Source organism: Salmo salar, chromosome ssa23 (assembly GCF_905237065.1).
Source record: "Salmo salar chromosome ssa23, Ssal_v3.1, whole genome shotgun sequence".
NCBI classification, from domain to species: domain Eukaryota; kingdom Metazoa; phylum Chordata; class Actinopteri; order Salmoniformes; family Salmonidae; genus Salmo; species Salmo salar.
In genome coordinates, this window is record NC_059464.1 from 9,283,417 (window position 1) to 9,571,774 (window position 288,358).

At 44.2% G+C, this 288,358-nt stretch overlaps 2 protein-coding genes across 2 annotated transcripts in view; both read left to right on the plus strand.

Annotated features, from left to right (window-relative positions):
• The first annotated feature begins 23,774 nt into the window (after positions 1–23,774).
• On the plus strand, positions 23,775–216,941 carry LOC106584030 (inactive tyrosine-protein kinase transmembrane receptor ROR1). Its single transcript, XM_014168817.2, is given in 14 exon segments — positions 23,775–24,121; positions 146,619–146,666; positions 173,954–174,241; positions 174,669–174,705; positions 201,205–201,332; positions 202,245–202,381; positions 202,635–202,815; positions 203,572–203,817; positions 204,059–204,270; positions 209,271–209,450; positions 211,027–211,254; positions 211,405–211,550; positions 214,117–214,918; positions 214,920–216,941. Coding segments are annotated over 14 exon segments (2,865 nt in total). The 5' UTR covers positions 23,775–24,015; the 3' UTR covers positions 215,046–216,941.
• A 40,800-nt stretch (positions 216,942–257,741) lies between these two features.
• LOC106584031 (VWFA and cache domain-containing protein 1) overlaps positions 257,742–288,358 on the plus strand; it is a 79,981-nt gene continuing 49,364 nt past the window's right edge. Inside the window, exon 1 of the mRNA XM_014168821.2 lies at positions 257,742–258,261. Coding sequence (XP_014024296.1) covers positions 258,010–258,261 — 252 coding nt within the window. The 5' untranslated portion in view covers positions 257,742–258,009. The remainder of the gene's footprint in view (positions 258,262–288,358) is intronic.

Genomic DNA, 288,358 nt, shown 5'->3' on the forward strand with positions numbered 1-288,358 from the left:
CATGACACAAGTCATTTTTCCAACAATTGTTTACAGACAGATTATTTCACTAAAGATTCACTGTATCACAATTCCAGTGGGTCAGAAGTTTACATACACTAAGTTGGCTGTGCCTTTAAACAGCTTGGAAAATTCCAGAAAATGATGTCATGGCTTTAGAAGCTTCTGATAGGCGAATTGACATAATTTGAGTCAATTGGAGGTGTACCTGTGGATGTATTTCAAGGCTTACCTTCAAACTCTTCTGTCTCCTAGAGATGAACGTACTTTGGTGCGAAAAGTGCAAATCAATCCCAGAACAACAGCAAAGGACCTTGTGAAGATGCTGGAGGAAACAGTTACAAAATTATCTATATCCACAGTAAAATGAGTCCTATATCAACATAACCTGAAAGGACACTCAGCAAGGAAGAAGCCACTGCTCCAAAACCGCCATAAAAAAGCCAGACTACGGTTTTCAACTGCACATGGGGACAAAGATCATACTTTTTGGAGAAATGTCCTCTGGTCTGATGAAACAAAAATAGAACTGTTTGGCCATAATGACCATAGTTATGTTTGGAGGAAAAGGGGGGAGGCTTGCAAGCCGAAGAACACCATCCCAACCGTGAAGCACGGGGGTGGCAGCATCATGTTGTGGCAGTGCTTTGCTGCAGGAGGGACTGGTGCACTTCACAAAATAGATGCCATCATGAGGGAGGAAAATTATGTGGATATATTGAAGCAACATCTCAAGACATCAGTCAGGAAGTTAAAGCTTGGTTGCAAATGGTTCTTCCAAATGGACAATGACCCCAAGCATACTTCCAGAGTTGTGGCAAAATGGTTTAAGGACAACAAAGTCAAGGTATTGAAGTGGCCATCACAAAGCCCTGACCTAAATTCCATAGAAAATTTGTGGGCAGAACTGAAAAAGCGTGTACAAGCAAGGACTCAGTTACACCAGCTCTGTCATGAGGAATGGGCCAAAATTCATGAAACTTATTGTGGGAAGCTTGTGGAAGGCTACCCGAAACGTTTGACCCAAGTTAAACAATTTAAAGGCAATGTTACCAAATACTAATTGAGTGTATGTGTAACAGTATAGCTTCCGTCCCTCTCCTCGCCCCAACCTGGGCTTGAACCAGGGACCCTCTGCGCACATCAACAACTGACACCCCACGAAGCATCGTTACCCATCGCGCAACAAAAGCCACGGCCCTTGCAGCGCAAGGGGAACAAGGACTTAACCTGTTGGGGTGTAGGGGGCAGTATTTTCACGGCCGGATGAAAAAACGTACCCAAATGAAACTGGTTACTACTCTTGCCCAGAAACTAGAATATGCATATTATTAGTAGATTTGGATAGAAAACAATCGGAAGTTTCTAAAACTGTTTGAATGGTGTCTGTGAGTATAGCAGAACCAGAGAAATCCAACCAGGAAGTGGAAAGTCTGAGAATTGTAGTTCTTCTTTTGATTCTCTATCGAAATTACAGTTTCTGTGGGGTCACGTTGCACTTCCTAAGGCTTCCATTTGGCTGTCAACAGCCTACAGAAAGTTCTTTCAGCATTCTCCTGTCACTGGGCAGATAATAGGAGCTCAGTCAATCAGTGGACTGCCTGTGGACAAAGGGATTGAATATGCACGATCCCGCGAGCGCGCCGTTCCCTCTTTTTCTTCTTGAATAAATATGCTATTGTCCGGTTGGAATATTATCGCAAGTTTACATTAAAAATACAATAAAGATTGATTTTAAACAGCGTTTGACATGCTTCTAAGTACAGTAATGGAACATTTTGACTTTTCGTCTCTGGTATCGTGCTCGCGCGTTATGCTTTTGGATAAGTGATCTGTACGCACGAACAAAACGGAGGTATTTGGACATAAATATGGATTATTTCGAACAAAAACAACATTTCTTGTGGAAGTAGCAGTCCTGGGAGTGCATTCTGACGAAGATCAGCAAAGGTAAGAGAATATTTATAATACTAATTCTGAGTTTAGGTGACCCCGAACTTGGCGGGTGTCTGTATAGCTTGCTGTGATGGTGAGCTATGTACTCAGAATGATGAGTATTTTTGTAAATTGATGTGCACATTCACCGGAAGTTTTGGTGGGAATACATTTTCTGAACATCACGCGCCAATGTAAAATGCTGTTTTTGGATATAAATATGAACTTTATCGAACAAAACATACATGTATTATGTAACATAATGTCCTAGGAGTGTCATCTGATGAAGATCGTCAAAGGTTAGTGCTTCATTTAGCTGTGTTTTGGGTTTTATTGACACATGTCCTTGCTTGGAAAATGGCTGTCCGATTATTTTTGTCTATGTACTCTCCTAACATAATCTAATGTTTTACTCTTGCTGTAAAGCCCTTTTGAAATCGGACAATGTGGTTACATCAAGGAGAAGTGAATTATGACGTTGAATTATGACATTTTGTTGTTTTGAATTTGCCGCCCTGATATTTCACAGGCTGTGTCCCGCAGGTGGCTAGCGTCCCACGTAGCCCATAGAAGTTAAGGTCGCAGAGCGAGTGACGTCACCGATTGAAACGCTATTAGCGCGCACCACCGCTAACTAACTAGCCATTTCACATCGGTTACACTCACCCCCCTTTTGACCTCCTCCTTTTTCCGCAGCAACGAATGATCCGGGTCAACAGCATCAATGTAACAGTATAGCTTCCGTCCCTCTCATTCGCAGAGCGAGTGACGTCACCGATTGAAACGCTATTAGCGCGCACCACCGCTAACTAGCTAGCCATTTCACATCGGTTACATTTGTAAACTTCTGACCCACTGGGAATGTGATGAAAGAAGTAAAAGCTGAAATAAATCACTTTCTACTATTATTCTGACATTTCACATTCTTAAAATAAAGTGGTGATCTAACTGAACTAAGACAAGGAATTTTTCCTAGGATTAAATGTCAGGAATTGTGAAAACAGAGTTTAAATGTATTTGGTGTATGTAAACTCACGACTTCAACTGTACATTTGGTCACTGTGGGGACGACATCATCAATGCACTTATTGATGAAGCCAATGACTGATGTGGTGTACTTCTCAATGCCATAGGAAGAATCCCATAACATATTTCAGTCTGTGCAAGCAAAACCATCCTGTAGCTTAGTATCTGCTTCATCTGACCACTTTTTTATTGACCGAGTCACTGGTGCTTCCTGCTTTAATTTTTGCTAGCAAGCAGGATTCAGGAGGATAGAATTATGGTCAAATTTGCCAAATGGAGAGCGAGGGAGAGCTTTGTACATGTCTCTGTGTGTGCAGTAAAGGTTGCACATTTAACATGCTGATAGAAATTTGGTAAAACAGGCCGTGGCAGGCCGGGCGCATGCACACTGACACCGTCTCCAGTTGAACGGTGTTTCCTCCAGCACATTGGTGCAGCTGGCTTCCGGGTTGCGCGAGCAGTGTGTCAAGAAGCAGTGGCAGGGTCGTGTTTCGGAGGACGCATGGCTCTAGAACTTCACCTCTCCCGAGTCCGTACTGGAGTTGCAGCGATGGGACAAGACCGTAACAATTGGATATCACGAAATTGGGGGAAATGTATTTTTTTAAGTTATTGTACTGTGAAACTGTTGAAACATTTAAATGGCTGTCTGATTACATTAACAGATATTTCCCTAAAAAGCCAGCGTGTTTAAAACATTGTTGATATAGATTTAACTTTCAAGCAGCTTATATGCACTTAGACAGTGTTTGTTTTTTTCGTAGCTGGATAACTAGACACTGTCAGCAAAACGTAAGTGAATATGTAACTGGTAATATTGCCCTTTTGAAGTCCCTCAGATCAATTAAAATAGTTATATTTTTGGGGAGCTCAACAGGGTCTCAACTTGGTGTTGCAAGTTAGAATAGTAGAAAACATAAGGTGCAATTTCGAAATTTGTTTTTTCACTTATGTCAGTCACTGATAGTCAGTCAGTTAGCCCATGTCAGCAAAAAATGTTTTGATTGCTAAGTTAGTTTCGTGGCCAGCTATCTAAATGTGTTATCGTGATCAAATTACACCCATTGATTTTGTTAGTCACTCCTAAAAGAAAAACATTTCTCTTCACCCAATGTTAAAATGTGTAGAACTGCAGAAAATGTGCTGTAAAATAGCAACTTTTCCTCTCCGTCACATGGCAAAATGAGTAGAATTGCAGAAAACTTGCGTTAAAACTGCAACATTTTATCTACACTCCATAAAACGTAAAAAATATATCCGCTGTGAACTTGTTGGATGTGGGTAGGCAGACCCGCGAGCAACTGCGACTTTTCATGATGAGTTCAGATTTTTTTGTGGCCCGCACCCTCATCAAAGTTGCCCATCCCTGATGGACTGCTGTACCTTCATTCTAATCCCTTCCCTCCACTGGTGTCATGTTGAACTGTGACTAGGTATACTGGCTCTCCAGGAATAGTCACGTTGGACCGATCCAAATAGTTCTGTATCAGAGGCAGCTCTATGTTGGTTGAGGCATGCCACAGGGGACCACTATGTTACTGACACTACTGAGACTGGATTTGAGTCTGGAGAGGAGTCAACACAATGCTTCGGCTCAGGATGAATGGATGCCTTCCTGACCGCACTGTAGACTCCTCAGCTAGGAAAATTATCCGCACCAGGTTTTTTTTATTTACTGCGCGGGCATGACACATCATCAATGACTCACTTGTTTTCCAAAATATTAACTCTCAAACGTTGTTTGTGCCGCAAACCTCAAAATAACATCAGTCTGGTCAAAGTGCCATCACCATTAATGAATGCAATTCTCTTGTTCTATGTGTGTATCTGGTACAGTGGCATATTGCTGCCACTCAGAAAAAAAGGGTTTATATCATTATTACGAGATAAGATCACTTTATAATGAGAAAGATCACTTTATAACGAGAAAGATGTAGTTATTACGAAATAATCCGGTTGTACGTTATTGTGAGAAATAGCCTATGCCTTTATTATGCAGAAATGTTATCATAGGCTACTTTGCAAGCTTGGCTTCCTCTCATGCACAGGTTGACATGATGGCCACTTTGCTTGAGTTGATCAACATTTATTTTCTCCTCGGTTTGAGGCATTGGGAGATATTAGTGTCATTGAGCAATATCGACGGTGTTGTCATTCGTTTACGTACATCGCGGAGAACTCTACGGACCTCCTTGACATAGCATTATCCCTTCTTGATCAACTGGGCCCGCATGGGAACTTTCATGGATACAAATGAATGCAACTTTTAAATGCGTCCAAGCGGGATGTGTGGTGACCCAAAACACAAGTCATGCGTTTACTTTGTAATATATTCTAGACCCCCATGGAGTGCACATTTGGGAGGAAGTCTCTAGGAATGAGATTAGCTAACTAGCGAGCTACTTTACCTTCACAACCAAAATGACATAGAGGAACAGTTTAGGTAAGTGTCCTTTTTGTCTTGTAATTTCACAATTGGAAGGTGCAATGAAACATTTAGCTAGAATGGTTATATAATTTATAGCACAGCCAACAACCTAGCTAGCAAGCTATATGAATAATGCACTGAAGTTTGCTTCTGGGGATCACTATGGTAGCTACCTATTGCTATTCTCAAGAACAAGCAAGCCCTATCTGAGAAGCATGTCCAACTGATCGAGCGTTCTACTCAATGCATTGTCAATGAGCGATGATTTGCATGACAGTGGCTTGGAAATACAATGCCATTGCAAAAAGGGGCAAATAATTTGTAGGAAAACCGTTTGTCATCGTTTTGATGTCGCCAGATTTACTTTATATGCGTTATAACGTTAGGCTAAGATTGAGGTGAGAACACCCGATTTTAGCTAGCTAACGTTAACATTGCTAGCAATTTTTTTTTAGACGGACCTTGCTAGCTAATGACAACATTGCAATCCATTTGACAGCATGATAATGATGGCAAAGTTGTTTCCTACTAAACATTTGCCTACTTAAGCAATGTCATCATATTTCCAGGCCACTATAGTGTTATTTAGATGAAACAGTCGTTAGCCTCCATCAATCACGACTTTTCAGCACCATTTTGGCTCGGCCGGCAGAGGGCGGCTTGAGAATGTTCATAACAATGGCAGGACGCGACACGGTGATGGATGTGCAACCTATGTATAGCAATATTTGTTTAGCATTTTCATATTTCATTAATAGACAGGGTCCACTTTGACCCAAGAGAACAATCCAGGCTAAGAATTTGAAAAAGGTAAGATCATAATGAATACTTTTTTATATATTATATATTATATGGACAGGTCCACCCTATGGACAGGGTGGACCTGATCCTGGATCAGCACTCCTACTCTGATAGCGAATGCACTCTCTCCCTCATCCTTTCAATAACTTCAGATTGACCCCCTGGTCTATGATTAGTTGATGTGGGTGAGTGGACATACAGATCTGGGACTAGCCTAGCAATAGCAGCTCATCTCAACTATTGGCAAGGATTTATTTGACATCCAATCACCATGAGATATGATCTATCCTGCAGTCAACACTGAGGCCAGGAAGAAGTCCGCCAACCGAAGTAGCAGCCAATGGTGGAAAAACGATTGGAACCATTTCCCTGTTTGACCACTAGATTTTATGGGTATTATGACTCATACTGTGGTACTCTATAATACATACCCGGATGGTAGTCTCTTTAGACAGATGGGTTGCCTCCCACAATGTGCCATTGTTCCAGTTTACACGCCTGTATGTAAAGAACATCAGTTTGGCATAGAGGAAAGGGCGGAGTTGGGACAGCCCACATTCCTACGTCACTGCATTAGCCACTTGTTGCCTTAGGACAGGGTTTCCCAAACTCCCTCCCAGGCCCACCCATGGCTGCGGGGAAGCCAGGCCCAGCCAATCAGAATGAGTTTTCCCCCACAAAATGGCGTTATTACAGACAAAAATACTTTTCAGCACCTCCCCACCCGGATGTGGAGGTCCTTGGCTGGCATGGTTACACGTGGTCTGCGATTGTGAGGCCGGTTGGATGTACTGCCAAATTCTCTAAAACGACATCTGCTACAAGACCATGGTGCTCGCCTACGGAGCTGTGAGGGGAACGGCACCGCCGTACCTTCAGGCTCTGATCAGGCCCTACACCCAAACAAGGGCACTGCGTTCATCCACCTCTGGCCTGCTGGCCCCCCTACCTCTGCAGAAGCACAGTTCCCGCTCAGCCCAGTCAAACTGTTCGCTGCTCTGGCACCCCAATGGTGGAACAAGCTCCCTCACGACGCCAGGACAGCGGAGTCAATCACCACCTTCCGTAGACACCTGAAACCCCACCTGTTTAAGGAATACCTGGGATAGGATATAGTAATCCTTCTAGCCCCCCCCAAAAAAAAAGAGATATAGATGTACTATTGTAAAGTGGTTGTTCCACTGAATATCATAAGGTGAATGCACCAATTTGTAAGTCGCTCTGGATAAGAGCGTCTGCTAAATGACGTAAATGTAAAAAAATGGAAGGCGGCTTATGGTAGAGAAATTAACATTCCTGCTGTCAGCATGCCAGTTGCCCACTCCCACAAAATGTGAGACATCTGTGGCATTGCGTTGTGTGTCAAAACTGCACATTTTAGTTGCCTTTTATTGTTCCCAGCACAAGGTGCACCTGTGTAATGATCATGCTGTTTAATCAACTTCTTGATATATCACACCTGTCAGGAAGATGGATTTTCTTGGCAAAGGAGAAATGCACACTAACAGGGATGTAAACAAATTTGTGCACACCATTTGAGAGAAATACACTTTTTGTGCATTTCTGGGATCATTTATTTCAGCTCATGAAACATGGGACCAGAGAGTTGTCTGTCTGAAGAGGATCCTTCCTGGAATAGGTTTTCTTCCCTTTTCGAATAGAGTCCATCTTTAATCCCAGACCTAGTCACTGCTGTTGTCTAGGTCTGGTTTTCTGAGACTACCTGGATGGTGGCTTGCGCTCTACTCAATTAATACTTTAAATACCTTGGAGTACAAAGCGATAAGTGACTTTCCATCTCATAATCGTAACCAGTGGTGTAGGGGTGGGTATACTCACTTCTTAATCCCCACAATGAGTATCAAAGTAGTGTAGTGGTGGTATACGCCATATCAATTAATAAGGCTGATGGAACGGATCAGAATGTTTAGCTTAAAATTGTGACTATTATTTCTTCACATTTTAAGGGCAACAATGTACACACGGCAATAGGTCTATGCGTGAATGTACAAAAATGACATTTGCGGGTGTCTAAAATGTGCACTGCACATGCGAGCAGTTTCATGGAAAGATATGGAAATATCCGTTAGAAATGTTGAAAGATCTAAAGATGCAACAACTATCATAGGTGGCTAATATAACTAGGGTAATGCCTTTGGCTTCTAGACAATTAAATATAGTTTAAAGAAAACCATTAAAACAGGATAACGCATATGAGTGAGACTTTATAAAATTGCCTCCACATTTTCTAGGGTGGGATTTTGGCTATAGGCTATTTTGAAGCAAGGTAAGACCTGCCTCATAATATGAAGTAAAACATCCAAGTTTCAAACAATTAAGGAACAGGAAAAATATAGCGATGCCGATAGGCATATCATGATTATTTGCGTCAATCCAGTGGCCATTTGTTTTACGAACTCAATCTCATGTGTTACAGATGCACCGCTAGGGAGTGTACATTATTTATAATATGGGTTACCTGGAGAAAATCGGAGCTCTCTGAAATGAAAATGGATGGCTCATATATTTTAACTACACCCTCTCTGAACGCTTGAAAAAAACGAGTTACCCTCCCCATTCCCAAAATATTAATTAAAACATTAAGTGGATAGCAGACAACATGCCAACTGTTTACCCTCACTTCTAGGACTGTCCAGAACTGTTCTTCGTCCTGTAAGCATTACATGGTAACGCAGGAATTTTGGTAGTGCACAGGGCTGTGGGCTAGAAGGTTGTGGGTTCACAGACTAACCTGGACAAGAGAAGGTGTGGAATGATCTCCTTTATAGTAAAAGCATTGCTTAAATCGTATTTGCGGGTCTGAGAAGAAATAGCCTTTTATACATTTTTCTGGCAATTCTACCTCATTTTACAACTGGAGACCTTAACAGAATCAAGCAAGGGGGGAAGCCAATGACATTGGATTCCCATCAGACAAACTCCTTGAATGCCCTACTCCTTGAAGTTTGAATTTGTGACTTAAAAACACTATTTTGCACAAAAAAAATTTTTTTTACCCTTTGGTGTGTGTACTTTACTGTATTTATATTTGGGATATCGCTTTTCAACAGTGAAAGTTAAAAAACAATCGCTGGAGGATGTCTTTACTTTTTGCCATTTTCTTTCATAAAAGGTAGGCTTATCCCCATCAATTCGAGTCCGCTTTTAACTGAACAGCTCTTCACCGACACAGAGATAGGCTATTTAAAGAGTGCATGGTGGGTGGGGGAATTGACTGAATAATCTATGGATACAGATGTAGGATCTTAATTTGATCACTCTTTTGCTGCTGAGAATTTTCCTGCACAGCAAGAAATGCCAACTTGTAACGAATTTTCGGTTTTAAAAGGCTTATTTCAGACTTGATTTGCCATAAGAAAAACGTCACAAAACTTTGTCATAATAATTGCATGGATAGTGTTTAACATGATTTTTGAAGTACTACCTCATCGCTGTACCCCACACATTCAATTAAGGTCTGTAAGGTCCCTCAGTCGAGTAATGAATTTCAAACACAGACCAGGGAGGTTTTCCAATGCCTTGCAAAGAAGGGCACCTATTGGTAAATGGAGAAAAAAACAGACATTGAATTTTGCTTTGAGCATGGTGAAGTTGTTCATTACACTTTGGATGGTGTATCAATACACCCAGTCACAACAAAGATACAGGAGTCCTTCCTAACTCAGTTGCCAGAGAGGAAGGAAACTGCTCAGGGATTTCACCATGAGGCCAAACAGTTGCAGAGTTTAATGGCTTTGATAGGAGAAAACTGAGGATGGATCAACAACATTGTAGTTATTCGACAATACTAAGCTAACTGACAGAGAAAAAAGAATGTAGCCTGTACAGAATACAAAATATATCAAAGAATGCATCCTGTTTGTAACAAGGCACTAAAGTAATACTGCAAAAAATGTGGCAAAGCAATTAACTTTTTGTCCTGAATACAAAGTATTATGTTTATGGAAAATCCAATACAACACATTACTGATGACCACTCTCCATATTTTCAAGCATAGTGGTGGCTGCATCATGTTATTTAATATATATATATTTTTAAATTTACCTTTATTTAACTAGGCAAGTCAGTTAAGAACAAATTCTTATTTTCAATGATGGCCTAGGAACAGTGGGTTAACTGCCTTGTTCAGGGGCAGAACAACAGATTTATACCTTGTCAATGGGGTATAGGGTATGCTTGGGGTATGCTGTAATCATTAAGGACTGAGGAGTTTTTCTGGATAAAAAAAGAAATGGAATGGAGATAAGCACAGGCAAAATCCTAGAGGAAAATCTGGTTCAGCGTGTTATCAATCAGACACTGGGCGATGAATTCACCTTTCAGCAGGACAAAAACCTAAAACACAAGGCCAAATCTACATTGGAGTTGCTTACCAAGAAGACAGTGAATGTTCCTGAGTGGCCAAGTTACAGTTTTGACTCAAATCTACTTGAAAATCTATGGCAAGACCTGAAAATGGTTTTCTAACAATAATCAACAACCAATTTGACAGAGCTTGAATAATTTTGAAAAGAATAATGGGTAAATGTTGCACAATCCAAGTGTGGAAAGCTCTTAGAGACTTACCCAGAAAGACTCACAGCTGTAATCGCTGCCGAATGTGCTTCTACAAAGTATTGACTCAGGGGTGTGAATACTTATAGTATGTAAATATGTTTTTTCAGTAATTAATTTTAAATAAATGTGCTAACGTTTCTAAAAACATGTTTTCACTTTGTCATTATGGGATATTGAGTGTAGATGGGTCAGAAAGAACATAAATGTAATCAATTTTGAATTCAGCCTGTAACACAACAAAATGTGGAATAAGTCAAGGGGTATGAATACTTTCTGAAGGCACTGCATAGCCTAATAAGCAACTATTCTTTTATTTATTTTTTTGAACAATTGTTTTTATTGGGTCACAAGAGCAATCCAATCCTCAAGACACATTACACTTTCCCATGCACTTAAGGAAATAATGAATGTCATGGATATATTGGAATTAGTGGATATATGGAGGCTTAAATATCCTGACCTAGTGAGATATACAGTAGAAGTCAGAAGTTTATATACACTTAGGTTAGAGTCATTAAAACTCATTTTTAAACCAGTCCACAAATGTCTTGTTAACAAACTATAGTTTTGGCAAGTCGGTTAGGACATCTGCTTTATGCATGACACAAGTAATTTTTCCAACAATTGTTTACAGACAGATTATTTCACGTATAATTCACTTTATCACAATTCCAGTGGGTCAGAAGTTTGCATATACTAAGTTGACTGTGCCTTTAAACAGCTTGGAAAATTCCAGAAAATGATGTCATGGCTTTAGAAGCTTCTGATAGGCTAATTGACATAATTTGAGTCCATTGGAGATGTATCTGTGGATGTATTTCAAGGCCTACCTTCAAATTCAGTGCCTCTTTGCTTGACATCATGGAAAAATCTAAGGAAATCAGCCAACAAAAATTGTAGACCTGGTTCATCCTTGGGAGCAATTTCCAAATGCCTGAAGGTACCACATTCATCTGTACAAACAATAGTACGCAAGTATAAACACCATGGGAACACGCAGCCGTCATACCGCTCAGGAAGGAGACGCGTTCTGTCTCTTAGAGGTTAACGTACTTTTGTGCGAAAAGTGCAAATCAATCCCAGAACAACAGCAAAGGACCTTGTGAAGATGCTGGAGGAAACAGGTACAAAAGTATCTATATCCACAGTAAAACGAGTCCTATATCGACATAACCTTTTTTAGACATTTAGACATTTTAGCAAATGTATTCAAAATAAATATCACATTTACATAAGTATTCAGATCCTTTACTCAGTACTTTGTTGAAGCACCTTTTGCAGCGATTGCAGCATCGAGTATTATTCAGTAGGACGTTGCAAGCATAGAACACCTGTATTTGGGGAGTTTGAAAAACATCCCCACGGCATGATGCTTCCACCACCATACTTCACCGTCGGGATGGTGCCAGGTTTCCTCCAGACGTGATGCTTGGCATTCAGGCCAAAGTGTTCAATCTTGGTTTCATCAGACCATAGAATCTTGTTTTTCATGGATGCTGTCATGTGCCTTTTACTGAGGAGTGGATTCCGTCTGGCTGCTCTACCATAAAGGCCTGATTGGTGGAGTGCTGCAGAGATGGTTGTCCTTTTCGAAGGTTATCTCATCTCCACAGAGAAACTCTGAAGCTCTATCAGACTGACCATGGGGTTCTTGGTCACCTCCCTGACCAAGGCCCTTCTTCCCCGATTGCTCAGGAAGTGTAGCTCTAGGAAGCGTCTTGGTGGATCCAAACTTCTTTCATTTAAGAATGATGGAGACCACTATGTTCTTGCAGACATTAAAATCAAATCTAATTGTATTTGTCACATGCGCCAAATGCAACAGGTGTAGACCTTACCTTACAGTGCAATGCTTACTTACAAGCCCTTAACCAACAATATGTGTTAAGTAAAAAATAATAAATAAAAGTAACAAATAATTAAAGAGCAGCAGTAAATAACAATAACAAGGCTACAGTATATATAAGGTGTACCGGTACAGAGTCATTGTGGGGGCAACGGTTAGTTGAGGTAATTATGTACATGTAGGTAGAGTTAAAGTGACTATGCATAGATAATAAACAGAATAGCAGCAGTGTAAAAGAGGTGGGGGGGGCAATGCAAATGGATAGCCATTTAATTAGCTGTTCAGGAGTCTTATGGCTTGGGGGTCGAAGCTCTTGAGAAGCCTTTTGGATCTATACCTGGCTATACCTCTCCCTCAACGTGATCAAGACAAAGGAGATGATTGTGGACTACAGGAAAAGGAGGACCGAGCACGCCCCCATTCTCATCGACAGGGCTGTAGTGGAGCAGGTTGAGAGCTTCAAGTTCCTTGGTGTCCACATCACCAACAAACTATCATGGTCCAAGCACACCAAGACAGTCGTGTAGAGGGCACGACAAAGCCTATTCCCCCTCAGGAAACTTAAAAGATTTGGCATGGGTCCTGAGATCCTCAAAAGGTTCTACAGCAGCAACATCGAGAGCATCCTGACTGGTTGCATCACTGACTGGTACGGCAATTGCTCGGCCTCTGACCGCAAGGCACTACAGAGGGTAGTGCGTACGGCTCAGTACACCACTGGGGCTAAGCTGCCTGCCATTCGGGACCTCTACACCAGGCGGTGTCAGAGGAAGGCCCTAAAAATTGTCAAAGACCCCAGCCACCCCAGTCATAGACTGTTCTCTCTACTACTGCATGGCAAGCAGTACCGGAGTGCCAAGTCTAGGACAAAAAGGCTTCTCAACAGTTTTTACCCCCAAGCCATAAGACTCCTGAACAGGTAATAAAATGGCTACCCGGACTATTTGCATTGTGTGCCCCACCCAACCCCTATTGTTTAGGCTGCTGCTACTCTCTGTTTATCATATATGCATAGTCACTTTAACTATACATTCATGTACATACTACCTCAATTGGGCCGACCAACCAGTGGTCCCGTGCATTGGCTAACCGGGCTATCTGCATTGTGTCCCGCCACCCACCAACCGCCAACCCCTCTTTTACGCTACTGCTACTCTCTGTTCATCATATATGCATAGTCACTTTAACCATATCTACATGTACATACTACCTCAATCAGCCTGACTAACCGGTGTCTGTATGTAGCCTCGCTACTTTTATAGCCTCGCTACCGTATATAGCCTGTCTTTTTACTGTTGTTTTATTTCTTTACTTACCTATTGTTCACCTAATACCTTTTTTGCACTATTGGTTAGAGCCTGTAAGTAAGCATTTCACTGTAAGGTCTACTACACCTGTTGTATTTGGCGCACGTGACAAATAAACTTTGACTTGATTTAATCTGGTTTAGGTTATTAATCAACCTACCAGGAGGGTGTTTACAAACACTACAAGAACAAGATCATCCACATGTATTGATCACATTTTTTCTAATAGAACTTTGTTCTAAAGCTGTATCTGTACCCATTGGATGCAGTGATCATAATATAGTGGCTATTGTATTTCCAGAAAAGCCCAAATTCAAAAAGCTGGGCCTAAAATACAAAATATTTTGTTGTGACTCTTTTGTGGAAAATATTTATTGGTCTGATGTGATTAATAAGGAGCATCCAGATGCGGCACTTGATGAATTTATAAAAAAATCTAACAATTATTGATAAACATGCACCTGTTAAGAAACTGATTGTCAGAACTGTTAAGGCTCAATGGATTGATGAGGAATTGAACAACTGTATGGTAGAAAGAGATGGGGCAAAAGGAGTCGCTAATAAATCTGGCATGCATATCTGACTGGCTGACTTACTGCAAATTGAGAAATAATGTAACAAAACTCAACAAAAAGCCGAACAAACTGTATTATGGAGCCAAGATCAATGATAGAAAGAATGACGGGAAAAAAAACTTTGGAGTAATTTAAATGATCTTACTGGCAGAAAGACAAATTCGACTCCCATCTTTCATCGAATCAGATGGCTCGTTCATCACAAAACCATTTGATGTTGCCAATTATTATTTTAACGATTACTTCATTGGCAAAGTGGGCAAACTTAGGCAGGAAACGCCAACAACGAAGAGTGAGCCATAGCACTCATGTATAAAAAAGCTAATGATGAAAGGAAAGCATTGCAAGTTTGAAGTTTGTAAAGTTAAAGTGTGGGAGAGATGGACAAAGTATTCTTATCGATCAATAATGACAAACCTGCAAGACATTGACAACTTAGATAGAAAGCCACTGGGGATGGTAGCTGACTCTGTAGCCACTCCTATCTGTCATATCTTTAATCTGAGCCTAGAGGAAAGTCTTTGTCCTCAGGCCTGGAGGGAAGCCAAAGTCATTCCGCTACCAAAGAGTGGTAAAACAGCCTTTACTGGTGCTAACAGCAGACCTATCAGCTTGCTGCCAACTCTTAGCAAACAATTGGAAAAAATAGTTTTTTGACCAAATACAATGCTATTTCTTTGTAAACAAATTAGTAACAGACTTTCAGCATGCTTATAGAGAAGGGCACTCAACATGTACTCCATTGACACAAATGACTGATGATTGGTTGAAATAAATTGATAATAAGAAGATTGTGGGAGCTGTACTGTTGACCACGTTGAGGAGACTAAATTACTTGGTGTCACCTTAGATTTGACCATGACAGTTTACAATCTATCTGTTGTGACCACCATTTTCCTCATGCAGTGTGACACATAACCTTCACGTAAAGTTGATCAGGCTGTTGATGGTGGCCTATGGAATACTGTCCCACTCCTCTTCAAAGGCTGTGCGAAGTTTCTGGATATTGGCGGGAACTAGAACACGCTGTCGTACACGTCGATCCAGAGCATCCCAAACATGCTCAACGAGTGACATGTCTAGTGAGTATGCAGGCCATGGAAGAACTGGGACATTTTCAGCTTCCAGGAATTGTGTACATATCCATGCGACATGAGGCCGTGCATTATCATGCTGAAACATGAGGTGATGGCGGCGGATGAATGGCACGACAATGGGCCTCAGGATCTCGTCAAAGTTTCTCTGTGCATTCAAATTGCCATCGATAAAATGCAGTTGCGTTCATTGTCCGTATCTTATTCGTGCCCATAACATAACCCCACCGCCACCAAAGGGGCACTCTGTTCACAACGTTGACATCAGCAAACTGATCGCCCACACAACGCCATACACGTGGTCTGCGGTTGTGAGGGCGGTTGAACGTACTGCCAAATTATCTAAAACAATGTTGATTTATGGTAGAGAAATTAACATTGCATTCTGTGCCAACAGCTCTGATGGACATTCCTGCAGTCAGCATGCCAATTACACGCTTCCTCAACTCGAAACTGCACATTTTGGAGTGGCCTTTTATTGTCCCCAGCACAAGGTGCACCTGTATAATGATCATGCTATTTAATCAGCTTCTTGTTATGCCACACCTGTCAGGTGGATGGTTTATCTTGGCAAAGAATAAATGCTCACTAACATGAATGTAAACAAATGTGTGGACAAAATTCGAGAGAAATAAGCTTATTGTGCATATGGAACATTTCTGGGATATTTTATTTCATCTCATGAAACATGTGACCAACACTTTACATGTTGCATTTATATTTTTGTTCAGTGTTTGTTCAGTGTTTGTTGTTCTCTTTCAATGATTTGTTTTGATATGACACATATGATATTGATGTTCACCAGACACTTTACGTTGCTCAAAGAACCTACCATAGACATCTGTCAAAGACGGACATGTCGAGTGGCGTATGAGGGAGCCCCTCCCCTCATACTAAAGAGCCACTTGCCCACCCTCTGGATCATTCTCACCTCTCTTCCCCACAGAAGCGTTATACTCTTGCTCTCCTCAGCACAACTTGACCTGTTTTCCTGTTTAACTGCTCACAGGTGTGGAGTTGAGGTTACACTGCTGAGTGCAGGTTTTTTAGCTTTGTGTTGTGTGACTTTACCGCGAGGAAAGTTTTAGCTTAAGGAAAGAATTAGCTTTGCCTCTTTTTTTCTTCCTTTTGTCACCTGTGGTAGCTAGCATCACACGGATAGCTGCTGCAAGGCTTAGCTAACTTGGGTAACTCACCCAAGGCTGGCTATCCTACAATCTAGCTTTTTTTACCTGGAAGGGTAGAATTACTAGCTTGCTCTCTCGTTTAGCTCAACCCACTACAGTGCCACTTTGTCTAGACCGACCGTCCTAGCTTCACTGCTTATCGATCGAGTGCCACGCTTTGGCTAACTTTGTTCTAACTAGCTAGGCTACTAGCCCACAAGGCTTATGATAGCTAACTTCACATTGTTAAAGGATTTGCTTCTCCGGCTAGCACTGTGCTAACTAGCTAGACTACTAGCCCAAGTGGTGAACCCTAAATACGTTTCAATTTGTTCTCGGATTAGCTTTTTTTTTGCCATGGAGCCTGCTAGCTCAGCCCAAGGGGCAACCATATCAGGCAAGGACATGCACCCCCCTTGTGTGTCGGTCTTGAACATGTGGAAGCAGCGGTCGACGACACCCGGTCATGCATCCATTGTGGGAATTTTGCTGCTAACACTCTACAACAAAGACTGCGCAGAGCAGCCCAACCTGGATTGTCTCCCACACTGCATTCAAGCAGGGAGACTAGCTCACAAACCCAACCCTCATGGGCCGACATCATGTATGGCTATCCCGAGGACCTTCACCCACTTTTCCAGGGCTTGGCCCTGGAGGAGGGGGAAGGGGATCTCGTCACCGACGAAGATGATGGTGATGGCAAGACCGACCTCCTCCAAGCAGTAGAGGAGGAAGAGGATGAGGAAGCGCAAGCTGTTACCTCTAGGCGCTCTTCCGCCCTTAGCGGGGCATCGATGGAGGATGACAGATATTCACTCAATGATTTATGCAAACGGGCAGCGACCAGACTCAATATTGAGTGGCCCGAACCTGTGGGGGGTGGCAGCGCAGAGAGGGACTGTACAATGGGAGGAAACACCCCTCTTGCACCGTCTCATGCAATTAATTCCTCCCAGCTATCCCAGCTTGCGTGGTGAAGCCAAATGCATTTGGGACAAACCCTTGACTGGCAAGGTCCAAACTAGACTTTTTGCCAGCATGAATGTCAAGGACAACCACCTCAACCCCAGTGTCTTGTCAGTGCAGGCACTTTTTGCCTTGATAAGACGGAGCACTTCTCTGCATCTATCTACCAAAGGGTCTAATCAGATGGCTCGTTCATCACAAAACCATTTGATGTTGCCAATTATTATTTTAACGATTACTTCATTGGCAAAGTGGGCAAACTTAGGCAGGAAACGCCAACAACGAACAGTGAGCCATAGCACTCATGTATAAAAAAGCTAATAATGAAAGGAAAGCATTGCAAGTTTGAAGTTTGTAAAGTTAAAGTGTGGGAGAGATGGACAAAGTATTCTTATCGATCAATAATGACAAACCTGCAAGACATTGACAACTTAGATAGAAAGCCACTGGGGATGGTAGCTCAAGGACAACCACCTCAACCCCAGTGTCTTGTCAGTGCAGGCACTTTTTGCCTTGATAAGACAGAGCACTTCTCTGCGTCTATCTAGTCAGTTGGTAGAGAATGGTGTTTGCAACGCCAGCATGGTGTGTGCAATGCCAGGGTTGTGGGTTCGATTCCCACGGGGGGCCAGTACAAAAAAAAATGCGTGAAATTAAATGAAATGTATGCAATCACTACTGTAAGTCGCTCTGGATAAGAGCGTCTGCTAAATGACTAAAATGTAAAATGTAAAAAATGTGTCTGCTGAACGTTCTGTACGGCGTTGAACGTTACGGCCCTACTGCTGGCTTACCAGGCCGATTTGATGCTAGATGCATAATCTCCTAGCTATCGGGCAAGCCTAACCCAGACCCTTGGGAGGAGATCTGTGTCGTCACCTCCGAGCATCCATGGGCGCCATTCAAGGCTGTGGCCGTGCCATGAGCCTTGCAGTGGTAGGGGAGAGAGTGTTGTGGCTCGACTTGTCCAGCCTGTTAGACATTGAGAACGGTTTCCTTGACGCTCTTGTTGAGCCGAAGGAACTATTTGGGCCGGCTGTCGCCGCCATTTGGCAGAAGTGTGAACTTTGAAAGAAGGAGGCTGTAGCCTTCAACTTCTGCCTGCCCCAAAGACCTGGGAATCATGGCTACCTGGCCTAACCCTCCACGAGTCAAGACTCCAGCGACGTAGCGGGCATCAACCCCACAGTTCGGATCCACAAACAGGGGCCGACAGTGCAGCCACATCGAGGTCCCGCCCATTTGATTCCCCTGCATGGAAGAAGGGGCAATCGACTTAGGGGTACACCCCCTGCGGCAGAGAGGGGCAGCCAACGGTTCACCCCGTGTTCTGGCCTGCCACCTCTGAGAGAGAGGCACATCTCTGCTTCAAGAACCCTTCCCATTCTCATGTGTTTGCTCTAATGGAAGACAGAGGGAATCCACTCCGCCCCTGAGTGCACTCTGTGCCACGGCTCTTTCCCTGGCTCTAGTTCAAGCTGCCGGGGCAGGAAGACTAATTGTCAATCGACACCAAGCACTGTCCCCATGTTCCGCGCATGTGCAGTCCAGCCCTGGGTCTGGTCCAAGATTACAAAGGGGTACAGACTGCAGTTCACTCTGGGTCCAACCGTTCCGTATGCTTATGTTCAACGTGCCATTCGGGCTAGCGCTACATCCCCGACTGGTCAGCAAGTGTGTAGAGGCAGCCCTCACACCCATGAGAAAGAAGGGGCTTTGAGTTTCCACCTACATAGACGATTACCTGCTTTGCTCCCCATCCCGGGAGAAAGCAGTATGAGACCCAACTTCCCTTGTAACCCACCTCTCCGAGTTAGGGTTCAAGATCAATCAGAAAAATAGCTGTTTGATGCCAACACAGAGAATAGAATACTTAGACGTAATGTTTTATTCTTTCTTACCAGGCAACACTCTTGGACGACCGCATCACGTCATTCCGACAGTTCCATTCCCTGTTCCACGGGGGGCCGTCGGTCACGTTCAACACGTGCCTCCGAGTGCTGAGGTTGATGAAGTCCACCATCTTAGTAGTACCTCTTGGCCTCCTGAGGATGAGAGACATCCAGTGCTAGGTGTTTGCCCAACGTCTGTGTACACGGCGTCACCTCGCATGTCTCTTAGCTCCCCGCCACTGGAAGAGGCCTTCGGTCTTCGTTATTGGCACTCCCCTAGGAGTAGTGTGTACCCCACATCTCCGCATTGCTCACATACTGTAAATTAACTTGAATTGCTCACAGTGTATTTATTTTTTTTTTTTTACTGAAACCCTCATTGTCATGTTTTGATCAGAAAGGACAATACGGACAATCAACCACTTACACAGACCATTCGTCAGGACTATTCTGTGGAGCAGACCCACTGTCCCTACGTGTGACTCATGTCCCGCGCTTACTGAACATAGGAGCAGACTTGTCCAGAGGGAATCCCCATCAAGGGGACTGGAGACTCCATCCCCAACTGGTGAAACAAATCTGGGAGAGATACAGTCAAGCATCTGTCCACGCACTGCCCGTTGTTCTTCGCGCTAGCAGGAAACGCACCACTGGGGGTGGACGTGCTGGCACATACTTGGCCAAGCAGGTTCCATTATGCTTTCCCTCCCCTCAGCCTCATACTCCCTACACTCTAGCCAGAGTGAGGGAAGAAGGCTTATCCCTCATCTTGGTAGCCCCTTGATGGCAAGGCAAGCTCTGGATAGCGATGAGCCTTGACAACTCCCGTTACACAGGGACCTGCTGACCTAAGCGAACAGAGATTTTCCACCCTCTCCTGGACGCCATGGCCCTAAGGGCCTGGTCCGTGAAAGGATAAATCTGGATCCAACAGGCCTGCCTCTCGGAGTCATTGAGACTATCCAGAGTGCTAGGGGTCCTCCTACACTCACTGTATGGAAACAAGTGGTGCATTTTCTGAGAACTGGTGTTGGGCATCCCCTCATACTTTTATGAGATTTATGATGTCACTGCACCTTGTGTCAGGGCCACTGAGGGTTGATATGTGAGACTGCCTGGCTTCGGAGAGAGTTGGGCATATTCCACTGTGAGTTATTATCGAAAGGAATAATTGAAAGATAACTTGAGTAAGACCGGTTCTCTGATATATCACCACATTCCCCTACTCTAAGAGTGTGAGGAAGTTCGGCATGCTCGAGAATGATCCAGAGGACGGGCGAATGGCTCTATAGTATGAAGGGAGGGTCTCCCTCATTCGCCAATCGACCTGTCTGTCTTCGACAGATGTGTCTGATTTGATTATTCGAGCTATTTAGAGATTATGATGAATCCCACAGTGAGATATCGCATTCATAATATCAGAGAACCGGGGTTACGCAAGTAACTTTTAGTTTCAGTTAATAGTGGTCATAAGTGTGTGTGTGTGTGTGTGTGTGTGTGTGTGTGTGTGTGTGTGTGTGTGTGTGTGTGTGTGTGTGTGTGTGAGAGAGAGAGTCTATTCAATTGTGTGTCATTATGGCAACCATGGATTTCACCATATTATCCTAACATCTCTCCCTTTTCATCAAACAACCATCCTTTCTTTTGTTAGAGGCATGCCAAGGGACTGGGGTTTATATAGGAATGCTGAAACCACTCCAGAAGATCCACTGACAATCCCTATCTGTCTTATATTATATCAGAACCAAACTACCTTACCAAAGAACACAGTCTGGGGGAGTGGGAAGGTTTTGATCAGGTTCTATAGGCTGACATGGGTCCCAGCCAGCAAGCCAGGGCTGACAAGTAGTGGGGAAATGGGACTTGAAACGGTGGGCTCGTGAGTCATCCCAGCCCTGTCACTTCAAACGTTGGAGCGCTCAACCCGCTCCGCCTCGCTACTCTGCCGCCAGATGGCCTATCGAGCAGGAGCAGGCAGGATGCGGGACCCGGAGACGCTAAATTGCTACCATTCACTTTTCTCTCCCCCTCAGTATCTAGAAACACGACTTTGACACTGATAAAGTGTGTGTCTGAAGTGCGAAGTGTGTATGGTAAAATTTAACCGGGTGTATAGTTGGGAGATGGTGATGGGATTTGATAAAGGTTTGGAATAGATTATAACCGCATTACTTTCAGTTAGTTGGAGGCCTGGATTGTACAGGGTAGGTGTGTGTTGTAAAATAACTTAAATTATTTGTTCCTCTCCCTTCATTCCTCTTTTCCCCTCTCTTTCCCTTAATCTACCTTCCCCTGTTTAGAAAAAAATGAATAACCTCTAGTCTAGCCTGTAAGCTCTACAATATTTGGCCCTGGGTGGATTTAGTGTATGATGTCTCATTCCATGCATTACAAATTTCAACCTCTTAGTTGTGCTCCAACATTGTGTATACACAACAACAAGAAAATGCTGGGTTAAAAACAACCCAGCGCTGGCTAAGTAGTGGACAGAACACACGTTGTGTCACTTAGTTGGGTTATTGAGCGATGATCCACTGGGTCAGACCAGAAGACTGGAGGTGTGGTTTACAGAGAATAATTTTTGGCCACCCATGAGAGTAAATTTAATTCTGATTCATCTGTTCTGTTGTATTGTCAAAACATGTGAAGGGTTAGTACTGAAAATGTTGTACATTAGTGAGGCATACACAAGTTGAGTGCCTCAAGCACCTATGTGTATCCCAGTGTTGGGATATTTACCCCTTTATTATGATATTTAAATATGAATGTTAAATAAATGTATATTAAAATATCTGAAAGCTATGCCCCCAATAGGCCACGCCTCCTGAAAATTAAACATTTGGATTACATTAAAAAAGACCCATCTGCTGTGTCACCCTAGCATGAAAAGTGAATAAAAACCCGACTGATGGTTAAATTAACCTATGTTTGGGTATTCCAAAGGCATGGCCTATTGGGAGCGTGGCTTTCAGATAGTTATTTTTGGCCACCCATGAGAGGAAATGTAATTCATGTTCATCATGTTAAGTTTGTACACTGCAAATGTTTATTCTCCTTTAAAATATATAATACACAAATATAGTAATATAAAATGAATAACTTTATTTAATATTATATGAAAGAAGTAGTAACTATCCCACGTTTTGGTTTTTGCCCTAATACTACACAGCTGATTCAAATTATCAATGATTGATGATTAGATGAATCAGCTGTGCTAGGGCAAAACCCCAAACATGCACCCCTTGGGGTCATGAGGACTGAGCTTGGGAAACCCTGGCTTGGGCTCTTTAAAGAACTCATATTATTGTATAAGCCTTATTAAACCTACAAAAGTGTCAGTGCTCCACCTTGACATTGAATTGACATGTACTCTCACATGTGGCCAAAAACAACTATCAGTTGGGTCACCTCCAGTCTTCTGATCTGACTTGGTGAATCATAGCGCAATAACCCAGCATCAACAATCCAACTTAAATAAAACAATGGGTTGTTTGTGACCCAACATGTGTTCTGTCCAATATCTACCCAAATTGGGTTGTTTTTCACGCAGCACTTTTTTTTTAGAGTGTACTGGAGTCATTTATTTCACCCAAATCAACATACTTGTGTCTGTCTTGTGTTAAAAATATGTTTGAGGTAAGGTATCACATTGCAGTAGTGTAGGCGAATTGGAACTGTTGATACGATTTTGTAGTATGATTCATTGATTTACACACACCTTTGCAATACCTGAAGTAGGCCTAGTTTTGATCCAGCTTTGCTCCATAATACAGCCTCACATTTATTTGTACTGCTCTAATTACGTTGATAACCAGTTTATAATAGAAATAAGCACCTCGGGATATATGGCCAATAAACCAAGGCTAAGGGTCGTGCGTAAGGACAGACCTTAGCCGTGGTGTATTGGCCATATACCACACCACCTCGGGCCTTATTGCTTAAATATAGTGCTTTGTGAATGAATATGTTGTAATAAACTGTACGCTCAATGAATAAGTCATAAACCATATGTGAAAAATACAAGTAGGCGCGATCTGAAGACTAGTCGGTCTTGCAGGTCTTGCACAAAGAAATATGTATTTTCAACACATGGTGGCGACACATCCAACCCTAATCAGAGCCAGATGGCTCGTGCAAGGCAAGCCGCACACGGCATAGAAGTTTTGGAAGCGTGCGCTGAGAGATCGAAGGAAAGTAGTGGGACTCCGGAGGAGAGAGAGAAGGAGAGAGGGAAAGAGAGAGAGAACTTCGTGCGTTTACGTTACACACAGACACGGGATAAAGGACGACTGCGTGGACAGTTGTTATATACATTTAGTGTCTTTTCATTTTTAAATCAACGTTTACACGTGCGCTTACGGTTGTAGTGGATGTAAAGGGATTAGAATAGAATCGGGGGAATGTATCCTGATCGGGCAACAGTGACCGACCGTCTTCCGAGATGTCAACTCAACATTCTCCGTTCCATCATGCTACTCCAGGCCGTTCTAGAGATGACTGCGACCAGTAAGAATGTGACTTTTTTATTACGGTGCTACAATGTAATGTCGCATCATCAGAAAAACACGAAACGTTTTATGGCATTAATGTTAATATTTTAAGCCATTAATATGGTGATATAAATCTAGGCTATTGGTCGCTAGCCTATATCAATTTATTCGATTGACGTGTCTGCAACAATTTTAATTTCCTGTTTTTATTTATACTTTTTTCGTGTATTTTTGGGGGGTGATTTTCAAATGGTTATTTATATGGACATTACATTCGTTGTTTTCTTGGGCTTCAAAATAGGCTACTTGTTTAAACAAACGTGTTCATTTATTAGGCTACATTAATAATAACATATCTTACTTTATACAACAAGTACTAAATGATCTGTGGAAGGCGCTACATAATAGGCGTTCAAGTCTTTTATATTTGAAACAAAGCCAATTTAAACATTGATTTATAATCTCCAGTATTGAAAGACAAAGGGACTTCTCTTCGCAGGTGATGATGGAGGGGATAACCATCTCACTCCCAGCTGGAGGTCCATTGTGTGGGTCCCTCCATTTGTAATTAAATGTAATCGAAAATGTAATCTGTTATCCCGAAAGTAATTATTTATCATGAGAGTGCCTTAAACAACTACTAGTAATTATGCATAGTTCTAGAAAGGTCTGGAACTCTCACCTTTCTGGTAAAACATTGTTAGAAATTGCTGAGGTGTACTCACTTTTGAGGCACAAGCTCAAGTACATGTACAAATATTATGAACAAAAGAAAAAAGAGAGTCAATAGGGCTTTCTAAATATATTAACAATCAAATTATAAACAAATTACTATAAGATTTCACCTTTCTTTATTCTGTAAAATAAAGATAGTGACACTACAAAATTGGCACCATTTCACATAACTGATGACAGAATGTTCTGTCCTGCATCCTCGGAGTGATGCAGAGATGCCGTTCAAATGTCTGCAGGCTTGTTCCAACTTCAGCTTTAAGCACAATTTTGCCTCTCTGTGACCCAGAGAAAGTGGTTTTGTTAAAGTTTTACTAGATTATTTTGTATTTTCATGTCAATTTGATAATATCGCAGCGAGATGGGACCACTTTTGCTGCACTGTAAAAAATGGCCTGTAATTTTTACAGTAACTTACTGGCAGCACAGTAGCCAGTATGTAACTGTACATTTACAGTAAATTACTAGCAGCACAGAAGCCAGTAAATTATTGTAGATTTATAGGACCTTTACTGTAACACAAATTGAACTGAATATTACTGGAACTCCTGACTACAGTAACATACTGTATTTCTAGAATTGACATTGCATTACTGGAAGCACAGTGGTTAGTAAATTGTTGCAGATATACAGTGCAGGTAGCTAGTGCCAACGACAGGCAGTACGTCTGTTACATGTATTTGAAATAGATATTTCAATATTATCAATACCTATTTTGTAATTTGTATTTCACTGGCCTGAACTACAATTAATATAGCCTATTTTGTAATAGTTTAATTAGAATACATGTATTTTGTATTTTCTAATACAAAATACAAAAGCCCGCTTAACTACGACATTCTGGTAGCATAATCTTTTTACTTGCTCTAACTGTGGTATATTCTTGTTTACCTTAGATTAATACACTGACTGTAAGTCGCTCTGGATATGAGTGTTTGCTAAATGACCAAAATGAAAATGTGAAAATGATCACTTCCAAAGCACACTGCTGGATATTATTCTATTGACCTCTGCCCCCAAACAAGGCCAAATTTGATCAAAATACAAATATTTTGAGGGTGGAGCTCATTAGAATAATACCCAGCAGTGGTGCTTTGCAAATGCACATTTTTAACATCCACATTTTGGTCATTTAGCAGACGCTCTTGTCCAGAGCATCTGCTAAAGAAATAAACACATATCACAGAGATAGCAAGTAAAACGTTTCTGTAACCGTTACTGGGAATGTTGTTGTAGTTAAGGATGCATTGGTCTTCAAAATTTCCTTCATTTGTTACAAGATACCTTTTTGATATATCTTTGCCCATGTCTGTCTAGTGCAAAATAGTGATGTTATGTTTGATACTGGATCTCCGAGGCATGTGTTGAAATCGCTAAGCAGTATGCTGATGCCTGTATGACTTTATCAGAAGTTTCATTGAACAACCATCTGATTGCTTTGGTGTTGGTTTGGTAGAAGACAAAAAGGCTACTTACTGTATGCTGCGCACGTGCAACGGGGTGTGGGACGTCATCTATAATGATGATGTTGCTCTAAATTATTGTGACAAGCAGGTGCCAGTAGTGTACACTGTGTGTATCAAAGCCTCAAGCAGTGAACCTATTTTCTACACAATTGGCTGGAAAACCTCAATGCTTCAGGAAGCTTTATTTTCCCATCATTAGTGCAAAGTACGTTACAGTAATATTGATGGTAACGTGCTTCCTGTAAGTTACTGTAAAAGGCAGAGCAATGACAAACTACAATACTGAAAAAAAGTAAATGCTACTGTAATTATGATATCTTACAGTATTTTACTGTAAATACATGAGATTAGTGCAAGCAGTTTGGCTGTTAAGTATTTGTATATTACAGCATATTTATGAATATTTGGTGTTTTGTATCACTTGCAGAGGAATTAACAAAGGCTCCCAAAAGGGCTGTGATTACAGGAGCAAAACACATCAAAAGGACACAGTTTAATAGTCAATCATAAACAGTTTAAGACCTGGTATCACTTTCTGTCCCCTAAATATTTTTTTTTTTTTAGTGCACTACAACCACATATCAATTCAATGGGTATAGCATTCTCACAAACGGGTGCCACAAATATTGCCAATTACAAGGCACATCTCAAAATGTGTTAATGAGCCACCAATTCTTCCCCTCCCACAAAATGTCTATAATTTTTTATTTACAGAATTCTGCAGTAAATATACAGCAAAACAGCACTTTATTGTTAAATTGTAGTAAAATTACAGCAATTGCTTGCAGTGAATATGTAATTATATATTACAGCATACCAATTCATATCTAGCATTTTACATCACTTGCACCTGTAGAGGGTTTAACAAAGGCTTCTAAACCGGCAGTGACTACAGGAAAAAAATACATCAAAAGGACATGGCTAAACATTCAACCATTAAAGGTTTGATACTTGATACCCTTCTGATCTGTTCCCAATATACACGTAATAGTTAGGGAACTACTACCACATATCACTTAAAATGGTACAGCACTCTCACTGACAGGTGCAGCAAGTATAGCCTCGCACAAGGCACGCCTCAAAATGTGTTCATGACCACAGCAATACCATGCACCCACAAAATGTTTTTGCCGTTCCAAAATTACAGTATGGTACTATATTCTATGGGGTGGTACTGACTTACAGTAAATTACTGGCAGCACAGTAGCCAGTAAGTTACTGTAGATTTACAGGAAGAATATATTTTTAAATGGTATGGTACTGTATTCTGTGGGGTACATCATTCTCACTAATGGGTGCAACAAATATAGCCTCTTACAAGGCATGCATCCAAATGTGTTAATGAGACAGATAAAAAATGAGAAATACAGCAAAACAGGTTATACAGTACTTTACTGTATAATTTAACAACAGTGTAGCAGAATGCCATTGAACCCACATCATGCATTGCTATGTACAGTTCTCTAATATAGAATTACAGTAGCTAACTTGGAAATGTTTGCTGTAAATTTACAGCAATTTGTTACAGTCCTGCTTTCCCTAGGCCCTCCCTTTTGATATGCCATATTCCATGCAGGGCTCTGAGCTTCACAATCAGAAAAAAATCGAGCCTTTGTCTGGATAGGCTAGAAAATTGGACATGTCACTCCCTATGCAAATGAGGGGTCAGATTTCACATTCTCCATCTCAGTTCCTTGTGGTCAGGTTCAGCTGAAAGGGGAGACTGCTATTTAGCTGAGTATACAGAAATTGATGTTGCGCCGTTCACAGAGCTCTCTGTACAAAAAAAGACTGTTGGAACTGTTCTAGAACCGCTACTAGTCCCCTAAATAGGGGACTTTATATCAAATAGGTTTTAAAGCAAACTCAGTGATACAGTACTGACTGATGCTGAGAGTAATGACTTCAAATGAAATCCTGAGTTCAAGAACATTGGGAAATGGCGGCACTCCAATTGTTGTATATTTTAAGACAAAAAGACCACCTCATTTCACCTTTTTATTTTCAGCAGGGCAGTCTAATGCGTTTTGAGTTTCACGTTTTAATGTCACATACCTGAGTACGGTGAAATGCCTTTCTTGAAAACTCAAAACCCAACAATGCAATAATTCATTAATAACAATCTAATACTAGAAAGAAAAAAAAATCCACGAGAAATAAGAATAAATATGAAGAACACAATAAGTAAGTAAGCATAATATATACAGGGTCAGTTCCAAAACCATATTTGCAATGTGCAGGGATACTGGAGTGATGGAGGTAGATATGTATAGGGGTAACGTGACTAGGCAACAGGATATAAGATAAACAGAGTAGCAGCAGCTCGTATGCGAGTGGGTGTGCGTGTGTGTAGAGTCAGCATAAATGTATGTGCATGTTATATGTGAGTGAGCAGATGATGGAGGGAGTGTGCATAGACAGTGCAAAACTTAAAGGTCAATAAAGATACAAGGTTAACTCAAATAGTCTGTGTAGCTATTTATCAGTCTTATTGATTGGGGATAGAAGCTGTTCAAGAGCCTGTTGTTGCCAGACTTGATGCACCGGTACCGCTTGCCGTGTAGAAGTAGAGCGAATAGTCTATGGCTTGGGTGGTTGGAGTCTTTAACGATTTTCCGCGCCTTCCTACCTCACCGCCTGTTATAGATGTTCTGGATGGCAGGGAGCTCGGCCCCAGTGATGTACTGGGCTGTCCAGTACATCACTGGGGCCATGTGATCAAGGTAGGTGCTATTGCCATACCAGGCAGCAATGCAGCCAGTCAAAATGTTATCAATGTTACAGCTGTAAAACCTTTTCGAACTTCTGAGGGGGAAGAGGTGCTGTCACGTCTTCTTCGCGACTGGGTGGATGTGTTTGGACCATTTTAAGTCTTTAGGGATTTGGACACAGAGGAACTTGAAGCTCTCGACCTGCTCCACTGCGGGCCCGTCGATGTGGATGGGGGTGTGCTCGCCCTCCCATTTCCTTTAGTCCCCGATCAGCTCCTTGGTCTTACTGACGTTGAGGTTGTTGTTCTGGCACCACACTGCCAGGTCACTGACCTCCTCCCTGTAGACCGACTCATCGTCGCCGGTGATCAGGCATACCACCGTCGTGTCGTCAGCAAACGTAATGATGGTGTTGGAGTTGTGCGCGGCCACGCAGTTGTGGGTGAACAGGTAGTACCTTAGGGGACTAAGCACACACCCCTGTGGGGCCTCTGTGTTTAGGGTCAGCGTGGCGGAGGTGATGTTGCCTACCCTCACCATCTGGGGTCGGCCCATCAGGAAGTCCAGGATCCAGTTTCAGGGGGAGGTGTTCAGACCAAGAGTCCTAAGCTTGTTGACGAGCTTGGAGGGGGACAATGGTGTTGAACGCTGAGCTGTAGTCAATGAACAGCATTCTCACATAGGCATTCCTCTTATCTAGGTGGGTGAGGGCAGTGTGGAGTGCGATTAAGATTGCGCGTAATCTGTGGATCTGTTGGGACGTTATGCAAATTGAGGTGGGTCTAAGGAAGCCTAGGAGAGCTTCCAGGCTTCCTTCATAACTTCCTTCATAAATAATTATTACAGGGGCAGTTTGGTCAAACTAATCCCGTTCGAATCGTCCACTGGAAAGACGGACATGCTGGGGTAATAATTACATAACCGATGTTCTATAGTAATACTAGTCCCGTGCGAATAGGACTTAAGCCAAACAATCATTCTCCTCCCCACACTTAACCTGGGAAAGGTTATAAACATCCTACGACTCTATATAACCTTTTTAACTGCTGTATATAATCTTCATAACTGCTGTCTATAGGAGGAAGGTGCCCAGATGGTGTCTGTGGCCTTACGTGAAGTATTGAATAGTTTGTTTGGAACGGAGGTACTGCCATTGGACATTCATTTCCAATTTTGGTTTGCCCTCTTGTGAATCAAATAGGATTTTCATTTGTTACCCAGTTTGTCTATGTATGATTCATCTCCAGCTAGAGGATGTGTCTGGGTTTGTTTGGATTACACCAGTCCTCCCTATTGGTTTTGGATATTATTTACAATGGTTGGAGGAGGCAGAGCTTTCTAAAGCCATATTCTGGTATGCCACTCTCTCTCAGACTCGAGTCAGGAGCCCAGAATGTTAATCCAAGATACTTGACTGGCTGAGTTATAACTTCTTCACATGGGGTTTTATAATGGAACAGGAATAGAGGAGGAGGAAAACTCACCCCCTCGTAACTATTTCACATCTCAACCAGCAGACTGGAAAAAGAGGAGTGGAAAGAAACAGCTATTCTGAATCGGCCATGATACAGTCTCATTCTCTTTACTCTTTCATAACAGTCAGAGGGCTATAAATCATTTGGGTGGAACTACCTCGACTGCAGATTTTAACGGGACAGAATGTTGACATTAAAGGCACTTTACCTTTTGAAAAAACTCACCCCGTGGACTCTGTCTCCGTCTCTTTCAGGGAGACTCTGAAACATCCTCATCCTCCTCAGGTCTGATAGCTGAGGTCTTATACCCCCTTCTCATCTCTCCTCCTTAATGCATGGTACAGTAACTCAGCCATCCACTAGTGCATCTTTAAAAGCCTTCTCAGACGCCCAAGAATGTGGAGGATTAACTATATGTGTGAAACAGATGTAGTGTGTGTGCGTGCGTGCATTGTGTATGTGTGTTTTTGGGACAATTTGGGTCCAGTTTGAAGCATCTGGAAAGAAAAGGTCACACACCTATTAATCAGCACTAAGTCATAAATCATACACTCCGCGCCCCTTGTTACTTTCAAACAACAGCATGTAAACTATGTCATGCAAAAGCAATTACCTATTTCCCTTTTGTTAATAACCTCATATGTTTGCCAAGTTTATATGGCAGTATTGCTCAACATACACAGTGTTTGGAAGATGATGTCTTGTCTTGGCTTATTGTTTAATTGATGGTTACTTACAGTAATTGATGGTTATACAATTCTTGTGTAATGTTACACAAAACTGATGGATGTGGATTAGATGAACAAATTTAATACGACCACTATAAGGCATCCATTTTTTATTGAATTTGTTTACCCTCAGTCTCTTTCCTCTAATTATGGTTGTTGTATGTTTGGGCTTGTAGTGATTGTAGTGAAGCAACTGGCAGTAGTAGTAGAGCTACACTGTTACAGAAAACTTGAAATTATATAATATTTTGTATTATCAACAATAAAATACTCTGAAACGTTTCATACTGTAAATTATAGTGCATTGTGGGAAATGTTGTAGGCGGGGAAATAATTGCTTTATTTTGAATGGTACTGTAATTCCACCCTACAGAATACATTACAGTATTTCTGGTAGGGAGGTTACATTTGATACCGGAGCGCCGAGGCATGTGTCAAAATCGCTAAGCAGTTTACTTTGAAGCAATATGCCGATGCCTGTATCACTTTATCAGAACCACGTGATCAATGGCATCAGAAGCTTTGTTTTGTCGAACAACCACCTGATTTGGTTTGGTATTGGTTTTGGTAGAAGACAAAAAGGCTACTATGTGCATGCGCTACAGCGTGTGGGACGTCGTCTATAATAATCTCACTGCTCTAAATTGTTTTGACCAGCAGGTGCCACTAGTGTACACTGTGTTGATCAAAGCCTCGTTTAATGAACCTATTTTCCACATAATTGGCTGGAAAACCTCAAACCTTAACGAAGGTTAGTTTCCCATCACTACTTTTTGGAGCACCAAAGAACTTTTGACCTCTATATTTGGTATTTTTTATTACTTGCACTTCTAGAGGCTTTAAAACTGGCAGTGTCTACAGGGTAATTAGACCAAAAGGACACAGTAAAACTATCATCCATTTAAGGTTTAAGATTTGCTGCCACTCCAATCTGTCTCCTAGACATATTATATTGATAGGGCATTATAACCACATAAGAGTTAAATTGGTACAGCATTCTTACTCACGGGTGTAACAAATATAACCTCTTACAAGGCATGCCTCAAAATATGTTAATGAGCCAGAAAGAACAATACCATGTACCCACTAGTGGTCCTTTTTTTTTCCGCTCTAAAGATACAGTACAGTACTGTATTCTGTGGGGTGGAATTACAGTACCATTCGAAATACAGTAATTTCCCCACAATGCACCATCATTTACAGTATGCTGCAGTAAAAGGTTTCACTGATGATAATGCCTAAAATGACTGTATAAATTACAGTTTTCCGTTACAGTGTATGTCACTCTCCCCTTGCAACCTCATGTTATTTAAGCATACACGTATTCACTTACCTTTGTCGTCTAAAATCCTTCTGAGTAACACCATCTCCCCAGAAAGCTTAGTTTTTTTTTGGTTGGGACTGGGAGTTTTAGTCTTGGGAATATGATTTGAGGCTAAACATTGTCCACTCTCATGTCATATCCTCATTTTGTCTCTGCCCTCTCTGTGCTAGAGAGAGGGTTTCATAAAGTTTCTCCATTACAAACTGAAGCCAAGCATGGAAAACCCCTTCCTGTAATTACTGACTCTACATTGCACAGTGGAGGTGAGGGCATGGCAGAGAGAAAAATCTCCTCTGCATATCTAGGGACTCTAGAGTTTAAACAGATATGGAAAAGGGAGGTTGGCTCTTTGCTGTAGATACTGTAGATCTGACTAATTGTTTAAAACTATTGTAGCTAAGGGCCTCATTCCCTTGACTCAGTGTCAAAAATGTGCCTAAATGATCAGTTATTTGATAGAACTACATTGGTTATTTAAGAAGATACTTCAAATGTGCCGTTATTAGACATGCATCAATGCACCGCATGGGTTGTATAGGCTATGCAATAATGTAGTCATTATACCAATGTAGTAAAAAAATATTTCACTGAATGTATAAAATTACAATTTTCCAGGTTTAGTAGGGTTTATCCGACTTAATGCGTGGGGACCATGCTACCTACCGTTCATTTAATAGGGGAGTGGATGAAAACAAGGCTTTTTAAATTCCGCTGTAAATCTGTCAGTGTACATTTCTTCAGCCTGTTTGCATTGCATTAAGGACTTAAGGTTCTCAAACATTGGCACCAAATGTGGATCTAGCATTCGGGGAATCTAGCGTGTTCGTCTGCCGATCATTCAGCGCGCTGTGTTTTAGGGATCACCCGCTGTCGACGTCTGACTGCCAACATTTTTCGAGCAGTTCGACATGTAAAATCGGTGCGCGCCCGGTTCACAAATTCCGTTCAGAGCTGCTAAGTAATCTCACCCAGCAAACGCTATTGGTGTGTCTGAGCCCTTAAGGAACGTGTTGCATGCAGACTGGCAAATCTCTTGTCGCCTAAAATTAGCCTTTTGTACGTTGCCACGCTCTCTCAGAGCTGATAAAAAACAACCTTAACAGGATTCTTAGCCAAAGATTAATATTTATTTTTAAAATGAAAATATATATGCAATTTATCAGTCAACAGAGGCATTCTTTCATTTTCCCTTGCTCTGTCCTTAAGTTAAAAAAAATAATTCTCCCAAAGATGTGACAGGCAGCATCAAGTTTCCCTCCATGAAGAAGGGCTTTTATGCATTCATAATTTTCCACAGCATCATGTCCATCTAGGAGCAGATCACTCATAAATGCTTCCCCAGAGCAGAGCTAGAGTAGCAGTGGTTGTGGTGACTGGTGATGGGGCTAATGTTGAATCACATATTAGGCTTGGCTGGCTGGCTCGTATATCTGAGAAACGGTCTGTCAGAGGAAGGGTAGCCTCCTTGCCTTCTCCCTGCCACCCATGACATCAGGGCTTTGGATGGGGATGCCTTGGCACTTGGCAGGCACCTGCTGCTGCCACTCTTAGCTCTTAAACTGAAATCACCCCAGGATCACTCTCCTTCGCTCTCTTGCTCTCTCTTTTTTCTTCTCTCCCTCTTTCTTTCTCCCTCTTCCAATTTTGTTCCCAAACTCATCCCAGGATCACTCTCTTGCTGTCTCTCTCTTTTCTTTCTCTTTCTCCCTCTTACTAGCTCGTTCTCCTTTTTTCTCCCATTTCTGTCCCAGTCACTCACCCTTGGTGTAGCAGCTCTACTGTACCTGGCTCGTGTACTGTTCAGTTTGGCCGTGGATCCACACTTGGCTGCTGTTATCTGAGTTGACTGTCATGCTGTTTTTGGCATGGCTGTGTGTGTTTACTCACTGTGTTCTGAGTGAGAGGAAAAAGGCAGAAAGGAATGGATGTGCGACGGTTTGAGCTTTCGAAATCCAGCTTCTGTTCTCTTCTCTCCCCCACCTCAAACATTCTGCTTGTGAAAACCACCGGACCATCAGTTTAGTACCAGGAATCAGAAATGTGTTAGTTCACATCACTTGATTAATAGAATACGGTGCCTTCAGAAAGTATTCACGCCGCTTGACTTGTTCCACATTTAGTTGTGTTACAGCCTGAATTTAAAATGGATAATGTCAAAGTGTAATTATGTTTTTAGAAACGAATTAAAAAATGAAAAGCTGAAATGTCTTGAGTCAATAAGTATTCAACCCCTGTGTTATGGCAAGCCTAAATAAGTTCAGGAGTAAAAATGTGCGTAACAAGTAACATAATAAGGTTCATGGACTCACTTTCTATGCAATAAAAGTGTTTAACATGACTTTTGAATGACTACCTCATCTCTGTACCGCACACATACAATTAGCTGTAAGATCCCTCAGTCGAGCAGTAAATTTCAAGCACAGATTCAACCACAAAGACCATGGAGGTTTTCCAATGCCTCGCAAAGGGCACCAATTGGTAGAAGGGTAAAAAAAACTGATATTGAATATCCCTTTGAGCATGGTGAAGTTATTAATTACACTTTGGATGGTGTATCAATACACCCAGTCACTACAAAGATACAGGCGCCATTCCTAACTCAGTTGCCAGAGAGGAGGGAAACCACTCAGGGATTTCGCACAGCAAAATCAATGGGGTACATTTTACTCTGAAAGTTAAGTGTCACTCATTTTCAGTGAACATATGAGTCCCACTGTACTGGGGTTAAAATAATCTCCTCACAATTATCCCTGTGGGAAAGAAACATAATACTACTCTCGCTCTGGGCAGAGATGCCATTTAGAGCTCAGTGGCAGAGAGCTCAGTGGCAGAGAGCTCAGTGGCAGAGAGCTCAGTGGCAGAGACGAACTCAGTGAGATAAACTCCTAAATTGATAGTGCTATTTGTTTAGGTGGTTTTACAGCTAGCTAGCTACTTCACATGCTGATATTGATTTTGGTATTATTGTGTGTAGCCTTGTTTTCTAGCTAGCCAGCCAGGCAGCCCAGGGAGAGAGAGAACATTGCATTGTGGGTTTTGTAATAGACTTGAGCTGCAACAGATTCCCCCCCCCCAAAAAAAAAAAAATCACAGTTCTACCAATCTTCTTATTACGACAAAATGAAACATTTGTTCACAGAAAATATTGTTTTCACATATTAGTGTTTAACAGTGTTAATAATAGGAATTAGAGTTTGGGATGGATTATCCCTTTAAACATTGAGCATTTCCATCCAATTGTGTCAAAAATAGGTTCATTACTCGAGGCTTTGATCAACACGTTTTAATGTTACACTAGTGGCACCTGCTGGTCAAAAGAGTTTAAAACACCCAAATTAGTATAGATGATGTTCTACACGCTGTAGCATGTGCACAGTGTAGCCTTTTTGTCTTCTACCGAAACCAATACCAAAGATTCTGGTTATACTGACAAGATGCATGTCTCTCCGCCTTAACAATGGGAGTCGTTGTCCACAAAGCGGCACGGTGGGCTGTCTTGCTCCCTGCTATTCTTTCTTTGGATTGGTGGATACATCTCATTATTGTAATCCCTTTTTGAATATTCAATGAGGGTTTTTGACATCAACCGCCTGTATTCAATGGAAAGAGAGGCTATGCTACTAAGCCTCTCGAGGCCTCCCTCTTCCTCTCTGCCAATACCAAACCGGTGGTTGTTCGACAAAGTGAAGCTTCGGACGTCATTTATCACGTTCTTCTGATAAAGTGATAGAAGAATCAGCACACTGCTTGGAAGTAAACTGCTTAGTGATTTTGACGCATGCGTCAGCGCACCGGTATCAAACGTAACACCACTACTTGCAAGGTGATGTGTAATACCTCTTGGAATCCAGCCAGAGCTAGGATAGCCAACAGTGGGAAATTGACTGTCTGGGTTAGGAAACTCACCTAAAACACTACTTAAACCATTTAAACCGGAACAACCATTTCAGTAACAGGTGCAATAAATCTAACTCATTGGATTAGTTTAGAAAAATGTATGTTATTTATCTTTGTGTAGATGCAGTAGAGCATGTTGGGAAATATGATAATAATGGGTGGGGTGTGGTTTTACTGGTTTACTCTCCTCAGTGTAAAACAATAACTCTAATTATTAACACCAACACTGGGGGTTCTTTTACACCACTGAGTGTTAATTTCACTCGTAAAGAGTGAATTTAACTCCTGAATCAACACTAGAAATGTTACACTGAAAAAGCAACACTGGACAATTTGCTGTGCACAATGGGGCCAATGGTGAACTGAAACTTTTTTGGCAAATAAATTAACTTTATGTCCTGAATACAAAGTGTGGTGGTGGCTGCATCATGTTATGGGTATGCTTGTCATCGTCAAGGAGTAGGGAGTGTTTTAGGATAAAAATAAATGGAATAGAGCTAAGCACCAGGAAAACCTGGTTCAGTCTGCTTTCCAACAGACACTGGGAGACAAATTCACCTCTCAGCAGGACAATAACCTAAAACACAAGGCCAAATATTCACTGGAGTTGCTTACCAAGAAGACGTTGAATGTTCCTGAGTGACCTAGTTACAGTTTGACTTAAATTGGCTTGAAAATCTATGCCAAAACTTGAAAATGTCTAGCAATGATCAACAACCAACGATAGGGCTTGAATATTGTTTTTAAAGAATAACGTGCAAATATTGTACAATCCAGGTGTGCAAGGCTCTTAGAGACTCACCCAGAAAGACTCACAGCTGTAATCACTGCCAAAGGTTATTCTAACGTGTATTGACTCAGGGGTGTGAATACTTATGTAAATTTGATATTTTTTGCCAAAATGTCTAAATACATGTTTTCACTTTGTCATTATGGAGTATTGTATGTAGATGGGCATGAGAAAAAACAAATATTTAATCCATTTTGAATTCAGGGTGTAACACAACAAAATGTGGAATAAGTCAAGGGGTATGAATACTTTTTGAAGGCACCAAAATACCATGTTTATTTCCCTCGTGACAGTCACTCTTTCACTGTTTCTCTCTCCCCCATCTGTTTCTCTCTCTCTCTCTCTCTCTCTCTCTCTCTCTCTCTCTCTCTCTCTCTCTCTCTCTCTCTCTCTCTCTCTCTCTCTCTCTCTCTCTCTCTCTCTCTCTCTCTCTCTCTCTCTCTCTCTCTCTCTCTCTCTCTCTCTCTCTCTCCTGGTGAGTTGTTGAGTTGAGGTAGCACTCTCCTCTCTACAGGTGTTTCTGGTGAGAATAACGTCTGGCTAACAAGCACCCTGAGCGCTAAAACAGGCCAGTTTGGATTGCAGGAAATTTCATTTTACGGGCCTCTAATGATTTGTGTTCATTACGGAGCTATGTTAAGGCAAAAAAACAAAACAACGTTTCCTTATTACAATGTTTCCTTATTACCACAGTCTCTGTGAGTAGAGGGAGGGACATCGGCTTAAGAGAGCGAAGTTGATTCGGCGGTACCACAGTACTATATATTTGCGTGTGCTTTTTTTGTACTGAACCTGCTTGGCCTCCACATTAAGCTGTTTAGCAATTCTCCGCCTCTATTTTACCCTGTTTGTTTAACATACAAACGTGTGTTTAACTCTTCTTTTCTTTTATTGGTTGGTAATTACTTTCAGTAGCCATGCAAACTGTAATCCTGTTGTAGTCTGAAGGTCAGGAAATCCACTCTCTTTGAAGATTAGTTCCTTTAAAGAGGGTTAGGTCTAAGCCAGTGGTTGGACAATCCGACTCCGGCCATGTATGTTGTTGCAGCTCTTTGAGAGGCATTTATAACAGGATTGGGGAAAGTCTAGGCCGTTTTCATACCGTCGTTTTAGGGAGGATAATTGAGGCTTGGTCGATTGGAGTTGCTTCTGTGCATCAAAGAAAGGACGACCAAAGTTGGGTCATGAGTAATCTGCCTCTTGAGGCGCCTGGAAATGTTTGTGTAATTGGAGAAGAGGGGAAAGATTATGTTTATTCTCTGCCGTAGACTTACATGCCATCAAAATGACATTGTTTGGATGAAGACAGTTGATTTTTCCGTAGTTATTTGGAACCATACTTTTTACGATGGATTCAAAGTCACTGACAAACAACTTTTTTATTAGGAATTCACTCCCTTCATGGTCTCCTGTGTTGCCTCTTGACGCTATTTTCCCCGTTCCGTTTCTACTCTCCAAAGGGACTCAGTTAGTAAAGTAATACTTTGTATTTAAGACTGCTGAGGGATTAGGCCTATGGTTTCCAGGAGTCTCCACTGCCCTGACCGTTCACAGAGCCCCAGCCTCCACAGCCTCCGAGCTTCAGTCAAACAGAAACGAGCAGGACACAGCCTGTTTGTATAGGCTCAGCCTTTGTCACATTGTTCCCATCAGTGGCTGACAATTAAACAGCAGTCCTTGTTTGCTCAGCCACTCCATTCAGGAACAAAGGGCTTAAGGACTGAGGAGCCCTTACTACTACTTGCATGAGTGGGGTGTAGACTGACTGGGGTGGTATGGCATTTTGACCCTGCCTGTGTGTGTAGCAGGAGTCTCCAAGAGGCTAGCGCAGGCAAGGGCCACCTACCACCCTGCCATCAATAGAAGCAATTTAGCTCACTCCCTCTTCACTGGCTCTAATTCTTCTGTGAAGAGAGAGCTATTAGCCTCCTTCCGTCTGTTGCTATTCCTCTTTCTCTGTCACTCTTTCTCTGTCACTCCCACTCTCTCTATATACTCCCCTCTATCTGTCTCTATCTCTCGCTCTCGCTCTTTCTCTCTCTGTCTGTCTATCTGTCTCTCTCGCGCTCTCTCACGCTCTCTCGGTCTCTCTCGCTTTCTCTCTCTCCCCTTTTCTCCCCCCTGTCCTCTACTCTGTGACCACGCCGACCAAGGAATCCAGAAATAAAAGGCTTCATTTGGTTCATTCTGAGTGATCATTAGCCAAGGACCCAGCCGCGGCCCATGAGGACTATGCCCAAGTATGTGCCGACAGAGGGGAACCAATGGTGATGTACAGTGTGGTGCCAGGGCCAGGACTGGGGCCGGCTGGGACCAGGCTGAGACCCAGAGACCTTAGGGAGTTAGAGCTCTCTCTGCAGCCCCTCAACCCCCTTGAAACCCCCTCAAACCTGGGAAAGAGATCTCACCCACCTCCCCCAGCATATTAACAGAGGCATTACAAAGGATGGAAGCCACTTAGAGCTCTGCAGGCTTGATGCGCTAACCAGTGGGTGAACCTTTTGAAGAGGAGCCCTGATTTCTCAATTTGTCTGCCCATTGTCAAGGTTTTACTTGAGACGAGAGCCACTTAAAAGCCCAACTGGCTGGATGTGTTAACCAGAAACCAGTAGGCCCTTTGAAGGAGGCCTTAGACTTCTGTTTGATGTCTCAGTGTTTGTGGGCAAGGTGGAATATGTCGGAATGGTAATGGAAGGAGTAGTTCAATTCCGTATTGGAGCTCCTGGCCTGAAGCTTCTGCATTGTGAGTAGACAGACACTCTCCCACAATCTGAGTATCAAACAGACCCTCTATCTCAGAGGTGTGTGGGATTGTGTAGATGTGAGCCAGACCAGAGTGAAGGAGGGTAACATGGCACCGCTCATGTGGGGAACCTCTGTATTTACCCCCGGCCAGCGGAAGGGAATCTCAGCTCGGCAAGGTCGGTCCGGGAACGCTGCAGATCAACCAGGAATTCATACGTTTATCCTGCGGGATGCGGAATGCCGCTTGGTCTCCGCGGAATCTCTCAGAGGTGGATTAAACAAATCTGTGGGAGCGTTGAAAGGGAACGTTTTGTTTACCTTTTTTTCTCTTCATATTTCCACTTTTAACAGTTATTTAATTTCCCGTTTGATGTTTACCAAGTCTGGCACCAGGGTTTTGGAGCCGGCCCAAGTTCAGGTTCACCCTTTGGTGCCTCTCTCTGTACCCCGAGTGCTGAGGCTTCTTCTTCTGAGAGCATCGCCTCCTGAGTTTCGGACAGACAGAGGGAGGGAAGGAGGCACCGTCTACAATGATTAAATGTATTCTCTCTCCCGCCGGCTTGGTTTCACCGAACTGGATTAGTTTTCCTATGCATGAGAGAGAGTAAAGAGACCATTTACATGTACAGTAAGAGGGCAAAAAGGAGAGTTAAGATGGTGGGTGGCTGGGTGAGAGAGAGAGAGAGCCGTCCCTGCTTCCCTGTTATGGTCATTGTGGATTATTATTTCTGACACGCACCGTTGGCCCGCTGATTTAGTATGGCCGCCCGGGCCGGTGCGGCCCACCAAGTGGAGTAGAGCACAGTAACACTGACTGGTTGTGATTCATGACTGTTTGAGAGGGCAGTCCAAACACTGGACCTATCAAGACAAGCTTGCTGTTATTGTTTGCCTTCAGTGTGCACGTGTGTTCCAGAGAGCTGTGGCGGTGTGAGAGCTTGGCAGGCCGTGTCGCTTGTCTGTTTGTGCTCCCCGTCCACACACAAATACACGCAAACACCGATCCTCGGAAGGTTGGGTAAATTGATGGTTGCCCTATGACCGGAGAGAGTTACGGTGACTTAAATGAATTAGCCTCAGAGTTAATGGTCCCTGCGATGTCTCCAACTGCCTGGACACACACTCTCTCGCTTCGGTTAGCCTACTGACTCTCTCTGCAGGCCCACAGTCACATGAACCACTGTCTACGGAGTTGTGATGAATTTTTATGAGATTTTATTCTCTGTGGGTCTGATATTCAGTATATCTACCAGCTACATGTCTGCTAGTACGGATTCGTCGATAGACCATAAAGGCCTACTAACAGTATGAAGAGTTCTTTGGTGAAACCTTCTGATGATGTACAGTTTTAGATTTCTTTCGGTATGTTTCAATTATCAGGTCCAGATGAAAATGAACCACTTGGGAAAGGGAGGATACCTAGTCAGTTGCACAACTGAATGCCTTCAACTGAAATGTGTCTTCTGCATTTAACCCAACCCCTCTGAAGCAGAGAGGTGCGAGGGGGGGGGGCTGACTTAATTGACATCCACGTCTTCGGCGCCCGGGGAAACAGTGGGGTTAACCGCCTTGCTCAGAACGACATTTTTACCTTGTCAGCTCGGGGATTCGATCCAGCAACCTTTCGGTTTACTGGCCCAACGCTCGAACCACTAGGTTACCAACAGTGCGTGCGTGTGCCGTGCGTGCTGTGATGAGAGCTTGTCTGTCCGTCAGGATGTCTGTCTCTTTGCGCTCCCCATCCATCCCTGGAACATTCTGTCATTATTTTTGTTGTAGAATTAGTATTGATTACTGGATTTTCCCCTACATCATGGTGTGTCATAGCCGGTGTCTTGGTTGTGGTTTGGTCCCCGGACAGTCACAGTGACATGCAGATGTGACCCGCTTTTTGTCCTTTCCCAATGCACTCTAGTTTTATTAGTTCCTCAATTTACTCTCAAACCGGGATTTCGAGAAGGGAGTGCAGGAGGTCTGTATTAGCACGTGCTAATAATTCTCTGTGTGTGTCCAATTCCTCTGCTGCGTCCCCCCCCTTCAAAACGACAAATTATTAATCTCCTCCTCATTACTAAAACTGTCGTGCCACACACACGTGCACAGACACACACACACACACCACCACCACCAGCCTGCCCCCCCCCCACACACACACAAATACACGCAAACACCGATCCTCGGAAGGTTGGGTAAATTGATGGTTGCCCTATGACTGGAGAGAGTTATGGTGACTTAAATGAATTAGCCTCAGAGTTAATGGTCCCTGCGATGTCTCCAACAGCCTGGACACACACTCTCTCGCTTCGGTTAGCCTACTGACTCTCTCTGCAGGCCCACAGTCACATGAACCACTGTCTACAGGGTTGTGATGAATTGTTATTCTATTTTTATCTACCAGCTACATGTATACTTGTACGGATTCTTCAATGGACATTTAGGCCTACTAACAGTATGATCATCATTTAGTGAAACCTTCAGATGATGTACAATTTTATGTATTATTACTGAACAAAAATGTAAATGCAACATGCAACAATTTCTAAGATTTTACTGAGTTACAGTAAATAAATTCATTAGGCCCTAATCTATGGATTTCACATGAAGGGCCAGGGGCGCAGGCCTGGGAGGGCATAGGCCCACCCACTGGGGAGCCAAGGCCAGCCTCCCCCTTCTCAGACGATCCCGCAGGTGAAGAAGCCGGATGTGGAGGTCCTGGGCTGGCGTGGTTACACGTGGTCTGCGGTTGGAGGCGGCTTATGGTAGAGAAATTAACATTCAATTTTGTGCGTTATGGGACCAACACTTTACATGATGCGTTTATATTTTTGTTCAGTATATTTGTATGTTTTGAGGTATGATTTAATTAGCAGGTCCAGATGAAAATAAACCACTACTGTGTGTGTTTCAGAGAGCTGTGGCTCAGTGGGAGCAAATCTAATTTATTCTTTCTTTTTCTAAACTCTAGAAAAGTTCAAAGCAACACGCTACGGTAGGTTTACAGCGTTCGGTGTCACAGAGGTGGTCTTGGAATGCCACCAAGATGGCCTGGTTGCTTAGTAATGTGAAAGCAATTAGCTGTGGTGCAGAGATATGTGGAATAACACAGAGAATGCAGGTTGGCTGCTGCCTGTGTATGTGTGTGTGTATTTACTCTCTAGTAGAAGGTGTATGCCCCCTGTCCCATCTGGACGACTGTGTTTTTTTCATTGCCTGGTAACTGAGGGAGAAAATACTTCCAGCTGCTCTCCGGTTCTCACTACCTCACCTGGGACAGGGCAATACTTCATTCATTCTTTCTTTATTTCTTTAAAAAAAAAATCTTTCTTTTTTCTTTCTTTCTATATCCCTCTTTCTTCACTACTTCTTGTTCTCTCCTTTACATTTTCTTTCACTTTCCCCAACTCTGTCTTCCAGCTCTCTCTCTCTCTCTCCCTCTCGCTCGCTCTCTCTCTCTCGCTCTCTCTCTCTCACTTTCTCTCTCTCTGCTACAGTACTATACCAGAGAGTCCACCTGAGTTTCCAGCCTCCAAGCTTACTCCAGTGAGTAAACACACAGTCCATCCCTGCTGTGCACACTGTACCATGGCCTCTCTCTTAACCTCAACATTATCCAGGGTCCAGAGCCAGGGCATTTCTAGGGCCAGCTAAGCTCCGCTCCATGCTCCCTCTGTGGGGAGATTCCTCCACGGACCTGGCCCGTTCTGAAAAATAATCTCCAGAATAACATGGAGCCAGAAAGAGATAAAGATAACAATGTAGAAAAGTTTGTCAGCTAGGGGTCGTCCGGGCCTGCAGGCAGCATAGCAGCATAGCTCTATCCCCCAGAAGGTAACCTCTTCCCTCGGAAGCCGAGCCAAGAGCAATCCCCCAGCAGCATATTTCACCTCTCTACTGAGACCAGAGGAGATATCAGCATCCAGAACAGAAAAGCAGCTTTTGTCTCACCGACCCCACTGTCAGATAGAGGCGAGTATCAGAATATCATGAACTAATGCACAACTGTTTTTCAAAGGCGAAAGTGGGGGAAATCCCTGAACCAGGCGTAATGAAAGAAAGAGAGAGAGGGAAAGTGGAAACACAGGCCAGTAAAGCAGGTAGCCTAGCAGTTAAGAGCGTTGGGCCAGGAACTGAAAGGTCGCTGGTTTGAATCCCTGGGCCGGCAAGGTGGGGAAAAAAATCTGCCGTTCTGCCCTTGAGCAAAGCAGTTAAGCCCCAACAACAACTGCTCTCTGGGCGCTGAGGATGTCAATTTAAGGCAGCCTCCCGCATCTCTCTGATTCAGAGGGGTTGGGTTAAATGCGGAAGACACATTTTGGTTGAATGCGTTCAGTTGAGCAACTGACTAGGTATCCCCTTCTCCATTCCCCTCTCTGTTTTCGTTTGTTTGTGTGCAGTCAGCAGCCATGCAGGACCAAGACCATTCCATCCCATCCATCCCCCCCATAGGATCACCTATCACCACCCCTAACTCTCCTTTCTCTGACACCTAGAAACAGTACTACCCACTCTCAAGAGTTTTCTGTCTGCCACCGCTTCCCTGTTCTCTAGCTACTCATTTCCCTCTGTCACTCTCTCCCCTTTCCCCTCATTTCCTTCAATTCCCCTGTCTTTCTTTCCCTGCCACTCTCCATTTCCCTCTTTCCCTCCCTTCCTCTCTCTCCCGTTCTCCCTCCTCTGGACAGGAAGAGGGCACCTTAGTGGGTGTTATTTTTGGAGCCCTGTCTATCAAAGCAGAGATCAGGGGGAGATTTGGGAGCCTTTTTGCGCCTTTTCCTCTCGCCCTCGGTCACAGGATATCAGTGTTTCACACCAATTGGCCGGTGAATAAACGACGTAGTCGTGGTTACGGCCAATCTCGCTCATCTTACACCACTAAAAGCACCACCTGGCTGTCAGTCAAACCTGTCTCCCGGTAACCACTCTTACATCATCAGAGTTAATGGGGAAAAGGAGAGCGTACCGAAATGAGCGCTTCAGTTCTTGTGAATCGCTCGATTAAGTTGCTAAAACACAGGATGTGTTTAAATATTTCCCAAAATGTTTCGCTGGATGTTATTTGGTAGAGGTACTTAACCCTTTACACCTGTGGGAATTAGCCTATATGGATAGGGCTAAATGTAAATGTTTCTTACAGAAGAAACATGAAAAGCATATGCATACACATGTTAGAAATTGAAAGGGAACACTTTGGAGATCATGGGAAAATGATTAGACCAAAGTTGAGGACACAACAGTTCACCTGACACAAGACTGAACCAATCATTACACCATTGATTTTAGGTGCGTTTTACATTTACTGTATTTTTCGCGACATATGTTAATAACCAAATCTGAAAAAAACTCTGAATACATTCAGTAACACGAGAAGAATATTCCTGTAAAATGTGGGGTAGGTGCAACGTAAGACAAAAAGAATGACAAGGGTTTGAGTGAGAGGATTAACTGGTGTCTTCAAGTGGACACACACCTCTCCAAACTGTGCACAGTTCCTAAGTAATTAAGTCTTCAACTAATTTTTTTTAATTTTTTATCTCTCCTAGCTGTGCCATTGAGGGGCTAAAGCAAGCACCCTTGCAGTTGTTTTGTTTGGAACACAACCCTGCATCCCTGCCCTCACACAATTACTGGTGTTTACGCAATCCCAAAACTGAGTCAGACGGGATTCATTTGAAAGCTTGTTCTATTGCCAACATGAATAGTTTAAGTTATAAAATACGATCTTACATTTCTAGGCTTTCAGAGGGCAAGTCAGAGAAACAGATCGCAATTCTGGTGTGCATAGAACGGAGTCATTCAGGTGAGTGTTTTCGTGGCACATTTTCTTCACAATAGACAAACATAGGCTCTTTCTGTTCAGAACAACCCAGGGATGTGACGCCATGTAATCGTGTGACTGTACATCAAACACAGCGATCATAAACGTTGACATTGTATATGAAATACAGTTGAAGTCGGAAGTTTACATACACTTAGGTTGGAGTCATTAAAAGTTGTTTTTCAACCACTCCACAAATTTCTTGTTAACAAACTATAGTTTTGGCAAGTCGGTTAGGACATCTACTTTGTGCATGACACAAGTCATTTTTCCAACAATTGTTTACAGACAGATTATTTAATTTATAATTCACTGTATCACAATTCCAGTGGGTCAGAAGTTTACATACACTAAGTTGACTGTGCCTTTAAACAGCTTGGACAATTCCAGAAAAGTATGTCATGGCTTTACAAGCTTCTGATAGGCTAATTGACAACATTTGAGTCAATTGGAGGTGTACCTGTGGATGTATTTCAAGGCCTACCTTCAAACTCTTCATGGGAAAATCAAAAGAAATCAGCCAAGACCTCAGAAAAAAAACTGTTGACCTCCACAAGTCTGGTTCATCCTTGGGAGCAATTTCCAAACGTTCATCTGTACAAACAATAGTACAAAAGTATAAACACCATGGGACCACGCAGCCTTCATACCACTCAGGAAGGGGACGTGTTCTGTCTCCTAGAGATGAACATACTTTGGTGCAAAATGTGCAAATCAATCCCAGAACAACAGCAAAGGATCTTGTGAAGATGCTGGAGGAAACAAGTACAAAAGTATCTATATCCACAGTAAAACAAGTCCTATATCGACATAACCTGAAAGGCCGCTCAGCAAGGAAGAAGCCACTGCTCCAAAACCGCCATAATAAAGCCAGACTACGGTTTTCAACTGCACATGGGGACAAAGATTGTACTTTTTTGAGAAATGTCCTCTGGTCTGATGAAACAAAAATAGAACTGTTTGGCCATAATGACCATCGTTATGTTTGGAGGAAAAAGGGGGAGGCATGCAAGCCGAAGAACACCATCCCAACCGTGAAGCACGGGGGTGGCAGCATCATGTTGTGGGGGTGCTTTGCTGCAGGAGGGACTGGTGCACTTCACAAAATGGATGGCATCATGAGGGAGGAAAATTATGTGGATATATTGAAGCAACATCTCAAGACATCAGTCAGGAAGTTAAAGCTTGGTCGCAAATGGGTCTTCCAAATGGACAATGACCCCAAGCATACTTCCAAAGTTGTGTCAAAATGGCTTAAGGACAACAAAGTCAAGGTATTGGAGTGGCCATCACAAAGTCCTGACCTCAATCCTATAGAAAATGTGTGTACGAGCAAGGAGGCCTACAAACCTGACTCAGTTACACCAGCTCTGCCAGGAGGAATGGGCCAAAATTCACCCAACTTATTGTGGGAAGCTTGTGGAAGGCTACCTGAAAGATGTGACCCAAGTTAAACAATTTTAAAGGCAATGCTACCAAATACTAATTGAGTGTATGTAAACTTCTGACCCACTGGGAATGTGATGAAAGAAATAAAAGCTGAAATAAATCATTCTCTCTACTATTATTCCGACATTTGACATTATTAAAAATAAAGTGGTGATCCTAACTGACCTAAGACATGGAATTTTTACTAGGATTAAATGTCAGGAATTGTGAAAAACTGAGTTTAAATGTATTTGGCTAAGGTGTATGTAAACTTCAGACTTCAACTGTAGGTTTATACTATGGAAATGTGAAGTGCACATTATGGACTCACGGGTGTTTGGCTTAATTGTCTGCCATTAAAGTGGTATTTATTACAATCTACAACGTTTCATCTTTAAAAATACAGAGTCCTCTTAATTTACAGCATTTCCTTCACTCAGACAATTTGTTGGTCTGCAAAAGTTGCCCAATTAGCAGGAGGGATGTGAGCAACTTCTCGACGTGTGCTGAACGGCTGTCAGTCAAAACCCATACAGTGCTGTGAGGCAGAGAACCAGAGCTCTGCCATCATTTATAGCATGTTATTGTACAGCCAATGTGTTCTCAATGTAGGCACTTGTCGATGCCCAAATCTGCCATTGTCAACCCGTAGGCCTATACGGGTACGGGTGTAAAAGGGATACAGGCTCTGTAGCCCTTTTTCTACAGTCAAATGATATAGTGGCCTCATGGGTAGGATGTTGTTCATCTTTCATCATTTCATAATTAATAAACAAAAAAAAATGACAAATGGTTTTGTTATATTTCAGTTTTCCGTGATGTGTACAAAATGTGATATTGGTATGCAAAACTGAATACATTTCAATTCTATATCTGACATGGTACAGGTGTCTTCTTTTGTTTAAGCCCAGGACCATGTGTGTGAGGTGTATACTTTTGTTTCAAAGTGCATTTGTTTAAGACTACCAAGAAACACTCTGTGTGGCCCTGATTTAACCCACTGCAGTAAAAGGTTAAGGAGTTCTGAGAAAGTTGTGAATTCTTTGGCATTGAACAGTTGAAAGTTGAAGAATGTTCATTGTACTGAGTGACTACTGTAGTGTAACTCCCTCCAACAAAAAGCTCCTGAATCAGCCAGATCACTGTGCGTTGCTATTTCTCAAACTGCCGGTAAGAGAATAAAGCTGTTCTGTTTCGTTTTACTTAGCACCTACTGTTTAAACTAAAACTGCATTCTGTGTTTTTCAAGTATTTTTTCAAAGAAAGCCAATAGAGATTCTCAGAACATTGAAAGCAGCTGGAGATGGAGAGAGAGAGATGGAGAGAGAGAGATGGAGAGAGAGAGAGTGAGAGTGTAAACAATCCTAGTGATGAGAACTACCACACACAGTTTAGGGACAGCCACCCCAGAGAAGCCATTACCAGGGACAGGGGGCGGTGCCTAATGTAGACATGGGTAATCAGAGTAATTGGACCAGGGAACACTGCAGCTATGGTTCATGGTCAAAAGGAAAGAGGAGAGGGGCCAGGGGAGAAGAGAAAAAGAGGGGGAAAGGAAAGCGAGTTTAGGGGAGCAGGGATTTGGGGGGGGGGGGAAGAGGGAGAGTCAGGGCGAGAGGAAGGGGGTGAGGAGAGGGGCCAGTCTTTTACGAGGCGTGGGGAAAGGGGGGCCTTGCCTGTGGTGGGTCCTGAATAGAGGAACCCCATGTCCTCTAATGTGATGTGAATAACTCTTGACCTAACAGACGCCCTTGATTGGCATAACGATCAGTTGGGCTGGGGTTGGGGATGATGTATGTGTGGGTATTGGTGGTGTGTATTGGTGTTTGTGGGTATTGGTGTGTGTGCGTGCATGTGTATTTCTGCCCCAGTCGTTGCCAATGTATGTTGGGGGATTGGACTAGCGTGACATGAATGCAGATGGTGGCTGACTGGCTGTGGGAGTTTTGGGGTGGCTGCCTCAGTCTCAGCCCCAGGGCCAACCCCAGTCCTAAAGGCCCCCACCTGGCCTGGTGTTTGGGAAGGAGAGGGACAGAGGCCCCTGTGCCTGCGGGACGCCCCATGCATGAATGGGGGCAGAACGGGGACCGGAGAGAGAGGGCTGAAAGAGGCAGCTCAAGCAGAACGCCTGAGAGGGGTTAAGTGGAGGCAGGTGTTCCATAACAAACCTTACACCCCCCCCCCCATCCCCCCCACCCCCACCACCACCACCAGAGTGAGAGGGTCAAAAGACACCAGTGTTCCGTCACAAGCTTTCGCTCCGTCTATCTCTCTCCCTCCCTCCCTCCCTCCCTCTCTTTGTCATACTTTCTAATACACTATTGTTCTTTCTCCAACTTTCTCACTACTCTCTCTTACACACCCTCTCGCTCTCTCTCCCTCTCTCCTTCTCCCTCCTTCTTCCTCTCTCTCCCTCCCTCTCCCTCTCTCTTATACTGTCTCTATTTGGCTTGGGCGGTATACCGTATACCGTATGCTGGGGTATTTGGAAAAAGCCAAGGTATGTTTATTCAATATCATTTAAACTATTTTAAGTTTTTATAATACATTTTCAATAATTGTAGCTACTTTTTAAGCACATACCTGCAGTCAACGTGTGCAATACGTTAGGAGATAAAGAGCATTTGTGTTCTTCATTTCGTCTGTCACATTATTATGTTGCTTATGGTAACCCTCAGTGTCGTGTCATGTGATGTTTGTTTACAAGCACCCAGAGACCGGAGCCTTGTCAGTCACTCACTGTCAGGCAGCATGTAGCAGGTGATCTTACTACAGAATGAAATTCACAGCTAAATGTCTTGTAACTGTTACATTAACTGTCTAAAATGTGCTAAATGCTCTGCGGTTGTGCGTTCTGGTTTGCTAATTTAGTAGCTAGTTAGCTATCTAGCTAAGTGGTTAGCTTCTTAAAAAAGTTAAGCATTCACTTGCAAGCAGAGAATCCCCTTCTGGATCAAGAGCCTTGCTGGCTAATATTTGTGCCGTAAACTGTGAGTAGCATTTTTTAATTTACTTGTATAGTTTAGGTCAGAAACTGTACAAAGTTACGTTTTTGGGGCTTTTTTTTTTACAGCAAAAACAATATTATTCAATTATTGCACCCACACTGCTCGCGTGCGCCAACGAGCATCTGCGTTGCCAAGGGCTAAAATAGAAGTCAGTTCTATTTCTGAAGCAGATCGCGCTGCAAGTCCTGCCTCTCCCATCTCCTCATTGGTTTATAGAAGCAGGTACCCATGTGCCATCTCCTCATTGGTTATACCCACGTGGGTGACTGAAAGATGAACGAGGTCGGTGGCGGTAATGCACCTAATTTATGAAAGTTGCCAATCGCAATATAAAGTCAAGAGAAGAAAAAGCCTAAAATGAGGAGAAATGACTAGAAACAATTTGGTTGACCATTTTATGTGTGGATTAATTGTCGGAGTAGAGGGCCTTATGCATTTCAGGTAAAATAACAACTCAATGTTTATATCCCAGGACAAATTAGCTAGCAACAGCAAGCTAGCTAAATAGGACAAATTAGCTAGCAAGTGCAAGCTAGCTAGCTAAATTGCCATAAAGGTTTAATGCTTTTAGACCTGTCCCCAAATTAATGTAATTGGTTCAGAGTTTGTTTTGATATTTTAACCTGCGTGTTGTGATCATGTTTGGTGTGGGGGGGACAAAATAAATGTATGCCCGATGGCGCACGCGCGCAGCCAGTTTGGGTTCCGTGTAACTCTCCTGTGTGTTTTCTTCATCGTAGAAGGAACCGCCACCTGGACGGCTGATTTAAAGTGAGAAGCTCTCTTCTAAGTGTTGTATTTAGCAGATGGGAAATTCTACCCCTTCACCCCTTTACACCAGCTGATAAATGCATTTAGATTGCGTGGAGGTGTAGAGAAATGGCCACCAGGCTGTACTGTATGCTCCCATATGCATAATTTATGCTCCTAGCTAAACGGTACCAAGACCAAGAGAACCCCTACCTTGAGTTATAAGATGATGAAAGTGATGGAACTACCCGAAAAATAATAGGTCTTCTGTTAATTGTATCTACCGACAGTACTTTCCTCCATACAAATGTGGTGGATTCAGCGTTGCAAAAACGGACAAAGAACGATGTCTGTCACTGTCTCGGACATAGCCGTCAGTCAGTCAACCACTACCCTGTAGAGTTACAAAAACATTATTGCCATCTATAACTGTCTCTGGACAAGCGTTTCAGAGATGACCTCTTTTGTAGCGCAACCAATTTGTTTAAATGTTTTCCCTACTCTCTTTCTCCCATGAGTGGTTCACAAAGCTCCTTTTGTGATACTGCCCCCCCTCTCTCTCTCTCTGTCTCTCACTCACTCTGTCAGTTGGTCAGTGAGATTAACAACAACATGCACCACACACGTAGGTCAAATTAAAAAATATATATATTTGATGGTCCTTTGTGGCTCAGTTGGGAGAGCATGGCGCTTGCAATGCCAGGATTCTTGGTTTGATTCCCGGGACCACCCATACGAAAAATGTATGCACCCATGACTGTAAGTCACTACGGATAAAGGCGTCTGCTAAATGGCATATTTATTTGTATTTACAAGGCACACATTCCATCATAGAACTAGAATTTGTAAAATTATACAGTACCAGTCAAAAGTTTGGACACACCTACTCATTCAAGGGTTTTTCTTTGTTTTTACTATTTTCTAGATTTTTGAAAAAATAGTGAAGATATCAAACTATGAAATAACACATATGGAATCATGTAGTAAACAAAAAAGTGTTAAACAAATCAAAACATATTACATTTTTTTGATTCTTCAAAGTAGCCAGCCTTTGCCTTGACGTCAGCTTTGCACACTCTTGGCATTCTCTAAACCAGCTTCACCTGGAATGCTTTACCAAAAGTCTTGAAGGAGTTCCCACATATGCTGAGCACTTGTTGGCTGCTTTTCCTTCACTCTGCGGTTCAACTCATCCCAAAGATCTCAACTGGGTTGATGTCGGGTGATTCTGGAGGCCAGGTCTTCTGATGCAGCACTCCATCGCTCTCCTTCTTGGTCAAATAGCCCTTACACAGCCTGGAGGTCTGTTGGGTCATTGTCCTGTTGAAAAACAAATGATAGTCCCACTAAGCCCAAAACAGATGAATGGCGTATCACTGAAGACTGCTGTGGTAGCCATGCTGGTTAAGTGTGCCTTGAATTCTAAATAAATCACAGACAGTGTCACCAGCAAATCACCCCCACACCATCCCACGTCCTCTTCCATGCTTCATGGTGGGAACCACACATGCAGAGATGATCCGTTCACCTACTCTGCGTCTCACAAAGACACAGCGGTTGGAATGAAAAATCTCAAATTTGGTCTTCATTTCCTGTGGCAGTCCTCATGAGAGCCAGTTTCATCATAGCGCTTAATGGTTTTTGCGACTGCACTTGAAGAAACTCTCAAAGTTCTTGAAATGTTCCGGATTGACTGACCTTCATGTCTTAAAGTAATGATGGACTGTCATTTCTCTTTGCTTATTTGAGCTGTTCTTGCCAAAATATGGACTTGGCCTTTTAGCAAATAGGTTTATCTTCTGTATACCACCCCTGCCTTGTCGCAACACAACTGATTGGCTCAAACGCATTAAGAAGGAAAGATATTCCACAAATTAGGCACACTTGTTAATTGAAATGCATTCCAGGTGACTACCTCATGAAGCTGGTTGAGAGAATGCCAAGAGTGTGCAAAGCTGTCATCAAGGCAAAGGCTGGCTACTTTGAAGAATCTCACATATAAAATATATTTAGGTTTTTTTCAACACTTTTTTGGTTACTACATGATTCCATATGTGTTATTTCATAGTGTTGATGTCTTCACTATTATTCTACAATGTAGAAAATAGTACAAATAAATTAAAACCCTGAAATGAGTAGGTGTGTCCAAACTTTGACTGGTACTGTATATATAATAGCTGTATATATAAATGAGTCGTAACCATAGAAATAGTGGGGTGGCAGGTACCCTAGCGGTTAATCGCATTAGGCCAGTGACCGAAAGGTGGCTGGTTTGAATCCCTGAGCAGACTAGGTGAAACATCTGTCAATGTACCCTTGAGCAAGTCACTTAACCCTAATGCCTCCTGTGAGTCGCTCTGGATAAGAGCGTCTGCTAAATGACTAAAAGTTAGTGATTCTTATTCTATGGTTCCAACATCCTTTCCCAGCAACAGGTAGTGCCTATGAAGTGTTAACTGGGGCTGAGGGGGGGGGGGTTCCTGTAATAAATGATAGATGTGTCGTGTTATTTTTGAGATGTAAAAGAGCTCTGCTTTTCATTAGCAAGGGCTCTGGCTGGAGAGAGAAGCTAATGGTATGCTTTCTGGAGCGCTCAGGCAGGCGGGCCGGCCGGCTCTCTTCCTCTCTCACTTTCTCTCTCTCCTCCCCCCCCACCTCTCTGCCTCTCCTCTCCTCCACTATGAAACACCAGAAATCAGACACGATGATAACAAGACTGCCCTGGCGGCTGTGCTTCCTGGCAGAGACCTGGGAAACACACTCCAAAACTGTGTGTGTGTGTGCGTGCCATAGGAAAGAGGCCTTATCGGTACCTTATCAGCTAGGTGAAGACCGACGACGTTTCGGACAGTAGTAGCAAGGCAGGAGACTGAGAGAATGGGACGGAGGGGACTGAGACGAGAGAGAGTTTAGAGAGAGAGACGACGCGATCGTCTCTATCAGACATAAAGACAGAGGGCGAGTGAAAGTAAAGCTCATTACCCAGTGTCCCCGGCATGTTCTCTCCACTGGGAGTATTGGTAACACAGGACTAGCAAAACAGCCCTGACAGCCCTAACCAGGACCGTAGTGCACATACACCCCCCACACACATGCACTAGACAACAGGCAGGGTCCTGAGTTATGTCCCCCCCCCCCAGGCAGTGCTGGATCTGGGGTTTAGGGGTCTGGGTAAGCCCCCTGTGTTTGGGAAGGGTCTGGGTCTGTCTGCACATTCATCCGTTAGTCTGACTCTGAGTCTCTGACACACGGACACGTGAGAAATGGGATGTTTGTTGCTCTCCCTTCCACTCTGGCATCCACAGGATTCAGTCTTAGAACATGGAATCTGATTGGTTTGGTGGTAGTGTGGGTTTGTGTGTGTGTGTGTGTGTGTGTGTGTGTGTGTGTGTGTGTGTGTGTGTGTGTGTGTGTGTGTGTGTGTGTGTGTGTGTGTGTGTGTGTGTGTGTGTGCGTGCGTGCGTGCGTGCGTGCGTGCGTGCGTGCGTGCGTGCGTGCGTGCGTGCGTGCGTGCGTGCGTGCGTGCGTGCGTGCGTGCGTGCGTGCGTGCGTGCGTGCGTGCGTGCGTGCGTGCGTGCGTGCGCATGCATACGTGTATGCTCTCATGTATGCGTGAGTATGAGAACTCCTATAGTTTCCTAAGGTAGGTCAGCGACGTGTTCTTACACTGCTGGAATAATGTTCTTAAGCACGAACCAGGATTATGAGTAGGGGAGAGCTGGGACGAAAGTAACATGCCCATTTTCTCAGATAGAATGACGCAGTGAAGTCAGCATGTTCCTAATAAGGAGGTATATATACATATATATACATTGTTAGTCATACAATATGGTGCCTCTAGCTCCATCAATCTCTGAGTAATTAGGGAAAAAAAGTGTTACTTTCGTCCTGTTTCTCCCCTACTCCAGTAGAGAGAGTGTGAGACAAGCAGGGGCTAGAGGCTAGGAGGCTAGAGAGGCCAGGAAAGGATTTGGGTCTCAAGGTCAGGTTCACTAAATTACTTTTCCATGACTACTGGTATCTGAGCCACTCTGAGCCCAATGATATCCTCTGTTTATGCTCAAGCAAAGACCTGCAGATTAGGTTGCCTGGCATTCGCCTGATTAAAATGACCTTCTTGTGTAAACTAAGCCTGAGAGGCTGAGAGCGGGGTGAAGCACAGAGAGACCTTTCGGCTCGCCGCTTTCTGTCTAAGCCCCATCTGGCTAATTCACCAGGTACATCCTGCAGTCGCACAGCACACACACACACACACACACACACACACACACACAAACACACACACACACACACACAACCTTTCTATTGGCGTTTCATACTGCGCTAAGGCCATAGAGCAGTGGGAGAGCAGCAGCAAAGCCCCATGGGAGAATCAGAGGTGCTAATAAAGAAATGATCTCCTCCAAGAATCAAGGACAGCAGGGACCACTACACTGGACCGCCTTTGTCTGGCAATATTTCTGTGTGTGTGTGTGTGTGTGTGTGTTGGACAGTCCAGGTGGGGGATTAGTGTCAGAGAAAGATCCCAAGGGCACCGCTCTGTACTCATTTGTTTGGGATATGAACCTTTCTATCCGTCATCTCCCCCTCCTCCCACACTTCTCCCAGTTCTCAAACTGAACTGTCCTCCCTTTGTTTCTCCTCCATCCTCTTTCCCCACACTAGATTAGAGCTCTCTCTCTCTCTCTCTCTCTCTCTCTCTCTCTCTCTCTCTCTCTCTCTCTCTCTCTCTCTCTCTCTCTCTCTCTCTCTCTCTCTCTCTCTCTCTCTCTCTCTCTCTCTCTCTTTTCAAATGAAACATGTGCTTCTCATGCAGTTCAGCTTGAATCCGTATGTAAGTCATTGCTGACATCTGTCCTGAGGTTATATTACCCCACTCTGGGAGAGCTCTTACCTGGGCTTCCCTGGGCTCTGACACACTAAATCCTTCCCGACCACGCCTGCCTTCCTAACCAATAATATTACATTGTGGGGCTGATGGAGGCCACAGTAGCTTGATACAACCAACTGTGCTGTATTTGCTGTATACAGGTGAAGTCAGGAAGTTTACGTAGACTTAGGTCAGAGTCATTAAAACTCGTTTTTTAACCACTCCACAAATTTCTTGTTAACACACTATAGTTTTGGCAAGTCGGTTAGGACATCTACTTTGTGCATGACTCAATTAATTATTCCAACAATTGTTTACAGACAGATTATTTCACTTATAATTCACTGTATCACAATTCCAGTGTGCCAGAAGTTTACATACACTAAGTTGACTGTGTCTTTAAACAGCTTGGAAAATTCCAGAAGATAATGTCATGGCTTTACAAGCTTCTGATTGGCTAATTGACATCATTTGAGTCAATTGGAGGTGTACCTGTGGATGTATTTCAAGGCCTACCTTCAAACTCAGTGCCTCTTTGCTTGACATCATGAGAAAATCAAAAGAAATCAGCCAAAACCTTAGAAAATTTGTAGACCAAGTCTGGTTCATCCTTGGGAGCACATTCAGGTGCCACATTCATCTGTACAACCAATAGTACGCAAGTATAAACACCATGGGACCACGCAGCCGTCATACCGCTCAGGAAGGAGATGTGTTCTGTCTCCTAGAGATGAACGTACTTTGGTGCGAAATGTGCAAATCAATCCCAGAACAACAGCAAAGGACCTTGTGAAGATGCTGGAGGAAACAGGTACAAAAGTATCTATATCCACAGTAAAACAAGTCCTATATCGACATAACCTGAAAGGCCGCTCAGCAAGGAAGAAGCCACTGCTCCAAAACCGCCATAAAAAAGCCAGACTACGATTTGCAACTGCACATGGGGACAAAGATCATACTTTTTTGAGAAATGTCCTCTGTTCTGATAAAACAAAAATATAACTGTTTGGCCATAATGACCATCGTTATGTTTGGAGGAAAAAGGAGGAGGCTTGCAAGCCGAAGGACACCATCCCAACCGTGAAGCGCGGGGGTGGCAGCCTCATGTTGTGGGGGTGCTTTGCTGCAGGAGGGACTGGTGCACTTCACAAAATGGATGGCCTCATGAGGGGGGAAATTATGTGGATATAATGAAGCAACATCTGAAGACATTAGTCAGGAAGTTAAAGCTTGGTCGCAAATGGGTCTTCCAAATGGACAATGACCCCAAGCATACTTCCAAAGTTGGGTCAAAATGGCTTAAGGACAACAAAGTCAAGGTATTGTAGTGGCCATCACAAAGCCCTGACCTCAATCCTATAGAAAATCTGTGGGCAGAACTGAAAAAGTGTGTGCGAGCAAGGAGGCCTACAAACCTGACTCAGTTACACCAGCTCTGTCATGAGGAATGAGCCAAAATACACCCAACTTTTTGTGGGAAGCTTGTGGAAGGCTTCCCGAAACGTTTGACTCACGTTTGACCACAATTTAAAGGCAATGCTACCAAATACTAATTGAGTGTATGTAAACTTCTGACCCACTGGGAATGTGATGAAATAAATAAAAGCTGAAATAAATCATTCTCGCTACTATTTTTCTGACATTTCACATTCTTAAAATAAAGTGGTGATCCTAGCTGACCTAAGACAGGGAATGTTTACTAGGATTAAATCTCAGGAATTGTGAAAAATTGAGTTTAATGCATTTGTCTAAGGTGTATGTAAACTTCCGACTTCAACTGTATATACAGTACAGTATATCCTTGGCCTTAGTATGCAGCCCTCAGAGAGACTTACTGAATGTCCCCTGGTTACCTCAGCAGGATTCTGCTGATCGAGGTTTGTGAAGGGTAGGGCTGCACGATATGGGAGAAAAATCGGATTGCGATTGGGATTTGACAATAAAGATGAACACTTGTGTGAAATGTTGTAATCATAGAAATGGAATGAGTTATATTAAGAAGCAAAGTGGAAAACAGCATCATTCTTGTTTGGAGCAATCGGCTGACTGCATTGACCTAACAGAAAAGCATGAAAACTTCTAGTGAATCTAATAGCCAGGAGGAGGAACTCTGCAGCTTGAGTGACGGGCGGCGCTTGGTGTGTGTGTGTGGGAAGCAGTCACAAGAGGAGGGAAAAAAAACGAGTAAACTATAAAAACAGACGTTACACGCCGCTGAGATGCGTTTCAGAATACTGCATAGCGATGTGGATCTCTTGGAATATGGCTATTGCACATGTAAATATTGCGATTTCGATGTGAATTCGATGAATTGGGCAGCCTTAGTGAAGGGGGGCTGGTGACCATCTCTCCCTAGGTGATTAGAGATTGTGTTGAGTAGCCTGGCTTCATTGGGTGACCGGTATGATAAGAGCCCTAGTCCCAGCTGCATGTACTTCTGGTTGGACAGCGCTTTTTCATTTTGGAATGAAACTTCTCTCGATCTTTGCCTTTCTTTCCATACACGCCGGGACACGTGTGGTACCGCTTCACTCTTACAAACACATACTCTGCTTTACTCACTTACACACACGTTTCCCTCCACGTCTGTGGGCCACCTCTGACCCCAGTGCTGTAGTCTTTGAACAGGTTGGAGGTTGACGGTTTAGTGGATGTGACACCAGTGCCGTAGCGTCCCTCTCGGAATGTCTAACCTGATTGTGAGGCTGGCTGCTGGGGCAGAGAGGCTGCTGGGAGCAGTGTGAGTGTCACACAAAGAGAGAGAGTGAAGGAAAGCTGGCTTCCTGCTAGGCTAATCCCACAGGGAAGAAAGCAAGGAGAGAGGGAAGCTGGGAAGCTGGGAGAAAAGAGAGGGGGGAGAGAGGGGAGAGTGGAAAAGAGAGAGGAGAAACGGAAGATGGAGAGGGGAGATGGGAGAGGACCGCTAACACACACTGTATCCTGTGCACGTGACGAATAAACTTTGATTTGTAATGTTTGCCTCTGTGTGTGTTTCTGTGTGTGCGTGTGTGTGTTAGAGGTCTCCACGGGTTAAAAACGGACCCGAGAACAATTAGGCCCGAACCCAAATGGACCCGGGGACAAAAAAATGATGTTTATCAGCCTAGTTGCTCTTCTGGTTAACATATATGTCTTTATATGTTGGCTAAGCCTTCCATAAGTCAATCAATTCATCTTATTAGCGTAAAATAAATGTGCTGTAGACTATACAGAGCCGACAGGGACCCGAGGGACAAGTTAAGAATTTTTCAATCCGAACCCGTGAAGACCTCTAGTGTGTGTGTTTGTGCCCTCTATGATTTCAGACGTAGCTTAAAAGCATTTTTCGGAATGTTTGCATTATTCACCTCCAGAGGGGGATCTACCAGTCCATGCTCAGGCAACAGTCTAATCAGAAGTGCTTCCTGTCACATATCTTTGAACATACCTTAGACCCAAATAGGATCTGTTTCCTTTCAAATACTTAATCTGTGCTTAATTGAGTTGGCCTGGCGCATTGGAACCAATTGAGTAGTCCCAAAAAGTTCAAACCCCACCCATCGGGCACTCCAGGTACCCTCAGTCAAACACACAAAGTATTTGAAAGAAAAACAACTACTATTTGAACTCCAGGTCTGAGTCTGGACCAAGCTTGACGTAATTAACCCCGTGCAGCCCCCCCCAGGAGGAATCACCTTCCTGCTCTACTCAGGCTCATTCCTCACAACACCCACTGCCTCTTCAAGGTGTTGACAAAGACATTAAACACAAAGCCATCCGTCATCAACAACATGCTTTACTGACAGGGAGTTCATGAGAGTTGGAGACAAGTATGGGGAAAAAAAGAGTCAATACTCAACATGAATGTTGGAAAGTAGAAACTCGGTCCGTCTCTCGCTCAAATGCACGAGTCTGAGAGAAGCACAAACAGTCAGATCTACTTAGGTGAGGAAGAGGAGGAGGAGAAGAGGAGGAGGCCAAATGGTTTGAGTTAAGAAATGATTTCTCTCCAGTTGTTTGCTGTGGTCTCTATGGTCAGGACAGACATGCATAATGGATGAACAACAGAGGAGAAGCATCATTGGCATTTCATAACCTCCTCCTCACTCCTCGAGCCCCCTTCTCACAAAAACATTCTGCTTTCCCGTAAACACTCTGCTTTGGATGCTTGTTATGAAAAGCCTGAGCTAAAGCCGAATCAAACGTGGTTCTCTTGTTCTCCTTAACCCAACTCCTCCAACTCTGCAGAGAGAGAGAGAACAAGAGAGAGGAGAGTGAGAGAACAAGAGAGAGGAGAGTGAGAGAACAAGAGAGAGAGAGAGAGAGAGAACAAGAGGGCAAGAGAGAGCGAGAGAGGGAGAGAGAGAATAAGAGCGAGAGAGAGAGAGAGACTCAATAAGAATCTTCCTTTGTCCTCCTCCCTGATATCCAGTGATTGGAAATAAATGGATCCTTGAAGGACGAACAATAGCGATGGAGGAAATATAATGTCAGGAGGACTGTGGACTGAGGGAGGAAAGGAGGGGCGAGGGAGGTGTGTGTGTGTGTGTGTGTGTGTGTGTGTGTGTGTGTGTGTGTGTGTGTGTGTGTGTGTGTGTGTGTGTGTGTGTGTGAGAAAGAGAGCGAGGGTGAATGGTGAAAGGCCTGGGGAGGGAGACAGGGATTTCATTAGAAGTGTCTGTGAACGGTCCTCCATGGCTGGCTGCAGGAGGGGGACATTGTTCTCATCCTGCCCCAGCTCGGGGCTGCCGGCATGGGCTCGGCTTGTTAGGTAGACACCCTCCCGTGGAGGCTGGGGCAGGCTATCAAAGTGACAAAGGAGCCTTTGATGTGCTGACAGGCAGATCAGAGGCTTGTGTGTGTGTGTGTGTGTGTGTGTGTGTGTGTGTGTGTGTGTGTGTGTGTGTGTGTGTGTGTGTGTGTGTGTGTACATGCTTGCTCGCTCGTGTGTGAGTCAAAAGTCAGCTTGATGAGCAGCAATAGGGGCTTAATGTGGAATAAGGGCGTGATAAGGGGTAAGGTAGGACATGGGTGAGAGAAGGGTCTGTGATATATGACTGTATGATACGCTAGGCCGTTATCTCTCATCTTCCCTGTTCTAGCTAAGCAGTACAGTAGGCTGAAGGGCTGTGCACACAGTATATAGCTCCAAAATCTGTCTTAAGTGATATTAAAAGAGGGAAACTTCCTGCTTTACATTCCTGCTCTCTATGTTGTCTGCCCCCCATCTCCCCCCTCTCTCCATCTTTCCCTTTTCTCTCTCCTCCAAACACTCCAGCCATTGTCAGGTTTTAATCAGCCAGGAATAACAGTCCACTTGTGTGTTTTCTCGCTGCTCCCCGTCACACTGCTCTGGTATTGATAGTATAGGACTGGAATTCCGGAATACCACTTGGACCCGGATCATCCCAGCACGGCACACATAACAAACTGCTCCTACACACACACACACACACAGACACACACACACACACACACAATGTCGGACCCTGCGGGGCAGGACAACCGCATCCCAGGGAAGACATGCCTGGCTTTTAAGAGGTCTCCTTTGTTTTATTGAAAGGAAAGGAAAACAATATTATTTTGATTAATTTGTGGGTCATGTAAACCGTATAGTAATTTAGCCTGGAGTGTGTTGTGTGTGGGTGTCACAGGGGGTTGGTGGCACCTGAATTGGGGAGGATGGGCTCATGGTAATGGCTGGGGCGGAGTAGCTGGAATGGTATCAAATACATCAAACAGATTCCATGTGTTTGATGCCATTCCATTGACTCTGTTCCAGCCATTATTATGAGCCGTCCTCCCCTCAGCAGCCTCCTGTGTGTGTGTGTGTGTGTGTGTGTGTGTGTGTGTGTGTGTGTGTGTGTGTGTGTGTGTGTGTGTGTGTGTGTGTGTGTGTGTGTGTGTGTGTGTGTGTGTGTAGAGGTTTTACTATACTTGTGAGTACCAGAAGTCCTCACAAGAATGGTAAACCAACAAAGAGGTTAGGTTTTAGCCTTAGAACTAGGGTTAGAACAAGGGTAAGGGTTAAGGGTTAGGTTTAGGGTTAGGAGTTAAGGTTAGGGGTTAGGGAATATATGATTTTGAATGGGAATACATTGTTGGTTCCCAAAAAGTCCTCACAAGTATAGTAAGACGTGTGTATGTGTGTGTGCGCGCATGTGTGTTTGTGTTTATGCTGTAAGTTCTGTAAGCAAATCTTTGGGACTCTAGCCACTAAAGTTTGCATTGTATGAAAATTGGGTAATGACTGAGGTGAATTATCTCATTGATGGTTAAATTATTGTTAGGACTACTGTATAATTGCATTAGCCCTCTGTAATCTAACCTGTGGTAATCTTGTGGCTAGCTATCATTAGCGCTGTGCTGCGTAGCCTCAGAGAGAAAGCCCATGTTATTCATTATCTACCTATGAATGCTAACAGTGGTGGCCGGGCCACGTCGCGCTCCCTCAGTGGTGCAAGCTCTTGCGCTCTAAAGGTTATGCTATTGGGGTAGACATGGGGGTGTATTCACCCCACTCGTGTCCTGTATGTGTGTGTGTCCATTGTGGTTTGTAAGTTAAAGGGCAAAGGCTTTGAAGTCGGACGTTTACATACACCTTAGCCAAATACATTTAAACTCAGTTTTTCACAATTCCTGACATTTAATCCAAGTAAAAATTCCCTGTCTTAGGTCAGTTAGGATCACCACTTTATTTTAAGAATGTGAAATGTCAGAATAATAGTATAATAGTAGAGAGAATTATTTATTTCAGCTTTTATTTCTTTCATCAAATTCCCAGTGGGCTAGAAGTTTACATACACTCAATTAGTATTTGGTAGCATTGCCTTTAAATTGTTTAACTTGGGTCAAACGTCTCGGGTAGCCTTCCACAAGCTTCTCACAATAAGCTGGGTGAATTTTGGCTCATTCCTCATGACAGAGCTGGTGTAACTGAGTCAGGTTTGTAGGCCTCCTTGCTCACACACGCTTTTTCAGTTCTGCTCACAACTTTTCTATAGAATTGAGGTCAGGGCTTTGTGATGGCCACTCCAATACCTTGACTTTGTTGTCCTTAAGCCATTTTGCCACAACTTTGGAAGTATGCTTGGCGTCATTGTCCATTTGGAAGACCCATTTGTGACCAAGCTTTAACTTCCTGACTGATGTCTTGAGATGTTGCTTCAATATATCCACATAATATTCCTTCCTCATGATGCCATCCATTTTGTGAAGTGCACCAGTCCCTCCTGCAGCAAAGCACCCCCACAAAATGAGGCTGCCACCCCCGTGCTTCACGGTTGGGATGGTGTTCTTCGGCTTGCAAGCCTCCCCCTTTTTCCTCCAAACATAACGATGGTCATTATGGCCAAACAGATCTATTTTTGTTTCATCAGACCAGAGGACATTTCTCAAAAAAGTACAATCTTTGTCCCCATGTGCAGTTGCAAACCGTAGTCTGTCTTTTTTATGGCGGTTTTGGAGCAGTGGCTTCTTCCTTGCTGAGCGGCCTTTCAGGTTATGCCGATACAGGACTTGTTTTACTGAGGATATAGATACTTTTGTACCTGTTTCCTCCAGCATCTTCACAAGGTCCTTTGCTGTTGTTCTAGGATTGATTTCTACTTTTTGCACCAAAGTACGTTCATCTCTAGGAGACAGAACGCGCCCCCTTCCTGAGTGGTATGACGGCTGCGTGGTCCCATGGTGTTTATACTTGCGTACTATTGTACAGATGAACATGGTACCTTCAGGTGTTTGGAAATTGCTCCCAAGGATGAACCAGACTTGTGGAGGTCTACAATTTTTTTCTTATTTCTTTTGATTTTCCCATGATGTCAAGCAAAGAGGCACTGAGTTTGAAGGTAGGCCTTGAAATACATCCACAGGTACACCTGCAATTGACTCAAATGATGTCAATTAGCCGATCAGAAGCTTGTAAAGCCATGACATAATTTTCTGGAATTTTCCAAGCTGTTTAAAGGCACAGTCAACATAGTGTATGTAAACTTTTGACCCACTGGAATTGTGAGACAGTGAATTCTAAGTGAAATAATCTGGTCTGTAAACAATTGTTGGAAAAATGACTTGTGTCATGCACAAAGTAGATGTCCTAACCGACTTGCCAAAACTATAGTTTGTTAACAAGAAATTTGTGGAATGGTTGAAAAACGAGTTTTAATGACTCCGACCTAAGTGGATGTAAACTTCTGACTTCAACTGTTGCTAGAACCAGAAATGGAGTCCTGATTTTCGTCTCCATCTTTGTCTAAAACCCTTTTCTACTCTCCTTCTTCAACACACAAACCCGTACGCCGACCATGACTGATATGAGCACCCAAGAGCCATGAAACTTTCCCGGTCAAAAAAAATAAAGACACTGACTATAGCCTGAACGTTAGGCCTATGAACCAGGGCCAGGTTGGTTGAGGAAAGCTGTCGCGAGCTCATTAGTTTTTTTTTTTATACTGGACCGTTTGTTCATCTTTTCAGGAAAACCGCAGTGAGCGGTAAAGCCAAGCAGAGAGCTAGAGGACAGGAGTCTTTTCTTCTGCTTTCAGATAAAGGTCTTTTCAGGCTATGTGATGCTAACAGACATGAAGCAGCCCCCAGGGCTGGCTCTGTGGTTCCCCTTTAAAATTGTTAGCATTGGGAACAAGAAGGCTAAGACACCCACAAGTGTGTTTTGGCGTTTGAGAGAAGACAGCGAGAGAGACGGAGTTGGTTAAGAGCTTGGTCTGTTTGCAGATGTTTTGTTAGAGGGAGAATGTTTGTGGAGGGTTACTGAACCCTAGTCGGGGGGGGGGGTTCAAAAGTTGTTTGGTGCAGCTTTTGTATGTTTCCCTCCTCAGAGACTTACTACATATGGAGGGAGATGGAGGTCTGAACATGAGCGTGGCATAAACACGCAGGCACACTGTATATCTTAGTCAAACCTACAACATGACACCATACAAAGGATTTTCACAATGGATTTTCAAAACACACCATCCCTGAACACATTTTGATATGTGTAAAAGGAACACAAAGACCAAAGACTATTCACACATGTTACGTGTCACGTCACGCATACAGTGTCACGTTGACTTCCCAGGCTGTGTATGGAAGTGTACCAGGGGATTGCGGTGAGTGTCCTGTCTGTTTATAACCCCATAGAGACAGTCAGTCCAGCTGCAGACATCTGGACATTAGATCTGGGTTCAAATAATATTTGAAATCTTTCAAATACTTTGCTGTATCCTGTCTGGAGTACCAGATGAGAGTGGATTTGCCGATTTGGGACTATTGGATTGGTCCTTTAAGGCCAGGCAAGCTCAATCAAGCCTAGAGAAAGTATTTGAAATTATTTTGAATTGTATTTGAACCAGTGTCCGCTGGCCATTCAGGATCCCCGAGACCGGAGATGACCTTCTAACTCCTCCCCCCTCACTCTGGTCTTGATCACAGTGGGATAACCATGATGCAACAGTCCTGATCATGGGGTGGCAGTAAGGCCTCTCAGCACCACACCACTGCTCCCCCCACTGGTCCCCACTCTATGCCAGGAGTGATGCCACCGATCATAACCGCTTACTCTTCACCTCATCCACATGGCTTTTCTCTCGTGCCTACGGCCTACCCTTTTCTCCCTCTCCTGTACTGCTAACCAGTTTCTCCTCCCATGCTCCAACCCCTTTTAACCATTCCCATGCATACCCCTTTCCCCTCCTCCCATACCCCCCCCTTTCAAGTTTTTCTCCCTTCCTCCTCTTCCTCTCCATCGTGTTGACATGATCCCCTAGCCAAAGATGTTCAAGTTTGTTGAACACTGCCAGAGCGAGCGCAAAGCCTGTGCATGCTCTAGCGTCTTTCAGGCGCAGAAATTTGATGCAGCGACAACAACAACAAAGGAAAACAAAGCTGGAGAGAGAGAGAGAGAGAGAGAGAGAGAGAGAGAGAGAGAGAGAGAGAGAGAGAGAGAGTGTGTGGGCCTCCTTCTCTTCTCTCCTCACCCTACTACCCCTCCTCTGCTTTTTTTTACCTTTTTTGTTTTGAATTATTAAACAATCTCTCGGTGTAAGAATTGATTTAGAGATCTGCGTCTTCATCCACTTTTTCTCCTCTCTTCCTCTCCTCTCTCTCTCTCTCTCTCTCCTCGTTTCCTCTTTCCCCCGTTCCCATGTCTCCGTAGAAGACATACTAGGATGCATCAGTTTTGTAAAACTTTTCACAGTGTGTTCAGGGGTAAACACAACACATGTGGGCCGCACATGAACGCTCACGTACACACGCTCACACACGGGCCTGGGCTCGGAGACCAGAGTCATAATAACTTATGCTTCCTTTTCCCGTAACGGCTTTTTCTCCACAAGGGCTCTTTTGAGAGTGTTTTTCAAAACAGGCCTTGGTTATTGCCATCGAGGTCTAATCGGACACAGACGGTCCACCTTAACAGAAACCAGGAGAGCGAGAGAGAGAGAGAGCCTTCGTCGGGCACGTGTGAGTAGGCACCTATACCAGCCTCTGCCCTCTTTTAAGAACCCTGGTACCGCCGTGCTGTAACTGAGTCCACAGTATGAACCAGCCTTCAGTTAGGTCACGGCCCTAGACGTTGCTCTGAGGGTGGTAAATGCCTTAGATGCAATCATAGCTTTCTTTGTTTGGTTTCACATAGTCGCCCAGTTTATTGACATTATAGTGTGTAGGCTTTACACAGAGCAGTGTGTTTCTGTGCAGCAGTTATACGCACCCAAGTTCCATGGCTTTAATCTAGTGTTGTTATTAGGCCTCAGTGTCTGTAACCTGCGCAGTGTCACTATGACTGTTCCACTGTGGAAAGAGACCAGGTGCATCTTGTCCTGCCGTGTGCGTGTTCGCGTGTGGATGCATGAGTAGCAATACTTTCCCAACTTGGAAAATATGTATTTCGGGGGAAAGAACGAACCTTGTCTTAAGGCGCCTGCAGACTAGGTTCTCTTTGCTCCTTGCAGAACTCGGCTAGGCGAAAAGCGAACGACTGTGCTTGTATACTCCCTTAATAGACCTTTGCTTGAAAAAAAAATATGTGGTTATACTGTTGTTTGTCCCTCTTGAGAAACCGTAGCAACAAAACTTCCTCAAAATAGTCAGAATTAATCTAAGATAAATCAAGAAATCTGTCATCTCTGGGGCGGCAGTGTAACCTAGTGGTTAGAGCGTTGGACCAGTAAAACCGAAAGGTTGCTAGATTGAATCCCCGAGCGGACAAGGTAAAAATCTGTCGTACTGCCCCTGAACAAGGCAATGTTCCTAGGCCGTCATTGAAAATAAGAATTTGTTCTTAACTGACTTGCCTAGTTAAATAAAGGTTAAATATAAAAATCAGGAAGGTTGCTGGTTCGAATTTCCCAGCCAGCAAGTCAGAAAAATCTTCCGTTCTGCCCTTGAGCAAGGCAGTTAACCCCCAACAACAACTGCTCCTCGGGCGCTGAAGACGTGGACGTCGATTTAAGGATTCAGAGGGGTTGGATTAAATGCAGAAGACCCATTTCAGGTGAATGCATTCAGTTATGCAATTGACTAACCCCTTTCCCTACATACACACACAAAACACACACATGCATATTGACGCCCCACACACTCTTCGCATACACTGCTGCTAGTCTGTTTATTATCTATCCTGATTGCCTAGTCACTTTTACCCCTACCTACATGTACATATTACCTTCATTACCTCAACTACCTCGTACCCCTGCACATTGACCCGTACTCCATGTATATAGTCTCGTTATTGTGTTTCTATATCCTTTTATATAGTTTTAGCAAATTTGTCTTACTTTTTAACTCCGCGTTGTTGGGAAAGGACTCGTAAGTAAGCATTTCACAGTAAAGTCTACACCTGTTGTATTCGGTGCATGTGACAAATACAATTAGATTTGATTATAGGTAAGGTGTTGGGTGCAGTATTTATCAAGTAACGTTTGTTTTGTTTACAGTATGTTGTCTCATGTTAACACAGCCAGATCCTCTGCGCTGATGGGCAGGACTGTCTCTGTGTCCTGCGGTATGATTGGCTAGAGCGCAACCACTGCAGCTGTGTATCCTGTGTTAGTGGGCAAGTGAGCAATGTCGAAATCAAAACCCAACCCTCAAGTAAGTCACGACGAACTCAATAACAAAACTCAGTTTTGGACAGTTTTATGAACCAAATTATCCTATTTACACTTAGTACACTTTGACAGTAGAATAAATGTTTCTGACTCATATCGATGCCACACAGGACTGCTTTCTACCAGAGAAGTTGTTTATTGCCTTCAGTGGCGCTTTAATCCCAAATGACCACATTCACAGCCAAGAACAGAAAAACATTATTTCTCTTCACAAACCACTTCTTTTAAACTTAATTTATGAACAAGCTGTTCTTTCCTTCTGGATCCACTAATTTCCCTCTACGTTGTTGTCGGTGGCGTGAGTGGCTGGTAATGAAAATGTAAGCGCGTGAGTGTGTGCAAGGGTTTTATAACAGCAGGGTAAGGGTTAATGGCAGGGTGTCAGTCTGGGCAGTCGGTGGACAGGGAGATTGATGGGTTTCTAATGAGAGGAGAAGGAGAACAGTGCAGCGCTGGGGAATCTACTGACCTCTAATATACTATACAGCACCTCAGATCAGAGCCGTGCGCCCAGCCTATAGCATCCCAGCCTATAGCATCCCAGCCTATAGCATCCCAGCCTATAGCATCCCAGCCTAGCCCCGGCCGTGGGAATCAGGAAGTAAAACCAATGGTACATTCCTCAATGTAATTTGTTTACTTCTTTTTTTTTCTTCCTTCTTCTATTCTGTAAATAATGGCTACTGCAACAAAATAGGAACGACGGCAATAAATTACATATGAATAGTGTTTCTATTTTTGCGTTGCATTTCGTTGATTACAGAGAAGGACTAGTAATAGAAAGCCAAAGCAATATCATGCAGAGCCTGTAAGACCCAGAGCCTGGGCTGTGGTTCAGCCAGTCAAGCTACGCTACAGGATATTATGGAATCCGCCATTTGTCCTTTTTTATTATGCCTGCCCTCTTGATAGCTCTCTTTATATTCAACTACCGTATATGGTGGGAACCAATATGTAGGGCTCTACCAAGTTAGTCAGCAATCTTATTGAGATATTATTTGTATTTTTTTACACAGCGATACCATGCAGTCAGTGTCCTCTTTCACAAAAAGGCACTTAGACTATATAAAAGTCTTAGTGGCTAGAGAGAAGGCTGACTATGGCTAGAATTGACCTTCTACTTTTAGACGGGGGAGAATGAACATCACACAAAAACATTGCCTGCCGGGCTTCAATTCAAAACGACACAATTATCAGTTCATCTCGGGCCTTTTTTTCTCGGTTGTGTTGCTTTTTTCGTGGCCAGATCGAGGGCCCGGGCCCAGGCCATGCCCAGCTATGTGGAGCGAGCGGCAGGGCCAGGCAGAGCGGAGCAATAGCAGGAAGTCAAGGGGAAAATCACAGGATGTGTCCGAAATGGCACCCAATACCCTATATAGGGCACTACTTTTTGACCAGCGCCCTGTAGGCCCTGGTCAAAAGTAGTGCACTAGGTAGGGAATAGGGTGCATTTGGGACGCAGTGACAGACTAGTGCTACGGAGAAGAAACAGACTCATGGTCAGGCGGAGACCGGCTCCGGAACATAAAACAGCCATTATTGCCTTGTGGGAAGTGGTTCCTTGGTTATTTGGTTCCTTGGTTTCCTCAGTTTGCGTTGTCTGTGTGTGTGTGTGTGTGTGTGTGTGTGTGTGTGTGTGTGTGTGTGTGTGTGTGTGTGTGTGTGTGTGTGTGTGTGTGTGTGTGTGTGTGTGTGTGTGTGTGCGCGTTTGTCTACGTATGCGTGTGTGTGCGCGATTGCCTTCTGCAGTCTGGCTCACCCACACTCTCACGCACACACACGCGCACAGATGCAAATTCACACTGGTATCATTCAAATCAACAGATTCATGTCATTATCTTAAAATAGGATATTTATGTGACTCACTAAAGTCACTAACCTCAATAACAAGGTCATATGAAAGACGCTTGTGTTTCTGTACCAAAGATGTTTGTGTGGTTCTGATCCAAGTGGTCATACACTACACGCTTGAGGAGATGCCCTAATCCCCATCTGTCTGCATCCATTCTCCATGTTCTGCTCTCCACAGGGCTATCACTGATAAGGCATGTGGCACTGATTTCTGGAACAAATTCCCTCTCATTGAGTTATTGGAAATCATAAACCAGGGCCATCGCAATTAAATGTTTCTACTCTGAAGTGGAAAATAAAGCAATGAAAATAAAACAATGGCACTGGTTCCAGATTGGTCCCCTGTGGGAATCGAAGGCAGGGTCGTGGGTTCAATTCCCACGAGGGGGGGGGACCAGTATGAAAATGTATGCAGTCGCCACTGTAAGTCGCTCTGGATAAGAGCTTCTGCTAAATGACTAAAATGTAAATATCTGTGGGTTGGTTGGGAGTTGCTGCTGTGCCGTAGCCCTGTGCACACAGTGTTACAATACCCACGTTACACAGCGCTGTTTGCATGCGGTTGTTGCCATGGTGATTTGTGGTACAGGTGTTGACATGGTGGTGTCACCCATTACCCACTGCTTGCCCAACAGCCACACAGCCACGCTGGGAGAAAAATACCATCACTGCCTGTCAACAAACCAAATCACATCTTAAATAGCAATGCTAATGTTAAATCTTACATCACCAAATACTGTTTTCAATTCATTCATTTCAGCGAGGTCACTGTGAAATTGTGGCTATTGTAGAGTATATTAAATGTGACTCGGCTAAAAAAAATAGCCAGTCAGAGAAAGAGTAGCTGACATTTCGGATGTTCGCTGACACGTAATGATGTGTTGTAGATGAGAAGAAATGGCTTACAGCAGTTTCCCCCTGCTGACTGACAGCTGAGGCAGAGGCACACATATCCTGAATGTTTGTGTTCTCATTTGTGGCTTCAGACCTTCTATTTGCATGTCGTTACTGACCCAGAGCCCACAGAGACTTCATTCATACCTTATGTCCCTCTCTATCCCTCTCTCCTTCTATCTGTCTCTCCTGTGAACCCTTGCAACGAAGAACCATACTTTTTTTTAAATGTGCATACCACATCAAGAGTGTCATTATTGAAAGGGCATGTCATCACACTTCTCTATTTCAATTTTGCTTGCTATTTTTTTTATTTCATCCCACTGGGCACAGACTTCAATTCAGTGTGTATTTCAGGTTGGTTCAACGTAAGTTCATTTAAATGACGTGGAAACAACGTTGATTCAACTAGTGTGTGCCCAGTGGGGTATTTCCTTTCCATACTTTTTTATAATGATTCATGATGTTTACCTATTTTTTTAAAAAAAATCTAAACGCACATACCGTATATGATTCTTCGTCTGTGGGATTAATTTGATCCTTCCTGCATGCACCACGAAGAGCTTCCTTTAGTTTGTCCGGACAGAGGGAAGACCGTTATCTTTGGCGCTTAATACCACCGTCGTCAGCCGCAAACACAAACACAGCCAGACCTTGACAAATTTGAAATTGAAAGTACAGCTGGTCTGCTGCGAAATAGTGATCCATCCAGAACGTTTTGACACACTGAAAGACGTCAGTGAAATACTGGTAGTGTTTTGTAGGCTCCCTACACTGCAAGTAGGTACCAATAAGGTTCTTGAGAGTGATGCCATTTTACACCACTGAGTGTTAATTGAACTCTTTACAGTGTTAATTAAACTCCTGAAATAAAACTGTAAATGTTACACTGGAAAGTGAACACTAGTTAACACTGGCCAATTTGCTGTGTGCTATCAAAGGGACACATCTGCAGGCTTCCATACATTTCAAGAAACTTTTAGAATTCTGAAGATCCGTAGATGCCACGTCAAGAACCTCACACTTAACTCAACGTTTTTTTTTTTTTTAATCGGGCAAGAGTTCTTAAGAGCTGAGGAAGAACCATTTAAGACCAGTGTAGGGTACAGGGTAAGAAAGGAACTGATCCTTTCTCAGGCTCCCATGGGCCCCTGGCACGAGGTCCCCCAGCCCTCATATTCCACAGACTCTCTACCCTTGAAAACGCTCTCATGTACCCAGGGGGCAGCTGGCTAGGACTGGGTTACCCTCGCCCACCTCTTTCCCACCCCATAGCCAGAATTAGAATTATTAATGACAGTTGTAGTGATGGAGGGAGAGATAGAAAGAGGGAAAGGCGGGGTTTGAGGGGTAGCCTCGTTAGCGTGTAAGGTGCTGCATGCTGAAAGGACAGAGTTTGAGGAGTGCCCCATGTGAAACCCGAACCACCACAAAATCAAGTGGCTACAAAATCAAGTGGCTGTGCGAGAGAGAGAGAGAGAGAGAGAGAGAGAGAGAGTGTGCGTGCTTTGCACTCTCACAGCTAGCAGCCTACATTCCTTGAAGGTTAAATCATAACCAGGCATTGATATTTGGACTGCTAATAGGTTGTAGCAAAGTCACCAGCTTTTGACGATGCCTCATTCGATTCAGCAGGGTTAAGTTGTTGTTCATTACCACTTACACACACCTAATGGAACTCACTCCCATGTGTGACATCAATAGGGTGGGAGGTAGCCTAGCGGTTAAGAGCGTTGGGCCAGTTAACCGAAAGGTCGCTAGTTCAAATCCCTGAGCTGGCTAGGTGAAAAATCTGTCAATGTTCCCTTGAGCAAGGCACGTAAACCTTAGTTTCTCTGGATAACATATCTACTCCGATATAATACCTACCAGTGTCATAATGAGCAGGGTGGTCTCAGTTTGCATGAGGCAATGATTATATTTTGGGATATTCTTACCTCAAGGAAATGTGTAATTTAACAGAGGGTCCACCACATTTCTCCACATTTCTCCTCCTCTTCAGTCCAGGGTGCATTGCATGGTGCTGTTGCGAATCAGATTCCACTCTGCGAGGCACATCGATCTGCAGGTTGAATGTGGTGAGACTGTAGACTCCTAAATTGATAGCAATTGTCCAGCTAACTCGCTTCTTCACATGCTGATATTGACTTTGGTATTATTGTGTGTAGCTACCTTTGCTAGCAAGCCAGCCAGTCCATAGAGAGAGCATTGCATTGTGGGTTTTGTAGTCGACTTGAGCTGCAACACATTTCGACAACAATTTTCACATCAAATCAAAATCTATTTGTCACATACGCCAAATACAACAGGTGTAGACTTGACCATGAAATGCTTACTTACGAGCCCTGTCCCAACAAGGCAGAGTTAAAAAGTAAGAAGAAAATTGCAAATAAATGAATAAATAAATAGTAACACAATAAAATAACAATAACGAGGCTATATACAAGGAGTACTGGTACCAGTTGAGGTAATGAAGGTAATATGTACATGTAGGTAGAGGTAAAAGTGACTAGGCAATAAGGATACATTATAAATAGAGTAGCAGCAGCTTATGTGAAGTGTGAAAGTGTGTCTATAGGTGTGTGTGTGTGTGTGTGTGTGTGTGTGTGTGTGTGTGTGTGTGTGTGTGTGTGTGTGTGTGTGTGTGTGTGTGTGTGTGTGTGTGTGTGTGTGTGTGTGTGTGTGTGTGTGTGTGTGTGTGTGTGTGTGTGTGAGAGAGAGATGTGTGTATCAGTGTAGTGTGTGTGTGGGTAGAGCCCAGTGAGTGTGCATAAAACCAGTCTTATGGCTTAGGGGGTAGAAGCTGTTCAGGAGCCTTTTGGTCCCAGACTTGGCGTCACCGATACCACTTGACCTGTGGTAGCAGAGAGAACAGTCTATGTCTTGGGTGGCTGGATGGCTGGTCTTTGGCAATTTTTAGGGCCTTCCTCTGACACCAGCAGGTCCTGGTCCTGTTGATGTGAATGGGAGCATGCTCAGCCCTCTGTTTCTAGTAGTCCACGACAGCTCCTTTGTGTTGCTGACATTGAGGTTGTTGTCCTGGCACCACAACACCAGGTCTCTGTGATCAGGCCTACCACCGTTGTGCCGTCGGCAAACTTAATGATGAAGTCATACGTGGCCACGCAGTCGCGGGTGAACAGGGAATACAGGAGGAGACAAAGCACACACCCCTGAGGGGCCTGCCACATGTTGCTACCAACCTAATTATAACAACAAAATGGAACATTGGTTCACAAAAAATATTGTTCTCACATATGTGTTATTTAACACGGTAAATTCTAGAAATTAGTGGTTTTGGGTGGATTTTTCCTTGAAGTAAAAATACTTTAAAGTATTACTTAAGTATTTTTTGGGGTACCTGTACCATTTATATTTTTGACATGTACTTTTACTCCACTACATGATTAAAGAAAATATGTACTTTTTACTCCCATATATTTTCCTTGACACCAAAAAGTACTCAGGCAGGATATTAACAATGTCCAATTCACACACCTATCAATATAACTCATTGTCATCCCTACTGCCTGTGATCTGGCTGACTCACTAAACACAAATACTGAGTTGGTAAATTATGTCTGGGTGTTGGAGTGTGCCCCTGACAGTCCGTAAATTTAAAAAACAAGAAAATCATGCCTTCTGGTCTGATTATACACACAAAAAGTGTATTTCTCTAAAATGTTTTGTTTACATCCCTTTTAGTGAGCATTTCTCCTTTGCCAATATAATCCATCCACCTGACAGGTTTGGCATATCAAGAAGCTGATTAAACAGCATGATCATTACACAGGTGCACCTTGTGCTGGAGACAATAAAAGGCCACTCTAAAATGTGCAGTTTTGTCACACAATGTAATGCCACAGATGTCTCAAGTTTTGAGGGAGTGTGCAATTGGCATGTTGACTGCAGGAATGTCCAACAGAGCTGTTTCCAGAAAAGTGAATGCACATTTTTCTACTATAAGCCGCCTCCAACATCATTTTAGAGTATTTGGAAGTACGTCCAAATGGCCTCACAACCACAGACCATGTGTAACCACGCCAGCCCAGGACCTCCACATCCGGCTTCTTCACCTGTGGGATCGTCTGAGACCAGCCACCTGGACAGCTGATGAACTGTGGGTTTGCACAACCAAATAATGTCTGCATTAACTGTCGCAAACCATCTTAGGGAAGCTCATCTGTGTGCTCGTCGTCCTGACCAGGGTCTTGACCTGACTGCAGTTTGTTGTCGTTACCGACTTCAGTGGGAAAATGCTTACCTTTGATGCACACTGGCACGCTGGAGAAGTGTGCTCTTCACGGATGAATCCCGGTTTCAACTGTACCAAGCAGATGGCAGACAGTGTGAATGGCGTCGTGTGAGCGAGTGCTTTGCTGATGTCAACGTTGTGAACAGAGTGTCCAATGGTGGCAGTGTGGTTAGGGTATGGGCAGGCATAAGCTACGGACAACAAACACAATTGCATTTTTTCAATGAATGCACAGAGATACCGTGACGAGATCATGAGGCCCATTGTCGTGCCATTCATCAGCCTCCATCACCTCATGTTTCACCATGATAATACACGGCCCCATGTCGCACGGATCTGTACACAATTCCTGGAAGCTGAAAATGTCCCAGTTCTTCCATGGCATTCACACTCACCAGACATGTCACTCATTGAGCATGTTTGGGATGCTCTGGATTGACGTGTACGACAGCGTATTCCAGTTCCCACCAATATCCAGCAACTTCACACAGCCATTGAAGAGGAGTGGGACAATGACTGATTTCCTTATATGAACTATAACTCAGTAAAATCTTTGAAATTGTTGCGTTCATATTTTTGTTCAGTGTATAATTTAGTACTTTTTCCACCACTGTACTTAAGTACATTTAAATCCAGGTATTTTCAGACTTTTACTCAAGTAGTATTTTGACGGCCTACCACGGCCAAACGACACGAGGCCAATTGTGTGCCGCCCTATGGGACTTCCAATCATAGCTGGTTGTGATACAGCCTGGAATCAAACCAGGGTCTGTAGTGACATCTCTAGCACTGAGATGCAGTGCCTTAGACCGCTGAGCCACTTGGGGGCCCTATTTGGGAGTGCGTGTGCTTCTCCACAGTCCCTCCTGTTTCCCATCCATCGTTGTTGAGCGAGTGAATGGCACTGTTGAACGAGAGATGGAGACGGTTTATCCTGGTGACCCACATGAAAAAATACTATAGTATACTGTGGTTAAATCATGTAATATTCACTGTAGTGTTTTTGTGGACTTTACTGTAGTATTCACTGTAGTGTTGTGGACAAATACTGTTGTATTTACAGTTTACTATAGTATAAATACTGTTGTAAAAAAGTACTCTGTGTACTATAGTAGTTACTGTAGTGTTTTTGCACTGTCATATTTACTATAGTGTTCTATTATATTTGACATAGCAGTGGGGGCTTTCTCCTTGATGAAACTTACTGGACAAAACACTCAAAGAGCCAATTTTCCATAATCTGTAGATTGGTAGGACTGTGGGCTGAACAGCTGTTTTTTTATAACCTATAGGAAACACAATATATAGTCTATACTTGGCATGTAGGTTTTTCTCACTTATGGGTGGCACAAATTTGGATATGGGGGAGGGGAATGGGATGGGTATATGCAAATTATATAATGTAGTATATACTATAGTAATTATTGAAGTGTTTTTGCGGCCTGTAGTGTTTTTGCGGACATTAATGTAGTATTTACTGTAGTGTTTTTGCGGACTGTAGTGTTTCTGCTGACATTGCTGTAGTATTTACTGTAGTGTTTTTGCGGCCTGTAGTGTTTTTGCGGACATTAATGTAGTTTTTACTGTAGTGTTTTTGCGGACTGTAGTGTTTCTGCTGACATTGCTGTAGTATTTACTGTAGTGTTTTTGCGGCCTGTAGTGTTTTTGCGGACATTAATGTAGTATTTACTGTAGTGTTTTTGCGGTCTGTAGCATATCGTAGCATTTATTATAGTATTCCACAGTACACTGTACAGTTCTATAGTAAGCACTTAACATGATCAAGTTATACTACAATGTGTAGTATAGTATTCTACAGTATCCTGCAGTTTACTACAGAATTCTAGAGTAAAAAAAATGAACTCCCCAATAGCCAGGTGTATATGCCCCCACCCCCCTCCCAACATGTGGGACCTGGGTAATGAGCGTACGCAGCGGAAATCTACCCTCAATTGTTTGTTGCTACAACAGGCCACTGGCGCAATGGATAACGTGTCTGACTACGGCTCAGAAGATTCTAGGTTGGACTCCTGGCTGGCTCGTTAAGAGTTAGCGTTTTTTTCTGATGAATAAAGTTGAAGAGAGAAAAGACTGGAAAGTGTGGGGAAGTGAAAGTGAGTGTGGAGTTTTTCCCCGAAGAGCATGACCTAGTTTAGGGTGTCACAGCCTGAGGGACACGTCCTGTGTGAGTAGGGGGGAGAAATGTAGGGATGCGTGCAAAGGGCCTGAACCCCCTTATCCCCTTTATGACCTTCAGCCTCCCTCCACCCCTCTCTTCTCCCCTGCTTCTACCTCCCCCTGTCTCTCCCTCCTCCTCCTCCCTCACTCCTCAGCTTGCCTCTCCCTTCTCCTCCTCCTCACCCTGCCTATCCCTCCTCACCTTGCCTCTCACTCGTCCTCCCTCCCTCCTCACCCTCTTCCCTCCTCACCCTGCCTCTCCCTCATCCTTCCTCCCTCCTCACCCTGCCTCCCCCCTCCTCACCCTGCCTCTCCCTCATCCTTCCTCCCTCCCTCCTTCCTCACGCTGGCTCACAGGCTTGTTATGACCCTCAGCTCTCTCCCCCCCTCCTCACTCTGCCTCCCCCTCCTCACCCTACCTCACCGACCTCCCCTCCTCGTCAACCCTCATCACCCCTCAGTCCTGCTGGTCACGGGCCACCGCAGCTCAGAGCTAATGAGCCCTCAGTCAACCACCCCAGGGTCAGAACCAACCAATTAGAGCGCAGAACAGCCAACCTGGGCTGGGGCTGGGCCAATTAGAGCCCTGAGCCACAGCTGCACAGACGGAACATTCCACAGGCAGGTGGCAGGGGTGTGTGGAGCACACCGTGTCACGTTCATGACCAACTGAGGGGTGGGAGGGGTAGAGTGACTAGTGGGTAATAGGCGAGGGTTGCTGATGTTTTGTGCTCTCTCTCTCTCCTCACACTCTCCCACTCTCTCTCTTTCCCCCCTCGCTCTCTCTGACACACCACATATCCCACCCTCTTGTCTCTCTTCAGGGTAGTCTCCACGTCAGCTCTTTCTGATACTGTGGATATGTTTGAAGTGGCGGTTAGATTCAGTGGGTGAAATATCTTGACCCAAAATAACCAGGATTTTAGTTTAGGTCTGTATTAACTGAACTTTGTCTGGACAGCCTGTATTGGTTGGGTGGGGAAAAACAGTTCCGTAAAAGCAGGATCAAATGTTTCTGGTGCAACGTAATTGCAACTGTAGGTTGAAAGCCAAGAGTTAATACTTCGAAATGCAATAAGATTTGGCGGTCTGATATTTTATTCAAGAATTGGGTTCGTGTACGGTGCAGTAGAGCAATGTGATGAAATGTAATATAAAACTAAAATGCAAAGACGTCGGTTTGAAGTTCAGCCAACTAAATGGAAGTCGGAATGAAAATGTCCTGTTTGATTATTAAGCCTTAATCAAGCCGGGCCGGATTGAGCACTGTGCTAATTATTTTGGCATCTTTTCATCTACTTCTTGTAAATCGTGGTAAAGGCAGAACATTGCTGTTTGTTCGTACTGTATCTCAACATAGCATGATGAGTTGTATCAATATGAATGTTGCACCCACGCATCCCACACATCTCTCCCAGGGAGAGGTGACTTATGGGTAACCACCAGGGAGGGCCTCAGACAGAGCCTGAGGATGAGCAGGAGAGGAATGTAACAGAGGAGGGAGTGGAGGGATATAATTAGAGAGTGAGAGAAAGGGGGAGAGAGAGAGAGAGAGAGAGAGAGAGAGAGAGAGAGAGAGAGAGAGAGAATAAAAATGGAATGGCAACATTTATCAGTCATTGGATCTTTGTTCGGGAGTGGAGGGAGGAGGGAGGGAGAGAGGGAACGAGGGAGGGCACCTCATCTGACAAATGAGTAAACAGGGCAACTCATAGTTCAAGGATCACAAAGTCACATAACTGGAGAACCAACCGGATGAGTAAAGTATTGTAGAGAGAGAGGGAGAGGGAGAATGATGGAGGGAGGGAGGACTTTATGTGGACTGTGAAGTTTTCCCAGACATCCCTGGTCCCCTCTAGTTGACCCTGTTTTATGGCTCTTTTATAGCCCATAGTGAGGGCTGCTCTCTGGGCTGCAGCCTGGAGCTCTTTCTACTGCAATCTCTCTGGGCTCCATCTCCCTGCTCTGGTGTTCTCCTCTCACAGCCTGAGCCTCAGGCAGCCCTGCATGGAAGGAGAAGTTGGCCAAAGTCAGACTTAGAGTGTTCATTACATCAGACTTAGAGTGTTCATTACATCAGACTTAGAGTGTTCATTACATCAGACTTAGTGTTCATTATACTCTGGTTAACCACTGACTTAACACCATGACTCAGGAATTTCAATGTGCCACCTGACTCTACACAGGCTATTGTTGTCTGCGCTGTTGGTTGCGGTCAGGATGGCAGAATGGGTCCCGTCACCTCCTGAAGTAGATGATATGGTAACAGACTGCAAGCAGGAATCATTTATGGGGTTCTCCCCTCAGAGACAAATCCCAACGCGAATGGTGTCTGAAGGAAGTGAACATAACCAGTCACTGAGCAATCTGACACCTCATATTTGAAACACAGGGCCAACAGCTGAATGTAATCTAGACCAGACCCAGGGTTGTTTTTATTTAGTTTATTTAACTAGGCAAGTCGGTTAAGAACAAATTCTTATTTGCAATGACGGCCTACACCAGCCAAACCCGGACGACGCTGGGCCTATTGTGCACCGTCCTATGGGACTCCCAATCACGGCCGGTTGGGATACAGCCTGGATTCAAACCAGGGTGTCTGTAGTGACGCCTCTAGCACTGAGATGCAGTGCCTAAGACCGCTTCGCCACTCGAGAGTCCAATGTTTGATATTGTGTGTGAGTGTGTGCGTGCGTGCATACATGTGTGTATGTACAGTATGTATGTACGTACAGTACCAGTCAAAAGTTTGGGCACACCTACTCATTCAAGGGTTTTTCTTTATTTTTACTATTTTCTACATTGTAGAATAATAGTGAAGACATCAAAAGAAGAAATAACACATATGGAATCATGCAGTAACCAAAAAAGTGTTAAACAAATCAAAATGTATTTTAAGTAGCCACCCTTTGCCTTAATGACAGCTTTGCACACTTTTGGTATTCTCTCAACCAGCTTCACCTGGAATGCTTTTCCAACAGTCTTGAAGGAGTTCCCACATATGCTGAGCACTTGTTGGCTGCTTTTCCTTCACTCTGCGGTCCGACTCATCCCAAACCATCTCAATTGGTTTGAGGTCGGGTGATTGTGGAGGCCAGGTCATCTGATGCAGCATTCCATCACTCTCCTTCTTGGTCAAATATCCCTCACACAGCTTGGAAGTGTGTTGGGTCATTGTCCTGTTGAAAAACAAACGATAGTCCCACTAAGCGCAAACCAGATGGAATTGCGTATCGCTGCAAAATGCTGTGGTAGCTATGCTGCTTAAGTGTGCCTTGAATTCTAAATGAATCCCAGACAGTGTCACCAGCAAAGCACCCCCACACCATCACACCATCACACGTCCTCTTACATGCTGGTGGGAATCACACATGTGGAGATCATCCGTTCACCTACTCTGCGTCTCACAAAGACACGGCAGTTGGAACCAAAAATCACAAATTTGGAACTCATCAGACCAAAGAACAGATTTCCACTGGTCCGATGTCCATTGCTTGTGTTTCTTGGCCCCTTAGTAGTGGTTTCTTTGCAGCAATTTGACCATGAAGGCCTGATTCATGCAGTCTCCTCTGAACAGTAGATGTTGCGATGTGTCTGTTACTTGAACTCTGTGAAGCATTTATCTGGGCTGCAATTTCTGAAGCTGGTAACTCTAATGAACTTATCCTCTGCAGCAGAGGTAACTCTGGGTCTTCCTTTCCTGTGGCGGTCCTCATGAGAGCCAGTTTCATCATAGCGCTTGATGGTTTTTGCGACTGCATTTGAAGAAACTTTCAAAGTTCTTGACATTTTCCGCATTGACTGACCATGTCTTAAAGTAATGATTGACTGTCGTTTCTCTTTGCTTATTTGAGCTGTTCTTTCCATAATATGGACTTGGTCTTTTACCAAATAGGGCTATCTTCTGTATACAGTACCACCCCTACCTTTTCACAACACAACTGATTGGCTCAAACGCATTAAGGAAGAAAGAAATTCCACAAATTAACTTTTAACATGGCACACCTGTTAATTGAAATGCATGCCAGGTGACTACCTCATGAAGCTGGTTGAGAGAACGCCAAGAGTGTGCAAAGCAGTCATCAAGGCAAAGGGTGGTTACTTTGAAGAATCTCAAATATATTTTGATTTGTTTAACACTTTTTTGGTTACTACATGATTCCATATGTGTTATTTTATCGTTTTGATGTCTTCACTATTATTCTACAATGTAGAAAATAGTAAAAAATAAAGAAAAACCCTTGAATGAGTAGGTGTGTCCAAACTTTTGACTGGTACTGTATGTATGTGTGTATGTATGTATGAGTGTGTGTGTGTGTGTGTGTTAGAAAAAGCCCCGGTCACATTTATCCTAGTAATTTATCAGGCTGTGTAGAGAGAAAGGGAGAGTTCCCCCAGAGCACAGCAGCAGCACTGTAAATTATTTATTTAGCACTGTCACCGTGCTCTATAGCCACTGATCTGGGAGCAGTCCCAGGGGAGGATTAGCCGGACTGTGACCAGCCCTGGTGATACAGGCCGCAGAACAGCCAGGGTTGAGGTCCCTGAAAGATTTGTAGCTAACATGGTACTTTATTTATTTCGATGACCAAGACCCACACCACTTGTAGAACATTAAAGTGATCACTGGCCCTCTTCATGGATTGTTCAACTGTAAATAAACCCTCTCTCTCTCTCTCTCTCTCTCTCTCTCTCTCTCTCTCTCTCTCTCTCTCTCTCTCTCTCTCTCTCTCTCTCTCTCTCTCTCTCTCTCTCTCTCTCTCTCTCTCTCTCTCTCTCTCATCGGTGACTGCAGTGTGCTACCTTTCTAAACAGGCCCTCTGGAAAATAATAAACATATGAACCTGGGCTGAGGGTTAACTCACCAGAGGCCATACTAGTGGGAGTGTAGGACACAGAGGCCTTCTCAGCTCCACCATACAGCAGTAACCAACCACAGAATTATGGGCCAATCAAATAAATAGGACTTTACACACCTCTCAGTAAGTAGTTGTCATTCAGCAGCGCTCCACTATGTGAAACACCTTTTGAGTCTTCTCCTCTCACACACCTCACCGGGTGGCAGGGCGGTAGATGAGCATGTTTACACATTTTCATTCAAACGAAAATCTGCGATTGCTACATCAACTTTTGGACTTGTAAATGAGTGCTTTGTACCCATTGATTTTTGAAGAATACAACTTATGGGGCCTCCCTAGCGGTGTAGCGGTCTAAGGCACTGCATTGCAGTGCTAGAGGCATTACTACAGACCCGGGTTCATTCCCAGACTGTGCCACAACCGGCCGTGTTGTGGGAGTCCCATAAGATGGCACACAATGGGCCCAGCGTCATCCGGGTTAGGGGAAGGTTTGGCCGGGGGGCTTTCTTCGCTCATCGCGCCCTAGCGAGTCCTTGTAGCGGGCCGGTTGCCTGCAGGGTGACCCCGGTCGCCAGCTGAACGGTGTTTCCTCCGACACATTGGTGCTTCCGGGTAAAACGAGCAGCGTGTCAAGACGCTTGGCAGGGTTGTGTTTCAGAGGACGCATGGCTCTTGACTTTCCCCTCTCCTGAGTCCGTACGGGAGTTGCAGCGATGGGACAAGACTGTAACTACCAGTTGGATATCAACAAAAAAGGGGTAAAAAGTACAACAACAAAAAAAGACGGTGGGCAGAGAGGGGAAGAAGAGAGACATTCGACTCCTGTAGTATCACACTTACTACAATGTATACAGTTGAAGTCGGAAGTTTACATACACTTAGGTTGGAGTCATTAAAACTCGTTTTTCATCCACTCCACAAATTTCTTGTTAACAAACTAGAGTTTTGGCAAGTCGGTTAGGACATCTACTTTGTGCATGACACAATTCATTTTTCCAACAATTGTTTACAGACCAGATTATTTCACTTATAATTCACTGTATCACAACCACGTTCATCTGTACAAACAATAGTACGGAAGTATAAACACCATGGGACCATGCAGCCGTCATACTGCTCAGGAAGGAGACGCTGAAGATGCTGGAGGAAACAGGTACAAAAGTATCTATATCCACGGTGAAATAAGTCCTATATCGACATAACCTGAAAGGCTGCTCAGCAAGGAAGAAGCCACTGCTCCAAAACCGCCATGAAAAAGCCAGACTACAGTTTGCAACAGCACATGGGGACAAAGATTGTACTTTTTGGAGAAATGTCCTCTGGTCTGATGAAAGAAAAATAGAACTGTTTGGCCATAATGACCATCGTTATGTTTGGAGGGAAAAGGGGGAGGCTTGCAAGCCGAAGAACACCATCCCAACCGTGAAGCACGGGGGTGGCAGTATCATGTTGTGGGGGTGCTTTGCTGCAGGAGGGACTGGTGCACTTCACCAAATAGATGGCATCGTGAGGGAGGAAAATTATGTGGAAATATTGAAGCAACATCTGAAGACATCAGTCAGGAAGTTAGAGCTTGATCGCAAATGGGTCTTCCAAATGGACAATGACCCCAAGCATACTTCCAGTTGTGGCAAAATGGTTTAAGGACAACAAAGTTAAGGAATTTGAGTGGCCATCACAAAGCCCTGACCTCAATCCTATAGAAAATTTGTGGGCAGAACTGAAAAAGCGTGTGCGAGCTTGGAGGCCTACAAACATGACTCAGTTACACCAGCTCTGTCAGGAGGAATGAGCCAAAATTCACCTAACTTATTGTGGGAAGCTTGTGGAAGGCTTCCCGAAACGTTTGACCCAAGTTAAACAATTTAAAGGCAATGCTACCAAATACTAATTAAGTGTATGTAAACTTCTGACCCACTGGGAATGTGATGAAAGAAATAAAAGCTGAAATAAATCATTCTCTCTACTATTATTCTGACATTTTACATTCTTAATATAAAGTGGTGATCCTAACTGATCTAAGACAGGGAATTTTTACTAGGAATAAATGTCAGGAATTGTGAAAAACTGAGTTTAAATGTATTTGACTAAGGTGTATGTAAACTTCCGACTTCAACTACAGTTAACGGGACTGAAGTGGACTGACAATAAGTATTTGCTGTAGACATTCTGGGTCCAAGTCTCTTTGAGAACCAGACTGCCCTGTGCCCTCCTCTCAGTCCGGTGGAAGTCTCCCTGGGAGCCGGAGCCAGGCTGGGTCTGTCGGCAGAACAGGACACGCCCCATCTTAAGCTTATTCTAATGGGACTTTCCCTCCTTCCTCTCATCTCCCCACTAAACCCCTTCTGTCTCGTGCTCACTCATTTTATTGTCTCTCTCTCTCTCTCTCTCTCTCTCTCTCTCTCTCTCTCTCTCTCACTTCATCTCTCTTTACTCCCTCTCTCTCTCTCTGGCATCACACTGAACCGTGAACTGCTGCTGACCCTGTGCACGCTTGTGATTAATGTCCCCTGGTCAACTTTTCATCTCGTTAAGAAACAAAGTTCCTAGTCGTCTTAGAGGGTGAAGGAAGGGGGAGAGGAGTCTGGGAAATGTGTAGTCAGGTCTCATGCCTGTTTAGGGTTTTCTGTGAGAACGAGAGAGGTACAGGAAGGAGGGAGAATAAAGGTAGAGAGACCTAAAGTAGAGGTAGCTACTAGGATTAAGTAAAATAGAAACAGGTCTGGTCTCTGTGACAACTGGAGGACACTTTAATCAGTGTAGAACTGTAGATGAAGGGGAGAAGACAAGTTAAATAAGGATTTTTAAGCCTTGAGACATGGATTATGTATGTGTGTCATTCGGAGGGTGAATGGGCAAGACAAAATATTTAAGTGCAACACTGCTGGATATTTCACGCTCAACAGTTTCCCAAGTGTATCAAGAAATAATCCACCACCCATAGGACATCTAGCCAACTTGACACAACCGTGAGAAGCATTGGAGTCAACATGGGGCAGCAGGTGTCTGGGTCTCTCTATCTCTCTCTCGATCTGTCTTAATGATGTCATCCCAGCTAGCACATTTTATTCCTTGGAAGGTGTGGAAATGTACGTTTTTGGTTTCCCGTTGGTTCTGGGAACGAAGCCATACAGTTCCTGACCGGTAAAACTGAACATTGCTTCTTAACGTTCTCTGAACAATTTGAGAACATTCCTAATGTCAAACCAGTTGGAGAACGTTCCTAGAACATTACCCAAATTGAAATGAAATGTAACCATGTTTGAACTTCAAGGAAACGGTCTGTTAAAGTAATGAAAAACCAAGAAAATTACGTTTCTTTTGTCCAGTTCCCTAAATGTGCTGAGAATGTTCCAAAGCCAAGCAACCGTTCCGCAACGTCCCCAGAAAGTTGTTGGAAGGTTGTATACAAAATAACCACAGGACAACCACGCTCTCACCAAGCTCTAAGAAACATATGGTTCTCAGAACGTTAAACGCTAGATGGGATTACGCAGGAGACCAATTGCTGTGATCCTGTCTTTTTGGATTGGCCTGTAAAAAAAAAAAGAACCAGAGAGTCTATAAATCTACTGGTCTTGATCCCATCGCCCCCCACCTTCCCCAAGGCTACTGTTGAACTGAGCACCACTGCTCTGGCCTGGTCTGGTTCTCTTGATGCTGATCTGGTAATAGGCTCTTGCATCATGACCAGCTCTCAGACCCAGAGGCTTACTTTCACTGGTAGCACACACATGTACTGTACACTGACTGTACAACACATTAGGAACACCTTCCGTGACATGTACTGACCAGCTGAATCCAGGTGACAGCTACGATCCCTTATTGATGTCACCTGTTAAATCCACTTCAATCAGTGTAGATGAAGGCGAGGAGACGGGTTAAAGAAGGATTTTTAAGCCTTGAGACAATTGAGATATGGATTGTGTATGTGTGCCATTCAGAGGGTGAATGGGCAAGACAAAACATTTAAGTGCTTTTGAGTGTGTCAGGAACTGCAACGCTGCTGGGTTTCTCACACTCAACAGTTTCCCATGTGAATCGAGAATAGTTCACCACCCAAAAAACATCCAGCCAACTTGACACAACTGTGGGAAGCATTGGGGCGGCGGGTAGCCTAGTGGTTAGTGCGTTGGACTAGTAACCGAGAGGTTGCAAGATCAAATCCCTGAGCTGACAAGGTAAAAATCTGTCGTTCTGCCCCTCAACAAGGCAGTTAACCCACTGTTCCTAGGCCGTCAATGAAAATAACAATTTGTTCTTAATTGACTTGCCTAGTTAAATACAAATGTAAAGAAATTTGAGTCAACATGGGCCAGTATTCCTGTGGAAAGCTTTCGACACCTTGTAGACTCAATGCCCCGATGAATTGAGACTGTTCTGAGGGCCAAACAGGGTGCAACTCAATATTAGGAACTGTTTTAAACACACAGACACAGTTTTCAGATACAGGCTCGTCCAGTTGGTATGGCTTGTGGTAAGCTGCCCTTTAGTGTTAATGCGTTTGGGGTTAAAGCATTGCGGGACACCTGTTGGCAAGACATCAGTGGGACGTTGGCATGCGGCATTGCACGCTTTGTGGGGATGGAATATCATTACACTTAGCACTGCTCCGGTTACTGCAAACTGAGAAGCACTCTGTTATTTTCTACCCCGCCTGCAGACTGAACTATCCATCAACTGGCCAATGAAAGGTACGGTTCATACAGAGAGAACATAGTGTTGAGAATTAGATTCACTGCCTGTCTGCTGGCAGATTGGGGGATTTTGTAAATACAGTGATATATTGTTGCTGTCATGCCATATGCACCTCACTGTCTTGCCCTCTCTCTCTCTCTCTCTCACACACACTCACACACACACCACACAAACACTGTCTGAACCTGCCTTTGAAGTACTGCTCCTGCGGTAGTAATCACTGCTTCAGACGGTAAGCCTTCTCGTGTATACGCCGTGCGCGTTTGGATGTGTTCTGATTTATTTGACTGCACGTGTGGTCACTAATTCGCCACGAGTCGCTCATCTGTTCACATGACTATCTGCCGTTCCGTTTGGGTCAGAATAAGAATTTCAAAGACAACTTTGAAACCGGCGGGCGCACGGCGCCATGCAGCCCCTCTCACATTGACAGCAAAATAAATGTAATCTCTCGCTCGAGTCCCCCTAGTTTCCTGGAGCGAGTTTCTCGAAAGCTTTGTAGTGCTAAGATGATCTTAAATGCAACGGAACGTTCAGGAAACGTAGCCCTGATCGGTTAATGTGTGTTCTCTACGCTCAACTAAAAAGCAATCATTCATCTTACTGAATGACTGTCTGTTATGCTGACTTCTTGTCAGGCCGTCCAGACTCTCTCTGCTCACCACAGGGAAACGGGCCCGCCCAGACCCCTGGAGGCTAAATGCCCTTTGACCTCCTGACCTCTTGACCCTGGCTAACCACAAGTGGCCAACATCAGAGAGACAGGGGCGGTGACCCCACCTGGCCTGGCAGTATCGCCCTCTACCCTCCTCAGCCTCAACTGGCCCCTGGCTAGCCCTCCATCCTTGTGATTTGCGAGCGCTGGGTCTGGCTGTGCAGGGATTCCAGAGTAGGCTGGGGGAGATGGAGGGAGAGATGAACAGATCAGGGCTGGAGGAGATGAGGGTGAGCAGAAGGGGCCACATCAAAGGCTACAGAGCACAGACACTTCTCTTTGTTGTTGAGAAGGAGCAGGACTGGGCGGACTGGGGTCCATATCCGCCCGTTGTCTCGTGGACTTTGGATCTCACGTTTTGCCCGTGATTGTGCCCCTCAGCAAAGGTTCTGCATCTAGTGTAGCAGGCCTGTTCATCTCAGGTGTTCTAAGGGGTGTCGCTTCGGGCTGATTCTGTCACCAAGGGGGGCGTATGGGGTGATTGTGAAGTCCGGAACTGCCTCCAAAGACCCTTCACCACATCCACCCCCCCCCCCCCGTCTTTCAGCACTGAAGGATTATGGTCCAAGGGTGGGTTTCTCAAAAGCACCGTATCACTAAACTCTGTATCACTAAACCGTATCACTAAACTCCTCTTAATTCCATTGGAACTAAATGGACGAAAGATCATCTTTGTGATACGATGCTTTTGGGAAACTCAGCCCAGATCAGGATACATTAAACCACTGTTACTAAAAATGGAGCCTGGAAAAGATCTCCCTGAACGAACTCATTCATTGCTCTCTTTCGCCCCTCTCTCTTTCCTTTTCCCTCCCTTTTCCCTCTTCTCCCCTTCACCTCTCTCTCCTCCGGCTCCCTCTTTTTTTCCTTGTCGTGACCTGTTGTTAGCTTATCCAGACTAGCCCGCTTGGTTCAGCTGTGTGTTATAGAATCCAGACTCACCGCAGTTTAAGCCCAAGCCAGCCTAGCGTAAATTGTGATCTATCTGACCTCAGTTCACTCCTGCCTCATACTGAACATTTGGGGCTTCTGAAATGTGTGTCACTCTATTTCCGGACCCGAGGTGCTGCTTACAGTAAGACGCTGACTATGTCAGAGAGACATGTCTCTCATGCACACTCTGTGTTGCGTTTCTCCTTTCCCTCTGGATGGATTTACAGCAGACTGCAGAAGACAACGTGGTGAAGAAAGCTTGTAGTACGGTATCTGTGTCAGCTGCGTAGTTCCAAAGGGGAAGCAATGAAGTGTCAATTAGCTGTTGCCGGGACAGAGAGTGAAAAACAAAGAGTGATTTAATATGGTTTTCGACTCACCTTTCACTTTGACCACAACCTAGGTACATTCATCACAAAATCAGTCTGTTGTTAGTCTCTCATGACTGAGACACAATTCAAGTCTGGTTCTGCCTGAGGGTTCTTACCTGATTTGTTGGTGTAGCCTAGCCGTGTGTGTGTGTGTGTGTGTGTGTGTGTGTGTGTGTGTGTGTGTCGTTTTGTTACAGTATGTGTATCTGTGTACGCTCATAGGGGTGTGAGAGGCTCCTCAGATACCTGGGGTTGTGTTTTATAGTGTTGTTTGTTCTACAACCCTATTGGTTTACACAGCCCAAACTCCACTACAGCCATACTTGGCAGCTGATAAGGCCAGCGTGTGTGTGGGAATCCCAGGCATGTTGTGTGTGTACGGAGAAGAGAGAAGGCATCCTTTTGTGTGTGTGTGTGTGTGTGTGTGTGTGTGTGTGTGTGTGTGTGTGTGTGTGTGTGTGTGTGTGTGTGTGTGTGTGTGTGTGTGTGTGTGTGTGCGTGCGTGCGTGCGTGCGTGCGTGCGTGCGTGCGTGCGTGCGTGCGTGCGTGCGTGCGTGCGTGCGCAGCAGCCCTGTTCCTCTAGGTCCTGATGGGCAGATAACACTGGTCTGCATAATAGCTGACTGTTTCTCTCACTATGGGGAGGAAGGGAGGGAAGGGGTAAGATACTGGTACGAAGCACACAGCAAACTGTCAGGTACACACTGGACAAAGCACACACCACTGTGCGGAACAAAGCAGGTTCGTTCCCCCTCAAAAAGCACAAGAAAGAGGATTTTGAAACCCACCATCTGTAATTGTTCTGAAATCATTTCTGTTGTCCCGAAACAGATAAGATGAGCATTCCCGCAACATTATTTTGTTGAAATATAATATGATCTCTGAGAAATTAAGCTAATTGATTGCATTCAAATTGCCCAGAATACATTGCATAAGATGAAGAAACAATACTCAAAGCCGCAGCTCCGTACAACTTGCCAGACACAGACAACTGATACTACTGTATATACTTGTTGTTGGGGTGGGATTGGCGTGGGGTGTGGGGGATCCGTGGGTGGCTTTATAGTATGTGAATCGTGTCAATTAAAAGGGCCAAGAGGAACCATGATTCAGAGGTTAATCTCCTTGGGGGCACACACATAGCGACACATAGCTTGGTTCTGTCTCACACATGCTATTGGTGGAGGGCACAGGAATCCCCTCTGGTCTCTGTCAGAGCTGGGCGCCACTCATCTGTCATTCTCACTAAGGAGAGGTCTGGATGTACTGTAGATAGAGGCATTGGCAAGTGATCTTTTTTCTATTGCTGTGATCGTATTATGTTTAGTCTGCTCTGTATTTTGCATAGTAAGTTAGGCAGTTGATTGTTGGTTGTATGACTTTTTTTGGAAAAGACCGGCAGCGTTGTTCCACACGTCATAACATACAGTAGTCCCGAAGGTCTCGCGGGGGAAAGAGTGATGACGCTACGCTCTATTGCTACTAAATGCCCCCCCCTGAGAGAGAAAGCGGTTGACCTCTTCCCTCAGACACATTGAACCACATCGAAGTAACAGTAGGCTGGGGCATGGAAAGAGTCTGAGAGAGCCCCATCAGGCTCAATATCCAGCAGGCCATACAAGGAGACAGATACCGGTCGGTTCCTCAATACTTTATCCATATAGTATTAGGCTTGAGGACTCACGGTCGTGCTTATTTTGTCCCAGTCAATTGCATTTTTTGATGAGTTTGCGCCCGCTATCAGCCGTTCGGTCACAATTCCTCAAGCGACCACATCACAGAGGTCTGCGCTGGCGCTCCGCCGCGTATCTCGAGTGTGCCGGCGTGTGGATCGTCATCAATATTTCGTCTTTTCACCCTTGAGCGGCGACAAGCCACGCAGTTCTGCAGCGGTCGACTTACGACTCCAGCCATTGACTTACTTCATCCCTCCTGCTTTCTCTCGGGTACCAGTTGAATGGTTTCAGCCTGTACTGGATCTAACAGAGTAGCAGCCCTACTGTAGCCAGGTCGTTCATCCTCCTTTTAGCTTCAGATGATGGAGAGAAACAGATCCTCTAGCAATTAGGATGTAATTGATTGGACCTCGGGACTGCTTTCAAGTGCTCTGTGCCCTCTGCCCTGCTTCCCTGCTTGCAAACAGATGTTGAGGTAGTTACACACACACACACACACAGTACGTAGATAGCCTACAGTGGTATGTGTGGTAGCACTTTGTCTGGAGTAGCGAAGCAGTTAAGTGTTCTGGTTTGAACCAAAACAACGACGCACGCTTTAGTAAATAAAAGACAGTCGTTTGCCTTTAGCAGCAACAGCCCGTTGACTCCAATTGTGTCTGTCGGCCTCGGCGTGAGTTGGGTCAGGCCTGATGGCAGCTCTTACAGGAGGGTGGCCACAATTAGGGGACAGTCGGGTCCTCTTCATCAGGGTCAGTGCACAGGTCAACATACTTGCCCACTACAATTGCACAACAGTAATTTTGTTAACACCATGCAGTGACGTATCATCTCCATCACTTTTCATACATGGTGTACTGCAGGTAATATCTATACTATCCTGTACCCTTCTGGCTCATTCGGTGCTGTTTTATACGGCACATGTGTATCCATGTGTATCTCGGTGCTGTTTTATACGGCACATGTGTATCCATGTGTATCTCGGTGCTGTTTTATACGGCACATGTGTATCCATGTGTATCTCGGTGCTGTTTTATACTGCACATGTGTATCCATGTGTATCTCGGTGCTGTTGCGGCCTATATATGGAGGCAGTGCTGAGACCGGATAGGATACTGACACTGAGCCATTCCTCAGGCCCATGTCTCGACCTGTCTCAGAGTGTATGGTGATGGTAACTCTGATAACGCACAGACACACACACTCTCCAAGTGAAGTGTAGTCTCGGGGGGCCTGCCCTGCCATGCCCTATTCAGACTCATCCTTTATCTCTGTCTATCCACTGTCCTCTGTAGGAAATCCTTCAGACATCCAGGAAAGCCTTCCACTTATTTAGTCTTGATGGTTTCCAGTAAAAACATTCGGATAAACTAAGTAGGATTTAGGTATACATACGGTATATTTTTATGCAAGAGCGGAGATAAAGGTTATGTTGCTCTACTCCATGACCCTCTGTAGAAGTTAACGATTGCCCCTTCATAAGATATTACACGTTTCCCCCCCAGGTATGTATTTCTATTCTTCTCTCTCTCTCCAGACTGTCAAAACCCTCAAACAGACTGACTGACAGAAGGATGTACCTGAACCGAGACCAGGGACCAGCTCTCCGCGGTTTGAACTAGGACATCATTCACGCTCCACTAAACTGAAAGGGGAACATAAAAAGCTAGATGAGTTAGTACACTTGAGGGGACCTCAGAACTGGAGCGAAGTGGGAGATGTTTGATGGTGCCGTAGACTACATGGCAATGTAGAAGGAATATATCAATATCAACTTAGAAGGAAGATGTGGTCCTGTGTGGCTCATTTGGTACGAGCATAGTGCTACCAATGTTAAGGTTGTGGCTTCAATTCCTGCAGGGGATCATATACTAAAAATGTACTCACTGCAGTTCTTGATTCAATGTTCTGCCACAACAACTCACCTAATGAATTTATTTCAAGCCAAACTCAATCTCAACTCGTGGCAGATTTCAAAGACAAACCTCTTAACAAACTAACACGGAATATTCCTGGTAAACCTCAAAATGTCCCCTGAATTCTGAAAACGTTTAAGAATTTAAGGAATTAGCTCAACATGTAAATATATAAAATAATATAATAACATGCTTTTCAAATTGAAACTTACAATCATAAAGATGTAAAACGTTATCCTAAATATAACCCATCCAATAAGTAAATATCATAGATAAGTTAAAGCTGTTTAATATGAACAGCATGCAATACTACAGAAAATACTCCATTCCACTCGGTAGTGGCTACTGTGTTATTCATTATTGCGTTACAGTTTTTTCCCTGTTTGGTTTGGCACATTGTGAGGAATCGCCAAACCTTTTTTATGATATTGGGAAAACACCTAAAACACATTTTAAATGTATTTTTAATATTCAAACAAAACCCTTTATGTAACGTACCCTTAATGTAACATTAACACATAGTTTGAAAAAAGATGTGTGATAGAAATGAGAGGCTCGTACAGCGCTGTGGTCATGTGGGCAGGCTGCAACCTGGTCTCAGAGCATTTCGTATTATTCTGTACGTAAATCAGCGATTCGTTTGGTATGTATTCATTTGTGGATATCCATCACCCATTTCTTATGATATGTTATAAATTACAATTCGTATTTAATGTTACGAATTTGCTAAATGTACAATATGTTAACGAATTAGCAAAACGTACAATATGTTACAAATTTGCAAAACGTATGATATGTTACAAATTATAGCTAGGTGCCTAGGTGGCTAATGTTAGCTAGCTGGCTAACGTTAGCTAGGCTAGCAGTTGGGGCTAGGGGAAGGGTTATCTAAAAGGGTTAGGGTTAGGGTTAACTAAAAGGGTAAAACGTCTTCGGGATCAGTGTCCCGTCAACGGGACGGTTGAGCTAACGTAGGCTAATGCGATTAGCATGAGGTTGTAAGTAACAAGAACATTTCCTAGGACATAGAGATATCTGATATTGTCAGAAAGCTTAAATTCTTGTTAATCTAACGGCACTGTCCAATTTACAGTAGCTATTACAGTGAAAGAATACCATGCTATTGTTTGAGGAGAGTGCACAATTTTGAAAATTAAAAGTTATTAATAAACAAATTAGGCACATTTGGGCAGTCTTGATACAATTTTTTTACAAATGCAATGGTTCATTGGATCAGTGTAAAACGTTGCACATACACTGCTGCCATCTAGGGGCCAAAATATAAATTGCACCTGGGCTGGAATAATACATTATGGCCTTTCTCTTGCATTTCAAAGATGATGGTACAAAAAAATACAAAAGAAAAGTTGGTTTTATCTTTGTATTATCTTTTACCAGATCTATTGTGTTGTATTCTCCTACATTCCTTTCACATTTCCACAAACTTCAAAGTGTTTCCTGAGTTACAGGCAGTAAGATTTGGGTGTGCCATTTCAGGTGGAAAAAAATGTAAAAGTGGCAGGATCCAGATGGGTGGGCGTATAACATGAATGTCAAAGAAACCCAAAGGTTGCGAGTTCGAATCTCATCACAGACAACTTTAGCTAATTAGCAACTTTTCATCTACTTACTTATTTTTGGCTACTTTGCACCTACTTAGCATGTTAGCTAATCCTTACCTTTTAAGTAAACATAACAAAATGTAACTTATCATACTAATTTCGGTGTCCCAGATTTACATTTACTATGTTAAGTCTAGTCTGAGACCAGGCTTGTGGGCAACACTCCCAACAACAAGCAAATGTGTCGGAAACAGGGGTTTATTAATTCAGGAGTTAAATGTACACTCCGTGTTATAAAAGAACCCGTTGGTGTTAACCAGAGTTGACTGTGATTGTGTCATTTCTACTCTGTGTAGAGTGAGATGAGAAAAAAGAAACCAGCACACTGCTCTTGCTAGTATCACTGCTCTTTATTAAGCTTTACATATCGGCCTCAAGGCCTTCATCAGAGCTTTTGTGAGCGTTTATAACTCTGTGTAGAGTAAAACACTGACACTCAAAACCACACCCATCATTATCATATTTCCCAGCCTGCTTTATTGCAGGTTGTTGCATCCATTACTGAGATGGTTGTTTCAGTTTAAATGGTTTAGATAGTCTTCTTTGTTCAATTCTCCCTACTTTGGCAGTCATGCTAAATGCAGGCTGTGTGTGTGATTTAAAAGTTCCAATTGTTTGATATCTGGTCTCTATTAAATTCCAATAGTGATTGTGAAGTGAAGCTACCTGAAGCATTGAGGCTTTCCAGCCAATTGTGTCGGAAATAGGTTCAGTACTCGGAGCTTTATTATCCATTCACAATGCACATTAGTGATATCTTTACGTCTTTTTTTCTCTACTGATTTTATCAAAACTACGTGGCGCAGCGGTAAGTCGTTGGCTTTAATAACCTACAATCAGTTGAATTGCCATCATGCTTCCCTTTTTGGCCTTCAAGTTGACTATTTTAAAAAATCTGAATCTTTGGCATTATTTCGGATGCTTATGACAGAAGCTTATACTATACTAAATAAAACAAATTATTTGAACAACAGTGCAGAAAGTGTGGTTTCACATAAAACTATTTTCAGCCTCACACTTTCAATGTACTATAGTTCCCTACTCTGCCTGCTAAGCTACCGGTCAGGTGTAATTACATGTACAAAATCCTAACTAGATGTGTAAGTATGGAATCCAGAAGAGGTAGGAGTTTGAAAGCAGCTTAATCAAAGAAATCACCGGAACCCCGGCGAAATCGGTGGGATCTCGCATTTTGCAACGGACGCTTTGAAAAAGCACGTGATAAAACGAAGCTTTGGACGTCAGTGATGACGCACCTCTGATAAAGTGATACACGCATCGGCACACTGCTTCGAAGTTAGCCGCTTAGCTATTTCGACGCATGCCTCGGAGCTCGAGTATCAAATGTAATATCACTAGATTCCAACATGAATCACATATCACTTTGCAAATCAGCATAATGTGACTTGCCTGATGTGGCCTGCAAACCAGGAGTTTCAGACCACTGTGTTAGGCTAAAACTAGGCTGTTGCTATATAACCTTGTGATATGTAATGTCAAGGGTTACATTTTAAGGATGATATAGTCACCTAGGCACTCGTTTGGTGAAGGCAAAAGGGATGACGAGAATCAAATGTAACACCGTGTCTCTGTCACTAGCAAACACAGTAATTGGTGGTAATTCCAACGTTCACTAACAGGCACTCTGGGATATATGCAGATATTTGCTTATGTTTGCATATTTCCCAGTGTGCTTTTAGAGTGAATGTTGGAATTACCACCGTGACTATGTTTGTTGGTGACAGAGACTTAATCATTGCATTCACTTGCATGGCTACATAAATTAAGTAATTGTAGCTATGTTGAAATACCAGAATGTCTGCAAAACTATATATTTGACTTGCACACCACCTCAGGCCATTTGATTAAATAATGGTGCTGTTTAACTCCCATTGAAATCCAGCCAAATGGTGGATTTGCAACATTAGGAGTAGTTTATCACCCACCTTTCACATTAATACTGATTGTTAACTAGAGAACATAAAGTGGAGGAGACAACCCGTCCTAAACCATATGAACTGGCTCCACCATCTCAATAACAGGTGCAATAAATCCAACCACTAACAGTTTAGAGCAGATTTAGAAAAGGTTATGTTTTTTTATCTTTGTGCTGCATAATATAAATAACAATCCATATACATCCAAAAACACAGACATAGAAACAAAGAAGTAGAAAAATGGACCTGCAAAACAGCATGCTGGGAAATATGTTAATCAGCCCCCTGACACCATTTAAAACGTATTTTTGGGGGGGCTAAAAGTAAGCAATACAACATGTTGTGGTCCATGTAGATCAGTTGTTAGGAGGGCATGGCTTTTGCCATGTCAGAATAGTGGATTTGATACTTGGGACTGCCTTTATGTAAAAAAAAATTGCATGCATGACTGTAAATTACTTTGGACAAAATGATCTGCTAAATGGCAAATGTGTAAGTATAAAGCAATACAGAGTAAATGAGTAAAGAATTTTGCCTCCATATTAAAGGCATCCTTAAAGGATAGTTCACCCAAATTACAAAGTGGCAATGCCATAGTTCATAGACTGCTTAAGGGTAAGGAAACCAATATGTCATTTGGGTGAACTATCACTTTAATTAGATCAAAATAATCTATCTGGACATTTTTATTTCAATGCTCAATGCATTAACTCCAGTAACTGGAATTTGCACAATTATAGTTAATTATAGTTAAAAATTATAGTTTAAAAAAAAATCTAAATTCCAGTTCCATGTTTTTATTTTCAAATTCCAATTCAATTCTAGTTCTATTCCAAGGATGGTTTTCTTCAATTCCAATTAAAATCATATTCAGTCAGTCTAAATTACAATTCAATTCTGGGTAAGATTTTTTTTTACAATTCAAATTCAATTCCCAATTTTGGGGGGTAGACTGCTACAAATCCAATTTGGAATTAGAAATTACATTGGAATTGACCCCAACTCTGCTGTCGACTGTGTGAGTTTTGTCCACAGCCCAGAAGAGACATGGCTTGGTAATGTTCTATCTAAACCTTTAGCCACCAGACACTGATCAAATGGACGGTGGACGATGACTGGTCTTGGCCATGACCATCCTCTTATTAGATTATGGGCCATGTTGCTTAGTTGTTGTATTTCTTTCGTCAGACTTGGCGCAGAGAACAAAGTGGAGAAGCAGAACAAAGCCGACGTAGCGGTAACCCTCTAAGCAGCAGAGAAAGGCTCGGTCCAGCACCACGCAATTGATTCCTGTTTTAGAGAGAAAATAATCTGATAGCAATTAAACTGGAGCTATGGAGAGGGGTCTGACCTCTCCCAGAGGGAGGGGTGGGGGTAAACATAGTGTGGCACACGATAACCCTCCACCCCCTGCTGCCGTTTGAAGTGGTACGCCCTAACCTAACGCAAACAAGCATCAGACGTGCTGCTGAACCGAAGACTTTAATTTCCTTTTAATATATTTTCCTTTCAGCGACATAACTGCATATTTTTCCATAACAATCTGAGGTGACTGTGGTTAAGAGGGAGACTGCCTGATTTAAACAGTCGCAGTGTGTGTGTGTGTGAGTGCCTGTGTGCGCGCACGCTCGTGCATGTGTCTGCACGTGTATGACTCTTGATCCCCCTCGCGACAGTGCGCTGTAGTTCCGATGTTAAATGAGGTGTGTGTAGAGGTAGATTTCGCAGAGCACAGGCCAGAGCTTGTCGTCACATGGCCTTCACATGGTGTGGCGGTTTCGGGGGTAAGGTGTAGTCGAGGGAAAGGGTCTCCTTGCATCACCATCCTTCCTCCTCCACACCCATCTGTGCTTGCCCAGGGTGACTCATTAGAAATGTCAAAAAATGTCCCGCCTGACCGCTGGGTGCGTTGAGCTATTTTATTAGCAGATATCCGATGTCGTGTTTTTATGAAGCCTTTCAGCTAGCTCCAGCGTCTCTTTATTGCAGACCATTGACATACCTGGGCTCAATGGTCTCTTTTGTGTTCCCCTGTGTGCCATCTAAAAACTGTAACGTAACATGTTGTTCACTAACCTAACCTGCTGGGACATGCTATTGCTGCCTGGGATACTCCAGGGTGTCCAAACTGAATTCATGCTGGGTGTCACTATACGTGAAGAGCAACACTATTGCAATTTAGTAGGTTGAATTCAGTTTGGACATCAGGCAAACTCCAGGGCCTGCATATATAGACAAAGCATCTCAAAGTAGGAGTGCTGCAATAGGATCGGTTTTGCCTTTTAGGTCACAATGGATAGATGTACGGTATATGGACAGTGGTGACCTGATCCTAGGTCAGCACTCCCACTCTGAAACACTTCATGAATTATTCTTCCTATCATTCAAGCTTAAACCCTTTAACTACACTGCACTTTATCTCACGCATTGCACTTCTGCGTGGGTAGATGCATGTGAAGCGACCATTTCTCAGGTCAGTCTCAAGGGGAGATGTTCTGTTTTTATTGGCTTGATGTCTTCTGGAACAATAGGAGGAGACAGTTAGCCTGCCAAGGTCAGTGTGTGTGTGTGTGTGTGTGTGTGTGTGTGTGTGTGTGTGTGTGTGTGTGTGTGTGTGTGTGTGTGTGTGTGTGTGTGTGTGTGTGTGTGTGTGTGTGTGTGTGTGTGTGTGTGTGTGTGTGTGTGTGTGTGTGTGTACAGCAGACAGATAGTCCTTCACAAACAGAGGGCTTAGCTCATCACGATGGACTCTATGTATCTCTGTCAATGTCCTCATCATCCGCATGATGGGCTGGGGTCCAATGAGAGGTCATCGTAGATGGATCTCTGGACATAAAAACTAGATTTGTCAACGCGAGATGCTCTCAGGTCAGCCCTGGCTTGAAGCAGCCTGGATTGAAGCAGCCTTAACCCTGTTTTCACCCTTCTGTTGTACGAAACCTCTTTCTTCATATTCAGTGCAGTGTACAGTATTTGCATTGGCTTTCTTTTGAGTGGGAGGACCTCTTCTGTTCTTGTGTGTGTGTGTCTGTGTGTGTCTATCCCATAGAGACTGCCCTGAGAGTGGTTAGCGTTGGAGTAGATGTGATTGCGTATCAGTTGACGCGCTGTGGGCGAGCAGGCGTCTCTGTTGTGGATCAGGTGACAGTATGATGGCAATGTGGTTTGGTTATCCCACTCTGTCCTGTCCTGTTTGACTAATTACAGGGGTGTATCTCTGTGTGTGTGTGTGTGTGCGTGTGTATTGTTAATAGGCCTGTTAGCAGGTCCCCCGGGTCTTACCTCACATGACAGTGACACTGATACATGATCATATTAAGAACTAGGGGGGCATGCTCAGACTTCCATTAGGGTCCTTGAATTAGGACCAAAAAAAGCCGATACCGATTAATCGTCCGGATTAATTGGTATCGGCTTTTTTTGGTCCTCCAATAATCGGCATCGGCGTTGAAAAATCATAATTGGTCGACCTCTAGTACAAACACAGAACATCGGCTTTTTTTAAATGTTGTAATTGTCATTATTACAAATTTGTACGTTCGATGATAAATTAACAGGCACCGCATCGATTATATGCAACGCAGGACAAGCTAGATAAACTAGTAATATCATCAACCATGTGTAGTTAACTAGTGATTATGTGAAAATTGATTGTTTTTTATAAGATAAGTTTAATGCTAGCTAGCAACTTACCTTGGCTCCTTGCTGCACTCCCGTAACAGGTGGTCAGCCTGACACGCAGTCTCCTCGTGGAGTGCAATGTAATCGGCCATAATCGGCGTCCAAAAATGCCGATTACCGATTGTTATGAAAACGGCCCTAATTAATCGGCCATGCCTATTTAATCGGTCGACCTCTAGTTTGTACTCAGTTGAAAGAGATTTCAAGCTAAACCACATCCACACTTACAGCAACTCCTATATATGCAGTACATAGAAATTCACTGTTGTAGTATTGACTGTAATTTTTGTCCTATGTGTTTGGGTCTTGTTTGCGTCACTGTCGCGGTGCACAGGCAGTATGAGACATTCCAACTTGACGATTCATTAGATGCAGTTGAGGTTAAGGTAATTCATTAGATGCAGTTGAGGTTAAGGTAATTCATTAGAGAAGAATTTGATGTAATACATCTACATCTGCTGTCGTGTTTTTGTTGGGCTGTAGCCCATCTCAAATGGCACCCTATTTCACTAATTAGTGCACTGCTTTTGGCCAGGGCCCATAGGACAAATGTAGTGCACTATATAGGGGATAGGGTGCTAATTGGGAAGCAGCCCTAGTTCTCTCCAGCTCTGGTGATTTTGGAGCTAGCAAGTCCATTCTGTCTCTATAGAGAGTAGCAGGGCTTAAATTATGTTTTCCTCCAGATGTAGAATACCACTCTGAATAGTTTGTAAGTAGTTTTTGTACTATGATTAAACAGCGGCTGTGACTTTTTTTTGCTAGAAAGAACTTTAGCTAGCGATTAATAATACGTTGCTTTTCCAAGAGTGTGCGTCAGAGTGTTTAAGCTCTCCAATGTTGGGCTTGTGCACAGACAGACAGTGGAGTGGGGAGGAGAGGAGTGGAGAGGAGTGGGGAGGAGAGGAGAGGAGAGGGGTGGTGAGGAGTGGAGTGGAGTGGTGAGGAGAGGAGTGGGGTGGTGAGGAGTGGGGAGGAGAGGAGTGGAGAGGGGTGGTGAGGAGAGGAGTGGGGTGGTGAGGAGTGGGGTGGTGAGGAGTGGGGAGGAGAGGGGTGGTGAGGAGTGGAGTGGAGTGGTGAGGAGAGGAGAGGAGTGGGGTGGTGAGGAGTGGGGAGGAGAGGAGTGGGGTGGTGAGGAGAGGAGTGGAGTGGTGAGGAGAGGAGAGGAGTGGGAGGAGAGGAGTGTAGTGGAGTGGGGTGGTGAGGAGTGGAGTGGTGAGGAGTGGTGAGGAGAGGAGTATAGTGGAGTGAAGAGGAGAGGAGAGAAGTGGAGTGGAGTGGGGAGGAGTGGAGTGAGGAAGAGTGGGGTGGGGAGGAGTGGAGTGGTGAGGAGAGGAAAAAGGTTGAAAATGACAGAGGTTTTATTTAACCTCTATGGGCTAGGTGGGACGCTGGCGTCCCACCTACGTAACAGCCACTGGCAGCCTGTGGCGCGATTTTCAAAACCTTAAAAATCCTATTACTTCAATTTCTCAAACATATGACTATTTTACAGCTATTTAAAGACAAGACTCTCGTTAATCTAACCACACTGTCCGATTTCAAAAAGGCTTTACAACGAAAGCAAAACATTAGATTATGTCAGCAGAGTACCAAGCCAGAAATAATCAGACACCCATTTTTCAAGCCAGCATATAATGTCACCAAAACCCAGAAGACAGCTAAATGCAGCACTCACCTTTGATGATCTTCATCAGATGACAACCCTAGGACATTATGTTATACAATACATGCATGTTTTGTTCAATCAAGTTCATATTTATATCAAAAAACAGCTTTTTACATTAGCATGTGACGTTCAGAACTAGCATACCCCCCGCAAACTTCCGGGGAATTCGCTAACATTTTACTAAATTACTCACGATAAACGTTCACAAAAAGCATAACAATTATTTTAAGAATTATAGATACAGACCTCCTCTATGCACTCGATATGTCCGATTTTAAAATAGCTTTTTGGTGAAAGCACATTTTGCAATATTCTAAGTACATAGCCCAGGCATCACGGGCTCGCTATTTAGACACCCGGCAAGTTTAGCACTCACCATAATCATATTTACTATTATAAAAGTTTGATTACCTTTTGTTGTCTTCGTCAGAATGCACTCCCAGGACGTCTACTTCAATAACAAATGTTGGTTTGGTCCAAAATAATCCATCGTTATATCCGAATAGCGGCGTTTTGTTCGTGCGTTCCAGACACTATCCGAAATGGTAAAGAAGTGTCGCGCGCATGGCGCAATTCGTGACAATAAAATTCGAAATATTCCATTACCGTACTTCGAAGCATGTCAACCGCTGTTTAAAATACATTTTTACGCCATTTTTCTCGTAGAAAAGCGATAATATTCCGACAGGGAATCTCCTTTTCGGCAAACAGAGGAAAAAATCACAAAGGCGGGGGCGGTCGGGTCACGCGCATAAGCCCAGAGTCCCTTGATCGGCCACTTGAGAAAGGCGATAATGTGTTTCAGCCTGGGGCTGGAATGACGACATTCTGTTTTTTCCCGGGCTCTGAGCGCCTATGGACGACGTGGGAACTGTCACGTTAGAGCAGAGATCCTTAGTAAAAGATAGAGATGGAAAAGAGTTCAAGAAATGGTCAGACAGGCCACTTCCTGTAAAGGAATCTCTCAGGTTTTGACCTGCCATTTGAGTTCTGTTATACTCACAGACACCATTCAAACAGTTTTAGAAACTTTAGGGTGTTTTCTATCCATATGTAATAAGTATATGCATATTCTAGTTACTGGGTAGGAGTGGTAACCGGATTAAATCGGGTATGTTTTTTATCCAGCCGTGTCAATACTGCCCCCTAGCCCTATTAAGCCAGCTGGGTAATCACCTATTAGGCGAGAGGGTTGTAAAGCAAGCAGGAATTTGCCGTCAGGTCTTGTGAGGTTTTCATCAGGGAGGGAGGTAATGAGTGGGGCTAGAGTTACCCTCAGGGGACCCAGAGAGAGGGAAGGAGGAAGAGAGAGACAGGCAGGAGGATAATGTTGTTCCACTCATGGAGTAAGCAACAATGTGTGTGTGTCACTTGAGTTTGAAAGTCCTCCTCCCCTCCTCTCCACTAGCCAGAGGGCAATGTGCTTTCAGCCACAATGGGAGCAACAGCAAAAGTCCATTGTTCATCTCCACAGTGGGCCAGTGGCGCAATGAATACGGTGTCTGACTACAGGTAAGAATATTCTAGACTCAACTCCTGGCTGGCTTGTGAAATATTTTGCTTTGTTGTCTCTTTACTGGGGTTAACAACGTTTCCCTCCCACGCGAGCGAGACAGGCAAGGGAGCGATGGACTTCCAGACTAAAAATTGTGGAGACACAACGCAGCCATAGCCCTTGAGTTAAGGAAGACTTAGATAAGGTAGATAAGAACTGTGGAATCCACCAAAGCCCCCGTGATGTCCTCCTGCCACACTAATCAATATCAGTAGCAGGGACTGGCCAGATGTAGCCGACCACGCAGTAAGCACCTCCCTGATTCGCCTTCCTTTGTCAGCACTGAGGTTGCCATGGCTGCCAGGGGGATATGATGGGCTAGTCACACGTTTTGGTGTCTGTCTGATAATGAGTAACGGGACAACGTTTTACTCTGGGAGTTTTCTTTTATGATCATATGTTCTGTGTGAATTCAGCAATTGGTTTTTACTCTGAAATAATGGTTCCCTTCTTCCACTTTTCTGAATCAGGTGCTAGCAAGCTCGAAGTTCAGGCTCAAGTTTCACCTATGAAGAGTATTCGGCACTATGCCCTGTAAAGTGTATTCACCATCCTATCATAAAGAGTATTCACCATCCTATCATAAAGAGTATTCACCATCCTATCATAAAGTGTATTCACCATCCTATCATAAAGTGTATTCACCATCCTATCATAAAGTGTATTCACCATCCTATCATAAAGTGTATTCACCATCCTATCATAAAGTGTATTCACCATCCTATCATAAAGTGTATTCACCATCCTATCATAAAGTGTATTCACCATCCTATCATAAAGTGTATTCACCATCCTATCATAAAGAGTAGTCACCATCCCGCTGAGGAGCTGTCATAGAGGACACGTGGTGAGATGAGGTGGGGAGAGAAAGATGCAAGACACACACACACACACACACAGAGACAGAGAGAGAGAGATTGAGAGATAGGGAGCTCACCGAAATTAGCCAGATGCCAATCAGAAAGCAGCTGCCCTGAGGCTGCAGGGTGGGACGTGCAGAGAGGAGGGGTGAGGAGGGGGGTGAGTTTACAGCTGTTAACATATCATGTTTGACTCTGCACCCTCTTCTCTATCTAGAGATTTATAGGCCTCTGGATCACCCCAGGGCATCTTCCACTTTAAATTCCCTTTATTCCACATAACTCCCTCATCTACCCTTTCTTTTCTCTCCTTTTCTTGCCTCGTCATCCCTCCCTCCAGAGTGTGGATCCTGTGATTATGGGCCAAGCTGGAGCGAGTAATACTGAGTCAGCACAATGAGGGCAGGCAGACAGGCAGAGCTCTCAGCCATTAGCCAACTCACTCACCCCCATAACCCATAGTCCACCCCATAACCCATAGTCCAACCCCACCTAGCTAGTGCACCCTCACCCCCCACAACCCTTGACGTATCATCTGCGCCACCTTACCCCATGCATCCTCACCCCAACCCTCTGCCAATTCACACCCTCAAAACCCTGACATTTCCCAGCCCAGTCTTATAAACCCTCACCCCCAGCCCTGAGCCCCAACACAGGAACACCCTCTCATACCGTCCCCATGGGCCCACACCACCCCTCTCATGTGCTTGCACTTTCACCTTAGTCATCCACCAGCTTAATGCGCTAGAACCCCTTATCCCCCTCACCCCACCCTGACACGCTTCACCAACCCCTACCGCACAACGCACTGTAACCTCATTACCACACATACAAACACCTCAGGAGGTTGGCGACACCTTAATTCGGGGAGAACGGGCTCGTGGTAATGACTGGTGCAGAAATCAGCGTAATGGTATCAAAACAATATGGTTTCCAGGTGTTTGATGCCATTCCATCCTCTCCGTTCCGGGCCATTATTATGAGCCGTCCTCCCCTCATCAGCCTCCACTGACACACACACACACGCATACACACATAGCAGCGCCCCTCCAAAGCAGCATTCGTAGAGCTCGTGGATGCCTGTTAATTACCAAAGCGTGTCCCTGTTAAAAGGGGGGAGGGGTTCATGTTAGGATCATAGAACTACAGTTTGTGTCGATGTGATTCAGCAATTTGATTGTAGAGATCTGTGTAGGTTACGTCATGAGCAGAGTCTTGTGATTGGGCAGTTGTGTTTTAGGTACGGAGTGAGGCAGGACAGAGAGTATGGAGGGATTGGAAGGAGGGAGTGGGCAGTGGAGAGGATAGAAGCGGGGAGGGAAAGGGTAGAGGTGAGGACACTACCCCCCCCCCCTCGCCTCCCTCCCCGTCTCTTGGTCCAGGTCCACAGCTTCATGTGTGGTCCGTGCAGGTCTTGCTTTCAGACCACCATGACACCAGCCAAGCCAACCTTACCCAACCCAGCATCTCTCTCCTGCCAATGGCTTTCTTCCTGTTTCCTTAAGCAAAGTTATCGCCATGCCTTTGGCATGTTTTTTTTGGAAAATAGGATCCAAACTCAGCTGTTTGCTCGTCGTGACTATTTCGTAAGTGCCATCTGGACATGTCAAGGGCATCTGCTAAATGACAAGTGTGATGAAGTGTAAATGTGTAAAACTATCGCAGCCTTTTAGGGATGGAATGTGAATAGCAAAGAGTTTGTCAGAGCAGCAGGCAATACTATACTGTACAGCAATGAGTGTGTGTGAGATTGAAAGAGAGTGGGCATGTATAGCCCTGTTAGTGTTCCTGCCCTGCCCCGGCCACACACCCACAGCTTGTAAAAGTCACGACTGGTGTGAAAATAAAGAGCTGCTTACTGCGTTTACGAGCTCCAGTCCTCTACAAGCCTCTCCAGCTACCTGTGTGAAGTGAAAGTGTGCCTTGCCGTGCTGCAGGGTTGACTTGATACCTCCAGTCTCTAATCTCTCTCTCTCTCTCTCTCTCTCTCTCTCTCTCTCTCTCTCTCTCTCTCTCTCTCTCTCTCTCTCTCTCTCTCTCTCTCTCTCGTAGGGTTGAATATCTTTTTCTCTTTCTTACTCGCCCACTCACTTCTTTGTTTTTCTTGCTCTTTCTTTTCCCCCTCACTCCCTCGCTCTCTCCCGCTTCCGCTCCCTCCTCCTGTCCTCGGCGCAGGTTGCTGTGGGCCAGAGACCCCGTGTCTGTGTCTCAATTCTGTTCCACATTTTCACCCGGCCCATTACCCAGGACGATTCATAATGTTGTGTTTCTTCCCTCGCTAATAGTCGTATTTTGACAACAGGGGCCCCCATCATAATGTGATTAGCTGTCCATGAATGGGCACCAGCGGGCAGCGTGTCACTCCGGTTTATCCCGAGACGTGTTGAGCTGGTGGGAAAAACACTGTAACACAATCACCTTCCAATGGACTGTAGGACTGTAACGCAACACTGTTGTCATAAATCAGCTTGGAAAGGGTTGGAAACGGTTATTCCGATGCCTTGGCAGTGACTTTGAAGCCGCCTTCAAGGATAATGACAGTGTTAGGGCATGCATAAACCCTGCAGCCTAATCCGGCCCAGCAGTGGTCCAGCGCAGGCAGGCATAGGTTATTATGGAGGTGGATAGATTGAGTGTGTCAAATCAGTTTGGAGAAATAACCCGAATGGACGGATAGCTTGGTGTTTTGTTATTTACCGCTTCTCTATCCTTCACTCGCCCTGCTTCTCCTCTCTATGTTTCCCCAGCAGAGCTTTTCTGGGGAAGTGATTTGGCCATTTTAACTTTAGATTTACGTATGTAGAATGTTCTGCTCTGTTCTGTACCATGTCCCTTGTCCTCTGTAGCTCAGTTGGTAGAGCATGGCGCTTTAATGCATGGGTTCAATTCTCGGGACCATGGTTAAAATGTATGCACGCATGACTGTAATGCTTCCTGTATGATTCCCAGTTGAAACAGTTTGAGCATATATTATAGTGACGTTTTGTTCGTTTTGGTGTTCGGCAGCGTTCGGCAAGGTTTTTTCCTTTGTTGAAGTTCAGTTGCCGAAGTCTACGCCCCTTTGTCGGTGATTGGTCAACACTAGGGATTCTTTAATTAAGTGTTTCCACTTGAGAAATGCTGCACCAAACATCTTAGTTACATGTAAATTGTGTGACTAAGACTAAAAACGTCAAGATTTATTGCAGATTTCTTGAGTTATCTTAGATTAATTCGGACTACTTTGAGGAAGTGTACTTGTTGCTATGGCGTCTCAAGAAGGACAAACAGTAATATTGCCACTTTTATCTTGTTTTGCAAGCAAAGGTATTTTAAGGAAGTACCCAAGCAGAGACGTTCACGTCGTCTGGCCGAGTTCTGCTAGGAGCAAATCGATCCTACGTGTATGTATGCATACGCCTTTAGTTACTTTGGATAAAAGTGCCTGCTAAATGGCATATACTATATATTGTTATATTATACAGCCCTGCTGTAACACGGGCAGGGAAGGGTTGATAATGTCAGCCAGTAAAACTTTAGGAGCCACACTCAGCCAGACTTTATGTGACTGCACTGAGGGGACTTCCCTGGGACTACTGCCCAAGCCTACTGTCTACCCTGCACTGTCCAGACTACCAGCCAATATCTCCTAATTTGTCCCCCTAAATGAGGCACTCTTTGGGAACAGGGTAGGCAAACCTGCTGCCTCTAGTCTGGTCCCTGGCCCTCTCTAGGTTGTCCAGTCCAGGACAGGGCTTGGGGGCTTTACCCACCCTGCTTCTACCTCTCTTCCTAGTCCCCCTCTAGTCCCCCTCTCCAGACTGGGTTTAAGATCTCAGTGTGTCTGCCAGCTACACGAGCAGAGGCGGCGGGGCAGCGTAGCCTAGTGGTTAGAGCGTTGGACTAGTAACCGAAAGGTTGCAAGATCGAATCCCCGAGCTGACAAGGAACAAATCTGTCGTTCTGCCCCTAAACAAGGCAGTTAACCCACTGTTCCTAGGAAGAATTTGTTCTTAACTGACTTGCCTAGTTAAAAAATAAAGTCAGAGCAATGCCCTTGGAGTTAGATTACATTAGCAGTACATAACACTCTGCTCTGGTATGTTCTGGAAGAGTCTTTTCTAGTTATTTGACTGCCAGACTACCTGCAATAGCTAGCTGAAAACCTACATTACCTATCAAGAGTGGGAAAGCAAAACATTTTTGAGAAATCAAAGTTTCAAAAATGCGTCTTGTAACATCTAGAGTAGGCCTACATAAACAGTGAGACCAGACCAGACCTCCTTATTTGATGTGGACAGAGAAGATTTACGGTCTGTTGGATAACAGGTTATTTTATTCTTCACTTAAATTCAATAACAACTTCATTTATCCCACAACAATAATGATTTAAAGGTAACGAGCCAGCCAGTTGTCAAACCTAGATTTTCTGATGCGTAGTCAGATGCGTTATCCATTGCGCCGAGGATATCGCTCATCAGTTCAGGTTGCACAACCAAGAGTTCAGGGGACATTTTCTCTCAATGGTCCATTTTTTTTCATTTAACCAGGCAAGTCAGTTAAGAACAAATGCTAGTACAAGGCTCCCGTCTAGCAACTTATTGAAGCTGGGCAGCTCCCTGTCTGCTATGGAAATACGGGGGAAAGTTTGTAATGATTAGTTTAAGATGTCCAATTTTATCACAGTGAGCAGATTGGATGTATAAATGGAACATTAAATAAATATTGTCTAGCCTCTACCGAACATCTAAACTTGCTCAGCACATTAGAACACACACACACCCACACACACGTAAGCAAGTTCAAGTTTATTCAATATCCAAGGCTAGCTACTAGCTAGCTACAGTAACATTTGTTAGTAATTTCAAAGTAGCTAACGTTGGATAGCTGGGTGTGACAAACATAGGCCTACTATAAAATCACAATTTACGATTTCAGACTAGTATGGAAATATTGGGGCTGACATTAGACCTTTTTTTGATGATGATGATGATGATGGGACAAACTATTTTGACAACCTGTCAAAACATGCAGCTAGCTACTGTTACTGTAAATACTGTAGCTACCTAGCTAGCTAGCTTAAGTTGGTAGCCAACTGTACTAACGTGATGTATGTAGCCTAATACACTGATCTTACCTGCTAGTGCTAGATATTCCAATCGAAAACAGCAGACAAAACTTCTGATTTCAGAAAAAGATAACATAAGTTGCAAAGTTTTATAACTTTACTGTTGAATGAAATGTTCACGGTAGAGACGGAGAGGAGTGTTGTGGGTTTGATTCCCACGGGGGGCCAGTATTTAAAAGAATGTAATAAAATGTATGCACTCTACTGTAAGTCGCTCTGGATAAGAGCGTCTGCTAAATGACTAAAATGTAAATGTAAAAATGAGAGACGCTCCTCTTCTAGTTTCGGGCCAATTCCATAGCTCTGTTCTCGTTGTTCAATTCTTGGTTGTGCTGGCATCTCGGATTGGTTGCGAGTGCAATTGCTGGTAACTTCTTCTTGTCGCAACCAGAAAGGTCCTGGACTCACCCTCTTTGGGAAGCAGAAAATACTATACTGTGGTATAACTTCAATAGTATTCACTGTAGTGTTTTTGCGGACTTTACTGTTTTATTCACTGCAGTAAATTACTGTAGTATTTACTATAGTGTTTTTGTTTTATTCTCCTTGAGGAAACTCACTGGAGAAATACTAAAAGAGCACATTTTTCATGACCTGTATTTAGGTAGGACTGGGGTCTGAACGGATAGTTCAGTGTTTCTGGTCTAATCTATAACCTGTAGGGAACACAATATACAGTGCTTTCAGAAAGTATTCACACCCCTTGACTTTTTCCACATTTTGTTGTGTTACAGCCTGAATTTAAAATTGATTAAATTGTGACCCACCACCTGGATTCAGTGGTGTTTCGAAATGGTGTTTTCTACATTGGTTAAAAGTAGAGACTCAGAGCTAGAAAATGGTATATCATACACTGCTGTTGAGGAACAATGGGAAAGTATTCCCAAGTGGCGCAGCGGTTTAAGGCACTGCATCTCAGTGCAAGAGGTATTACTACAGCCCCTGGTTCAAATCCAGGCTGTATCACATCCATCAGTGATTGGGAGTCCCATAGGGTGGTCCACAATTGGCTGGGGTAGGCCATATTTTTCAATAAGAATTTGTTCTTAACTGACTTGCCTAGTTAAAAAATTAAGTAATTCTGCTTTGATAAACTTGTAACCTTGTAACCCCACTTTTGAGAAAATGGCCCGTAAATGATTTGGTACACCTACTGGAGAGCTCTTCTTTGTCAACACCCATTCAGCATCGTTCACACCCTCTTAAGCCTTAGCCCCACTCATCTCTGTAAGGATTCACAGTGTAGTATACAACCAAAGATTTTCAAGACTAAAAATGGTGAAAGTAGTAGCAAAAAGTAGTAGTAAAAATAAACTTCTAGTCCTTGGCCTATATCCTAATCTGATTTTGGTGCAGGTCATGTTGTTCTTCACATTGCCGTCTCTGGTAAACACACACTATATCAAATAAAATCGAAGTGTATTTGTCACATGCACAGGATACAGAAGGTGTAAACGGTACAGTGAAATGGTTACTTGCATAGTGGAGTCTTTTGTTTAGACATGTAGCTAGCTAGCTAAACAATGAACCATAATCCCAACTCTAATGCTGCATTGAAAACAACTGGGAACTCGGAAATCTCCGACTGGGAAAAAACGATTTGAATGGTCATCCAACTCAGAATTCCAACTCGGGAACTCTGGGTTTCGTTCTAGAGCTCTGACTTTTCGACCTGAAGATCACCGACGTCATGATTTGACTTCGTATTTTTCTGAGTTCCCAGTTGTCTTGAACATGGTAATACTTCCACGCATGAATCTGCAGGTAGCTAAAGCTAACCAACTAGGTTACATAATATATTTTTTTATTTAACCTTTATTTAACTAGGCAAGTCAGTTAAGAACAAATTGTTATTTACAATGAATGCCTACCCCGGCCAAACCCTAACGATGCTGGGCCCATTGTATGCCGCCCTATGCAACTCCCAATCACGGCCAGTTGTGATACAGCCTGGAATCAAACCAGGGTCTGTAGTGACGCTTCTAGCACATTAGGCTATAACTAGCAATGCAAATGGATTTCTGAGATAAGAATAATATTACTACACAGATCATACATGTAACGTTAGCTAGCGAGCCAGCCAGCTAACTTTAGCTAGCTAGCCAACAGTACGCTTTAACTTGCAATGAAAACAACTTTCTGACAAAATTAGAAACATATAATATCTGAAAATGTAGCTAGACTCGTATACATCGATGAACGCTTCTCCCTCTCTGTCATGGATGCCATGGCTGCCCTTCGTTTGAAGATGTTAGCTGGAGACAGGTGTTTTATACAACAGCCTTTTTGTGTTCTCTTTTGTGCTCTCTCCAGATTGAGTTATTATCTCTCTGCTTCCACCGGGCATTCGACTGATTTCAAAACTTGGTCAACTTCTTCCCCATTAACTTTCTTCCTCACCACTGTCATCAGAAGCCTCTACAATGTCTGGTTCCAAGAACATGTTTTTACTAAAATTAGGGATTTCCTCATTGTCTGATTGTTTTTAAGAGTCAGAGAGAGTCAGCATGGCACGATTTGTCCTCCAGATAGTAGTCCATCACAACTTTTTCCCACTGATCTTTGTCGATAGTGCTATTAACTTCAGGGCAGCACTGTTGAGAGCTGTAGGAAAACTTTTTCAGTTCTTCATGATATCTTAATTTGTAAAAAAAAAAAAAAAAGCAGCGTTAGAAAGGATTATCCACACATACTGAGAAGCTCATGTTATAGACAGAAGCATGCTACATGGCAGACCAATCCAAACTCATTTCTTGGCATGCCATTTTAAATGTTTATTCGTATTTACAGATGTCATACATGTTTGTTATTAAGGCACATGAAAGTTAAAATGTTCCAGAATGCATTTCTGCCCCCCCAAAAAAACGATAAATTAACGTTGAAATGCCTCTCCTTTTTATTACTTTTTCTTCCGCTTTGGCATTACAGAGTTTGTGTAGATCATTGACCAAAAAATGACAAATACATTTTAATACCACTTCATAGCACAATAAAATGTGGAAAAAGTCAAGGTGTGTGAATAATTTCATCTTCTTTAAAGTTTTATGGACGACTACACCTATTGGTGTATTACCACCACCTACTGTATGGGGTATTGAAACAAGACATATTCCATTGCAGGAAGAGGGGCGGGGGACCTGATATAATACAAAATAAAATAAAAAATCAAACAACCATCCCACTCGTTCAGTCAAATTCAAATCACATCCCTACACAGGCTCAGGTGCCTGTGAGGACAGAGGATTCATCGACAGGATTCCTTATAATTCCTCTGCAGAAATATCCCATAGTCCCAAAAAAAAACGTTCAGCCGCACTCACAATGATGCCTATTTTCTCCGATCTCCTCTCCGTTTGCGTTGTGCCAAAGCAATAAACTCTACAAAGTCCACCTTCTAAACATGCAACATGTCAGGATCCCTCTGTTGACACGGAACATCATCATCTGTCTGTGCTCCTACTACAGTATCATTACTTCTTCAACATCACGCCTTTCTTCCACTCTTCTCAACGCCTCTAGATAGGATACATTCCGGACAGGCCTCATTCTTTCCACCCCCGTCTCCGTCACCCTAACAGAGCACTTCAGAAATTCGGGAGCATGTTCACCACCACAACTGAAACATTTATGTTCACCTTCCATAGGACACTCCTCCAAGTCTACGTACACTTGACACATGACCAAATCATTTACATTCATCACACTGCATGGGTTTGGGCACGAAAGGCTCTCACAGGTAATCTCATATAACCCAAATACATGTGAGACGGGAGAGACTCTTCATCAAAAAACAATCCGCACTCCCATCTACCATGCGGGTCAGTCGTTGTGCACCAACCACTTGATCCGATTCTTCACGCATATCCTTTTGCATTTACTTCTAGCACCACCTCAGAGATAAGACCCTTGATAGGCGCCCTGCTTCAAAGATCCACACACAACACATTCCAATCTGACATCTTCTTGAGTCACAAAGCACACACCTTCTGTTCCATAGTAAAACACCCAAAAAAACTAAAGAAGGCCACTTCTCATTATTCACATCGACGCCACCTCATCCAATGCATCCACAATTTGAATAGAGACTTCAAACGGATCTCCCAGTTAACAACATGGATCCAAAATCTATATTCCCAACCGAAAAGAATCAGATCTAGGTTTGGATTTACTAGTTTCAACAACCACTTTACTTCTCTTATTTCCTTTTGCAATCGCCACTGTAACCTAATTCTTCTCACTCATCTCCACTCAGCACGCCATCTGATGCGAACATCCGCATCCGCCATTTTCCCAAACTCCACCTGCATGCAACATTGCCATAATTCACTTCTGTGAATACTTTCTAAAGGGACTGTATGATCTATACTTGTCATGTAGGTTTCTCACAAATTGGTATATGGGGGAGGGGAATGTGAAGGGTATATGCAAATTAAATAGTGTAGTATTTACTATCGTTTAAAAAAAATGTTGTGTTTTTGCTGACAATACTGTAGTATTTACTACAGTGATTTTTTTGTGGATAATACTGTAGTATTTACTATAGTATTCTACAGTACACTTCTGAAGTTTTATTTATTTAACTAGGCGAGTCAGTTAAGAACAAATTCTTATTTACAATGACGGCCTACACCGGCCAAACCCGGACGACGCTGGGCCAATTGTGTGCCGTTCAATGGGACTCCCAATCACGGCCAGTTGTGATACAGCCTGGATTTGAACCAGAGTGTCTGTAGTGACGCCTCTAGCACAGTGCCTTAAACCACTGCGCCCAAAGTAAGTACTACGCATTATTGATATATTCTACAATATACAACAGTTTACTACAGAATTCTATAGTAAGAACTGTACTATTCTATAGTAAACAATGTATTATTTTCATTTGATTACCGATGTCTCACGTTTCTCCTCTTGGTCCCACTGCTGGAAGGGGGGGTACAGCTGAAAGCACACATCCTCTGGCTAGTCCGGAGGAGGGGATGAGGATGGTCAAAGACGATTGAACCACCTCATTTCTCTTACTCTGAGTGAAGCCACATTCTCCCTTGCTCTCTCTCTCTTAATCCCTCTCTCTTGTCTCTCTCGCTTTCCCTCCATTCCTCGTGGTTTGGCAGACAACGCACCGTAAATGTGGCAATAGTTGGTAGACTTACCACAACTCAACATAACCCAAATGTTGGAATCAAATGCAACAATTGGACTAAATTGTCTTTGTATTAGCAGTGTGTCCATGTGTCGTTTTTGGAACCGTATCCTTCTAATCTCCTCTCCCTAACCATTTCAATGTAAATATTCCATTCATTAATTGTTCTGGAACATTCTTCACAGAGCCTTGAGTTGGGCAGAATGTGGGGCGGCAGCTTCGCCAAAAAACCTTCAGCTCCTTGGCCGCTCTTCGCTGCGTCGTAGCACACACCAACACGCGCGCGGTTTCAGTGCTCGAGCCTCGTCACAGAGAGAAAGGAAAATAATTGTTGTCACTGAGGCGTGGTAAATTGAATTAAAGCAGCAGTGGGTAATGTAGGCTATCTTTCTGAATGACCAGAGCTGTGTGATGTGGTTGGCAGGTCCTCAGAAAGAGAATGCTTCAACATGGCTGTAATTGTAATTGTGATCGAGGCTCCGGGCTCTTTAGAGGCAATCACTTGATGAGGGTTAATGGTGCAAGTGTAGTGTGCTGTAGTACGGCTAGCTAGGGCTGGTCAACACAGCGGTCTGGTTCTGGCTTTAGGAGGGAATGGGATGTTAATGTTACTGTACCAGACCAGAACACTACAGAGCTATTATACTGAACTACCATTGTACAGACTGACAACAACAACATGGAGTATCAAATCAAATCAAATGTTATTTGTCACATGCGCCGAAATACGACAGGTGTAGACAGTGAAATGCTTACTTACAAGCGCCTCGTGGCGGTCATGTGAAGACAGATTGAACGGTTAATGAAATGGAGGGAGGAAGGGAGGGAGAGAAAGCAGATGGAGTGGTGAGGTAACACTGAATCACACACATCTTTGTGTGTGTGTGTGCATGTGTGTGCGTACGTGTGCGTTGGAGAGACAATTTATAGCAGATGTTTAACTTTTAACTATGAAGTATGTAGTGTCCAGAGTCTTTTCTCTAGCCCACCATTGGAAGGAACAAAGTGAGGGACACAAACAAACAAGTTAATTGCCCCAGAAAGAGGAAGACCGTAGGGGTAAAACATTTTGATTAAAACTGGTCCCCCATGAACAACAGGGGGAAAAAAACGTCTTCCATCTTAAAAACACAGGAAACTTTGAGGCAGTCAGTCTGTAATACAATATGGCCGACTTGGATAGTAAACAATGTAAAAGCGGTGCATAAGTGACACTAAAAATGTACTCTTCTACTACAAGGGCGTAAAGCTTTACGACACAGGAGTACATGTTACTGCTTTTCTATTTTTCAACTCCAGACAGATTAATATATATCATCCCCTCTCTTCAAACACACACACACACACACACACACACACACACACACACACACACTCTCTGTGCCTTTAGGCCCAATTTCAAGTGAACTAATTTAGATATCAAACACACACACACATGCATGCATGTATACACACACACACACACACACACACACTCTGTGCTTTTAGGCCCAATTTCAAGTGAACTAATTTAGATTTCAAACACACACACACACACACACACATGCATGCATGTATATATACACACACACACACACACACACACTGTGCTTTTAGGCCCAATTTCAAGTGAACAAATGTAGATTTCAAACACACACACACACACACACACACACACATACATGCATGCACACACACACACACACACACACACACACACACACACACACACGCATGCATGCATGTATGCGCACACACACACACACACACACACACACACACACACATACACACACACACACACACACTCTGTGCTTTTAGGCCCAATTTCAAGTGAACTAATTTAGATTTCCTCATTGAATCAAACACATCAAATTCTTCTGGTGTGAAAGCCGCAGTAATAATAACTAAAGAAGCCCTCTGTTCTATGCACATTTTCTGTAGGCTTACAGGTTCCCAGTCTGTCTGTGAAGTTTGTAGTCTGGTCTGTGGCTGGGTCAAGCAGAGACTTCCAGGGATATGGGGAGAGAAATGCAGTAAATGTAGGCTATATGTTGGAGTTGGCGGTGGGATGATGGTATCCTGCAGAGCTGGATTCATCACTGGTCCTGGTTAAAGGACAGTTTTATCTCCAGCTCTTCATTCAAAGACTCAGTCATGGACACTCTTACTGACAGTTGTGGCTGCTTTGCGTGATGTATTGTTGTCTCTAACTTCTTGACCTTTTGTGCTGTTCGACTGTGCCCAATAATGTTTGTACCATGTTTTGTGCTGCTACCATGTTGTGTTGCTGCCTTGCTATGTTGTCGTCTTAGGTCTCTCTTTATGTTGTGTTGTTTTGTCTCTCTTGCTGTGACGTGTGTTTTGACCTATATTTATATTTGTTTGTATTTATTTATTTATTTTTAATCCCAGGCCCCCGTCCCGCAGGAGGCCATTTGCCTTTTGGGACGCCGTCATTGTAAATAAGAATTTGTTCGACTTGCCTAGTTAAATAAAGGTTCACTAAATCAAATAAAAATGAAGCTGTTATCAGCTTTAATCTACAGCTGAGTGATCTTCAGTGCTGAGTGGAGAACAAGTCTGTCTCTCTGTCTCACTCAGTTTCATACTTTCAGTTTCTCTCTCTTTGTCCCTCCCTCCCTCCCTCCCTCCCTCCCTCCCTCCCTCCCTCCCTCCCTCCCTCCCCTGTCTAGATGTCATGGAGCCATTTGAGCACTTTGTTGTTTTTTGCGTACCTTTTTCCACATGAAAAGCGGAAACGTTTGAACCTCATGTGCCTGTTCTCAGCTGTCGGGGTTCGGGTTCAGCAATACTGTTTGGACACCATAAAACTGGATACATCCAAAGGTTGGAAGCCATGAGTGGCCCTCTCTTCTCTTCTCCTCTCTTTTCTTCTATTCCCTTCCCTTCTCTTCTCCTTTCGTCTCTTCTCTACTCTTTCCCGCTACTCTTCTCATCCTCTTCCTCTCCTCTCTCTTCTTCCCTTGTTCTCCTCTCCTTCTTCTCTGTTCCTTCTCTGCGATTCCCTCTCTCCTCATGTGCGACTGATTAAAAGAGGGGACAGGAGGGAAAACACCAGCTTTGTTTTACCGGCTGCGGCGTTCCCGGCATTCCGAGGGATTTATAGCTCCGAGCGCCCTCAGATCCCTGTGATCAATGGCACCCCTGAAGTGGACAGATGGATTGCCCCTCCTTCCCTGCTCCACACCCCAAGACTATAGTTCAACTCACTGAAACCCCTGCAGCCACCACTTTAATTGCAATCACACACATATACAGAACGAGACACACACACACACACACACACACACACACACACACACGTACTCCTGTGTCCACGCACACGCACACATACACACTTCTGCCATTCTGCAGAGCATCAGCATCGGTTCTCACCCCCTCCTTACCCAGATTCCAGATGAGTCTGACAGATGCCATGTCAGTCTCAGTGTGTAGAGAGAGATACAGTTAGTCCATTGAGCTTCCGAGTGACTGGTCATTTTCTCATCACAGCTGCCTCTCTGCCTGTCAGTCATTGACTAATGAAAAGTCATAGCGAGGACATGTGAAGTTATGGTTTCCTCCAATGGGATCCTTTGTCATACAGATAGCACTGCGGGGACATTTGAGGTGGGTCCTCCAAGCTACCCCATGCAGAGGCCTGTCTGCACACACACACACACACACACACACACACACACACACACACACACACACACACACACACAGCTGCGAGAGTGTAAGAAATCTGATTAAGTGAGGAGCGGGTGGATCAGAGGTTCCTCCGGTATGGCTGAGGGCTGTAGCCCAATTAAATAACAGAGAGCCTTAGCCCAAATCGCGGTAAAGCCAAACAAACTTCCTAAAATAAGACTTGGAGAATAATACAGCCATGCCATGCCTGCTAGGGATTTTACTCCGCTGGTCTGATGCTCTGCGGAATGGCAGAAGTGTGTGTGTGTGTGTGTGTGTGTGTGTGTGTGTGTGTGTGTGTGTGTGTGTGTGTGTGTGTGTGTGTGTGTGTGTGTGTGTGCGTGTGTGTGTGTGTGTGTGTCTCATTCTGTATATGTGCATGATTGCAATTAAAGTGGTGGCTGCAGGGGGTTCAGTGAGTTGAACTACAGGCTTTGTTGTTTAAGTTCCCATAAACGCTGTCAGTAGTGTGTGTGTGTCAGTGTGACGTCTGTGACGTGCGTAGCGTATGATGTGGGCTCCTCCAGATCAAGGTGATTAGTTAGGATGGTCTCTGAGGAGACTGCAGATCCAAAAATACATCTGCTGTATAACTGTGTGTGTGTGTGTGTGTGTGTGTGTGTGTGTGTGTGTGTGTGTGTGTGTGTGTGTGTGTGTGTGTGTGTGTGTGTGTGTGTGTGTGAGGGTGGGGGGGGGGTTCTTGCCTAGAGAAACCTGACAAGTAAACTGTTTTCAGATCTCTATTTAATTGTGTTAGGGCTTGATCCAGCTACATGTGGAAGCAATGTTACATTCTACAGGTATATCCAAAATGACTGCTGCTACGTGGACTTTGAGTTGTGTCTGTTCTGTTCGAAGAATAGAACCAAGGCGATTAGCCATGTGTGTGTAGCGGACACTGGGACCTGGCGTACTTTTAAGATATGTCTTACACTGTTTTTTCCTTTCTTTGATAGAACAACTACAGTGAATGGAACCGACTTCCATTGTCTCAGATGGAACATTCCAGATCTTACAGCCATCCAATCCCAACCCGTCATGGTCAGGATATTCAGTGGCTGATGTTTAAACAGGAGAGTGACTGACTGGCTGAATAACTGAGTGTCTGGATGACTCAGCCTCACTGTCCTGTCCTGTCCTGGCCCCAGTAGCCCCAGGCTGGCTCCCCCCCCCCACACTTCATGGTAGGGTGTCAGTTGTTGTCAGTGGGCTGGCAGACAAGGAGACTGAGTAGGCTGTAAAAGTCATTAGTGTCTGCATGGGGGGGGGGGTGCAAGAGAGTTGAAGGGGGTGTTAATGTCATGGGAGGAGGGAGAGAGTTATTTAGGGCCGAGGTCTTGGTGAAATAATAGCCCCAGTTGTTTAGAATGCCGGCTTCACGACAAATGGGATATGTAGAACCCTTTCTACACACCTATTAATACCTTCCTCCAAACTCCCTGTTTGGCTTTCCTGTTCTTAGAGAGTGCTTCTTCAATTGACATCATATTCACTATGTAGTGCACTACTTTTGACCATGGACTAAAATGTAATGGGCTCCCCAAAAAAGTAGTGCGCTACTGTACTGTGTGTAGGGCATAGGGTGCCATTTTGAGGGGGCCATTTTGGATGCAGCCAGAGTGTACAAAAGAGATGTGTTTCCGAAAACACTATCAAAACAGTTATTCTAGTGTAGATTTAAGCATCAGGTCGTAAACGGTGACGACGGATGCGCATTAAAAAACCATTATTAACCCAGATGTTAGTGGCCCGTGTTTTAACGGGCGAGACCGAGACGGATTCAGAGAGAAACACGGTCAGGTATTTTTACTCGGCGTTTAGCTACCCTTTAGCTACCCCCTACTCCATTCGACAACTCGCCACAAATCTGCTGAAACTCGACACACACACACACTTCAGTTCGACTTCCACTCCTAAATAAGTCATGGTTGAAAGGGGAGAGTGGGTGAGACGAAAAAAGAGAAGGAACGTTTCTGCAAGTGTGGATGAATCAACACAGGATGTCTCCCCTCCTCTCTCTCTCTCTCTCTCTCTCTCTCTCTCTCTCTCTCTCTCTCTCTCTCTCTCTCTCTCTCTCTCTCTCTCTCTCTCTCTCTCTCTCTCTCTCTCTCTCTCTCTCTCTCTCTCTCTCTCTCTCTCTCTCTCTCTCTCTCTCTCTCTCTCTCTCTCTCTCATTCCCCTGCTTCCTAGACATGAAACCGCAGGCAGGTCTGCTTTATTGGGTGAATAGTGACAGTGTTTCCTTGGGGCAGGGGCAGGCAGGCAGGCAGGCACACCAGGGTTAGACAGAGACAGACGGACAGTGGGACATTCTTGCAGTCTAATTTATGAGCGACTGGGCTCTGAAGAGAAGAGGTCTGGAGCTGACTAATCCATACATTTAGAGAAGTAGGAGAGGAGAACAGATTGCACAAGACCTGTTGTAGCTTAGTCCTTCGCTCTCTGATTTCTCTCTCCTCAGCCACCGTTGTCTCTTCTGTTCTCCTTTTCTCTCCACCCGTCTCTCTTGCCTGCTCCTGACTTTGTCCTTTTTTGATTCTCTTTTTTTGTCACCCGTTCACACATACATGAATGCACGCACACGCACACACACACACACACACACACACACACACACACACACACACACACACACACACACACACACACACACACACACACACACACACACACACACACACACACAGAGAGAGAGAGAGAGATCGCCCTTTGCTTTGATTACTGCTCACTGAAGACTTGATAAAAACAGAAGGGATGATAGGGTGGATTAGGGTGGCCTCCGCTGGGACGGGGTTGGTGGGGGGGGGATGATGATGTCGGCAGGGGAGGGAAGGAGGGAGGAACGGTGGGTGATATCGGCTGGTGTGGGGTGCAGGATGGCGGGGAAAGGCGGGGCGGAAGGCCTCTCTGTGGATTTTCAACAGTGGGCCGCTCATTTTAAAAAGCCCACTTGCGGACAGACAGGCCGAACTTCAAAACTACACAGCATATATTCCAGATGTGGAGAATTGGCCCTTCATCTGAATTGGCCCTTCATCTGTCTGTCTGCATCCCAAATGGCACCTCGTTCCCTGTATAGTGGGTCTGTAGTAGTGCACTATATATGGACATTGCTGCCGTTTGGGACTCGCTCTCTCCATAGACAGTCTAGAGCCACAGACAGACCCTATTAACGGCAGTTAGGAGATGACAGTAGCTCTCCACTCAGGCATAGCCAGGGGACCTGCTGGCTTGCATTAAAGGATAGTTAATCATGGCATTTAAAGGGGCTGTGTCGTTCACTCCTCTCTCTTCCAAGGACCAGAGACCCAGGGAGGGTGGCAGGAGTGACCCAGCTAACATCCATCAAATCCCCCCATGGAAGTCTAACCAGCATGGCCTGGGATTGGTTAATCCAGTGTAAACTAGCCAAAAGAAATGACTGCGATCTGAAGTTTAGCAGAGTGACATGCACTTCGCAACTGGTGCTGGGCAACAACAAAAAAAGAACGATACTTTAGCCTAAATAAACAAAAGGAAAGGTCCACGCATGGTATGATACTGTAATCGGAGTTAGAAAGAATGGTATTTGTGGGCTGGAAAGGACAAGGTGATTATCATTTGTAACTGAACTCGGGTGTGTATTTATGCTTTCATAGATCTGGCAAACATTGAGATTGACACTGTTTTAGAAGGCACCTTTAGTTGCTGTGGCTACAGGCAGTGTAGAGTTCCAGTAGCACAACAGTCCACGCCACACAGCTCTTCTTCTCCTTTAAAGACTGGGGGGTTGTGTATTACTGTGTGTGTGTGTGTGTGTGTGTGTGTGTGTGTGTGTGTGTGTGTGTGAAGGCAGAAGGATTGTGTATATTAGACCCACCAGATGATAGGTTTATTACGTTGAGAGGAACCCAGTCAGGTTGCGTAATGTGTGTATATAAAGACCTTATATACACTATGTCCCTTCCCTATCCCTATGAGAGAAAGCTGGTAGATAGATGGCGAGAGCTTTCGTTGGAAAGAAACACAGTACTGCGTTGTTAGTGTTGTTGATCGTCACGCAGAGCGGAGAAGAGCGAAGGGGAGGGAAGATAGATGAGAAGAGAAACACCTTCCAGATGCCCTCCTCCACTTCCCCTTCTCTTCTTCTTCCCCCTCTTCCTCTCCTCCGTGCTTGTTATTTCATTGAAGCGCAGAACCTCCTGACTCCTGGACGTTACGATTGAGGCGAGGGTTTGATCTTATTGGGGCCTTGACAGCCCTCACCCCTGGGGGGGGGGGGTTAGTGGGGGAGGTAAGGGAGTTAGGGAGAGGACGGGTGAAGCCGTGTCCCACATGTGTACCCAATTACCCAGCTGGAAATGAAAGGGTGCAGCAGATTTAATGTGAGGGTGCTTCTCTCAACGGGAATAAAACAATCCTCTTCACACCTCCTCCTCAATCTCTCCTAGTCTCCCCCTTTTGCCATGTGCTGAGCAGACACGTCTTCAGCCCAGGCTTTAGGAAGCCATTTTCCTTCTTCCAACACCCAATCCCACTCTTCTCCAAAGCCTTTTCTGGAGACCATTCTGCTACTGTTTAACGGCACGTTGTTATTAACAACTGGAGTCGTCGCCACATACTCAGGACCTAGCATATTGATGACGGGTTGGAAGCAATGGGAACAATATGGTGAGGTGCGTAGCGAAGACTCCAGGTGCCAGTAACTCCGTGCACACCCAGCGTTGGCCAACTCCTGCTCGACTAGATCCCAAAAACGCTCTCACCCTCTCGTCTCTCCCTGAAACAGTCTCGGCTCACCTCATACTAACGTTACCTCTGCCGCTTCATATCCTACGGGAAAACCCTTACTGAACGAAAGAGGCTCAAAACACTCCATAACTCTTTCATGTCCAATCCAGACGGGCCCGCAATTTAGTAGCTGAATACGGCCATTGTTACGTCCTGCCAGAAATCATTTTGAGCAGACACTCTCTGCTGTACAATAGTGACGTGTACTGTATGAGTCAGTCCGGCAATAGTCAACACACGCTGTGTTGAGCCTGCCTCTGTGTGTGTGTGTGTGTGTGTGTGTGTGTGTGTGTGTGTGTGTGTGTGTGTGTGTGTGTGTGTGTGTGTGTGTGTGTGTGTGTGTGTCCACTGTTCAGTAGTCAGCTCATGCTGTGCAGATCCTGTGGCTTACTGTAGCAGACGGGTAACACTCAGCAGAACCATGCATATCCGAGCAGACTAATGTTATTCTTTCATACGGCCGATCGATCACAGTCAGCTTAATGTTCCTTCCCCAGCAGCAGCAGCAGTAGTAGTAGCAGTGGCGGATTTAGGTACGGGGGACATGAGCAGCCGCCCAGGGCAGTGGGATGCCCGCACAAGAAAATTCGGAATGGTGACATTTGCGCGGTCGATTTTTCTATCGCTCATTTGCACGTCACGTCAATGATATCATGCCACCGTGTGGGACTGTGCGTCAATTAACCTTGTCGGAGTGGGCGCCCTGATTCTAGATTGTGAGCTAGGCAGGCTACTGCCTGGGAAGGTCTCCCACTCAGAAGTATGAGATGGGGGGAGGGGGCGGGGGTAGGTTGACCTCAGGTCTCCGGCACTGGAAGCCCGAGGTAGGGGGAGCGGGGGAATCTATCAAATAGCGCACCTCTAACTTTGTACAGTACCAATGCAATTAGTCAAATCAGTCACACCACGAAATGCTACCAAATAAACCACAATCCATTCATTATACTGTGAAAATATAGTTTCACAGACATATTGCTGCATCTTTTTCTGGTTTGTGAGAAATTGTTAAGAATAATATAAAAGCAGTCTGCACACCACCAAGGTGAATTGGTTTAGTCTTGACTCTTGGTTGACAGTGTTGGGGGATGGGTAATGTAGTGATGCTCGAGTGCCAAATCAACACAAATGGATAAGAAAAGGTCCAAGCCATCAGTGACCAGTTTAGGAAAAAGAGGAAAGAAGAAGAGGAGAAACTCTCAAAAGATAAAGGTACGCAGCTACGTCATCTCTTTATGAGTACGCATGTAATGAAATAGGCTAGTATAACACTTACGTTTGTTAGCCCATGTTGCTTGCTATGCTGTTACACATAGGGCGACAATATTCCGTTTTCTGTCCAACTAGCTGACATAACATTGGATATCATTTCGCACAGTTTCATCATGACAACGTGTGTAGCCTGCAGCAAACCGATTACAACCTAAGTAGCACATTATTGATTTGGTTAACTTTCATTGAGGTGACATCATAAAGGTTTTCTGTGATTGCATTGACTAGGTCCTGAGCTCAGGAAGGGGAATTCCCAATGCTGTAGGCTAACTTATAAGACATCTATATTATGCTGATATTTTGTATCTTTTGTGATACATTGAGTCTTTTGGGGTGTCTTATGCCTAGAATTAGCCAAGGAGGTTGTATGGTTCACTTGGTTCCTATTCTGAAAGTTTGATACATTTTGCATAATGACGTGTTTATTTAGGGTGTTAGGCTCATATACTGTATTTCAATGCAAATTCATGGGCACTTCTGAAATATTTTGGAGCACCCTCTGGCACTGGCCAGGATGAGGAGCCATTACCTCCTCAGCCACACAGGCCTCTTCACAAATGATCTCAGAGCCTCAGGATGAGGAGCCATCCACTTCTCCCCAGCATGATTCTTCAGGTGTGTGTGTGTGTGTGTGTGTGTGTGTGTGTGTGTGTGTGTGTGTGTGTGTGTGTGTGTGTGTGTGTGTGTGTGTGTGTGTGTGTGTGTGTGTGTGTGTGTGTGTGTGTGTGTGTGTGTGTGTACACGCACATGTGTTTATGTGTGCATCCCTGCATAACATAAACAAAATAAATAGTTTCCCATTTGCAAAGTTTTACGTTTCCGTATTGTAGGTAACAATGATGATTGTATTATTACTGGGTATGTGGGATGTTCCACCACTATAAATGCTGTGAATAACGTGTGTAAAGAAGTTGCCACCACCAGTATTTCAGGAAGACCTTGGTGAGCGGTGAAAAAAATCCCTAGAAGTTGGTTGGTGTATTCTGAAAGAAACAACAGCCTCTTCTGCTTCTGCTGCAAACTCTTTTCTGAGAAGAGAATTAATTTAGCAAACTCAGGACTGACAGACTGGAAACATGCAAGTTCTTTGCTGACTTCCCACGGCAGCAGTCCAGAGCACCAAAACTGCATGAAAACATGGAAAGAACTGGCAATGAGGATCAAAAAAAGGGGAAACGATTGATAAGCATGAGACGGCACTTATGGAGGCTGAGAGGATAAGATGGAGAGAGGTGTTGACATGTCTGACTGCTAGTCTGCAGTCTCTGGCAGTCAGAAATCTGGCACTAAGGGGACGCACAGAAACACTGTCCTCTCCATCAAATGGACATTTCCTCAAAGAGGTTGAACTGATGGCACAATTTGATCCAGTCATGAAAGAGCACCTTAACCGTGTCCAAAAAGGGACCTCGAGTCACACCACCAGCTACCTTGGCCACCAAATACAGAATAAATTCATTGATTTGTTGAGCAGCAAGGTCATTTCAATAATGGTGGGTGACATCAAGCTGGCAAAATTCTACTCTGTCATTCTAGATTGCACCTCAGATGTCAGCCACACTGAGCATTTGTCAGTTGTGATTAGATTTGTGGCACTGAAGGAGGAGCCCCACATAAAGGAAAATTGTATGGGAGTTTGAGGCAGAGGAATCCACGGACCAACATTTGGCATCCCTGATTCTCAAAAGATTAGACTAGCTAAAAATGTCTTTTGAGGACTGCAGAGGACAGCCTTATGATAACGGGGCCAACATGAGAGGCAAAAACAAAGGTGTCCAAGCCAGACTCCTCGAAATGAATCCAAGAGCTCTATTTGTGCCAAGTGGGGCTCACACATCGGACCTGGTTGTGGCTGATGCTGCTAAAAGTTCTGTCTATGCCACAGGTTACTTTGGCATCTAACACAAACTGTACACCTTGTTCTCAGCCTCCACACAGTGTTGGGCCATCCTGAAAAAACATGTGGACTTTGAAGATGTGGACTGAGACAAGGTGGGAAAGTAAAGTTAAGAGTGTCGAGCCACTGAGGTATCAGGCAGCAGTGGTGAGAGATGCACTGATTGAGGTGAGGGATCAACCCAAAGACCCTGTGATGAAGATTGAGGCCCAGTCCTTATCAGAGAAGGTGGGATCATACAGCTTCAGCATCTGTACAGTGGTGTGGTATGACATCTGGAGCCAGATCCAACATGTGAGCAAGCTGATGCAGTCTCCCAGTATGCATGTGGATGTTGCGGTCAGTCTTCTCAGAAAGACAGAGAGGTCTCAGCAACCACAGGGCAACAGGCTTTATGACCGCACAAACGTCAGCCAAGGATATTTGCGAGGGTATGAATGTAGAGGCCGTTCCACAACAACAAAAAAGGCCGTGGTCCTCAAAGCGGCTCTTTTCATACAAATCATTTGAGTGATGCCCTGAAGAAGCTGGAGGTGACATTTTTCAACGTCGTTGTTGATGCTGCAACCTCAGCCCTTCAGGAAAGATTTTCCACATTGGAAAATGTGGGAGAGAAGTTTGTAGTCCTGTCGACCTTCCAAAGTCTCTCAAATAAGGGGCTGACAGAACAATGTGAGGCCCTTAGTATGACACTGCAGTATAAAGAACACTCAGACTTGGATGGCAGAGAGCTTGCACAGGAACTGCAGAACTTGCCATCGAAGACCATGACCCTGCTTGAGCTGCTGATATTTATACACGAAAGGGAGCTCTCAGAAATGTATCCAAATGTGTGGACTGCTCTCAGAATTTGTCTAACTCTTCCAGTGACCGTAGCTGAAGCAGAGAGGAGCTTTTCAGAGCTGAAGCTCATCAAATCCTACCTGAGGTCCACCATGTCACAGGAACGCCTTAGTGGCCTTGCTGTCATCAGTACTAACCATGCAATTGCTGGACAGAGTTCTTATGATAATGTAATTGATGACTTTGCATCAAGGAAGGCAAGGAAGGTCAGGGTTTAGATGGCAGTTGTGCAATTTAGTTTGTGTGTTTCTTGTTTGAAGTGCAATAGTGTAATAATCAGGTTCTCTTCTTTATTTACATTTACATTTAAGTCATTTAGCAGACGCTCTTATCCAGAGCGACTTACAAAATGGTGCATTCACCTTATGATATCCAGTGGAACAACCACTTTACAATAGTGCATCTAAATCTTTTAAGGGGGGGGTTAGAAGGATTACTTTATCCTATCCTAGGTATTCCTTAAAGAGGTGGGGTTTCAGGTGTCTCCGGAAGGTGGTGATTGACTCCGCTGTCCTGGCGTCGTGAGGGAGCTTGTTCCACCATTGGGGTGCCAGAGCAGCGAACAGTTTTGACTGGGCTGAGCGGGAACTGTGCTTCCTCAGAGGTAGGGGGCCAGCAGGCCAGTGGTGGATGAACGCAGTGCCCTTGTTTGGGTGTAGGGCCTGATCAGAGCCTGAAGGTATGGAGGTGCCGTTCCCTTCACAGCTCCGTAGGCAATCACCATGGTCTTGTAGCGGATGCGAGCTTCAACTGGAAGCCAGTGGAGAGAGCGGAGGAGCGGGGTGACGTGAGAGAACTTGGGAAGGTTGAACACCAGACGGGCTGCGGCGTTCTGGATGAGTTGTAGGGGTTTAATGGCACAGGCAGGGAGCCCAGCCAACAGCGAGTTGCAGTAATCCAGACGGGAGATGACAAGTGCCTGGATTAGGACCTGCGCCGCTTCCTGTGTGAGGCAGGGTCGTACTCTGCGAATGTTGTAGAGCATGGACCTACAGGATCGGGTCACCGCCTTGATGTTAGTGGAGAACGACAGGGTGTTGTCCAGGATCACGCCAAGGTTCTTAGCACTCTGGGAGGAGGACACAAGGGAGTTGTCAACCGTGATGGCGAGATCATGGAATGGGCAGTCCTTCCCTGGGAGGAAGAGCAGCTCCGTCTTGCCGAGGTTCAGCTTGAGCTGGTGATCCGTCATCCACACTGATATGTCTGACAGACATGCAGAGATGCGATTCGCCGCCTGGTTATCAGAAGGGGGAAAGGAGAAGATTAATTGTGTGTCGTCTGCATAGCAATGATAGGAGAGACCATGTGAGGATATGACAGAGCCAAGTGACTTGGTGTATAGCGAGAATAGGAGAGGGCCTAGAACAGAGCCCTGGGGGACACCAGTGGTGAGAGCGCATGGTGCGGAGACAGATTCTCGCCACGCCACCTGGTAGGAGCGACCTGTCAGGTAGGACGCAATCCAAGCGTGGGCCGCGCCGGAGATGCCCAACTCGGAGAGGGTGGAGAGGAGGATCTGATGGTTCACAGTATCAAAGGCAGCAGATAGGTCTAGAAGGATGAGAGCAGAGGAGAGAGAGTTAGCTTTAGCAGTGCGGAGAGCCTCCGTGACACAGAGAAGAGCAGTCTCAGTTGAATGCCCAGTCTTGAAACCTGACTGATTAGGATCAAGAAGGTCATTCTGAGAGAGATAGCAGGAGAGCTGGCCAAGGACGGCACGTTCAAGAGTTTTGGAGAGAAAAGAAAGAAGGGATACTGGTCTGTAGTTGTTGACATCGGAGGGATCGAGTGTAGGTTTTTTCAGAAGTTTTGCAACTCTCGCTCTCTTGAAGACGGAAGGGACGTAGCCAGCGGTCAAGGATGAGTTGATGAGCGAGGTGAGGAAGGGGAGAAGGTCTCCGGAAATGGTCTGGAGAAGAGAGGAGGGGATAGGGTCAAGTGGGCAGGTTGTTGGGCGGCCGGCCGTCACAAGACGCGAGATTTCATCTGGAGAGAGAGGGGAGAAAGAGGTCAAAGCACAGGGTAGGGCAGTGTGAGCAGGACCAGCGGTGTCGTTTGACTTAGCAAACGAGGATCGGATATCGTCAACCTTCTTTTCAAAATGGTTGATGAAGTCATCCGCAGAGAGGGAGGAGGGGGGGGAGGATTCAGGAGGGAGGAGAAGGTAGCAAAGAGCTTCCTAGGGTTAGAGGCAGATGCTTGGAATTTAGAGTGGTAGAAAGTGGCTTTAGCAGCAGAGACAGAAGAGGAGAATGTAGAGAGGAGTGAGTGAAAGGATGCCAGGTCCGCAGGGGAGGCGAGTTTTCCTCCATTTCCGCTCGGCTGCCCGGAGCCTTGTTCTGTGAGCTCGTAGTGAGTCGTCGAGCCACGGAGCAGGAGGGGAGGACCGAGCCGGCCTGGAGGATAGGGGACAGAGAAAATCAAAGGATGCAGAAAGGGAGGAGAGGAGGGTTGAGGAGGCAGAATCAGGAGATAGGTTGGAGAAGGTTTGAGCAGAGGGAAGAGATGATAGGATGGAAGAGGAGAGAGTAGCGGGAGAGAGAGAGCGAAGGTTGGGACGGCGCAATACCATCCGAGTAGGGGCAGAGTGAGAAGTGTTGGATGAGAGCAAGAGGGAAAAGGATACAAGGTAGTGGTCGGAGATTTGGAGGGGAGTTGCAATGAGATTAGTGGAAGAACAGCATCTAGTAAAGATGAGGTCAAGCGTATTGCCTGCCTTGTGAGTAGGGGGGGAAGGTGAGAGGGTGAGGTCAAAAGAGGAGAGGAGTGGAAAGAAGGAGGCAGAGAGGAATGAGTCAAAGGTAGACGTGGGGAGGTTAAAGTCACCCAGAACTGTGAGAGGTGAGCCATCCTCAGGAAAGGAACTTATCAAGGCGTCAAGCTCATTGATGAACTCTCCAAGGGAACCTGGAGGGCGATAAATGATAAGGATGTTAAGCTTGAAAGGGCTGGTAACTGTGACAGCATGGAATTCAAATGAGGAGATAGACAGATGGGTCAGGGGAGAAAGAGAGAATGTCCACTTGGGAGAGATGAGGATTCCAGTGCCACCACCCCGCTGGCTCGATGCTCTAGGGGTATGCGAGAACACGTGGGCAGACGAAGAGAGAGCAGTAGGAGTAGCAGTGTTATCTGTGGTAATCCATGTTTCCGTCAGCGCCAGGAAGTCTAGGGACTGGAGGGTAGCATAGGCTGAGATGAACTCAGCCTTGTTGGCTGCAGACCGGCAGTTCCAAAGGCTGCCGGAGACCTGGAACTCCACGTGGGTCGTGCGCGCTGGGACCACCAGGTTAGAGTGGCAGCGGCCACGCGGTGTGAAGCGTTTGTATGGCCTGTGCAGAGAGGAGAGAACAGGGATAGACAGACACATAGTTGACAAGCTACAGAAGTGTTGTTTCTTGTATTATTGTCTCCTGTGTCTTTAGAGAACTGTTTCACTTTGATATCCTTTTTCTTCTGTCCTGATTTTCTCTTTCTTTTCTTCTGTTAACCTCTATGGGACCGGCGGGACGAATTCGTCCCACCTACGTAACAGCCACTTGCAGCCTGTGGCGCGATTTTCAAAATCTTAAAAATCCTATTACTTCAATTTCTCAAACATATGACTATTTTACAGCCATTTAAAGATAAGACTCTCGTTAATCTAACCACACTGTCCGATTTCAAAAAGGCTTTACAACGAAAGCAAAACATTAGATTATGTCAGCAGAGTACCAAGCCAGAAATAATCAGACACCCATTTTTCAAGCCAGCATATAATGTCACCAAAACCCAGAAGACAGCTAAATGCAGCACTCACCTTTGATGATCTTCATCAGATGACAACCCTAGGACATTATGTTATACAATACATGCATGTTTTGTTCAATCAAGTTCATATTTATATCAAAAACCAGCTTTTTACATTAGCATGTGACGTTCAGAACTAGCATACCCCCCGCAAACTTCCGGGGAATTCGCTAACATTTTACTAAATTACTCACGATAAACGTTCACAAAAAGCATAACAATTATTTTAAGAATTATAGATACAGAACTCCTCTATGCACTCGCTATGTCCAATTTTAAAATAGCTTTTCGGTGAAAGCACATTTTGCAATATTCTAAGTAGATAGCCCGGCATCACAGGGCTAGCTATTTTGACACCCACCAAGTTTGGCACTCACCAAAGTCAGATTTACTATAAGAAAAATGTTATTACCTTTGCTGTTCTTCGTCAGAATGCACTCCCAGGACTTCTACTTCAATAACAAATGTTGGTTTGGTTCAAAATAATCCATAGTTATGTTCAAATATCCTCTGTTTTGTTCGTGCGTTCAAGACACTATCCGAAGTGTAAAGAAGGGTGACGCGCCCGACGCGTTTCGTGACAAAAAAATTCTAAATATTCCATTACCGTACTTCGAAGCATGTCAACCGCTGTTTAAAATCGATTTTTATGCCATTTTTCTCGTAAAAAAGTGATAATATTCCGACCGGGAATCTGTGTTTTAGCTCAAAGAGAGAGAAAATAAAAACATGGGGTCGCCTCGTGCACGCGCCTCAGTCTCATTGTCCTCTGATAGACCACTTACCAAAGGCGCTAATGTTTTTCAGCCAGGGGCTGCCTCGACATCATTCAGCTTTTTCCCGGGTTCTGAGAGCCTATGGGAGCCGTAGGAAGTGTCACGTTACAGCAAAGATCCTAAGTTTTCAATAAAAAGAGTCAAGAAGCCCAAGGAATGGTCAGAGAGGGCACTTCCTGTACAGAATCTTCTCAGGTTTTTGCCTGCCATATGAGTTCTGTTATACTCACAGACACCATTCAAACAGTTGTAGAAACTTTAGGGTGTTTTCTATCCAAAGCCAATAATTATATGCATATTCTAGTTTATGGGCAGTAGTAATAACCAGATTAAATCGGGTACGTTTTTTATCCGGCCGTGTAAATACTGCCCCCTAGCCCTAACAGGTTAAAGTACAAAAGGGAAAATAAATAAACATAAATATGGGTTGTATTTACAATGGTGTTTGCTCTTCACTGGTTGCCCTTTTCTTGTGGCAACAGGTCACAAATCTTGCTGCTGTGATGGCACACTGTGGTATTTCACCCAATAGATATGGGAGTTGATCAAAATTGGATTTGTTTTTTCAAATTCTTTGTGGATCTGTGTAATCTGAGGGAAATATGTGTCTCTAATATGGTCATACATTTGGCAGGAGGTTAGGAAGTACAGCTCAGTTTCCACCTCATTTTGTGGGCAGTGACATAGCCTGTCTTCTCTTGAGAACCAGGTCTGCCTACAGTGGCCTCTCTCAATAGCAAGGCTATGCACACTGTGTCAACATAGTCAAAGCTTTCCTTAATTTTGGGTCAGTCACAGTGGTCATGTATTCTGCCACTGTGTACTCTGTTTAAAGGCCAAATAGTATCCCAGTTTGCTCTGTTTTTTAAATTCTTCGTTAGTTAGCGAACAGCAGTTTCTCACATCCATAAAGGGCAATGGGTTCTATAACTGATTAAAGTATTTTTAGCCAGATCCTAATTGGGATGTCTTGCCTTGTCTCTCAGATCGTTGTCTCTCAGCTTCTCTGTCTACGCCTCGCTCTCTCTTTGCTCTCTCGTCTCTCTCCTCCTTCGCAGTCTTTCTCGTTACGTCTCCCAAACAGAGTTTTGGAATGTTGGAGATTATTTTCCTAACTTTCAGTGGAAGAGGGATCTGGACTGCAGAGAGGAGAGACGCTCGCAGCTGGGCTGTGATTGACAGGGAAGAGTTTATCGAAATGCACAGTGAAGGCTTCAAGTCTCTCTCTCTCTCTCTCTCTCTCTCTCTCTCTCTCTCTCTCTCTCTCTCTCTCTCTCTCTCTCTCTCTCTCTCTCTCTCTCTCTCTCTCTCTCTCTCTCTCTCTCTCTCTCTCTCTCTCTCTCTCTCTCTCTCTCTCTCTCTCTCTCTCTCTCTCTCTCTCTCTCTCTCTCTCTCTCTCTCTCTCTCTCTCTCTCTCTCTCTCTCTCTCGGCACGCTGGAATAAGAGTGGAAGAAGACAGGCAGTGTTGTTTTTCCAGGAAATAATCCCTGTGTCTGTCTGGATCTGGTCCTGGATCAGTTTCATGTGGAGCTGCATGCCTAAAGGGCAGGCCTGGGGTCAGATGACAGAGTGTAACAGAGGCTCAGTGATTCAGTGGACATCGTAAACAAACAGGTGTTTCCTGGTCCCGTGCTGAGAGGGAAGGAATCAGAGGCCATTCATTCTGATCTGGAGACAGTTTTCAGATATTGAGAGATCCTTGAAGTATGTTTCGACATTTGATATATACCATTCTAATATAGGCCTTATAGAAAATTTGTATCAAGTACTGTTTTGATATACAGTGCATTCAGAAAGTATTCACACCCCTTGACTTTTTCCAACTTTTGTTGTGTTACAAAGTGAGATTAAAATGTACTTAATTGTCATTTATTGTCAACGATCTACACAAAATGCTCTGTAAAGTGAAAGTGGAATAAGAATTCTAACTTCTGTAAAAAAGTCATGAAAAATAAAACACTAACATATCTTAATTACATAAGTATTCGACCCCTTGAGTCAACATGTGTTAGAATCATCTTCGGCAGAAATTACAGCTGTGAGTCTTTCTGGGTAAGTCTCTAAGAGCTTTCCACACCTGGACTGTGCAACATTTGCCCATTATTATTTTCAAAATTCTTCAAGATCTGTCAAATGAGTTGTTGATCATTGCTAGACAACCATTTTCAGGTCTTGCCATAGATTTTCAAGCAGATTTAAGTCAAAACTGTAATTTGGCCACTCAGTGAATGTTCCTGTTTTCTTGGTAAGCAACTCCAGTGTAGATTTGTCCTTTTGTTTTAGGCTGTTGTTCTGCTGAAAGGTGAATTCATCTCCCAGTGTCTGGTGAAAAGCAGACTGAACCAGGTTTTCCTCTAGGATTTTGCCTGTGATTAGCTCCATTCCGTTTCTTTTTTATCATGAAAAACTCCCCAGTCCTTAATGATTACAAGCATAACCATAACATGATGCAGCCACCACTATGCTTGAAAATATGGAGAGTGGCACTCAGTAATGTGTTGAATTTGTAAGAACCGACGCTGGAGTAGAGAAGCAGGTACGGAGAGTGAACATTTCATTTTGCACAGACATGGAACACGACAGGAGCAGCGTCAGAACCGGGTAACACAGCGACATACGACAATTAATGCAGAAGCGGAGAAGAGAGCTGGGGAACAGACAGATATAGGACAGCTAATAACACAGGTGATTGAGTCCAGGTGAGTCCAATGAATCGCTGATGCGCATGACGAGGGAAGCAGGTGTGCGTAATGATGGTGGCAGGAGTGCGTAATGCTGGGCAGCCTGGCGCCCTCCAGCGGGAGCAGGCGAGCGGGAGCAGGCGTGACAATATTGGATTTACCCCAAACATAACACTTTGTATTCAGGACAAAAAGTGAATCGCTTTCCCACATTTGTTGCAGTATTACTTTGGTGCCTTGTTGCAAACAGTGTAATAATAACTTCACCATGCTCAAAGGGATATTGAATGTCTGCTTTTTTATTTTTACCCATCTACCAAAAGGTACCCTTCTTCGCGAGGCATTTGAAAACCTCCCTGGTCTTTGTGGTTGAATCTGTGTTTGAAATTCACTGCTCGACTGGGGGACCTTACAGATAATTGTATGTGTGGAGTACAGAGATTAGGTAGTCATAACAAAATCATGTTAAACACTATTATTGCACACAGAGCCCATGCAATTTATGTGACTTCTTAAGCACGGTTTTACTCCTGCACTTATTTAGGCTTGCCAAAATAAAGGGGTTGAATATGTATTGACTCAAGACATTTCAGCTTCTCATTTTTTATAAAAAAAAAAAAACATAATTCCACTTTGACATAATGGGGTATTGTGTGTAGGCCAGTGACACAAATCTCTATGTAATCCATTTTAAATTCAGACTGTAGCACAACAAAATGTGGAAAGTCTAGGGCTGTGAATATTTCCTGAAGGCATTGTATACTGTACCTATTATCAATCCAGTATTTTCCATATTTGAAAAAACGAATGAAGCACAGTAAAACACCTTTGTCCATCAGTAGAGGGGCCTGTCAGTCTGTCTCTCTACAGCTGGCTGTCATTTTAAGACCCCTATTGGGGGCTCTGACAGCCCAGTTCAAAACAACTATACTGGGTGTGAGGTAATGAGCGTGCTGACAAGTGTGTGTGTGTGTGTGTGTGTGTGTGTGTGTGTGTGTGTGTGTTTTTTACAAATCATCTTGCTCAACTCTCGGCAATACATTCATCAAATTCTAATCAAAGCTTCAGATGATATAGTCATCTCTAAATGACTAGAGCGGGTTCTGTCTCTGATTGTTGCACCGAAGACCAACATGCTTAATCATTAACTCGTTTACAGACAAAAGGCAGAGATTCAAATTCTTCAGCCTTCCCTGTGGCTCAGTTGGTAGAGCATGGAGTGTGCAACGCCAGGGTTGTGGGTTCAATTCCCACGGGGGGCCAGTACAAAAAAATGATTATAATAAATGCATGAAATGTATGCATTCACTACTGTGAGTCGCTCTGGCTAAGAGCGTCTGCTAAATGACTAAAATGTAAATGTAAATCCCAGTGGAAATTCAAAAAATTCCGATCGGCATACGGAATGGTTTTGGAATTGATCCCAGTCCCAGGTCGTCATGATGTCTGAATCTTAAATGACGTTTAAATCCAGTCATTTTATCCTGGGCTTCCAAGATTCCCATCTGCTCAAGCCCTCTCCGTGGGATAGATCAGCAGGGCGGGAATCCGGGAGTTCTCACTATGATCCCATGGGATATTATCTGTCAGTGGTGCGTGTGTTGTATGCATGCAACGTTCGGACAGACAGGCCAACAAAGACAGACAGACGGACAGACACACCCTGCTGCTTCAGCTGACGTCAGGATTTCAGCACTGTTCAGATTTGCCTGCATCACACACACACACAGAAAACACGCGCACGCAAAAAACACAAACGCACACACTCCTTCCTGTGTGTCATCCTGTTAAGGGTAAAACAAATAAGCTGTAGAGTAGGTGGTAACGTGCCTGTGCCATTTCTGACTAGGCGCCCATTAAATCTTTCGTAATCTGAGCCCAGGGTGTACAGCTACGCCGTGAGCCCTGCAGTCATTAAACCGTAAGGCAACCCCTCGTCTATGACACGGTACACGTCTCTCTGTGACATGCTACACGTCAGGACACAAACAGGGTTGTCTGAACGTGGCACCAGACTGTAATGTAAACAGCGTGATCCTCTCATGTGGCCTGGAGGAAATGCTAACACGCTAAGCTAATAATGGGGGTTGGGGGGAGGGGGGTAGTAGTGTGTGGGTGTGTGTGTATCCATGTGTGTGACTGACCCATCAGAACCAGCTGGTACTGCGATCCAACCCCCATTATGGGTTTGACAGAGCCACTGACTGACAGAAGGGACTTTTAAGTGTTGTGAACATTCTGGAAACAGCCGTCAAACGAGCCACAAATGTCAGTTTGGGTTTTTAACGGAGAGATGGCTAGCTTTCTGTGGTCAGCAGACTGCTGTTTCATGCAACATTTCACCGATGGTTGTCGTGATCAGTTCAGTATGTTAGGGCTGGATTTGTCTCTCACGTATTCTCTCTTTTCCCGCCTTTCCTGTTGTGCATTGTGTTCTTCTGAAAGGGCCTTGCCGTACACCTTCTGTGACTCTCCTCCTTACATCGTTCACTGACCTGTACAGCCCTCTCTCTCTCTCTCTCTCTCTCTCTCTCGTTCCCTCTCTCTCTCGTTCCCTCTCTCTCTCTCTCCCTCTCGTTCCCTCTCCCTCTCGTTCCCTCTCCCTCTCGTTCCCTCTCTCTCTCTCTCGTTCCCTCTCTCTCTCTCGTTCCCTCTCTCTCTCTCGTTCCCTCTCTCTCGTTCCCTCTCTCTCTCTCTCGTTCCCTCTCTCTCTCTCTCGTTCCCTCTCTCTCCCTCTCGTTCTCTCTCTCCCGCTCGTTCTCTCTCTCCCGCTCGTTCTCTCTCTCCCGCTCGTTCTCTCTCTCCCCGCTCGTTCTCTCTCTCCCGCTCGTTCTCTCTCTCTCCCTCTCGTTCTCTCTCTCTCCCTCTCGTTCTCTCTCTCTCCCTCTCGTTCTCTCTCTCTCTCTCCCTCTCGTTCTCTCTCTCTCCCTCTCGTTCTCTCTCTCTCCCTCTCGTTCTCCCTCTCTCCCTCTCGTTCTCCCTCTCGTTCTCCCTCTCTATCTCTCTCTCTCGTTCTCTCTCTCGTTCCCTCTCTCGTTCCCTCTCTCTCTCTCTTGTTCTCTCTCTCGTTCCCTCTCTCTCTCTCGTTCCCTCTCCCTCTCGTTCCCTCTCCCTCTCGTTCCCTCTCCCTCTCCCTCTCGTTCCCTCTCCCTCTCGTTCTCTCTCTCTTGTTCTCTCTCCCTCTCGTTCACTCTCTCTCTCTCTCTCTCGTTCTCTCTCTCTCTCTCTCTCCCTCTCGTCCTCTCTCTCTCTCTCTCTCTCTCTCTCTCCCTCTCGTTCTCTCTCTCTCTCATTGAGTTACCGCTGTGCTTCCTGTGAGGCGGTTTGAGGAGCTGTAGGCTACATGGCTGCAGTGTCTGGACATATGCACAGTGGCCCACCCCTCCAAACACTGCAGCCCATCCCGCACCCACTCCTCTTTAACGACGACTGGGTTTTCCAGAGAAGTGTTTAAACTTTCACCTCCATGCCAGCATTCCACTAGGACACAGGGAGAGAGAATCTGGAGAGAGGAAATATGAAATATCCCGGATCAGCGTTGCATAACCTCCCCCACTTCTAATGCGAAAAACTGATGGCCAGTTAAGATGTTGGTTTGTTATTCTTCCTGGATATTATACGATACCCCTCAATTGAATAGTTACATTCTTCAGCAAATATGAGGGGAGGAGAAGCTTGGGATCCCTTAATGGTAATGTATGAGAGCTGATCCATCACCCACATACACACACACACACACACACATATATGCACACACACACACACCGCGTGAAGGACATGAGACCCAAATCATACGATCATATTAGCCGCCAATGCATATCCACATTTCTGATAGGATTGTATTCCTCTATTCCCACCTTGGCTGACTCTCTGTCTGGCCAGAGTTTGGGTCTCCTCTCCCCTACTTCTTAAAACATCACATGTGGCGCTTTGACAGTTGAGCCGCGTAAAATATGAAGAAAGTATTTTTATAGAATACGCTCACGTCACTGTGCGATTTTTATTATCATTATCCAAACACAGCTGGAGGGATCAGACACGTTGCTCACGGAATATGGTGCGAGACATCTGCCTGATCAGATGCTCTGATGTGAGTTGGTAGCCTGTTTGAGGACAGAGAGACCACTGTTGCAGAGTCCAGGAGGTGAGCTTAACTAACATACTGTATCTCTCACGTCATCCACAAAGCTAAATGTGCTACAAATGCAGTTTGTTTGATCGTGTTCAGTGACTAAGGTATTTACAATGGTTTCTTTTTCCACACTTAGAACACAAGGAAAACACTTCTATTAACTTTTCCAACAATCAAGTATTCCGCTGGAGATTTTAGCGTACCTAAGTGAATCAGTCTGATTCCAGCAGAGTGTGTGTGTGCGAGTGTGTTTATATACATGCTTGAGTGTGTGCGTCATATGTTCATGCGTGCGTCGTATGTGTACGTAGCTCCACAATGCCACACCTGTAGTAACAGCAGAACCACTGAACCAGAGTCAGCTGTTTCCTTCGTCTCCGACCTGAATTTTTGTTCTGTTTCATCTTAGCTGGTCCAGGATCAGCCACTGTGACCGGCTCTAACCAGGCCCTATTTTTAGGCCTTCATTAGCAAATCTCCAATTTACCAGATATTCCTTGATTGTGTAATGACAGGGGTTGGCTTGGGGCAGCTTGCAGATGTGCTCTAAATGGAGGAGGGATAACAGGGCCTCTCATCTGGTTTGATATTCCCCTGGACCGACCGGACGGGATAGTTTGGCTTTTCATTAAGCAGGCCCCCTTTACAGGCCCTTCTATAGTACACTTACCAAGCCCCCCTCTCCTCTTTCTTCCCTCTCTCCACATCCACTTCCTCTGTAGGGTCCTCACCTGGCTCCGCTTCACTGGCTTCACTGTGTTAGGAGGGCCAACGGGCCGTGAAGCCTCTCTCATCTTTCCCTTCTGCCCTGTTCATTTTTCCTCTCCTCCCTCCCCTCTCACCTTTCCTCCTGGATTTTTCTTACTATGATTAAATCACAAACACTAGTCTATGTTATAACTCACGAGACTATGTTTGTAGTTTTATTAGTTAGGGTAAAACTACAACTCCCTTCCAGATCGAGCACAGACAGCAGTATCATCAACCCCCACAAGTGTGAGTGGGGCTAACTGCCAAAACATTCCACCAACACTCATTTAAATGTGTTGAAATATACCTGATTAAAATGTTGCTGTGTTTTTTACAGTCATGTTAATGTAACAGTGTTTATAGCAGGGGAGGCTGGTGGGAGGAGCGATACGAGGACGGGCTCATTGATACCGTTTGATACCATTTCATTTATTCCATTCCAGCTAGTACCATGACCCCTTCCTCCAATAGCTCCAGCCATCAACCTCCTATGGTTTATAGCCATGTTATATAGCAGTATAGCCTCATCTCATCAGCCTGCCTATCTGCCTGCCACACTAACAGGTGCAGCAGGCCTACACCATGCAGCCTCATTAGCCCAGGCTAAATTCCTGACACTACGCTGAGCTGCACTGGGCTCGTTAATTCCTCCCAACATGCCACGCGTTCAACTGCAGATTATCACCCAATTAACACCTCCCAGTCAGTCCCACCACAGCTCTCATAGGTCCTCTACTGACTCACACTCTGCCACTCCACTCTCACTGCCATGTCCCTCTGCGCTGAACCCAGCTGGTACAGCTGCTGTTGCTAAAATGTTATAAATGCAAGGGCGCCACTTTGGTTTTAGAAGTGGGGGGGATATAACCTGGCGGGGGGGTCTGGGTGTCCTCCCCCAGAATTTTTTGGAGCCATCTAAAGCTCATTTTCTGCATTTGTACACAATCCAATATGCAGTCTCTATTTAGAACAAAAAGTAAGCAAAAATGCCCATAGTCATCAAGTTATTATTTGTTTTGGGTGTGTTAGACCAAGGCCAGAGTGACAACCCACAGGACGGCAGACCCCAGAGCCAGGACTGAGCAGCCCACAGCTAGGGATTGCCTAAATACGTATCCCTGATGTGGGCATGTTTTCAATACAGACTCATTTAGTCGTACTGTATTCCATGTAAGGGATCCAGACCTTATTAAAGTTGCCCAGTATACCCTTAATCTTGTAATAAGTCAAATATAGTGATACATAACTTGACATTGTGGGAGGATAACCAACCTTCCAATTAATGGCAATGCGTTACTTAGCCACTTTAAACGCTTGGTTACACAGTTTCTTCAGATTTCTTCAGAGTGCCTTAGACCTCTGTGCCACTCAGGAGCCCCAGATAACAGTCTCCAGTATCATCATTTCCAAGCAAACACAAACAGGGAGAAGGGAGAATCTGTAGACATGCTGAGATTAAAGAACATACTCTTTGCCAGAATTCAGCCAGCCTTCATAAGACCATAACATATGCAAATATGTCCCCTTTTGTGCTTTACACCTCCAGCAGAGGAATGACATTTCTGAGTGCATGATATTCAGTTTCACTGGCATATAGCACTTCTATGAATGGTCTTAAACTGAAATAATTTATGTCTGAGATGAAATGAACATTGCTTCTCAATTGCTTCTCACATTTTTATTTGACACGTTTTGTGTCACCGGGAAAAGCCTCTATCAACCTTTGATAATGTTTGGCAACCAACTTTGGAGGTTTGTCAGACTGCATTTAAAATAGAATTTGGCTTGTCCAGTGATTGAGAGAAAATGTTGTATCTGCAAAAATTCACCTCACCTTTTGTCACAGACTGGTCTTCCCTGGCTGCCTGACTCTGCTGAGACCCCTGTCACCATCTGATCCTCCTAAAATGTGGCATGACAAAGAATTTCCTTGGTGTACATTTATACATTCATTCTATTATCTAAGAACAGAATCAATGGTTCAATAATTGAAATGACCATTATTCCCAGATCCCAGACTGTAGCTTTAAGCTACAGTCTGGGATCATTCACTTTGTATCATCACTTTGTATCATTCACTGATACTGTTAATATACTGCACAATTCACCTGAGCTCCGTAGACTGGTCTTCCCTGGCTGTCTGACCCAGCTGGGACCCATGTCACCATTTGATCCTGCTAAGACATGATGAGCATAGTGTTGTTCACTGACTGCACTAGAGCTGCATTCCCGCGGGACGCCTGCGGGACCTGCAGGTCCCGACAGAGATCATTGCTGCGCGGTCGTCCTTTTTCATGCTGTGGTCAGACAGACGACTTTGGGATGAAAATATTTTTGTCGTCCCACAGGTTATTTGGAAACGGTCGTCTTTCTGCTTTTTATGCATTAGTCTAACTATTGAATTGAAAGCACATATTTTTCACATTATTCACACATTCAGAATTCGCTGCTTCAACTTCAGTAGCCTACCTCTCCTAGTTGGGCGTGAGAGTTCAAGTGCACCTAGTATGTGTGGTGTCATTGAAATAGAGTAGGCTGCCTACATGGGCGGAGAATCAAATGATGAAAAAAATAATTATGAAATTAACTTAAATATGATTAGGCTGTAGTTTACAACAGAGTCTGTAAATAAATATTGATAATGGAAAGAAGTGGAGGGCGCTCAACCTACATAAGTCGAAGTGCAATCCAAAAATGTGATCATCATTGAAAAAGGAAAGGGCAGGGTTAGGCTATTAGGGTGACCATAGGTTAGGCTACTAGGGTGACCATAGGTTAGGCTACTAGGGTGAACATAGGTTAGGCTACTATGGTGAACATAGGTTAGGCTACTATGGTGACCATAGGTTAGGCTATTAGGGTGACCATAGGTTAGGCTACTATGGTGAACATAGGTTAGGCTACTATGGTGAACATAGGTTAGGCTACTAGGGTGAACATAGGTTAGGCTACTATGTTGAACATAGGTTAGGCTACTATGGTGAACATAGGTTAGGCTACTAGGGTGAACATAGGTTAGGCTACTATGGTGACCATAGGTTAGGCTATTAGGGTGACCATAGGTTAGGCTACTATGGTGACCATAGGTTAGGCTACTATGGTGAACATAGGTTAGGCTATTAGGGTGACCATAGGTTAGGCTACTAGGGTGAACATAGGTTAGGCTACTATGGTGAACATAGGTTAGGCTACTATGGTGAACATAGGTTAGGCTATTAGGGTGACCATAGGTTAGGCTACTATGGTGACCATAGGTTAGGCTACTAGGGTGAACATAGGTTAGGCTACTATGGTGAACATAGGTTAGGCTACTAGGGTGAACATAGGTTAGGCTACTAGGGTGAACATAGGTTAGGCTACTAGGGTGAACATAGGTTAGGCTACTAGGGTGAACATAGGTTAGGCTACTAGGGTGAACATAGGTTAGGCTACTAGGGTGAACATAGGTTAGGCTACTAGGGTGAACATAGGTTAGGCTACTAGGGTGAACATAGGTTAGGCTACTAGGGTGAACATAGGTTAGGCTACTAGGGTGACCATAGGTTAGGCTACTAGGGTGAACATAGGTTAGGCTACTAGGGTGAACATAGGTTAGGCTACTAGGGTGAACATAGGTTAGGCTACTAGGGTGAACATAGGTTAGGCTACTAGGGTGAACATAGGTTAGGCTACTAGGGTGAACATAGGTTAGGCTACTATGGTGAACATAGGTTAGGCTACTAGGGTGAACATAGGTTAGGCTACTAGGGTGAACATTGGTTAGGCTACTAGGGTGAACATAGGTTAGGCTACTAGGGTGAACATAGGTTAGGCTACTATGGTGAACATAGGTTAGGCTACTAGGGTGAACATAGGTTAGGCTACTATGGTGAACATAGGTTAGGCTACTAGGGTGAACATAGGTTAGGCTACTAGGGTGAACATAGGTTAGGCTACTAGGGTGAACATAGGTTAGGCTACTAGGGTGAACATAGGTTAGGCTACTAGGGTGAACATAGGTTAGGCTACTAGGGTGAACATAGGTTAGGCTACTATGGTGAACATAGGTTAGGCTACTAGGGTGAACATAGGTTAGGCTACTATGGTTAACATAGGTTAGGCTACTAGGGTGAACATAGGTTAGGCTACTAGGGTGAACATAGGTTAGGCTACTAGGGTGAACATAGGTTAGGCTACTATGGTGAACATAGGTTGGGCTACTATGGTGAACATAGGTTAGGCTACTATGGTGAACATAGGTTAGGCTACTATGGTGAACATAGGTTAGGCTACTAGGGTGAACATAGGTTAGGCTACTAGGGTGAACATAGGTTAGGCTACTAGGGTGAACATAGGTTAGGCTATTAGGGTGAACATAGGTTAGGCTACTAGGGTGAACATAGGTTAGGCTACTAGGGTGAACATAAGGCTACTAGGGTGAACATAGGTTAGGCTACTAGGGTGAACATAGGTTAGGCTACTAGGGTGAACATAGGTTAGGCTACTATGGTGAACATAGGTTAGGCTACTAGGGTTAACATAGGTTAGGCTACTAGGGTGAACATAGGTTAGGCTACTAGGGTGAACATAGGTTAGGCTACTAGGGTGAACATAGGTTAGGCTACTAGGGTGAACATAGGTTAGGCTACTATGGTGAACATAGGTTAGGCTACTAGGGTTAACATAGGTTAGGCTACTAGGGTGAACATAAGGCTACTATGGTGAACATAGGTTGGGCTACTATGGTGAACATAGGTTGGGCTACTATGGTGAACATAGGTTGGGCTACTATGGTGAACATAGGTTGGGCTACTATGGTGAACATAGGTTGGGCTACTATGGTGAACATAGGTTAGGCTACTATGGTGAACATAGGTTAGGCTACTAGGGTGAACATAGGTTAGGCTACTAGGGTGAACATAGGTTAGGCTACTAGGGTGAACATAAGGCTACTAGGGTGAACATAAGGCTACTAGGGTGAACATAGGTTAGGCTACTAGGGTGAACATAGGTTAGGCTACTAGGGTGAACATAGGTTAGGCTACTAGGGTGAACATAGGTTAGGCTACTAGGGTGAACATAGGTTAGGCTACTAGGGTGAACATAGGTTAGGCTATTAGGGTGAACATAGGTTAGGCTACTATGGTGAACATAGGTTAGGCTACTAGGGTTAACATAGGTTAGGCTACTAGGGTGAACATAAGGCTACTAGGGTGAACATAGGTTAGGCTACTAGGGTTAACATAGGTTAGGCTACTAGGGTGAACATAAGGCTACTAGGGTGAACATAGGTTAGGCTACTAGGGTGAACATAGGTTAGGCTACTATGGTGAACATAAGGCTACTAGGGTGAACATAGGTTAGGCTACTAGGGTGAACATAGGTTAGGCTACTATGGTGAACATAGGTTAGGCTATTAGGGTGAACATAGGTTAGGCTACTAGGGTGAACATAGGTTAGGCTACTAGGGTGAACATAGGTTAGGCTACTAGGGTGAACATAGGTTAGGCTACTATGGTGAACATAGGTTAGGCTACTAGGGTGAACATAGGTTAGGCTACTAGGGTGAACATAGGTTAGGCTACTAGGGTGAACATAGGTTAGGCTACTACTAAGTATCGATTACCCATTTATTTGTCTCTGCCTGCAAATCGTCCTCCTAAAAGGTAGGCTATATCCTATAGGACTATGCAAAACGTAGCAAGTGTCACTGTCATAATTCTTGCTGTTTCCAGTTCAGTAGCCATACCTGTGAGATCAGGTGTGCATGTGGTCTCAGTTAAATAGAGTAGGCTATAGCCTATGTAGAGAAGCACGGGACACTTATCTTTGAAAGGAAATGTACTTCCTAAATAGGCCTATGATTAGACTATAGTTTACTACATTGACTAGAAATAGGCCTAAATATTGGTCACCCATATTTCTCCATCTGAAAATCTTCCCACTCCTAAAAGATAGGCTATAAAAATTGCTCAAGAGAAAGTGCAAGTTTCGCCAACTCTGCTCTCTTCAAACTACATCAAACATATTGGCTGATTTAGCCCCGCAATACAATGTAAGGGCCATGTGAGAATCTCTGGTAATTTAAGCTATTTATGAAGTTATTTTTTGCTGGGACCATGGCTGGCAAGTGAGCTGCGTCACATAAGCCTAAAATAACATTACAGGACTGCGGTTGAGTTTGGGACCAGTTCTTGCAGTAGCGAGTGGGAGTCAGACAGAAAGCCAGCGGGTGCGGGAGCACGATGAAAAAATTGGTCCTGTGCAGACCTCTACTGTGCACCATGACAGTGAAACCTGCAACGTTAGAGCTGTTTATTACTGTGTCACTGTGAAAAGTAGGGAATTAGCTAGGGAAACTAACAGATTCATAATGTTACATTGCCTTCCTGACAAATAAAACTCAAATTGCACAGAAAAATTGTCAGAATATCAATCTTCAATTGTTTGGCCGATGGTTTCATTGTTTGATTCAGGTCTAGTTTGATTGAGGCAAAAATAATAGCTAATGTAAGCCAAATTTTGGGCAGCTCTCTCTCCAATGGCAAATCAACTGGCTAAAGCTAGCCAAGTTCATTTACTTCCGAAACGGGACAAAAGAAAGACTACAAAACATTTCCATACAAACAACTGCTGTTGGATAGTAATACTAATACTCATATCGCTATCTGTCAGATATCTAGAGGCTAGAGCTGACCTGATAGCTACTGTACTAGCTAGCGTGGCTTATACATACATTCACCTCAGTCGAGAGGAGATGAAACATTAGCTAAAGTAACATGTCAGTTACAGTACTAGCTCAGCACTGCGAATAAACACTAGTTTAGTTTTTTAACAGCAGTTACCTTGCCAGCTACATCAGTCAACTAAAGAAAAACTGGGGGCGGGACAAAAATACAATTTAAGAATGTGTAGGGGACATGACCCCTCCATCCCCAGTGAAAGTTGCGCCCCTGCATAAATGTGTTATTTTAAATCGTGAAATGTATAAAAATGAGACCTTGCTAATGTTGTGTTTGATTTTGATTATCATATTTTGCTACTGGAGGATAGTGTATAGTATATTGTATGATATATTATAGATAGGATAGTGAAGTGAGTGAGTACACTTTGAGTCTGTTTGAAAGGTCCTGGTGAGCAGGTGTGGCTCCAGTAAGGTTACAGTACAGTCTGAGGCTGTGACAGAGAAGGCCCATGTCTGTCTGTCCATCTGTCAGCACTCTGTCCATCCGTCAAATGAAACAAACACAGTGGCCTGCAGAGAGGCTGTGAGAGTCTGTCCCATTAAACACCCTCACTCCAACATGGCTGTGGGAACTCACTACATAACAGAGAGACACACAGATAGAGGGAGAGAAAGAGAAACATGAGAGAGAGTGTAGAGAAAGAGTGGCTGAAAGATAGGGGTGCAGTGAGAGGGAAGAAGTAAAAGTCTGGAGAAAGGGTGTGTGTGTGTGTGTGTGTGTGTGTGTGTGTGTGTGTGTGTGTGTGTGTGTGTGTGTGTGTGTGTGTGTGTGTGTGTGTGTGTGTGTGTGTGTGAGAGAGAGAATATCCCCCGCACCACAGCTCCTGCCTCCTGCTGTAAACCCACTGTTTATTGTCCAGTGCAGAGATATTACATTGGACAGATATCACCTCTTGGCCTGTGGACAGTGGATGTGAATAGTTCACTCTGCCTGCAGCCTAATATCTGGTTATGAAACACCAGCTGTGTCCCAAATGGCACCCTGCTCCCTATATAGTGCGCTACTTTTGAAAAAGGGTCCCATAGGGGAAAAGGGTACCCATTTGGGATGCGGACACAGAGAGGAGAGCTGTCTGTCGTCAAGTATTAATAATACCGTAGCCTACTGGGGCATGACTCTATGATGTCCCCTGTCTGATACTACCAGCGTCTGGTCTTCAGGAATAACATTATTATTACCCAGGGATGACCTGTTTTAACCGTGTTTATCTTTTCATTTCAAATGTAGAACTCGCCCAAGAAGCATCAGGAAGTTTGCTTTTCTCTCTGTCTGTGGAACTGACTCATGCTGAATGATACCGTCCTACCCCCGATGCCACTTCGTTTTGGGTCACAGTAGAGCCTCAGAACCCAGCCATCACCATGTCTTGAGACATCTTGAGACGCTGGGTATGCTGATAGCAGTAGTACTGCAGAAGCAACCTACTAACCATATGATCTCCTCCTCTCTCTCTACAGGGTTTGAAGACCCTAGTGTTATGGCCGCTTCCACTTGGAACAGCTCAGGTGAGAGATCGCACACACACACACACACACACAGTGGGGTACACAAACAAACAAACAAACAAAGATAAACAAGCCAGTTAGAATGACACAGTTGTGACTTACATGTAGAGACATGGATGGGACAAAGATGAACCAATGTGTGGGCTTGTTAACTGTGATGCTGATTTTGTCCAGTTGTGTCAATGTGGTTTACTCGATGCACTTCGGACCACAATTCACGTCACTGGTCCTGTGTTGTTTGTGTGTATCAGCTGTTCCACTTGGCTATGCCTTCCACACGGTGGCTAAGATCTTATTCGAAGCCAAGGCAGAAGGAATCCTGTACTGTTTGTATTTCAGCAGCGCTCCACTGTACGTAGGTTACAGTACAACGCTGTGGCTAGCTTGCTAACATCGGGCTCTGTTATCTGATGGAAGCATGCTGATTGGCCAAGTGTTGTGTCTGGAGCCAGAATGTGTTCTTTATTCGTCGAGCAGACACCATTCAGGTCCTATGACAGCAGCCGAGTCAATCTGCATACTCCATTTGCAGGAAAGTTTCATGTTTTATTGTCACGTGCACAAGTACAGTGAAATGTCTTTCTTGCAGACTCTAAACCCACCAATGTAGTAATCAATATCAGTTTAGTACTAAAAATAACAGACGGTAAAACAAAAACACACAAGAAATAAAAATAAGAAGAACACGAGAAAGTATGTAAGCTATATACAGGGTCAGTTCCAATACCATATTTACAATGTGCAGGGATACTGGGGTGATAGAGGTAGTCTGTATAAATGTGTGTGTGTGTGTGTGTGTGTGTGTGTGTGTGTGTGTGTGTGTGTGTGTGTGTGTGTGTGTGTGTGTGTGTGTGAAATATATAAACGCAACATTTAAAGTGTTGGTCACATGTTTCATGAGCTGAAATAAAAGATCCCAGAAATGTTCTTATTCCTCTCAAATGTTGTGCGCAAATTTGTTTACATCCCTGTTAGTGAGCATTTCTCCTTTGCCAAGATAATCCATTCACCTGACCGGTGTGGCATATCGAGAAGCTGATTAAACAGCATGATCATTACACAGGTGCACCTTGTGCTGGGGACAGTAAAAGGCCACTCTAAAATGTGCAGTTTTGACACACAACACAATGCCACAGATGTCTCAAGTTATGAGGGAGAGTGCAGTTGGCATGCTGACTGCAGGAATGTCCACCAGAGCTGTTGTCAGAGAATATGAATTTCTCTACCATAACTCGCCTCCAAAGTTGTTTTAGATAATGTGGCAGTACGTTCAACCGGCCTCACAACCGCAGACCACGTGTATGGTGTTGTGTGGGCGAACGATTTGCTGATGTCAACGTTGTGAATAGAGTGCCGAATGGCGGAAGTGGGGTTATGGTATGGGCAGGCATAAGCTACGGACAACAAACACAATTGCATTTGATCAATGGTAATTTGAATGCACAGAGATACCGTGATGAGATCCTGAGGCCCATTGTCGTGCCATTCATCTGGTGCCCATCACCTCATGTTTCAGCATGATAATGCAGGGCCCCATGCCGCAAGGATCTGTACACATCTCCTGGAAGCTGAAAATGTCCCAGTTCTTCCATGGCCTGCATACTCACCAGACATGTCACGCATCAAGCATGTTTAGGATGCTCTGGATCGACGTATACAACAGCGTGTTCCAGTTCCCACCAATATCCAGCAACTTCACACAGCCATTGAAGAGGAGTGGGACAACATTACACATGCCACAATCAACAGCCTGATCAACTCTATGTAAAGGAGATGTGTCATGCTGCATGAGGCAAATGGTGGTCACACCAGATACTGACTGGTTTTCTGATCCACGCCCCTACCTTTTTATTTTTAAGGTATCTGTGACCAACAGATGCATATCTATATTCCCAGTCATGTGAAATCCATAGATTAGGGCCTAATGAAGGTATTTTAATTGACTGATTTCCTTATGAACTGTAACTCAGTAAAATCTTTAAAATTGTTGCATGTTGCGTTTATATTTTTGTTCAGTGTATTTAGCAGTCTTATGGCTTGGGGATACAAGCTGTTCAGGAGCCTGTTGGTGTCAGACTTGATGCCCCGGTACTGGTTCCTATGAGGAAGCAGAGAGACCAGTCTATGGATTGGGTGGCTGGAGTCTTTAACGATTTTCCGGGGGCTCCTCCTGATGGGGAAGAGGTGCTGTCACCATTTTAGTGATTTGGACACCAAGGAACTTGAAGCTCTCGACCGACACTACTGCTGCCTCGATGTGGATGGGATACTGCCGCCCTGTTGCCTGTAGTCCACGATCAGCTCCTTGGTCTTATTCCAAGGAGCTGTCATTTAGCTTAGCCCTGTCATTTACCTTAGCGCCAACCTCAGTGTTAATCCAGGGCTTTTAATTAGGGAAGCAGCGAACCTTCATTGTGGGGACAACGTTGCAGATGCACTTCCTAATGAAGCCGGTGACAGAGTTGGCTAGCTCATCAATGTTATCTGCAGAATCTCTGAACATATTCCAACCACCCGCTCGCAAAGCAGTCTCTGATTCTGATGACCATGTCTCAACGGAGCGAGTCACAGGTACTTCCTGAAGGAGACTCATTATTGTCGCTGTCTGACTTGGATGACAGAGCTGGTGATATTTTACAGCTCTTGAAACCGGAGTCTCTTTTTCCTGGGGTTTTCCCATAGACATATATACTGTATGTTTATGTACTGTACACCATTGGGTTTTCCACACCTTGTAGTGAGGCGGAGTTGGCTGACAGTACGGCACCGTTGTGGTTAAGATACATAGATGATGTTGTAACAGCTTTGCATCACCTACACTGTTACATTATGGAAAATCCTAGTGAGAATACAAAGTGATTATACACTTACTGTGCTTGTAATATGTTTGGCTCGTCTTGATAGTATAAGTTTCCATCTAGCTTTCACACACACGCAAGCAGGCACACACGCGCGCACACACACACTCCTGGTAGTTATTTTGCTTTGAAAAGGTCTAATATGGATTTAGAGTTTCACCTTTGCCAGAGCGGGCTGCAGTGTAGAGCCAGGTAGCTCATCATCCTTCCCATGTTATGTTAGCTGTGCTCCAGCTCAGGTTTCTAGCCTGTCTCCTGCTGTGAGGTCCAGGCCAGCAGACGGTCTATGGCAGTATTAGGTCTGTATTAAAAGTTGCACTACGCAGAAATCGATCCGCCATTTCCTGATTGCTAGAACTCGAATAGTTCGCCTAATTTCAGTTTATGTGACAAAATAAGCTAGGATAGTGTAGAGAATCATTGTACCATCTAAGCCGCTGTGAAATATATTTTCCATAACCAAAAATATTGTTGTTTCGTCTGTTTTGAATGTTGTGTACAAAACCGAAAGTAAAAGATGCAAAAACAAAACTTAAGAACGGGGAGCATAGAAATAGCCCACATAGAACACATCTACCGCTTCTTAGACTTGCTTTCGATTATAATGATAGATCTATAACTCATATTTCTTTGCGAATTTTGTCAGGTCACCCAAAAAGTGACATATTGCCACTTTAACCAGTGACTCACTTACAGTAGAGGTAGAATGCTGCTGAAGTAGGGTGATTTGGGTGGGTTTGACATGTGACACACTGTGTGTGTGTGTGTGTGTGTGTGCTTTCCCCTCTCAGACACAGGTCCAAACAAAAGTCACTGTAATAAAGAGAGGGGCGATGATGGGAACAATTTAGTAATCTGGTGATGTTAAAGAAATGTCATGAGCCCGGCTGAGTTTTGGTTTCGGAGGGATTGGGTTGCCAATCACTACAACACTCCACACAAGCCAATTAGGGGAAGAATGGGTTTGTTGTACGAACATTGGCAGGACATATCTCTCCTCCTTTCTCTTCCATCTCTATTATCTATCATTATGGCAGTCAGTGGAGTGTGCAAGCAGGCTGTTCCAAAAGTCATTTCAGAAGGAAAGTGCATCGTATAAATATTTTTTACCATTTTATTCAGCAATGAATAATGAAAGTCTTGGCGATATAGGCTCTGCTCCTTCAGGGTAACTCACTGCCTGAGTAAAAGATCCATATAAAATATAGTCTACGGGCAGTGAGTGCGGTAAACTATACCAATCCCCCAGGCAGGAACACAGAATCTAACAGGTGGAGAGGCAGGGTGGTGGTGGGAGCAAGAAGCCAGTGCATAGTACCAGTAGCAGCAAACGATAGCCGGATGGGAGAGCAGACCCGTATAGCTTAAATACCCAACCAATAAGGTAGGCATGATTGATACAAGCCTCTAATTTCTGAACTGGTTCCGCATAATTTCAAAATAAACTAAAACACCACGTAAAAATATGTTTAACAATTTATTCAGCAATGGATAATGCAAGTCTTGGCGATGTAGTCTCTGCTCCTTCAGGGTAACTCACTGTCCGAGCAAAGCGAGCTATACCAATCCCCAAAACAGCAGAACCTTACGCCAGACGACTACGTGCAGCAACGTCAGAAGCACTGTTGAAATATTACCGAATGACCACCTAAAGTCATCCTATCACGCAAATCAGTCCTAAATAGAATGTTAACCATACGTGCATACTGAGCAACGTATAACTCCTATCCCTCCCTTGATGACGTACCGCCGGGTACCCTCGCTGGAGGCAAGATGAGCTTCATCTTGGCACACGTGACCATCTTTCCTATCTGCCACAAAGCAGTGTGAACCCAGCCGCCCTAAAGAAGCACCGCCGTGTGTTATCACTGAACTGTATCAATAGCCTAATCATCTATGGCCTACTATAAGCAACCTAAGTAATAAGCACCCAGCCAACCACCTGTACTGATATGCACTGAACTTCATTACGATGACTACCGAAGCGAAGCTATTGACTGTGGGCTGAACGCCGACATAGTGAACTATATAAGTCACGGGATCTCGCAGATGAACTCATCACTTTTGGCATCCAAAATCTCCTTGGCGTTTAATCTAATATAGCGTTCGTAGGAAGTAGAAGACCACGCCCTATGTTCTTCAGTGTGGATGCAGGGACAGATAGAGAAGCCGAAAACCCTGTATCTTGTCATTGATAACGAGAGACATAGACCCCGTAGATTACAAAATAAGCCTGCATATAAGAGAGTCTGAATAAGCTCTAACAAACCTTCCCATAAGAGGCAATGAACACTTGATCGCCGGCACTGATCGTCATGTGGGTGTTTAGCAAGCCCAGCACATGCTAGATCATGGTAGTATCAACAACCCATTCAACACGGCTGAAACTATCGCAAGCCTTGATTAGTCATCGCGCAGCTATACTCGTCAATTTCCCCACTAAGGTCCAGGGTGAGAACTTAAAGTCTGAGGAGGAAAGGGGAGGGTTGGGCAGAAGTATCTTCTGTGAATATACTGAAAAGACCCAGTAATGTTTAGCCGATGACAGACTAAACACCATTCAAGTAGCACAAGAGATCCTGAATACTTGACTGCTGTACAGTTCTTGTAGAACCCACACATTAGGACCAGCACAAGTTGCTTCGGTGGTATAAGATGCCTGCACACGCACTATGTACAAGCATGCATGATAACACCAGGGGCGAAAATCTGATATCAACTTTGGAGGGGACAATTACATTAAATTTTCTCAAGAGCAATTCCTGAGGGGAACACCAAAAGTAGTGCTGTAACACATAGCCTACGTTTAATATGGTAAATGTATATTGAGGAACCAAAGAAATAAGGTGTTTGCCATACTCCTAACTAACGGTACCCAAAACTACACAACTAATCACAACAGCAATACCATTGCCTTTAACAAATCTTAGTTCAGTCACCAGTTTAAGTTGAGAGTGGGGGTATCCATGGCATTTTCCAATTATGTTCCTATTTTACAAGTAAAATTGAGAACCTTTCATAATGTTGCCAAACAAAGACTCAACAAACATACCTGAGACTCCCTGTCTCTGCCAGTCTGTCCCTGCATATCTGTCCCCAACTCTGCTGTCTGTGTGCCATCTGTTGCCTGCTCTGCCTAATGACATCATTGTGAAACATTCCATTAGCATTTCACTTCTTTCTTATGAACATTTTATCAACTAGTCTGAGATATTAGGCTACTAGGGTTCTTACTTTGCGTTTTGGTGTACTGAAAAATACTCTGATGTCCGTCTTTTTTCTGCCATTTTTCTGCCATTTTTCTACCTGGTTGGCTACACACACACAGTATGTAGGTTATTTACAGTAGGAGATGGGCTTCTATCATCTTATCTTCTATCATTCTATTTGGGCTTCGATCTAAAAGGTAGCTAGCAAATGTGAAACGGATTGCAGTGACAAGAGTTGACAGCTGTATGAGTTCACCATTTACACAGCATATGCTGCAACCTTTTGTAATTTTAATCTTTTGTTTCATATTGACTGGCTTCTAACAATAGCTGAATTTGCAAAGCTAGCGAGCACCAATTCAGTGGTGTTTGCTATAATCTTTGCTACCCGGGTTAAATAAAGGTGAAATAAAATATATAAATAAAAGTTCCCTTGCGACAATTTAGCTTTTGCAACGAGACCATTACATATATTTAAAACAATGGTAGAAGAGAGTGTAGTTCTGTTCAGTTTATCGCTAACCTTATCACAGGGACTTTGAAGCACTAACTTACATCATCTGCATGCTGATCTTGGAATAAATTGACGATAGAAAAGATTGCATCTTTGACGACGCCACATAAATGGAATAGGTACTAGCTAGCTTAATAGTTAATATTTGCGCGCTAGCTCTGCATATTCAGCTAGTGTGTGTGCGCGATTGACTGGATTAACCTCACGTCAGTTACGTGCATTGAGTGCCTTTCAGACAGTAGATACGACCTCTCTGTTACGGAGCAAGCTAAGGAACTGGCAGTGGATCAAACCATTGTGAGGCAAAGGGTGGGGGGGTTGCAATCTTTTGAAACTTAAAAACGCGCTATTAAGTGTCTATAATCAGCACAATTGCTTTCATTGCGTATTATTAATATTATTTAAATTACATAGTTACGTTTCAGTGATATATTGGGGGGGACAAATCATATTTTTCCCAGGATGGGGGGGTCGTGTGTCCCCCGTCCCCCCCGGGATTTCCGCCCCTGGATAACACACATAAACTTGCTTACTACTGTCCTAAAATGGTGTGCCATGGTACTGCAATGCTCCAGCAGATGCTGTGGAAAGAATAGCTAGTGTTGGCCCGGCGTCTTCCATTGTTTGGCCAGGGCAGGCTGTCATTGTAAATAAGAATTTGCTCTTAACTGACTTGCCTAGTTAAATAAGGTTAAATAAAATATTTTTTTTGCCAAGATAATTCATCCACCAGACAGGTGTAGCATATCAAGAAGCCGATTAAACAGCATGATCATTACACAGGTGCACCTTGTGCTGGGGACAATAAAAGGCCACTCTAAAATGTGCAGGTGTGTCACACAACACAATGCCACTGTCTCAAATTTTGAGGGAGCGTGCAGTTGGCATGCTGACTGCAGGAATGTCCACCAAAACTGTTGCCAGGGAATTGAATGTTGTTTCTCTACCATAAGCCGCCTCCAACGTCATTCTAGAGAATTTGGCAGTATGTCCAACGGCCTCACAACCGCAGACCACGTGTAATCATGCCAGCCCAAGACCTCCACATCCGGCTTCTTTACCTGTGGGATCGTCTGAGACCAGCCACCTGGACAGTTTGAAACTGGGGAGTATTTTTGTCTGTAAATAAAGCCCTTTAGTGGGGAAAAACTCATTCTGATTGGCTGGGTCTGGCTGCCCAGTGGGTGGGCCTGGCTCCCAAGTGGGTGGGCCTGTGCCCACCCATGCCTGCGCCCCTTCCCAGTCATGTGAAATCCATAGATTAAGGCCTAAGGAATTTATTTCAATTGACTGATTTCCTTATATGAAATCTAACTCAGTAACATTGTTGAAATTATGTCATGTTGCGTTTTTTTTTTTTTTTTTTTTTTTTAAATCTTTATTTTAACAGGGAAAACAGACTGAGACCTGGATCTCTTTTACGGCTGTGCCCTGTGTAAACATGTTGACATGTACAGTTTTCGGCATACAGACAAGAACATTTGAAACATACAAAACAAAGACACAATTTTGTTCAGTATAGTATGAAAGACATGAAAAAAACCAAATGCTCATAAAATGAATTAATACCAGTACTAATATATGACTAGAATGAAGTGCTCGCTACAATAGTATAGAGTAAGACCAGCCACTACAATAATACTACTAGAACACAAGATGGGTGTGTAAAATGCATGACACATGACTAGAAATGCTAATAAATAGCCTAAATCTACTGCTGCAAATAAGAATGAAGTAAATATACAGTTGAAGTCAGAAGTTTACATACACCTTAGCCAAGTACATTTAAACTCAGTTTTTCACAATTCCTGACATTTAATCCTAGTAAAAATTCCCTGTCTTAAGTCAGTTAGGATCACCACTTTATTTTAAGAATGTGAAATGTCAGAATAATAGTAGCGAGAATGATTGATTTATTTCAGCTTTTATTTCTTTCATCACATTCCCAGTGGGTCAGAAGTTTACATACACTCAATTAGTATTTAGTAGCATTGCCTTTAAATTGTGGTCAAACGTGGGATAAACATTTCGGGTAGCCTTCCTCAAGCTTCCCACAATAAGTTGGGTGAATTTTGGCCCATTCCTCCTGACAGAGCTGGTGTAATTGAGTCAGGTTTGTAGGCCTCCTTGCTCGCACACGCTTTTTCAGTTCTGCCCACAAATCTTCTATAGGATTGAGGTCAGGGCTTTGTGATGGCCACTCCAATACATTGACTTTGTTGTCCTTAACCTCTCTAGGGTAGGTGGCACCAAATCGTCCCACCTACGTAACAGCCAGTGTAATCCCGTGGCGCGTTATTCAAAACCCTCAAAAATGCAAAAACTTCAATTTTTCAAACATATGACTATTTTACACCATTTTAAAGACAAGACTCTCGTTAATCTAACCACACTGTCCGATTTCAAAAAGGCTTTACAACGAAAGCAAAACATTAGATTATGTCAGCAGAGTACCCAGCCAGAAATAATCAGACACCCATTTTTCAAGCTAGCATATAATGTCACATAAACCCAAACCACAGCTAAATGCAGCACTAACCTTTGATGATCTTCATCAGATGACAACCCTAGGACATTATGTTATACAATACAGGCATGTTTTGTTCAATCAAGTTCATATTTATATCAAAAACCAGCTTTTTACATTAGCATGTGACTAGAATGTGACTAGCATTCCCACCGAACACTGCCGGTGAATTTACTAAATTACTCACGATAAACGTTCACAAAAAGCATAACAATTATTTTAAGAATTATAGATACAGAACTCCTCTATGCACTCGATATGTCCGATTTTAAAATAGCTTTTCGGTGAAAGCACATTTTGCAATATTCTCAGTAGATAGCCCGGCATCACAGGGCTAGCTATTTAGACACCCAGCAAATTTAGCACTCACCAAAGTCAGATTTACTATAAGAAAAATGTTATTACCTTTGCTGTCTTCGTCAGAATGCACTCCCATATCTTCTACTTCAATAACAAATGTTGGTTTGGTTCAAAATAATCCATAGTTATATCCAAACAGCGGCGTTTTGTTCGTGCGTTCAAGACACTATCCGAAAGGGTAAATAAGGGTGACGAGCATGGCGCAATTCGTGACAAAAAATGTCTAAATATTCCATTACCGTACTTCGAAGCATGTCAACCGCTGTTTAAAATACATTTTTATGCCATTTTTCTCATAAAAAAGCGATAATATTAAGACCGGGAATCTGCGTTTAGGTAAACAGACTAAAGAAAATAAAGCATTCGGTCGACTCGGGCACGCGCCTAAGCCCATAGTACTCTGATCGGCCACTTGCCAAAAGCGATAAAGTGTTTCAGCCAGAGCCTGCCTCGATATCGTTCAGCTTTTTCCCGGGCTCTGAGAGCCTATGGGAGCCGTAGGAAGTGTCACGTTAGAGCAAAGATCCTCAGTCTTCAATAAAAAGAGCCAAGATGAAACATAACTTCTCAGATAGGCCACTTCCTGCATGGAATCTTCTCAGGTTTTGGCCTGCCATTTGAGTTCTGTTATACTCACAGACACCATTCAAACAGTTTTAGAAACTTTAGGGTGTTTTCTATCCAAAGCCAATAATTATATGCATATTCTAGTTACTGGGCAGGAGTAGTAACCAGATTAAATCGGGTACGTTTTTTATCCGGCCGTGTCAATACTGCCCCCTAGCCCTAACAGGTTAAGCCATTTTGCCACAACTTTGGAAGTATGCTTGGGTTCATTGTCCATTTGGAAGACCCATTTACATCAAGTTTTAACTGCCTGACTGATGTCTTGAGATGTTGCTTCAATATATCCACATAATTTTACTTCCTTATGATGCCATCTATTTTGTGACGTGCACCAATCATTCCTGCAGCAAAGCACCCCCACAACATGATGCTGCCACGCCCGTGCTTCAAGGTTGGGATGGTGTTCTTCGGCTTGCAAGCCTCCCCCTTTTTCCACCAAACATAACGATGGTCATGACGGCCAAACAGTTCTATTTTTGTTTCAGAGGACATTTCTCCAAAAAGTACGATCTTTGTCCCCATGTGCAGTTGCAAACCGTAGTCTGGCTTTTTTTATGGTGGTTTCGGAGCAGTGGCTTCTTCCTTGCTGAGTGGCCTTTCAGGTTATGTCGATATAGGACTCGTTTTACTGTGGATATAGATACTTTTGTACCTGTTTCCTCCAGCATCTTTACAGGGTCCTTTGCTGTTGTTCTGGGATTGATTTGCACTTTTCGCACCAAAGTACATTCATCTCTAGTAGACAGAACGCGTCTCCCTCCTGAGCGGTATGACGGCTGCGTGGTCCCATGGTGTTTATACTTGCATACTATTGTTTGTACAGATGAACTTGGTATCTTCAGGCATTTGGAAATTGCTCCCAATGATGAACCAGATTTGTGGAGGTCTACAATTTTTTTTCTGAATCTTGGCTAATTTCTTTTGATTTTCCCATGATGTCAAGCAAAGAGAAACTGAGTTTGAAGGTAGGCCTTGAAATACATCCAATTGACTCAAATGACGTCAGTTAGCCTATCAGAAGCTGCTAAAGCCATGACATCCTTTTGTGGAATTTTCCAAGCTGTTTAAAGGCACAATCAGCTTAGTGTATGTAAACTTGAAATAATCTGTCTATTAACAATTGTTGTAAAAATGACTTGTCATGCACAAAGTAGATGTCCTTTCCGACTTGCCAAAACTATAGTTTGTTAACAAGAAATTTGTGGATTCTTTGAAAAACGAGTTTTAATGACCCCAAGCTAAGTGAATGTAAACTTCCGACCTCAACTGTAACTACGTTGACTGAAATGATACCATCAATGTATGCTAATAGTGTGACTAATGCAACAAATATGCACTAATGAACGCAGATACTCTGCTCAGTGCAGAAACCAGCAGGAGTGTAGCTGTACAACGGAATAATCCGGACCAGTATGCAAATTAAGTTGAATGTTATTAAGGAATAGAGTTCCAAGAACAATAACCTTAGTCATAATGATTATGTACGATATTTAAGGTCTGACTGCCGGCGCTAGTCACTACTAATGTGATTGGGATGACCTTTAAAATATAGCCCATCACTGATAGTATGCATAATTCCAGCGTTCTCATGAGCTGCGCGACGCTCAGTGAAAATGACTATCGATATTGATGCTGCACTCAACGATAAAGGTATGCAGATAGACTGAAATACAGTCGACGCATCGTGATAACACCATCTCCTGCTCATGATTAGAAAACATTGCTACTCACTCCTGTATATCAACGCTTTACCTGTATGCTAGCCTAGCATAGGCTACCTCCTTCTTGCATGTCGGGGGATGATTCCTCATGATGGGCTGTGTCTTCACGGAGCGCGCCGAAATCTGCCCGAAAGCTGGTACAGGGAACAAACGAGTAGCTAGCTATATGATAAGCTACTCCCAAGGCTAATTCTACTTAGCTAGCTAGATTGTGTCCGCTATTGACTGACAACAGTAGAGCAGCAACGTGGTTGATCCCCCGGAGCAGCCAAACAAGGTAGCGTCGATGCAGAGCAAGAGGCCGGCGCATAGTAGTTGCAGCAAGATGAGACAGCAGATGCGTGTATCTTAAATACCCACCCAATAAGGTAGGCCTGATTGATCCTAGCATCTATTGGGATGCGTCATCTGATGCGGGGCACCCAGGTTTCCTTTCTGAACTGGCTCCACTTAATTTCCCCCTCAGCCAATCACAGTGTGATATACTGGGATGTGACATTTTGTGAACTCTTTCGTGGTCCCGAACATCTTGCCTCATAGGGAGGAGTTCACAGACAGACAGACAGACAGACAGACAGACAGACAGACAGACAGACAGACAGACAGACAGACAGACAGACAGACAGACAGACAGACAGACAGACAGACACAACTTGTTATCTCTGCAGTGCGTGTGTGTCCTTAGACACAACTTGTCCTATCAGATGTGTCCAGATATGATTCACACATCACTGGCAAACACAGGTACCACTTCACATAACATAGCTCTGACACATAGACCTTACACCAGAATAGCCAATGTTAGCCTAGCGCCACAACCATGTCGTTTTAGCTGGTCACATTAATGAAACTGAATTGACCATTGGAAAACTAGAGCTATAGTCTCACTTTTTTGGTCTTTAGTTCTTAACTTAACTGTTCTTAACTGACTTGCCTAGTTAAAAAATAAAGTCAGACACACTGTCTGTTTGTGCAGTCAGTGCTGTCTGTTTGAGTGATTTTCAACCAAGGACTCTCCTCTCAGAAAGCTCCAGTGAATGGCCTGAGCTAGCCATACGGAGCATTGCAACTTTCTTAAGCAGTAAAACCATACATGGAGAAACAATCTAAAGACCATCAGATATATGCTGCTATCATAAAAACGGGATTGTTTTAGTATTTGTTCACTATTTTGTACATAGATTATTTTGAGCTATAAAGCATACACTACACCACCAAAAGTATGTGGACACCCCTTCAAATTAGTGGATTCGGCTAATTCAGCCACACCCGTTGCTGACAGGTGTATAAAATCGAGCACACAGCCATGCAATCTCCATAGACAAAAAGTGTTAGTACAATTGCCTTACTGAAGAGCTCAGAGGCTTTCAACGTGGCAACGTCATAGGATGCCACCTTTCCAACAAGTCAGTTCGACAAATTTCTGCCCCAGTCAACTGTAAGTGCTGTTACTGTGAAGTGGAAATATCTAGGAGCAACAACGGCTCAGCCGCGAAGTGGTATGACACACAAGCTAACAGAACGTGCCCGCTGAGTGCTGAATGGTATAGAACGTAAAAATAGTCTGTCCTCGGTTGCAACACCAACTACCGAGTTCCAAACTGCCTCTGGAAGCAACGTCAGCAGAAGAAATGTTAGTCGGGAGCTTAATGAAATGGATTTCCATGGCCGAGCAGCTGCACACAAGCCTAAGATCACCATGCACAATGCCAAGCATCAGCTGGAGTGGTGTAAAGCTCGCCGCCATTGGACTTTGGAGCAGTGGAAACACATTCTCTGGGATGATGTATTACACTTCACCATCTGGCAGTCCGACGGACAACTGTGGGTTTGGTGGATGCCAGGAGAACGCTACCTGCCCCAATGCATAGTGCCAACTGTAAAGTTTGGTGGAGGAGGAATAATGGTCTGGGGCTGTTTTTCATGGTTCGGGCTAGGCAACCTTAGTTCCAGTTAAGGGAAATCTTAACACTACAGCATACAGTGACATTCTAGACGATTCTGTGCTTCCAACTTTGTGGCAACAGTTTGGGGAAGGCCTTTTCTGTTTCAGCATGACAATGCCCCTGTGCACAAAGCGAGGTCCATACAGAAATTGCTTGCCGAGATCGTTGGGGAAGAACTTGACTGGCCTGCACAGAACCCTGAGTCTGCGTTTACACAGGTGCCTAATTCTGATATTTATCCCACTTATGGGCGAAAGAACTGATCTGATTGGTATCAGAATTGGCCTGCCTTTCTAAACGCAGCCATATAGGCACATTCTTCTCTTCTCCTCTACCCTGCAACTCTTCCCCGGGTCATTGGTGTACAATAAATTAGGGAAAGGGTGTACCTAGTTAGTTGCATAACTGAATGCATTCAACCGAAATTTTCTTCCAAATGTATCCCAACCTCTCTGAATCAGAGATGTGGTTTCTGTCAATATACCTGGGAATAGAATGGTTAAAGGATTATCATTATCATTATCATATATTGACTCCCTGTAGCTCAGTTGGTAGAGCATGGTGTTTGCAACGCCAGGGTTGTGGGTTCGATTCCCACGGGGGGCCAGCACAAAAAAAAAAATGTATGAAATGAAATGTATGCATTCACTACTGTAAGTCGCTCTGGATAAGAGCGTCTGCTAAAATGACAAAAAAAAAAAGATTTCTGGGTAACAATTAAGTACCTTACTCAGTTTTCAATTAAAATGGTCCAAAAAAATTATAATTGCTTCTCAGCAAAGATACATTTCTCAAGCAATAATTTTGCTAGGACTGTCTGGGAGTAGTCTGAGTGGGAGGTGACAACTGAAAACTAGCTGTTATTGGCAGAGAGGTTTGGAACTCTCTTTTTTATTGTCACCATGGAAGGCCAAAACTCCATCCCACCAACACAGGCAGAAATTTCAGGAGGCCTTTTCAAACAGCTCTTATACTAAAAGGGCATCACCATCATTTTCATAATTTCACAGTATTATTCCAACATCTTAGTGTAGAAATATACATAAAACACAGGACATCACATTTTTGACTGCACTGGGCTTTTAATAAACAACTATAAGGGCCCCATAAAATTATGTTGGGTATTTTCCAGAATTTAGTTTTCTCTGTTGTATTTTTCCTGGTTTGGGATTTTTTATTTTTTTTTACTCTCAATATTGCAATTATCCATAGAGAAACAATGAAAACAACGAAAATTGGAGTTTGCCAAAAGGAGTTTGCCAAAAGGAGTTTGCCAAAAGGCACCTAAAGGACTCTGACCATGAGAAACTGGAGTCTCTGGTCTGATGAAACCAAGATTGAACTCTTTGACCGTCACGTCGGGAGGAAATATGGTGGTGGCAGCATCATGCTGTGGGGATGTTTTTCAGTGGCTGGGACAGGGAGACTAGTCAGGATCGAGGGAAAGATGAACAGATTAAAGTACAGAGAGATCCTTGATGAAAACCTGCTCCAGAGCGCTCAGGTCGTCAGACTAGGGTGACGGTTTACCTTCCAACAGGGCAAAGACCCTAAGCACACAGCCAAGATAATGCAGAAGTGGCTTTGGGACAAGTCTCCTAATGTCCTTGAATGGCCCAGCCAGAGCCCGGACTTGAACCAGATCGGACATCTCTGGAGAGACCTGAAAATAGCTGTGCAGCGACGCTCCCCATCCAACCTGACAGAGCTTGAGAGGATCTGCAGAGAAGAATGGGAGTAGCTCACCAAATACAGATGTGCCAAGCTTGTAGCGTCATACCCAAGAAGACTCGAGGCTGTAATCACTGCCAAAGGTGAATGGTTTGAATACTTATGTAAATGTGAGATTTCATTATTTGTTTATTTTTTTTATTAGGAAAAAAATGAATTCTATCAAATTTAGAGAAGGCTATAATGTAGCAAAATGTGGAAAAAATGAAGGGGTCTGAATACTTTCCGAAATAACTGTTTATGACCACTGTCGGACGTACCATTAGGCAGAAGAGGCAGTTTCCTCAGGCTTCACATCATCACGAGGCTTCCTGAGCTGGGCATAAAAAAAGATATACATCATTTATCCGCTTCGAGGAATAATAAATAACAAATTCACCGAAAAATGTGTCTGTTTATGCTAGACATTAGTTTTTTTGCATGGGCTGCGTCTCAATCCACCACATCCACCGATGTCGGCCTTCCGCATCCGCGGTGGGAGGTGGCAGGGCCACAGCGGTCTTTGTCTGACCAGGAGACATTAAGAAAAACGGTTTTTCCTCATGGAAACGTCTGTAGTGTCCGAACTGTTTAGCCTACAGATGAATATGACCCCTCCTATGGAAAGATGCGACTCCCACGAACACAACGGTTCACTGTAGGGAAGTGTCATTTCCATGTCAAAGGTATACAGGTGAATCCATGGTAAAATATACTCACACTGGCCCATTCCACACGCGTGTGTTTCAGCTCGGCAGTTGAGGACCACGTGGCCCTTGCTTGCCCCCCTCAGGCCTCTTGTTAAGTCAGTGGTGATTCATGGCTCCCAACCCCTCTACCCAACGCAGGTTTGAAAGTTAATAAGCAAGGTTTTATGTCCTTCTGACATCCGTCAGTGTCAGTACGGCCCTCCTGTTCATAAACACTGTCTTCCTTTAAAGACCAGCTCTGTCTGTGAGCATCAGGCCACTGGGTCATACACACTCTGACATCTGTGCACGCACGCACACACCCACACACACACACACATACACACACACACACACATACACACAGACACACCACAGGAGACTGCTGAGGGGAGGAACGGCTCATAATAATGGCTGGAACAGAGTCAATGGAATGGCATCAGACACATGGAATCTGTTTGATGTATTTGATACCCTTCCAGCTATTCCGCCCCAGCCGTTACCACGAGCCCGTCCTCCCCAATTCAGGTGCCACCAACCCCCTGTAACACAGACACAAACACTCAAGCATCCTCTCCAGCTGTGAGTACAGTGAGTACAGAGCCGTCTCTATACCCTGGTATCATAACGAACATCAAAATCTTTACTGCAATTATTCAATTTCATTGTCAAATTTGCTCTTCCTTCACTTAATTAGCTAGCGGGTTAGGTTAAACTGACAGAGAAAAGACTGTGTTTGTGTGTGCATACTTGAGTGTGTGTGCTGGGTATAGGAAAGAATAGCGTTTCGGTCAAGCGTGTCCTAAATTCATTACTGGAAGCATGAGTCAGTGATCTTAGTGGTGGAACAGCCTGTATCTGGGACTAATGCAGTAATATCCGCTACCCTCTCCTCTCTCTCTCTCTCTCTCTCTCTCTCTCTCTCTCTCTCTCTCTCTCTCTCTCTCTCTCTCTCTCTCTCTCTCTCTCTCTCTCTCTCTATTTCTCTATTTCTCTATTTCTCAGACCAGGTTTGTATATTGTTGTAAGAGAGTCTGTGTCTAGAGGAGGCTAAAGACCGGAGGAGAGGCGATGGAAACCAAGCTCTTCCTCTGCTCTCCCTGGTCAGACAGACAGGGTCTGAGAGACGAATCTGTGAATGGAGGGAAGAAGAGACGAGGGTAGAGAATGCAAGCCGGAGGCGACGAGTCGGTGGGACATTGTGGGATGTCGAGGCATGAGTGAGGCTTGAGGGGGAGTTGGAGAAGGTTAAGGCTGTTTATATGACCATAAAGTATCTTGAAGTATTTTAATTGCACTTTAATACAGTTTTATTTCATTTGAGAGTTGGGATGGGGGGAAGGAAGGTTGTGGGAGAAGGGGGAGAGAGGAGGGGTAGAGAGAGGGGGGGATGCTAGACTCCCCAGGCTGTCACCCACACGCCAGTCCCACATTGCTGTGTTGAGTCTGAGGGAGGAGGGAGGGGGGAGGAGGTGCAGGAGGACGGGTGTGCGTGTGTCTGGGGGTGCGAAGGGTATATGCCAAGGCAAATGTCCCCACACACACACATCTCTCACACCAACACACACACGCTCACACCCTGTGACAGCGTGTTAGGTCTGTCACCCAGTCAAGAGCCAAATAGAACAACAACAAGGACCACCGTGTGGTTGCTATGGCAATGCTGAGGACTGAGACGTGTGTGTGGGATAACAGCTACAGTGAGGGAAAAAAGTATTTGATCCCCTGCTGATTTTGTACGTTTGCCCACTGACAAAGAAATGATCAGTCTATAATTTTAATGGTAGGTTTATTTGAACAGTGAGAGACAGAATAACAACAAAAAAATCCAGAAAAATGCATGTAAAATATGTTATAAATTGATTTGCATTTTATTGAGGGAAATAAGTATTTGACCCCCTCTCAATCAGAAAGATTTCTGGCTCCCAGGTGTCTTTTATACAGGTAACGAGCTGAGATTAGGAGCACACTCTTAACTTCTCTAGGGTAGGGGGCAGTATTTTGACGTCCGGATGAAAGGCATGCCCAAATTAAACTGCCTGCTACTCAGGCTCAGAAGGTAGGATATGCATATTATTAGTAGATTTGGATAGAAAACACTCTGAAGTTTCTAAAACTGTTTGAATGATGTCTGTGAGTATAACAGAACTCATATGGCAGGCAAAAACCTGAGACAAATCCAACCAGGAAGTGTGGAAATCTGAGGCTTGTAGTTTTTTCAAGTGATTCCCTATCCAGTACAAAGTGACTTAGGGTTCATTTTGCACTTCCTAAGGCTTCCACTAGATGTCAACAGTCTTTAGAACGTTGTTTCATGCTTCTACTGTGAATATGGAGTGAACAAGAGGGCCTGGAGTCAGATGAGTGAGGAAATGACATGAGCTCAGAGGCCCGCGCTCACGTGAGTGTGAGCTGTGTTCCTTTTCTTTTCTGAAGATATTGGAATTGTCCAGTTGGAATATTACTGAAGATTTATGTTAAAAACATCCTAAAGATTGATGCTATACATCGTTTGACATATTTCTATGAACATAAATATAACTTTTGACTTTTCGTCGTGCCATTTTCGCGCGCTTCGTGCATTTGGAGTAGTGGACTGAACGCGCGAACAAAAAGGAGGTATTTGGACATAAATGATGGACTTTATCGAACAAAACAAACATTTATTGTGGACCTGGGATTCCTGGGAGTGCATTCTGATGAAGATCATCAAAGGTAAGTGAATATTTATAATATTATTTCAGAGTTTTATTGACTCCACAAAATGGCGGGTTTGGTTTCGTGTCTGAACGCTGTACTCAGATTATTGCAAAGTGTGCTTTTGCTGTAAAAGTTTTTTTTTTTTAATCTGACACAGCGGTTGCATTAAGGAGAAGTGTATCTGAATCTTTGAATTACAGTTTAGTATTTGATCAACGTTTATGATGAGTATTTCTGTAAATTGATCTGCTCATTCACCGGAAGTTTTGGGAGGCAAAACATTTCTGAACATTACACGCCAATGTAAAATGGGGTTTTTGGATATAAATATGAATTTTATCGAGCAAAACATACATGTATTGTGTAACATGAAGTCCTATGAGTGCCATCTGATGAAGATCATCAAAGGTTAATGATTCATTTTAGCTGTATTTCTGTTTTTTGTGACGCTTCTCCTTGCTTGGAGAATGGCTGTGTGATTTTTCTTGTCAAGGTGATGTCCTAACATAATCTAATGCTATGCTTTCGCCGTAAAGCCTTTTTGAAATCGGACAATGTGGTTGGATTAACGAGAAGATTATCTTTAAAATGGTGTAAAATACTGGTATGTGTGAGAAATTTGAATTGTGAGATTTTTGTTGTTTTGAATTTGGCGCCCTGCTATTTCACTGGCTGTTGAATAGTGTGTCCCGCAGGTGGGACGGTCACGTCCCACATACCCCAGAGAGGTTAAAGGGAGTGCTCCTAATCTAAGTTTGTTACCTGTGTAAAAGACACCTGTCCACAGAAGCAATCAATCAATCAGATTCCAAACTCTCCACCATGGCCAAGACCAAAGAGCTCTCCAAGGATGTCAGGGACAAGTTTGTAGACCTACACAAGGCTGGAATGGGCTACAAGACCATCGCCAAGCAGCTTGGTGAGAAGGTGACAACAATTGGTGCAATTATTCGCAAATGGAAGAAACACAAAAGAACTGTCAATCTCCCTCGGCCTGGGGCTCCATGCAAGATCTCACCTCGTGGAGTTGCAATGATCATGAGAACGGTGAGGAATCAGCCCAGAACGACACGGGAGGATCTTGTCAATGATCTCAAGGCAGCTGGGACCATAGTCACCTAGAAAACAATTGGTAACACACTACGCCATGAAGGACTGAAATCCTGCAGCGCCCACAAGGTCCCCCTGCTCAAGAATACATATACATGCCCGTCTGAAGTTTTCCAATGAACATCTGAATGATTCAGAGGACAACTGGGTGAAAGTGTTGTGGTCAGATGAGACCAAAATGGAGCTCTTTGGCATCAACTTAACTCGCCGTGTTTGGAGGAATGCTGCCTATGACCCCAAGAACACCATCCCCACCGTTAAACATGGAGGTGGAAACATTATGCTTTGGGGGTGTTTTTCTACTAAGGGGACAGGACAACTTTACCGCATCAAAGGGACGATGGACGGGGCCATGTACCGTCAAATCTTGGGTGAGAACCTCCTTCACTCAGCCAGGGCATTGAAAATGGGTCTTGGATGGGTATTCCAGCATGACAATGACCCAAAACACACGGCCAAGGCAACAAAGAAGTGGCTCAAGAAGAAGCACATTAAGGTCCTGGAGTGGCCTAGCCAGTCTCCAGACCTTAATCCCATAGAAAATCTGTGGAGGGAGCTGAAGGTTTGAGTTGCCAAACGTCAGCCTCGAAACCTTAATGACTTGGAGAAGATCTGCAAAGAGGAGTGGGACAAAATCCCTCCTGAGATGTGTGCAAACCTGGTGGCCAACAACAAGAAACATCTGACCTCTGTGATTGTCAACAAGGGTTTTGCCACCAAGTACTAAGTCATGTTTTGCAGAGGGGTCAAATACTTATTTCCCTCATTAAAATGCAAATCAATTTATAACATTTTTGACATGTGTTTTTCAGGATTTTTTTGTTGTTATTCTGTCTCTCACAGTTCAAATAAACCTACCATTAAAATTATAGACCGATCATTTCTTTGTCATGGGATCAAATACTTTTTTCCCTCACTGTATTTACCAGCTTGTGTTTAATGCCACGTCAGCTTGGTTAATCACCCTGATAATCATTTAAGTGGCCTTAAATCCTTTTACAGTGATGTTACCTTTCACTCTTATTCAACCCTTCAGCTTTCATGCGAAGTTCACTTTTTTAAACTAAATCTACAAAATGTACGTAAATGGCATGTTATAGAGGTGTACAGACACTTTTTTGCAATTTCACTTGGTTTTTGTCTGGACACCTCTATAACATATCATTTGCATCAAAATTTTAGATTTGGTTAAAAGTGAAGTCCATTAAATCAGTCCATTCAAGAGATTGATTTACATAGTGAGCAAAGAGAGAGGGATTTCCTAAATCCTTCTATTCACTCCAGCAAGTGGAGAAAATGGTTTATGACTGGCTGATCAAGTTGTATTGTTCATTACAGGACAATACAGTGGTTCACATCATTTCAAGTATCAAGTAATTCTTTCACTCAATTCCATGAAATGGACCTTTTCAAATGTTTACCGTTACAATGCCTTAACAAACTGATGAAAGGGAAAGTTAAGAGAAGGAAAAGGGAAAGGGAAGGGGAAGGGGGATACCTAGTCAGTTGTACAACAAGATTACATTTGTTGTTCTACTGAAAATCCACAGGTTTGACCGATGTTGGTTACAGTAGAAGAATCTGACCCAGACACACACACAGACTAACACATACACACCCCCTGGAGAGAGAGGAATGTATGTGTTTTCTGCAGTTTGCTGTATGTATGTGTGTTTGGTTTTACTGTCCTTGTGGGGACCAGATGTCCTCACAAGAATAGTAAAACATGGAAAATTCCGACAAGTGGGAACATTTCGCCGGTCCCCACAAGGAAAAAGGCTGTTTTAGGCTTAGGGGTTAGGTTTAGTGTTAGCGTTACAATTAGAGTTAGGGGTTCGGTGTAGGGTTAGGAGTTAGGTTTAGGGTTAGGGTTAGGGTTCATGTTAGAGTTAGGTTAAGAGTTAGGGTTAGGTTTAGGGTTAGAGAAAATTGGATTTTGAATAGGAATCAATTGTTTGGTCCCCACAAGGATAGTAAAACAAACATGTGTGTGTGTGTTTTTGTGTGTTCTGCAGTACAGCAAACACACAGCTGTAGAGTCTGCGGCCCCCTCCTGCCCCTCTAGGGACCAGACTCGGGGCTCAGCACAATATACTGTCATCAATGTGGCACTCAAAGTCACGTTCCGTGCATTGCTATATACATTAAAGCCTGTCCGTGGTATCCCTCTCATACAGAGAGCTGTGGGTACGGAGAGCTGTCAGAGAGAGAGAGATCAGGAGGAGAAGGAGAGGTCTACTCCAGAGGTTCCTATTCACATCTTTATCCACATGACCTCTTTGTTTTCACTCGTGCCTTGATGCTGTTTCATCCGTATTGTCACCCACTACAAACTTCACTTGTGGTTCAAATTCATTGTAAGGTTAAAACATGATGAGGAGTCATTTTAAATCTTCCCTGATGTTTAGTTATGTCTTCTTCTAAGGAGGGAGGGAGATGAAAGTTAGAGAGAGAGAGAGAACCACCACGATTCCCAAACCTTCCATAACAAAGCCATCACCTACAGAGAGATTAATCTATATAAGAGTCCCCTAAGCAAGCTGGAGCTGGGGCTCTGTTCACAAACACAAACGGACCCCACAGAGCCCCAGGACAGCAACAGCAATACAATTAGACCAACCAAATCATGAGAAATGTACTTTTACTTTTGGCACTTAAGTATTTTTAAAACCACATACTTTTAGACTTTTGCTCGAGTAGTATTTTACTGGGTGACTTTCACTTTAACTTGAGTCATTTTCTATTAAGGTATCTTTACTTTTACTCAAGTATGACAATTGGGTACTTTTTCCACCACTGAGATAATGTCTAGATGCTTTTTATTGTGGAGATCAAGTTTATAAATTGCCTGGCTGGGCTGATGAGACAGCAGTCAGATGGAACAGAGTAAATAGGCATTTTAACGTCATAGATTTAGCCAGTGGTAACTTGTGGAATGGACACCGGCTGGAATGCAGTTTTAACTAAATATCATTCAGGATTAGACCCACCCGTTGTAGAAACACGCATGCACACCGACATGCACGTCCAGTGTTTGAGATCCTAACCCCCCCCCCCCCCCGGGCCTGTGTACCATCCTATGTATCACACTGCAGAATGTGGGGTTGTCCTGTTGATCTGTTGATGTTGGCCTACCAGTAAAACCAGGCTGTGTCTGGCAGGGCAGCTTCTGGAGAGGAGAGGTACGTTTCCAAAGTTTTATATGACTTTTGTGCTCCTGAAACTCCTCTGGCAACACACAGACTTGGTGAAAGGCAAATCATTTGTTACCACAGCGGCAACCACAAAATATCTTGTAAAGGATTCCTACCCGGCAGATTCCTACCCAGTACACACAAACACTTTCCCACACACACACACGTCAGAGTCATTTCTGGGTAGTGTTATTTAGAAAGAGAAAATGTAGCTTCTGGGTTAGTTGAACCATAGTATTGTGGGAGAGTTGAAACATTGTTTGAGGAGGGTACAGATATCTAAACTCAAGGTTGTAGTAAAATCCTTACATGACCGGTCTTAGAACATTTAGAAATAATAAGTCATCTTTTCAATAGGCCATTCCATTAGTGGATGCGTTTATTGCTTAACCCTTTGATGGAAATCAACACGTTATAGCAGTTCTCTGCTGATTTGGCTCTGCGGTGTACTGAGTAAAGGTTACAGAATAAAACACCACTGCTCATTCTATTTTCTATGCCTGTATGCACCTGCTACACTGTTATTTTTTATGGTACTTTCATATACTTGTATATATTTTTATAGACTGCATTATGACCTAAACTGAGATATGCTTAACACCCCGGCAGTCCTACAATCTAAGCTAGATGCCCTCAATCTCTCACAAATCATCAAGGAACCCACCAGGTACAACCCTAAATCCGTAAACATGGGCACCCTCATTGACATTATCCTAACCAACTTGCCCTCCAAATACACCTCCGCTGTTTTCAATCAGGATCTCAGCGATCACTGCCTCATTGTCTGTATCCGCTATGGGTGTGCGGTCAAACGACCACCCATCATCACTGTCAAACGCTCCCTAAAACACTTCTGCGAGCAGGCCTTTCTAATCAACCTGGCCCGGGTATCCTGGAAGGAAATTGACCTCATCCTGTCAGTTGAGGATGCCTGGTCATTCTTTAAAAGTAATTTCCTCACCATCTTAGATAAGCATGCCCCGTTCAAAAAATGCAGAACTAAGAACAGATATAGCCCTTGGTTCACTCCAGACCTGACTGCCCTTGACCAGCACAAAAACATCCTGTGGCGGACTGCAATAGCATCGAAAAGGTTCAGGGATGTCAGGAACCAATACACGCAGCAGTCAGTAAGGAAAGCAAAGGCTAGCTTTTTCAGGCAGAAATTTGCATCCTATAGCTCTAACTCCAAAAGGTTTTGGGACACTGTAAAGTCCATGGAGAACAAGAGCACCTCCTCCCAGCTGCCCACTGCACTGAGGCTAGGTAACACGGTCACCACGGATAAATCCATGATAATCGAAAATTGCAATAAGCATTTCTCAACGGCTAGCCATGCCTTCCTCCACTGACAAAGAAATGATCAGTCTATAATTTTAATGGTAGGTTTATTTGAACAGTGAGAGACAGAATAACAACAAAAAATCCAGAAAAACGCATGTCCAAAATGTTATAAATTGATTTGCATTTTAATGAGGGAAATAAGTATTTGACCCCCTCTCAATCAGAAAGATTTCTGGCTCCCGGGTGTCTTTTATACAGGTAATGAGCTGAGATTAGGAGCACACTCTTAAAGGGAGTGCTCCGTCTCAGCTTGTTACCTGTATAAAAGACACCTGTCCACAGAAGCAATCAATCAATCAGATTCCAAACTCTCCACCATGGCCAAGACCAAAGAGCTCTCCAAGGATGTCAGGGACAAGTTTGTAGACCTACACAAGGCTGGAATGGGCTACAAGACCATTGCCAAGCAGCTTGGTGAGAAGGTGACAACAGTTGGTGCGATTATTCGCAAATGGAAGAAACACAAAAGAACTGTCAATCTCCCTCGGCCTGGGGCTCCATGCAAGATCATGAGTTGCAATGATCATGAGAATGGTGAGGAATCAGCCCAGAACTACACGGGAGGATCTTGTCAATGATCTCAAGGCAGCTGGGACCATAGTCACCAAGAAAACAATTGATAACACACTACGCCGTGAAGGACTGAAATCCTGCAGCGCCCGCAAGGTCCCCCTGCTCAAGAAAGCACATATACATGCCCATCTGAAGTTTGCCAATGAACATCTGAATGATTCAGAGGACAACTGGGTGAAAGTGTTGTGGTCAGATGAGACCAAAATGGAACTCTTTGGCATCAACTTAACTCGCCGTGTTTGGAGGAGGAGGAATGCTGCCTATGACCCCAAGAACACCATCCCCACCGTTAAACATGGAGGTGGAAACATTATGCTTTGGGGGTGTTTTTCTGCTAAGGGGACAGGACAACTTCACCGCATCAAAGGGACGATGGACGGGGCCATGTACCGTCAAATCTTGGGTGAGAACCTCCTTCCCTCAGCCAGGGCATTGAAAATGGGTCGTGGATGGGTATTCCGGCATGACAATGACCCAAAACACACGACCAAGGCAACAAAGGAGTGGCTCAAGAAGAAGCACATTAAGGTCCTGGAGTGGCCTAGCCAGTTTCCATACCTTAATCCCATAGAAAATCTGTGGAGGGAGCTGAAGGTTCGAGTTGCCAAACGTCAGCCTCGAAACCTTAATGACTTGGAGAAGATCTGCAAAGAGGACTTGGACAAAATCCCTCCTGAGATGTGTGCGAACCTGGTGGCCAATTACAAGAAACGTCTGACCTCTGTGATTGCCAACAAGGGTTTTGCCACCAAGTACTAAGTCATGTTTTGCAGAGGGGTCAAATACTTATTTCCCTCATTAAAATGCAAATCATTATATAACATTTTTGGCATGCGTTTTTCTGGATTCTTTTGTTGTTATTCTGTCTCTCACGGTTCAAATAAACCTACTATTAAAATTATAGACTGATCATTCCTTTGTCAGTGGGCAAACGTACAAAATCAGCAGGGGATCAAATACTTTTTTCCCTCAATGTAGCTTCCATTACTCTACTCAGCAAACTGGATGCAGTCTATCACAGTGCCATCCGTTTTGTTACCAAATCACCTTATACCACCCACCACTGTGACCTGTATGCTCTAGTCGGCTGGCCCTCGCTACACATTCGTCGCCAGACCCACTGGCTCCAGATCATCTATAATCTATGCTAGGTAAAGCTCCGCCTTATCTCAGTTTACTGGTCACGATAACAACACCCACCTGTAGCACACGTTCCAGCAGGTATATCTCACTGATCATCCCCAAAGCCAACACCTCATTTGGCCACCTTTCCTTCCAGTTCTCTGCTGCAAGTGACTGGAACGAATTGCAAAAATCGCTGAAGTTGGAGACTTTTATTTCCCTCACCAACTTTAAACATCAGCTACCTGAGCTGCTAAACGATCGCTGCAGCTGTACATCGTCCATCTGTAAATCTACCTACCTTATCCCCATACTGTTTTTATTTTATTTACTTTTCTGCTCTTTTGCACACCAGTATTTCTACCCGCACATCATCATATGCTCATTTATCACTCCAGTGTTAATCTGCTAAATTGTAATTATTCGCTCCTATGACCTATTTATTGCCTACCTCCTCATGCCTTTTGCACACACTGTATATAGACTTTCTTTTTTTCTACTGTGTCATTGACTTGTTTATTGTGTTATTGGCTTGTTTATTGTTTACTCCATGTGTAACTCTGTGTTGTTGTCTGTGTCACACTGCTTTGCTTTATCTTGACCAGGTCGCAGTTGTAAATGAGAACTTGTTCTCAACTAGCCTACCTGATTAAATAAAGGTGAAATAAAATGTAAAAAAAAATATTTTTTTTTTGATATAGTCTGGATCTAAAGTTGGCTGTCCACTCACATAAATAATGCCAATGTAGTCATTGTGATGAATGTATTATAAAGTTCTCTCACTATTGGCCTATCTCTCTCCCTCTTGCTGTCTCTTTCTCTCTTTCTCTTTCCATCTCGTTGCCAAGAGAAGACTATGATCCTGTCATCCGTTTAATGTTTTTTTGTGATAATAGGCTTTAAAAAAATATATATATGTTTAAAGCAAGAGCTAATAAATACTGACGCTCGTGTCTAATTTTCTCTCGCTCTATTTTTCTCTTTCTCCCCTCTCTGTCCTCCCTCTCTCTTTCTCATTTATGCTCCCATTAAATGTCCATATCTAATTCCCTCTCTCTCCCCCCCGCTCCCCCTCCATCACAGACCTGTTTCTTCGCCTGGATGCTCCTATGAACAACATCACCACGTCTCTGGGCCAGACGGCAGAGCTGCTGTGTCGTGTGTCCGGTAACCCCCTTCCCACGGTGCGCTGGCTGAAGAACGACGCTCCCGTGGTCCAAGAGCCTCGCCGGATCTCCTTCCGACCCACGCCCTACGGATCGCGCCTCCGCATCCGTAACCTGGACACCACAGACACAGGCTACTTCCAGTGTGTGGCCACCAACAGCTACGGCACCGTCTCCACCACCGGAGTACTCTTCGTCAAGTTTGGTAAGATGACGCTATGAGGTAGTGGTTATAAAGTGACTATGAGTATGACTAGTTCTGATTTTCTTACGAAGTGGCTTCGTGTCTCCTATGAAGTGCATGAACCTGACTATGAAATCAGGACGCAAACTTTGCGTGACTCATCGACATGACTCAACAGCCCAATCAATTCAAGACTTCTTGCAGACATTTCCGTCTGGTTGATTTAATCAACACTGGTGTAGTTACGTGTTGTCAGGAGGTCAGAGTTCGCACTCTGCTTTGATAGAGTGAGCTTAGTGTAGATCTCTTCTTTTAAAACTGCCAGTACTTGGCCTGTGTTCTGGCAGCCTGTATGGACAAGAGGTCTGGCTCTGGCAGCCTCCGACGGTCTGGGAGCAATTGTTCCCCCTGTTGTTAAAATTGTAAATCCTCCTGTCTTCTCTTCCAGATCCACTCCTAACCCCTCTGCCAGGAAGACCCTCTGCGTAAGTAGTCAATTTTCCTCCGTACTTCATAAGTAGCTCCACTAACCCAACCCAACACTGGCTCTTGTTACAGAAGAGCGAGAGGGTGAAGAAAGATAAATACTACTGAAGAAATCGAAGGAGATGGTAATCCTTAAAGTGAAAGAATGAAGGGGAAAAGTTGTGTAAGAAAGTAATTAGTTGATAGTGCAAACAGTCGCGAAAGGAGAACCCACTGGGCCCAGGCATCAATTTAACAGCTAGTTTTGATTTGCATTTGGTTGAGTTGTCAACTAACCTGAATTCAACGTGAAATCAACATAACATTTCACCATGTCATTGGATTTAGGTGAAAATTTGGGTGAAAAAAATGCCTAAATTCCCTTACGTTGATTCAACCAGTTTTTGTCAGGTGGGAAGTGTTTCCGTTGTGTCTGGCCAAGGCGTTCACGTCAGATAGTGTATGGACTTGTTATTCTTATGGACTTTATTTCTTACTGTATTGTCCTGTTAATTGTTATTACTCATTAAGTATTATTATTTTTCCTATTATTATCTATCTGCGTCATCACTGATTTGATACGTTTGCTTTGGCAATGTACAGTATGTGGTAACACTTTCCATGCCAATAAAGCCTTTTGAATTGAATTGATGGTATTTATCGGTTTGCTTTATGCTCCCAGTCAAGATCGTTTGACAGACTAGAGGTGTTCATCACCCGGCTTTTTTTTGTACTGCAAGGTTAATCTAGCATCTGTGTGTTGTATGCTGCTTGCCTCAGCTAGCATGTGTTAGCGTGTTATCAAGCCCATCTCTGCTAGTGTCTGCTCAGTTTATATCGCCATCCCCAGCTGGTGTTTCGTAGCACCAATCAGGACATGGACAAATGCACAGTTGGTGATCCTAAATCTAGTGTCTTATCTGGGGCTGGGTGTGCCTCTCCCCCCTATTGGTCAATCATCATCTCCCTCTTCCTCCTGTCCTTCCTACTCCTCATCGTCCCCTTCCTGGTTGTACTTTCATTCTGGTTCACTAGGATGTGTTAGGACCCTCTGAACTTTCTTTGTCTCCTTGGCTTATTTCAACATTTTCTCCTGTGGACTGTCCTGTGATGTGGATATGGGGTGAGAGGCGGTTTATATAATATTTACTCAATGGTTTATTATCTGGCAAACGTATTCAGAGGTTCAATCTCGTTTATTTTGTCAAGTAATCGAATTGTCAATGTTTGGTTTAGAGCGCTCGCAAGTTGCATTGGAGAAATGTGCATGTTGTTTTCCAAAGAGCTTAAATCTCTCCGGATCAAAGGAAGGACATAAAGCCGGACATTTTTACTGAATGACGTTCAGCGTCAAGGCACCGAGCCATATTCCATGGAAAAGGCTGGGAATATTGGAACATCAAACAGGCTGGCATGATGGGGGAATCAGACACTTAGTTAATTCACACACCCACACCCACAGAGAGAAAGAGACACACGACACACACACACACACACACACACACACACACACACACACACACACACACACACACACACACACACACACACACACACACACACACACACATGATCTCACACATCTGTTTCTCCCTTACAATTTGTTTGTTTTACATGTTTTTGAAATATCCTGCAGAGATTTCTTCCCGTATCCTAGTACTGCAGTGTTTAAATATTATAACCTTGGCTAGGCTAGCTTTTTACTCTCAGTAGATATTTAACCTACAGTACTTCAGTGATGGGTCAAAATAAGGACTCTACAGAACTCTCTCCCTCGACGACCTTTCAGGAGTCTTGTAATGCGAAGTGTATTTTCTCCCTCAAAATAAAAACCCTTCTCTCAGTCAGAGACCCTGTCAGGTCGGCTCTGTCCTCTGGCCGTGCTCCAGAGTGTGTTCATATTTATTCAAGTCCACAGGACCTGCATCCGTGCTTATAGACGGGTTAGCTGACAATGTCACGAAAACGATGCGCTTGCGCGCAAGTCTGTGTGTTGTTATGATTCTGGACGGTCAGATAGCTAGCAACAGTGACAAGAAGTTGCCATGTGGGGAATCGTAGGTGGCTCGTTTCAGCTCGTTGTATCTTGATATTGATACCATGTCTTGTTTTGAGTTGTTTTGACTCTTGTCACGTCTATGCTAATGTGGCTAAAATTAGCTGGCTAGCTAACCAACAACTCCAACAATGTATTTGCGCGAAAACAAGTGCTCATTGGGTACATTTTAAATAAAGATTTGGAGAGGAAATATAGTTCACATGTTGTCAACAATCCTTTGATTCGAAAGCCAACGGTTGCGCACAAATCGGTTTTGCTGTTAAACAACCCACTCGTCTATAGGCCACAATCAGACAGCAGGCTGGCCAGTGGCACCGCTCAGAGCAAAGCAGAGAGCAACGTAAAAAAGGGACTCATTTGGTTTAAACACAGTCATTAGGCTCTTTCATTGGAGCGCACAGGGCTTCCTTTGACTGGGGCCCGAGGGGCCGGAGTTGGGCCCTGTTGGTCGTCATTACTGTCATCGTCAGCTGATTAGCTGTCAGGGGGAAGCAGGGCAGATGGTTTCAGCTAATGGTGGCATGTGACATGTGACAGGCCTCCGCGGTTGTTTTGATATTTTCCATTGATGTGTCAAAACGTCAGTCCGCAGTCCTGGTTGTGGAGGTGGATACGGGTGGACACCTGGTTTAGCTGGTGTCACAGTGACTGAGGCTTCTGGTTGCTGTGTTTCGTGGTCAGGGAAAGGATGTACGGTTTTCCTGTAGGGTTTGAGGGTTTGGGTTTCTCCCTCTGGTTTCTCCGTATGTGTACTCTGGTCTGACGGGGTTTAGACGACGGACGCTAATGTATGTAATGCATGTGTTCCCTGGCCTGGAGCTGTCAAGCAGGCCAGACACAGACAGACCCAGAGCCCACAGCCCACAGTCCAGAGGCTAGCCGTCCCTGTGTACAATGTGGCTTTGACCAGACCAGACAGGACATCAGCTCAGCTGGATATAGCATGGAGGGAAGGAGAGGGGGGGTTGATGGAGGGGTGGGGGAGACAACTAGAGGAAGTAGGGGTGAGAGCGATCTAAAGAATGAGACGGAGATGCACACAGACGGAGAGAAAGTCAGGGAAGAGAAACAGGGGGAAAGGGAGTGAAGGGGAGATGGGCAGGGTATGTTTGAAATCTTCAACTCTAGCCCTGTGGTAACCTGTGTATGTTTAGCCCAGCTCTCAGTGTTATGTTAATTCGTTGGGCAAACATCCTAACATGGAACACTGGGGGTCACACACACACACGCCAATCCTGCTTAGGGAAGCAGGATTGGCCATGTAGCAGGAACTGCTTCCTCCTTCCTGTCGAGCGTCCATGTGTGTGTGTGTTCACCCCTCGTCTGCTTTCGGTGAGGCCCGCCTGCATGTGCCATGTAACGGGACATCAGAGCTGTTCATTCACAGCTTTTAATAACCGCTCAATGTTTTCTCTTCTTCATCTTTTACATGAGTTCCTTTACAGGGACCACCTGGAATCTGGGGTAACATGAACCTGGAGATGAGGTATAGCCCCTTGCCTGAGGTGGGAGGTTGGGGGGGTGTAGAGGGGATGAAGGGTGACAATGACGCCTGTTGTTGCGGTGGCTGGTTGTCAGTCATGTTGGCGGCCGCAGGCGCCTGGCCTTACACCTCTCTCCTCGTCTGCCCCCCTCCCTTGTTCCCTCCGTCCCTCCCTCCCTCGCTCCAGAGATGTTTTCACAGGCCAGAACAAACACACGAGGGGGGAAAATGGCTCCACGTCCAAAACTAGCCCCTTCTGAGCAGCCTCCTTATACCAACCATCCCCCTTCATGAAAAGAGAGAGAGAGAGAAAAAGGGAGAGTGAGAGAGCGGGGTGCGAGAGTGGAGGAGAGAAAGAGAGTGAATGAGAGAGGAGGAGAGAGGGAGAGAGAGAGACGGAGACAGAGAGAGAGACAGAGAGAGAGACAGAGAGAGAGACAGAGAGAGAGACAGAGAGAGAGACAGAGAGAGAAACAGAGAGAGAGACAGAGACAGAGACAGAGAGAGAGCGAGAGAGAGAGAGAGAGAGAGAGAGAGAGAGAGAGAGAGAGAGAGAGAAGGAAAAACAGTGTTACTGGTGGATGGAAGATGTGGCCTTGGGTCGCAGTATTCCCATCAGATTAGAACAGAGAGATCCTAGATTTAACTCCAAGCAGACCGAGATTGTAGACTTAATACTTTACAGAAGGTTGTCTGGTCTCCACAAGTAAGGCTGGAAGAGTGGAGACTAGAGCCCAAAGAACAGCAGCAGAGAGAAAGGGGGAGACATGAAGAGAGAACAAGAGAAAGAGTATGTTCACTCTTTCTTTCTGTCTTTCTTATATTTAGGACATACTGTACAACCACAATGGCCTCAGAGAACGAGCCCCATTCATGTGAAATTGGCCCAAATGATCATGTGAGAAACTGTAGCCATAGTTTTTCCCTTATCAACAAAGCATCAGTTGAATGTAAACCGACAGGATGTCTGGTCTGAGATTTTCTTCTCAAAAGACAGGACGATATAGCCTTGAGTTGGCTGGTGCGTATGAATATGTGAAACGTGTCTCCTGTACAGACCAAAGCCCTGCATCTCGGCCTGTGTTTAGAACAGAGCATTTTCTGCTGTTTGAAAATATTAATTTCACTGCGGTCTCGCTGTCAGATCTGTTTAACTTTCCCAAGGCTTTCTCCCTTCCGACTAGAGCAGGACTTTTCTCTCAACGCTGAAAAAAACAATTACAAAAATATCTGTGCTTTTTCCCCTCTCTCCCCTCCTATCCCTTCCCCCCCACCCGACCCGCCTTGTATGGCAGGATAGGGCTTTTAAATTAGTCCAGTTCCCCCTCTCTCCTCTCTCTGTCTCTATCTCTCTCTCCCACTCTCACTCCCCATGTCTCTCGTCATCTCCTTGTTGATATCGGTCTCTTATTCTTCCTCCCCATCACTCCCCCATCTCTACTTTGACGATCTTCCTCTCTCTCTCTCTTGCTCTGGCTCTTTCTCCTCTCTCTCTCTATTTCTTTCTCTCTCCGATCTCTCTTTCCATCACTTCTTCTTTCCATCTCTCTCTCTCTTTTTCCATCTCTTTCTTTCTCTCTCGTTCCATCTCTCTCTCTCTCTCTCTCTCTCTCTCTCTCTCTCTCTCTCTCGCTCTCTCAATTTAATTCAAATGGCTTTATTGGCATGGGAAACATATGTTTAAATCAAATCAAATCCAATTTTATTAGTCACATGCGCCGAATACAACAGCAAAATAGTCTGGGTAGCCATTTGATTAGATGTTCAGGAGTCTTATGGCTTGTGGGTAGAAGCTGTTTAGAAGCCTCTTGGACCTAGACTTGGTGCTCCGGTACCGCTTGCCGTGTGGTAGCAGAGAGAACAGTCTATGTCTAGGGTGGCTGTAGTCTTTGACAATTTTTAGGGCCTTCCTCTGGCACCGCCTGGTATAGAGGTCCTGGATGGCAGGAAGCTTGGCCCCAGTGATGTACTGGGCTGTTCGCACTACCCTCTGTAGTGTCTTGCAGTCAGAGGCCGAGCAGTTGTCATACCAGGCAGTGATGTAACCAGTCAGGATGCTCTCGATGGTGCAGCTGTAGAACCTTTTGAGGATCTGAGGACCCATGCCAAATCTTTGCAGTCTCCTGAAGGGGAAAAGGATTTGTTGTGCCCACGTCACAACTGTCATGGTGTGCTTGGACCATGTTAGTTTGTTGGTGATGTGGACACCAAGGAACTTGAAGCTCTCAACCTGCACCACTGCAGCCCCGTCGATGAGAATGGGGGCGTGCCCCTTTGTCTTGATCACGTTGAGGGAGAGGTTGTTGTCCTGGCACCACACGGCCAGGTCTCTGACCTCCTCCCTATAGGCTGCTTCGTTGTTGTCGGTGATCAGGCCTACCACTGTTTTGTCATCGGCAAATTTAACAATGGTGTTGGAGTCGTGCCTGGCCGTGCAGTCATGGGTGAACAGGGAGTACAGGAGGGGGCTGAGCACGCACCCCTGAGGGGCCCCTGTGTTGAGGATCAGCGTGGCAGATGTGTTGTTACTCTTACCACCTGGGGGCGGCCCGTCAGGAAGTCCAGGATCCAGTTGCAGAGGCAGGTGTTTAGTCCCAGGGTCCTTAGCTTATTGATGAACTTAGAGGGCACTAAGGTGTTGAACGCTGATCTGTAGTCAATGAATAGCATTCTCACATAGGTGTTCCTTTTGTCCAGGTGGGAAAGGGCAGTGTGGAGTGCAATAGAGACTGCATCATCTGTGGATCTGTTAGGCCGGTATGCAAATTGGAGTGAGTCTAGGGTTTCTGGGATGATGGTGTTGATGTGAGCCATGACCAGCCTTTCAAAGCATTTCATGGCTACAGACGTGAGTGCTACAGGTCGGTAGTCATCTAGGCAGGTTACCTTAGTGTTATTGGGCACAGGAACTATGGTGGTCTGCTTGAAACATGTTGGTATTACAGACTCGGACAGGGAGAGTTTGAAAATGTCAGTGAAGACACTTGCCAGTTGGTCAGCGCATGCTCGCAGTACACGTCCTGGTAATCCGTCTGGCCCTGCGGCCTTGTGAATGTTGACCTGTCTAAAGGACTTACTCACATCGGCTGCGGAGAGCGTGATCACACAGTCTTCCGGTACAGCTGGTGCCGTCATGCATGTTTCAGTGTTATTTGCCTCGAAGCGAACATAGAAGTAGTTTAACTCGTCCGGTAGGCTCGTGTCACTGGGCAGCTCTCGATTGTGCTTCCCTTTGTAGTATGTAATGCTTTGCAGGCCCTGCCACATCCGACGAGCATCAGAGCCGGTCTAGTATGACTCGATCTTAGTCCTGTATTGACGCTTTGCCTGTTTGATGGTTCGTCGGAGGGCATAGCAGGATTTCTTATAAGCTTCCGGGTTAGAGTCCCGCTCCTTCAAAGCGGCAGCTCTAGCCTTTAGCTCAGTGCGGATGCTGCCTGTAATCTATGGCTTCTGGTTTACATTGCCAAAGCAAGTGAAATAAATAATAAACAAACAATATAAAATGAACAGTAAATATTACACTCAAGAAAGTTCCAAAGGAATAGAGACATTTCAAATGTCATATTATGGCTATAACAGTGTTGTAACGATGTGCAAATAGTTAAAGTACAAAAGGGAAAATAAATACACATAAATATGGGTTGTATTTACAATGGTGTTTGTTTTTCACTGGTTGCCCTTTTCTGGTGGCAACAGGTCACACATCTTGCTGCTGTGATGGCACACTGTGGTATTTCACCTAATAGATATGTGAGTTGATCAAAATTGGATTTGATTTCAAATTCTTTATGGGTCTGTGTAATCTGAGGGAAATATGTCTCTCTAATATGGTCATACATTTGGCAGGAGGTTAGGAAGTGCAGCTCAGTTTCCACCTCATTTTGTGGGCAGTGTGCACATAGGGTACAGGCTGTGCTCACAGAGTCTGTACAGTGTCAAAGCTTCATTTTGGGTCAGTCACGGTGGGCAGGTATTCTGCCACTGTGTACTCTCAGTGTTTTGTTAATTCTTTACAATGGGTCAAGTAATTATCTTTTTGTTTCCTCATGATCTCTCTCTCTCTCTCTCTCTCTTTCCATCACTCTCTCTGTCTCTTTCCATCTCTCTCTCTCTGTCTCTCTCTCGTTCAGTTCAATTCAATTTGCTTTATTGGCATGACGTAACAATGTACATATTGCCAAATCTTACTTTGGAGATTTACAATATTAACACAATTATAATAATCAATATTATTAACGGGCCAACAGTACCAACGGTAATCAAGGGTCAAAATAACTATACATTGAACAATAACTATTGCATAGAGGACATGTGCAGGTTGGTTGGTCTCTCTCTCTCTCTCTCTCTCTCTCTCTCTCTCTCTCTCTCTCTCTCTCTCTCTCTCCCTCCCTCCCTTAGAAGTGGGAGGTATTGCTATTTCAACAGTATTTAGTGAAAAGTTCTCTCCACTCAAACTCATTAGGTTTATAGACCGTCAACCCTGTTCTCACGCCACACCGACAGAGAGAACGTGTTTAACCGGCTCTGTTGACGTAAAACGAATGACATTACTAAACAATTGATCTGTTCGGTTAGTCAGTGAACCAGGCATATTAAAATAGTGTAAATCACTTCTTTTATTTGGATTCCTTTGATATTTAAATACTACGTACGTTTTCAAGTTAGTTAGTCAGTAGAATGTTTAAGTGATACTGATTACAATTTGGGTGTACATTACAGCCATTCACACCTCAGTGCCAGTGTCAACAACCCTGTGTGTTACAGGTGGTGCCCACCATAGTTGATTTATATTGTTTTATATTATCTCCATCAGTTGAGCGCTTTGTAGAGAAAAAGCCCTTGTGCGCGCAAAAAAAGCCTGGTTACTGTAACATGCCTCTATGTACATTTTTGGAGTTCAAACAGTGTTTTATTCATGCCCTAAGATTAACGTGTGTGTGCGTGTGTGTGTGCGTGTGTGTGTGCGTGTGTGTGTGTGTGTGCGCGCGTGTGTGCGCGTGTGTGTGTGCGTGTGTGTGCGTGTGTGTGTGTGCGTGTGCGTGTGTGTGTGCGTGTGCGTGTGTGTGTGTGTGTACATGAGGAATGTATTCTCTCAGAGTATAGAAAAAAGACTTCTCAACAGACTGTTTTATTTTCTTCTTTAACTTTTCACAGACTGAGGTTTTTCTGAAGGGTGACCCCCCACACACAAACACACACACACCCACTCACCCACACACACACCCACTCACCCACACACTTGCTCCCACATGTTCAGCAAACCCCTCGGAGGGGCTCAATTACCTCACTGTTATGGATTGTTTCTAACTAAGTGTTGATTGATTGTGGATCAGTGCCCTAATGTGGCCCACCAGGGGACGGTCTTTATGGCCATAGCATTGTTTACAATTGTAGCCCTGTAATACCTACCACCACACAGGGTGAATACTAACGCTGAATACTTCAGAGCCTTACCACAATGCAAATGCATAAATACTTCCGCTAAATAGGCCACTTCTTTAGTCGGGTCAGGGGATATAACGGTAGGCAACCTCCCTGAATCCCATGACCTCACACCATCAAACCCTGCAATCCTACTACGCAGATCCACAAAAACACTACTCTCTCTATCTCACCCCACAGACTGTCCAACAAATCTGTAATCTTGTCTTACCCTCCTCCACCCCTTCAATCACCCCAGAAACCCACTCTCTATCCCTTCATTAACTATCGCTCATCCCTCTCCCTCCCCAAGTAGACAGGCCTATATTGTCCAGGCAGTGTGAGGGGCAGCCTGGTCATGACCTCAGGGACCCCATGTCCAGACAGATCATAGAGATAGATAGAGGACTCATCTTTGGAACTGTGCCATTATAACAGTGTAGGTTCCGTCCCTCTCTTCGCCCCAACCCGGGCTCGAACCAGGGACCCTTGCACACATCAACATCGTTACCCATCGCGCCACAAAAGCCGCGGCCCTTGCAACACAAGGGGAAACCCTACTTCAAGTCTCAGAGTGAGTGACGTCACTGATTGAAACGCTATTAGCGCGCACCACCGCTAACTAACTAGCTAGCCATTTCACATCGGTTACACTCACCCCCCCTTTGACCTCCTCCTTTTCCGCAGCAACCAATGATCCGGGTCAACAGCATCAATGTAACAGTGTAGGTTCCGTCCCTCTCTTCGCCCCAACCTGGGCTCGAACCAGGGACCCTTGCACACATCAACAACTGACACCCCACGAAGCATCGTTACCCATCGCGCCACAAAAGCCGCGGCCCTTGCAACGCAAGGGGAAACCCTACTTCAGGTCTCAGAGCGAGTGACGTCACTGATTGAAACGCTATTAGCGCGCACCACCGCTAACTAACTAGCCATTTCACATCGTTTACACCATTTATAGTGCCTGTGACAGCATGGACAGAGCCACTGAGGCAACTTCATTTTGAAGTAGTCCATTTTTTTCTTCACGAATGACTGATCCCTCCTGATGACCTGGTTGGGCATGAATCCAACAGGGTCACAAGGAGGGATCAACCAATGAAGTTGAAAGTCCCATCCAGTTGACGACATTAAAATGGTGGAAACCCTCAATGGTGCTGCCCATGCTAATCTGGTCTTTTGGCCACTAGAGGCCTCTATCATTCTCTATGAGACAGATTAGCTGGGTAGGGAGGGAGGGGCCATGGCTAAGGCGCTTCCTGTTTCCTGTTCCCAGCAGCCCTTGCAGGAGTCTGTCTGAGGTCTCCACTGGCAGATCTGGCTCAGGTCAGGCTGATAAAGTTTGTGTAAATCATGGCTGTTCCCAATGGGGTTTCAGTGGTTTGGACTTTGCCCCCACTCCTACACACACTCACAGACACACTCACCGGTCTTGCTTTTGTAGCAATAAGGTCTCCCTGGCTGAGAGTTCACCAATAAAACCTCTGGGCATCCACCGTTCATGAATGACCCTTTTTCGCAGACGCCACAAACTAATGTAGACGATACCTCTGTAAACCATGAACAAAAGCATTTATCGGGCCTTGACCCTCTCGTTCTGGCTCACGTTCCACCTTAGTGCTCTCTCTCTATGAGCCTCTGAGCTTGTAACTTTACTCAAACTCTAGCTCACATTTCACAATTCCAGCCACTTCAGCCACAATTTGGCCATACTTTCCCTTTGTGCTATTGTATGAAGCAGCTCAGCTGGTTCTAGTAAACGGCCAGCCTGGACGTGTTCTAGAGTGGTGTAACAGAACTCTGTCACAGTGAAAGGTCCCCACGCTCCTTCTAGAAGGTTCTATTATGGAGCCCTGTCGCCTAGCTGACGTCTAGTCTGTCCACACTAAAGGTCGTGGCATGGTGTATGTTCCCTCAAAAGCCTGGACCATGGATTTCCATGTCTTTGTAGCTCTAGTCACAGCAGCCGTTAGTGCATTAAGGATGATATGGTATGTTGTTGAAATAGTTGAATGTGTCTTTTCACCACAGGTCTGTCTGAACACAGTAGGATTCTTTGCCGTATAGCAAGGCGAAGGTAGGGCACTCTGACTATAGTGTAAAAGGAGAGCAAAGATGCTGCCCAGAGTCTACAGTGTAAATGGTGAATGCAGTGAACCCATAGGTGAGTGTGTGTATAGTGTGCACAGGGGTCCAGGCCAGAGTCATAGTTCTGATTCTAGTCCAGGCATCAGGCTTATCTGTGGGTGGGCTCCTGCTTCCTCCTGGGTCTAAGTCCATTAGACCACAAAACACAAAGAGCCTCCACCTGTAGCCCTGAGGGGAGGGATCGCATGACAGTCCTGAAAGAGAGAGAGAGACAGAGAAGGAGAGAGAGACAGAGAGAGAGAGAGAGAGACAGAGAGAGAGAGAGAGAGAGAGAGAGAGAGAGAGAGAGAGAGAGAGAGAGAGAGAGCCCGAGAGAGTGTGGGGCTAAAGCCAAGGCACAAGAGACCCCTGAGTTAATGCGAACGAATCAACTCAGATTATCTGCCATTTTATGTGTGTTGATGTCTCGTGCCTGCCTTATTATGCTTTACTATTCTCTGATATCATACTATTGGACCGTGAGGTCATTCAGTCGTATCTGTGGAAACGATAAGATATTCCAGTGGTTTGTTTCATCTTCTCAAGGTGTTCTGACGAACAGAGATGTGTTCAGCTGTGATCAGTGTTGATTCGGATAGGATGTGCTCTGTAGACTAAGGCTAGCCAGAGAGCAGCCAAGATTCTTTAACTTATAAACCTCAGGCCACAAAGTGTCCTTCAGGCCTGCCCCAGCCTCCCTCTATCTCTCTCCTCTCTAACTCTCTCTCTCTCTCTCTCTCCATTTACCCCCCTTGAGTTTTTCCGTGTTCAAAGCCAGTCTACCATGGCCTCCGACAGACATTTTTTTCTCCCTCCATATGAACAGCACAGTAAGGTACACACACATTTGCAGACCAATCTGTAAAGAGGAATGAAAGCTCTGAGAGCTACTTTCTCTGCCCTCTGTCAGGGTGAATGGTGCCTTTAATAGGAGATCACAAACTGTATCCTCTCGACTCTCTTACCACCCTTTAGTAGACACACTATACTATTGTGCCATTTTTAGGTGTCTGTGTTTTCTCTCATTTTAATGGTGACTGTTGATAATCTATACTTCCGGCAAAACGTTGTCCCCGTAGACAAACAAATCTAAAGGTCAAAGACCGAGGAACCCGAGACACATCCCACTGGGCACAGACATCATTTCGACGTCGAGTTTTGATTGACGTTTGGTTGACGTGTCAACTAACGTGAACTCGACTAAAAATGTCACCATGTCGTTGAATTTAGATGCAAAGTAGGGTGGGAAAAAATCTGAAATTCCCTTACGTTGATGACTTTTTGCAAATCCAATCGGTTTTCCATGTTGATTCAACGTCATCACATCGATTTTTGTTGTTGAAATGACGTGGAAACAACATTGATTCGACCAGTTTTTGCCCAGCGGGATAACTTTTTCCTGTCCACGGAAAGTCCTACACCTCAGAAATAGGCATTTCTCTTTCTCTGACGGATAGTTTGGCAGGAAAGGTGGATGAACGGCCCCGCTCCAATGCCAATGCAGTGCGACAGTGCTAATGGCTCTTATTACGGAGGAAGTCCTCTACCCAAGGAAGTCACGCTTCATGTTTAACATGCGTCTTCGGTCCTTCTCTAAGTACCCCCCTCGCCGCCATGTTGAGCCAAACCTGTACTCGTGTTCCTCTAAGTACACATGTTTCGCATGATGTCATAGTCATCTGTGATCTACTACACGTTGGGGTGTAAATCATCAGTTAAGGAGAGGGGCATGTATAGCTGTCAAGCTTACAGTACCTGCGTTGCTCTCGGCTATTTCTTTCTTTCTTCCCCTTCTCTTCTTTTTGGCCCTTTCCTGTTATTACTCCCAAACATCCATTTTGAATCAGTTTCTATGTGATGTTTTGGTATCTAGCTAAAGGCCAGGAAGAGTGGGGGAATGAGAAGCAGGCGGTAGTTTGGCATGGCAGACCCGAGCCCACGGTGAGCCCTAACGACAGTTTTTTTAAGAGGCTAGCGCTGTAGTCTACCACACCTCCTGGAGGGCTTCTAACAGACTCTTTTCCAGCCCTCCCTCCTTTTCTTCCACTCTCTCTTTCTTTCCGTCTTTCTTTCTCTCTTACACCTTCACTGGTTCTCTCTGCCGGCTCTGTTTGTTTTCGAAGGGTCTGTACACGTGACGGGTCAGTGGATACAAAAAAACAAACCCCACTCTGTTTTCACGAAGTACCTCTCCCCCCCCCCCCTCTCTGTCTCTTGTCTCTCACAAACACACACTCTCTCCTTCTCTCTCTCTGCCTACCTCCCTCCCCAAGTTGTAATGGACTCCTAACAGTTTGACCTCTCAGCTCCCTGTCTTTAGTAAATCACAGAACTGAACGTCTGTAAGCACGGCCAGAGTTTGGGTATGGAGCCCTATTGCCCCTTTGACTCTCTCAAAATACCCTCCTTTTTCAGAAATCCCAGCTGACGAATTTCAGGTTGGAGGATTCCGTTGCAGATCTGCGTCTTATCCCTTGCCGATTCCTCCAACTGGGATTTCCCGAAAATCCGGGGAATTCTGAAAGAGTTTCAGGATTTTTGCAATTCTACCTCCGTCTGACTCTCTCCCCTGGCCCTCACTACCCTATTTCCCAGGGGATGTGATGTCACTGGGTCGGAGGTCACAGTGAGGAGTGATGGGTTTGGGCTGGGTCTTTGTCTCTCTCTCCACATCTTAATATGGCTCCTGTTCCCAGGAGACTGAGTAGGGGAGAGATGAAGAAGCACTAGTCTTACCTGATCTGATTGACATGTTACTAATCACATACCTGCTGTAAGGACCACTGTGGTGTTGATGGACAGACATATGTGTATCTTTCTCCCCTCTGTTTGATACTCAACTGGCTTGTACAATTGCTTATTGTATTTCTCGCCTTCATTACTTCCTATCCCATCCATTTTGTCTCCCTCTCTCTGAGGGAAAAGCAGCAGTAAGTCTTCTCTCTTTCTTTATTTCTTTCTTTCTCTCTCTCTCACACACACACACACACACACACACACACACACACACACACACACACACACACACACACACACACACACACACACACACACACACAGAGGCCTGTATTGTTCCAGTCAGGGTAACACGAGGACTCATGAGGGGCCCGTTCTCCATTGTCTTCTAAATGGAGTCCATCAGTGACCCTTCTCTTTATCCGTTCTCTATGTGGTCACGGGCCACTGGGACCTACAGAACTGGCCAACCCAAGCCGCTGGCTACCATTTTGTTTCCTTTGTCACTGCGGTATCGTTACCCAGGCACCCACACATACAGTTCAGATGTCTTCATGGAGCTTGGCCTCACCCCCTCTCTGGCTTATTTTGTTTAATGTGACCAAATCACAACAACTCCACAACTCCACTGCCATACACATGTGCAATAGGTTTTATTTTTGTATTGTTATGGCATCGAAAAATAAAACATCAGATATAAAAAGCACATTGCATGAAGACAAGAGAAACGCACCCAATTGTAATGTGGAAGATAATGATAAGCAGGCTTGTTTTTCTCGTTCTCTATCTTCTCGAACCGCAAACACTTTGTTTTAAGTTCGGGAAACCCAATCTCTCGAGGAGACTCGTCATGATTGTCCATTGTCTCTCTCCGTTCTCTCTCTCTCTAGCCATTGTTCTTTTCAGACCCTGCGTGTCTTTCATTTGGGGCTTGGAAAAGAGAGGAGAGGAGAGGAGAGAGAGAGAGGAAGAAGGAGAGGAGAGAGAGAGAGAGAGGAAGAAGGAGAGGAGAGGAGAGGAGAGGAGAGGAGAGGAGAGGAGAGGAGAGGAGAGGAGAGGAGAGGAGAGGAAAAAGAGGTGATGGAGAAGAGAGGAAAAAGAGGTGATGGAAAAGAGAGGAGAGGGAAAGAGAAGATGGAGATTAGAGGAATGGATGGGAGAGGAGAAGAGAGGAGAGATAAAAGAGGAGATGGAGAGGAGATGATCTTCCTCTAAAGGACTTCCTGTGGAGAGGGAATTCAGATCCTCTACTAACAGGAAGTAAGTGCAAGTGACCACACAGTGGTGACAGCTTATATCCTTGTCTGTCAACACCGTCAGAAGCCTCTAGATCGAACCAGGCCTCAGCCCTCCGTGTCGTCAGGACCCTCCCGTCTCCTTACTTCACTCCAAAACATTTCCTCTCCTCTGTCTCGCTCTGTGTGTGTGTGTGTGTGTGTGTGTGTGTGTGTGTGTGTGTGTGTGTGTGTGTGTGTGTGTGTGTGCACTTCCACTCTGTGTGTCCTCCTCTCATCTAAAGAGTGGTAACAACTAGGGCTGTTGCGGTGACCGTATTACCACCACACCGACGGTCGCGAGTCTTGAAGGCAGTCAAATTCCATGTGACCGTTTAGTCACGGTTAGTAGCCTACCAAACGTGCTAACTGCCTGGTATTCAGCACTCTACTGTCCCTCTAATCACTCTGACATCAATGCAAATGTATTCAAAAATCTAATCAAACACTTCATGAGAGCCTATGAGCTGATGTTGCGCAACATTTCAATAGGCTATGCAATTGCGCGAGAAAACAGAGTGATGGCCTCTACTGAAAATAGGAGGATCAGCTTTCTACTAGGCCTACTATATTTCTTTCTCAACTTTGCTAATATTAAGCACATTGCTTATATTTACAACATGAGTATTGCCTACCTGGCCCACATGAAAATAAACCACAGGGAAAAGCGTCCTCCATTCGCTATTTAAGTGCATAGATGACATGTCTTTTTTTCTCGCTGCCCCTGTTTCCATACAGGTGCATGATAATGGTCCATTCTAAATCAAAACAAGATGCTGCCAGGCGGCAGGTAGCCTAGTGGTTAGAGCATTGGACTAATAACTGAAAGATTGCTAGATCGAATCCCCGAGCTGACAAGGTAAAAAACTGTCGTTCTGCCCCTGAACAAGGCAGTTAACCCACTGTTCCTAGGCCATCATTGAAAATAAGAATTTGTTCTTAACTGACTTGCCAAGTTAAATAAGGGAAATATATATATATATATATATATATTATTTAGTATATGTAAAGATAAGACTAAATCAAGAATAGTCTGATGGGTGACAATATTAGGCTATCACTTGTGAATTATATATTATCACTTTTCAAATCATAGTCACACATCTCATGTAGCCTAGCCCATAGGCCTATATGTTCTAATAAGGTTTGTATCACAACTAAAGTGGCCAAATAACTCCTTAAAATTAAGCACATTAATCCACTTTACAAGGGGTGTAGAGCCTAACTGGCATATACTGTATAAGCAGCATGTGAGTTTCACGTTTGGGGGAGATGTTTTTCACCATAAAAATGCCCCGTTATAATTAAAGCATTACATGTATAATTGCATTTACGGTCACTTTTGATAATGGTGTTTTCCACTAATGGAACATTCACGCCTATAGCCTTCTACCATGTGCGCATTGCTGCGCTTATAATGTGAAGAAATAGATGAATAGTTTATCAACATTTTATGCTAAACATTCTGATCTGTTGCGTCAGCCACATTGCGTAAAAAAGTTTTTTTCATGCCACTGGTTGTATTAATTTGGGATCTATCGCGTCCCAAAACAATATTTATTTCTCGCACAGAATAGAATAGGTCGAGCTTTGTACTCTGGGGGATATTAGATAGACATAGGCTAGTGCTTTTGCTGTTAGTTAGGCCTACTCATATTGTTGGCTGACGAAAAGTAAAATGTGGACAGTTCTTCCAATATCTTCAATATGCACCTCGGAATTGGATAAGGACACGCACAATTGCATCCCCGGTGTGTCTGTCTTCACTTGTAGCCTGAGAGAAAGACCCGATCACGTGATGGAGCGCGCAGCACTCAGGGAGAAGCGCACTGCGGCCACTGGCCGCAAAAGGCATGGATTTTTTAAGGGTGCATTACGGCCCCACAAAGGGGCTGCGGCCGGGAAATGTTTGGCATTATCAAGTGCTTGTCAAATTGTGAATGAGAGACTGATGAAGTGTGTACAGCCTGCGCAAAAAAAAACAAAGCAGAGCTCATGCCTTTCAAGCAACTTTTTTCAAATCCTCATTAGAGTCGCATCATGCAGCCTTACAATGTATTAAAAATCTAAACATATAGCCCAACGTTTGTAGAACAACTAAAGTTACATTAATAACTCTAAATTACACATGTAGGAATACCTATTACTTTGTTAACCGCTCAAAACAGAATAGCCGCATGTGCGCACTCCCTCAAATCGTTTGGAGAAAATGTCCTTTTTTAATTCAGCTTTGTTCAATTGTATTATTCTAAGCAAATCTTGTCTGCTAAATTACCTAGTGTAGCCCACAGCCATTTGGCATAGCCAGATCAGGACCTAACATAAGGGCAACTCAGAGTATGCTATTCTGTTCTTCTGAAATAGACTACATTTTCTTTATATCATACTTCTTTCGACCTGTCTAAAATAAATCATGGATTTACTGTAAAGGTGTCGGCTTTATTACATGGATTTACTGTAAAGGTGTCGGCTTTATTACATGGATTTATTAGACTTTTTCAAATGTAGACGTTCCAAAGGTCTGCATCAGTGGCTTGTAGGTTATGTGTGGAAGCCAGGAAATGCTAAATGTGTTTATGTTAACGGTCAATTACTCTGAGACCGACAGTTATTTTCTTGACAATCACCGGCTGACGAAGTTTTGTGACCGCCACAGCCCTAGTAACAACATCTCAACTTCAATGTAAATCGAAAGAATTAGCGAAGAGTTTATGAACTGTAGATTTAAAGAGATCTAAGTGTCTGATGAACGGACCGTGAAGGATTTGAAAAGGACAATATGTAAAGAGCTGTTATGTCAGGATATAGGGGAGTTTAAGTTTTGATGCTTTGCCTTTGTGGTTTCTGTCTGTCCCATCCTATTACCGCATGAATCTTAACGCAACACAAAGAGGGCATCACTCCACCGCCCAATACAGTGATCAAAACCAGGGTTAGATACATAGAATGTAGATAAGAACAGTGTAGAGTTGATATCGCTCATTCTCTCCAGTCTGCTCCTAGATCGCCAACCTGCTGGGAAAAGGATTCCACAGACACACGCCAGGAAACGCGAACTACAGGAGAGGGGAAGTGAGCGAACGGTTGAGAAAGTAGAGGGATGACAGGTTGGATAACATTCCTGCTTTTGGGAATTTGAGGGATGTTTTATTGGCCTCCAGAGGCGCTGACTAGCCTCCGCTAGCTTTGGACCACCAAATCCATTAGCCTTGCTCCTCTGTGTTGAGCATGCAACATAACATTGACAACTCCATAGATAGAGACTCCCTGTGTTTTAAGTGGAGAACATTTACAAGGCTCTATGTCCATTTATTTACAGCTTCCAATAGAACGATACAATACAGACATACTGGAAAAACGCCTTTGTTGTCCGAAACGTCAATTCCAATGTCTTCACACAGATATATCGACTTTCGCTTTCCTCCTTTAGACGTTGCTTTCCCAGAAAACACCAGGATTGGAGTTGACTTAGATGACTGTACTTCTGTCAACGGTCGGAGCCCATCGTCTTTATTCCCTCGGCCCTTTCCAGTCTCCGAGGTCAAGGCCTTAGCAGCGGTGTGGCTGATGTCTTACCTTTATAGTAAAAACACATTGGGCCATCTTCCTAATGTTATCTGGTGTCTCTCTCCCATGGATGACTGGGCACGTAGGGCAGGCAGGCTCACACACACACACACATCAGTGGTCCTGGGGGACCCATGGTAAAACAGCCTCCTCCTTCCTGTCACAGCTTTATGGCTTTACCAGGCCAGACCGAAGGATTCCATTACCAACAGGACCAGTAGAGGGTGTGTGTGTGTGTGTGTGTGTGTGTGTGTGTGTGTGTGTGTGTGTGTGTGTGTGTGTGTGTGTGTGTGTGTGTCCGTGTGTCCGTGCGTGTGTCTATGTGTGTGTGTGGCAATGTTATTATAGTTTTGTTATTTTTATTTTTATTTGTTTTTCAATTTTTATTAGAAATTTCATTTAGTTTCAATTATTTTCCAGACCTGATTTGCTAGTTTTTTTAAATTTATTTTAGTTTTATCAAAATATTTATATTTCGTTTTTACATTATTTTGTTTCAGTTTTACTGTTGGGGACAGAAAGCATGCGTGGGAGCATAGGAGCCAGTTGTGTTGTAAAGCTTTTGTTGTGTTTTTTGGGCTGTCGCCTCCTGCAACGGGCGGCAGTAATATGAAAGGTGATGGGTCAGGTTAGGTTATGTTTAACTATTCCCCAGGTCGTTGCTGTAAATGAAAATGTGTTCTCAATTAACTTACCAGGTAAAATAAGGGTAAAAAAATATATATATTTTCCAAATGTATATAAAGTAAATCTCAATGTGACTTTAAAATGAATACCACCGAAACTGGTGCAATGAAACTCTCACCCGTGTTTACACCAGCCCAATGCTTTTTAACTTGGCGGGGGCTACGGATCCCTAGGTAACCGCCCCGTCCCGCCCCCATAGATCACTTTTCCCCAGAGCTGAAGATCCGAATCACGTTCTGCGCATGTGTTTCTTTACCTGTACTTTAAGCACACATTTTCATGGTCTCTCTGTCAATCGTGAATGATAATTCTTCCAAGTTTTACTAGTGAAACGTCCATGCAGCATCTGCATACCGACCGTTTGATCTGAATCAGTTTCATTGGGATATGCATTAGATCTTCTTGAGTAACACAGTGTTGTTTTTCAAGTAGACTACAGTGTTGTTTTTCAAGTAGCCTACAGTGTTGTTTTTCAAGTAGCCTACAGTGTTGTTTTTCAAGTAGCCTACAGTGTTGTTTTTCAAGTAGCCTACAGTGTTGTATTTTGATTAGCCTACAGTACCTTAGTAACGTTATATACAGTGCATTCGGGAAAGTATTCAGACCCCTTCACATTTTCCACATTTTGTTACATTACAGCCTTATTCTAAAATGGATTCAATTGAACATTTTCCTCATCAATCTACACACCATAACCCATAATGACAATGCGAAAACAGGCTTTTTAAAATTACTTCATAGTTTTGATGTCATCTCTATTAGGCTGGTCAAGGCTCACATCAACACCATCATCCCAGACACCCTGGACCAACTCAAATTTGCATACCACCACAACAGATCCACAGATGACGCAATCTCTATAGCACTCTACACTGTCCTCTCCCACTTGGACAAGAGGAACACCTACACGAGAATGCTGTTCATTGACTACAGCTCAGTGTTCAACACCATAGTGCCCTCCAAGTTCATCACTAAGCTCAGGACCCTGGGACTGAACACCTCCCTCTGCAACTAGATCCTGGACTTCCTGACGGGCCACCCCAGGTGGTGAGGGTCGGCAACAACACATCCGCCACACTGACCCTCAACACGGGGGCCTCTCAGGGGTGCGTGCTTAGTTCCCTCCTGTACCCCCTGTTCACCCATGACTGCATGGCCACGCATGACTCCAACACCATCATTACGTTTTCTGACGACACAACGGTGGTTGGCCTCATCACCAACGATGATGAGACAGCCTATAGGGAGGAGGTCAGTGACCTGACAGTGTGGTGACAGGACAACAACCTCTCCCTCAATATCAGCAAGTCAAAGAAGCTGATCGTGGACTACAGGAAAAGGAGGGGCCGAGCACGCCCCCATCCACATCGACGGGCTGTAGTGGAGCGGTTCAAGACCTTCAAGTTCCTCGGTGTCCACATCACTAAGGAATTAACATGGTTTTACGAGGGTATGTTTGGCAGCATGAGTGAAGGATGCTTTGTTGCGAAATAGGAAGCCGATTCTAGATTTCATTTTGGATTGGAGATGCTTAATGTGAGTCTGGAATGAGAGTTTACAGTCTAACCAGACACCTAGGTATTTGTAGTTGTCCACATATTCTAGGTCAGAACCATCCAGAGTAGTGATGCTGGACGGGCGTGTGGGTGCGGGCAGCGATTGGTTGAGGAGCATGCATTTAGTTTTACTTGCATTTAAGAGCAGTTGGAGGCCACGGAAGGAGAGTTGTATGGCATTGAAGCTTGTCTGGAGGTTACTTAACACAATGTCCAAAGAAGGGCCAGAAGTATACAGAATGGTGTCGTCTGCGTAGAGGTGGATCAGAGAATCACCAGCAGCAAGAGCGACATCATTGATGTATACAGAGAAAAGAGTCGGCCTGAGAATTGAGCCCTGTGGCACCCCCATAGAGACTGCCAGAGGTCCGGACAACAGGCCCTCCGATTTGACACACTGAACTCTATCTGAGAAGTAGTTGGTGAACCAAGCGAGGCAATCATTTGAGAAACCAAGGCTGTTGAGTCTGCCAATAAGAATGTTGTGATTGACAGAGTCGAAAGCATTAGCCAGGTCGATGAATACGGCTGCACAGTAATGTCTCTTATCGATGGCGGTTATGATATCGTTTAGGACCTTGAGCGTGGCTGAGGTGCACCCATGACCAGCTCGGAAACCAGATTGCATAGCGGAGAAAGTACCGTGGGATTTGAAATGGTTGGTAATCTGTTTGTTAACTTGGCTTTCGATGACCTTGGAAAGGCAGGGTAGGATGGATATAGGTCTGTAACAGTTTGGGTCTAGAGTGTCTCCCCCTTAGAAGAGGGGATTACCGCAGCAGCTTTCCAATCTTTGGGGATCTCAGACGATACAAAAGAGAGGTTGAACAGGCTAGTAATAGGGGTTGCAACAATTTCGGCGGATAATTTTAGAAAGAGAGGGTCCAGATTGTCTAGCCCAGCTGATTTGTAGTGGTCCAGATTTTGCAAGTCTTTCAGAACATCAGCTATCTGGATTTGGGTGAAGGAGAAATGGGGGAGGTTTGGGCAAGTTGCTGTTGGGGGTGCAGGGCTGTTGACCGGGGTAGGGGTAGCCAGGTGGAAAGCATGGCCAGCTGTAGAAAAATGCTTATTGAAATTCTCAATTATTGTGGATTTATCGGTGGTGACAGTTTTTCCCTAGCCTCAGTGCAGTGGGCAGCTGGGAGGAGGTGCTCTTATTCACCATGGACTTTACAGTGTCCCAGAACTTTTTGGAGTTTGTGCTACAGGATGCAAATTTCTGTTTGAAAAAGCTAGCCTTAGCTTTCCTAACTGCCTGTGTATATTGGTTCCTAACTTCCCTGAAAAGTTGCATATCGCGGGGGCTATTCCAATGCTAATGCAGTACGCCACAAGATGTTTGTGTGCTGGTCAAGGGCAGTCAGGTCTGGAGTGAACCAAGGGCTATATCTGTTCCTGGTTCAATTTTTTGGGAATGGGACCTTTAGCTGTCGAGACCTTTAGCTGTCCGGATGAGGGGTCCAGAAAAGTTGAATCCGCAGCCAATCCGTTTTAACTTTAGTAGTACACGTAAGTAGTACACGTTAGCTACCTAACCATTTTCCCCCCTGTTAGCTAGTGATAGTGATGCACAAGCTAGGCCTATTTGAAACATCGGCATCTCCTGGCCACATTTACCCGCCAGATTCAGTATCTTGAAAACACCATTGAAACCCCTATTACATTTTTTGACCAAAGTTTAGAAGAAAACTAAAACAACATAATTCATGATGATTTTTATTTTCATTTGGAGTCAAAGATAATAGTTTGAGTGTAGTTTTCGTTTTTTAAAAAGGATTGTTCATTATTTCATTTCAGTTCACTAGAGCGTGTTTTCGTTTTCGTTTACTATAATAACCTTGGTGTGTGGCGTACGTGCGTGTGTGTGTGTATGCAAGAAAGTAAAACAAAGAACATGTGAGTGAACCAATGTTTGCTTTTGTTTCTGTGTGTTTTCTATGTCTGTGTGTGTGTATGTGTGTCAATGTCAAGTCGTGTGTGTTCGTGTGTGTGTGGTAGACTCTGCGGGGTTCTAGCCTATAGTTATAACTGCTCTCTCTCTCTCGCTCTCAGACAGAACCCATGATGTAAGCGTAGCCTAGGCAAACACAGTCAGTTTAACGGAAAAGCCCTTCCTGTAATTAGCCATTATAAACTACTACTACAGATGTGCCCCTTTTCACAGTGTGGCGTTAGTTTGGATGTTCAGAAAGGCCTGAACATCCACACTGTTTATCCAAATAGCAACCACACTCACTGGGACTAGCTTCCTTCCCATTCTGTGATGGACTCAGCCTCCCACCATGCACACACGGGATACGTTCCAAATAGCACCATATCCTTTACATAGTGCACTACTTTTGACTAGAGCCTATACGGGAATAGGGTGCCATTTGGAACGCCACACAGACAGCAACCGCCTTCAGAGAAAAGCGGATGATGGGGGTAAGTGGACTTTGGAAGAGATGTCTTCTACCAAGCATTTTTGTTTGAATGTTTTGGACAGGGCTTTTTAACCCAAAGCCTTTTGGAGCAGAGTTTCTGGGCGAGGGATGTTGGTTGAGGTCTTTTGGACGGGCCAGGGTTGTAATTTGTCGCTGGGTCAGGATATAGAGCAGGACTCGGAAGAAGCAGGGTTGTCTACTCTTCCTTGTCATTTAGCCATCTCAGTGCGGCCACGCTTTCCCCGGCGACACACACAAACACACACACACACACACACACCACGGCTTTGGATACACTCCCGACGACACACTCGAACCTCAGCCAAAGGAATCCTCTCTTTCTCTCTCTTGCACTCTTTCTCTGTGTGTGTGTGTGTGTGTGTGCGTGCGTGCGTGCGTGCGTGCGTGCGTGCGTGCGTATCCACATTCTCAGGGGGGAAGTTGTACATTAGACTAAAGCAGTATGGAAAAGCCTTTATTAATCTCATAAATGTAATGTTATTGTATTTCCCATCGAATCCCATCTTGGAGCAGAGCCCAGTTTTTGTGTGTCCGTGTGTCTGTGTGTGTGTGTGAGAGAGAGAGAGAGAGAGAGAGCATGCGTGTGTGTGTGTAAATTTCTGGATAGCCCATTCTGAGTCAATAAATGGGGGGGTTAAAGGTCAGGGTAGAGAGGTGACCTTGGCCTCTGAGACACTTAACACTCTCCTCAGAAAGTGACCCATTGACCCCTGAGTCACACCCCGCCGCGCTCGGCCACTCACCCCAACCCAGACACCGATAGGGTTACCCTTAGATGTTTTTTTGGTGTGTATGTATGCGCGTGCGTGATTCTGGAATTGAATGAGTTAGCATTAGGGCATCTGCCACACTCAGCCATAATGATCCAGGGTGGTTAATGTGGTTTGAAGCAGGAGGATGTAGAGAGGGAGCTTATTGTGAGAATATGATAATAGTTATGTCATACGCCTTTCTATGGTCTCCAACTGGCTTGGCTTCAGTCACATGACTAAATGAGCTCATAGTGTGAAAATGGCCTTGTTTCTGTGAATAGTGTGTGTGTGTGTGTGTGTGTGTGTGTGTGTGTGTGTGTGTGTGTGTGTGTGTGTGTCAGAGTGAATCTGTGAAAGTGAATGGCCAAGTAGGCATTAGCACTTTCATTGTTTCCATAAGTGTCCACACTTGGGCAACACTCACAAAGATAGGACACTCTCTCTCCACACACACACACACACACACACACACACACATGCTTGTTATAGATTCCCCACTCTTCATGTGTTTCGTATTAAAGCTCACGATGATATCCTTTTCCCATAAACAGGAATAAAGCCCAACGGCCGACTCTTTAAATCTTTATACAGTTCGCATCTCTTCTCTGGGAAGGACTGAGACATCAACCTCTATCAGCAGACACTGGACACTTAGATAAATGTTGTTAGAGCAGGACTGAAACTCTACTCTCTGTTCCACTTACAGCTGCTGGCACAGTTACTGTATTACTGTGTAACCAACATTTATGGATAAAAACGTCCTAAAATCATTTTTGGGGTGTGTGTGTGTGTGTGTGGACCGAACAGCTGACTAAAGACAGGACACCCGGGCATTCTTGCGGTCGAGTCCGTTTCTGCGGTAACATGGAATCTTAACAACTAACTTTGTTGCTCCTTTTCTGAAACAAGCGAGGTGTTGTAGCAAACAAGTCTTCGGTTGCCTAGGCAACGCCACCCTCCCTGTAGCAGCGGCACACATATGGTGCGTTTGTAAATTCGCTCTGGCTATCTACTCCGATTTCAGAGCACTCTCGCCTGAGTGTGCCAGAGCGCAGAGTAACTGATGAGTTTATGAACGCTCAACACCGGTTGAATATGGTGTGTCAATAAACATTGTCAAAAAAGCATAATTAAATTGCTTCCAGCAGCACAGTTACATTCACCAAAATGTCCTTGAGTGGCCTAGCCAGTGTTCGGAGTCGAACCCGATCGAACATCTCTGGAGAGACCTGAAAATAGCTGTGCAGCGACGCTCCCCGTCCAACCTGACAGAGCTTGAGAGGATCTGCAGAGAAGAATAGGAGAAACTCCCCAAATACAGGTGTGCCAAGCTTGTAGCGTCATACCCAAGAAGACTTGAGGCTGTAATCGCTCCCCAAGGTGCTTCAACAAAGTACTGAGTAATATGTAAATGTGATATTTCAGATTTTAATTGTTGATAAACTTGCCCCAAATTCTAAAAAACAGTTTTTGCTTTGTCAGTATGGAGTATTGTGTGCAGATTTGTTTTTCATACATTTTACAATAAGTCTGCAACGTAACAAAATGTGGAAAAATCAAAGGGCCTGAATACTTTCCGAATGCACTGTGTCTATCTATATAACTCTCAATACGAGACTCATAAATGAGAGTTGAGTGATACAGAATAAACGTGTAATTCAGCTGACAAATGCATTTCGTAACGGTTAGTCATATTGGCTCCGGGCTGTCAGTACATCTGTGCGTCTGGCCGTCTGTGCGACAGCTGACGATGGGCCTACGCAGATTTGAAAACACTAGTGCGTCTGTCGTTACAAAGTTGTTTTGATGCTGCTAGCTTGAGCTTCTGAATGAAAAGGGATTGAGAATATTTTCCTAGTGCATCACTTGCTAGTTGGACCATATTTCAGACTTCATTGCACGATCAGCATGCTGGACACTATGCTGGACGCTCGGTCGACTGGTGAAGCAAGATAGCTAGCTAATTTAGCTGGCTAGCAAATAGATAGATCCACACATGATTGCTTGCAAATGTGTAACTTTTTGATGGCAAATGTATTCAAACCTATATTTGCTGAGGGTAACTTTTGCAGGCAACTGCTTTCTCTGCAAACACTTGCACTGCAGTAGGCAGCCTATATTGTTGAACTTGTCTATGTAGAATTAGAATGAACTGCTATTACGGTGACCACGGTCTTTTGGCTGGTCAATTACCGCCATCCAACATTCCATGACCTTCACAGCCCAAGTTCCACTGTGAAGAGATGTGCAGAGAGAGAAAAGTGTTTGTGCCACATGCTTATGAACTGTAATGCATGCTATGCTGACCTCTAGTGGCCATACTGTGAACTGTAATGTCTATTCATCTCCATCTGTTTCTCTCTCCCACTTTCTACCTCTCTCTCTCTCCGTCTCTCTCTAACAGGGATGATTTTGATGAAGAGGGATTTTGCCAGCCGTACAGGGGCGTAGCTTGCTCTCGCTTCATAGGGAACCGCAGCATCTTCGTCGACTCGCTGCAGATGCAGGGCGAGATCGAGACCCAGATCACAGGTACGCTATCTGCCTCCCCGTGTGTGATGTGTGTACGTTTCCCGTATCCGTCTGTCCCAGTATGGGTGTATTGTGAGTGAGGTCAGTGTACAGGGATAAGGGTCATGGTCCAGATTTGGTCCTTCATGTAAACCAACGTTTCCAGCTCCAATCTGACCCAGGTTGAGCCTGTCGCTTTGCCATTACTGTCAGGGTCAGCTAGGGATGATGAGAGGATGTCTGATAGAAGGATAAGAGGGAGATCAGGATGCTAACGTCACAGTATGGTACACACGCAGTCTACGCTTTGCGTCTGGGTATCCCAAGTGTAGTTCATCAGACGTGTCTGAACATCGCTGTGTGTGTGTGTGTGTGTGTGTGTGTGTGTGTGTGTGAGATTGAGAGAGCATTCATACGTATGTCTGTATCTGTGTGCTGGTGCGTGTGCGTGCGTGCGTGCGTGCGTGCGTGCGTCTGGCTCTGTTTATTTTCCTGGAGGCATTATGTGTCCGTTCATAGTTGAGTGTGTCAGGGCTGCCTGCCACTGTCTGTGGTTGTCAGTCCCAACCCAGAAACCCAGAGACGATGTGGAGTATGTAGCTGCTATCCTTTCCCTGTAAACCACAGTCTCTACAGGCCCTGTAATGCAGACAGACAGGCTGCTGTCCTAAACTACGATTGCACTCTAGAGCAAATATACACACTACAGGACCAGACATGAACTATGAGTGATTTGTGTCTGACTGTTCCCCAAAAGTTTGGATGTAGGCAATCCCCACAAAGGTTACGACTGTCCCATATGACACTTGATCTCGATCGTACTTGATCTCGGTGGAGAAAGAAAAGTTCAATGCATTTCTATAGCTATAGTTGTACGTATACCTAAACTTCAGACTTCTTATGCCCAAAAACACGACCACTTTCCCCCCCCAGCCGCCTTCACTATGATCGGAACGTCCAACCACCTGTCGGACCGCTGCTCCCAGTTCGCCATCCCGTCTCTGTGCCACTTTGCCTTCCCTACATGTGACCGCAGCTCTGGGGTAGACAAGCCCAGGGACCTGTGTAAGGTAATTGTCTATGTAGCTATGTCACACTGACTGGAGACAGTCAGTGTGACACAGTATAAAGCTGGATATATTTAGACTTGCTAGCATTGACAGTGGATATAATACACCATTTAGTCAGTGAGAAATACCTCTATTTAGTTTAGTGGTGGTGGTCACCTTCTGGATTAGCCTAGCATGTGTTACAACGTTGTGCTGCTTCCATTGTATTCTTTGTATCAGTCTCTCCATCCTCTCTCTCCCCCCGTCCGTATAGGATGAATGTGAGATCCTGGAGAATGACCTGTGTAAGACCGAGTACATCATCGCCCGTTCCAACCCCATCATCCTGAAGAGACTGAAGCTGCCGAACTGTGAGGACCTGGCGGCACACGACAGCCCAGAGGCTGCTATCTGTATGAGGATAGGAATCCCCATGGCTGAGCCCATCGACAAGAGTAAGACGCCAAGCTGTGTACCTGCAATGCAACACATACCGTAGTCTATCTGTATGAGGATAGGAATCCCCATGGCTGAGCCCATCGACAAGAGTAAGACGCCAAGCTGTGTACCTGCAATACAACACATACCGTAGTCTATCTGTATGAGGATAGGAATCCCCATGGCTGAGCCCATCGACGAGAGTAAGACATGCTATATTGTAAACTGTACTTCCAATATCAATAGTCTTCACGTGGCCCGTAAAGAAGAGTAAGATATTACTCTGTTGTTATCTTAAATCCGCTTTTATAGCTAACCCCGTTGGCATCCACATACTGTAGTCCACTACCAACAGTATTGCTAGGCGACTGTAAATCATAATCAAACATACTGTAGTCCACTACCAACAGTATTGCTAGGCAACTGTAAATCATAATCAAACATACTGTAGTCCACTACCAACAGTATTGCTAGGCGACTGTAAATCATAATCAAACATACTGTAGTCCACTACCAACAGTATTGCTAGGCAACTGTAAATCATAATCAAACATACTGTAGTCCACTACCAACAGTATTGCTAGGCGACTGTAAATCATAATCAAACATACTGTAGTCCACTACCAACAGTATTGCTAGGCGACTGCAAATCATAATCAAACATACTGTACAGTATCAGCAACAATAAATAATCGTATCCTTCATCCCGATACCTCTTTGCTCCACAGTTTGGTCTAACACACATTGTTTCCTGTCCCCCCTACTTCAACCAGACCACAAGTGTTTCAACAGCAGTGGTTCAGCCTACCGCGGGACGGTCAGTAAGACCAGGTCGGGTCGTCAGTGCCAGCCCTGGAACTCTCAGTATCCTCACAGCCACACCTACCTGGCGTTGCGCTACCCAGAGCTCAGCGGAGGCCACTCGTACTGCCGTAACCCCGGCAACAAGCAGGAGGGACCATGGTGCTTCACCCTGGATGAGGGAGTCCGTATGGAGCTATGTGACATCCCCATCTGTGGTGAGACAATGGGGGACATAGGTGGTTGTAGAGACATTGATGTCCTTTTGCCGTTTTGTTATTATTGGGTGTCAATGCTGCAACCTATCAAATAGACCCGTTAGTTGTTATGCTTTATATGTTATGGGTGTTTTAACGCTGAATCGCAGCGGCGCGTTGTTATTTACGGTGGACAGTGTGCTGTTTGGGTGAGAAGCATAGAGGTCGAACATTAACCCAGTGTTCTCTATGTCCCGTGAAGATTATAAGGAGAACCGTGGGGGCAGTAACATGGAGATTCTTTACATCCTGGTTCCGAGCGTAGCCATCCCTCTGGCCATCGCCCTCCTCTTCTTCTTCATCTGCGTGTGTCGTAACAACCAGAAGGCTGCCCGACCCCCAGCGCCCAGACAGCCCAAACCTGTCAGAGGACAGAATGTGGAGATGTCCATGCTCACCAACTACAAACCCAAGGTACAACATTTAGCTAGCACCATCTCTAGTCCCATAGTCCTCGCCCTCTTATGGTCCACTCAGTCCACACACACACACAACTCACACTATGTGCAAACTCCAAAACAACACACACGGCACGCACGCTCTCTCTCTCTCTCTCTCTCTCTCTCTCTCTCTCTCTCTCTCTCTCTCTCTCTCTCTCTCTCTTTCTCTCTCTCACTCACTCACTCACAAACAGAACGCTCTCAGTCCCCCACACACACTGGTCCCAGTGGGCCTGAACTCTGTTGGCCCAGCCAGAGACCCAGGCCCATTGACTATGGCGTGGTGTTGGTGTAGGACACAAAGCAGGCAGTGTGTCTGAGAAATTCTGTTTTCACACTCCAGTCATAAAGTGGTGGTCCTCTCTCTCTCCTGGTGCTGATAGGGTTAGAGGACAAACACAGACGCACACACACACACACACACACACACACACACACACACACACACACACACACACACACACACACACACACACACACACACACACACACATACTGGTATCCCTGGGCCTCTCTCCTGGTGGTGATAGGGCTAGGGTTAGAGGAATCAGGGCCATGACACCTACATATCTCAGCTAAATAGGTTTTATGGGTAAAGGCCTGCTGAGTGGCACCCTGTTTACAACACTACATGTGAGTGGGAGAATGTCACTAAGACTCAATGTTGGAGGTGTAGAAAGAGTGAAAAGCACACAGTCCCATCTATGAGGCAGAGTTATGTGTTGTGGATGTTAAAGTGAGGCAGAGTGGCAAAGTGGGTAGGATCTCTCTCATCCTCCAGTGGTCAATGACATCCTTTCCTCCCTTCCGCTCCTCTTCCCTTTTTTACCCCCTTTTTTGTGATATCCAATTGGTAGTTACAGTCTTGTCCCATTGCTGCAACTTCCCTCTCTCGCTCCTCAGAGAACGCATGTCTCTCAACCTTCTCCCCTCTCTCTCTCTCTCTCTCTCTCTCTCTCTCTCTCTCTCTCTCTCTCTCTCGGGAGCCTGCCAAGCCGCACTGCTTCTTGACACACTGCTCGCTTAACCCGGAAGCCAGCCGCACCAATTTGTCAGATGAAACACCGTCCAGCTGGCAACCTAAGTCAGCTTGCAGGTGCCCGGCCCGCCACACCGAGTTGCTAGAGCGCGATGGGACAAGGAAATCCCGGCCAAACCCTCCCCAAAACTGGACAACGCTGGACCAATTGTGCGCCGCCTCATGGGTCTCCCGGTCACGGTCGACTGTGACACAGCCTGGGATCGAACCCGGGCCTTGGACCGCTGCGCCACTCGGGAGGCCCTCTTCCCTTGTTTTAGGGAGATTGTATTCGTTTTTGTAAGCAGCGCCGGTGGAGTCAGTTTCCCATCCGTATCTCAGATCAGGTTAGTAGGGCCTCTTCCAGTGGAGACAACGTATGGAGACAATCTCCCCACCCCAGCATCACCCCAGCATCACCCCAGCATCACCACACTAGCATTATTGTTTCTGCTGCCTCCCTGCATTCCTCCAACTACACGGCAGCAGCAACAGCCCCCATACTGCTGACACACACACACACACACACACACACACACACACACACACACACACACAGCCCTCTCACCCCAGCACGCTCCGGCCCCACCCAGTTCAAAGACACAGGTTTCAGGCCGGTGTTTTGACTCCCTCTGAAGAATGCTTTTCTGACTCCCAAAGGCAAACACTGCAGAAGTAATCTCATTTAAATTCACCAGAGAAGGTATGGAAAAGCTCTATGGTGTGTGTGTTGCTGTGTACAAGTGTGTGTGTGTGCGTGTGTGTCTCACCAACAGCACGCATGCGTAAACATCCTTGTGTAAAGGGGAAGCTGGTTGGGTGTTGATGACGATGCGTTTTGCTGTGCGCCATATACGGCAGATATTGTTGTTGTTTGGGGGGAAGTGCTCATTTTGGAAGTGGGCTGCTCATTGGACGGCTACACGGAGCAGGCCTTTGCCAAGATGCTGCTTAAGTACCATCCCCTCGTGGCACGCTTGGACAGCCTCGGGTGGAGGTGCAAGCTGGTGCCGCTGTTATATGGCAGTCTCGGCCACGTACACAGCCTTGCGGTGCGTGGCCTCCAGATTGCGGGCCTGACGAAGAACTAGGGCAAAAGCAATTGGCTAGGTACTGCTCTGTTTTCAGCTGTCGTGGGGCAGCCTAGCCGTTTGGAGAAGGCTTTTTTGTTGTACCCTTGAGTGCCCTGCATACAGGGACCTTTAAAATGTTGGGATCCTTTTTTCTGTCAATTTGATTGGTGGATTCAAATTAAGTATTTCAAATGTGAGTGTGCAGGCGTGCGTGCGTGCGGATGTGCGTGCACTTTTGTGTGTGTGTGTGTGTGTGTGTTTACCTACGTGTGACCCCGTTCATGCCAGAGCCTAAGATCTCTATCAGAGCTCAGCAGGATGAGGAATGTTCAGCTGCAGCGCCTTCTCTCTCTCTCTCTATGTCTCACTGGGGCTCTTTGTGATGTTTGACAGCAGTATCAGTGTTTTGCCAGCTATGTATTGCATATTTCATATTCTTCTGCGGATCATACTACAGTCAGCCCTACATTCTTTCTATGTTCCTATCTATCTCCATCCTGTTTAGCAGATTATCCTGGCTGTGTTATGGTGTAAACTGATGCTGTTAGACATACGTCCACAGTGTTATTGCTCGCTGTATTAGACAGCGCTGTGTTGTGGTCCCCGTCACACACGCACATAAACACGCGCACCCACACGCGCATTCCTGTCCCGAGGCGGACTGTGTTCTTTTGTCACAGTACGAAAAACGTCTGCCCCACTGCTCATGTCCTCCTCGTCCGTGTCACCGCAACCCATCAGGCCTTGCTCCAGGGTCACCCGGGGAGTCGTTGTTCGGGGCGGTGGCGCAGCCCGGCCCCTGCGTTTTTCGGTCCAGGGATGAGCCTGGTTTGGCCGCGGGAGGGCGGTAACCCAAACCAAAAACATCTGTCCCCCTTTTCATAACAGTAACATCCCCTATTCACTGCTAACCAGCCCCTTCCCCCAAACACTCCTCCCCTTCCCCAGCAGCACCCCCCCCCCTCTTCCCCCCAGCTGACTGTGGCCTCTGTCAGGAATTTAATTTCTTATTTGGGAGTTCCTGGAATCTCTCATCGCCTCCTCCCTTCACCTTTTATCTCTTTCTGTCCTGACTGAGCTGTGAGCCCCCCTGTAACCCCCCCTCCTGAGCTGTCCAGATCACCTGGACAGCTCAGAGATATGAGACCGTAGGACAGGAGAGGCTATCTGAAGGCTGTTGGGATGACAAGACAATATGAAAGGTTATGGAACATAAAACTTCAAAGACTAAGTTCAATAGAAAGATAAAATGGTGAGGTCCCCTTTACTGTAGTGCATCTGACTCATGACTGAAGATGAACAAGGCTTGGGGTCAATTCCATTTCAATCCCATTCAGGAAGTACACTGCAATGCCAATACTCTTCAATGCTTTTCAATCAGGAAAATGTGGAATTGGAATTTGGTTTACTTTCTGAATTGACTGGAATAGATATGGAATTTGACCCTGATTTCCAACATGCGATGTGAAGATTGCTCTACATGTTGTACAAGTTGAGTAATTATGGAGTTTGGTCCGTACATATTTGTTTGAGAGAGGGGGGATTGGCAGTTTTCTGCGTTCAAATTCATAACCATGCAACTGGCTGGCCCTCTTGGCTTCCCCTCTGTTTCTCATGGTTCAGTCCCCAGCTGGATAGATAATTACAAATGTCTGTCATCCCTTAAACCGAACGTTTACCTTCTTCTGTTATTACTGGGCCACTTCATTCCACTTTAATAATTCTGGGGAAAATTAATGACCTGCAATTTCTCAAATCTGCACTAACCTGTCAGTTTATTGTTGTTTATGTTGGTAGTGTGCTGCCAGATTCTTGGCTGGAGTGTTGGTACACTTATGTATTTTGTGTCTGGGGCTAAAGGGATTTATTGACGACTTGAGCTGAAGAAAGGAGATAATGGATACAGTATGAGAATAATAGGTAATTATGTCTCTAGGCGATAATACATGCGTGCAGTTATATTAGGCACTTTGCCTACCTACAATTATAACCAGCAGCAATTGTAAGCTGTTAAGTTTTGATGTCGGTCCTCACAAACCCATGCCGAGATAATTATGAGTGTTGAGTGTGTACTGTATGTTGAGCTGAATTGAAATTTCAGCACTTAACATGCTGACCAGACCAGGCGTGCGCCATCGTGCGCACGTTGATTTTGTCCATCCACACCAGACGCGATCAGGACACGCAGGTTGAAATATCAAAACGAACTCTGAGCCAACTGTATTCCTTTGGGGACAGGTCGAAAAACATGTGAAACATGAATGGACATTTAGCTAAATAGCTTGCTGTTACTAACTAATTTGCCCTGCGATATAAACATTGGGTTGATATTTTTTACCTGGATCTTTGTAGAATTTTGAGTCACACAATGGTGTGTTCTCTACTCCAACAATAACTCCACAGATAAAAGGGGAAACTTAGTTTCTAGTAATCTCTCCTCATTCAGTCTTCTTCGTCTTCTTCTTCTTCTATGGACTTTATATGGCGGTTGGCAACCAACTTTAAGGTGCATTACCACCACCAACTGGACTGGAGTGTGGACCTCAGTTCAGCTTTCAATCACCCACGTGGGTGCTCCTAAAAACCAATGAGGAGAAGGGAGAGGCGGGACTTGCAGCGCTTCATGCGTAAAAAATACCTGGCTATACAGACGCTCATTGACGCGCGCGAGCAGTTTGGATAAAATGATTGAATAACATGTATGTGTACATTTATTTTGCAACGCTCACACACGTAACACGAGCGGTGTGGTCAGCATGTAACCTCTCTTCCCCCTCTCTCGCCCCTTCCATTTTTCGCTCTCTCTTTCTTCTCCCTTTCGCTCCTTCTCTCTCTTTCTCTCCCTCCATCCTCCCTCCCTCACCTCTCTCTGTCTCTCTCCAGAGTAAGGCCAAGGAGCTCCCCCTCTCTGCGGTGCGGTTCATGGAGGAGCTAGGTGAATGTGCATTTGGTAAGATCTACAAGGGCCACCTGTACCTGCCTGGTATGGAGCAAGCCCAGCTGGTTGCCATCAAGACCCTGAAAGACTACTCCAGCCCTGGCCAGTGGGGTGAATTCCAACAGGCATGTTAATATTGATGACATTGTATTGTAATGTTCATTGATGCTATCTTTGATTGATTCTTCTTTTTCCTTGGCTAAGATGGCGTCTCGCTCCGAGCCCCCTATTAAACAATGCAGGTTACAACATTCTTTTTTTTTTTTTTTACGTTTGTTTCGTGCATTACTTCGTACACCCTGGCAGAATTATTGGAATATGAATTGCTGGGTACTCACTGTCCTTCCCGATTTCCCGGAGAAACAATGGGCTAGACTTTTCGGTGAGACCTCGGGCTACCTGGGAGTCTTACCGGAGAGTAGGAAGGCGGAGACGCCAACGGAGAGGCAGACACGGCGGGGTCTTCCGTTACCGAGCATACTACTCGCCAATGTTCAATCATTAATGAACAAACTTGACGAACACAGAGCGAGGATCTCCTTCCAGAGAGACTTCATATTCTGAAACATACTCTGTTTCTCGGAGACTCTGCTCTTCCCCGACATCCAAACAGATTATATACAAACAGAGGGCAGCATTTATTGTTGCGAGGGACATTAACAAAGGTAATTTGAGGTTCGTGCTCCCAAATTATTACCAACACATTGACTGTCCTACTCGCAGAAATTCCACGCTTGACCACTACTACACGTCTTTTAGACACAGGTATAAGGCCGTCTCTCGTCCTCATTTCGGTAAATCTGACCATGATGCCATTTTGCTTATCCCCGCCTACAAACAAAGACTCAAGAGGGAAGTTCCGGGGGTCAGGTCTGTAAAGCGTTGCTCCGACCAATCAGAATACACGGTCCAAGACTGTTTTGATCACGTGGACTGGAATATGTTTCCGGGTCGCCCCTGTGGATAACGCCAATGAATATGTCGATTCAGTCACAGGTTTAATGAAAAAAAGCATAGATGACGTGATACCGATGGTGACTTTCAAAACTTACCCGAATCAAAAACCGTAGATTGATGGCAGGCTTGTAGGGAAACTGAAGGAGAGGGATGCTGCTTATAAACAGGACAAGGTGACTGGGGACAATAGTATAGTTGAACAGAACAATTACGACCTACTCACACCGATCAAGATGGCAAAACACATGTACAGGGATAAAGTGGAGAAGCAATTCGGTGGGTCGGACACGAGGCGCATGTGGCAGGGGCTCCTGACCATCACGGATTACAGAAAGAAAGGGCCCTCACAGTGTTCTACAGGAGCACCATCGAGAGCATACTGTCTGGCTGCATCACAGCCTGGTCCGGCAACTCCACCGCCGTGGACCACAAGGCGCTACAGAGGGTGGTGCACTCAGCCAAACGCACCTATGGGTGCACACTGCCTGCCCTCCAGGACACCTGCAGCACCACATGTCGCAGGAAGGCCAAGAAGATCATCAGGGACCCCAGCCACCCGAGCCCCGTTTCCGTCACTCAGATGCAGGCAGTATAGGAGCATCATGGCAAAAACTGTAAGACTGGCCAATAGCTTCTACCCCCGGACCATCAGGCTAGTCAACTACTTGCCCCCCCCTCTACTGCTGTTTCGCATGAAATGTGTCACTGTGTGTTAATAAAGTACCTATCTATCGGTCTGTTTAGGAAGCGTCGGTCATGGCTGAGCTTCACCATCCCAACGTGGTGTGTCTGCTGGGTGTAGTGACCCAGGAACAGCCTGTCTGCATGCTGTTTGAGTTCCTGAACCAAGGGGACCTCCATGAGTTCCTCATCATGCGCTCTCCTCACTCTGACGTGGGGTGTAGTAGCGACGAGGACGGGACTGTCAAGTCCAGCCTGGACCACGGAGACTTCCTGCACCTGGCCTTACAGGTAACTACCATAACGTGCACAAATTGCTCTCCATCCATGGGCGCTGTTCCGTAGCAGATCCTTTGCCTCGCAACTTGTGTGGATGTGGTGTGGTGTTGAGATAGGCAGGAGATACATTTCTGTTACTCCGAAAATTCTATTCTATTCTAGGTGGCTGCTGGGATGGAGTACCTGGCCAGTCACTTCTTCGTCCATAAGGACCTGGCGGCCCGTAACATCCTGGTGGGAGAACAGCTCCATGTCAAGATCTCTGACCTGGGCCTGTCCAGAGAGATCTACACCTCAGACTACTACAGGTATGTACACATCCTAACCCTAGCACTAACCCTATCTCTGACCTGGCCTGTCCAGAGAGATCTACACCTCAGACTACTACAGGTATGTACACATCCTAACCCTAGCACTAACCCTATCTCTGACCTGGCCTGTACAGAAAGATCTACAGCTCTGACCAGGGTTGGGCAGGTTGCTTTCTAAATGGAATCCATTACAGTTGGATTACCCAAATTTTTGGATTACCCAAACTCAGTTACGTATTCTGATTGCTTTCAGTTACTTTTAGATTACTTTCCCCTTAAGAGGCATTAGAAGAAGACAAAAATGATGGATTAAAAGCATCATAGTAGTCTCTGACTTGTGGTCAGTAGTGCTGAATGAATAGTACTGTTTTAGGTCAGTTCGGTTTCGGTTTGATTCTACAAATATAATCATGTTTTTTTCGCTTTAGATCCTTTTTTGAAACATTAAATACATTATGAAATAAATACGATTTAAAAAGCCAAAAATAGTGAGCATTCGATTTCCAAAACATTGAACATATTCCATTGTCTCTCTCAGGTCAATATTTGGTAGACATCAATAGAAAAATCGGAAATTACTATGAAATATAAAAATATTTTCATTTTGTATATTACTTTGTTGATTACTTTATTATTTGTAATTCTTAAAGTCATCATCTCATCTCTGCTCAGGCAGTAGCAGCCTGCCAGACCATCTAATGTTTTTTCTGTGCTCCCCATACTTTACTGTCTTTAGTCATCCTATTTAGCTAGGCTAGCCTGCCTAAGTATGTTGCAGAGCTGTCTGATGAAATAATTTTACTAGTTCTTCAAAGTAGATGCTTTCACGAACTGTTTATATCGCTCTCGTTGTTGTGTATCTTACCTAACGTAGGAGGCGTAAGGTGTATCCACCTCTGTCCGAGCCAGTAATGGATTATGGTCATTGTAGTTAATTACCACGTTTCTGCACTGAACTTGGTTGAATATTTGCTTAGTGAAAACTGCAACTCCCTTCAGCCCAGCGTCCCAACTAGTTCTTGACTTGATTTATATTGTGAATGATTTGATTTCGCTCTAGAGAAACAGCGCGTTGGGCTCACCACAAAAAATAACTAAATGGAAGTCAAGTAATTGAACCAACGATTACTCGCTCAGGTGGAACAAACTTAAACGTGCACCTTTTTTTCAATGCTGAAATGCTCATTGAGAAAACAGAAAGGTGTCATAATGTATTATTTTTTTCAAAAACATATTTTCTGAATTTAAAAGTAATCCAAGAAATAATCATCTGTGATCTGACTACAATATTTTTGCTGGCAACATAACTGATTACATTTACAGTTTTCCGTAATCAGATTACATGTAACTGATTACGTGTAATCGGTTACTCCCCAAAACCTGCCTCTGGCTACCACAGGTACTGTATATGGCTCACTGTCTCCCTAACCCTAGACATGACCCCCTGTACACCTCCCACTACTACAGGCATGTTTACATTTACATTATAATTTTTTTTTGTCATTTAGCAGACACTCATATTCAGAGCATCTTCCAGTCAGTGCATTCAATGCATGGGGCTCACTTCCTTGTTTGGTGTACTCACCTGGTTAGTTTATCATTGCTGTGATGTTTAGTGTACTCACCTGGTTAGTTTGTCATTGCTGTGATGTTTAGTGTACTCACCTGGTTAGTTTGTTATTGCTGTTATGTTTAGTGTACTCACCTGGTTAGTTTGTCATTGATGTTATGTTTAGTGTACTCACCTGGTTAGTTTGTCATTGCTGTTATGTTTAGTGTACTCACCTGGTTAGTTTGTTATTGCTGTTATGTTTAGTGTACTCACCTGGTTAGTTTGTCATTGCTGTTATGTTTAGTGTACTCACCTGGTTAGTTTGTCATTGCTGTTATGTTTAGTGTACTCACCTGGTTAGTTTGTCATTGCTGTTATGTTTAGTGTACTCACCTGGTTAGTTTGTCATTGCTGTTATGTTTAGTGTACTCACCTGGTTAGTTTGTTATTGCTGTTATGTTTAGTGTACTTACCTGGTTAGTTTGTCATTGATGTTATGTTTAGTGTACTCACCTGGTTAGTTTGTCATTGCTGTTATGTTTAGTGTACTCACCTGGTTAGTTTGTCATTGCTGTTATGTTTAGTGTACTCACCTGGTTAGTTTGTCATTGCTGTTATGTTTAGTGTACTCACCTGGTTAGTTTGTCATTGCTGTTATGTTTAGTGTACTCACCTGGTTAGTTTGTCATTGCTGTTATGTTTAGTGTACTCACCTGGTTAGTTTGTCATTGCTGTTATGTTTAGTGTACTCACCTGGTTAGTTTGTCATTGCTGTTATGTTTAGTGTACTCACCTGGTTAGTTTGTCATTGCTGTTATGTTTAGTGTACTCACCTGGTTAGTTTGTCATTGCTGTTATGTTTAGTGTACTCACCTGGTTAGTTTGTCATTGCTGTTATGTTTAGTGTGCTTTTACGTTCCCACTGATTTTGATTGATCTTGTATATAAAGTAACTTTTGGTATTTACATATATATATTTTTTTATAAATAACTGTATTATTATTATTCCAGGGTCCAGCCCAAGGCTTTACTCCCTATCCGCTGGATGCCTCCAGAGTCCATTGCCTATGGGAAGTTCACTTCGGAGTCAGACATCTGGGCGTTTGGTGTGGTGCTGTGGGAGATCTTCAGCTACGGCCTGCAGCCCTACTACGGCTTCAGTAACCAGGAGGTCATGGAGATGGTGAGGAAACGTCAGCTGCTGCCCTGCCCAGAGGACTGCCCCCCCAGGGTCTTCGGCCTGATGACAGAGTGCTGGCAGGAGGGCCCGACCAGAAGACCACGTTTCAAAGATATCCATGGTCGTCTGAGGGCCTGGGAGGGGCTGTCATCCCACGCTAGTTCTAGTACCCCATCAGGAGGCGGGGGCAACGCCACAACTCAGACCACCTCGTTGAGCGCCAGTCCGGTCAGTAACCTCAGCAACCCGCGCTATGCCACCGCTGCAGGCTACCTCTACCCGGCCCAGGGGATGCCTGTGCAAGGTCATCCAGGCCACCAGATGGCAGGCTGGACCCCTATGACCCATGGAGCTCCCATGGCCCAGAACCAACACCAGCGCTTCATCCCTGTCAACGGGTACCCCATCCCCCCAGGCTACGCTGCCTTCCCTGCGGCCCACTTTCAGGCCCAGGGCCCCCCCAGGGTGGTGCAGCACCTCCCCCCGCCCAAGAGCAGATCTCCCAGCAGCGCTAGCGGCTCCACCAGCACCGGTCACGTGACAAGCGTGCCCTCCACGGGGTCCAATCAGGATGCGAACACGCCGCTGCTGTCACACTGCGTGGCAATATCCGCCCTGCCAGGGGGGCGGGACCATGCAGGTGTACGGACACATGTCCCAGAAGGCTTTGCAGCAGATGGACCCCTCACAGACGTCTGCGCTGCTGGCCGACGCCAACAGACTCATGTATAGCGAATCGGTCATCACTGCAGACCTGTAAATACACTACATACCTGTACTATATATATCACCTGGTTGATTTGATGTTTTTGATTCATTTTTTTTGTAAGAAAGTTATTATAATTATTGTTTCAACTTTCTACTTTACTTGTAAATACATGTACGCAAATCCTGAATGAACGAGATGCAAAGATTTATATTCAGAAGAACAAAAAAAATTTAAAAAAGAGACAGCAAGCGTGTCCTGCCCCCTATTCTGAAACTCAAACTGCCTTGATAGACTTTTTCTAGTGATGCTACTCCGTTTGCCTGCCTGGACACCGGGATTTCTAATCTCAGAGTAGGTCAACAGTAACACACCTGTCAATATAATGACTGTATCACTCGGGCATCATTGTGAATAACCTCCCATCGACGTCAATAAATCTTCCAAGACTCCCGTTGACGTCAGAATGATTTCTTGCGAAAGTCTGAGCTGCACGGAGCACTTCTGGTAGCTACAATATGTACTGCGGCAGGGCGTGTTGTTGCTTGGACTGGAGGGGCCCTGTACTGAAGCAGCGGGAGTCCCCGGTTGTACTGGACTGTATATTCAGTTGAGCCTGTGTCAGCAAATCTGCCTGGCTGGCATCCCCACAGTGCACCTCTCTCCTCCAGGAAGGCTAAGCCCCCCCTCTAGGGATATGTGAACTTCAAAGACTTCTGATTTGACTTCAAAGCGGCCTGTGGAGAAGGAACGAGGCCCTGCCCACGCAACGCTATGCAATGGCATAGCACTCATACCCTCTGCTTCGCTCTCCACAGATGTGTGCCTCCACAGATGTGTGCCTCCACTAGACTCTCTCTCGTTCTCGATACAGGGTTCTGTCAATTCGTACGCAATTGATATACTGTAGTTACTAGGATCGAATCAGAACGGTGTTTAGACCAGCCGTACTTCTCTCGCCAGTCTGTGTCCATGTCTGTCCTCCCCTTTCTTATTATCTCATATCTGGTACAATCAGCTATGCAATATGGCTCTTACATTGGCTATGCAGACTTTGATGGATAATTGTATTGTCTTTTGATGATATATAGAAGTGGGACTAACAAATGTATTCGGATGATTACAACTTCTTTGTCAAAATGATCCATGATATAAAACAGTATGTTCTACTATAGACTGAATGAATGATAAAAGGCTTTTGATAAAATACAGGGGGGGGTGAATGAGAAATCCTTCCACATTTTAGCACACAGCTCACAGAAGCAGCTACAATACAGTATATTTCACCTCAGTTGAATGTGTTTGTTGCTATGCAACTGTTTAGTTAAAAAGACGCACCCTTTGCCCGTACAGAAAGAGGACAATCATCGGTTTACGCTTGGTAGCATTTGCCTTCCATGTTAACTTTGGTATAATGCACATCTCTGTAATGTTAAGTGCATCCTTATTTTTTTTATCAAGGTACAAAGTCTACTATCCTGACATTTTCTGTGATGTGTCAATTAGTCCGATACTGTCGAGAGGTACAAACCTGCTCTTTAGATGAAGGTTTTGGTTTGTTTAAATTCCACATATCTTTTTTTTTTTCTAAAGCAGGTTTACCTTCCTAGGTATCTGGAGTTTTATACAGGTATCTTTTGATAAATGTATATGAATTTAAGTGCATATATACCAGTTCAAAACCACTTAAACACAAGACTGTGAATCTTGGGACTGGCTATTTTGTGTAGTTTAAAAAAAATAAAAAAATGTTAGATCAGTTTCTTTTTCTAAGACAGTCTTTTCATAAAACGTTTTTTAGATTGCAGTATTACAGTGTATTCATAAGAAAGGTTTACATGCAGAATATTCTATTGACCAAGAGGCCTTGTCTTTGTGTTTGTCGGAAGATTTTTGCACAGATGTTTTGTATGGCAAAATATTATTAAATAATTCAATGTTTTTGTCATATTTGGTTGTATCATTATTCCTGGAAAAGCCTCTGTTAGTATCTATGAATTGTTACATTTTGCAGGGTCTGGACAGTAGTTTGTTGGGTTGATAGATATTCCAGAACTGTCTGGTTGAACAATGTTGTGTTGACTATATAGGTCCACAAGGGAGCAGCAATTGCTTAATCTGTATCCCCAGCATTAGTAACCATAATGTCCAAACCATATTTGCTTCAAAACCATCTTTGACCACACGATGGTGCAATTCAGCTTTTTGTCATAATAGCGTCTGTCCAGTACTAGTTTGTGAGTCTCAGCTCACGTCGCTTGAAATACATTTGAATAGTAAGATAGTTCAAAGGAATACTTGTATATGTTGTTTTTTTTGTGAAAAAAATCCCTTGCTCGCATTATCCGGGTGTGTGTGTTTCTGTGAATGTGTGTGGTATCTTGGTGTGTGTCGAGTTTAACTTCAAACCTGGCTGGAATCACTTTCTGTAAAAAGAACAAGGAGTGTGTGTGTTTTGCCAAGGAAACGGGAGAGTAATGGTGCACATATGGAGAGATGATTAGATGAACACACTCCTGGCAGGGAGAGCTGGTCCTCGTGTGTGTGTGTGTGTGTGTGTGTGTGTGTGTGTGTGTGTGTGTGTGTGTGTGTGTGTGTGTGTGTGTGTGTGTGTGTGTGTGTGTGTGTGTGTGTGTGTGTGTGTGTGAGAGAGAGAGATGTGGAGAATGTTTTTAATCAGGACTATGTCCAGCTCCAACTGTTCCCATTTGGAGCAATCACAGAATTCTCTGTTAATGATTCTGGAATGTTGCATGCTCTCAACCAGTTTCTTCACCACTGCTCTCTAAAAGTAAACTCAAAAAAAAAAAGAAACGTCCATTTTTCAGGACCCTGTCTGTCAAAGGTCATTTGTAAAAATCCAAATAACTTCACAGATCTTCATTGTAAAGGGTTTTAAACACTGTTTCCCATGCCTGTTCAATGAACCATAAACAATTAATGAACATGCACCTGTGGAACGGTTGTTAAGACACTAACAGCTTACAGATGGTAGGCAATTAAGGTCACAGTTATGAAAACTTAGGACACTAAAGAGGCCTTTCTACTGACTCTGAAAAACACCAAAAGAAAGATGGGAGGGTCCCTGCTCATCTGCGTGAACGTGCCTTAGGCATGCTGCAAGGAGGCATGAGGACTGCAGATGTGGCCAGGGCAATAAATTGCAGTGTCCATACTGTGAGACGCCTAAGACAGCGCTACAGGGAGGCAGGACGGACAGCTGATCATCCTCACAGTGGCAGACCACGTGTAACAACACCTGCATAGGATCAGTACATCCGAACATCACACCTGCGGGACAGGTACAGGATGGCAACAACAACTGCCCGGGTTACACCAGGAACGCACAATCCCTCCATCAGTGCTCAGACTGTCCGCAATAGGCTGAGATTGGCTGGACTGACGGCTTGCAGGCCTGTTGTAAGGCAGCCTATGGGCACAAACCCACCGTCTCTGGACCAGACAGGACTGGCAAAAAGTGCTCTTAATTGACGAGTCGCGGTTTTGTCTCACCAGGGGTGATAGTCGGATTCGCGTTTATCGTCGAAGGAATAAGCGTTACACTGAGGCCTGTACTCTGGAGTGGGATTGATTTGGAGTTGTAGGGTTCGTCATGGTCTGGGGCAGTGTGTCACAGCATCATCGGACTGAGCTTGTTGTCATTGCAGGCAATCTCAACGCTGTGCGTTACAGAGAAGACATCCTCCTCCCTCATGTGGTACCCTTCCTGTAGGCTCATCCTGACATGACCCTCCAGCATGACAATGCCACCAGCCATACTGCTCGTTCTGTGTGTGATTTCCTGCAAGACAGGAATGTCAGTGTTCTGCCATAGCCAGCAAAGAGTCCGGATCTCAATCCCATTGAGCACATCTGGGACCTGTTGGATCGGAGGGTGAGGGCTAGGGCCATTCCCCCAAGAAATGTCTGGGAACTTGCAGGTGCCTTGGTGGAAGAGTGGGGTAACATCTCACAGCAAGAACTGGCAAATCTGGTGCAGTCCATGAAGAGGAGATGAACTGCAGTACTTAATGCAGCTGGTGGCCATACCAGATACTGACTGTTACTTTTGATTTTGACCCCCCCCTTTGTTCAGGGACACATTATTCAATTTCTGTTAGTCACATATCTGTGGAACTTGTTCAGTTTATGTCTCAGTTGTTGAATCTTGTTATGTTAATACAAATATTTACACATGTTTGCTGAAAATAAACGCAGTTGACAGTAAGAGGACATTTCTTTTTTGCAGAGTTTAGTTATTTCACAAACACAACATAATATGACCAGCACACTTTGGCCTAGATTCTCTCTTTCTCCCCTGACCCATCTGTCTATCTCCTCCTTTGAATTCCATGCTGTCACAGTCACTAGCCCCTCCAAGTCTCCGACCACTACCTTGTATCCTTTTCCCTCTCGCTCTCCTCCAACACTACTCACTCTGCCCCTACTCAGATGATATTGTGCCATCGCAACCTTCGCTCTCTCTCTCCTGCTACTCTCTCCTCTTCCATCCTATCATCTCTTCCCTCTGCTCAATCCTTCTCCAACCAATCTCCTGATTCTACCTCCTCAACCCTCCTCTCCTCCCTTTCTGCATCCTTTGACTCTCTATGTCCACTATCCTCCAGGCCCGGCTCGGTCCTCCCCTCCTGCTCCGTGGCTTGACGACTCATTGCAAGCTCACAGAACAGGGCTCCGGGCAGCCGAGCGGAAATGGAGGAAAACTAGCCTCCTGCGGCCCTGGCATCTTTTCACTCCCTCCTCTCCACATTTTCTTCCTCTGTTTCTGCTGCTAAAGCCACTTTCTACCACTCTAAATTCCAAGCATCTGCCTCTAACCCTAGGAAGCTCTTTGCCACCTTCTCCTCCCTCCTGAATCCTCCTCCCCCTCCCCCCCCCCTTCCCTCCCTCTCTGCGGATGACTTTGTCAACCATTTTGAAAAGAAGGTTGATGACATCCGATCCTCGTTTGTTAAGTCAAATGACACCGCTGGTCCTGCTCACATTGCCCTACCCTATGCTTTGACCTCTTTCTCCCCTCTCTCTCCAGATGAAATCTTGCGACTTGTGACGGCCGGCCGCCCAACAACCTGCCCGCTTGACCCTATCCCCTCCTCTCTTCTCCAGACCATTTCCGGAGACCTTCTCCCTTACCTCCCCTCGCTCATCAACTCATCCTTGACCGCTGGCAACGTCCCTTCCGTCTTCAAGAGAGCGAGAGTTGCACCCCTTCTCAAAAAACCAACACTCGATCCCTCCGATGTCAACAACTACAGTCCAGTATCCCTTCTTTCTTTCCTCTCCAAAACTCTTGAGCGCGCCGTCTTGGCCAGCTCTCTTGCTATCTCTCTCAGAATGACCTTCTTGATCCAAATCAGTCCGGTTTCAAGACTGGTCATTCAACTGAGACTGCTCTTCTCTGTGTCACGGAGGCTCTCCGCACTGCTAAAGCTAACTCTCCTCTGCTCTCATCCTTCTAGACCTATCTGCTGCCTTTGATACTGTGAACCATCAGATCCTCCTCTCCACCCTCTCCGAGTTGGGCATCTCCGGCGCGGCTCACTCTTGGATTGCGTCCTACCTGACAGGTCGTTCCTACCAGGTGGCGTGGCGAGAATCCGTCTCCGCACCACGTGCTCTCACCACTGGTGTCCCCCAGGGCTCAGTTCTAGGCCCTCTCCTATTCTCACTATACACCAAGTCACTTGACTCTGTCATATCCTCACATGGTCTCTCCTATCATTGCTACGCAGACGACACACAACTAATCTTCTCCTTTCCCCCTTCTGATAACCAGATGGCAAATCGCATCTCTGCATGTCTGGCAGACATATCAGTGTGGATGACGGATCACCATCTCAAGCTGAACCTCGGCAAGACGGAGCTGCTCTTCCTCCCGGGGAAGGACTGCCCGTTCCATAATCTCGCCATCACGGTTGACAACTCCATTGTGTCCTCCTCCCAGAGTGCTAAGAGCCTTGGCGTGACCCTGGACAACACCCTGTCGTTCTCCGCTAACATCAAGGCAGTGACCCGATCCTGTAGGTTCATGCTCTACAACATTCGCAGAGTACGACCCTGCCTCACACAGGAAGCGGCGCAGGTCCTAATCCAGGCACTTGTCATCTCCCGTCTGGATTACTGCAACTCGCTGTTGGCGGGGCTCCCTGCCTGCGCCATTAAACCCCTACAACTCATCCAGAACGCTGCAGCCCGTCTGGTGTTCAACCTTCCCAAGTTCTCTCACGTCACCCCGCTCCTTCGCACACTCCAGTTGAAGCTCGCATCTGCTACAAGACCATGGTGCTTGCCTACGGAGCTGTGAGGGGAACGGCACCTCAGTACCTTCAGGCTCTGATCAGTCCCTACACCCAAAGAAGGGCACTGCGTTCATCCACCTCTGGCCTGCTGGCCCCCCTACCTCTGCGGAAGCACAGTTCCCGCACAGCCCAGTCAGAACTGTTCGCTCTGGCACCCCAATGGTGGAACAAGCTCCCTCACGATGCCAGGACAGCGGAGTCAATCACCACCTTCCGGAGACACCTGAAACCCCACCTCTTTAAGGAATACCTGGGATAGGATTAAGTAATCCTTCTAACCCCCCCCCCAAAAAAAAAAAGATATAGATGTACTATTATAAAGTGGTTGTTCCACTGGATATCATAAGGTGAATGCACCAATTTGTAAGTCGCTCTGGATAAGAGCGTCTGCTAAATGACGTAAATGTAAATGTAAATGTAAAATTCAATCGGGGCCATGGAAGATCTGCGGCATAGCACGATTGACATTTAAAGGCAATGTTCCCGCGTTCGCCGAGACTGCATTTACAGTAAATGCTGCACGACGGCTCAATCGTAAAATTACCTTTAAATGTCACTCACGCTGTAACGCGGATCTTCCACGGTCCGGATTGAATCTATCCCTTTGTCCAGTTTGATTGATTTTGGGCTGTTTGTACTGTGTGGTTTTGAAGTAAACAATGTACTTGTTTTGTCAGTGATTTTATGAGGCTCATTATTGTACTTTCTACTATAATTATCATGAAGTCAACCATGCAGATTGTCCTCACTAGTTGACAAATGTGTTCGAGGCAGTCAGTAATCAAGGTGACTGGAACTGTATTGCTTGAGCCCAAGCCGCACTGAGCTCCCGTACGGAGAGAGGGGACGGTCGAGAGCCATGCTTCCTCCGAAACACGACACTGCCAAGCCGCACTGATGTGTCGGAGGAAACACTGTACAACTGGTGACCAAAGTTAGCTTGCAGGCGGCCGGCCCGCAACAAGGAGTCACTAGAGCACGATGGGATAAAGAAATCCCGGCCGGTCAAACAAATCACACATTTCGTATTATATGTTACGAATGAAAATTTGTTTTATATGTTACGAATTTGCAAATCGTACAATATGTTGCTAGGGGTTGGGGTTAAGATTAGGGTTACATTTAGGAGTTAGGTTTAAGGTTAGGGGAAGTGTTAGCTAAAAGGGCTAAGGTTAGGGTTAGCTAACATGCTAAGTAGTTGTAAAATTGCTAAAAAGTAGTAATTAGTTAAAATGCTAAAGTTGTCCGTGATGAGATTTGAACTCGCAACCTTTGGGTTGCTAGACATTTGTTTCATACGCCGACAACCACCCTCTTTGTGTTTTTGCCCTAAGTAACCATCTCTCTTATGTAACAATACGTAACCTGACATATCATACTAAATGGAGTGTCTCAGATTTACATACAGAATAATACAAAATGCTCTAAGACCAGGTTGGTGAGTGGCAGGCTGCAGCAGGCCAGCTAGAAGAGTCTGGATTGAGACAGACAGACAGATAGAAAACCAATACCACCTTCTCCAAACACACACATTTACCTAACCACAGACACACACACACACACACACACACACACACATCATGAATTAAATATAGATAAGGCCTTAAATTTTGATGTGCCCCCCAGTGCACGACATGTCAGTTCGTCTGCATTCCTCAACCCCTCCGAGTCTCCTCCCATAAGCCTCCGCTCCGGAGGAGAGAGGGAGACGGGGAAGAGACAGAAAGAGGTAGAAAACGGATGGAGGGGGAATGCAGGCACAGGCGGCTATGATTTATACAGTCATGGAGAGAGAGAGTCAGACACCAGAAAAACTGACAGAAAGAAAGAGGGGGGGAGGAACAGGGGGAAGGCAGGCAGCTATGATTGATACAGTCTTGGAGAGAGAGACACGGAGAAGGAGAGAGCAGAAAGCAGAGAGAAAAGAGGGGGAATGCAGGGACAGGCAGTTATGATTGATACAGTCCTGGAGTGAGGAGTATCGGTCTGGAAGGAGAGGCACAGCTATAGGGTTCCAGGGTTGGCTCTGCTCTGTCAGAGACGTGTCCTTAGCTTCGTAAACAGCAGGTGTAGACTAACAGTGAAATGCTTAGTTGCGTGTCCTTTTCCAACAACGCAGAGTTAAAGATCAATTTTATTGCATTTTTTTGGGGGAAATAGTGACCCGAGGAATAAATACACAGTGAATAACGAATATCAATAACGAGTAAAAATAACATGGCTATATATAGGGAGTACCAGTACCGAGTCGATGTGCAGGGGTACGAGGTAATTGAGGTAGCTATGTGCTGCTCATACTGTATGTGTAGGGGTAAAGTGACTAGGCAACAGGATAGATAGACAGTAGCAGCAGCAGTATGTGGTGAGTGTGAAAGAGTGTGTGTGTGTGTGTGTGTGTGTGTGTGTGTGTGTGTGTGTGTGTGTGTGTGTGTGTGTGTGTGTGTGTGTGTGTGTGTGTGTGTGTGTGTGTGTGTGTGTGTGTGTGTGTGTGTGTGTGTGTGTGTGTGTGTGTGTGTGTGTGTGTGTGTGTGGAGTCAGTGCAAGAGAGTTAGTGCAAAACTGTGTCAATGCTGGTAGTCCGGGTAGCCATTTAATTAACTATTTAGCAGTCTTATGGCTTGGGAGTAGAAGCTGTTCAGGGTCCTGTTGGTTCCAGACTTGGTGCGCTGGTACGGCTTGCCGTGCAGTAGCAGAGATATCAGTCTATGGCTTGGGTGGTTGAAGTCTGAAAGTTTTTTGGTCCTTCCTCTGACTGTCTCGTCCTGGATGCTAGGGAGGCCCCAGTGATTTACTGGGGCCTCCCTACCTTGAGTGTCCCGGGTGTACATTTACTATGTTACATCTAGTCCAGGGTCTAACAGCCTGAACACAACAGTCCCAATGGCAGTATGGAAGGTATAGGGTATGGTGAAGTTGACCCTACTAACGGTAAAGGTTAGGATTGGGGCAGGGGAAGCTGTACCTAGATCTGTACCTAGGGGAAACTTTACACCCGGAGCTGAGAGGAAGGTGGAGTAGGGAAAGGGAGGGGATATACTATACTGAACAAAAATATAAACTCAACATGTAAAGTGTTGGTCCCCATGTTTCATGAGCTGAAGTAAAAGATCCCAGAAATCTTCCATATGCACAAAAAGCGTATTTCTCTCTAATTTTGTGCACAAGATAATCTGTTGTTTAGCACCCTGTTACTTATACAACTAATATAAGGACAGGACATGAGACGGGTGTAGAAACTAACGTGGGCATTGTTTGATGCGTTTCACAGGACAAAAACATTCCAAGCGTTCCAATGTACGTAAGCAGGGGGGGCGTTACAGGTGCCCTAAAGGGACAAACTAGAATATCAATACACAACACTATCCACCTGACAGGTGTGGCATATCAAGAAGCTGATTAAATAGCATGATCATTACACAGGTGCACCTTGTGCTGGGGACAATAAAAAGCCACTCTAAAATGTGCAGTTTTGTCACACAAAACAGTGTCACAGATGTCTCACGTTTTGAGGGAGCGTGCAATTGGCATGCTGACTGCAGGAATATCCACCAGAGCTGTTTCCAGAGAATTGAAGGTTTATTTCTCTATCATAAGCCGTCATTTTGTCGTTTTCGAGAATTTGGCAGTACGTCCAACCAACCTCACAACCGCAGACCACATTTAAACATGCCAGCCCAGGACCTCCACATCCGGATTCTTCACCTACGGTATCATCTGAGACCAGTCGGACAGCTGATGAAACTGTGGGTTTTGCACAACCAAAGAATTTCTGCACAAAATGTCAGAAACCGTCTCAGGGAAGCTCATCTGCGTGCTCGTCGTCCTCACCAGGGTTTTGACCTGACTGCAGTTCAGCGTCGTAACCGACTTCAGTGAGCAAATGCTCACCTTCGATGGCCACTGGCACGCTGGAGAAGCGGTATGCTGATGTCAATGTTGTGGACAGAGTGCCCCATGGTGGCAGTGGGGTTATGGTGTGGGCAGGCATAAAGCTATGGGCAATGAACACAATTGCATTTTATTGATGGCAATTTGAATGCACAGAGATACAGTGTCGAGATCCGTTGGCCCATTGCCATACATCTGCATCCATCACCTCATGTTTCAGAATGATAGTGAACGGCCCCATGTCTCAAGGATCTATTCACAATTCCTCGAAACTGAAAATGTCCCAGTTCTTCCACGGCCTGCATAATCACCAGACATGTCACCCATTGAGCATATTTGGGATGCTCTGGATTGACATGTGCGACAGCATGTTCCAGTTCCCGCCAATATCCAGCAACTTCGCACAGCCATTGAAGAGGAGTGAGACAACATTCCACAGGCCACAATGATCAAGGCCTGATCAACTCTATGCGAAGGAGATGTGTCACGCTGCATGAGGCAAATGGTGGTCACACCAGATGCTGACTGGTTTTCTGATCCACGCCCCTACTTTTTTTTTTGAAGGTATCTGTGACTAACAGATCCATATCTGTATTCCCAGTTATGTGAAATCCATAGACTGATTTCCTTATATGAAGTGTAACTCAGAGTACTGCAATGCAGCGGGATTCAAGATCCAATTGCTTCCAGCTGAGGGATCTGGCATGGTCCGAATCACCACCAGTGAGGATCAAGAGAGGGGGGAGAGAGGGAAAAAGAGAGAAATAGAAAGAGAGAGAGAGATGGGGGGATGAAAGGGCTAATAGAGGGTGATAGAGGGCTAGAGCAGTATTGTGGAATTAGCTAGTGCAGTATAGATGACTGCAGGGAAATTGAGTATGGGGGAGGAATAATTAGACAGAAAGGGAATATGGAGGGTAGAAAAACAAGTGAGCCAGAAGGAGAAGAGAGATGGATATTGTGGCGGGGCCCCTCACAGAATGTAATCTACATGAGGTGAAAGAGAAAAAAAAACTTATTGTTTAATATTAATAATGGCTTCATTACTTCCAGTCGTGCTCTGGAATCACAGAGTTGAATTTGAATGTTATGTATGGAACAGTTATATAATAGGGAAGGGGGATACCTAGTCAGTTGCACAATTGAATGCGTTCAACCGAAACATGTCTGCTGCATTTAACCCAACTACTCTTGAATCAGAGAGGTGCGGGGGGCTGCTTTGATCGACATCCCCGTCGTCAACGTCCGGGGAGTTGTTGTTGTGGGGGTTAACTGCCTTGCTCAAAGGCAGAACGGCAGATTTTTCCACTTTGCCAGCTCTGGGATTTGAACAAGCAACCTTTTGGTTAACATCCCAACGCTCTACCCGATAGGCTACCTGCTGCCCAATGTCAGCATCATGCTTGGAGAAGAAGCCATCCATTGCTCCAGAGTCAGACAAGACAGACAAAAAGGTCAGACAAGACAGACAGGTGGGATAAAGGTGCTCAGATTAAACTCCCACTCCTCTTTATACCACCCCTTCCCAAATCCCCCAGTTTGTGACAGCGGACTTAGCTTTGTCAGAAGATCAAAGACAGGATGGGCTAGGTGAAGGGAGGGATCGAGAGAATGAAGAGAGAGAAAAAGGGAGAGGTATAAAGTTTCACCCCTCTCTCTGGGGCCCGGTTCACTTCCTCCTCATCTGTCTGTGATGGCTGCGATGCCTCACACAAGCCCCTGTTTGTCAGAGAACATGGCGTGTTATTGTTGAGGGCTGATAGGCAGTTGACCCTTAGTTAAAGGAGACTACTGTCCAGGCTGTAACACTGTGACCTTGGACTTAGGAAGTGAACACTAGCCCCTTGAACACTCTCAAGTGGCCAATAATTTTCAAACTTTTCCTCCGGGGCTACTGGGCTACTGTTGGCTGTCCATTTGTCTCCTTGGTTACTGGTTACTCATGGAAATAGTTCACAGATGTCTTATATTTCGATGTGAGTCTGAAATGTATTACTATGTAGACAAAATAGTTTGTACGTCTGATTAGCGAAAACAAACGCTACTGCTGGTTACTACTGTATTGTTTTGGAAGACAGTAGTAAGTAGTATTCAAGTAGTAAGCTGGTCCTGGAATATAACGTTGCGGATAAAGTTCAGAATGACAACGTAATCTGTACACTATCTAAAGACATGCATTACTACTGAGAGCATTTCTGTGATATTGTTGTCTTGGCATGCAGGAATTAGGTCCAGATGACAAGTCAATTCCATTCAGTGGTTTAAACTTTCACATTCCTATTCAGGGTTTCACTGATACTCATATGACCACAGTGAAAAAAAGACAAGGAATGTGAACAATAGGGTTAGAGTGAATGTAAGAGAGGAGTGATCCACAGTCCATTCATGTTTCACAGGTTCGACTCAGATCACATGACCCAGACATGGCTTCCGCCTTGTGATGATGTCACATGCCACATCAGCTCAGCCAAAGCCTCTCTGGTGGCTGATAGGCTGAGGATGGAGAGAGAGAGAGACGGAGAGAGACTGAGAGAGCGAGACAGAGAGACAGAGCAACATCATCAGCACAGTTGTTGTTGGGGGTTAACTGCCTTGCTCAAGAGCAGAATGGTCGATTTTCTTCCCACTTTGCTGGCTCGGGGATTTGAACCAGTGACGTTTCGCTTACTGGCCCAACGCTCTGAACTGCTAGGCTACCTGCGCTTCAGTGTTTGTATGACGCATGAATGTGTAAAAGTTTTTTTTAACCCAATCCTGACAACAACAAAAAACTCCTTCCTTAGGACTTTAGAACCAAAGACAGAGAGCTCAGAACACCTGTAACACAATACTAGTAATTTAATAGGATCTTGGTTGCGGTTAAGTCCATGTGAATGGACAGAAACAATTGTGATTGAACAATGCAATGAACGCTCAGAGAACAATCAAGCTTACTAGGACACAGAGTTCCGGGTGGAATGTGACTGTGGAATGTTCTGGCTTTTTGGGTTAAGGACACAAAACTGTGTATGGAGAGTAAGGCAGACATTGACACACACACACACACACACACACACGATGGATTCTCTTTAAGGATGAGCAGGAAGGAGGACATTTAAGAAGGCAAAACAGGGTCAATGACAGAGGAAGGTAATCCGTACCATAAAACTGCAGTTAGCTGGAGTTAGCGAGCACAAAGGGCCCCTCCTGAGTCACTCTGAGGTATAGAGGACAAGAAGAAGGGAATGTACTACAGCTCATGACTAAGACAATTTTCACTGGGCTGTGTAATACTATCATCATCATAAAGATGCTGGTAGCACTTAGTTTTACTTGGTACTTTCTAAAAAAGGTTACAATTATAACAAAACTGTAATAACCTACTAATTGCTTTTTTTCTTTCTTTGGGATCCAATAAAACTCTGGCGCCCTCTGGTGGCATTTTCTAAACGGCGCATAATATTGTATACTACCCTTATAAAGTACATCCCCCCAATAAGAGATTTGAAAGTCTAGGTTTGAAATAAAATGTTGCAAATAACAGTTCCAAAGGGATTTTTAAAAAAGGGGGGTAAACTCAGCTCTTTTACCTAATGGTGGCACTCTAAACATGTGCAAATTCCCATAGGAAACATTTTTTATTTTGTCTTACAGGCATGACATACATAGGAAAAAGCTGAAGTCTCTACCTATCCATTGACGATCCCAGTTCTTCCACTTGATAGCAGTAGGAGATCACATGACGTCTCTTGAACACTTCAAACCAGTTGCATCTGGTTTGGGTAGTGAGTCACTGTGCCAAAATGGCTGCACAGATTTTCAAGCCTGACATCTTAAAATGGCCTCGGCAATCAGGGCTTTCAAGTGATGGAGTTAGATTTTTTTTTTTAAAATAAGACACAGACAGGTGAGGAAACTTCAAACTCCTTTCCCCATTTCACTTTTCCTATTGTAAACGATGAGCTAGACTAGCACTGCATGTGGAGGATCCGCACAAGATCATGTGGCAGTGGAGGCTGCTGAGGGGAGAACGGCTCATAATAAGGTCCGGAACAGAGCAAATGGAAGGACATCAAACACCTGGGAACCATGTGTTGGATCTATTTGACACCATTCCACTGATTTCCGCTCCAGTCATTACCACCACGACCTCCTGTGTCATGTGGATGGAGAAGGAAATGCATTGCTTTACAATGACCATCAGGTGTACCCTTTCCATGTATACTAAATGTCTGCACTTTTAGTGACTTTACCTACATTGCATTCTCTATGAATATGACCATAGAGCATGATCTGTGTGTGTGTGAGTTTAACAGGTTAAAACAACCAAATAGATGCACCATTGTGTTAAATAATTATTAGAAAGTAGAAACATTCACCAAACTATTTCCTGTCACTGTAACCTGTTGTATCCTCGCGATCAGCTTAATGTCCCCCTTCTGTGGGTTGTATCAGCCTTTATGTGTCCAGCCTGTGTGTGTCCTGTAGGGATGATGTTCCCTTCCCTGTCTCTAGTCTCCAGATTGCAGGGTCCAGCAACTCTAATCCATCCATCTCCTTGTTGGAATGGAGGCAGAGGCTTGGCTAATATGTTCCATCTGGCTGTGCTGTGGGCTCCAGGGGTGAGACCGAGCTCAGCGTTCTCCCCCTCTCCCTAGCCCGCACCCCCAAGTCTGGTTCCACTAAGCCCCTACATTCCTCCCCACAACGGGGCCCCTGGCCTGGGGCAAAAGGGAGGGTCGGGCCCCTGCAACCTGGAACTACAGTACATTGGGTTGGGGGCTGGGACTGGGGTGGTATGGATGTTCAACACTGTGTCTCTATGTACATACAGTTGAAGTCGGAAGTTTACATACACCTTAGCCAAATACATTTAAACTCAGTTTTTCACAATTCCTGACATGTAATCCTAGTAAAAATTCCCTGTCTTAGGTCAGTTAGGATCACCACTTTCTTTTAAGAATGTGAAATGTCAGAATAATAGTAGAGAGAATGATTTATTTCAGCTTTCATTTATTTCATCACATTCTCAGCGGGTCAGAAGTTTACATACACTCAATTAGTATTTGGTAGCATTGCCTTTAAATTGTTTAACTTGGGTCAAATGTTTCGGGTAGCCTTCCACAAGCTTCCCACAATAAGTTGGGTGAATTTTGGCCCATTCCTCCTGACAGAGCTGGTGTAACTGAGTCAGGTTTGTAGGCCTCCTTGCTCGCACACACTTTTTCAGTTCTGCCACAAATGTTCTATGGGATTGAGGTCAGGGCTTTGTGATGGCCACTCCAATACCTTGACTTTGTTGTCCTTAAGCCATTTTGCCACACCTTTGGAAGTATGCTTGGGGTCATTGTCCATTTGGAAGATCCATTTGCGACCAAGCTTTAACTTCCTGACTCATGTCTTGAGATGTTGCTTCAATATATCCACCTAATTTTCCATCCTCATGATGCCATGTATTTTGTGAAGTGCACCAGTCCCTCCTGCAGCAAAGCACCCCCACAACATGATGCTGCCACCCCTGTGCTTCAAGGTTGGGATGAGGTTCTTCGGCTTGCAAGCCTCTCCAATTTTCCTCCAAACATAACGGTGGTTATTATGGCCAAACAGTTCTATTTTTGTTTCATCAGACCAGATGACATTTCTCCAAAAGGTACGATCTTTGTCCCCATGTGCAGTTGCAAACCGTAGTCTGGCTTTTTATGGCGGTTTTGGAGCAGTGGCTTCTTCCTTGCTGAGCGGCCTTTCAGGTTATGTCGATATAGGACTCGTTTTACTGTGGATATAGATACTTTTGTACCTGTTTCCTCCAGCATCTTCACAAGGTCCTTTGCTGTTGTTCTGTGATTGATTTGCACTTTTCGCACCAAAGTATGTTCATCTCTAGGAGACAGAACACGTCTCCTTCCTGAGCGGTATGACGGCTGCGTGGTCCCATGGTGTTTATACTGCATACTATTGTTTGTACAGATGAACGTGGTACCTTCAGGCGTTTGGAAATTACTCCCAAGAATGAACCAGACTTATGGAGGTTTACCATTTTTCTCTGAGGTCTTGGCTGACTTCTTTTGATTTTCCCATGATATCAAGCAAAGAGGCACTGAGTTTGAAGGTAGGCCTTGAAATACATCCACAGGTACACCTCCAATTGACTCAAATTATGTCAATTAGCCTATCAGAAACTTCTAAAGCCATGACATCATTTTCTGGAATTTTCCAAGCTGCTTAAAGGCACAGTCTACTTAGTGTATGCAAACTTCTGACCCACTGGAATTGTGATACAGTGAATTATAAGTGAAATAATCTGTCTGTAAACAATTGTTGGAAAAATTACTTGTGTCATGCACAAAGTAGGTGTCTTAACTGACTTGCCAAAACTATAGTTTGTTAAGAAGAAATTTGTGGAGTGGTTGAAAAACGAGTTTTAATGACTCCAACCTAAGTGTATGTAAACTTCCGACTTCAATTGTATGTATCTCAAGAGGAGTGACATTACCATAGAAAAGGATTCCTAGTAGATGACTACAAAGGTTTGTGAATAGCCTTATGATGGGTAGTTATTCAGCGCACCTGCCATTAACAGGAAATCATGTAGCCAGTTCACTTCACAAGCTGTAAGTGCTCACATGTGATAACACTAAGGAGGACAAGCATTTAGTAACTGTGCTTTGGATGTAGCTGTAACTTTCTGTGTGCACCACCATCTGACTGATCTACTGTATAGCAGGAACACCCATGGAGTATAGTTTATGTACTAAAAGATTTATAGTATTTAGAGAGGAGCTAATTGTGCCCAGGGAGTTTTTTGTTACAGTAATGAAGAGGTGTCATGATGGCGGAGTGAACATAAAGACCACACCAGTTAGCCTTTTTGTATAATGAAGTGGTAATATGGCGATGACAGAAATGGGTTAAGAGAGTACAGAATATCTCCTGCAGGTCTTCACTGTTATGCTCCTTTGGTTGAGAATGACCCTTACCAGTTTTTGTATTAATTTGTTCCTGAAAGAGGAAAGCTTTGAGTTGATGATAACACCAACGACAATTTTCTCCACCTTTGAGAGCTTAATACCTCTATATTGGCACAAACTATTCTTCACACCTCCAATACATGTTATAAAAACTGTGGCAGGTTGCCTAGCAGTTAAGTAACAGAAAGGTCACTGGTTCGAATTCCCGAGCCATCTAGGTGAAAAATATGTTGATGTGCCCTTGAGCAAGGCAATTAATCGTATTTGCTCCTGTAAGTTGCTCTGGATAAGAGTGTCTGCTAAATGACTACATTCTGTTGAAAACATTTTTTTTACAACTGGCTGCCGTTTCATGACGATTTATAAGTCTTCATTCTACTGGAAGAAGAATGTGTTAACTCTCAGTAATGGACATGGTTTTCATCAGCAAGATCTGACTATGCCCTCCTGCTCTAATCATCCCTCTACCACTATCACTGAGTCTCTCTCGCTCGCGTTCTCTCTTTCTATCTATATCTCTTCCCTCTCCATCATAGACGATTACTCATTTCCTGCTAGCTAAGTGGGAAGTGAACAAAGCTCCTTCTGCATTATTCACAGAGGGAAATATTGAATATGGACAGAGTGGGAAGAAGAGAAAGGGAGAGAGAGAGAGAGAGAGAGAGAGGCCTCATATCCTCTATGTTTTTTTTTTAAGTGGCTGTAGGTGCATGGATTACCTGTAATCAGAGGCCCAGTGATGAATGCATAATACCACAGCATTACATGCTGACCAAACCGCATGCACGCCACCGCGCACAAGTTGTTTTGTCCATCCACACCAGACGCAATCAGGACATGCAGGTTGAAATATCAAAACAAACTCTGAACCAAATATATTAATTTGGGGACAGGTCAAAAAGCATTAAACATTTATGGCAATTTAGCTAGCTAGCTAGCTTGCTGTTGCTAGATTATTTGTCCTGGGATATAAACATTGGGTTGTTATTTTACCTGAAATGCACAAGGTCCTCTACTCCGACAAATTATCCCACAGATAAAACGATAAACCAAATTTGTTTCTCCTCATCTCTCCTCCTTCCTTCAGGCTACTTTTTCTTCTTTGGAATTTATATGGCGGTTGGCAACCAACTTTATGGTGCATTACCACAAAGATGAACTGAGTGTGGACCTCAGTTCATCTTTCAATCACCCACTTCGGTATATGCTCCTAAAAACCAATGAGATGGCACATGGGTATGTGCCCCTAAAAACCAAATTGAGATATGGGAGAGGCCGGACTTGCATCATGTTGCACGTCACAAATATACCCAATTTCTATTTTAGCGCCTGGCTACGCAGACGCGCGCGAGCAGTGTGGGTGCAATGATTGAATAACATGTACGTGTACATTTATTTTGCAATGCTGAGGAACGCAACGCGAGCGGTGTGGTCAGCATGTTAGCCTACTCTCTTCTTCTCATCTACTGACTTTGGTTTCTGTTTTAAAGGCAGAGGTGACTTTATTTTCAGAAATGTATACACACATAATATTAGCCATTATCCTTTATCAACCCTAACAAGCAGGCAAGCCAAGCGGGCTAATCATCCGGCTCTGGTTTGTGGTTCTGCAATCCCGCACACACACACACACACACACACACACACGAACACACACAAGTCTCATCAGAAAAAAAAGCACACTGTTCCAAGTAGTCCATGGGGCGTCCTTTTTAACCATGACAGACGCCCACCAATAACCTAGCAACATTAAAAGCCGTGCTGATTGGTCAGAGTTCGGACATTCCCTGTGACGAAGTAAATGCGTGTGAGCGAGGAAGAACGCTAGAGAGCGAATCGCCGCGAACGGGGAGTTCGGAGCTTACTGAGCATGCCATGCTACGAAGCGCAGGAGCTGCGTAGTTTCGCGGCCTCGTTTGAGCGAAACGTAACGAAAGGCATGCAACAAGTGACTCTGTAGATAGCTAACATTACATGATTGTCAGTAATAGTGTGTCAATGAAGCTAGCTTTGCCCATTCAGCTAGAGCCAGCTATGCAGCATCTCTTTTAGTTGCCAACTCACAGAAATGTCATGCAACGTTAGTTAAGTATCTCAATAGTCCTTCTGTAAACACTTCGATAACCACACTAAGCTAACGCTAGACGACACACACTACTAGACAGCTTCAGCCCAAAATTTATTTATTTATACATGTAAATATTCATGGCTGTGGGCTGATTAAATTATATACAACGTTATCCTATTAACTGTGTTCATAAAACAGAGGAATAGAAACTTGTAAAATTCCATAGGAATGCCAATATGTTTTAACCTAACATGTTGACGACGAGCAGCAAACCATTACACATAGTTAGTCTAAATGAAGATGTATTCTTATTATGGGGCAATAGCAGGTTTGTCTGTTACTAGAATACTAAAAGTACTGTTAATATGATAGATAACATTGCATACTATATAACATTGTACACTCATTATACACTGAGTGTACAAAACATTAGGAACACCTTCCTAATATTGACTTTCACCCCGTTTGCACTCAGAACAGCCTCAATTCATCGGGGCATGGACTGCAAGGTGTTGAAAGCATTCCACAGGGATGCTGGCCCATGTTGACTCCAATTCATTTAGTCATTTTTTTTTTATTGAACCTTTATTTAACAGGCAGGTCAGTTAAGAACAAATTCTTATTTACAATGACGGCCTACACCGGCCAAACCTGGACGATGCTGTGCCAATTGCACGCCACCCAATCACAGCCGATTGTGATACAACCTGGAATCGAACCAGGGTGTCTATAGTGACTCCTCTAGCACTGAGATGCAGTGCCTTAGACCGCTGTGCCACTCGGGAGCCCCAATGCTTCCAATGCGCCACGCCAATGCTTGTGTAAAGTTGTCTGGATGTCGTTTGGGTGGTGGACCATTCTTGATACACACAGGAAACTGTTGAGAGTGAAAACCCCAGCAGCTTTGCAGTTCTTGAAACACTCAAACCGGTGCGCTTGGCACCTACTACCATACCCTGTTCAAAGGCACTTAAATATTTTGTCATGCCCATTCAGCCTCTGAATGGCACACATGCACAATCCATGTCTCAAGGCTTAAAAATCCTTCTTTAACCCGTCTCCTCCCCTTCATCTACACTGATTGAAGTGGATTTAACAGGTGACATGAATAAGGGCTCATAGCTTCACCTGGTCAGTCTATGTCATGGAAAGAGTTGTTCCTAATGTTTTGTACACTCAGCGTATATCTGGTACACCTGGCTCATTTGGTTGTGTATTCTAAATCACTATGAACATTTTAAGATATTATTGGGAATACTACAATGATATCTTCATACAGGTATGGTGATGCAAAATGGATCCTATGAGACCTAATTGAGTTGTTTGGCAGCCATATTGGGAAAAGGCTTCTGTGGGGTTAATGCGCGAATCCACATCCGGAAAACGTGTCTGATGGATAGCTGTGAATCAAAGCTTTCCAATGATACAGTTTATGATTAAAGGGGATGTGTGTTGTATACTGACATTGTTTGTCATAGGGTCAAATCCCTATGGGGAAAATGAATGGGATGGAGGGATGAAAGAAAGAGCGATATCCCAGAGAAAGCTGCCATTACTGCACTGCTATCACACGTGTTCCAACTCTAGGGACATAGACCTTCAAGAAAATCCCTATGAGACATCATCAGCCCAAGTGAGCCCGACGGCCCACATTTGGGGGTCTGGCCCATGGACTAAAGCTCGAGGCACAGTCTTAAATACAGACAGGAATAGCAATGGCTTCAACTGGGAATTGGCTTAGTCTCAAAGGCAAATTCTGATGTAGTTAAAGAGAGGGAAAATGGGGGGGGTCTGGTTATATTCTGCTGTAAAAATAAAAACATCTTTAAAAAAAAGATCCAGAATCTCAAAGAAACACATTTTTCATGGCAACTGGGTCTGCTTTCCTTTAAAGTGTCCCTCCCCCAAAAATATACCAATTGAGGGTAATGGAGGATCTTTTGTGGGGGGCAGATTTGTCCTAAAAACCCTACAACTGACCCAGCCACTTTTCCTCTCTTCCTCCACAGCAGCACTTGTCTAAGCAGGTAATTTCCTTGTGCGCGTTATTTAAGCCTAGCGTGGCGGCTAACTCAAATTTAAAACCCATAGAGCAGCAACTCATCCCGTTTCCCCTTTGAGGTGAGCAGCTCTGCAGCCCTCTCTGATCCAGCAGTGGAAGGGTTACTGTCTAGGGATGTTTTGACAGACTGAGTGAGATTCTCTTCTTCTCCTGCTTTGACAATGCAGTGCCGGTAGCAAAAGTGATTGCTGTCCATGTTATGAAATGATCAACTTTAGCCTGTATATCTAATGACCATATATACTGACTGTTTAAAGCAAAACTACCAAAACTATTGCTGATGGTGAACCTGAACAATTAAAATAAAATCTAATATAAGGCCCAATCAGAATGTGGCCTACCTATAGCGAGATGAGAGATTGTGTCTTCAACTATAGCTTAGTTTACTTTTATACACATTACCGCTGCATTTTGGTCCAATCCTTACGACGTCCGTGACAGCCTAATATTGCTCAAGCCATTTTACAAACATTTGAATGCTGAAGGTGACACTCAGATTTCCCAGATCAGGAATAGGCCTGCCTCTCGTTGGACAGCGTGCGAAACAGTGCACAGTTTGACTCGGCTACTGATTGATAATGCCTGGGGTTGTTCTGCATGCAAAGATCAATGACTGTCAACATAATTACATGCTTCATTCGACACTGAAGGAGAGGACGCAGTTGTCACAAAAGATGAGAGGTATTTTCAGAAGAAACTAATGTGAGGAAAAAAGCGTTAGCAGTGGTGGTAAAAGTACCCAATTGTCATACTTGAGTAAAAGTAAAGACACCTTAGTATAAAATTACAAAAATAAAAGGATGTAATTGGTTTTAAATATACTTAAGCATCAAAAGTACAAGTATAAATCATTTCAAATTACTTATATTAAGCAAACCAGATGGTACAATTTTTTTTATTTGTATTATTGATAGCCCGGGGCACTCTCAAACAGTCAAACATAATTTACAGATGAAGCATGTGTGTTTAATGAGTCAGCCAGATCAGAGGCAGTAGAGATGACTAGGGATGTTCCCTTGATAAGTGCATGAATTGGACCATTTTCCTGTCCTGCTAATTTGGGTGTCAGGGAAAATGTATTGAGTAAAAAGTACATTATTTTCTTTAGGAATGTAGTGAAGTAAAAGTTGTCAAAAATATAAATAGTAAAGTACAGATAGCCTCAAAAAACGACTTAAGTAGTACTTCAAAGTATTTTTATTTCAGTACTTTACACAACTAAACATTAATGAACCAGTGATTCCTAATGTTTGAATCGATTTTCTGACTGATGCATTCTACATTTGAATCGGTTTGGGGTCCTGCAGACCAATCCCACTGGGCAGAGATGTCAATTCAACGTCTATTCCACGTTGGTTCAACATCATTTCAGTGAAATGACGTGGAAACAACATTGATTCAACCAGTGTGTGCCCAGTGGGATGCACTTATATCTTAAACATTTGAACAGGGGACCAATGTGTATTGGTGAATTGTTACATCCCTATTAATGTCCCATATTGGCTTTTTATAATATATGTCTGGTTAGATTTGCCCCCTCCTAAAATCTGAGTTAAATCAAGGTTGGACCAATCCCTCCCTAGACAAAAAGAATAATCCTGACACCTAATGGAGGACAAAAAACCCAACTGAAAACCAAACCAGTGATAGAGCACGGCATGCCAAGCAATGGCTGATGATTTTGATACTGTACATGATTGGCCATGATCCCAGATGATACCAGCCTTACTATTGGTAACTGTGGCTGTCACTCAGCCATGTTGTTATAAGGGGAACCTGTTTGAAGGAGAGGGGAGAGGTCATTTTAGGAAACCCCCTTCCCTACCATTGCCAGGAGGAGAGGACACTGTGCCTGTCACCTATTAAGTCCTGGTGTCCTCTGAGGTTTTCCTATCTGCTGATGGACCACCGCAATGGGACAGTCTGAAGTACTGTACAGTCGTGGCCAAAGGTTTTGAGAATGACACAAATATAAATGTTCACTAAGTCTGCTGCCTCAGTTTGTATGATGGCAATTTGCATATACTCCAGAATATTATGAAGAGTGATCAGATGAATTGCAATTAATTGCAAAGTCCCTCTCCCTCTCTGAATCCCCCCAAAAACATTTCCACTGCATTTCAGCCCTGCCACAAAAGGACCAGCTGACATCATGTCAGTGATTCTCTCGTTAACACAGGTGTGAGTGTTAACGACGACAAGGCTGGAGATCACTCTGTCACGCTGATTGAGTTCGAATAACAGACTGGAAGCTTCAAAAGGAGGGTGGTGCTTGGAATCATTGTTCGTCCTCTGTCAACCATGGTTACCTGCAAGGAAACACGGGCTGTCATCATTGCTTTGCACAAAAAGGGCTTCACAGGCAAGGATATTGCTGCCAGTAAGATTGCACCTAAATCAACCATTTATCGGATCATCAAGAACTTCAAGGAGAGCGGTTGAATTGTTGTGAAGAAGGCTTCAGGGCGCCCAAGAAAGTTCAGCAAGCACCAGGACCGTCTCCTAAAGTTGATTCAGCTGCAGGATCGGGGCACCACCAGAACAGAGCTTGCTCAGGAATGGCAGCAGGCAGGTGTGAGTGCATCTGCACGCACAGTGAGGCAAAGACTTTTGGAGGATGGCCTGGTGTCAAGAAGGGCAGCAAAGAAGCCACTTCTCTCCAGGAAAAACATCAGGGACAGACTGATATTCTGCAAAAGGTACAGGGATTGGACTGCTGAGGACTGGGGTAAAGTCATTTTCTCTGATGAATCCCCTTTCCGATTGTTTGGGGCATCTGGAAAAAGGCTTGTACGGAGAAGACAAGGTGAACGCTACCATCAGTCCTGTGTCATGCCAACAGTAAAGCATCCTGAGACCATTCATGTGTGTGGTTGCTTCTCAGCCAAGGGAGTGGGCTCACTCACAATTTTGCCTAAGAACACAGCCAAGAATTAAGAATGGTACCAACACATCCTTAGAGAGCAACTTCTCCCAACAATCCAGGAACAGTTTGGTGACGAACAATGCCTTTTCCAGCATGATGGAGCACCTTTGCCATAAGGCAAAAGTGATAACTAAGTGGCTCGGGGAACAGGAAACTCCCCAGACCTTAATCCCATTGAGAACTTGTGGTCAATCCTCAAGAGGCGGGTGGACAAACAAAAATCCACAAATTCTGACAAACTCCAAGCATTGATTATGCAAGAATGGGCTGCCATCAGTCAGGATGTGGCCCAGAAGTTAATTGACAGCATGCCAGGGCGGATTGCAGAGGTCTTGAAAAAGAAGGGTCAACACTGCAAATATTGACTCTTTGCATCAACTTCATGTAATTGCCAATAAAAGCCTTTGACACTTGTGAAATGCTTGTAATTATACTTCAGTATTCCATAGTAACATCTGACAAAAAAGACACTGAAGCAGCAAACTTTGTGGAAATTAATATTTGTTTCATTTTCAAAACTTTTGGCCACGACTGTAGTTGAAATCTGATCGAAGATGGCTCATAGCTCATCATGTCTGTGCCAAAGACAGTACTGACCGACTCAATGTCTATTTATTTATTGCAATCCAACTTCAGATATGTACTGTACACAATGCAGTTTTGCTAATCATAAATTACTTGTCTCTAGCTCTCTAAACGGTTCACTCAAACAAACTGGTAAACAATGTTTTACAGAGAAATTGACTAAGAGACAACTTCTCTCTTCATTCAAGTGATGCTAACTGATGTGGCTCATGCAATGGAATGTATTTATTGTAATGTCAGGTGATTTAATTCAACAAATCACAACACAGACTGATGGGCACAGATTTACTTCCTGCTTTTACTTCCCGCTTTCCCACATAAAAAATACTACAGTTTACTATAGAATACTACAGTACTTACTATATAATTCTATAGTCAACTGTAGAATACTATACTACACACTGTAGAATCCCTCAATCATGTATAGTACTTACTATAGAATGTTGTAGTACACTGTAGAATACTATAGTAAATACAACATACAGTATTACCCACACAAAAAACACTACATTAGTGTCCGCAAAAACACTTCACTTTTTTAACTATAGAAAATACTAAAGTATTTATTTGCATATATTGTACCCTGCCCATTCACCTCCCCCATATCGCAATTTGTGCCACCCAGAAGTGAGAAACCTATGTGCCAAGTATAGACTGACATATTGTGTTCCCTACAGGTTATAGAAAAGAGCAGAATCGCTGAACTAACTTTTTGTATTTATTTTTTATTTCACCTTTATTTAACCAGGTAGGACAGTTGATAACAAGTTCTCATTTACAACTGCGACCTGCCCAAGATAAAGCAAAGCAGTGCGACAAAAACAACAACACAGAGTTACACATGGGATAAACAAACGTATAGTCAATAACACAATAGAAAAGGTCTATGTACAGTGTGTGAAAATGTAGTAAGATTAGGGAGGTAAGGCAATAAATAGGCCATAGAGGTGAAATAATTACAATTTAGCATTAACACTGGAGTGATAGATGTGCAGATGATGATGTGCAAGTAGAGATACTAGGGTGCAAAATACCAACAACAACAAAAAATAACAATATGGGGATGAGGTAGTTGGGTGTGCTATTTACAGATGGGCTGTGTACAGGTACCTTGAGCGTGGCTGAGGTGCACCCATGACCAGCTCGGAAACCAGACCTCAGTTCTAACTACCTACAGGTTATGGAAAATGTGCTCTTTTAGTATTTCTCCAGTAGGTTCCAGTAGCCTCCACTTCTGTGTCGAAGAGAGTAAAACAAAAACACTATTGTAAATACTATAGTAATGTCTGTAAAAACACAGCAGTAAATAGTACAGTATACTATGGTCCACAAAAACACTACATTAATTACTATAGTATATGCAAAAGTCTTTAACTACAGTATTTATACTACAGTTAACTGTAAATACTACAGTATACTACAGTGAATTTTATTGTATTTATACCATAGTATACTATAGTATTTTTTTTTATGTGGGTTGCTCCTATGGCTACATTCGCAATGGCCACCAGCCACCCATTATGCCATCATTGACTTGAATAGAGACAACCGTTCTATTAATTATATTTCTATGGTGTTACAGACATTCCAAAATGTATCCACCCTTACAAAAAAAAGTCTATGAATTATAATTCACATAATAATTCACATTTCCTGTTGCCCAAGGATTATTTTCCTGCTGTAGCAAACTGGCTCAAATTAAGATCCTACATCTGTAGCTGGGTTGGTAGAGGTAACAATGGAGCATTCAAGCAGTCACAACACCATGATAATACAAGGTCTAACAAGACTCTATAAGGAGAGCCATGGTCCGCTGCTTTTTTTTATCATGTCAGAGAGAGAGAGAGAGAGAGAGCGAGAGAAAGAAATCCCATACTTTAATGATGGCAGCTTCTCCATCCTAGAGGGGATCAACAATTTCCAGGCTCAGGGACATGTACTAGTCTGTGGCGACCTAAATGTCAGAACTGGACAAGAACCTGACACACTCAGCACACAGGGGGACAAACACCTACCTGGAAGTGACAGCATTCTCTCCCCCATATGCCCCCCTAGACACAACTACGACAACATAACCAACAACAACGGGTTGCAACTCCTGCACCTCTGTCGGACGCTGGGTATGTACATAGTCAATGGTAGGCTTCGAGGGGACTCCTATGGTAGGTACACCTATAGCTCATCTTTTGGCAGTAGTACTGTGGACTACTTTATCACTGACCTCAACCCAGAGTCTCTTAGTGTTCACAGTCAGTCCACTGACACCCCTATCAGATCACAGCAAAATCACACTCTACTTGAACAGAGCTATGCTCAATCACGAGGCATCAAAGCCAAAGGAACTTAATAATATTAAGAAATGTTATAGATGGAAGGAAAATACTGTGGAAATCTACCAAAAAACTATTGGGCAACAACAAATTCAATCCCTTCTAGACCATTTCCTGGACAAAAGGTTTCACTATAATAGTGAAGGTGTGAAACTTGGTAGTAGAAAACCTAAACAGTATATTTGACCTCTCAGCTTCCCTATCAAATCTAAACATTTCAAGCAGACAACCTAAAAAAAATTAACAACAATTAATGGTTTGATGAAGAATGCAAAAACCTAAGAAAGAAATTGAGAAACCTATCCAACCAAAAACATAGAGACCCAGAAAACCTGAGCCTACACCTTCACTATGGTGAATCACTAAAACAATACAAAAATACACTACGGAAAAAGAAGGAACAGCATGTCAGAAATCAGCTCAATGTAATTGAAGAACCCATAGAATCTAACCACTTCTGGGAAAATTGGAAAACAAACAACAACACAAAGAGTTATCTATCCAAAATGGAGATGGTATGGTTAAACCACTTCTCCAATCTTTTTGGCTCTATAACAAAGAACAAACAGCAAAAACATATACATGATCAAATACAAATCTTAGAATCAACTATTAAAGAATACCAGAACCCATTGGATTCTCCAATTACATTGAATGAACTACAGGACAAAATACAAACCCTCCAACCCAAAAAGGGCTTTGGGGTTGATGCTATCCTAAATTAAATGATAAAATGTACAGACCTCGAATTCCAATTGGCTATACTTAAACTCTTTAACATCTTCCTCAGCTCTGGCATCTTCCCTAATATTTGGAACCAAGGACTAATCCCCCCAATCCACAAAAGTGGAGACAAATTTGACCCCAATAATTACCGGGGGATATGCGCCAACAGCAACCTTGGTAAAATCCTCTGCATTATCATTAACAGCCAACTCGTACATTTCCTCAGCGAAAACAATGTACTGAGCAAATGTCATTTTACTGAGCAAATGGACTGAGCAATGTACTGAGCAATGTACTGAGCAAATGTCATTTTACCAAATGACAGTACGACAGACCACGTAGTCACCTGGCACACCCTAATTGACAAACAAACAAAACAAAGCAAAGGCAAAGTCTTCTCATGCTTTGTTGATTTCAAAAAAGCTTTCAACTCAATTTGGCATGAAGGTCTGTTATACAAATCAACAGAAAGTGGTGTTGGGGGAAAAACATACGACATTATGAAATCCATGTACACAAACAACAAGTGTGCGGTTAAGATTGGCAAAAAACACACATTTCTTTCCACAGGGCCGGGGGGTGAGACAGGGATGCAGCTTAAGCCCCACCCTCTTGAACAGATATATCAACGAATTGGCGAGGGCACTAGAACAGTCTGCAGCACCCGGCCTCACCTTACTAGAATCGGAAGTCAAATGTCTACTGTTTGCTGATTATCTGGTGCTTCTGTCCCCAACCAAGGAGGTCTTACAGCAGCACCTAGATCTTCTGCACAGATTCTGTCACACGTGGGCCCTGACAGTAAACTCAGTAAGACAACAATTATGATGTTCTAAAAAAGGTCCAGTAGCTAGGACCACGAATAAATATTCCATCTCGACACCATTGCCCTAGAGCAGACAAGAAACTATACATAACCCGATCTAAACACGAACTTGGGAGAGGCGAAGGTCGAGAGACGTGTGTCCTCCGAAACATGACCCAACCAAGCCACACTGTTTCTTGATACAAGGCCCACTTAACCCAGAAGCCAGCTGCACCAATGTGTCAGAGGAAACACCGTACACCTGGTGACCGTGTCAGCGTGCACTCCGCCACAGGAGTCACTAGAGCGCAATGGGACAAGGACATCCTGCCGGCCAAACCCTCCCCTAAACCGGACAATGCTGGGTCAATTGTGCACCGCTCCATGGGTCTCCCGGTCGCGGCCAGCTGCAACAGAGCCTGGACTCGAACCTGGATCTCTAGTGGCACAGCTAGCACTGCAATGCAGTGCCTTCGAACACTGCACCATTCGGGGGGCCATGAGTGTAACGTTTACTGTTCATTATTTATAGTTTATTTCACTTTTGTTTATTATCTATTTCACTTGCTTTGGCAATGTAAACATATGTTTCCCATGCCAAAAAAGCCCCTTAAATTGAATTGAAATTGAGAGAGAGAGAGCGAGAGAGAAAGAGAGAGAGAGAGAGAAAGAAAGAGAGAGAGAGAAAGAGAGTGAGAGAAAGAGAGATAATCAAGATTGGGAGGGATGGGGTTATTGTTGTCACTGGTTGTCTTGTTTGTGACAATCTTAATTATATATTTGTTTTATGATGTTATTATTGATATTGTGAATGAATAACCTCCAAAGGAGATTGTTACATCAAGCAATTGAAATGTAATTGAGAGAGAGAAAGAAAGAGAGAGATGAGCAGAGCAGAGCAGTTATTTCTGCCATTCCCTGAACTGCCTGTCCGTCTCTCCTCTCCTCGGATCCGGCTAATGTATTCACGACTCTAGGATCCCGTGCTAATCAGCCACACTTTCCCTCTCTCACTTCTTTCTCTGTCTCTCTCCCTTTATCTTCCCCAACCAGGTGGCTTTGTAGCCGCACGGGATAATTACAATTATGCAAATGAGATAATCCTACAAGACAAATCCCTCCCCCTTAATGAGGACCCCTCCCTGGCTTCTTGTGTAATGAAGTATTTCCCCCCAAATAAACGACTCGTCAGTCATCTGAGAAGATAGGCCAGCCAGGCATCAGGATTAGTGTTTAATACATTACACTCTTAGAAAAGAGTGTTTCAAAAGCTTCTACCTGGAACCCAAAAGGTTCTACCTGGAACCAAAAAGGATTATCCCATAGGATAATCCTTTAGATTTCCCCATAGGATAATCCTTTTTGGTTCCAGGTAGAACCTTTTGGGTTCCAGGTAGAAGCCTCTTTAGAAAGGAACCAAAAGGGTTCTACCTGCAACCAAAAAGGGTTCTCCTATGGGGACAACTGAAGAACCCTTTAAAGGTTGTAGATAGCACCTTTTTTCCCTAAGAGTGTACTTAGTTAGTGTGTTGCTGTCTGAAAACTATCCAATTAATAACCTGTCTGAAGCGAATAACTCCAATGTATTGATGAATAGTGGAAGGGATATTTGAATTGCCTGTCAAACATTTATGACATGGTTGCTATTCGAATCATGTACCGTAGATCACTGCTGCTCACTGTAGCAGAAATTCAAAGGCAGGCTGGCATTTCTGTTTCATGTGTGTTCCAACTACCAATGAGTGGAGTGGAACTAATGCGAGGGCTGGAAATGGGGCTTTCTAAAGGTAATGATCGTGAGCTCCAGCTTGTTAGTGCGACATTGTGTGTGTGTGTGTCTGTCTGTCTGTCTGTGTGTATTTCATATGGTTGTCTCTCTTCTGAGAGAGAAAGTGAGGTCTCTGTGTGTAAAGGGGCTTAGTCCAGAGGATAACCGTGTTTGTGTCATCATGTGTGTGTTTGCTCATATGTGTGTGAACTTGGTGCAGAGAACATCACACAGAGACCCCAGCATGTGACAGCGCACCGATCCACTGTGCTCTGTTTAATGTGTTTGTGTGTATGCATGCGCGCGTGTGTGTGTGTGTGTGTTTGCGCGTGTGTTTGTCGAATATGTGTGTTTGTGTGTCACTGTGTTTGATGTGGCCCGGTCTTGGAGCGATAGTGCTGGCTAATTAGGCATAGGGTGTTTATTAAGGTGTACTCACTCACGCACACTTGTTGCGCTGTGTCCCATAAGGGTGTGTGGTTAAGTGTGTGTGTGCGTCCGATGTGTCAAAACAGACATGTTTTTCAACTGTCTTCGTCTGTCTTCTAGTCAACAATAAGCATGCACTGACATGCTTTGATCTCTGTCTGGTGCCTGATTCACTGGAATCCACAATGGAGCAGGTCTCTCTCTCTCTCTCTCTCTCTCTCTCTCTCTCTCGCTCGCTCTCTCTCTCGTCAACAGCATCCTCTTTGGCAAGTTCGACTTGTAAAAGCCCGCGCTCTGCTATTTTATCTGAAATGTACCTGTCTTATATCATCTCGCCTGCGCTGAAGTGGGAGGGGTGGACATATTTCAGGTGTGTCCTTAAAAACGTGGGCCAATTTCAAGCAGTGCTACTGGTGCCATTTAAGACTCACCAGAAGCTGGTCTTAGCGTTAACGCAGTTGGTTATGACATCGATGTTGCCGGCTGAGGTGCTCAGTAGCCTAATCAGTAGCCCGTTTTATTAAAATATCACGAGCAACAAAACAGTCAACAGACATTCCCGTTTTTACTTTCTATTGGACATCATTTTTCTCCATGCAGATTCCGTGAAACGTTTGGACTCATTAGGCCTATGTGCAATGCCCATTGAATGAAAGGTGTCAGTGATTGTAGGAAGTCTGTTTAGGAACATCAAGTTATTACAATAGACTGCTTATTGTTTTTCATCTGTTGGACCTAACTGTCAAAATGCGGGAATTCAAATCAAATCAAACTTTATTTGTCACATGCGCCAAATTCAACAAGTCTAGACCTTACCGTGAAATGCTTACTTACAAGCCCTTACCCAACAGTGCAGTTCAAGAAGAGTTAAGAAAATATTTACCAAATAAAATTAAGTAAAAAACACAATAAAATAACAATAATGAGGCTATATACAGGGAGTACCGGTACCAAGTCAGTGTGCAGGGGTACAGGTTAGTTGAGGTCATTTGTACATGTAGGTAGGGGTGAAGTGACTATGCATAAATAATAAACAGCGAGTAGCAGCAGTGTACAAAAGAAATGGGGGGGGTGTCAATGTAAATTGTCCGGTGGCCATTTGATTAATTGTTCAGCAGTCTTATGGCTTGGAGGTAGAAGCTGTTAAGGAGCCTTGCGGTACATGCGGTAGCAGAGAAAACAGTCTATGACTTGGGTGACTGGAGTCTCTGACAATTTTATGAGCTTTCCTCTGACACCACCTATTATATAGGTCCTGGGTGGCAGGAAGCTTGGCCCCAGTGATGTACTGGGCCGTATGCACTACCCTCTGTAGCGCCTTGCGGTCAGATGCCGAGCAGTTGTCATACCAGGCGGTGATGCAACCGGTCCGGATGCTCTCAATGGTGCAGCTGTAGAACATTTTGAGGATCTGGGGACCCATGCCAAATCTTTTCAATCTCCTGAGGGGGAAAAGGTTTTGTCGTGCCCTCTTCACAACTGTCTTGGTGTGTTTGGACCATGATAGTTTGTTGATGTGGACACCAAGGAACTTGAAACTCTCGACCCGCTCCACTACAGCTCCGTTGATGTTAACGGGGGCCTGTTCGGCCCGCCTTTTCCTGTAGTCCATGATCAGCTCCTTTGTCTTGCTCACATTGAGGGAGAGGTTGTTGTCCTGGCACCACACAGCCAGAATTCTGATTGCTGTCTTTGTTGCTGAATCCTTTTGTGGCCTAGGCTATTTACCTGTTCATATATTTACCTTTCACGTGGTGAAGTCACTAACAGGCCATATCAGGCGATGGTAGGCTAACATTATAACATAATATTATAACATTTGCGTAAAGTGGCAATATGTTGGATGAGTGTGTTGGGGGTAACTCCCAGTTACCCATTAATGGTTATGAATGTGTTTCTACCTTTAGACAATGACTATCCCAGTTAGCGCTAGTTTATGCTAACTTGGTAGCTTGAAACTTCACTAGCAGTAAATGCTAGCCAACTCGCTAGTTAGCATAAGCTGCTAGGAGTGCTAGCTAGCAACCTTACTACCAGATTGTCTGAGGTAAAATACATTAAAAAAGATAACGTAACTTAATTGCAGTTGTAAATGTTTCCACTAGTCACTGATAGCCTTACTGTTAATGCAACTTTATAGCCTTTCAGCTATTTTACACAGCATTTTATGTCATATAGCTAGATAGCTAGCTAAGTTTTTAAGAGAGAGCTTTTCAATTGGCATCCCTCCCCCTGTTTTCAGTCACAGGGAGGGACTGGATTAGGTGTGAGTATTGCAGGAGGTGGGCTCATGAGTTGTGCTCCAATTTTACTGGAGATAGCTTTATTTGTGACCTATATACAAATTAGAATCGTGCAATAGCAGAGCATTAGAGAATTGCCACATCAATGTTACACTGAATTAATTAGTTAAGTTATGAGTTATTGTTATTATATGTTATATTCCAATGTTAATGTTATTAGTTATATTCCATTCCAATATTATAATCCAATTAATATATATTTTTATTAATTAAAAACAATAACTGAAAACCTTTTGCTCCCGAATGCCCCTTTTCTAAAAACAACATTTCAAAACAGCACTGTGTCTCCCTTTTTATTGATCTCTCTAAGGCTTTTGATACAGTTGATCATGCTATACTAAGGCAGAGATTGTCGAGTGTAGGTATTTCGGAGCATGCAGTTTCATGGTTTGCTAACTATCTGTCTGATAGAACTCAGTGCACTCAATTTGATGGGCTCATGTCTGTTAAATTGTCTGTCTGTAATGGTGTGCCCCAAGGCTCTGTACTTGTGCCTCTCTTTTTCACTATTTATATAAATAATTTTGACAAAAATATCCGAAATGCGCAACTTCATTTTTATGCTGATGATACTGTTATTTACTGTTGTGCCTCGTCTCTTACAAAAGCTTTCCAGAACTTGCAAACTGCTTTTTATACTCTTCAACATACCTTGTGTCAATTGAAGCTTATCCTCAATACTGACAAAACTTAACTAATGGTGTTTTCTAAAGCAAGAAATAGACTATTATTACCTGTCAGGGCAATGAGATTGAGATTGTAACCTCATATAAATATCTTGGAATTTTAATTGATGATGGCCTCTCTTTTAAATTGCATATTCAACAACTTACAAAAAAAATGTAAGCTGAAATTGGGATTTTATTTTAGGAATAAGGCCTGTTTTTCTTTTGAAGCCAGAAGGAGGCTAGTATCAGCTACATTTATGCCTTTACTAGACTATGGGGATATTTTATATATGAATGCTTCCGCTCTGTGTTTGAGATCAATTGACACCCTTTACCATGGCACTTTGAGATTTATTTTAAACTGCAAAACCCTTACGAACCACTGCACTTTGTATACCAGGGTTGGCTGGCCTTCTCTAGTCACTCGTAAGCTTAGAAACTGGTATACTTTTATGTACAAAGCCATTTTGGGTTAACTACCTTTTTATTTGGGCATTTTTATTGTTCAGAAATGTGGTGGGTACACTCTTCGTTCACTGGACTTTATCCTGCTAACTGTTCCAAATGTCCGAACTGAATTTGGTAAAAGGGCTTTTATGTACTCTGCGCCATCGTCTTGGAACGCCTTACAAAAAATACTTTTAAACTGGAAGAACTTGTCCCAATTGGTATTTTTAAATCACTGATGAATGATCTTGAGACTGATTCCCTGACCTGACAATGATTTTAATTTGCTGTTTTTGATTTGATTTTTTCTGCCGTATTCATTGACCTGGCCAAAGCTTTTGACTCTGTTAATCACCACATCCTCATCGGAAGACTCAGTAGCCTTGGTTTCTCAAACGATTGCGTCGCCTGGTTCACCAACTACTTCTCTGATAGAGTTCAGTGTGTCAAATCGGAGGGCCTGCTGTCCGGACCTCTGGCAGTCTCTATGGGGGTACCACAGGGTTCAATTCTTGGGCCAACTCTTTTCTCTGTATACATCAATGATGTCGCTCTTGCTGCTGGTGAATCTCTGATCCACCTCTACGCAGACGACACCATTCTGTATACTTCTGGCCCTTCTTTGGACACTGTGTTAACAACCCTCCAGACGAGCTTCAATGCCATACAACTCTCCTTCCGTGGTCTCCAACTGCTCCTAAATGCAAGTAAAACTAAATGCATGCTCTTCAACCGATCGCTGCCTGCACCTGCCCGCCTGTCCAGCATCACTTCTCTGGACGGTTCTGACTTAGAATTTGTGGACAACTACAAATACCTAGGTGTCTGGTTAGACTGTAAACTCTCCTTCCAGACTCACATCAATCATCTCCAATCCAAAGTTAAATCTAGAATTGGCTTCCTATTTCGCAACAAAGCATCCTTCACTCATGCTGCCAAACATACCCTTGTAAAACTGACCATCCTACCAATCCTCGACTTCGGCGATGTCATTTACAAAATAGCGTCCAATACCCTACTCAACAAGCTGGATGCAGTCTATCACAGTGCCATCCGTTTTGTCACCAAAGCCCCATATACTACCCACCACTGCGACCTGTACGCTCTCGTTGGCTGGCCTTCGCTTCATAATCGTCGCCAAACACATTGGCTCCAGGTCATCTACAAGACCCTGCTAGGTAAAGTCCCCCCTTATCTCCGCTCACTGGTCACCATAGCAGCACCCACCTGTAGCACGCGCTCCAGCAGGTATATCTCTCTGGTCACCCCTAAAGCCAACTCCTCCTTTGGTCGTCTCTCCTTCCAGTTCTCTGCTGCCAATGACTGGAACGAACTACAAAAATCTCTGAAACTGGAAACACTTATCTCCCTCACTAGCTTTAAGCACCAGCTATCAGAGCAGCTCCCAGATCACTGCACCTGTACATAGCCCATCTATAATTTAGCCCAAACTACTACACCTACTGTATTTATTTATTTTATTTATTATTTTGCTCCATTGCACCATATTATTTATATTTGAACTTTGAACTTTCTTCAAATTATAAATCTACCATTCCAGTGTTTTACATGCTATACTTTATTTACTTTGCCACCATGGCCTTTTTTGCCTTTACCTCCCTTCTCTCACATCATTTGCTCACATTGTATATAGTCTTATTTTTGTCTACTGTATCATTGATTGTATGTTGTCTTACTCCATGTGTAACTCTTTGTTTTTGTATGTTGTCGAACTGCTTTGCTTTATCTTGGCCAGGTCGCAATTGTAAATGAGAACTTGTTCTCAACTTGCCTACCTGGTTAAATAAAGGTTAAATAAATTCAATTAAATGAAATACACGCTCCTTACAGCGAGTGCGGGGAGTTGGCTCTGGTCTGAAACCTCGCTCCGCCAAACAACCCATGTGCCCCCCCCCAAAAAAAAAAATATTGGGCTGTCTCTCGGGCTTCCGTCGTGGTTGCAAACCCCGGAGTCGTCGTTGATGTTCCTTCGCTGCCTCCGCCTGCTTCCATGGCAAGCTTCTGTCTCCTGCCATGATTTCGTCCCACGTCCAGGATGTCCTCCACTCCTGGCTTTCCTCCCAAGTCCAGGATTCCTTCACCTGGTCACGCTGCTTGGTCCTGGTATGAAGGGATATTCTGTCACGTTCGTCATAATAATGATCGGACCAAGGCGCAGCGTGAGTAGTGTCCCACATAATTTTTTAGAAAGTGAAACTTTAGAAAAATCCCAAACAAATAAAGAATAAACGAACCGTGACTACAATGCAACTACACATAGGCAGCCTTTTCCCCACCTGTGTTTAAGTATGATCCCCAATCAGAGACAATGATAGACTCTGATTGGGGACCATACCCAGCCAAACAAAGAAATAAGAAAACTAGATTGCCCACCCAAATCACACCCCGACCTGACCAAATACAGAAATAGAAAGGCTCTCTAAGGTCAGGGCGTGACACTGCAATTAGACATTGTTCTTAGGGGGGGGCTAGTTACCCCCTAAGACCCTACTATTTAATAAACTATATTCAATGGACAGAACAAACATCCATGCCTCCTGCTGAAGAAACCTTAGCCCTACTTGTGCACACATTGTCTTATGCTCATGGAACGAGAGATGCAATTTATGACATCATGCTTCGAAATATTGTTTTTGGTTTAAAAAACAGATTGGGTTTTAAATACAATTTTATGGAAAACAATCAAACTTATTAGAAAGATTCACTGTCCATGGGTTTGTGATGAGAACATACATGGCTCGTATGCAATTTGCAATGCAATTTCATCTGCTATATCTGGAGAAGTGCAAATATGATCTGTAAGATGGTTCCATGATGTTTATAAAGCATTACATTTGCGAGCAGTAGGCTATAACGGTGAGTGGACATTCCCCCTTTGTTTTGATACTGGATCTGGATGTGCTTAAAACCCTCCATAGTCTAAGTTGCCTTGTCTGTATTATACACAATTATGGTACCTGTAACTGTATATAGACAAAGCCTATTTAAAAACAAGTTATTTTGTTTTCATTAGAATTTGATTAGAATTATTCACTGTCTTTTTAGGCCTTATTAATAGCCTAGTGAATTGAATCTTGCTTATTGACTACGATTGACATGTCCATGTGCAGATCGCAATTTACAGTAAGCCTAGCTCCTATATCAGTATGAATGCTATAGCCTATGTTTAACAATGTACTTCCATATTGAAGCAATGCAACTAGAACAATGTGGACTGCAAACATGTTCAAAGTATTTAGCAAATATGGGGCAGGCTATTTAACGAACTTCATCAAAACCCAGCCCTTTTGCGCCTCTGCCAGCTACTGCACCCATAATTCTGGTTGTGAAAATAGCAAAAATATTTCTGACACACCCCCGTAAGATTTACCATTGCGTTAGAATATAGCCCATAGCCTCAAAACAAGGTTAAAACTTTAATTTTGATATAATGGATGATCAGTCCATCCATAGCTCTGTCTGTGAATTTGAGAGTGGTTACATTTCTCCAGACTAATCCCTCAGGTTTTTACGAAACAGGGGCGGTAAGAACGCTTTGTTATTGTTTCAAGTGCTGATTGCAAATTTATGAAGAGCAAAGTCAGGCATGGGATGCATACACATGCTCATAGGAACGCAGACACGTGTACCTGCACGTACGCTAGAGCTGGGCGATATGGACCAAAATCAATATCAAGATAAATGTAGTGATTTATCACGATAAATTGAATGATACACTTATAACATTAATGTGCACTACAGTTATTTTGTTTATATAACCCTTAAAACTAATACTACTACTTTGAATGTAGTAGCTATCAATTGTCTCATTAACATATGCACACACTGTCATGTCCTGAACAGTAAAGAGGTTATTTTGTTATTATAGTATGGTCAGAGCGTGGCAGGGGGGTGTTTGTCTTGTGTGTTTTGGGTTTGATCTATGTTATCTATTTCTATGTTTTCCCTTCTAGTTCTTCTATTTCTATGTTGTGTATGTTTGGGTTGATCTCTAATTGGAGGCAGCTGATCCTCGTTGCCTCTGATTAGAGATCATATTTAAGTAGGGGTTTTTCTTCATGGGTTTTGTGGGTAGTTGTTTCCTTGTATAGTCAGTGCACCTTACGGGACTGTTTGTTGTTGTTGTTGTTGTTGTTGTTGTTGTTGTTGTTGTTGTTGTTGTTGTTGTTGTTGTTGTTGTTGTTGTTGTTGTCGTCGTCGTCGCGTCGTGTTTAAGTGTGGTTCTTTAATAAATACGAAGATGAGCACTTTATCCGCTGCATTTTGGTCCGATGATTTTTCCTCCTCAGACGACGAAGTATGTGACACACACAAACACTTACACATACTGAGAATGCACCTGTAGCACTCTCCCCATGCAGGTGTGAAGCAGAGAGCTGTCTGTCTCTATGTTTTAATCCTCTCCATTAATAAACACCTCTCCTTGACATTAAAGCTCAGATGAGGTCTCCTCACTGTGGCCTGGACACATGAGGAGGAGGAGAGGAGAAATGTTTTCCTGTACTGCCTTTGTTAAAATGGACAGATATTTCGCCATGGTTTGTTTACTGTTAAAATATATGCTTTTATGCACTGTGCATATATTTGACCCTTCTTCAGCAAACATCCTTCTGTTTGGAAGTGTCTAAAAGCATCTTTTACGACTATGAAAACATCTGACAGGTTCTCAGGCCAAGGACACAAAAACAGACGTCTCATTCATGCTGCGTGTCTGTGCTCTCCATCTGCCCACCGGCTGACTCCCCTGGCTCCGGCTCTGGCCCTCCCACAGCAGGCTCTGAGGAGTGAGGCTGGGACTGAGGCTGGGACGTCTCTACTTCTCTGGGACAGGCAAACACTAATCAGAACACTGGGAATGGGAGAGAGGCTAGTTCCAGGCTACACTCGTAGAAAAAAGCGGTCCAAAAGGGTTCTTTGGCCATCTCTATAGGATTACAGCTACAGTAGAACCCTTTTTGGTTCCAGTTAGAACTATTTTGGGTTCCATGTAGAACCCTCTGTGGAAAGGGTTTTACATGTAATCCAAAAGGTTTCTACCTGGAACCAAAAGGGTTCTACCTGGAATCAAAAAGGGTTCTTCAAAGGGTTTATGAGGGAAGAATTACTTATTTACCTGATTTATTTGATATTAATGGTGAACAATTCATATTTAACTAATAGTAAGACATTTCTGTCCTACTAGTGTGTGTTTTTAGTTCCCTGCAGCTAATCTGGGTTTGGTATGGTCACCAGAAATGGCTTGAGCTGACAAATGAGTTAAAGACTGCATTACATAGACAAGAATGTGTTTTACTAGGGATAGTTTAGGAGTAGATCAATCCCTCATTGTCTCAAAATCATCCTTGCATCTGGGAAACTAAACCAGGGTGGGGTTAAGACAACAACCCCGTACAGATAACGACCGGATGAACCCAGAGTGGCTTATGATGCCCCAATCTGCATGGGATGAGTGGTACCAGTCATGATTAAGCCTTTTTAGTGTCAGCTATATATAGTGCTCTGTATTTGTGTAAAGGTTAGGTTACTCGGTCCAACACTCAAGGGTGTGGGGTCGACCAGCCTCATTATTGCAATAATGAATCAATATTGAATAAAGATGATTGTTTGAAGAAATGACAAAGTCTCTCTCACTTGATCAGAATATTCCACAACAGGTTCTCCTATGGGGACAGCTGAAGGACTGTTTAAGGTTCTAGATTGCACCTTTTTTTTCTAAGAGTGTATATCCCGGATAGACTGAAAAACGTCCTCCCCTCCCTCTGACCATGGATGGTAGCTACTGTATATGAGCAAAATGTTGGAGACTTATAGATAGAGTATCCACCATATTTGAGCCAGCTACCCAGTCCTGGTCAGTGTTACTTTTTATCTTCGAGACTAAAGGGCAAAAGAGGAGACTAGAGTTGAAAATTAGCTGGCAGGCTAAATCTGGCATATTTACAGAAATGCTGATTAAATGTAATTAAGTAGCCTAAAGTAAAATCCTGGTTAAGACATGGCTTCATTGTTGAAAATACATTTTCCAAAGGTCAAAGAAAGAGTAATGACATGGAGAAGGCTAATCGGGTGTTCACATGCAATAGGAGTTATCGGATGTCCGGAGTTCCGACTGGGAAGTTTCAGTTGAATGACCCACCAAGTCGTAATTACAAGTGGGAAACTCAGAGATAATCCTGTTACCCAAGTTGCCGAGTTGTGACGTTTCACCACTGACCTTTCAACTTTTTAACCAAAAGATGACCGCAAATTTGTTTTTGACAATTACACACTTATCAATATGGATAATGTGGAGCTAGTTTGACCTTTTGTCAATGTTAAGCACAAAAGCTAACTTTATTAGTGTCAAAGCCGATTTATGCTTGATCCAGCAATGCGGTCCAGAGGCTCCGTATGGAATTGTACCAATTGCGGAGGTCAAATCTAGCTCCGTACTGCATGGCTGTGTGCCTCCCAAATGTTGTAACAATGCGGAGGGCTCCGTATAGCGCCATATAGCTTTGCATTAACATGATTGGTTGACGGCACTAAACACAAACTCACTTCTTTGACAACTTCCTTCACAACAGCTCTATGAAGCGCAAGAAGTATGAATGCCCTGACTTCTGCAGAGTCCACATCGCAGTAAATGCGGCAAATGCAGAACCTCCCGGATTAACCATAAATTGACTTTAAGGCCATTGGTTATAGGTCTTGTAGTTGAAGAAGCTGACAATGCGCCATCAGTGCATTAAACTACAAACTTTAATGATGAGACTCTGCATAACTCATAAGGGGATATCAAATAAATAAATAATAAGGGGAGAGGGAATGGCGACACCTCCACACACTACATCATGGCAGCTCTGACTGATCTTCTACCAAGAAGCCCTCGCTCTAATACAGGAGTCAATTAGAATACAGGTATGGATGCATGTCACAATAAAAGTCCTATACACATATAAACATCACATTCCAGTCCCACATTATCAACGTTAGCTAGCTTATCAAGCTAGCTGAAATATTACTGGTTGAAGAATTGGCTGACTTCAAAAGCACTTGAACACAATTCGATCTTAGGATTTCCCATTTCTCACTTTCGATGATCACATGAATGTCCCAAAAGACCTCAGCTGGGTCATAATTAAGTTGCGTTCCCCTGCTCAGACGTTGCATGCATCAACCAATGGTTGCGTGACACGTCATCGACTGTGCAGTCGCCAGTGGGGCACCAAATTGATATAACATATGATGAGGTTAGCTGATATGTAAAATACCTATCCAGGCATTGTACGATTTGGCATGCGTCAGCAACGTCTGAGCAGGGGAACACGACTTTACGCTCATGTGTACTATTCTCCAATCAGGGCTTTTTTTAAAGGCGGCTGCTGATTGGAGGTCATCAACTGGATGGAAGTAGGCATGTGGCAGCCCTTCTAAAGAATCACATGAAATGTATATTACTCTGAGCAGGACTTTACTGTCGTTAGAAACCCATATTCTTCCAAACACAGTCACATCTTATTATCAGATCTCAGTTACATGCATAAAATAAAATACAGAGATCATTTAAACGACATACAGTATAGTATTTGGAGTAGCCTAGAACGTTGTGTCTGTTCTGTGAATTACATTATGGACACCGAAGACAGTATGTTCTATGGGAGACTCCAGCCCCGGTTTCACTTGCTTTATATTATGGACACTGAAGACAGTATGTTCTATGGGAGACTCCAGCCCCGGTTTCACTTGCTTTACATTATGGACACTGAAGACAGTATGTTCTATGGGAGACTCCAGCCCCGGTTTTACTTGCTTTACATTATGGACACTGAAGACAGTATTTTCTATGGGAGACTCCAGCCCCGGTTTTACTTGCTTTACATTATGGACACTGAAGACAGTATGTTCTATGGGAGACTCCAGCCCCGGTTTTACTTGCTTTACATTATGGACACTGAAGACAGTATGTTCTATGGGAGACTCCGGTCCCGTGTTTTACTGGCTAGTTTCAATTTCACAAATGAGAAATGTAGCCTATTGGTGAGTTCCAGACCGACTAGGTAAGGCTCCTGCGCAGCCAGTTGGTCCTCCCTCACCTGGGACGACTTTAGAGATTCTTGTTTTTCTACAGTCAAAAGACTACGACATCCACCATTACTACAGTAACATAGCAGTCAACCTAAAGCACTTAAAAAAGTGCGTTAGCCCTATGTAATATCTATTTGCTTGATGAGCATTTCAATAAAAACGATATTCCACAGTGTTTGTCTATACTGTGGTTTGTTGTTTTATAAAATACTATGTTGCTTCTACAGATGTCCAGCAGCTATTGGTAGATTATATGTCCAGCATATTGTTTTACAGTAGCCTAGTTGTTTTGGGAGATCGTTCTCCAAATACAATCCCAATCCATTCCCAACTCAAGAGCCATGCCGTTGTTTTGCTCCCGTACTCCTACTTTCACCCCCATTGTGATTCTCGGGCTTACGCTTTACTGGAGTTGGTGCGGAGTGAGCAGGATCTATCGACAAATGCACAACTATCAGCGCTTTTATGGATTGTATTCTCCTACCTTCGTGGATTTCCAAAATATGAATTGATGTCGTCGTTTAAAGTCGAGGAATTTCGTCTTGACATTAAGGCCAGGTATAGCTACGAAGTTGTAAAATAGTTCCCTTGAAGTTTTTCCCTCAGGGCTGCAAAGCGAATTTCCAGTTTACTATTCAACTACTACCCCAGCCATCATATGGCGAGGCGAGTAGGGGGAGAAGGATCCGTGATTTTAACACGATCTCCATTCACGAATTGGAATAGGAACTCGAGACTCCACTGGTGTAACTTCATGGCTGTTTTTTTTAGCTTTGTGGCAGTATTGTCGCTTCTATGTTGTGGATTTTGTGGCGCTGAAACGGAGTTTTCGATCTTGGAGGAGGCACAAGTTTTAGCCGTACAAATGAAAAAACTGTCCTCGCAGGAGCTTGGAGTCTTCACCATGCAGGTAACCACAATTTTCTGTTTCGATTTCTGTCAACATTCGCCAATTAAAAAAAATAATAATTCGACAACATACTTTTTAAATAGATTTTATCTAGTCCTAATTGCGCATTGTATCATGAATTGGTTCATTTGCAGTCTACAATCGGCAAATGTATGTTGCATTATCTTTAGTTGCTACATGGTTGCAGTGCTACACTGTTGTAACTGTTGTCAGAAATGTAATTAATGTTCCATCAAACTATATCGATTACAGCCGCGTTCTTTCTTAGATGGTTGTATATTTACCTTTTTGAATGGCTCAGTAGCAACCATTCTGAAAGGCGTTCTCTTCGAAGGATCTTGACAATGTTGCTGCGTAACAGCACCTTGAAATAGTTGGTGTTGGGACACATTATCTGGAACTTTATCGCTTATAGGAAGGATTAATTCAAGGGGTCGGAGGATCAATTATTCTGATAACGTTGTTTGCTGGCAGGATTTCGACATTGGTTAACCGCATTATCTTCTCAGAACCTTTTATTATTGGCGTGACAAATGTTTTGGCGGCCTATAGCATAAAACACCCAAATTGGTGTGTGAATGAAGGGGAGGAAGAGGGTTTCTTTGAACTTCAAACACTGGGTTCACATTTCCCCCTCCTGTCACCACTGCTCCTATTCTAATGAATAGTATGACACTGCTACATATTAATTTATTCGATATGCCGTTAATTTGAATAAAGAAACATAATATTTTAGCCGGAGTTTATACTTATTTTCCCTTTGCCTGATTGTAGGCTATGATGAGAACACCAGTAATTAGAATGGTTGTTTATTTGATAGTTGTACATTTTAATTATAGATGGATTTAAATTACTAGGCTACCTTAATTTTGCTTCCACATTTTGTGGACTGTGTAGTTATTTTGTGAGTACAAAGTGTATTGTACACAATAGCATGCCATTACAGATTGATACTTAATTTTTATAAACCTTTCTAAATATCCCAGAAAATAAATCTGTGTTATTTGAAATATAACCCAGACTACTTCTGTAATGGGAAACACTGTTTTGTATTGTTCATTTTGAAGGTAGTGTCTCTTGATCAACAAATGGCTAACCGACTATACTACAGTGGTGGCTGTGAGACATGTGGTGATGAAGGGGGTTACTTCAGAGGCAGGCCCCGTAGTTCTGGTCAGTAGGGGGCCCGGCCCAAATTGTGTTTCATCTCCCCACTACTCTTCATCCTACCACTGAGACCCAGCTTTCAGGCCTGCTCTGATAACCGGAGCCTCCTTTGTCACGATTTCTCTCTCCTTTCTCTATTCTCTTGCCCCCTTCACAATTTCTCTCTCTCATTCTATCTGTTTTTATTTTGTTCACTCTGTTTTTCTCTCCCTCTCTCTCTCTCTCATTGGCCTCACAATATCATATTATCCATTTTATTTTACGATTGATGTCTTTAAATATTCCTGCCTTTGCTGTGGTGTACTTCTAATGAGTGGACTGAATGAAAGCTCATATTCTGTCTTCTGGTTTGAGGCTGAGGTCTGTTTGTTTCTGATTTATCCCACAAAAACATTTCATGCCAAAATGTATTTTCATCGTTTCCCTTAAAAAAAAAAAATGCAACATTCTAGGTTGACTCATATTATTTTACAAGCTGTACAAATCTAACTTGGCATTTAGCTCATTTCTCATTTAATTCAGGTGTTGCTTTGATATAAATCTGTGTTTGGTCAGACCTCTGACCACACAGCTAGGTGATGTGAATCCAGTCAAAACAGTAATCTGCCCATGTAAATAAATCCTGAGATGTGGCTACGGGATGGTAGCTCTCTGCCCTGACACCTGTGTGTTGCTGCTTAGTCAGACACGGTCCGGCCCGGGCCTGTTGCTCCAGGTGTGTAGGACGGTCTCTAGCAATGCTACCTGGGATTTTCCATATGCTGTGGTCAGGATGAGGTGCTCCCGCCATGGCGAAGCCAGGGGGAATATGACAGGGAAAAAAGACAAGATGCACAAAATAATCGGATAAAATTCCTGTGCTCATGGTGTGGTTTCTAACAGAGGTTTAGGCCAGTCCATTTTTGCTGCTTTTTAATGAACCAAACCTCACTTTGTCCTCTTAACTCCAAATCTGTGGATGTAATGCAACACCAACCAAACCCCCATCCCCAAACCCTGGTCTTGTTTGTAATTTGATGTGTGCCACTGCCCTGTCATGGTTTCTTGAGTCAATGGGTCAAATTGATGCAATCTGTCAGTGAGTTATTCAATTATCAAGGGAGCCTGGTAGCACAGACAACCCTATGTTCTCAATCGTGTTTGTAACTTAACGCGTCGATAATCAAGTGCTTCTGTGGAGAGGAGCTTTGGTGATGAGTGAGTAGGCCTACCCCTGCAAGCATTTTTAGGGCATTCAGTGGTTGAAATTGTTATAATTTTGAAAGAATAATTGTTGACCCAATTTTAGCTGGTTTTGAAGTTTTAAAATCTAAAGTTGAACAAACAGATGTTTTGGTTGATATTTTTATACACTAGTGCGGTGGTCACCAACCGGGCGGTCGACTGGTCCGTCTTCAAGGCATTCCTAGTCAATCACCAAACATTTCTGTAGAAAAGCTTGTGCTCCCTTTTTTGTTTTGTTTCGCCGTTGAAGATAGGTGCACTTGATTCAGAAACTCTGCGCGCTGGATAGGAAAAGCGTTCCCATTTTGAACCATTTAATTTGCAAACTCATGCTACCTGGCGCACCGGGAGAGCTGTGGCTAAATCGCATAGCTCAAATCTCCATGCCTACAGCTTGTACAACCCCGGCCCCAGCTAAGTTTGATACTAGCCTACTTGACATATCATAACTTTTAAAACAATGACCAGAGAGTCTGTCAAAGAATACAGCAAAGTGATGCTGTCTTTTTAGTGAGTTCATGTTTTGCAAGTTTTTATTCAACACTTTTACAAAACATAAAACACACTTCTCCCTACTTCCACTCGTGCTGGAATTAATGAATTGCCAAGTGTATTGATAGGCCTGTGTTTTATTATTAGCATCTCGTCGTGTCTATTTTAATGTCAAGGAATATTTCACTTTCTCTCGTCATAGGAACAACATGAATTTGTGCCTGAGAGGGATGCGTTGCGAATTGAGTTTCGCCATCAGGTGGAGGACAATGTGGGAAGTCTCACCAGAGAAAAGGAGTGAGCAGGGACCGTGAGAGCTAGACCCTCTGCTGCTCTCTCCCTCCGCTCAGACTAATGCTGTGTTCAAGGCAACTGGGAACTCGGAAATCTCACACTAATGCTGTGTTCAAAGCTACTGGGAACTCGGGCATCCTTTCTAGAGCTCTGGCCTGAAGATCACGGACATGATTTGACCCCCCCCCCCACCGGGTTCCCAGCTGTCTTGAAAGCACCATGACCATCAGATGCAGGTACCATCAGACCAGTAAAATAATAAAACAAATTATTTAAATTTGTGTTCAGCTGTGCCTCGTGCTACATGAACTGATTTATTTTGTTATCAAAGCTCAAGTTTTGAAATATGATATGGTCTGAGAATAATATTGGCGGGCCAAGCATATAGCTGATATGCTGTGGTAATGTTTTAGGCCTACTGCACAAAACTCATTTCTACAGAACAGTTTTTAATAGGTTAATGTAAAAAAAAAAAAAATTCAGTCATGTTTAAAAAATACATCTGAGCAGTACATCTCTGCTTGCTAAGTTATGTTGACTCAGTAAAGGTTGGTGGCCACTGCAGTAGTGGATGTATTCTCTATCAACTGTTGAGACACACTGGCAGGTAGCCTAGTGGTTAGAGCGTTGGACTAGTAACCGAAAGGTTGCAAGATCGAATCCCCGAGCGGACAAGGTTATAAAATATGTCTTTCTGCCCCTGAACAAGGCAGTAAACCCACTGTTCCTAGGCTGTAATTGAAAATAAGAATTTGCTCTTAACTGACTTTCCTAGTTAAATAAGGTTAAAAAAATAAGTAATAAATAAAAAAAACACCGACCCAGGCCAACAGTATAGCCTTTAGTTCCAGTTAGGCCTAGCGAACTAAGCAGAGCATAGGGAATACATTATAAGCTTGGTTAGACCTCTCTCTCGACACATCCTATCTCACCTCGCTCTCGTCCTCTCTCCCATTCGTCAAAAGACAAACTATAAAATGCACAGAAATATTCCGAATTCCTGATGTTTCTCTGCACACTCAGAAAGATGGCTTCATCTAGATCAGTATTTCCGAATCCTGTGGCGGTTACCAGCCCTGGCTCTCACATCCATCACTCTTGGGCGTGCTGGGGTGGGGTGGCTGGGTCTCTGTGGTGGGCCTGCGGCTGTTGCCCTCCCGGCCCCCCGGCTACTTTACTCCCTTGCACATGTTTCTCTGACGGGGTGAGCTGCTACTCCTTTGTTCCGATGCCTGAACTCCCACTGACCTCGCCTCTTTAAAAAAAAAAAAAAGCTGTGTTCTGTTTGTTCAAAAGATCTAGAAATTTGTTACTGGGTGATCTTCCTTTTTGGGTTTATGGGCTCTCTGTCATTGTACGGAAGTCTCCCTTCATATTCCATTTTGTTTTACGTTTAAGCAGTAGTTCACAATTCCACGTAGTATTTGTTCATAGGCAAGGTTTTGGGACCAGGGACCAGTCTTGTTTACTTATTGGAGCAATTTAAGATGTGTGTAAAAAAATGTTTGGTTGTCAAGAAGAACCTAGTGAAATAGCTCATTTCTGAAGCAGTATGCTCCCTCGCTTCCAATGCTGCAGGAGACTAGCCATGGCAACATTTTCAATACATGTGAGTTGCTTGTGTTTCAGCCTTGCTCCAGGCAGTGAGATACTCAATCCCCTTGTTTCAGCCCCTTTTAACCCCCCCCCATCTCCCCTCGCCAAGGCGAGGAATGAATAAAATGGTGAACAGCATTGTTCGAGATGAAGGATTGACGGTCCAGTCTCCAGAATACGGCTGTTTTCCAAATGTCACACTATATAGGCCCCTGTGGGCCCTTTTCGAAAAGTAGTGCACTATAAAGGGAATAGGGGGCCATTTGGGACATAGTCTCATCTGGTCTGGACAAAAGGAGTGAGTTACAGTATGACTTTCAGAGTTGATCTCCTTTCCTTCCCGCCTGAGTTGACTGGTCTGGGCCAGCTGCTGGGTTTAAATCAGTTGGTACGCTACGGCTTGGTCGACTAGATCATTTATCTGATGGGATTCCCACATACCTTTTTTTTTTGTTGTAAAAGTATTTTTTATTGTTGTATGTTCTCAGACCAAATCGTCTTTCAATGTTTTTAAGTTAGCTCGCTACCGCTTCAGTTTTTGCTCTTATCCTCTTTTTCCCCCCCCTCTCTCTCCTACCTTCCTGGTATCTTGTACAAACCTTCACCTGGGATGCCATGCTGGAGTTAAGAATCAGGAGGGAATGTTCCTCTGCAACTGTCTCACTTAAATGGACCAAAACATTGGGCTATATTTCTGTTTTTCCTTAGTCATAGAAAACCGCTTTGGCCTCCTCACATTCCTGAATTTCCTGATCTTTTTTTTTTTTAAATCAGTTCCATCAAGCTATGTTCCCTTCGAGCGTCAGGTGATCCGTTGGTTAGGCCCAGAAACTGAAGTTGGGGTGGCCAGTAATAAGAAATGGCACAATCCAGTTAGCCTAACACTCTCCTCTCAATCTCTCTCTCTCTCTCTCTCGCTCTCAGAAAAGGAGCTTTATGGTAGCCTGTCTTTGTGTGTGTGTGTCTCGGGGGGGGGATCCCTGTGTGTCGATCCAGCACGCATGACCCAGTATAGCAGGGCAGAGACCTCTCCATACCACCCCTTCACTCACCACAATGGGCTTGGCTAAAATTAACTGAACTCCCGAAACAGAAAGAGGTAAAGAATAAGGAAGGGGGGATGGGGAGGAGCAGGCACACTGTTGAGGGAAGTAGGGAGATCAATGGCTACCCTCCCTCCCCTCCTACAGCCCTGTACGTTTGTTAGCTCTTGAGAATTCCCCAACCCCCCCCCCTCTTCTATTCTCTTCTCACTCTTCTTCAGGAGGCTTTGCATTTCCAATGAGGGGAGAGTTGGAGCCCCCACTGTTACGAGACCAGGTTGGTTTTCAGTCGCAAGCTTTGGCTCTGTTCTCGCGAATTTAAGGAGAATATCGAGAGCTGTAACGTGAACATGCGTGTTTCTGACGTCTCAAACGCTACCTCCGGAGGTCGCATGCCACTTGCCCGACAGTTGCCCCCCCCCCTTAAGCAGAGCAGTGTAAACAGAATTGTCTCGTTTAGCTCAACGTTCATGAAGCAAAAAAATCCTAATAGCAGAGGAATTATTTTCAAACAGCTGTAATGTATAGACATTTTCACAATATTTTGAACTTGTTTTATTGAGTTTTACCTGAGATTGCAGTGACATGCTGTTACGTTCTAAAATTGTTGCCGTATCTTAATAGATGTAAAGTCCCTGTTGAGGGGACCTGTGTGGTTCTGGTACCGGTTCAACATTTTTTTTTGGTGGCGTAGGATGTGAAATGTAAAACCACTTGAAGTTGGGATGTCCCTCCTACCATTTTATTCGGTCTTCCGACTGTGCATTAACTCCTGTCTGAACCCTACCCCACAGCCACTGACAGAGCACATGCCTGCAGTCCTTACACCGTAACGCAGCAGGAGAGAGCGCTTTCATTGCTCTAACACATCCAGAGATCCATTTTTATAGCCGTGAATTAAAATGAATCATAGATTTTAAACCAAAAAGCACTTTTTTTTTTGTCATAGATTAATATGAGATCAAAGGCGAGTTCCTAATGATTTCAGGAGGCCAAGCTAGAGCTCTGTGAGACGTTCACAGCGATGGAGGCAGACGTTTTGATTAAGAGAGACCTTTAGAAAATACGGACATTTTCTCTAACACTAAACATACAAATATGTATTTAACAGTTGTAAGAAAGGTGAAATCTTAGTTAGTCGTTTTAGGAATAAATGTTGACGTTTGATATGCTAACATGATTAGCTAGCGTTATTGTCTTGCAAGCTACATTTAGCTAGGCTAATGCCTGTATGAATGAGAAAATAAACCCTTTAATTGTCTGACCATGCTTGTGAATTGTTGCGTTATTCAGGTGTAGAGGAAACGCCCCTTGCATTGTTGAATAGTTTGCAAGCTTACTGGCTAGTCAGCGGCTACTGATATTTATGGTAAGTATGGAGCGGAAGAGCGAAAGGTAGAAAAAAGGTTGTTGTCTTAGATTTAAATGTTTAAAGGTCAACTGCCCCATAGAACCAACTTCTCTGCTTGGCCTGTGTGGCATTGATATGAGTCAGAAATGTTCATTTCTAGTGTCAAAATGGACCTCAAAGTGTAAATAGGATAATTTTGGTATTAATGTCAGTCTCGTCCAAAACCGAATTTGGTAAGGGACTGTCATGACTTGAGGGTTTGAATTACAATTATGTCAACAATTCATGTCCCCTTTTTGCTTATTAACACGTGGTGGCATTGTGTTTTCTGGGAAAAGACTGGGCGTGTTCGCTTTGCGTGGCTGAGACCTCTCCTTAGGAGGACCAATTGAATGGTAAATGAGCAAAACCCCCCGCGTACCATGCAAAAAATGAATTCCCCCAGACAACACAGTGCATCTTTGGTAGGAACCTTGAAGTGCAATGCACACATTGATCGGAAAATAGCTACTCTAGTGAAACTAGGCTTCCCGTAAAGTTGTTGGAAGAATCAGACGGGCAGGATATGTATTACATCCGACGCTAGCTCCAAGTTCTGCGGGCCGTCAAACGCGAGACTGTGCCTGGTGTTGGTTACGGTAGCTCGATACACTGACCCAGAAAATATCAACGCAACAATTTCAACGGTTTTACCGAGTCACAGTTCACATAAGGAAATCAGTCAATTGAAATGAATAAATTAGGGCCTTAATCTATGGATTTCACATGACTCAGAATACAGATATGCTTCTGTTTGGTTACATTTAAAAAATAAAAGTAGGAGCGTGGGTCAGAAAACCAGTCAGTATCTGATCTGACCACCATTTTCCTCATGCAGCGTGCGACACATCTCCTTCGCATTGAGTTGATCAGGCTGTTGATTGTGGCCTGTGGAATGTTGTCCCACTACTTCCCAAACATGCTCAATGGGTGATATCTCTGGTGAGTATGCAGGCCATGGAAGAAATAGGACGTTTTCAGCTTCCAGGAATTGTGTACAGATCCTTGCGACATGGGGCCGTGCGTTATCATGCTGAAACATGAGGTGATGGCGCCAGATGAATGGCACGACAATGGGCCTCAGGATCTCATCACGGTATTTCTGTGCATTCAAATTGCCATCAATTAAAATGCAATTGTGTTGTCTGTAGCTTATGCCTGCCCTTACCATACCGCCACCATGGGGCACTCTGTTCACAACATTGTCATCAGCAACCTGCTCGCCCCACACGATGCCATACACGTTGTCTGCCATCTGCCCGGTACAGTGGAAACCGGGATTAATCCGTGAAGAGCACACTTCAGTGGTCAACGAAGGTGAGCATTTGGCCACTGAAGTCGGTCACGACGCCAAGCTGTAGTCGGGTCACGATCCTGGTGAGGACGACGAGCACGCAGGTGAGCATACCTGAGACGGTTTCTGACATTTTGTGCAGAAATTCTTCAGTTGTGCAAAACCCACAGTTTCATCAGCTGTCCGGGTGGCTGGTCTGACTCTCGACGGTGAAGAAGCCGGGTGTGGTGGTCATGGGTTGTCGTGGTTACACTTGGCCTGCGGTTGTGAGGCCGGTTGGACTTACTGCCAAATTCTCGAAAAAGATGGAGGCAGCTTATGGTAGAGAAATTAACAAAAAATATCTGGCAACAGCTCTGGTGAGCATTCCTGCAGTCAGCATGCCACTTGCAGGCTCCCTCAACTTAACGGTGTGTTGTGACAAAACTGCACATTTTAGTAGCCAGCACAAGCTGCACCTGTGTAATGATCATTGTGTTTATTTCGCTCCCTTGAAAAGTCATTCTCTCAGGTGGATGGATTATCTTGGCAAATGAGAGATGCGTATAGAACATTTCTGGGATCTTTCATTTCAGCTCATGAAACATGGGATGAACACTACATGCTGCGGTTTGTGTTTTAGTTGATAATGCTAGCGAGTAGCAAGGTGTTGCAGAACGAGTGTCCTATGAAACACGTTCCAGACACTGGTTCTTGCCATCTTGGCATAACTGATTTTTTTACAGTGTTTTTTTTTCAATGTCCTCGGGCCTACGGTGTTTATAGTGGAAGTGACTTGGATGGTGTTCAGGCCCTGCTGATGAGCAGCAAAAGGGAAGTAAAGGAGATGTTTGGACTTTGTGGCGCAGGTCCTAATCCAGGCCCTTGTCATCTCCCGTCTGGACTACTGCAACTCGCTTTTGGCTGGGCTCCCCGCTTCTGCCATTATTAAACCCCTGCAACTTATCCAGAACGCCGCAGCCCGCCTGGTGTTCATCCTTTCCAAATTCTCTCATGTCACCCCGCTCATCCGCACACTCCACTGGCTTCCTTCCAGTCGAAGCTCGCATCCACTGTAAGACCATGGTACTTTCTAACAGAGCATCAAGATGAACTGCCTTTCCCAACCTTCAGGCTACGCTCAAACCCTACACCACAACCAGAGTACGCTGTTCTGCCACCTCTGGTCTCTTGGCCCTGCCACCCCTACAGGAGGGCAGCTCCTGCTCAGCCCAGTCCAAACTCTTCTCTGTCCTGGAACCCAAATGGTGGAACCAGCTTCCTCCTGATGCTAGGAAAGCAGAGTCCCTGCCCGTCTTCCAAAAACATCTGAAACCCTACCCTCTTCAAAGACTATCTTTAAATAGGAAGTGACCCTGGCTGAACTCTGACCACTTGTCTCGCTGTAACACAATGTTGTTTGGCAGATGAAAGGATAAAAGGAGTGGTGGTCTTTTTTCTTGTCTTTTTTTTTTAGAAAGGAGAGTGGAGGGAAAATAGCTCACTAATTCGGAGACCACTTTCATACACAGACAAAGTTTCCACTAATTTACCATGCCTGCAACTTTTTACCTGCTATTTGTTATAAAGGGGTAGAGGCTAAAATACCTCATGATTCCTGCATTTTCCAACCCTGTATCCAAAATACAGGAATCGGGTCCTGAATGGTTCTCTGCTTCTATACAGTAAATTAATTAACACTTCAATTGTTTAACACCTTCCTAATTTGAAATGCAAACAGTCCCACTGGTTTAACACACGCCAGCCCTCCCAATGTGCCAATTACCCACTGATATGTATAGATGGGGTACACATACAAGAAAGTGATAAATAACCAGCTGTTTAAAAAGGGGGTCATATAAACATTGCCTTCTATTTATTTTTTTATTTTTTTACAGGTAATATACCACATCTTCTTTCTGAAAAGGGTAATAGAGTAGTGTTGGGTGCTTTGAGTGAGAGGGGAGACCAGGTGTGTGAGAGAGAGAGACACACACACACACACACACACACACACACACACGCGCAGCTGTGTTTGGCTATCAGTGTCTCTAAGCTCAGAGCTCTGTCTGCCGAGGACTGGGTCATGTTATCTGGACTGACTCACTGGCTGGTTGGGTATGGCAAAACGGACATTAGCAGCACCAAACGGGCCCGCTGCTCAACATCAAACTGTACATTTCCTCCTGCTACTATGTCAACATTACACGACATGGCTGTCAGAAGAATACAGCTCGTATGGGCTGGGCTGTATGGGCTGGCCGCTTTGTGTCCCAGATCTGTCCCAGATCTACTGGGTTGAGTCTTTCTCTTTCTGTGACTTTGTGTGTGTCTGTCTGTCTGTAAGTTTATGACCCAACGAGTAAGAGGTGTGATTTATTTAGATGCAGAAAAGAGATTTGGCGTAGATATGCCTGTCTTGGTGGAAGTGAGGTCATACCGCCCAGCCCTATGATTTATAGTCCTCCCCCAGTCTCCTTTTCAGCACATTTATCACCTGATTTACTTAACAAAAGGCACATCTCAGTAGGTGGTCCAGGTATCCTCAAGACACATGGGTGGGGGGGGGGGCATTTCCTCTTTTGTCCCTCAAGCAGGGAGGGGGTGGGGGGGGCAGTGATACCATCACAAATTCCTGATCAGACGATCTCCTTGAATGCCCCATTGTTTGAAATTAGCAGCGCTATTTTGCAACACTATTTTGTTTTTACCATTTTAGTGTGTGTACTTTACTGTATTTATACTTGGGATATTGTTTTTAAACTAAAAAAAGAAAAAGATGATTGATGGTAAACTGGCAGTATATGGGTATAGCCTGGTACCCAGAACTACCCTCTGTCATTCTTTTCAGGGTGTGAGTTGGGTTGAGTACCCAGTCTTTTAGAGGCTTGTGGTGCACTTGTTAGGTCAAATCAAATTTTCTTTGTCACTTGCGCCGAATACAACCTTACAGTGAAATGCTTTTTAGCCAAAACCAACAATGCAGTTAAAAAAATGTATATGTGTGTGTAACAAATAATTAGAGAGCAGCAGTAAAATAACAACAGCGAGGCTATATACAGGGGGTACCGGTAAAGAGTCAGTGTGCGGGGGCACCGGTTAGTCGAGGTAATTGAGGTGGTTGTCTGTGCCAAGGCTGGTGGGCTGGCGGGTCCTGTGCCAACGCGCCTCTAGCAGAGCCTTGGAGACAGCTTGTGTCAGTCCCTGGTCCCTGGCGTCTGCTGAAAGAGCTGGTGTGTGTGTGTGTGTGTGTGTGTGTGTGTGTGTGTGTGTGTGTGTGTGTGTGTGTGTGTGTGTGTGTGTGTGTGTGTGTGTGTGTGTAAAGGAGGCTTGGAGAAGGATACCGAACACTGTGGGAATGCAGGTGGGCTGTAAAGTGTGTCTCTGTGTTCCTTAACGAGGCCTCTATCCTAGTGTTTTGGTTCGCTGCGGTGTGAGGGGAATGCCATATGGAGTATTCCAACATGAGAGGCTAGCTGTCATATGTTTCCTGCATCATCAGAATTGAAGCACAGGCTCGCTGTCTCTCCCTCCTCCTGTGTCTCTACCTCTCTTTCTATTGCTCACAGTGTGAAATCTTTTCATGATTTGCATTCAAGAAACGTGTTGATGTCCTTGGGGCCGTTCTCTTTTGGTGCATTTACATTGAGAAATGTACCCCATTGTTTTACCCAAATGGCTCAGACTTTTGTCTGCCTGGGCCATGGGTCCAGCGGACCTGCTCTAACTTGGAGCCAAGGCACTTTTCAGCGTGCATTTACATAACGGCTAACTCTTCAGCTCCACTATATGTGCCGAAATGTGCCGTTTTACACGGGGCGAGTTTTTGAAAGCGGAACGGCATCGTTATTCTATTTAGCCTACTGTGCTGTAGCATATTCATCAATAATAAATAAATATGAACTTTATCGAGCAAAACATACATGTAATGTGTAACATGAAGTCCGATGAGTGCCATCTGATGAAGATCATCAAAGGTTAGTGAATATTTTAGCTGAATTTTTGTTTTTTGTGATGCATGTCCTTGCTTGGAAAATGGCTGTGTGATTTTTCTTGTGAAGTTTATGTCCTAACATAATCTAATTTTATGCTTTCGCCGTAAAGCCTTTTTGAACTCGGACAATGTGGTTAGATTAACGAGAGTCTTATCTTTAAAATGGTGTAAAATAGTTGATTGTTTGAGAAAATGAAATTATGAGATTTTTGCTGTTTTGTATTTCGCGCCATGCTATTTCACTGGCTGTTGATAGTGTGTACCCATAGAAGTAAAATTATTGCTAGTGGTTGTATTAAATTATATTCTGATTTCACAAGTTGCTTTTGTTTACATTGTGAACTTAGCTAGTCAATATAGCTAGCTTGCTAGTAGTAGCTTCTTGATTTCATCAATCTTAATAAAACAACCAGTGGTGTATAGTCGAGGCCATGTACAACAAAGATAGAATGTTTACGTCATCCATCGAGAATTGAACCTCTGATTCTTGAGCATGGACACGGCCATTGGACGTGACGCAACGCGAGTGCGTTACGGGAAGCGCTGGACGCCCGTTTAGCTATAGTGTAACTGTGAACATTAATGCCTTCTTGAATGATGCAGAGGTTGTTGATTTTGCTTGCCACGTGTCTTTAGCGTCACACTCCTGATGTATACAATAACCTCAGAGCTTACAATAAGGTAAAACACCGGTGTGTGTGTGTGGGGGGGTCTCGATGGAAAAACAAAATATCTGTCTCAACTTTCTCTCACACTAATCCACAATGACAGTGTACCCACAATAATGATTGTGACTGAATAGCTGAGAGAACACGGCCTATTTTGGGAGATTTCCCCCGTATGCTCGCTGTCAGTAGACTGTTTGACACATGTAGACACAACAACAGCTCGCTTCGGTTCACATATCTCATACCACATCTTTGTGTGTGGTGAAATCATTCACCAATTCCCCCTCGCTTTGCTTTATCCTTGGGTAAATGTTCCCTAATGTGTTCTAGCTACCTGGAACGTAGTGAAACGCTACACGGATGTTTTTTCCTGTTCTCATTCCATTCAGCTGGTAATCCAATGTTGAAGGACCTTAGCCATGGGGTCTGGTGCGGTGAGCTATAGATTGTTAGTGTATTGTATTTGCCTCTGTCTTTTCTCTGCATTGTTTATCTCAGCTGAGTCTGGCACCCGCTGGGTTAAAACCAGGATTTGGCACGTCTTACAGTCTTTCATCCAGACGCCATTGTTGTTTGGGTTTAAAACAAAGGATTAGGTGTGAGTGAGTTTGTCAGAACACCGGTGCTTCCATTGGGCATTTCAACTCATGCCAAAATCAACAGCTGGTCATTTCCATGTAAAAAGACCCATGAGCACCAAGGTGAAGTTTATAGGAGCATATCAAATTGGGTGTCAAATGAAAGATAAGAGTCTCTCTTTTTGGGGAAATGAAGGCATAGATACCATTTTCCATCTGAAAAAGGTGTCCGTAAGTAATAGCTTTGATTTCTGGTCAAACAGATTGAAAAGAGGTCTTAGAAAACATCTACCAGGAAGTCACAATAATGTTGAAGTAAATACCCCTGCCAACTAATAGTCACACTTTTTTTGGAGAAATGCTTTGCCTTCTGTAAGTTTAAGAAACGTTGCCTTGTAACACTACCAAAATCTAGGGATGCACGATATATCGGTGAACATATCGGAGTCGGATGATATTAGCTAAAAATGCCCACATCGGTATCGGCCCGATGTCTAGTTTAACGTCGATGTTAAAAAAAACTTTGTCAAAGCTACTGTGCATACCTATATAACGTAGGTACATGACGTAATGACGCTACGTAAAAGTTTGTGCTGCACGTGCAACACAGCATACCTAAACTAGCCCACAATGTCTGCTGTGTGGATTGAGCAGTCAACAAGTAGAGCAGTCATTTGAAAGAGTAAGAAAATTTCAGCGAGACAACTCAGACGAAACCCATTAAAGCCAAGATAATGAAATTCATTGACCTTGACAATCAACCGTTCTCTGTCGTGTGTGTGTGATGTTGGCTTTCGCCGACTGGTCGAGCACCGGTACATACTACCAAGTGCGCTATTTTTCAGATGTTGCCCTACCGGATTTACACAGTAATAGCGGCACTGCTATTAGCTTCACGACATACATACTATGGAATGCCGTTTGGGTCTTTTGCAAGTCAAAATAGATACAGTAGCTCTGTCAAAGCTGTACAGAAAAGTCTGCAAACAAACAAACACCGGTGCCTACTAACAATGTGTTTTACATTACCGCGTTGGCAATAAAGCAGCATTTGTTTGACCGCAACTTCTGGGGTAGCTAGCTTTAGCTTGGTACCTAGCTAGCACCAATACAACCAGCCTGAAAACAATGACCAGTAGGAACTGCAGTCATTTTCATTATTCTTATTGGTGCAACGGATCACACAACTCACGGTTCAGATCGGATCACGGTTTTGAGTCATGGATCGCATCATTTTTCAGATCAGCAATAAAAAGGGAGATGAATAACTTTGCTTTTCATTTATTACTTAAAGAACACTTAAAGCAAGGGATTTTTCAAAGTTGAAATAAAATGGTCAATACTCAATTGTTAAATTAAAGTGCAATATGATGCATGATACCTTGTGGGTTCGATTCCCACGGGGGGCCAGCACAGAAAAAAAAATATATGAAATGTATGCATTCACTACTGTAAGTCGCTCTGGATAAGAGCGTCTGCTAAATGACGTAAATGTAAATACCTTCTTCCTTTGAACAGTAGTGAATGAAAAAAATAGCCTGTGTCCACATCAGAAAAAATGTCCTCTTATGGCAGCCTTTTCATCTCTAGTGATGGTGCGTCTTCCTCACTTCGGGCCACGGATTGTACAATCCTTGTTTTCAGAGGTAGGATCATGGACACAGACGGTGCAGTTTCAGTGCTCAATAGGGTTGTAACCGTTTTGAGGGGTTTGACCACATGGAGGACCTCCTCCTGCCACTTTCACGTCATCAGACAAGGTGACGACGTCTTTATTTTTTTCAGGGTTTTGTGTGTCAGTGCAGAGTATACAGCTGCCTGCTGCTCAAGATAGCTCTCTAACATGTCATAAGTGGAGTTCCATCTTGTGACATCGTGTATGAGCTTGTGGGTCAGTAGCTGTAACATTTCTTGCTTGGTCTTAAGCACATGAGCGGCTGTTGTGCTTCGGTGGAATAAGGAAACCACCTTCCTGATCCTCCCAAGGAGGCGGTCCATCTGGTTCACAGAGATTCCCCTTTGGGATGCTCAATTGATCACATGTGAAAGCTATCTGTGGCCCCAGTCCAGCCTCTATCACTGCATTTACTTGGTTCTTGGCATTATCTGTGGTGGTTGGGATATCGCTATTGGGCGCCTCTAGCTTCCACTCTGCTACTGCTCCTAGCAGTACCTGCGGCAGATTTGTGCGTGTGTGACTCTCATAGAGGGGGCGTGTCTGTAGCGCCGGACTTCGCATCTCCCACTCCTCTGTGGTGTAGTGAGCAGTCACAGTCACGTAGCTTTCCGTTGCCCTGGAGGTCCACCAGTCTGTGGTGAGGGCAACAGAGGATGTCTTGGATAGTTTGTCGACAATTTTGATATTTTCCTGTTCATAAAGATCTGGCACGATCTTCATACTGAAGTGGATGTGCCAGGGGATTTCGTAGCGTGGCTCAAGCACTTTCACCGTATTTTTAAACCCTTTGTTTTCCACAACAGAGTATGGCCTCATGTCTGCAGCGATAAACATCCCAAGAGATTTGGTGATGGCTTCAGCCCGGTCTGATTCTGCAACATAGGGCTTAAATGCCGCGGTGAGAATTTGTCTCTTGGCTGAGTTGTCTCCCGTAACTGACACACCAGGGTGACGACGCTTTAAATATGTGGCCATGCTCAATGCATTTCCATGATCATACAGCCATCTTGTGGCACACTGCCTGCAAACCGTAATGGTGTTGTCCACCACCCTTCTTCTGTCATCATATTTGACAGGGAAGCCAAAATGCTCCCATACGCGAGACTTAAATGAAGCGGGAGGCTTTTCCAGTTCCTCAGCTCCTCCACTGCTCTTTTTTTCTTCTTGGCTTTTTGCAACGCGAGCATCCAGGATTGATTCGTTGGGATTCAACATGCCCCGTCCACGTGAACAGTACACATAACTGCTTGTTAAAACAATCAAATCGGCCTTCAGGCTTCAGAGTAAAACGCAGCACGCATCCGTCTTTATCTTTTCACTGCAACTCTGCATCGAGATTTAGGGAATTATTACTTTAAAAAGTGACAGCGGCAGTAAAACAATTTCACACTGATGGTTGAACTTTGCAGGTGATCCATGGTTCACGTGCGTGCCGAACCGTGGGGGGCGATCCTTACGGATCACGGGTCAACTACGGTCCGTTACACCACTAATTCTTAGCAATGATTTAGGAATCCTTGTGAGTAAGTATTGTTGTTCGCCTATCGCCTTTGTTACCCAAAGCTAACGTTATAAGCAGCCAGCTAGCTTCGTCTGGCTAGTGAGGTTCGACCGGAACAGGTTATGTCTTGTGAAGCTAGCCACAATAAGGATTAGGCACAATAGTGGAATTTGCGGTTTGCCTTCAAAATAAAAGTATGCTATTGACAGTGATGCAAATGAATACAGATAGTAGAATTATGCCATTTATTTTGAAGGCTAAACGCAAAGTCCACTATTGTGGCTAATCCTTAATGTAGCTAGCTTCACACGGATTGGTCCGACCACCATTAATCAAATAAGAACTGTCTTATAAATTAGGATTATTTTAGATGATACCTAGATTGTCGTTTTGCTTTGTTTTGGGGGAAGAACATTGTTTGCATCCATGAGCTAACTAGCTTTTTTTTATGACCAGCTAGACAACTTCACCAGCATCATAGTATACGTATCGCTGAATCGTTGTGACATATGAAATACGAGTGATAATGTAATCAATGTGTAATTATTACGTACAAAATGTATGAATGTGTTAAATTATTATGTGACGTGCAGTCATTTTCAGGTCCTGATTGGTCAACAAGCTTATTTGACACGTTTACCCATTTGACACATGATAGTGTTATTTGACGTGTATCTTTTTTGGCACGCAAATCCCCAAACGGCGTTCCATAGAAATCCTGGTCGAGAATGAAATGACTGAGCAAATGACCAACGAAACAGCACAGCAAGTAAGTGAAAGAAATAGGTTTTGATTATGTTTTACTGGTAATGGGGTCATACACAAAAAAGTAATTTTGTTGGCATTTACACGTGTGTGTGTGTGTTACCTTAACTAGGCAAGTCAGTTAAGAACAAATTCTTATTTACAATGACGGCCCGGATGACGCTGGGCCAATTGTGTGCTGCCCTATGGGACTCGCAATCACGGCGGATGTGATACAGCCTGGATTTGAACCAGGGACTGTAGTGACACCTCTTGCGCTGAGATGCAGTGCCTTCGACCGCTGCGTCCATGTGTTACATTTTGAACTGTACTAGAATGCTTAAAAGGCCGCTAAAATTTTTAATATCGGTATCGTGTTTTTTGGCAAGGAAAATATCGCATATCGGTATCGGCCAAAAATGTAATCGGCTCCAAAAACCCAGACAAATTTGAAAATATCTTAAGATATCTCCCTCATGAGGAGGGCGGATAATGACAGATCATAGAAGTAACAAGTAAAGGTAGACCTACCAATTAGGTAGCGTTTTTACTGATCAACATTTCTTTAATGAATTTAAAACATTTTTATTTAACCTTTTTATTTAACTAGGCAAGTTGGTTAAGAACAAATTCTTATTTACAATGACGGCCTACACCGGCCAAACCCGGGCCAGTCGTGTGCCACCCTATGGGGACTCGCAATCACGGGCGATTGTGATACAGCCTTGATTCAAACCAGGGTGTCTGTAGTGATGCCTCTAGCACTGAGCTACAGTGCCTTAGACCGCTGCGCCACTCAGGAGCAATTAAGGGATTTAAAACTCGTAGTTCTGTTACCAAATCGGTAACAGAATTTCAGAGAAATCGGTAACTGACCACCGGATGTCCATGGATGTTGAAAAGTAGTTATTTGGTCTGTCCGGACTGGCCTTGATTATTGCCGTTGATTTTAGGTCCGGACCAGCAATAGATTTGGCCAAAACCATAGACGTCCATGATTGGTTCAGATTTGGTCCAGTCACCAATCATAGACGTCTGTTTAACAAAGGTTGGACAGCAAAGCACAGTAGAGTACAGTAAAGAAACGTGTAGTTCAGCAGAGCACACAAGTAAAATATATACAATGTATTGAATTGTACGCTACTGTGCTTTGATGTTGGAACTTGTGAAACATAGATGTCTATGATAAATTCAGATTTGTTTCAGTCCGGACCAATCAAATTTGGTCTTGTTTGGGGGGCGGAGCTTGTTAGAATAATAGCCAGTGTGTAGAATAATACCATATGCAACGGACGACGATATTGCATATTTCTATATTATCCAATTCAGGATTTATCACCTTGAAGAGATTTGCATTCATATCTATAATTATGTGTTTCTGTATACTACAGATCAGGGACCCATTATGCAGTGCCATTACTGTAATTCTGTTACCGGGTGTAAAATCACTTACTGTAGTCCAATAACCAAAATATATTTTTCAAACTCAAGTGGTGCTTTTAAACTGTAACACCAGTTTTACACTTGTGCATGATGTAATACTAGGGAAATAGTTTCCATAGCTAGACTTGTGCAGAGCAGAATCAACAATCCCTGCATAATCAAAACAGTTGCTTTTTGAGAAGGTGTTATCAACCGAAGGTGTAAACAGTTAGTCATTGTTATGTAAATGCACCCGAAAAGCCCCCAGCGGCCTTGACTTTGCCCCAAGTCACAGTAGGCCCACTGAGGCCGTGGCCCAGTATCATGCTTGCAGATACCCATAGACCTCTAGTCACTGCGCTAACGCTAGTTAGCTATTACGCTAGTTAGCAATTTCCTTTAAACCGTACGCGGAGACATTAACATGGTATCCACGAGTTCATCTGACTCTGGGGAAATAGATAAAGGGCCTCGTTGTCAAAATCGCAAAGTTTTTGGGAAGCTTGGTCGCATAAACTGAGGGAGATTTTGGCTTTGCACCTGCACGGTTCTTTGTAAATTGTTTTAAAGTCGTCCTTATGCATAGTTGTATGGTTTGCTAAACGTTGAAATCACTTTTTTTTGCTTGGCATACATTTTTTTAAGTACACAATCTGAGTCTCAGCGTACATTTACACTTTAGTAATTTAGCCAATGTGCTTATCCAGAGTGACTTGCAATAGTGAGTGCATACATTTTCGTACTTTTGTGTAATTCCGTTTACCATGGAATTTCCCAGCTGCAACACATCTCTAGATTCTCTCTCGGCTCCCAGCTCTCCCGCGCTCTCTCTCTCTGAAGGGAGAAAAGCAAACATGAGTTTATTTTTAATGAGAAGCCTGGTAAAAAATGTTGAAAAATGTTATTTCAAGACCAAATGTCTCACGGCCGTGCTAGATAGAGCTGTGTGGTTTAGTTATTATTGCTGCTGTGCTAGTTCTGAAGCACAGGCCCTTTCTCTGCCTCCAGCTCTTCCCCTGCCTTTCTCTGTCCTTCCTTCCTCTATCTCCCTTTGTTGTAGCCTTTAGGTTGGTCGAGATGAAGCTCATTGTCCCATAGGAAACAGTACGGGTGATTAGTTTTATCCTTATAGGAACATCTCATCAACATCTGTCAATGTTCCTACTGTCTGGCGCGTGACTGTGAGGTAGACTGGTGTCTTTCCATGCAGTTGCTTGGTTGATAAAGTACTTCCCTCCCCTCTCTGCTCAACCATGGCCGGGTGAATGGAGATGCTGTGTGTGTTTTTGTGCGCGCATTCATTGAGTGTTTTACGTGTGTTCTTTGGCGTTGTGGTTTCCTGCCGCATAAGGGGCTCGCCGCTCATAATCCTTCTCTGAAGCTCTAATTCATTTATCAGTGTGCGTGTGGATGTGACGCCAGCAGCAGTCACAGTCTAGTGGCTGCATGAACAGGTCAGAGTTGGAATGACCAAACGTCTTCCAGTGATGTGTGAGCGGTGCGCGCGTTTCCTTTATTTGCCTAGACTGGGCTGATGTTTTCCTTCCTTGCTCACCACAGTCCCTTTCCTTTCCCCTTAGCACCGTTGCTAGCCAACACAAATTGTATGGGGAGTTAATCATGTCTTGTGCAGTGCTAGACTAATGTCGAACTAGGACATGTGGCCAGGCCAAGAAATGCTACGCTAGGCTATCAAATGCAAGGAAATGCTACGCTAGGCTATCAAATGCTAGGAAATGCTACAGTAAGCAAACGTTTTGCTATCAAGGCCAGGGAAGGTTCTCTATGTATAGGTGATGTCTTGCAGGCCAAGTCACAGTAGGTTTAGTGTTGGCCATGCCAGACTAAGTATGACGAAGCAGTCAGAACTCCATAACTGGCCTCGCAGTGTGTGAGTGAGTCCTAAATAACAAAGTAGAGTTCGACCGATTTTTAATCGGCATGGCCGATTTTAATTAGGGCCGATTTTCAATTTTTCATAACAATCGGTAATCGGCATTTTTGGATGCTGATTACATTGCAATCCACGAGGAGACTGCGTGGCAGGCTGACCACCTGTTACGGGAGCGCAGCAAGGAGGTAAGGCAAGGTAAGTTGCTAGCTAGCATTAAACTTACCTTTAAAAAACAATAAATCTTAACAATCACTAGCTAACTACACATGGTTGATGATATTACTAGTTTATCTAGCTTGTCCTGCGTAGCATATAATCAGTGCGGTGCCTAATTTATCGAATCACAGCCTACTTAGCTAAACGGGGGATGATTTAACAAAAGCGCATTCGCGTCAGGGTATATGCAGCAGTTTGGCCCGCCTGGCTCGTTGCGAACTGTGTGAAGACCATTTCTTCCTAACAAAGACCGTAATTAATTTGCCAGAATTTTACATAATTATGACATAACACTGAAGGTTGTGCAATGTAACAGCAATATTTAGACTTAGGATTGCCACCCATTCGATAAAATACGCAATGGTTCCGTATTTCACTGAAAGAATAAACGTTTTGTTTTTCGAAATTATAGTTTCTGGATTTGACCATATTAATGACCTAAGGCTTGTATTTCTGTGTGTTTATTATAATTAAGTCTATGATTTGATATTTGATAGAGCAGTCTGACTGAGCGGTGGTAGGCAGCAGCAGGCTCGTAAGCATTCATTCAAATAGCACTTTACTGCGTTTGCCAGCAGCTCTTCGCAATGCTTGCTTCACAGCGCTGTTTATGACTTCAAGCCTATCAACTCCCGAGATTAGGATGGCAATACTATAGTGCCTATAAGAATAGTCAAAGATGTATATGAAATACAAATGGTATAGAGAGAGAGAGTCCTATAATTCCTTTAACTACAACCTAAAACTTCTTACCTGGGAATATTGAAGATTCATGTTTAAAGGAACCACCAGCTTTCATATGTTCCCATGTTCTGAGCAAGGAACTTAAACGTTAGCTTTTTTACATGGCACATATTGCACTTTTACTTTCTATTCCAACATTTTGTTTTTGCATTATTTAAACCAAATTGAACATGTTTCATTATTTATTTGAGACTAAATTGATTTTATTTATATATTATATTAAGTAAAAATAAGTGTTCATTGTTCATTCAGTATTGTTGTAATTGTCATTATATATCGACTTTTTTTGGGTCCTCCAATAATCGGTATCGGCGTTAAAAAATCATAATCGGTCGACCTCTATAACAAAGACCCTGAAACTACAGCCAGACAAGATCTCACACCACACACTGAAAAGTGGAGGACGAGGACCACCCCAGGACTACTACTCATCCCTTTCTTCTCTCCCTCCCTCTCCTGCTCTTTCTCCTTCTCACATGTTCCGATGATCTCTGTTGTGCTTCAGAGAGAGAATTTCAGGCCAGTACTGTGCTGGCTTTTTCTGAAGCAGAAAGGCAGATCTTTCTAAGTGTTGATACGGTAGGGGAGCAGTTGGCTTTGTCCTCTGAGGTGGTTTGAGCCGGGGCCCTTAACAAGCCTTCAGACACCGTGCGTTTTGCCTTGTTAGACTTTTGTGAAATACGTTCTCTGGGACTTTTGATCAGAATTACTCTATCTGGGGGAAAAAATGCTTACTTCCTCAAAGTGTGTTGAAAAGTTACGTTTCCCACATACGCCGTATAGCAGGATGGATAGATGCCATTCCTGTTCTCTTTCAGCCTCTCATTCGTCCTCTTTCCCTCCTTCTTTCCCCACCTCTCATTCACCTCCCATCTCTCTCTCTCTTCACAGTGAAAGACTCCAGTATGGGGTGTGTCACCAGAGTGTGACTCTGTCTGGCACTGCCAGGGCGGCTGGCTGGCACGGGGGTCTAGCTAGCGGCTGGCACGCGGTCTGTCCTCTACACAAGGTGTGGGTGAGACCCTGGGCACCGGGCAACCTGGCCTGGCAGGCCCCTGGTCATCTGTGAGCACCGCGGGTGGGAGAGGGCACCGATGGCACATTTTAGTTAGAGCCAGGAGGTGCTGGGGTCAGGGCAGGGTTCAAAAGAGTTGACCCATAATGGCAAGCGCACGCGCTTGGTCAGGCGTGGGTAAGTGTGCACACGCCGAACCCCATGCGTCTTATCAATCACAAAATAAACGACATACCCGCTTAGAGGCGCTCTAAAAGCTGCTCTGCAATATAGCATCATGTGAAATACACACCCTGGCATATGGCGTGCAATGTCTTGTACTAACAGCGGACACACCTTCTTTTTAACGATTCTTGGCCCGTCCAATATCCCGGACAATATTACACTCCGCTCCTCATAAAAAGTGTTAAGTCGTCTCGTCTGTGCGTTCCAGGATCGTTACCAAACTCCATACAGTGGGAGGATGTTCTGGCCTCCCAACTCTCAAGGATTTTTTATCAGCTTAATGGAAGGGCTTAGACATATTTGGTTTTCAGCTTGTGTTGGAACAGTTCCCACTTCAGTGACATGCCGTTATTCCCATCCAGACTTTGTGTGTGTGTTATAAAGTCGGAGACGTTGGACGGAGTTCAGTTGTTGTGAGACTTCGATAGCCGCGGTGGAAAAGTCTTTCCGTCGTCAATTTGTTTTCCGTCATACGTTGGGGTGCGCAGCAGGGGTATACTTTGGGTCGTCGTCCCGACGTGAAAAGGACGTCTCTGTGAGGAGCATGGTAACCCTAACAGCCTGTAGGCAGGCTCTAGTAAAAGAAAAAGCACTTTAGCGGTGGAGGACCGCAGACATTACAGACGTGTCACGTGTCCTCCTTGAGAGCACTACCTCTTATCCCAGAACACTGGATTATGTCCCCAACTCTAGACTTAACGGGTTGTTACGTAGACCATTTTTAATGAGAATTCAGTCCTCTTCTAAACCACTAGGGTTTATGTTACGATGGTAGAGATTAGCCCGACTCCCTCTGACTTCTCAGTTTTCCTCGGGCGTCTGTGGATGTCCTGAAGGGACCGAGAGGAAAGGCCTCATCCTCCACACGTCCGTCTGATTTAGCCTGGCTCTGGCAGCGGCCCTGACTGCCGGCATAAACATGGAATACAGTCTGACTGGGGCGTGGTTATACTGGGCTAAGCTGGGCTTGTTCGTCCGATCCAGTTATGCTCTGCCCGATTGCAGACCGTCTCTTTTTATAGATTCCGTCGCTACTCTGAGAGATAAAATGGCTGCCTGGATCACTCCTCTGTCTCTCAGACGTCTTCTAGACCGCTGCACTGTGTTCTCTTAACCTGTTAGGGCTAGGGGGCAGCATTTGCACGTCTGGATAAAAAAATGTACCCGATTTAATCTGGTTACTAATCCTACCCAGTAACTAGAATATGCATATACTTATTATATATGGATAGAAAACACTCTAAAGTTTCTAAAACTGTTTGAATGGTGTCTGAGTATAACAGAACTCATTTGGCAGGCAAAACCCTGAGACTTTTTCTGACAGGAAGTGGAAACCTGATGTGTTGTATTACCTTTAAACCTATCCCATTGAAAAACACAGGGGCTGAGGAATATTTTGGCACTTCCTATTGCTTCCACTAGATGTCACCAGCCTTTACAAAGTGTTTTGAGTCTTCTGGAGGGAGATCTGACCGAACAAGAGCCATGGAACGATGATGTCCCATTAGACACCTGGCGCGCGAGTTCATGTTGGGTACCCTCGTTCCAATACATTATAAAAGAGTATGCATTCGTCCACCTTGAATATTATTCATGTTCTGGTTAAAAAAAGGCCCTAATGATTTATGCTATACAACGTTTGACATGTTTGAACGAACGTAAATATATTTTTTCCCCTCGTTCATGACGAGAAGTCCGGCTGGCTTAGATCATGTGCTAACGAGACGGAGATTTTTGGACATAAATGATGAGCTTTTTTGAACAAAACTACATTCGTTATGGACCTGTGATACCTGGAAGTGACATCTGATGAAGAGAATCAAAGGTAATGGATTATTTACATAGTATTTTCGATTTTAGATCTCCCCAACATGACGTCTAATCTGTATCGCAACGCGTATTTTCTGGCAAGTTGATTGCGTTCAAGAGATGTAAATCTATAATTCTTTAAATGACAATATAATATTTTACCAATGTTTTCTAATTTTAATTATTTAATTTGTGACGCTGACTTGACTGCCGGTTATTGGAGGGAAACGATTTCCTCAACATCAATGCCATAGTAAAACGCTGTTTTTGGATATAAATATGAACTTGATAGAACTAAAAATGCATGCATTGTCTAACATAATGTCCTAGGAGTGTCATCTGATGGAGATTGTAAAAGGTTAGTGCATCATTTTAGCTGGTTTTATGGTTTTGGTGACCCTGTCTTTGACTTGACAAAACATTACACACAACTCTTGTAAATGTACTGTCCTAACATACTCTAAATTTATGCTTTCGCCGTAAAACCTTTTTGAAATCGTAAAACGTGGTTAGATTAAGGAGATGTTTATCTTTCAAAGGGTGTAAAATAGTTGTATGTTTGAAAAATTTGAATTTTGACATTTATTTGGATTCAAATTTGCCGCTCTTGAAATGCACCTGCTGTTGATGGAGTGCACCACGGGTGGCACGCTAGCGTCCCACCTAGCCCATAGAGGTTAACTCTTGTCACTCACTCATTTAAGTGTATCATTCAGCTCATTGGATTGGTTGTATCTTTTTTAACAGGTCCTTGGTTACAGAACGAGGGCTAGGTCTGCTCTTCTCCCCACTCAAATGGCAAGCCCAGGGGGAAGGGTGGAAAATTCCCAGGCTGAGGTAGAATCCCTCCACTTCTCCACAACTCGGCTCCAGTTTTACAACCCCACATTTGTCTTACCCCTTTTCCCCCCTGGCCTACACCAACCCAACATCCACCTCTCTGCACCACCTGGCCTACACCCACTACAACCAGCCCTCTGCTCCCCCTGGCCTACACCCACTACAACCAGCCCTCGGCTCCCCCTGGTCTACAACCAGCCCTCGGCTCCCCCTGGTCTACAACCAGCCCTCGGCTCCCCCTGGTCTACAACCAGCCCTCGGCTCCCCCTGGTCTACAACCAGCCCTCGGCTCCCCCTGGTCTACACCCACTACAACCAGCCCTCGGCTCCCCCTGGCCTACACCCACTACAACCAGCCCTCTGCTCCCCCTGGTCTACACCCACTACAACCAGCCCATCGGCTCCCCCTGGCCTACACCCACTACAACCAGCCCTCTGCTCCCCCTGGCCTACACCCACTACAACCAGCCCTCGGCTCCCCCTGGCCTACACCCACTACAACCAGCCCTCTGCTCCCCCTGGCCTACACCCACTACAACCAGCCCTCGGCTCCCCTGGCCTACACCCACTACAACCAGCCCTCGGCTCCCCCTGGCCTACACCCACTACAACCAGCCCTCGGCTCCCCCTGGTCTACAACCAGCCCTCGGCTCCCCCTGGCCTACACCCACTACAACCAGCCCTCGGCTCCCCCTGGTCTACAACCAGCCCTCGGCTCCCCCTGGTCTACAACCAGCCCTCGGCTCCCCCTGGCCTACACCCACTACAGTCCTCCCTGTTGGCCCCCTTCTACAGCACTGCTGCTATCTGGGTTTGATTGGATCCCCCTCCACCCAAAGCTCCAGACTGCATGGTAAACGACAGTAGACACCAGGGCAGAGGGGGTAGTCCTGGCCCCAGCCCAGTCCGGAGCTCTGTCTGTGGGGCAGGAAGGGAGGGAGCGCGGGGGCTTTGTGATCCATCCGGGGGAGATGGATGAGCACGGGAATGTCAGACGGAGACGTGAGCTCTCTCCGTTCTCTCTCGTTTTCCATTTTCTCCACTTGTCGCCCCATTGCGAGCTGTGCATTTCTCTTTGAAGCTCAGAGTTCGGCGCTGGCGCAGAGGCAAGGTTCACCTCGCGATTTCTAACACCTTCAGAAGGATGAGATCAGACGCAGGCGCCGCTGCTGTCACTCTCCCATCAGCCACTGCAGCAAAGCAGCCTTACGACTCACAAATTCACAATGTGCTTTTTTTTTGTTGTTGGACGGGAGCAGAGAACAATTCATCTCGTTTGTGTGTCTGTCTACACGTAAAACAGCCTTATAGGATGTCCAGACAGACTCTTTTTAAAGTAAATTTGAACTCCAGGTAGATGAAACACTGAGCTGTTATTCTGGCACAGCATTCCCCTTCCATGTTTACTGATCATTCTCTCTCTCCCTTCTCTCGTCTGTCTGTCGGTCTGTGTCTATCTTCGTAGGTATGTAGTGAAGGGTTATGGAAAAATTCTAGTTGTTTTTCCTCTGTTTCTATCGACCTTGAGCTTATTCGCCTCATTAGACAAATCCCCGTATCTTGAAAGAATCCATGGATCTTGTTCGGGTCAACATTTATGACCCAATTTTTCTGTTGAAATTCAGTTACAATCTACAAGCAAAAATAATTATCTTTTGTTTCTGATTTGGAATGACATTTCCCTGTGCACATTATTTCTCAGTTGGACACTTTACAATAAGCAGGTGTAGCTGCGGGGAGAGGTGTAGCTGCGGGGAGAGGTGTAGCTGCGGGGAGAGGTGTAGCTGCGGGGAGAGGTGTAGCTGCGGGGAGAGGTGTAGCTGCGGGGAGAGGTTGTAATAAAACACCAGCCTCCACTGTTGTCATTGTTCTCTCCCCCTCTCCATCCTTCCCCCTCTCTCCCTCACATGTGGGAAGCATTATATTCTGTCTACTGGAGCAGTGAGTAGAGCAGCAAACAGTGTCTGTGCTGTGGGTCTGGGAGGCTGGGACATGTCTGGGATCAGTGTAGGGGATCTGCTCTGTGCTGGGTGTCCCGGCCTCTCTATGGCCCCGCTGTTTGCACAAAAGGGGGTTTGTTATTTCAGAACCGCACACTCTTGACAGGCCTCTCTCCCTTGACTGGGGGAGGAGGGAGAGGCAGGGGGAAGGGAGGCCCCTCCAGAGTTCACCAAAGTAGAGATCAGGCCTAAAGCGCAGGCTAGTCTAGGCTGCTACATGGGTGTGATCATGATATAGCTTGGTTTTTGCTATGGTTATATTTTTAGGAGCCATTTTTTTTTTAAATGCGGGGTGCCTGTATTGTTTACTGCATGCTCCATTCTATAACTGAGGTTCTTAACATGATGCTTAATGAGGGTATGCCCATGCTGAGAAGCCATCGTATGTGGCTAGTCGGAGCGGTTCTTTGGGTCCGAGGCCTTGGAATGGCATGGTGTGATTTATGGGCTTTCAATGTTTTAGGCCATACCACAGTAGGTTGGCGTAGCAACGAACTGAGATCATTACTCTACCAGACGTACTTGTGCTGGACCTCCAGTATTTCTGTGCTGAACCATGTTTTTCGACCTAAATTGAGTTGTAGATGTGTTTTTTTCCTTCTCTCCAATAAACAGCCATTTGACCTGTCATCTATTATGGTTCAGTCAGAGTACCATGACAACTGAGGCATATTTACAAACAATACAGGAAAAAAATGTGGAACTAATTGCATGTGAACTCATTTTGCTGTGTTTTCTTTCCCTCTCGGCATAGCTATGCACGTACACACCCACACTACTCCGTACTCCAACATTGTCCTAACATTTCTATATTTCTTAATTCCATTCTTTTACTTTTAGATTGTTGTATATTGTTAGATATTACTGCAGTGTTGGCGCTAGGAACATAAGCATTTCTCTACACCTGCGATAACATCTGATAAATATGTGTATGTGACCAATAAAATGTGATTTGACACACCACACACACACACACACATCGTTCCCAAAAGCCTCCCTCTTCAGTGCAGAGACGAGAGGGGGTGTGGATTTAGAGATGTAGCCTGAGGGTCAGAGGGTTCGTTAGTAAAAGCTCAGACACATCGGTAGGATTGTTAGTAATGCCTGCTGACATTGACTGCCGACACTCTGTTCAGAGGTGCTAAGTAATCTCTTGTGTTCACACAGCAAAGACCTTGGAAGTCGTCAGCCACTCACTCAACCTTGTTAAATCACTCCAAACCAGAACGTGCCAATGGCGTTGTTTGGCAATGCATGTCCGTGCGTATTGCTTATTGTTTAGATTTCAAGCTATCTTGAACTATTTTGTAGAAATTCCTTGTTGACGCCTAGCAAATGTCAAAGAATCAATTGAATTCATTCTCCATACTGCCATTTCCAGCCCATAGCCAAATGTTTAGCTAGCTAGCGTTAGCATATTGGCTAGCTAGCACAACATAGCTAGCTAGCTAAGGACACTGCACTAACACAGGCAGCTGTTTCATGGAAACTAGCTAATCCATTGTGTTTTAATTATGTCAATACTAGTTACAGTAGCTGGCTATCTTGGAGGAAGTATTTAGTATTGTATGTGCATTGCATCTGTCCACTTAGCTAGCTACTATCCATAGCCTACATTGCATTCGGGGCAGCAGGTAACCGAGTGGTTAGAGCGTTAAGCCAGTAACCGAAAGGTTGCTGGATCGAATCCCTGAGCTGACAAGTTAAAGATCTGCCATTCTGCCCCTGAACAAGGCAGTTAATGCACTGTTCCCCGGTAGGCTGTCATTGTAAATAAGAATTAGTTCTTAACTGACTTGCCTAGTTAAATAAATAAGTACGAATTGTGACTGGCTCATCCGTTAATGTACGGAGAAAATGCAATCTTTTTTTTTTGCTCCCACGTGGTACCACTTTTGGTTGAGTAAGAGAAGGAACGGCCTCCTATCGGCAGAGAGATTCTGTGTGCTTTCATACTTAAGATTGACAATTGAAATTGATTACATCACGTATTTTGCAGACAAGCAGGGACGGCCCAGTCATTTCATTAGAAAATGTTGCCTTAATCTGTGGCACTGAATTGAAATGCAGACATTAATAAACTAGAACATGTTTCTGGGGTTTTAGAAATGTCGCATTTTGGACTTTATTAGACCTGCTCCCCCCAGTAGTGAACCCTTTTGGTTTCTCCAGTACTCCCAAGATATCGGCATATAGAGCTATAATGCTCCAAGTAACAAATACACTGCAATATGGAAACTAACCCTACAATCAAAATGGTGGATAGCAGGGAATCTGTGTTCTAGTATGT